Genomic DNA, 223657 nt, shown 5'->3' on the forward strand with positions numbered 1-223657 from the left:
AGAAACTAGAAAAATCTCACAAAAACACCTAGTTTGGTGCAAAAACGCCTATTAGTCCGACATCTAGGGCTGTGTGCAAGCCATATATATAAAGTTTTACCATTTAATATTGATTTAGGTGTCTAAAGAAGTGTTTTCAACTCAGAGGACACGTCTGCACCCACTGCATTTCCTGGTTATGACGTCATAAACTCAGTCATATAAAACACTCATAACCACAGTATTTTGTTTTGACTACAGTATTAAAATTATATTAATGAAAACCCCCATGTTTTTCTAGTGTGGCCTTGCCCATATCCAGAGGAAGAATAATTGTGTATTCAAATGGTCAACAAACAAACATGGACCAAACATATGATTTTGCCATGGAAATGGAAACAATCAATAAAACTACTGGTTCTTGTTGTCATGTCAACCTTCTAGCTTGCTTGTAACCACCAGCTGTATGGCTTTATTATTTGTCAACAACTAAAGTTGGTTTTATTAAATTTTCTATTTCAGTGTTTTTATCTAATTATTTTAAATATGTTAAGCAAAAAGCTCAACAAATATCTAGGGTGCAATTTAAGTGCTTAGGAGTTAACTTTAAATTATAAACAAACATAGATGAAAGATTGAGAACAAATCAGTAAAGGATCTACATAAATTGTTTATGGTAAGTACCTCTTATGTGACTAGTTAATTATAATGTAAAGTACTAGTTCATTGATATATAGGGTAATGAAAACATAATACAAAACTCAAAAGAATACTATAACTTATCTTCTTTAATTACTATAATTAATTCTATAATACTAAGTAAGACAAGGTCTGTTTTTGAATATATCTCCGTAGTTCACGTGTACACCGCTACAATGCGGTTCGCTGTTCACTCGCATCATTGGTGAACAGAATTGTGCCATCTACAGCTCTGTAACTGTCATGCACACTTTGCTCTGTGTTAATACATTTTTTTATTATTGAATCTTCCGCCACATGTAAGATAAGGTCAATGATACATTTTTTACATTTTTTTGTTATCGGCTGCAGACATTCATCGTCAAGTGACTGAAGCCCTAATGCAATGAGTGAGGCTTAAAGTGCAAAATTGGATTAGGGAGTTTAAAATTGGCAATTTTGGAAAGAATTGTGGTTTTGGTGAGTACCTACCCAGACTTCCCCAGACTTCCCCAGAAGACCACAAACGAAAAAGGTTTAGCGAGGCTTTGGATTTTTTATGTGCTATTGAGGTAGAAGGGGATGACATGTTGATTCAAATGGTTACTGAAGACGAAACATGGGAATCTCACATCATCCCTGAATCACCAGGTACTCAATCTCCCCAGCCAATTTCAAAGCCAATGCCTCGACAATGCTGGCCATAGTGTTCTGTTCTTCATCATAAACATTTTCACACCTATTTTTATCAGGGCCGGATTTTCCAATAGGCCCGAGCTCCCAAGGGGTGCACGGCCAAACGTAAAATATGTGTAAAAACGTCCACAAATAAAAATAAATAGACATACCTTAACATATTTTGCAAATTGATTTAAATAATCTGGCATATAAAGCATTCTGATTTTGAAGTTCATTGGAACAAATAATTGTTGTAAAGTTCGGCTATTTTTTAACATTACGCACCAACTTCGTTACTGTCGAGCGGTACGCATCGTATTGCCAGTTGCCACTGCCACTGTGCTGGCTCGGCGCTGCTACTGCTAAGAGTGCTAGGCTGAGTGATTAGGGGCGCATGCTATGTTATTGTCGAGACAATGTTACCACCCTCACCTCGCAAAACGAAAGTTATCATCCAATCTTGTAATAACTTCCAACCTGCAGGATGAACTAAAAATATATAATTCCTTGTATTTAATGTAAAAAAAGACGAGTTTGTCTTTGAAATTAGAAAAAAATATTAATCAGAGTTAAAAATAGGTTGATAAAATGCAATACTCTCCAAAGCGCCATTTTAATTCTCTCTTCTCAGACCTGAGGATCGGTAATGATTGATCAAAATATATTGCTTTATTTTGTTTTGCGAATATAATCTAGATATAGTATCACCGATCACCAGTATAAACCAACCAAAGCAGACTTCTCATCACATAGTTAAATCTAATTATCTTTTTTCATGTCTAGTTCATGTGGTGACACTGGGTGCTAGTGTCGACAAAATTTTGTTTTTATGATTTAAGGGTTAATTTTTTTATTTGACTTTTAATTTCTTGTAATATAACCAGAAGACAAGCTACGATTAGATTATTTATGATTAGATCGTTTTATTTGGTTAAACGATAAAAAAACTGAAATAACAGGAATTGTCTTCAGTTGATCCATAAGGATGCAAATCTACAAAGGAAGTATAATATTTAATCTATGGTTTGACCTACCGAGTTCGTGTTTTTTTGCCTAAGAATTTGAAGTCACTGCAGCGGCATTTATGGCCTGGCCATGCTTTGTTGCAGGAATGGTCTGCGGGTTAGATCGTTTTGTTTCAGTCCCACAAACGTAAGCTAACTGTTTTATACATAAAATTGCTAAAAGTTTTTAAGCTGGCATTTTGTTATAGTTAAGGGCAGAAAAGTAAATTCTTCAAAAAATTGAAATGATAAAACTGTAGATTGGTGTTTGTTTAATCAATTAACATATAGGCCTGATATAATTTTTTGATAAAGGTTTGTAGGAAAATAACTTTAACCAGCCTAGTGTACAGAAACATTATTGGGCCTAGGGGTGCCAAAATGCTAAATCCAGTCCTGATTTTTATACTCCCTAACCATTTTCTACACTTAACTAGGCCCTTATTCATTGCATTAGGGTTAAGAACTTCAGTCATCTGGTGATGAATGTCGGCAGTGTATTATATTTCTTGCAGTCAAAAAACGTATTATCACTGACTGACCTTTTCTCACATGCGGTGGGAGATTCAATAATTTCTAGACACACAGCGAAGCATACATGTCAGCTACAGAGCTGCAAATGGAGCCATTTGGTTCACCAATGATGCCACTAAACAGCGTGCCGCCTCGTAGCAGTGTACACAGGAACTACGGGCTATGCAAAAACGGCCCTTACTTAAAAAAAAACCCCTTACATGTCCCTTGCACAATGGATCTTTCATGTAGTTTTTGTAGGATCTAAAATTGTTGTTTGGTGTCAACAGATTAACTCATTGTAAGCTCCTTAAATTGTGTCTCTTTATCATTCTCACATTTCCATCTTTGTATGTCTTGGGGTCTTGGCAGGTCTTTTGTATGTCAAAGAAAACCTATTACTCGTCCTTCAAAAGATTTTTGATGTCCACAGCTGTTGTACAAGACAAGATTCAAATATAATCTTTCCACTGTACGACACGTGTATAGGCCTACTACCACTCAAAACAGCTTTGAATACCAAGGGGTAAAAATGTACAGTTTTTTGTCTCTTATGGCATCAAAAGTCTACCAGTTGTGAAATTTACACGTGTAAAAACAATTTGAACCTAGGCCTGTTTGTACAAACATGAATAACTAGTGGCCTGTAAGCTTAACACCCCTGTAAGCCCTAAATTTAGACACAATCGTCCATATGAAGGCAACTCCCCATTTCACAGCAGTAAATCTTACTAATATTATAAATGTGAAAGTTTGTGTGTTTGTTTGTTTGTTTGTTTGAAGTTCAATCACGCATAAACCACTGGACGGATTGGGCTGAAATTTGACATGATGATAGCTTACATTCCCGATTAACATATAGGCATATTCTTATCTCAAAAATCCTTTCGGGCTCCGCCCCAGTGGCTCTGTAATTTCCCATGTTAACCTTATGAGTATTCATATTTAAAGGGAATTAAAGAATTTAGTCAGCTGTTTCAACTAAAAAAGTTGGTTCTATGATATGGAAAAGCATTAAAAAGTTATAAGATTTACCAACAGGGTGCAGCACTATATTTTTTTTGCATTTATGAAAACAGCTAATTTGAACTAAGCAGCAACAAAAAACTGTGATTCGCAATGAGAACTGTCAAAGTAGGATTGTTTACAGTTATGTATATGTTTTTCATTTCATGAATAATTTGTGATATTTTGCGAATTGATAATTTATTTTTCTCTATTGTTTAGGTAAAATGGTAGAACATTATGGCTATGGTAGATGTGTAATACTATAGAATACTGTAAATTTAAAAAAAGCAAATTTTATCAAACTGTGTCCTCCACCCATTGCAATTGCAAAGCTTGAGTATAACTGCAATAAGCATTTTATACTTATATTCCAACCCCGTACGAAGGACGGGTACTCTGCTAGTCAGAAATATATCTATGAATTTGTCCCTGAATTTTAAAACAGTAAGGCCCTTTTTCCCGGAATCTCTTTTTGTATAGCGGAAAGCGACGCAAAGGCCATTGCACTGTTCACTGTTGTATTGCCTAATGTTTTTTATGAAGTTATAATCATGTGAAAACATTTCTTTTAGTTTGTCATTTACTTGTGGTTGTGGCATGTTAATTAGTCCATTGTGGCAACATGCGTTGAACTGTACATTTGTGGCCTCCTCTGCGAAGTGAAATGCGTCACAATGCATGCAAGTGCTGTTAAGAGGACCTAGATTGTGAGAAACAACACTCAACTCATTTTCCAGCGTTCTTGAACACAGGTTGTAAACCAGCTTTATGGATTTCTAGGTAGGCCTTACATGACGTTCTCTGCATTTCTTGTGTCAGTTGAATTCCTGGATACTCTTTCACGTCTTGCAGGTCTTCCCCCTACCATGTATAGTTAAATATAAATTTCACTCATTATAAAAACAGAAAACAAAATAAAACAAACAAAAACATTTAATTTTGAAACATCATTGAACAACATTGACTTTCGGAATAAATGTAAATATTGCAAATGAATAAGTAACAGCTGATAGGAATGCAGACGTTTTTCAGTCCCCATGGTTTTCTTATGGTGGATATTTTACGTTATATCTAGTTTTCTGGTAACTTTATGGGGATTCTGCTATTTTTCCCGAGTTCCTGGGGTCAAGACCTCTAATTTAAGACCCCTCCCAATTTTCTGCGACTTACCAAACGTCCACAATTTTCTGGAAAAAATTTTGTCTTACAGAATTATATATATAGATATTTTAGTATAGAATTTCAGTTTTTAATTATTTTGCCAAACGCTTAGTTTAATGAAACGATTCACCATTGTAAAAACTATCTGTAAGCTCATCACAACCGTAAAAATAAAAACAATAAAAATGGATTTCATCTCGATTGTTTTTAGCAAATTTCCCATATAGGGAATAAGCATAAGCTATTACCGTAGTACTCATGGTAAGACCTGGACCCGAGACCGATTTAATTTTTCATTTTGAAGTCCCTAGAGGCCAAAAACACCATCCGTTCAAATTCATATATATAACTGAGTGATTGGCATAACCATTAAAATTACAACTAATTACATCTAGAAAACAGAGAATCGGCAATCATGTTTACTGGTGAAATAACTTTGCCCTGTATTACTTCCCGATTTAATTATTTATATATATATATATATGTGTGTGTCCGTTAGCGCGATAACTCGAGCAAAAATGATCCGATTTTGATGAAATTTGGTACAAACGTGTAAACCTACGTTTATTCGAACGAGTTCGCGATCCAGCATAATCGGACCATGGGAACGGGGGTTTATGGGGGGTTTTATGGGTTTTTCCCATTTTTGACCCTAAAAACAAAAAATTTTGCAATTTCTTTCTAAACCGTTTTGTAGAGCTTAAAAAAAGAAATAATTTAGTATATTGAAGCGCTGTTGTATGCCTAACGGTCACGGAGAAAATTCAAAAATTGTGTAATTTAAAATTCCCATGTTATTCTTATGGAGAAAATGAAAATTGTTGTAGTTTACTTGTTTATGGATATATATTGATAAAATTTGGCAAATTTATTTATTTTATCCTATACTATTGACGTATGGTCAAAAACACTTTTTACCTTCCCAGTAGCAGCAAACCTAGGCACTCGTTAAATCTAATGTTATTTAAATAGGGAATAATATGTCTTATTTATGGAAATATTTTAGTAAAAATGTAATCAGACGAGTTGAAATTCGCTTAGTCTGCAGGTTTGCTGCGGCGGGGGTATTTGTTTTTACGATTGTCATGAACGTTCAGATAGTTTTTAACAGTAAATAATTTCATTTCAAATTAATCATCTCGTAAAGGGTTCATGAATAGTATCAGTCTAATGTTAAGTGAGAGTTTTATGAATAAATTAACCAAAATATTAAGTGTGATTTAGCAGACAATGACAAGTTAAGCAGGAAACTGATCCGATGCGTTCCGTTTAGTCTCCGACTGGGTGTGACGCTTTTCCCACTTTTTTAAGGAGATACCCATTGGTCCGACGGGCTCCGTCCGTCAGTAACTGATGAGGAATTAGATGTTTCAGGCTTGTTAGCGAATTTCCCTATAGTGAAGTCGCTATTACCGTAGGTCTCATGGTAAGACCTAGGCCCGGGACAAATTTATTTTTTCATTTTGATGTTGATGTCCCCAGAGGCCAAAAACACAATTCGTTCAAATTTGTATGTATGTATATATTCAGGGTGGCTGAAAAGTAACTTGCACCCCCCCCCCCTTAACTTTTCAACCATTTGAGATATTTGAAATCTGTTTGCGGCGATCTTCTTAGATATGAGGGGCTACAATAATTATGGTCAATTTTGAAAATTTTGCCCTTTATAGGAGTGGGGGTAGGGGGTAGCTCAAAATTTTCAAATGACAAGTATAGTCGAGCTTGGTATCATTTTACAGGTCTTGACGAAACATAAAAAGTGACATAAAGAAGACGAAAATCGGCCCACTAATAACAAAATGGCGCCCTAAAACGTTTCAAATCCAAATAACCATGAGGGTGGCAAAAAATTAACTTTTAAACTATTTGAGATATTTGAAATCGGTTTGCAGCAACTTGTTTGGATATGAAGGGCTACAATAATTATGGCCAGTTTTGAAAATTTTGCCCTTAGGGTAGCGGGGGTAGGGAGTAGCTCAAACTTTTCAAATAGCAAGTATAGTCGAGTTTGGTATCATTTTGCAGGTCTTGACGAAACATAACAATTAACAAAAAGATAATAGAAATCGGACCATTAATAACAAAATGCTAGCTAAAAATGATTAAGACAATGCTCATTAACACCCCCGCCGCAGCAAACCTGCCGACTAAGCGAATTTCCATTTGTCTGAATTGATTTTCAGTTAAATATATTTTAATAACATTAGGTTTAACGAGTACCTAGGTTTGCTGCTACAAGGAAACTAATAAAGTGTGTTTTTGAGCAAAATATTGATAGCTTAGTACAAAATAAATAAATTTGCCAAGTTTGATCAAAATATATCCATAAACAAGCAAACTACAACATTTGACAATATTCTCAATAAGAATAACATGGGAATTTTAAATTTACAATTTTTTTAATTTTCTCCGTTACTAATAATCGAACAAAAATACTTTTATATACTAAATTATTTGTTTATTTAAGCTCTTTAAAAAGGTCTAAAGAGAAATCGGGAAATTTTGTATTTTGAGGGTCAAAAGTGAGAAAAACCAATTTTTACCCCATAAAACCACCCGTAAAGCCCCGTTCCCATGGTTCGATCGTGCTGGTTCGCGAACTCATTCAAGTTTATCCCGCTTTACACCCTTAAACCAAATTTCATCAAAATCGGACAAAAATTACTCAAATTATCGCGTTTACGGACGTATATATATAGGCCTATATATATATATAAGTCTATATATATATACATATATAAAAATTTGAACGAATGGTGTTTTTGGCCTCTGGGGACATCAAAATGAAAAAGTAAATCGGTTCTGGGTCTAGGTCTTACGGTGCCACCTACGGTAATAACTACTTCCCTATAGGGAAATTCGCTAATAAAAGTAATTTTGAACTGCCATTTTGTTATTAATGCTCCGATATCATATGTTGTATGGATTTAGAAATCATGCCTCTATGTAATAAAGACAAACAAATCGATACTATAGAAGAACTCGAGATCTACAGAGCATCAAAACAACAACCTGACCATATATTAAATTAACATTAGTCCTTCAAATCAAATATAATTTACAATACTGCCATCCACATTATCAACATAAACAATAGAAACCAGAACAAAGATAAGGGAAGAGAAGGGGAGGGGGTCCCAACTCCCGACACGGGTCAGTCATTACTCATACTCATCATCTATAAAAAATACCAGAAACAAAAGAACCCTGGGCCGTTTCGAGCCGCGCAGGTTTGAATGGTACGCCACACCTACCTGCGCGAACCACGTGATCTTTTCGTTTCTGCGCAAGTTGTTTTGTTCTTGGTATGTCTATAACGCTACCGGTTACGCAACTCTCGTGTTCGGACTACTTGGCCAAGTTTTTTATTGTAAATATTTTAATGTTTCGTATGTGTTTCGTGTTATGTGTCCTAAATGTGCTGACGACTCCATCCACGGATGAAAAGACCGTATTTTAACGTTCATAGACAACCTGAAGATGTACTTGCTTAGCAGTACGAAACGGCCGTAGTTATTTCATAACTTATGGATCAATTGACGCAACAGGTAAATTAAACCTTGTATATTTGCATATCTTGGTCCGGAGGCTAACCCATCATGTAATAATTGAGCATCGTAATCGGATAGTTCTGTTATTATACCTGATATTAGTTTATTTCTTGAGATTGATGTTTTATATTATCAATACTACTTTCACCATCCAGAGTTACTCTAGTAGGAAAATCTACCAAGTATTGCATATTAAATTCTTTTAAAGTGTAAAAAAATATTTTATAGCCAGGAGAATTTTCTAAAACATTAATATTAATATCACCAGCCACTACTACTCTTGAGTATATTTTTTGAAAATATCAAGTACACAATCTGATTTTTCAAGAAAAACAGTCTCAAATTGAATTCCTGGTGTTCTCTATACTCCGACTAATAAAAAAATTAATTCTATACATATTTACTTCAACTAAACAGCATTCAAACTACTTGAGAACCAAGCCAGCTGCTAACGCCATCCAATTTTCAATAGACAAATTTTAATATTTAATTCAATCCTTGAAACATGGTTCATCAGCTAGGGAATTAATAGATTCTTTTCCTCCTTCTGGTGAAAATTACACCAAGGCTATTTAACAATTGAAATCCAGGTTTGCACGTGATGAACTTTTGATTGAAGTTTATGTAAGAGAATTGCTAAATTTAGTTTTGAAACAAGCCAACAAACAAAGTATCATGCCACTTTCAACCCTTTCTGACAAACTTGAGACTCAACTGCGTGCCCTAGAAACACTCGGGGTCACATCAGATAAGTATGCTGCCATGTTATACCCACTGGTTGAATCTGCTCTACCAACTGATACTCTCAGAGCATGGGAGCGGTACAGAACAACAAACAAAATAGGCTTAGGTGAATTTAAAGGTAGCGAGTCATTTAATTCAAATTATTTACAGCTGTTGTTGAATTTTGTACGTTCCGAGGTCGAAAGCGAAGAACGTTTAGCTCTTGCTCGGAACAGCTTTACAGTCGACAGAGATACTGCACCAAGTGAGTCCCAACCACAGAAGAGATCTTACCGTCACCAACGTCCTGGTTTGAAAAGTGAGTTTGAGAAAGGACTACCTACAGCATCTACAATAGTTGCTACAGACAGCTCTTCAGTGGTGAGTAAGCCTACATGCTTATTTTGTAAAAAAGGAAGTCACAACACTCAAGACTGTTCTGGGTTACAAAAGCTCACTTTGAAAGAAAAAAGAGAGTTTGTAACAAAAAAGGGAGCTTGTTTCTCATGTTTAAAGTTAGGTCACAGCAGTAATAAATGTAAAGTTTTTGTATCCTGTGCTATCTGCAAAAGGAAACACTACTGCTTAATGTGTCCTAGTTTAGAGAAAATGGTGCACAGTAATACTCATGATTCTAACAAATCAAATGTCATTGAAAGTGTGCAAATTAATGACAAATCTGAGTCCTTGATTGCAAATCAAAATAAGGAAACCTTATTACAAACTCTTCTAGTAAAAGTAATAAGACCTGACCAGCAATCTTTACTAGTAAGAGCATTGTTGGATTCTGGATCACAAAGGTCTTATATCTCAAAGGACTGTGTAGAGAAACTTAAATTAATAAAATCCGGTGAGGAATTCATAGTTCATGGTTTGTTTGGAGGTATTAAAACCAAAGAGACTCCACATAATCTTTACCAAGTAGAGCTACGTGACACAAAGGGTAAATTCGGCATTTCAGTTAATGTGCTTGATCAAGACAAGATTTGCAATTACCTACCCAGATTAGATTCAAAAAGGTATTTTCCTATTTTAAAGGAAGATAAGAATATATACCTTTAAGATATTGGACAAGATGCAGCAGAAGAAATACAGTTACTACTAGGAGCTGATATCTTGGGCCAACTGCTCACAGGTAAAATTGAACAGCTAGATCAAACTCTGGTTGCTGTTCAGACTGTGTTAGGATGGACAGTAATGGGACAATGTGGAAAAATTTACCAGTCACTTATTAGTATTAGTTGCTTTGCTAAAATGGACATTTCAGATCTATGGCGTTTAGATGTTTTGGGCTTCACTGATCCATCAGGTAGTAAAACAAAGGAGGCGAATGCATCAGATGTTTTGGAGCATTTTAACAAAACTATTGTAGTAAATAGTGAAAATAGGTACGAGGTGACTCTTCCATGGATTGAAGGCCATCCGGAGCTTATGGACAACAAAGTTACAGCCGAGAAGCGACTACATGCAGTGACCAAGAAGTTGATTAAGTTAGAAAAGTTCAATGAGTATGATCAGGTATTTTCAGAGTGGTTAAATTCAAACATTATTGAAAGGGTTGTTGAGTCCTCTGTAACTGATAGACCTGTACACTACTTACCTCATCACGCTGTGGTCAAAGAATCCAGTTTGACTACTAAGGTTCGACCAGTCTTTGATGCTTCTGCTGTCGATAGTAGGGGGAATTCTCTTAACTCTTGTTTGGGAAAGGGACCTAATTTAATAGAACTAATTCCAGCTCTTCTAATGAAGTTTAGAAAACACCCAATAGGCGTTATTTCAGATATTAAGAAAGCTTTCTTGCAAGTTAGTTTAACAGAAAGTGACAGAGACGCTTTAAGATTTTTGTGGTGGAAGGACTATGATTCTAGAGAAATATCTGAGTTTCGACACTGTAGGGTGGTATTTGGAGTTTCTTCTAGCCCATTTTTGTTGAGTGCTACTTTAGCTCATCACCTGGAGAACTCTCCTGAAACTATGAAAGATACGGTAAATAAATTGAAAGAGTCTTTCTATGTTGATAACTGTGTAACAAGTGTAGAGAGTGAATATGAACTTCATCGATTTGTAGCTTCTTTTGTCAAAATCCAAGTTTGAGCTTCATAGTTGGGCAAGTAATGTTTTGCTGCCAGAAGAAATATACAAGTCTGAAGAAAAGAATATGTATCTCTCAGACAGCTCTGTTCCTGTCTTAGGATTAATGTGGGATGTAAAATCAGACGAGCTTTACTGCAATGTGAATTCTGTAAGCATTTTTGATAAACCAATCACAAAAAGAAGTTTATTGTCGATTTCTCATCGTATATTTGATCCGACAGGATTCACTTGTCCATTTACTTTGATCCCCAAGATTTTACTGCAACAGGTTTGGAAGCTAAAACTGAGTTGGGATGATGAACTACCATATGATATCTTACAACAGTTTGATAAGTGGATAAAAGACTTGCACTATTTGTCAAGTTGTAGGATTCCTCGAAGGTTTAGTGACTGTGTAGGTCCTTCATATTGTACATAAGTCTCCATACATTCTGTGACGCGAGTAAAATATCATATGCAGCATGTATCTTTATAAGAGTTGAAGTAGGTGAACATGTCACAATCCAACTTGTTGAGGCCAAATCCAGATTGGCACCTGCAAAATCTCTGACTATTCCACGTTTAGAATTAACAGCGGCACTGATAGTGTCAAGATTGTTCGTTTCTGTAAAGTCAACCCTGAATATTCCTAATTGCAAATACTATTTTTGGACTGATTCAATGGTTAGCCTGACATGGATTAAGACAAAAGAGAACTGGAGTACTTTTGTGGGAAACAGGTGCAATGAAATATCTCTTAATACCAATGTTGAAGACTGGCGCCATATTCCTGGTGTCTACAATGCAGCAGACATTCCCTCAACAGGCTGCAGTGGAAAATCCTTGGCAGATAATAAATGGTGGTTAGGTCCTGAATGGCTAAAGCGTTCAGAAGACCACGTATGTGACCACGTAGTGAAGCTATAGCAACAACAGATGAAGTAGAGCAAGAAAGGCGAAAAACTGTTAATTCATCTGTTTCAGTTAAAGATCCTAAGTTCACTGATCAGTTGAATTATTTTGATCGATTCACAAAGAACGTCAGGGTAATTGGTTGGATATTCCGTTTCTATAACAATTTAAAAGGAAGCAAGACTTCTGGTGAACTAAACGGATCAGAAATAGAACATGCAGAAACAAAATTACTGTGGTGTGTACAAAAGGAATCGTCTCAAGAGTTTAACATCAAGAAACAAAATGCAGACTTTTACTGATGAAAATGATTTGTTAAGAGTAAAATCAAAATTGACTTTAATGCACGACGACGAATATTTTAAGTTTCCAATATTGTTACCCTCAAACCATGAGATGACGAAGAAGCTTATAGCAGAAAAGCACCGTCTACATCTTCATGCTGGGATCAATACCTTAGTGTCAATTTTACGTCAAACATTTTGGATCTTGAGGTGTCGGAACTCTGTTAAAAAGATAATATCAAGATGTGTCATATGTAAGCGACACAAAGGAAAACCTCTTCAGTGTCCACCCCCTCCCTTGCCACTTGAAAGAATAAGTGATTCAAAAGTTTTTGAGACAACGGGTGTAGACATTGCCGGGCCATTGTTCTTAAAAGAAGGTATAAAAGCATACATAGTTCTGTTCACATGTGCTGTGTATAGGGCGATCCACCTCGAACTTACAACTTCTCTGTCTACGGAAGCTTTCATTTCTGCTCTTCGTCGGATTGTAGCGAGAAGAGGTCGTGTTGTCACAATTTATTCAGACAACGGGAGGAACTTTGTTGGAACAAGTAATCTTCTCAGACGGATCAACTGGGATGAAATTGAAAAGTTTTCATCTGTCCAGAGGATTAAATGGAAGTTCAACCCTCCTTCAGCGGCATGGTGGGGCGGATGGTGGGAGCGACTTATTGGAGTGGTAAAGGAAATTTTACGACGAAACTTGGGAAATTCATCAGTCACGCAGGAAGAACTCTCAACAATTTTGTGTGATTGTGAAGCAACTGTAAATTCAAGACCTTTGACTTATCTTTCGAATGATGATGACTGTTTACAACCATTAACTCCAGCCCTATTCTTACAACCAACATCAACAGCTGAATTACCAGATTTGGATGAAATTGAGTGTCTAAGTTTGAATAAAAGAGTGTGTTATATAAACAAATTAAGAAGATCACTAAGAGACAGGTTTAAGAAAGAGTATTTGGCTACACTCGTTCACAATGGAAAAAACAAGAAAAGTAGAGAACCCATTATTGGAGAATTTGTATTGATAGGAGATGATAACACAAAACGAATAAGATGGCCTTTGGGGTTGGTACAAGATGTATATCCAGGAAGAGATGGATTCTCCAGAGTCGCAAGACTAAAAACTGGAAATGGTATTTTGACAAGACCACTACAAAGACTTTTTCCATTAGAAATCACAGCTTGTGAAAAAGAGTGTATGAAAGAAAATAAACCGCTTGAAGAAGAAGAAGTAGTTGAAAACGAAGTCTTTGATTTTGCTAAGAAGAAAACCAGATGTGGAAGAGAAGTAAAAGTGGCCCAGCAATTTTACTGATTTAAAATTGCACATAATTGTTTAGCAATTTTAAATGGGGGGAGGATGTTGTGAACTTTATTGAATATGTTTTCACTTCATTGATTTTCCTTTTGATCTGACTGTTATATTTTTTCTAAACTACTGTGTTTTGTTTTACCACATGTTAAATATTTTGTATTGAATTAATTTAATTGTTTGAAGATTCAGTTAAGACTTTGGAATAAATAAAGAAGCCTACTAATCTGTTTGTGAAATAATTATTTTATTATTTCTGGTAATTATTTCACAGATTAGTAGGCTTCTTTATTTATTCCAAAGTCTTAACTGAATCTTCAAACAATTAAATTAATTCAATATAAAATATTTAACATGTGGTAAAACAAAACACAGTAGTTTAGAAAAAATATAACAGTCGGATCAAAAGGAAAATCAATGAAGTGAAAACATATTCAATAAAGTTCACAACAACATATTTACTTCAACTAAACAGCATTCAAAGTATTTTTCTGCCAATATATCCTCAACTGCAGGTATCATTATCTTTTTACTTTTTATGGCCAGACTATTCCGAACAACTTCATATTTTGTTGTGGTGTTTCCGGACCAATTGATTGACAAATAAATAAAAGGTTAAAATAGCTGCTTGTTGCCTTGTGGTCCTAGTATTGTCCTAGTGGATTATGTACATTTCGGCGCGAGCGCCATCGTCGGATCCGTATAAGAACTGTTTACACTAAAATAAATAAACAAAAAATAAAATAAACTTCTCTGAAGAGGTGCGTAAGATGTCCACAACACAAAACACACATAAAAACCGGTCGACCGTTAATTATCGTTAATTATTGCCCGTGCACGCGTAGCAAAAGTTAAAAATGTTAATTAACGGTCGACCGGTTTTTATGTGTGTTTTGTGTTGTGGACATCTTACGCACCTCTTCAGGGAAGTTTAGTGTAAACAGTTCTTATATGGATCCGACGATGGCGCTCGCGCCGAAATGTACATAATCCACTAGGACAATACTAGAACCACAAGGCGACAAGCAGGTATTTTAACCTTTTATTTATTTATTCCGAACAAGAATCATGACCCCCTCCCCTCCTCCAGTTTATAGTTCTGTAATTTACAATAGATGCATTTTGGATTTCATTTTTATTTAATTTGTGTTCACTTATGGCAACAAGTTCAGGTTTGATTTCTTCTAAAACAATTTCCAATGATAAAGTTCGAGAAGAGTAGTGCTGAATGTTTTGGTGTACAATTTTGATTTTATGTGAACTTTTAACATTAGTGTATTTAATAGGTAAAGAGGAGGGATTGGTAACTCTTGCTGGTCCAGTCTGGTTATCTATAAAAAATGACCATCACTACTGCTGCCAGAAATTAGAGTCTTTGGCAGTTTATCCAAACACTCCAAAGCACATTTACTCTGCTCTGCACTTACACTCACTTCACTTTGACTGTTGGACTCAATATGATGATGATAATTATGTTGAGATGTGTTGAGGGGTGGAAAGGTTGACATGTTTGCCAAATCAGGAGTGTCTGAAGAGCCCTCTTTGAGCTGAGATGATGGACTTGAAAAGGACAGTCTTGTATTTCCACTAGTGTGTATAACTGAGTCAAAAGATGATTTGGAGTTGGGAGGTGTTGTACGCTTGTTGATTTCTTGAAGTAATCTTTTGACAAAAGCCTCGTGAGACAATCCTTTTCTTAATACTCTGGTAGACTTCTGGTCATAATTAACAATTATGATCTTCGCTTCAGTTTGGTTATGAAAATTCACAAGACAGGAGACAAATTGATGTAGTTCTATTTTATCCCGGACACAGCCCATCGGAGAACAGATCAACGTCTTTAGCTTCCTTAATTTAAAGTGATCCGTCAGTTGTAAAAAAGCTTGTGTGTAATCCTCATACTTGGGCTTCCCATAATAGACAGGCTTCGTTACTAAAGCAAACACAGTAGCTCCTCCCTTTGAAACTTGGCACGTCAAATTGCTCTTCACTAAATCATTTTGTGAAGGTCTTCTGAAAGTTTTCCTTAACTTAACAGCTACACCGCCACTCATATGGCCATTACTGCTGAAATCACCTGATATCGTGTGGGCAAAGGCTACTGGGGAATCATTCTTGTATTGGTCAAAGATATCTTCATGTCCTCCTCTTTTAGAACAACACTGTTTTCATGGAATAATCGGGTGGTATCACCATCAGTTTCTTGGGATCGTGGAAGTATTATGTTCCTAACCATGCATGCAATTTTCTTCTTGCCCTGCCTATTAAAGTGGAGGCCGTATGTTGAAAATAGATTGCTGAGAGATCACCAAGAAGTAACAAATATGCATGGATGGCTTGATCGACCAACTTCTCAATTTCCAAGTAAATATAACCTACTCTGTTTCTACATCGGTAATGTTTGAGTTCTTATGTACGGAATTTTCAAATAAGTTACAAAAGGAAATCCATTTTTCGGGTTGACCAGAAAAGGTACCAAGATCAATTCGAGGGAGACGAAGACTAGAAGTGGCTATTTCAGAAGTAGCGTTACTTGTTTGGGATTGTTCCAAATTGGGTTTATTGACCGGAGCAAGTACAGTACATACACTGTGAATTCTCAAAAATTAATCATTGATTTCATCTTGCAATTGGATGACTTGATCATCATCGATGTCTTCAGATATGGGGTCTGAATTAAAAAGTCTAGTTATGGTAGATTCAAACTCGGTATTTTTCCTAGTGGCGGTTTCTTTAATAGCCCTAATTTTTTCAATTTGAACTTCGGTTAATTCTTTGGAACCAATTACTTGAAGCGCATTAACTTGAGATTCCAGTTGAGTTAAACTAGCTTTTGTGAGTTTGGCTTGTTTGATAAATGTAGAATACCTGATTGAAGACATAGTGTACGTTGAGAATAAAGAATATTTTTGTGTAGTTGTTTGTAAAAATTCAAGTAGCCTAGCCTAACTTACTTTAAAATGAAATCAAGTAGACCTATACTGACATGAATTAAAGTTAGTTATTCTTCAGTGGAATATGATAACAATGAGAAGGTAGGCCTATCAGTTTAAGTAACATGTACAAAGGTAGCCTAATAGAAAAAACAAGGAAAGAATACTTTGAAGTAATTAATTACAAACAGAATGAACACAATAGCCTAAACTACCTATAATGAGGTAAAAAAGTTGTTAACAATGAAATAAATCCAAGCAGTTAGTATAGCCTACCAATAGAATCAATTAAACTAGGCCTAAACTTAATATTGTAATAATGACAAGTATTATAAGTATAAGTACAAAAAGGGAGACCCCAACATTCTGGCTAGCTATAGGCCTATCTCTTTGGTACCTGTCCTCGGCAAGGTTCTCGAGATAGTAATAAAGGAACAAACCTGCAATTACTTTGAGTCAAACAACCTTTTTAGTGACTCTCAGCACGGTTTTCGGAGGGGCAGGTCTACTACTGGAGCAGTTTCAGTCATTGCTGATGAAATCGCAAACGCTTTTGAAGACAGCGACTCAGTATCTCTTACACTGTGTGATCTGAGTCGAGCGTTCGACTGTGTTCCCCATGGAATCCTTGTTGATAAGCTTTTCGCTTTTGGTGTCACAGGTAAACGACTTTGGGTGGCATGGAAATATTGTGCTGTTTGCTGACGATACTACGCACCCCAAACAACATCGGTGGGAGTGTTAAGCTATTGGGTTTCTACCTTGACTCAACACTGGACTGGAGCGATCACGTCAAACATGTATATGCACTAAGCTGGCTCGTGTCATATTTCTACAGAGGAGATTGAAGAAGTGTGTTACAGATTCCTACCTGGTTATGGTGTACCATGCTATGTTTCATTGTCATATCTCTTATGGCATACATCTCTGGGGACACGCTGCTGGGGCAGCCAGAGTTTTGAAGCTCCAGAAGAAAGCTGTGCGCATTATAACAAGCAGCCATCGCCATGAGCATAGCAAACCCATCTTCAAAAACCTGGGCATCTTGACCATCTATAGCCACTACATATGGGCATGCATGCAGGAAATCAAGAACAATGAACTGGGCCTGGTGGCCAGGGCTGACATTCACAACTACAATACAAGAGGCCGAAATCAACTCGATGTTCCTCGCACTCGCCTCAGTAGAAATAGGGACTCATTCCCTGGAAGCGCCATCCGTTTCTTCAACAAACTCCCAGCTGCCACTAAGACCCTCGCCAGCAGAAAGTTTAAAACCACTACAGGAAATTTTTTCCATAAAAATCCCTACTTCTCAATAAAGGAATTCCTGGAAGGTAGTTTGGATGAGCTGAAGTAGAACATAGCGACCGCCATGAGTACTAAAATTATGTTTTTTTTTACATATTTTAAACTTGTGAGTCATATATACAGGGTGAGTTTTAATTGTCCCCCCCCAACTTTTTTCTACATTTTTTCAAATATCAATTCCAGACCACTTCCAAACATTGTTGGGTAGTAAGTACTTCATTTTGACAAGGTGGTCATTTCCGGCCGCCATCTTGGATCCGCCATATTGGATGCAAATTTTTTTTTTCAAATGTAAAGGTGGGGTTGTGACCCATTATTTCGAACCAGATTTTTACCCTGATTACAATGCCGCAAACTGTTTTTAAAAATCTTGATTCATTCTAAAGTTATGAGGGCTTTTTAAAACTTTATTTTTAGCCCATTTTAAAATTTTGCATTTACAAACTAAGACCATAATCTCAAAATAGTGCTAGATAAAGATAAGTATACACTACCAGTAATTGTTGACCTATTTTCACTTGGTTATGACTGATGTAGTTTTTTCGGCCGCTATCTTGGATCCGCCATTTTGAAATGTGATAAATTATTTTAAATATGAAGGGGGTGTTGTGAACCATCATTTCGAACTACTTTTTTAAGCTGAACTTAATTCCATGATCCGTTTTTCATTTTCATTTTTTGATTTTTAAATATTGACATTTTTTACAAAAAAATTGCAATATTTCATAAGAAAATAAAGGCCAAGAAAATGGTAATAAGGTAATAATAAGGTAATTTAATTGAGCCTAGCCTATTTGTCTATTTAAAAAGGATGCAAGCAGTTTATTTTTGTTTGAACAATATTGGTTCAGTTGAGAATATGTGTATACTGGCACTATTTAGTTGAAAATGTGCATTACTGGCACTGTTTAGTTGAACATGTGCGTACTGGCACTCGCACTGTTAACATTAATGTTTGTTTTCACACTGGAAACTACACAGTTCATAAGATAGGCTATTGACTTCAATTAGTTCATGCAGCATGCAATAGGGGCACATTCACAAATTGGGATGTAGGCTATTGAATTGCAAACATTTTTATGTTGAAGATTAGACTATAGGTCTTTTTGAAGGTATTGCTTGAATGTTCTGAAACACTTTTAAACACAAGTTGAAACAAGATCTGGCTGTTGAAGGACCAATTTATAATGTCATGAAATTTTGATAATTGTTTATAGAATGATAATGCATCAAATAGATTGGTAAAATAGTTTAAAATTTTTGAATAAGTGGACTGTATCTTGTATAGGAGAATTTTGGTTTAATTACATTGAAAGATTCACTTACTGTTCTTGGTAAAATAAATCTTCTTAAATAAATAACTTATCTTCTTGAAGTTGAATAAAACTGACTTTAATAATAATTTTCTTGAATTTAGTTTTTGATACCAGAGTGAAAATTTAAAAACGTACGTTTTCATGTCCCTGGCCTTTTACTTCGTAGATACTGGATTTGTAGTTTATTATTATGTGTTTTAATATTTTTTGGGACGGGGGCAACATGTTACACACATTTATTTGGTTTTAAATAGGTTCTAGGTATTTTTTTCGTATTTTTAAAGTCTCGAAATTCACGACCATGACTTGTCCCTATGGTACATTTTCCAACTTTCACGCTGTTTTTAGACTAATTATTCATGCCAAAATATATAAAGCCATATTTTTATGTCATCAATGGTTATTAAACTTACAAAAAAGGAGCATGTTATAATTTTATTGTTATTGCAGACTGACTACCATGACAAAAAAAGTCTGTCCCTCGATTTGGCGTCACGACCATTTGGGACAAATTTTCAACTTTGGAGCACGACAGTGGCAAGCCGTTTGAGTTGAAACGAGGAATTACAAGATTAATAAAGGAAAGATTGTGTTTTTTGTAATTTTGGTGTGTCCATGACCGTACGTAGTCATTCGATGAAGTAGACATGGTGTTAATTTTTGTTTTTAAGATATTTCAATTGCTAGATTAACCTAGAAGTCCACTTTGTATCCTCGAACATGAGGTGCAGGGCTACCGCCAGAACAGAGCCAAATAACACGTAATTTCACGACCAAAGTTTCACGACCATCGCGGTTTTTTTCACGACCAATCCAGCCTTATGGATTATAGTGTGTTTGGTCGTGACAATAACTTTAATATAATTGTAAATTGAACAGTTTAGTTCAATTGAAACACATAGTTTTATTATAACTAACAGTATAATTGAAGGATTGTTTAGAAAGATTTAGATTATTCCAGACAATTCACGACCGTACCGCTTGTCCCTGACCATCACGTTTATGATTTCTATCATAAAAATTTCAAAAATTAAATTATCGTCATATTTCAATGTTTTATACACAAAAGAAGCACACCTCTATACAAACATAACGATTTTTCGGGTCTCAGGTATGTTTTTTTGGAGTTATACAAACTTAAAAAGATTTTATTGGCTTTTTTCTATTTTTTAAGTTTTTTTTTTATTTTTTTCTAGAAAGACCAAATATACCAAAAGCTCAGTGACCTTTTTATTGTATAATGGTCATAAAAGTAAATTAGTTTATAGCAAAACATAGTTATAAAAATAATATTAACTATTTTTAATATTCATTTAAACGTCCGTTATGGTCGTGACAGGATTTTGTGTTTTACTACTAAAGATGCTCTTTAAAAAGAAAACTACCAAAGATAATGCGTTACCATGGACATTTTATTAAACTTCAAATGTTAATGAAATAAAAAAATAATAAAAATTTTGAAAAAAGGGGAAAAAAATTTCAAAGAGCTTTTCCTGAAAACGTACGTTTTTAAATTTTCACTCACCAACACTTTTTCATGCATCTTCATTCAGGTCATTCTGTCTTCTCTGTTAATCTTAATCACAGTCACATGTTTTGTTTTTAATATTTTATTGTTGTACATTTAATTTTGAGTAGTTAAACTGCTTGCATTTACAGTGTTGCCAATTTTAATAATGAAATATTCTTTTAGATTCAATGTGATATAATATAATAACATATGATAATTAGTAATATTGAAATGAATTGTAATTTAAACTAATAATAATAAATTGTAAACCTAAACATTGGTTAATGAATTTTGATTGACTTATTTGGAATAATTTAAATATGAATGAAATAAAGAAAACTAATAAATACTTAACAGATACGCCTTTAACATTATTAGTGTTGGAAAAAACTATTGGCCAGGTGGTGCTTTGTTTTCAGCTTTAAAAATTGCTGCGACACCTACAGAGGTAGCACCATTGTACCGAGGGAAGACACTTCTTCTGTCTCTTATTATGTACATAAGAATCTCACTTGACTCATCGGTGCTCTCGTCCCTAAATAATGTCTGCCACAGTCTTCAAAGATTTGCATATGGGTTTGGCATTATGACCCTATTTTCCGCGTATTTTTTCATTGAATTTTTTGTTTGAATTGTGCTTAATTCTCCTTTGGGTTCTAGTGACATTGTCGTACTTACTTTATATATCTGTGCGTATTCAAGATGATCATCTTCTTGAGGAATTAGAGGACCCACTTGGTGGTAAAACATGTCACCGATCTTAAAATTGTAGATCCCCTATGGAACTTTCTCATCTTAATGAGCTTCAAAGCTGAGCATGGTAAAGGCAGAATTGAATTGAAGAACTTTGTACAAATAATTTCTGGATATAAGTCTCACAGTCCTATTTTCAGATTGGGCGTTTCCAATAAGAATCTGAAGATACCTTCAGGTGAATTGCATAAATGAGGTAATCGAACCTTTCATTTATGGAAACAAAGAGTAAAAACTTAACTGTCTCGGGCAGCATTTTCTTGCTTAAAAATAAGTAAGCCACTACAATGTAAACATTTAACGTACATTTGTCCGAGATTGGACTATCACAACGGTGGTACTACCACTCTGTACCCGTCAAATGTTTAATTGAGCGGTTGATGCAAGCGGTCATGTTCGCGTTCCCTCCAGCCACTCACAGTTCTTCGTCGTACTGGCGGCATTTGATTTTAAATTGAAATGAAATAAGAAAGTTAACCAAACAACAGAAAACACTATAAAGGAATTGGAATTTAGATACACATTGTAAATTACATGATAATATGGTAATATAACGGATAACTGCCCTGTGAATAATCACTTTTAAACATTCACTTCATCACATCGAACTGTAACTACATGATAATCAGTAAAATTTGTTGTAAGGTAAATCAATTTAACCATAGACAAAAAGAATTAAATATTTATTAAATATTTATTCTTAAACACTTTGTTGTCTAGTATTGATAGGAAACTCTTCATTATGAACCAGACTTGGTTAACAGATTGAAGCAAAATATAAATTCCAGCTTTGCTCTGGAAGTTTTAAGTCCTGCAGTCTGTGGTTAACCTTAAAAACTATTTCAAACTACATCCATATGTTATTTGTAAACAAAGGGAAATGAGTTTGATCAAATGTCAACAGATAGCTCCGCCTTCCAAACTTTAGACCTTAAGTGTACTTAAGTGATGCCCTTTCTTAATATTCTGAGACGTATTTGCACATCTACATGAAAATACCTTTAATTTGACACCTCAAACGTTAAAATCCGTCAAGCCGTTATCGAGTTATGACTGTGAAAAGAAACCTGCTTGCGTATTAATATATAGATTGTAATTTCACTAAGGTATGCAATGGTGTCATACATTCAAGACTGATTATTATAATTTTTTTAAGATGTTTACAGTTGATGAACTTGTGGGGTGTGTAGAATCTCTTCTGCAAACGCGTCTTTTATCTGTTACTGTTCTAAGATAACTTGGAAGTCAGTTGAAAAGCTTGCTTTCAACGTACAACGTAGCTAGGTTTCTCTTGGCTTGTGCAAGAATTATGAGTGGTGCACATGTCTTATGTTGCACGATTGAGTAACAACAGAAACAAAATAATAATTTCATTGTTGCCAGGTCGGTAAGATGTCTGGGAAGGCAGGCAAGCAGATGGAGTCGGTTCCACCACCTCCAGCACGGTTCACCCTCACAGAGTGGTACCTCAACAACAGACAACGCAACAGACAAGCCGAGGACCAGCAGCACTTGGCTGACAGAATACTGGCAGAGTGTGACAGGGTCAGTGTGGCATCAGTCAAGTCACCTCTCCTCTTATGCCAAATAGGTTGAATTAAATTGGAACTAACAAAACTTGTTACCAGTTACCTTTAATTGCAGTTTTATAATTCCAACTTAAAAATAGGTTCAGCACCCTCTTGTTCAAGAAAATGCTCTTACGAGAATGTTGTGTATGCTGGTTCTTCATAAGATCAGGACGTCACCTCAGGGATTGTTCCAATGGAAGGCAGCCATTTGCAATGACCAACTCTAGTTTCTTGAAGATTGTATTAAGAGTCGGCAGGAGTAAATAGTTTTGCATTGTTGTTGACCGTCATATGCCAGGCTAAACAGTGGTTGTCCTAGCGCCAATCACCAAAAACATGTGTTGACGTTGAAGCTTATTAATCATGCACCGTAAGCTTGATTACCGAGCAGAAAATTGTATGTGATTCTTAAATATATTTTCCGTGTGATTTGATTTTCGGATTTTAAAACTTTTGTTTTAGAGGTAGAAAAAAATATCAGTTTAAGTCAATATATTAATGTTGTATGACAAAATAATAACAATTAAAATTGAAAAGTAGATAGCAAATCACATCCACAGTTTCAATAGCTTTAAAATAAGACATTTTGCAGCTTGTTATCTTAATAAACAATGCCGTAATATGCTTAAACCATTAACATTGCTGTTATGGGCAGAAAATCCAAGATGGCCGGCGGTACTGCCAACTCTTAAGCACGAATGAGATTGAATTTTTTTTTATTACAATTAAACATATTACATATTACACATTACAATTAAACAAAATAATGAACGGAATTAAATGTACTTTAGACCTTTTTATTTCAAGTAATAAACAAGCAATGCTTTTTTGAATGTCCTCCCTTAAAAACCAAAATCACAAAATGTTATACAATTGTCTTTCAACACACATGTACCTGTACAATCTATACTATTTAACATTACAAGTAGAACAAAGGAATTCCTACTCTTTTTTTTAAATCTTGATGAATTTATTAACATTTTGTGACAGCTTTAAGACGTGTAGTGTGCAATCTACAGTACTATCTAAGAAAGTATAGCAACTGAATAACAACTACGGTATTGTAAATGCCCGGGCATTTATTTTTGGAGTTTCATGATGGTTGGCCACTGGATCGTTAAAATTAGCACTAATAAGGTTTAAATTACCTGGCTACTGTCTCCGATCCTCGGTATAGTTTTAAGAAACTACAGCTGTTTCATGCCTTACATTGGCACATCATCAGGTTTGGTGAACGCCAGCTTTTCTATAAAATATCCCTCGGAGATGAGATCGTTATGGTTTTACGAAAAACATGTAGACATTTACACACACGAAAACACGCACGAAACATTTAAACACTAATAATTGAGAAACTACTGCGAAACGTGATGCGGCGCCGGTGATGGATAAGTCGCGACTGTCACGTGTCGGCAGCGTTGACCCCTACCCCTGTTCTATCCTTATCTTCTCTTTCTTTGGTTTGACAATCAGATATCAGAATGGCCGTGTTGTAAATTATGTTAGACTCAAAGGACTGCTTTTCGTTCAAAATATGATGTGGTTGTTCTTTTGATGCCTTGTATATTTCGTATTCTTCTATTGTGTCCATATGGCGTCCTTTATTGCAAAAATTTAAAATATCTAGATTATTATGAATGTCTGTGTAGTTATGGTTCGTGGTTGTTAGGTGGTTGGAAAAAGCTGATTTAGAGTTCTTTTTTGGTAGGTGTTCTTTAAATTGGGTTGTGAAAGATATGACAGTTTGTCCTATGTAAAAGCTGGGACAGTTGTCACATTTAAATCTATAGATTCCGGTTTTGTTGTTGTTATCTGTGTGGGACTTGCTCTTGGCTCTGACCAATGACGACAGCTTGTTTGTAGTCTTGAACGATATTGCTATATCATTTTTTGCCAGTTCTTTTCGTAAAGTATCATTTAGAACTATACCGAATTCAGCACTAGCGTATTTTTTATTATTTTCATTGGAGGTTACTTCAGTTCGGTTATGGTGTTTTCTGATCAATTTGTCTATGAGGTTGCTACTGTATCCGTTTGACACTGCAATATGCTTTAGTATCTTAACTTCGTTATTGTAGTTGGTTGGGCTGAGTGGTATGGTAAGTAGACGATGGACAAAACTATTATAGGCGGATAATTTGTGGCTATAAGGGTGGTGTGATGATGAATGGATAGTTTGGTCAGTTGTAGTCGGCTTCCTGTAGATATTGAATTCTAAGCTCCTGTCTTTTCTTGTTATAGTGAGATCCAGGAAATTAATAGATTTAGATACTTCCGTTTCAAGAGTAAATTTCATGTTTTTGTGTACACTGTTGAGATATGTTTTGAGTACGTTGATTTGTCTATTGTTACCGTTGAACAATACAAGCGTGTCGTCCACGTATCGTCTGTAAAAAACTATTTTGCTACGTTGGCGGTTCGAGTCTGACCAAAAGTGTTGATTTTCTAAGTTATTCAGAAATAATTCTGAGAGAATACTTGATAACGGCGACCCCATCGTTAACCCTTCATTTTGTTTATAATATTCGTCCTCAAATGTGAAGTAGTTCTGTTTTAGGACACAGCGCACTAAATTTATCAGTTCATTCTTTGCTTCTGTAGCTAAGGTGTAGTGCTTGTCTAAGTATTTTCTGAGTAAAGTTATTGTTTCATTTATAGGAACGTTCGTGAACAAACTAACAATATCAAAAGATGCAAGTATATATGAGTCTTTCATTTCTATGTTAGATATCTGGTTTACTAAGTCTACTGTGTTTTTTATGCTATGGCTATTTTCTAAAATAATCTCTCTTCTGATAATACTGTCTAACTTTTTGGCGATTTTATAGGTAGGTGAGGGGGTGAAATTTACCAATGGTCTTATAGGTATATTGTCCTTGTGTATTTTGGGTAAACCTCTAAGGACTGGGGCACTAGGGTTAGTGACTTTCAGGTGCCTGATTTCTTCAACAGTTAAAAGGTTCTTACATGATGATATAAATTTATTGATCTCTTTCGAGAAAGCAGGTGTGGGGTCCTTGGTTAAAGTAACAATAGAGTTAGTTTCAATAAAGTCTCTTACTTTGTTTACATATTCTGACTTGTTGAGGATGACGGTACAGTTCCCCTTATCTGCTTTCATGATAACGGCTTCGTTTTGTTGTAACTTGCATCGGATGCTAGTGGCTATTGATTTCAACGACTTATATTTCGAAATATATTTAATTCTAGGGGTGGGATTTCTTAATGTTTTCTGTATTTTGTTCGATACTATTGCTCTGGTGGTATCTCTTGCAAGGCTGGGTTTCAGGCATTTAACGGCTGTCTCGGCATTCAGTAATTCGGACACAAGACTATTTTTTCTATCATTAGGGAAATTGAAATTTAGTCCTTTATTTAGTAACAAAATCTCCTGCTCTGTAAACTCTATGTTAGTTGTATTTATCAGTCGGGGATGAAATTTGTGGTTGTGAACTATTTCTTCTATTTTATTTTGGGATTTCAGTTAGGCATCAAACTTTTTGGTTTGGGTTTGTTTTTTATTTTGGACTTTCTTTTGAACCATTGTGTTTAATTGAGAAAAAACATTGTTCTGTTGTGAAGGGTGAAGGCAACTCATAAGTTCGAGATGTTTTCTTAACAGTAGCTTATTTAACATGTTCTTTTTTGCATATAATGTTTTATTTCATTTTTAATCCAAGATTTCTCAGCAGTTTGTTTGGCCTTTCTGGCTGCTATTGAACGGTTAGAAATTTTTATGGATACATATTTAGTTACAATATTGAATTCTAGACATTTTTTATTGAAATTTATGTTCTCTATGGTGTTGAACAGTTTAAGCTTGGCGTTCTTGTATGCGTAGGCCAGTTTAACTTGACAAGTTTCCAATTTCATGATGGTTGGCCACTGGATCGTTAAAATTAGCACTAATAAGGTTTAAATTACCTGGCTACTGTCTCCGATCCTCGGTATAATTTTAAGAAACTACAGCTGTTTCATGCCTTACATTGGCACATCATCAGGTTTGGTGAACGCCAGCTTTTCTATAAAATATCCCTGTGACAACTGTCCCAGCTTTTACATAGGACAAACTGCCATATCTTTCACAACCCGATTTAAAGAACACCTACCAAAAAAGAACTCTAAATCAGCTTTTTCCAACCACCTAACAACCACGAACCATAACTACACAGACATTCATAATAATCTAGATATTTTAAATTTTTGCAATAAAGGACGCCATATGGACACAATAGAAGAATCTATACTTATTTAATACGCAAGCAGGTTTTTTGTGACAATTACTCCACCAAAACTACTGAACCTATTGACATGTTTTTGGTGTCATTGGAAAGAGCGTAACGTGAAGTTTTGCAGGAAACTTTCTATTTAGGTAAACAATTAGAGATTGAGGCCCTGGGGCCCTTAAAGTTTTGTATATCTCCATAAGATTAACATGGGAAACAAACATTATTTTGAAACTCCAGCTGTTGTCAGAAATTAAATATTAATAATTGGTCTCCATGGAAGCATGAGAAAATTCACAATGTTTACATTTGCTTTTACATTTAAATGTAAACAACCAGAACTGTCAAATGCCTATTTCACAATTTCAGACAGCTGATCCAAAAAAATAAAACAACTATGTGGTAGGTTTATTTCATCTTAAACTTTATGATAGATTATTTATTATAAATCTATTTCAATGATTATGAAACAGGGGTTTCCCGTTGATGTTCTACACCTTATTGTCTACAAATTGGCTAAATAACTTAGGTATGGTACTTTATAAAAGCTGACAGCCTTTTTACGTTGACATAAATTGTAAGCTTACCTTTTCCCGTCCATGGGCAGTCAGTTTGATTGTTATAAATAAACTCTTTAAACTGGAATAGGACTGTTATGTAAATTGTAAGTATTTCCATTAGTTAATAATCTTTTAGTTGACTCTTTTAAAATCATCGGAAATTGTGACTGTTATTAGTTTTTAAACAAGTTATTAGTTTATAAATAACTCCTGTACTTCTTTCCAATTGCTCGATTTCGAGCAACATGTACACTAGTACGAAATATATAAGGCATCAAAAGAACAACCACATCATATTTTGAACGAAAAGCAGTCCTTTGAGTCTAACATAATTTACAACACGGCCATTCTGATATCTGATTGTCAAACCAAAGAAAGAGAAGATAAGGATAGAACAGGGGTAGGGGTCAACGCTGCCGACACGTGACAGTCGCGACTTATCCATCACCGGCGCCGCATCACGTTTCGCAGTAGTTTCTCAATTATTAGTGTTTAAATGTTTCGTGCGTGTTTTCGTGTGTGTAAATGTCTACATGTTTTTCGTAAAACCATAACGATCTCATCTCCGAGGGATATTTTATAGAAAAGCTGGCGTTCACCAAACCTGATGATGTGCCAATGTAAGGCATGAAACAGCTGTAGTTTCTTAAAACTATACCGAGGATCGGAGACAGTAGCCAGGTAATTTAAACCTTATTAGTGCTATTTTTGGAGGTAATTGTTCCCTTTTAGCGAATTTCCCTATAGGGAAGTAGCTATTTCCGTAGGTCTCATGGTAAGACCTAGGCCCGGGACCGATTTACTTTTTCATTTTCATGTCCCCAGAGTCCAAAAACACCATTTGTTCAAAGTTACAAACAAGGTTTATCCGATTGTTGGTAGATCAACTTGTGAATCTCACAATGTGATTTATCAACTATCGTGTAAACATTGTCCAAAAGATTACATTGGCCAGACTTCAAACTCTTTAAGAGTTCGAATGACAGGCCATCGTTTTGATGTGGTACATGAAGACAAAAGAAAACCAATCTATAATCATGCCGCTCACCACAACCAAAATTTTGAAGGCTGCTATACCCTTAAAGCCCTTCACAAAGTAAACCCACATCAAAACCCTAAATGCAACCAACTAATCTTAAGAAATTCTGAATTGGCTCACCAGTTGGTACTGAAAAAAGTTCCCCTCTGGTTTAAACTTAAGATAGTAAAAAAGTGATTCAACTCAGCTGAATTTTAATTTTAATTTTCTTTTAGGCTGATTTTATTATTTTCTTTGATCTGTACTCAATCATATGTTCTCAAAATTCAACTATTTGTAAACAGTTCATATTTATTTGTTTTGTTCATCTTTACATTTTTCATTCTCTTTGCTTGAAAACGTTTGTATTAAACGAAAATTTGCAATGTTTCATGTTTCATTCATCATAAACTCTATCAATATCTCCTCAAGAATATATATAGATATATATATACATATGTGTCCATCCGCACGATAACTTGAGTAATTTTTGTCCGATTTTGATGAAATTTGGTTTGAAGGTTTAAGGCGGGATAAACTTAATTAAGTTCGCGAACCAGCATGATCGGACCATGGGAACAGGGTTCAACGGGGGGTTTTATGGGGTAAAAATGGGTTTTTCTTATTTTTTACCCTTAAAACACAAAATTTATCAATTTTTCTCCAGACCTTTTTAAAGAGCTTAAAAAAAAACAAATAATTTAGTATATCAAAGTGTTTTTGTGTGTGTAGCAACTGTATAACAACTACGGTATTGTAAATGCCCGGGCATTTATTTTTGGAGGTAATTGTTCCCTTTTAGCGAATTTCCCTATAGGGAAGTAGCTATTTCCGTAGGTCTCATGGTAAGACCTAGGCCCGGGACCGATTTACTTTTTCATTTTCATGTCCCCAGAGGCCAAAAACACCATTTGTTCAAATTTGTATATATCTATATATAGATTAAAACAATTCTAAACACGGCTGTGAACCATGTCACAAGCCCCGATGTGGTATTTGCAAAATCATGAGTAATACAACTGAATTTGATAGTAAAGTTACAAACAAGGTTTATCCGATTGTTGGTAGATCAACTTGTGAATCTCACAATGTGATTTATCAACTATCGTGTAAACATTGTCCAAAAGATTACATTGGCCAGACTTCAAACTCTTTAAGAGTTCGAATGACAGGCCATCGTTTTGATGTGGTACATGAAGACAAAAGAAAACCAATCTATAATCATGCCGCTCACCACAACCAAAATTTTGAAGGCTGCTATACCCTTAAAGCCCTTCACAAAGTAAACCCACATCAAAACCCTAAATGCAACCAACTAATCTTAACGCACGATAACTTGAGTAATTTTTGTCCGATTTTGATGAAATTTGGTTTGAAGGTTTAAGGCGGGATAAACTTAATTAAGTTCGCGAACCAGCATAATCGGACCATGGGAACAGGGTTCAACGGGGGGTTTTATGGGGTAAAAATGGGTTTTTCTTATTTTTTACCCTTAAAACAAAAAAATTATCAATTTTTCTCCAGACCTTTTTAAAGAGCTTAAAAAAAACAAATAATTTAGTATATCAAAGTGTTTTTGTCCGATAATTGGTTACGGAGAAAATTCAAAAAATTGTTAATTTAAAATTCCCATGTTATTCTTATGGAGAATATTATAATATGTTGTAGTTGGCTTGTTTATGGATAAATTTTAATCAAACTTGGCGTTTTTGTTTATTTCATACTAAGCTATTGATATTTTAATAAAAAACACACTCTATTAGTTTCCGTGTAGCAGCTAACCTAGGTACTCGTTAAATATAAATGTAAATTTAATAGATTAATAAATGGTATCAGCATTCTGACACATACTTTCTCCCATAAGTTTGTCAACAACATTTATCATGTGTAAGCGGTGAGAGTAAATATACGGAAATGGGATTTGTACAGTTTTGTTCAGAACATAAAGGAATATAACATAGGTACTAAATTTTTATCAAAATCGTTCAGGCCATTTTTGAGAAAATTCGATTTTGCCGGTTTGTTATGGGTTTTTATGGGAAAATCCCCATTAAAAATCAAAATTTCAAAAAAATGAAAAAAATGCCTGGAGATACCATGGATTAAAACCTACATACCAAATTTCATCGAAATCGGACCACAGGTGTAGTCTCTAGCTCTGTACACATCCAGACACACAGACATCACTTCGAAAACCACTTTTTTGGGTCCAAGGGGACCCAAAACGAATATATCCACTCAAAACTCAAACTCGAAAATTTTGACGAAAACAATACTTTCTCCATATACTATAGTATAGGGGGAGAAAGTAATAATTAAAAATCAATCCAGGCAAATGGAAATTCGCTAAGTCGGCAGGTTTGCTGCAGCGGGGGTATTTCTCAACCATGTACCAAAATGAAATCCTGTTGTTTTATCAATAATTCACATTCAATTTCAACATTTAACAAAACTAATTGATTGTTTAACATAGGTGAGAGTTGAAGCAAATGACATCGTAACACAAAACAAAAATGAGGTTGAACATCGTTTTGAGGTAAGAAAAATATCATTAAAAGCCTAGTTTTTACATTATACTGATTTTACATATTTTTGAAACAGTGAATAAACTAAAATAAATCTTTAAATGAAATAAAAGAGTGCATACATATTTCCATAGATGCAGTTTTTATCCATAACAGTAGCAATCATTTAGCAAAAGAAAATATCTTATGTTAAATATAATTATTCGTTATGCTTAAAATCCAAAACAATGTATAGCCTACCTACTATTACTACTTCATAGACCAAGACCACTGTATTACACAAATCTTTATATACTTTGTAAAATTCCAATTGAAGCATTTTTAACTTGAAATAAGATAATCGGATGTGAGCTTAAGTAATTTTTAAAATTAAAAATACCTAAATGTCAATTGTTCATATGTAGTCTTGAGCGGCCGGTGTCATCACTGGATTCTGGTCTTCTGGTGAGAGCTGCGTCATGTCGATATTCACACTAGTACCAGACGTTTCGCCCATTCTATGATGACGCTTCCTCAGTGACAAAGCTGAGACTCTGGTTTTGTACAAAGTGTAAATATGGCTCTCACTGGAAGACAGAGAATTCAGTAAATCTTCATTGGTTTAGACAGTAACATTTTATTTTTAAACTAGGTGAAGTTGGCAGATATTGAGTTCCGCAAGAAGCAGCTGGAGCAGCAAAAGAAAGATATGGAGGTAGAAGTTGAGGCCTTAAAGACTTTCCGAGCAAGAATTGAGGATGCCCAAAGAGCTCTTGAACAAAATGCTTACAACATTTGTAACAAATGCATTGCTTTACGGTAACTTCAAAAAAATCTTCTATATTATTTTATATGATTTTACAAGGGTGGATTTTAAGTAACGGTTTTGTGTATAAATCCATAGTTTGCTTGTATGCCACAACAAGATTCCTCACCACTTACTGAATATCCATTTCTGGACAGAATGACACAAATTGCAGCTCTGTTGCTGTGTATTTTTAAAATCTTAAAAACCATTGAATCTCCTGCCTCGTCTGAGCTAAGGTCAGTGGTATATCGTTTGATTACAAGAAACATATCCAATGCTGACATTCATCACCAACCAGGTGACTGAAGGTTAATGGCACCAATGCAGCGAGTGAGGGTAAAGTGGGGAAATTGGTTATGTAGTGCAAAAATTACCATGAAATTCTTTTTCCCTAGTGGTCTTCTGTGAGAAGTCTGGGTACCCACCAAAAACACAATTCTATCCTAAATGAACATTTCACGGTCATTTTTAGCTCCCTAGTCTATTTCTGCAATTGCTACGCTATCATTGCATCAGGGTCAACTTTATGGGGTATAAGTCATCTAACAATGAATGTCGGTATCGGATATGTTTCTTGTAATCAAATAACGTATCGCTCACCTTACCTCGGACACGGCGATATATTCTATAGTTTAAAAATTTGTTTAAACACACGGCAAAGTACATGACAGTTACAGAGCTGCAATTTGTGTCATTCTGTCCACAAATTATGCCAGTAAGTGGTGAGGAGCCTCAAAAAAAATTGTAGTTGAGTCCTCTGCAGTCGTGGTGAAGGTTAAATCGTGGGCATCTTCTGTGATCGTAAAGGAATCGTGAATGTATTCTACGTTCACGGTGAAAGAACATCTTGCGCCATGGCGAGGACATTACTGTCTATTACGATCGTGGCAAAATCCTGAACAACTTCCTCCTTTGCGAGGACATCATCTTTGTCTCCCAATATCGCGGCAAAATCATGAACATCTCTGTAGTCTCGGAGCAATCATAAACATCTTTTGCGGTTGCGAGACCTGATTATTGTCACCCACAATCGCAGGGAGTCGTGATTTTTGATCGCACAATCTTTGCAGACCTAAGTGAGGCCCCTTCCTAAGCCGAGGCCTTTGGCAATCGTCGTGTCCACCGTTAGGGGGCCCAATTTGGGGGCCTATATATTGGTGTGGGGCCTGGGGCGGACTGCCCCCCTGCCCCTCTCGGTACGCCACTGAACAAATGAGATTATGGCTAAGATCAAATGATTTTTTAGCCAGAACCAATGATAAAGGACATCTGAGTCTAGTCTTGAACCATCAGAAAACAAATCAAATCAAATCAAAAATAACTTTATTCAACTTGAAATATACAGGAAAAATACATAATTGTTGTTAAAGAATAGTATTCCCCCGAATGGACTACATGTCTGGGCTCGAGGGAAGAGTTCTTAACAGCAGGAAACATGTATTGTCCATTGTCCATAGGTCAATCACAGGTACACAGTTTATAAATATTGTTTACATCTAACTCTTAAATATCACTCTTGGATATCAGGAGCTCTTAAAAAAATATGTATACTAGAATATTATTTTACGAATAAACAACCTTAAGAACAACAATAAAACTATATGTATATCATTCTATATATGAAAGAAAAATGTAAGTTGATAGCTATTATGGCAGGGAATTTATAAATCATAAATCATAAATCATAAATCTTTATTGGTCATTAAATAACATATGTTACAATAGACCTCGTTAACAAAAAAAGGGCCATAGATTCTAGATAGTATAACATGGTCTATAACATGGAATCTTCACTAAACTTAAATATAACAAAGTATATGTAAGATGAACGAATTATAGCCCACTAGTACTGACTTATAAGTTACTATATACGTTACTATTATAAGCTACTGACTTTTCTCAGGAACGAACCAGCAACCGTCTGATTAGTAAGCGAGCACTATTATAAAAGTATTCTGTGATTGTGCAAATTTATAGATTTTACAATCTGGTGAAATTCAATATCAAGCAGATAAGTAGACTGTGAAGCCCCCTCCCGGCAACCACCGTGTCTGCCATTCCTAAGCTAAATATGGTTACAGTGAAGGCAGGCTAGGGATTGACCTATGTCATGATGACGTGGAGCAGGAGCTTCTCAAGGAGCGAGATGTAATTCAAGGTACTCAGAGTTTACTGGTCCGCACTCTGGAGCAGGTCAATGAACAGCTGCGACGTCTCAGAGCACTCATCTACACTCTCAGCAAGGTGAGCAGTGTTTCTATATGCAAGATTAAAATGTAGGATATGGGATAAAACAAGATTTTTGGCTCTGACGCCTAGTTTTCTTTCAGCGAATTTCCCATATAGGGAATGAGCTATTACCGTAGGTCTCATTGTAAGACCTAGACCCGGGACCGATTTACTTTTTTGTTTTGAGGTCCCCAGAGGCCAAAAAAACCCTCCATTCAAATTTATACAGGGTGTCCCACGAGATGTGTCTCAAATTGATTACGGAAAAACGGCTTAACGTACAAGGATGAAATAAAATTATTTCCCTCTAAATCGACCCCAAGGAATAACATAAAAATATTTTTAACTTTTTCCCAATACAGAGTGTGCCAAAAACTGAGGGTCACTATTTCGAATCGCGGAATTTTCAAATGTAAACATATGTCATGTCATACACCATTTCAAAGGTACTAGTGCACCTGTTGCTCAAATTCGAGCAATTGCAAAGTATTACAGGTGTTATTTCAAAACTAATAACAGTCATAAATTCCGATTACTTAAAAGATTTAACTCAAAGATAGTGTAATCAATCACTCCACTCCAGTTATTGAAACGAACTCACTCTGAAAACGAACTCTCGTGAGTGTTATCATGTGTTAACTATGAACAGCTGTAATTAATACAAATTATTCGTCTGAATAAGTAAACAAATTCTTTTCTTCATAAGAAATACATTGGGGTATTGATGACCTCTGGGGCAAAGCCCGAGGACTTTTATTACTGGAATTGGTGAAAGGGGGCATCTACACAAAAAATACTTAATTTTGACACATCGTTAGTAAAAATCCGACCATTATTAACAGAGGATTAGTGTTTCGTAGAAATCGACTTCACGTATTGTATATAAGGATTTGATAGACAAAAATTTTGGCAAAAACAGAAATTAATGATCTTTTTCCCTTTCAAAATAGCGACAGTTTTTTGTTGTTTTAAATATATTTTTAATACTCTGCGTTTCCATACCAATGCATTTATCCCTTCTCCGGTTGAATTTTCTTACTCGTTATGAAATTAGCTTTACTTTTATATGCTACAAGTAACGGTTTTTTGAAATGATAAAAATTCCAAAAAAATATATTTTTGAAAATTTGCAAATGCTCATTGTTCAAAATTTTCAAATAGCAACATATGTCAAGTAGCACATCATTTTATAGGTTTTTTAATTCCTAACAACTTTGTAATTAACACTTACTTCGTACCTCTTTTAGCTTTTGCGTAACAAAAATCCTAATTTTCCTATATTAAATGCATGTTATTTGGGTTCAACACTACAGGCCCCATTCCATTAGGTGTTAAACCACGTCAAACCCAAATAAATGCATTTGATATATATATGCCTTATTCTACCCCATTTTACAACTAAAAACCGTAATACATTAGACTCCCTCTTATCCGGACACCTTTTAACCAGACATCGGTTTGACTGGACTACACTCGGTAGAAGTGACATCTTTTTATCCGGATAATTTATATCAGCACATCGGTTTAACCGGACTAGATTGATGGTAGGAAGTGGGCAGTACTGAAACGACTGTTCTCGTGGGAAATATTTGAGACCAGTGATTACGTGTCTAAATACAATGCTCTAGTAAGTAAAATACTTCCCTGTGACGAAAATAAGATTACATCAATGACCCACGTTATAAAACGTTAATTTTGTCACCTTAGTTCGTTGTCAGTAAAGAGGCCTAACGAAATTAAACGATGACAACATATAACATATTATTAATAACATTAATGTTATTACTTGTTAAATACAATTTAATGATTGATAATTCATTTAAATTAGAACTCAAATTTTTAGGCCCCACTCGTCTCATGGGCTTCTCTGCTCGCCGTTTCCCACTCACCGGTTTGCGGGCCCCTCAGCTCCCCAGGCCCCCCCGCATTGCGGGCCCTTCTGTTACGCCGCTGAGAATAGCCTATTTCCTACAGCTAGGTGCGTTTTGGATGGTGTAAAGTTGAAACACATGATCTATTACTTTTACTTGTTTATACAGGACTTGGACAGCAAGGCAGAAGTGATGGCAATTGATAAACATAATCGAGCTCTCAAGGAAACTAGTCTTAACTTGTCAATCTATAACGGCAACACTCCCCTTGATCCTGGGTAAACTAATACTTAGATTCCTTATACACATTTCCTTATTAGCCTGATTAATCTTGTAGTGTGACTGTAATTTATCAAACAATCTTAGCACTGTACAATATGTTGTATTTTCTGTAATCTATTTAGGCCTACCAAACGTAGATCAACGTTCTTTTTGTAATGTTAAAAACTTAGGTGTCAAATTGTTTTTAAACCAATTGTGAAGCACTATTTCTTAGAATCAAATAAATACCTTGCTATGATCATTTGAGAGGTTACAACTAGAAGGATGGGAGCAGGAAATATTAGTCTATGCCAGTGGCGTAACAAATTTTTACGGCCCCCCTGCAAATTAATTTTGTGGGCCCCCCCTCTCATGAGTTATTTTATCACCACCGATACAACATAATCAAACGCCCTCCCCCTCCCCCCAGAGTTATTTTTGGACCACCGATACCATGATCAAACAGATTAATCATAAAAAGAGTGGTAAATAAATTATGAAAAAAATATTAAATTAAAAATTAAAATATTAAATTATGGGTTTATGTTCCATAAAAGATTGGTTTGATGAAAGTATTACATCACTACATCATTATATCAATATTAGTGTTTGTAAATAGTTTTGAAATCAAATAAAAAAAAACCTTTTTCCATCCGTCTATCAGAATGTTTATATATAGGAGGTTGCACCTTTTTCACCACACTATGATGTTTTAAGCTGTTTTACATTCGTTAATTGGTGGCTGAAAGTTACGTTTTGCTGGCCATGCCAGCTGTCATCGTTATTTGGGGACCGAGCAGGTTTTTACATCCCTAGGGCCGCAAAATCAGCTGCCCGCTTTCTTTCTCAAAACATGAATGCATATATTAAATAGTCAATCAGTATCCATAGCATTGTTTTATTGTCACCGCTGCCTAGCAACTATTTGTTATTATTTTTGCTGATTCCTCAAATTATTTCTTCACATAACCTTAAAAGTAGAGATGGGAATTATCGTTGTTTTCCGGCAACGGTTATAACGATAACGCAGCTGCCCAATAACGTGTTGCGGCAACCTGTTATTTCAATAACGATTGCCAAATGCCAACTCGTTGCCGCTGTGTAAACCGTTGTCCGCCGGTCGGTGTTGCGGCGTTCAGTTATCGTTGTCGGTTGATCAGTTCAGTTTCCAGTTGTAGTCGCGAGTCTGACGTTGCCGCGTTGTCCAGACAGGATGCGTTATTCTAATTCTAGTTCGTTTCAGAAGTTATCGTTGCTCTAATGCTCTGGTAGCGTTGCGGCAACGGCAATGCATGTTTTCGTTTTCGTTGTCCGCGCGGCTTTCCTGCAACATTGCGTTGGTAGATACGTTATTATAATAACAGGGAGTTCTCGGCAACGTGTTGCCGCGATAACGTTGCCGTGGCCGCAACACTGTTATTCATCCTGTTATGTTAAATAACGCCCATCTCTACTTAAAAGTTGTAGTAGTTGTGTTCACAGCTCTCGATTGTTTTATGTTCTCGACTTCGTCTCGAACTTAAAAACTATCTCGAGCTGGCAAAACCTAATTTTCGGTCTTAGGTACGAAATATACTATTACATTTAGTTTATCACACATATTATCAATTTTTATTACCCTGATAATTAGACTAATTCATTAATTACAAGGCAAAAATGTGGTTCGAATTCCCCTAATAACCCCCTTAGGCCCTTATTATGTTGCAAGCGTTTATCTTACAACAAATGTCTTAAGTGTTGGTTAATTGTGATGTAAAATAAGATATGGGCTAACAAACACAGTCAGTAGAGAAGCAGTATATTGTATTTAACAAAATACAATCAATATTAGGACAAAACTAAAATGTAAAATAATACAATATTAAAACCCCCTGCCAACGCTCATGACTCCAGGCTCCAAAGTAACAAAATGTTTGCAGACGACATAAGCAGTGTACGAAATCATCGAGAAGTAAAATATTTCTCGGTGACGAAAGTAAGATTGTTGCATAATAATCAAAGACCCACGTTATATAACGTTAAATTTGTTACCCTAGTTCATTATCACTGAAGGGGCCTAACAAAATTAAACAATAACTGATAACAACATATTATTAATAACGTCAATGTTATTACTTGTTCAATACAATTATTGAATGATTGATAATACATTTAAATAAGAATGAACTCCAATTTTTCGGCCCCACTCGTCCCACAGGCCTCTCTGCTCACCGGTTTACGGGCCCCCTCAGCTCCTGGGCCCCCCGCATTGCGGGCCCTGTGGGCCCTTCTGTTACGCCACTGAGTCTATGCATAACTCTTTAGTCTTTACTAGCCATATTAAGTGTCTGTTTGGTATTAAATGTGGTTCATTTTTTTAACAATATTTTTGAACAATACTATTTTTTTAACTGGTGACATAACTTGTATGTGTTGACAGTAATGTAACTGATGAGGAATGGGCAATGTACACTCAACAGACGATTGACAGAGCTGCTAAGGAACTGGTGTCGGGGCGGCCTTTACGTTCATACATTAACCAGTTGCTCAAACAGGTTTGTAGTATCAAGTACCAGTAACAAATTAAACCACAACATTTTAAATACCTGTAACAACCATGGTCTGATAAAAAATAAGAATAGAATAAGAATATTTTATTTTCTCCAGAAATTTAACAATATTTACAATAGTCATTGACAGTACATCAACAAAAAATATATCTATTTCCATTTTTAAACAAAAACCCCCGCTGCAGCAAACCTGCTGACTAAGCGAATTTCCTTTTGCCTGGATTAATTTTCAATTAATCTTTTAAATTAACATTTTATGTTTAACGAGTACCTAGGTTAAAACAATAATAGGTTTTTTACATACCTCAGTCAAATAGTCCAAAAATGATATTGCTCAACAGCTTACATGTTTTGTTGCGAAGACAACATTTTCAAAGCTTGCAACTCGTCAAAAACACATTTAAAACACGGACACGAACACAGAAAACATTAATACGGTACGAATACACACGATAGACATTTAGATAGCGCTATCATAATACTGATTTGGTCCGGCGCGGCGCGGGGCTGGTAGCAGAAAACCATGAATTTTGATACCTAGGTTAGCTGCTACAGGGAAACAGTGGCGTAACTACAGGGGGGGGGATGAGGGGGATAGAACCCCCCCAAAGGCAAAAAAAAAACTGAATAACCTACTCCATAATGAACATTGTTCACAGAGGGTGGATCAGGAATTGTTGCGGGTAGTTTCATAATCTTTGCGAATAAAATCGGGGATTTCCAGTGGCAATTACGTGGAAAGTCATAATATTAGGTTCGCAACACTGCCGCTCATGCGCTGTAAGTTCCCGCTCAGTCTGTTCTGGGTCTGGCGCGTTTCCCTGTGCTTGCCGCCTGTCCTGTGTTCTATGTGTTACTTGTTATTCAGTGATGATGTGTTCACAAATGTCTAAGAGGAAAGCATCAGCATAGCAAAGCTTAATAACAGATTTGTTTAGAAAGCGTATGGTAACTAAAACTGAGCATACTGAAAGTGATGACAGTTCCTGATAACAAACAATAACATTCTGCCTTGCTTACTTTGCGACGACGTGTGGTGTAGGGGCGGGTGGGGGAGGGGTATTTGGTGCCTGGGGAGGGTCACTATTTCCACCCGATAATTTTACCTACAGTCAGGGGCATCGCACGAAAAAATATTTGTAGGGAGACACTGAATTTCCCAACTATTTTACTCGAACTAACCCAACTATATTAGGCTACACGAATTTCACAACTATATTAATATCAAGTTTTAACAGTAGCCTAAGGATATTATTTTACGTTTAAATCCTCTTTACAGCTGACATACACAAAATAACAAGAAATTAAGGGCTTTCTCACAATATTGGTTTTGACTGTCAATCTTCATTGTTGATTGTGTCTTAAGTGTCTCAACAAATGTCTCAACACACTGTAGGTCTACTGATCAATATAATACAGTACATTAAGTTTTCAGCCTGTCAAAATCTATTTGAAATAAAAATTCAGTAGGTACGGCTCTTCACGCGCAGAACAGAAGGCTACAGTACAACAACAACTTAATGATAATTTGTTCGTTTGTTGTGTTGTGGTTTTGATTTATTAGTTACTTACTATTTCCTGATACTGACCGGCCAAAGACAGCCTCAACTAGGTAGAATTTGGAGTTCTTTTGAACGTTCTTTACACCTCTGGAATGCCTGAAAAAGCAAGTTTGGAGTTCGAATTTTTCAAAATTTTCCCGAACCCCCCTTTTGCTCCTCCATCCCCCCCCCCCCAAAAGCCATGTTCTAGTTACGCCACTGCAGGGAAACCAATAAAGTGTACTTTTTATTAAAATATCAATAGCTTATAATGAAATAAATAAATCCGCCAAGTTTGTTCAAAATATATCCATAAACAAGCCAACTACAACATTTTGAAGCTAATGAACAATTTTTTTTTTAATTTAATCCGTAACCAATCACCGTAGAAAAACACTTTGATATACCTACTAAATTTTTTGTTTTTTTAAGCTCTTTGAAATTGGAAAGTTTTATGTTTCAATGGTAAAAAATGATAAAAACCTATTTTTACCCTATAAAACCCCGTTCCCATGGTCCAATCATTATCATCATGTACCATGGTGGTTATTTTTGTCCGATCATGCTGGTTTGCGAACTCATTCAAGTTTATCCCGCCTTACACCTTCAAACCAAATTTTATCAAAATCGGACAAAAATTACTCAAGTTATCGTCCGGACGGACACATATATCGGTCTATATATAGATATTAGGGAATTTCCCATATAGGGAATAAGCTATTACTCATGGTAAGACCTGGACCCGGGACCGATTTAATTTTTCGTTTTGAGGTCCCTAGAGGCCAAAAACACCATCCGTACAAATTCATATATATATATATATATATGTGTGTGTGTGTCCGTTAGTGTGTGTTCGGCTTATATTTCTCCAACAGTTATTCATCTGCAGAAGAAGTTCAGTGTGCTCTTATCGTGTCTTATAACATCCAAACACAAAAACGTTGCCTAAAATGGTACTTATCTTGGCAAATTATTTGCAGTGGCCTATATTACGGACCGTGGCCCACTGGGTTGGTAACATTATTGAAAGTAACTCGATATTTTTGTCTGTAAGAGTAAATACTATTTAAGCAGCTACTGTCATGACAGAAAGGTCATATTCCTTTTAAACTAGATCACATCATCCTTTATAAGATACGTTGATTAACAATGCATGTAAACGTCAATATTTACGTAACAGCCAATTTACAGCATGTTTTTCTCTTTGGAAATGTCACATAGCTATTTCATTTGCATTATTTGTTGCCAATGAAGCCACACGACCATATAAACGAGGAGGCCCCTAACCGTCAATCTCGACGGGTTTCGCCTAGTTCTCTATAAGAATAACAAACAAAAATTTACAATTTTTTAAATTTTCTCCATAACCAATAACCGTACAAAAACACTTCACTATACTAAATTGGGGGAGCGAGCTGGTCTAGTGGTTAGAGAGCGGGTCTTCGGTGCCTGAGGTCCTGGGTTCAAATCCTGCCAAACACCAATGGATTTTATCTAAGTGATAATACCGCAACCCCTAGTTAGCCTGAAGTAATGTGAAAAACAATCACGGGCTCGTGCCTATCGTCCTAGGACAAAAAAAAAAATATATATATATATATATACGGTACTAAATTATTTATTTTTTTATGGCCTTCAAAATGTTGGGAAATTTTATGTTTTGAGGATCAAAAACGAGAAAAACCAATAATTTGGTAAATAAATTTTTTGTAAAATTTAAGCCCAGTTGGTTCAGTAGTGTTTGCGCATATTAGTAATAGATATACAGACAGACAACATTATATATAATAAGTTTAGAAGTATAGATAGTAGGATATCTTGCATATAGGATTACCCAGTTATAGACAAAATGTAGGCTTTATCTATTTTTATATAGGTAATAGAGGACTTGTGGAAGCAGTATTATGCGGTAAATGAGGCTTTCAGACGACGCATTGAGGAGTATAAAGAAGCTAAAACAAAATTTGAAAACCAGCACTTTGAAGTAAGTAGTGTTTAAGATCATTATTGTTACTCCAACACAAATTATTTAGCACTAGAGGTCGTCCAGTGGTCGAAAACTCAACCATAAATATGTACAGTTGGATTTTTTAGCTAGAAGTGGTTGAGGTGTGGTGGAATACCTTTGCGGATGAACATTTTTAGCTATAGTAGTGAGTGTGATCCATAGTAGTACGGTAATATAGATAGTACTTGTGGCTTGCAGGGGCAATAGCCCCTATATTCTAGTAATTATTTTGTACTAATTATTAGTCTCATGGGTTTACCTTACCTTAAATTATCATTTAACATTTACGTTTGTATATTATGATATGTATAATAGTTATTACTACCTGCATAATGCATTTTGATGTCTGATCTGTTTAAAATAAAAATTCCAAAGGACATGCGGTGTGTTTATAATGTAAAATTTCTAATCGCCATACAACTAAGAAACATTTTCCAATAACAACCTTCATGACTATTAATTAAATCTATATAGATTTCTTTAAATATAGACAAATTCACTTAGAAAAACACATAGAGATATGTCGTCATCCAAATTGTAAAATGCTAATTCTATAACAAAATCTCTCTGAAACAACGTTTTGTTGTATAGTATCTATTTTGGTCGATTCCTTGGTCTTTATTTGGTTCTAGTACTACTACTACTTTAACATCATCTGGCCTCTATACCCATCTAAAAGCAACATAAAGTTGACCATGGGTAAAAACTGGGTTTTTCAAATAAATGCCAACTTTTGTGAAGGTTCGGCCATAGATGAAGTAATCTATATCTATTCTTATTTAATACGCAAGCAGGATTTTTGTGACAATTACTCCTCCGAAACTACTGAACCGATTGACATGTTTTTGGTGTCATTGGAAAGAGCGTAACGTGAAGTTGTGCAGGAAACTTTCTTTTTAGGAAAATAATTAGAGAGTAAGGCACTGGGACCCTTTAAAGTTTCACATTTCTCCATAAGATTAACATGGAAAACAAAAATTGTTTTGAAACTCCAGCTGTTGTTAGAAATGGATAATTGGTCTCAAAGGAAGCATGAGAAAATTCACAATGTTTACGTTTGCTTTGACATTTAAATGTAAACAACCAGACTGTCCAATACCTATTTCACAATTTCAGATAGCTGATAAAAAAAAACAACTGTGTGGTAGGTTTATTCAATCTTAAACTTTATGATAGATTATTATTTTATTATAAATCTATTTCAACGATTATGAAACAGATTTTTCCCGTTGCGAAGCAAAAATTAAAAGTGAAAAAAGTACATATGTTAATTGTAAACAGAATGTGTAAATTATCTATGTTGTATTAAAAATGTGTATAGTTTTGGATGTTGGTTTGGGTTTAATGATATAAGTTATTAATTATTGAATTTTTATTTCAAGGATTTGGCATATGAGTATGCCTATGATAAATAGTTGTATTAATAGTCAAAGCTATAACTCTGTTCTGTAGAGTTTAAAGTAGCCTACACCTGTCTACAAATTGGGTAGATAACTTAAGTACGGTACATTATAAAAGCTGACAGCCTTTTTACAATGACTTAAATTGTAAGCTTACCTTTTCCCGTCCATGTGCAGTTTGATAGTTAAAAATTAACCCTTTAAACTGGAGTAGGACTGTTATGTAAATTGTCAGTAAGTTATTTTGGTTAGTTAATAATATTTTAGTCGACTCTTTCAAAATCATCGGAAATTATGACTGTTATTAGTTTTTAAACAAGTCATTTGTTTATAAACAACTCCTGTACTTCTTTGCAATTGATCGATTTCGAGCAACATGTACACTAGTATAATTATATTACTTCATCTATGGGTCGGCCTTGCGCCACAATTTCAAATCAAATTGCGCAATAATGCACCACAATGAATGCACCATTGATGCACAATGATGGTTCATTGATCCTACGCTGTGTAATGCAATCTTATTTAGAAGTGATAATCTATACACAGAAATAAATTGTTCATTCAATGTTCATCCGATGCGCATTTCTTCTTCTTCCATTAATATCATGCCAAATCTGGTGCCTGTTTCGAGGAACAATACCTTTGCCTGGTAGTCTTCCGACATTATACATTATTGCTGTGCAAAAGAACGATCTATTGTAAGGTATTAGGTATTAAGTTTAAAAGTATCAAATTGTTTGTTCAAAAGATTTTATCTAATTTTCACTTTGTGTTGTTTACTACTTCACTAACAACGAGGTGTTAGCCCGTCCTACGTACTAACATTTTTAACACTTAATGTTTACATTGAGTGGTCATTTAAAACTGTGTACAATTCAGAACAACTAATTTACACGTATAAAGACAAATTTTCTTGCAGTTTTAATGTGAAAAATCATCTTGTAAGCAAATGTTGCGTGACCAAATATGTTTTTATCCCATAATAGGCCTATACGATATGCATTTTAAATCCGATAATTTTCCAAAAAAAAAAACAGCAATTGTGACGATGTGAAAAGCGTTAAAGTGAGATTTGCGCCCGATTTGCACATAAGCACACTGATTATAAGTAGCCTACAATAGAGAAAGTCAATTGAAAGGTGTATAGACCTAGTCAACGATACCACCTCTTCCATTGCATATACCTGCCTCTTCCATAATCATTATCACCACAACACAATTACTCATTCTACTCTCATAATTACTCGTATACACAGTTTCCAGTAGGTCTGAATAGAAACTACCTAAAATAAAACGAGAATATCCAATAACATTCACAGTACACATAATTTAACTTTGGTGTCCTAAACATCATTAAACGAATCGTCCACACTTATCCTTTATATCAATTTTGCTAAAAAGTAAAAACAATAACATATAGTTTGTTTTAAATAGCTGTTTGATTCAAATAACATTTTGAAAAAAAAACTGGTCACATGTTGAAGGAGTTAAAAGGTAAACACCATAGTAAAGCTAGTGACATAATTGGCTGTGTTAATTATCCATGCCGTTATCAGTTCTAATATCCTTGATATTAGCCACCCTCTTAGTCCCTCTTGCCTATACCCTCTTACTTATACCCCCCCTCATTGAATTGAACTACACCCTCGTGCCTGCACCCAGGCTAACGACTTGGAAGCGTGACTCCATGTCCAGGCCCGAGGAGCGGATCACAAAACTTTACCAACAAGAGGAAAAACCGTGGAGGAAGGTTCAAGAACAACACGCCATTTGAGAGAAACGAGCTGTAATAAAACAATTTAAAACAACAACAACAACAATAATACATGAAACTCTCAAATAAACTTTAAATAATTTAGCTACCCGTCTAGCCTACTAACTTACAAGCATTTCTTTAATTTTAATCAAATAGGCTAATATCACTAAAAGGAATTTATTAAGTTTTAACCATTCAGAAATTTTCTAAATAACAACATTGCAACAATAAATAAATATATATTTCAAAAAAGGAATTTGAATTGTTAACTAGAAATTTTAGGGGCCCCAAAAAGCATGGATTTGAAAAGATAAAATTTTAAAATGTCAACAAGTAGGCTAGTTTAAATAAAATAAAAAAAAAACAAAACAATAACAATGAATAAACTATATGTAGGCCTATAACAATGATAACTTTAAATAGTCTCTTCCACTTTTAAATCAATTAAACTGTAAATATATATATCAGCAAATAGTCAGATAACTTGCGTTAGGCGGTAACATGGTTCTGGGCGAGCAGCACCGGAGGGGGAAACAAGCAGGACGGAGAGGGAGGCCATAATCCATGAGGCAGTCAGGCGATGCAAACTTCCTCTCCGCCTAAATAGCTCGGGTCTACTTCATTGTCCTCCTCACGGGCCCCATCAAGGTGCCAGCGGCAACCTAGCTTTACTCCATATTTGAGAAAAACTTCACGTTGATGAATTTAGGCAAAAGAAACATAGAAAACAAGCCAAAAATAAGAGATCAGAACGTATGAATTTTTCGATGAACCGGAGCCAAAAGTAGCCACTCAACCTATATATCGTCGGCGGTGGGAGTAAGAAGAACATGACATACAGGCTCATTTGAGGGTCGTTGGAACATTAAAAGTTGAAACACAAACTAATCTACTATACAAAAAACAATTTGACCGTTGATTATGAGTCGTGACATTCGCCAGTGGAAAGTAGTCACGGCTCAACTTCCCCCCCCCCCCAAAAGAGGACACTCCTCTCCAAAGGGACAATCAAACAAGCCTCTCCCCCACTTCCTGAAGAGAAATTGACACGAAAGACAACTCAGGTGTCTGGGGTGGGGAACGCCAAGGGACTTCCAAACTGAGGGGAAAACTCACCCCCAGGGTTTGATCTGGACAGAACTGGAAAATTTTCTGAGGGAAATTCCTTCGCAGAACACAGGGGACAGGGGATCAGGTTCTCTGGCCCAGTGCACTTCCCACCCAGACACAAGAGAGAGGAAAATTGCCTACGGAAGAGTTCCGCGGAAGGGCTTGAGATGTGAAATGTGTGCCCTCCGGAAAACTTTTGCAGTCCGTGGATCTGCTAGCTCCGCCGTGACAGGCGTCAAAAACCTCAGGATGCAGTGGGGACCTGACCACCGATGACACAACTTTGCAGCTCTCTTGTCCACAGCCGAACTGGCAGGATGAGCTTTACAAAACACCAAATCCCCCACCTGGAAAGGGTTGTCTATTCTACCATGATTGTGCTTCCTACGGACCAATTCCCTAGCTCTGATCAAATTTCTCCTGGCCGCTTGCCAAGTTGCCTTGACATCAGCCGCACCAGGAGGTGGCAGAAGGTCGCCAATTCTCCACACATTCCCTAACGGGTTGTTAGGCAGATAGTCTAGAAACAGCTCAAAAGGGACCGCCTTGTGACTCTCATGGTGAGTAGTATTGAAAGCAAACTGAAGCCAGGGGAGTTCCTGATCCCAGGTGGTCTGCTTAAAGAAAAATGAAAATCCTTCTTTATTGAGGCGAACTTAGGACCTCATGGTCCTTTCTTACAGTTAACCTCTAAAAAACTAATGATAACAACAAAATATTTACAAAAAATACAACACAGTTTGTAAAAAAACAAGTTATAAAATATCATAATTTATTTAATCTTCCCTAACATACATTCACTCACACACTCACATACACCCTCTGTTGCATCTAGGCCTAACGCACGCCATCCCACCAAGCCACGGCCATCCGGTCAAGGTAATATCCTTTCAGCGTCACCATCAGTCGGGATCGGTTTTCTATGGATTTAATGTGAAAAGGTATGGAGTTCCATAGGCGGCATGCTGTTACTAAAAATGATTTGTTATAAACAGTTGTTCTGTGATGAGGAATGTGAAGCGTGGACGAGCCAGAGCGGATATCCCTTGTGCCTCTTTCATTCAAAAATTTAAAATTCTTTGCAAGATAATTTGGAATTCCAAATTATAAGCAATTCTGCTTGTCAGCATGGAAAGCATATGAGAGCGGAGCGAAGATTGCGATTAAACCTTTCAGCATTAGAAGGCTGTGGATAGAAGGGGAAGTAGTCACATGGCGAATTCCGTGCCCAAAGCACATTATTTTGAACAGATGGGAAACAAACTGTGTTCCGTTGTCGGAAACAATGGTGGCGGGTATTCCGAAATGTTGGAAGAGGTGTGTTCGAAGTACCTTCACGGTGAACTGTGCAGTGGCATTCCTTAAGGGAAAAAGCCAATAAAACTTGGAGAAGGCATCCACACAAACAAGTAGGAACTTATTTCCTGACTTGCTACGCGGGAGAGGCCCTACATAGTCAATGAAAACCTTCTCCAAAGGTCTTTCCGCCACCTCAGAAGACAACAAACCAAACTTAGTGTTTTGAGCGGGCTTGCTTAGCGAGCACGTTTGACAAGAACGCACCCTAGCAGCAAGGTCCCGATCCATACCCTTCCAGATGAACATTCCCCTAACCTTCACAATGGTCTTGTGGATACCTAAATGCCCACCCACAGAAGAAGAATGAAAATACTCAAAGACCATAGGGATTAGAAGACTAGGCAGCACAACTTTAGGTTTACCTCGCTGCCGAGCACGACAGCAAAGGGCACCCTGGGACAGAAAATATGGGGGGTGGGCTCCCCCATTTTGAAGCTTACCAATAATCTTTGCCAGCTCAGGATCCTTCAGCTGATGGGGAATTAAATCAGAGAAAGCGAGTGGAAACTCCAAGAGTGTCCGCAATCACATTCTGTGTGCCTCGAACGTGTTGCACTTGGAACTTAAGGGACGATATTTGGACAACCCAACGACCAATTTATCCAAGCTGGCATGGATGTACAAGAAGCCACGAGAGTGCCTGGTTGTCAGTTTCCAATAAAAACTCCTTGTGCTCAAAAAAGCGTTTGAATTTATTGACTCCAAACACGACAGCCAAACACTCGAGTTCATACACAGAAGAGCTTTTTTTTTCGCAGGGATTCAAAGTGCGTGAGGCATACGCAATTGGCTGCCTAACACCATCCACCTCTTGTGACAACACAGCCGCAATTGCGGCGGAGGAAGCATCAGTTTGCAGGACAAAGTTTTGATTGAAGTCCGGCATTGCCAAAACAGGGGGCTGCATGATAGCCTCCTTGAGAAGGTCAAAAGACGTGTGCTGCGCTTCACCCCAGACAAACTTGGCGCCCTTCTTCCGAAGCTCATTGAGAGGAGCTGCCAATTCAGCAACATTGGGGATGAAGCGTCGGTAAAAACCTACCATGCCGATGAACCTGGCAATACCCTTGACATGTCTGGGAGGAGGAAACTCCCTGATAGCCTGGGTTCTAGAGGGATCAACACCTCTATGAGAGATTAGATGACCAAGGAACAAAATTTCCGGCTTCGCAAAACTAACCTTTTGTCAGGATTGACGGTAAGGCCAGCCCTATTCAATCTACTCATGACTTCTTCAAGATGAATCAGGTGGTCTTCGAAACTCTCACTGTACACCAAGAGAACACAAACTTGAATTTGACTTCATGAAAGATGGAATCAAGGAGTCTGGTGAGAGTCTGGGCCCCCACAGCAAGACCCATCGGAACTCTTTTGAACTGATACAAATTCCAAGGAACGCAGAAAGCAGTGAGAGGTCGAGACTCAAGTTTCAGGGAAATCTGATGATAGGCCTGATTCAGATCGAAAGCAGAAAAATACTTGGCCTTACCTAACCAATCAAACGCAGAATGCAAATCGGGGAGAGGCACAGAGTCGATTTCAATTTGCGCATTCAACTTGCGATAGTCCAGGACCATTCGGGACTTGCCATTGGGCTTTGGAACGAGAAAAGTTGGACTCGCGTAGCTAGAACGAGAAGGTTCAATGACACCGTTTTCTAGAAGTTCGTCAATGATATTTCTAAGAGTTTCCATTTTGGTTGGAGCTAATTTGTATGGGTGAGAACGAACGGGACGGGTGTCTGTCAGACGAATCTCTTACTCTAACAGGTTATTGACTCCGAGCTTTGGCGTCAGCACATCTGGGAAACGAGAACACAAGGTTCTGATTGCTTTCAGCCTCACAAGTAGTCAGATGCCCTAACGGATCAATTCTTGGCTTGCTGGGTATCTCAGGCTCGACCACCGCAGCGCCACCACCAATTTCATCAGCAAAAGAAATTAATACCCTGTCTCGCAAATCGGAAAAAACACTGACCTCTGCCTAAATCCAAAATTAGGCCAGTGTGCTTGATAAAATCCGATCCCAAAATGACAGGAAAACAAAGGTCCTTTGCCACCCAAAAACTCCAAACCCAAGAAAAATGTTCAATTTTGAACTTGAAACGGGCTTCATAGATGATTGGAAGGGGTGAATTTGACGCGGTCCAGCAGATAGGGGTTTTTGGCTCAACTTGCTTCGTTAGCCCAGACGATTTTATTTTTTCAAAAAGGGACAAGGAAATGAGGCAACGGGCTGACCCAGAATCCACTAGGGCCTTCTGCACCGTGGAACCTATGAAGATGTTGAGACGTGGGCAAGTTGAGCACGCCGCTTTCACGCCCATGGAAGCAAGGCCCGCAATCCCCCGCAGCAGAGGCTCAGTCACAGGCACAACACTCCCAGAAGGGGAGGCAAGAGAAACATTTACAGACTTTAACCTTGACTTTGACTTTACTGCACTTGAACAAACTTTCACTTTATTGCTCTCTTTCTCCACAACAACCTCACTGGGCGTTTCAGGCAAAATTTTCCCTTGTGAGTAACTCAAGTTTTTGGGCCAAGACACACGACCCAACTTCTGGCGACAAAACCGCCTTATGTGCCCTGGTTGACCACAAGCAAAAGAAACAATGGGTGTCCTCTGCCACTGTGGCGGTTCAGGACCCAACTCCACGGGTGCTACAACAGCTTGTTTACCAACCGGGGGATGATGCCCCGTAGCTTGGTCTCTTTGGAAGTCAGCGTCCTGGACAGACCTTGAAAGGATGGAGAGCCTGTCCAGATCCGCAAAAGATGATGGTCGTTGCGCAAAAACCAAACGAGAGCGTTCATCAGGTTTCAACCCCTGAAGCACAATGTCAATGAGCTCAAGCTCACCGATCCCCAGTTGCAAGACACGTTCCACCATGGGAATGTCACAAAAATACTGACTGAGAGCTTCATCAAAGTTTTGCGGGTGAAACAACTTCTCAACTTTCAATTTCTCCCTGACTCTGAGGGGGACAAAGAGTTCAAGCACCTCACTGTGGAAGGTGTCAAAATCCACACCCCGTCTCAAACAATCTAACAGTCGGTCACTAAGAGGCCTCAGGCAGAACGGAACCAGCAATTCCATCACTACCGGGTACGTCATACCCGGAAACTCTCTCAGGTACAGTCCCTTCTCCAAAAATCCCAGCAAAGGTAATACTTCCAACCCATTGACTGGACAAAACGCACTTTAAACAGATGCAACGGGATGAGGCAGCGTCGCAAACGAACTTCAAGTCTGCGCCTCTGTCTCGCCCCGACACAACATTTCCAACCCCTTTTTGCTCCCAGCCAGTATCAAACTCAACTTATTCAACAAAAAACATCACTTAAACACAAAAAACTAATTCCTAAGGCTTCTGGACGTTGATGCCTACGCACCTGATGGGGCCCAAAGGAAGAACCTGCCCATTCATACCGCATGTACCGCAAGAAAAACAACAAATGACCCCAGTACACAAAATCTATCCTATCGTAGGGATCGCCCCTCCATCAATCCGACGTGATGTCGCTGACGAGGCAGAAAGGACTAAGCAGCAAGAGACAGACCCTTGTCACCCATTACACGGCCACCAACCTGCAGAGCGACGGCTTCGGTCCAGAAAGAGCTTTTTATCACGGACACGAGTCCTGGATGGATCACTCTCAAGCAATCGGGTGGCAAGGTGGGAGGCCACGTTAATTGACTAACCCTCCCATACCAGCCAGGGAGGAACTGGCTCCTGGTGGAGGCCTTCATTACACGGTGTGGAAGACCCTAAATCGAATCAGGGTCGAGGTACCAAAATGCAAGACAAATATGCAGAAATGGGGTCTCTTACCAGACGAAGGAAACATCTTGTGCGCGTGTGGTACTGTTCAGGAAACCTGACCATCTGCTGATCTGTCCACGCCTAGACCAGTCTTGCACATTAGATGATCTTTTACAAGCGAATGACAAAGCCATATCCGTAGCTAATTTTTGGAAAAGCGAAGTCTGATTTCCGGACACGGAAAGTAAGTAAGTAAGTTATAGCATCTTGCTTATTTCCTATAATCAATGGCAAAATCACAGAATACTAAACTAACCTGATAGTTCTATAGAATATTTTTATATTCAACCAGCTGTAAGTTTAAACAAATTATATTGCACTAAAACAAATTTAAAACTTAAAGACTGTTCTAAAAAATAAATTAGAACATCTAGAAATTTACTATGTATGTTTAAACAGTCTGCCATCCTCTTACCGAATGAATTAACGTATCAATGAGTATAGCATTACACATAGTATAAATAAGTCAACCCTATGCATGTCATTATTATCCAAATGCTGAATTTGTGTCACACACGCTTAATGTTTACAGCTGTTACGTTAAGCAAATAATGGTCAAGCCAACTACAACATCTATCTATATATATAATACGCTAAGCCGATTTTTGTGAACAGAACTCCTCCCTCATTTTTGGACCGATTTTGACTTTAAAGTGTCAAAAAAATGGCCCTGATCTGTAGCTTTGCAAATTCTTTTTCGTTTTTTGAAATATTTATTAGTTTGGGCAGGATCTTCCATTAAAGTTGGGTTTTCTCTCATAAGATTAACATGGGGGAATCTAAATATTTAATTGGAAACTTTGTCTCCACTAATTTGAGAGAACGGTTGGGCGGAGAAACTTGGTAGGGGTGTAAAAAGAAAGGTCTTGGTCTGTAAAAGATTAATCAAAAGAAATACTAAGTAAATTGCCTTAGGGCTCTGCCCCAGAAGCCTTTAAAGATACCTCCACAGATTTGTTTACATTTCGGCCATGTGGATAATACTTTTTAATTAAACAGCTGTTTATTTTTAAATTGTAATTTAAACAACACACATTTATTGGGAGTTACTGAATTGTCCAAAAGAAGTATTTGCAATGTTATTTTCTGATTTTAAAATTGATTTTCTTCTGTACCATTAGTCCAGTAAAATAAGACATTTTGGTATGCAAAAGGTTTGGTAGTTCTGATTTTTGGATATGTTGTTAGTATTGGGCCCATAACATAAAATCCAAGTTATCCACCTCGAGATGCTGCCGCTCGCCGCAGGGCGCGCCACTTGTTCAAAATATCAAAAATATGGCAATTCCTATTGTTTTTCACTCAATCTCGCGAACCGCTCATTTTACCGAAAATTTTATATTTTTACATTAAAGAAGGATAAATTTGTGACAGTTTAATCCCAACAGCAATTATGTAGCGTAAATAATGGTCAAAACACAGACCATCAAAATAAATAAATTTTCCAAAGACCGATATAAATTTTGGTTTTTTCAATATTTCCACAATATAGTTGTTTGAAGCAAACACCGTATTGATTTAGAGAGTATGCCAGTTTATTTGCTATTAATAGAAAATAAATGAAAGTATGAATAAAAATACCCCCACCTCAGCAAACCTGCAGACTAAGCGAATTTCCATTTGCTTGATTTGATTTTCACAAACCTATTTAAATAACATTAGGTTTAACTGGTGCCTAGGTTTGCTGCTACAGGGAGGGTTATATAGTATATAAAATAATAATAGTATGATAAGAAACAAATAAATTTACCCAATTTTATAAAAATGTGTCTATAAATAAGGAAAAAAAATAATTAAAATATCTTCGCTATTGGAATAACTTGAGGTTTTTTAATTTATTTTTTAATTTTCTCCGTAACCAATAACTGTAAAAAAACATTTTAATGTACTAAATTATTTGTTTTTAAGCTCTACCAAATGGTCTAGAGATACATTGTAAAATTGTATGTTTTAAGGGTCAAAAATATGAAAAACCTGTTTTTAACAAAAACCCTATAAAGCAACCGTTCCCATGGCCTGATCAAATCAAATCAAAATCTGTTTTATTTCCAAAAATTGTTTACAATATATACATATACAAAATACGAACAATAGTCCCGCATAGGCCGTAAAAGACCTGTGCGCAGGACGAGCTCTATTACAAATCAAATTAGAAATATTCTTAAAAATTAAAACTACATTAATCAAAATACTATTTACAACTAAGCTATGAGACAGCTACAGGAACAGTTTATGCTAAGTAAAAGGTAGTCGAGCGAATGGAGTTGCAGTTACTAATGTCTGTACGCTTAATATTGTTTGGTGTACTTGTGTATTTATTATTGTTATGTATTGTATACTGAACTGATAAGTGTCTCAGACTGATCGAGCCCAATCTCCGACAGCCAACTGCTTACCGAACGTTTATAAACTGGAAGAGATACCTGTAGATCTCTAATCTCTGATGGTATATTCAGCCTATACAAAAAATTCGCAATATAAAAAGCATTGGTAAGGTTTGCAGACTTGAAAACTCGGGGTACCTGCATACCTACATTTACAGCTCCTCTGGTGGGATAGTTATGTGTGATTGGCGTCACTATCAAATCTTGATTGGAGTAGGTATATACAAGTAAAGTTTTGATAAAAAGTTGACGCACCGAAAGTAATTGAGTGCTTTTGAATAATAAATTTGTAGGGAAACGCCTGTTGAATTAAAAAGCTATTTTAATAATTAGTTTTTGTATGACAAACAGTGGCTTTAAAATATTGCTACTAGCTCCTCCCCATACTATAATTCCATATTGAAGTACCGATTGGACAAATGCATAGTATAACATTTTTATTTCAATAATGTTAAGAATTTTGCGTACCTTTCTAAAAACATAAATTAATTTCCTAAGTGTTGTCTTATACTTCAATGATCATGCTTCGCGAACTCGTTTTAATAAATAAATGTAGGTTTACATGCCGAAAAACAGACCTTCAAAATATACCTTCAACGGCAAAACTACTCTTCCCAAAGCTGTCAAATGTTTATACATAAACATTTAAGCTAAGCTTTGGGTACAATACTTTCACATGAAAACAAAATAAAACAGTTTAACATAGTTAACAGTTTATTGAGGCTGAAAGATCAGGCAAATAAGATCTTCCAATTACAATCACTCTACAGATCTTCCATGCAGCGGGTAATTTTCCCACGCCAAGTGCGCTCATCTATACAGGACATGCTGAATATGAATTGAAATACAGGATTGATATTGAAGAACAAAAAAAATTCATAAAGATCGGAAATTTCACTACAAGATGTACAGACAAGTTCTGGAGTGGAATTTGGTCTGATTAGGTCATCGAACAGGCCCTCTTAAAGACAATGAAAAGCTCTGGTGGATTGACTCGGGGACGAGGATAACAGACAAAATGTTGTAACTTGATGGGCGCTTGGGATGATCCGTCCTCATCAAATCTGTAGGAAGTTGAGAAATATTATAAAAAATGACGTCAGTTGAACATTAACAGTGAGCAACATGTTGACGTGCGCCATTCTCGCATTGCTCGAGACAACGAAATTGATAAAAAGATTCAATAGTGGTTTCCTCAACACACACCATTCAATATAAATGATATGCTGATTATTAGCAAATTTCCCTTATAGGGAATACGCTATTACAGTAGGTCTCATGGTAAGACCTAGACCCGGGACCGATTTACTTTTTCATTTTGGTATTCCAAGAGGCCAAAAATACTGTTGGTTCAAATTGTTATAACATATATAAATATATATATACCGGGTGTCCGAAAAAGACTCCATAGTTTTAAACATACCTCACGATACTATTGTTCAAATGGATGAGTAATAATCCTATCGTGCTGTGTAGAGTACTTCAAAGTTTAAGTTTCGTACGTTGGCAATGAGTTGCGTACACCTATTTGACCTTGAACATAGTTTTGGTAATAAATTATAATACAAATAATAAAATATTAATGATAAAAATAGTTTGCGTGTATGCAGGGCTACAAATGGTTCGCATATTGAGGTGTGATAGTGTTAAAATAACTTTTATTTAATTACGGTACCTTTCATTTAATGTATCAGCATAGCCTTCTCTATGGTATCAGTCGTTGAACAGTAGTTTGTATCTAGTACAATAAATAAATAAATTTTCAAACTAGGTAAGTTTTTTGGAGACCCTGTATCCCAAAAAAAACTAAAAATTTTACTAAACTGTATCCAAAAAAGTTATTATTGTCCGTTAGCACGATGATTCCCAAAAATCATCCGATTTAGTGGAATTTGGTACAAACATTACTTTTATTTGTGAATCAAGGGATATTGACTATTTATCATTTACTTTGTATTGTAAGTGTGCTGGTCTCTTGATCCTCTTGATCTGTCCAGGGCCGGTTTAACCCATACGCGAACTACGCGGCCGCGATAAAAGTGGCGCCAACGGGACACAATTGTTTTTTTTTAGAAGACAAAGCATCACACTAAAGGCATTTATTATGTTTGTACCAAACAGTACTTGAAAAATGCGTACACTTGTACAGCACTGCACTTCAACTTAAGTCAATGCATTGATTTGCAGTTTCGATTTGTAGTGAGCTGACGCTCGGCAGCGTACACTGTACAGCCACGGCCGCCTTTAACTCCAGTGGCAACGTTGCAAGTAGGCTTGTAACAGCTGTTTTGTTTGGGTTTGACATTTTTTCTTAACTGCATCGACCAATCGATTGTCAACCGACCGAACCGATCCGATCATTTTAGATAACCAGTCAACCAGTAATCGATGTCGGTCGACGTCAACCGCAACCAACCCAAGGCGTATTATAAAAGTAAAATACGTATAAAATACCAGGACTACAAACATAGAAGGGCTAACCCACTAGCGCTCGAAAAGTGATTCCAGCTCCCCTCCCCTCGCGGGCGGGTGTGACGGGGAATATTGAACCGCCACGAGCTTTATGACCGTCCCGAGATACTTGAACCGCCACGATCATTACAGCAGATTATAAGGGTCAGTTTCGCAGGGTTGTAAAACAATTGAACCGCCACGCGGGTTCTGCCAGGTAGCGAGGGAACTTTTTTAAATGTTTATCCCTCCAGTTTCCCAGTTTGATTTAAGATGGGCTAAGAGTCAAGGTTCAAGACTAGTGTGATCAACTAACTGTCGTTCTTAGTACAGGAACCCAATGTTAGTATAGAGGACATTGGTTTTCTCATTTTTCCTTCCTAGATTGTTTTAAAACATACTAACATTATATTTAATTTGTGCGTCGACGTAAACAAATACTTCAGATATGTTTGTTTATGTCAATGTATAGCTTTGTAAGTTCATTATGGTACTGGAGTGTTGACAAATCTACTCCTCTCTAGATTTTTAAAACCCTAACTTAAAACATTACGTTTAATGATATAGGTTAGGGTTTCAAAAATCTAGTTAGTTTTCGACAAACTGACAAGATAGCGCATTTGTGTATGTGAAAATTAACAATGCTTCCGATTTATTTGTCACAGTATAACACTCAAAGTTCTTAATAAAGCTAAAATTCTTTAAATAACCTATTACCTGAGGCATGTCCAAATTCAATGACTTGGAAGAAAACATAAAAAATAAAGATGCAAATAGTGTATATCTTGCAAAATATAAGAAACTTGTTTTTATTTCTTCGTCCCTAATTACGCTTTCTTATATTGCAAGCACTGGTTTGGTTGTTTATTTATTTATTCATTTCAACGGACACACCATTCACAAAATAATATATGTGCGTTTTAGGCGCATGAACAGAAAAGACAATTAATTGCATTGGAAATAAAGAGAAAAAATTGAACAAAACAGCATTGCAACAAAAAATAATAACAACAAGATAGCAAACGTAACAACAATAACAGATAATAACATTCACAAAGTGTTGTACAGATAATATCAAAAAATATTTAATAATAATTTGGATTTTAGAAAAAGCATGTCGATTTTGAAAGTACAACAGCAACAAATATCTCCTCAAGATTTAACAATTTAGTGTGAGTGGTTGTGTAAAAGAACTTATGTAAAAACAAAATTAACCTGCTTACTACATACTTATGCTAACATGACAAAAGTCATGTACAAATCTAGGAATATATAGAATACCATGCCGTCCATACCATGCGTGGATTCTCCGGGTTGCCGGAATTTTACCCCCTAAGGTTTCAGAGAAAAGGCGATGTACGGGCTGAGGCTGAATTGCACCCCTAAAATGAGGCTAACACAAAACACGTACAAACGTAATCTGTGTAGCCATTTTGTACGATCATGGCTAAATCATAACACGACAAATAACACTTTTAACAATATGATCGATCCAAATTTACGTACAGTACATATATTTTAAGTTTCCATGTTACCCTTCAAAAAAGTATTTGCTATCGAGTTTCATCTATTATTTTAAGGTTTGGCACCTGCCTTCTATCACGTTATGATTAGGCCTATTTATAATGAGTGCTCAAGAGAGAAGATCAGAAGTTTTTGATCAGTACAATCTCGTCCTTTCCTACATATTATAGGCTAATCAAAATGTCACAATCATGCATTGCAGTTGAGTATGTAGCTGTATAATCGCAGTTCACACTTTTGGTGGATTGTAAAGTATAAGCGATTGATATCAATAAACAAATTATTTTATGTTTGTTTCTTATAGAAAAATGTATGTGAGTTGACTTAGACAATAGGCAATATAAATTATTGGTACTAACTATTTAATATTATGTTGGGCATAATTTTTCCCTGTCTCCATGTAGTTTTATAAAATTGGCAATTTCTAAGAGTTATTAGCTTATTTGTGATGTGTGATGAATTTGATAAATTTTCAATTGGACATTTAACTTCTCATGGTGCAATGCAATTAAGAAATCTATGGTAGAATAAAAATGCTAACTCAAGAAAAAATCAACAAACAAACCAAAACAAATCTAACAGCTTAGGCTATATATCTTTAATATTTTAAATGTGATTAAATGCAGAACTTGGTTCCTACTCTTATGAAAAAACTGATATTTTTCTTGGAAGTTTCATATCAAAACATTTCATTCAAGTATGCGGTTGGTTTCTCAAACGTTCCTGATCATATTTAGCTTTCTTTCTATAGGTTATATAAGTAAGGGTTTCGAAAATCTAGGAAGGAGCAGATCTGTCAACACTCCAGTACCATAATGAGCTTCCAAAGCTATATATTGCCATAAACAAACATATCTGAAGTATTTTTTTTATTTCGATACACAAATTAAATATAATATACGTATTATGTTTCTAAAAAAATTTAGTATGTATGGAATAAATATGAGAAAACGTATATTATCCATACTTACATTGGGTTACTGTACTAAGAGCTACATTGTTTTCTTTTCTGGCAGTAGCCTTGAATCTTAACTCTTAGTCCATTCTATATCAAAGAGGGAAACTGGAGGGATAAATATTTCGAAAAGTTTCCTCGCTACCTCTGGCAGAACCCGCGTGGCAGTTCAATTGTTTTACAACCCTGCGAAAATGACCCTTATAATCCGCTCTAATGATCGTGGCGGTTCAAGTATCTCGGGACGGCCATAAAAATCGTGGCGGTTCAATAACAGCCGGTGTGACGTAGTCGCGGGCGCTGTCCCGTGCAGCAGTAAGGTATCTCATACCTGTGTTTGCACTCGCTCTTCAATGAATTTTATTCTAATAATCCCGATTTATGACTATATCGGGTTTTCATAACGTATTTGTTGATAGTTACCTTACCTGTTTTTCATTGTAATAAGCTTTATAAAAACATACATCGTATCCAAGTTATCCTGTAAAAATTGATTTCTCATTTAGAAATAAATTGTTAACTTTGGGATTTGCTAAAGTGTATACTGTATGATGAGTAAGAGTGTAAAAATGTTATATTTCTCTGAATAATAAACAGTAGTTGAAAAAAGTCTTTTATTGCAAGTACTCTTCTAACCTAAACTTATAAAAAAAGTTCTTCCCAAACAATTTCACAAATAATAGGGTTAAGTTATGTTCATGGGGGTGGGGTGGGGCCGGTGGGGGGAATTCTAGGTGGCGCTGATTAGGGTGTTCGCTTAACTCTGAAAAATATCTAGAACCGGCCCTGGATCTGTCTTTAATATAAATCATATGTTTTATTTAAATGTTATGTCATATTGGAGTTTGGTAAACAAGAAGTATAGTAGTTGAATGTTGTGATTATTATGTTAACACAATAAATACATTATTAATTATCACTGTATTACTCTCGGGAATAACTCATGGTGTCAGACAGGAACTAACCATGCCAAATAGGAAGATCAGAAAGTCACAAAGATACCAGGCTGATGCAGAAAATGAAGAAGATGAAAATTCAGGTAACCAGCAAAGTTCTACTACAGTGACTCACAAATCTGACATGTTTCCTCATGGCAGGTACATTTACGTACCACCACCTTTTGATTGTTTTTTTGGAAACCGTGAATCTGATTGGACATCCTGGATAAGGAAATTTGAACGCTATAGGGTCGCTTCACTTTTAAACCATGAACCTCAGGAAACTCAGATCAGTTCTTTATTACTTGCCATGGGTGATGATGCTGAGTATATTTTTGATTCATTTGGGCTGTCTAACGCCTCTTACGATGAGGTTGTACGCAATTTTAATAATTACTTTAACAAAGCTGTCAACATTGTTTATGAAAGAGCACGGTTTAATAAGAGGAACCAGCTTGAAGGGGAATCTTTCAAACTATACTTAACAGCTCTTCATAGATTGGTAAAAAATTGTAACTTTGGGGCACTTAAAGATGAGATGCTACGTGACCGCATCGTGGTTGGGGTACGTGACAGCAAACTTTCAGAATCATTGCAGATGAATAGCAACCTGTTGTTGAATGAAGCAGTAGAAAAAGCTAAGCTATGGGAATCAGTTAAAATGCAGCAAGGAACGATCAGGGGTGTGACGTCAAAGGACATTGATGTTCTTTCAGCCCGATATGATAAGTCCTCGTCCTCAGGCCCTCGATATGATAATTCCTCGTCCTCAGACTCAGGTTCTAAATGTAATAAATATATAAGTAAAGAAGTAAGAGGATTCAAATGTTTTCGTTGCGGGGACACTAACTATCACTCCAGAGAAAACTGCCCAGGATACAAAGTACGGTGTAGGTATTGCAATATAGTGGGACATTTTGAACGATGTTGCAAAAGAAAGAAGAAAGAAGTTAAAGAGGTTGAGGCATTTGAAGATGAATGTTCTGTTTGACACAAATGCTTCGCTGGGTACTGTTGAGTTCTCAGTGCATAGCTTGTCCACCACTCCACCATATGAGGTATGTTTGCACGTAAATGAAACTCCAGTAGTGTTTAAAATTGATACTGGAGCGGATGTTTCCTGTATACCGGAAGCCTTGTGGAAAAAGAGTTTTTCATGTTTGGCATTACAGCCTTTTAATGGATGTATCAAGTCTGCTGGCCAATATCCTCTTAGCTGCCTTGGAAAATTAGTATCTCATTTAAAACTGCGAGATAGGAAGTGTGAAGAAGAACTCTATGTCTTTCGTGGCCTTAAGCAACCCTTACTTGGTCGTACTGCCATTAAAGCGTTATCCCTGATTATATACACTGAACTTGGTAACAAACAACCCTTGGATGTTGCGTCCTTGGACTATCCTGATCTTTCTGCGACCTATCCGAGAGTTTTAAAGGGGGAATCCGTGATCAATACTCCATTTCCTGAACAACCGTGGTCCCTAGTTGGGTGTGACTTCGCCAGAGTCAAGGGTCAATTGTTTTTTGTGATACAGGACTACTACTCAAGGTATTTGGATGTGATACCAATAAAGTCGACTGCTGCAGTACCCACTATCAAAATACTGAAAAGAATCTTTTCACAATTTGGTATTCCACACACACTTCGGTGTGATAATGGTTCCCCGTTTGATAGCGAAGATTTTAAGAACTTTGGAAGAGATTGGGGATTTACTATAACAACTAGTAGTCCTAATTATCCACAGTCCAATGGTCTAGCTGAGTCAGCAGTAGCAACTGCTAAGAAGATTGTTCTCAAGTGCAGAGACATACATGAGGGCCTCTTGGTTTTCCGCTCGACGCCTTTAGAGAATGGTTACTCTCCTTCAGAGTTGCTCATGAGCAGGAAAGTAAGAGGGACTGTGCCCATTGCTCCTGTCAACCTTGTCCAAAAAACACCAGATCCTAAAACACTGAGATCCAAAGAAGAACAGATAAGAAGTAAAAGGAAAATCCGGTTCGATAAGAGGCATGCAACGAAGGAAAGAGAAGAGCTACAAGATGGGCAAATGTTTTATGTCAGGGACAAACAAGTAAAAGGAAAAATCATCCAAAAGCACGAACAGCCCAGGTCTTACATAGTGGAAACGGAAAACGGAGGAAGATTAAGAAGAAACCGAGTTCATTTATCGGATATTAAAAATTAAGCTCAGTAGACCTACCCCAGACACTCGACATGTGAGAGGAGGATGTGCTGGTCTCTTGATCCTCTTGATCTGTCTTTAATGTAAATCATATGTTTTATTTAAATGTTATGTCATATTGGAGTTTGGTAAACAAGAAGTATAGTAGTTGAATGTTGTGATTATTATGTTAACACAATAAATACATTATTAATTATCACTGTATTAATCTCGGGAATAACTCAGTAAGTGACTTAGCCTATTGCTTTTGCTTAATGGCCTATTTAAATCATTGAATTATTGAATCATGCACACGTAAATTTATTTATTAAAACGAGTTCGCAAAGCATGATCGGCATGATAAGGCCATTTTGCCGGTAAGAATTTTTTTTTTCATTTTTAACCCTCAAAACATACAATTTTACAATTGTATCATTAAAGAATTTTGAAGAGCTTAAAAACAAATAATTTAGTACATTAAAATGTTTTTACAGTTATTGGTTACGGAGAAAATTAAAAAATGTAAATTAAAAAACCTCAAGTTATTCCAATAGCAAAGATTTTTAATTATTGTTTTTTTCCTTATTTATAGACACATTTTTATAAAATTGGGTAAATTTATTTGTTTCTTATCATACTATTTTTTTTTTTTGTATACTATATAACCCTCCCTGTAGCAGCAAACCTAGGCACCAGTTAAACCTAATGTTATTTAAATAGGTTTTGTGAAAATCAAATCAAGCAAATGGAAATTCGCTTAGTCTGCAGGTTTGCTGAGGTGGGGGTATTTTTATTCATACTTTCATTTATTTTCTATTAATAGCAAATAAACTGGCATACTCTCTAAATCAATACGGTGTTTGCTTCAAACAACTATATTGTGGAAATATTGAAAAAACCAAAATTTTTATCGGTCTTTGGAAAATTTATTTATTTTGATGGTCTGTATTTTGACCATTATTTACGCTACATACTTGCTGTTGGGCTTAAACTGTCACAAATTTATCCTTCTTTAATGTAATAATATAAAATTTTTGGTAAAATGAGCGTTTCGCAAGATTGAGTGAAAAACAATAGGAATTGCCATATTTTTTATATTTCGATAACAAGTGGCGCGCCCCGCGGCGAGCAGCAGTATCTCGAGGTGGATAATTTGTATTTTATGTTATGGGCCCAATACTAACAACATATCCAAAAATCAGAACTACCCGACCTTTTGCACAGCAACCCCATATTTTCTGACAGATTTACATGTCAAGTTTTGCATTATAACATTCCATTACGATATCAGTGGAAAATCCTTTTATCACAGTAACTATTACAATTATTTCTTATCTAACTATCTTATATCTATTTTACGGGTTGTTGTCTGCCTTTTTCACCACTTTTGCCTATATTTTATCATATTATTGTAGACAGATCATCATAGGTTCATGGTATTATTGTCATACATGTTACAAACATTTTACAATATTTGTGTAGAAATATGTGTATGATTTAGAAAGTCATTAAGCTGGAAAACTGCAATATACTGCAGACTTTTCAGAGAGGTTACTTCGATGTATTCATTCAGCTTAGTTAAAACATAATATAGATATGTATACAAATAAGAACTTGAACTCTTAACAAGCCTTTGAATGTTTTAAGACTAACGAAAAGGGTTTTGCAGGTTCACTAGCGCTACTCAGCAACAAAAACAATTTAATTTATCTCTAAAAATATATTCTTAAAGTGCACTGAGCAGCAGCCTAAGAAAATCTCTGTAACTTACCCATATAGTTACAAAATGCTCAAAATCGCATTGTGACATTTATAATTCGGCTTATATTTCTCCAACAGATAATTCTGCAGAAGAAGCTTATTGTGCTCTTACCGTGTCTAATAACATCTAAATACAGAAACCTTGCCTAAAACAGTACCTATCTTGACAAATTATTTGCAGTGGCCTATACTACGGACCGTGGCCCACTGGGTTGGTAACATTATTGAAAATAACACGACATTTTAGGCTGTAAAAAATATCACAATGAGTAAATACTATTTAAGCAGCTACTCTCATGACAGACAGGTCATATTTATTTAAAACTAAATTACATATCAACCTTTATAAGATACGTTGATTAAAAATGCATGTAAACGTCAATATTTACGTAACAGCAAATTTACAGTAATTTTTGCTTTTTGGAAATGCCATATTGCTATGTCATTTACATTATTTGTTGCCAATGAAGCCACACGCCCATATAAATGAGGAGGCCCCAGTTCAACAATAAAAGCCAACTTTACTTCAAGTATATTCCACTGCATCTAATATTCCGTAGAGAGATTATATCGACAACTTAATGTAATTCTTCAAGAAGAACTGGTAATATTGGAATTAATATAAATTTGAAATAAAAACTTCACCAATATTTCTGAATTTTTAATTTCATGAGGCCTTTCGCCAGCTATGGTAGCATCATCAGACACATCACAAAACTGAATAAATAAAAAATAAACATAACCTTCAGTTATGCAAATTATATCATGCCAAAAGCTAGTTTAGAATGTTAGCGTCGGCTGCTAGACTTAAAAAAAATTAAAACTTAATTTCTAAAAAACTGGGACCCTAAACTAAAATTATGGCTTCGACATTCCCCAGTTCTCAAAATTATCTTTCTTTCAACACAAAAATCATGAAAATCCGTCAAGTGGTTGATTCAGAGTCGTGAAATAAAAAAACCCTGTCACGTTTTAATATTATAGATGATTTTACAATCTATCTATATACAGTATTTAATACGCGACATGAAACTTTGTGAACAATAAGGCTTTTTTGTTTTGAGATTTAACCCCGCATATTATATACCAAAATGTTCATCTAGGTGTGTAGATGTGCAAACTGGCTTTAGATTTTCGATATATAACTTTTTAAGGGCGTTGGCTGCCCTGAAAGTTCCTTCCATAAGAATAACATTGTGATTGATTTGAATGTTATTATATTCTGAAACAGATGTCAATACATTAGTTATAAAATGCCAGCTGTTTTGTTTGGCTTTGAAATGTAAACAGTTTGCATGTTTTTAAAAATAATTAGAAGCCCGGCAAAGAAATGTTACCTATGGGACACGACGGTAGAAAAATTTTACATTATATTTTCGCTTAAACATGCCAAGGACCCGACGACAAAGAAATATTGCCGGTCGGACACGGCGAGCTGGAATAGTTAGTGGCAACGTGTACTTAAATAAACGGTATCAGCATTCTGACACATACTTTCTCCCATATGTTTGTCCACAACCTTTATCATGTGTAAGCGGTGAGAGTAAATATACGGAAATGGGATTTGCACAACTTTGATCAGAATTTAAAGGACTATAACATACTAAATTTTTTTTTTAAATCGTTCGGGCCATTTTTGTGAAAATCCGATTTTTCCGTTATTTCATGGGGTTTTTATGGGAAAATAACATAATTTACAATAACTTTTGAACCGTAATTTTTACATATATGGGATTTGTACCAATTGGTTCAGAATATAAAGGACTATAACATACTAATTTTTTTATCAAAAACGTTTGGGCCGTTTTTGGAAAAATCCTATTTTTCCGTTATTTCATGGGGTTTTATGGGAAAATCCCCATAAAAAATCAAAATTTCTAAAAAGTTGAAAAAACTCAAAATTGTAAGTACCATAACATACTATGTTAAATAAAAACCGAATTTGTTTCCCTAAAATCCTATTTTTCTTTATTTTATGGGGGTTTTATGGGAAAATAACATAATTTACTATAACTTTTGAACCGTAATTTTTAGAGAAATAGGATTTGTACGGTTTCGTTCAGAATTTAAAGGGCTACAACATACTAAATTTTTATCAAAATCGTTCTGGCCATTTTTGAGAAAATTCGATTTTTCCAGTTTTTTATGGGTTTTTAAGGGAAAATCCCCATTAAAAATCAAAATTTCAAAAAAAATGAAAAAAGCGCCTGGAGATACCATGGATTAGAACCTACATACCAAATTTCATCGAAATCGGACCACAGGTGTAGTCTCTAGCTTTGTACACATCCAGACACACACACACACACACACACACAGACATCACTTCGAAAACCACTTTTTTGGGTCCAGAGGGACCCAAAACGAATATATCCACTCAAAACTCAAACTCGAAAATTTTGACAAAAACAATACCGTACTTTCTCCATATACTATGGTATAGGGGGAGAAAGTAAAAATTACACTGACAAATACAAGAATTCAGCAGCATATTCACTTGGCGAGACGGCATTTAAATGTCAGAAATGTGGTGCGCTACATTTTAAAGAAGAACAAAGAGGACGAGGCGAAGGATTTTCATCCTGCTGCCATAAAGGAAAAGTGAATCTATCACCATACCGAGAAAGCTATTATATCCAGAGCCTACTTATTGGAGCAAATCATTTGAGCAGAAACTTCATTCTACATTCTTCAGAAAGAACATTCTATCGTACAACTCTGCGCTCACAATGGTCAGCACTCGAGCTAAAATTGAAGAACATAACAGTGGAGGGCCTTTCAGGGCCGATTTACCGAATAGGCACGGTAGGCACGTGCCTAGGGCGCGAGGCAATTGGCTTTTTTTGGGGGCGCCAAAAATTTGGAAATTAAAAAAAAATCGTGGTAGTATTTGCATGCTATTGCGGTCAAATTCTGACCACCCCTCGCGGTCGTGAAGACATCATATCGTGCCCCACGGTCGTGTGGACATAGTAATCACCTCCCGCGATTGTAGAAAAACGGTAATCATCTCCCTCAGTCTTGTGGAGGTCATCATCCTCTTACGCAAATTAGGCAACATTTTGACCTTTTCCCGCGATCGTGTGGCCATAATCATCGTCTTGCGCGATTGCGATAAAATTCTGATCACCCCTCGCGGCCGTGAAGACATCATTATATCGTCCCCGTTGGTCGTTTGGACATGTAGTGATCACCTCCCGTGATTGCGGCAAAATGGTAATCATCTCCCGCGGACATATGGATATAATCGTCTTCGGCGAATGAGGCAAAATTCTCATCTTTTCCCGCGGTCAAGTGGACATTATCATCGTCTTGAGCGATCGCGGCATTATTGTGATCATCCCTCGTGGCCGCGTAGAAATCATTATTGTATTCCGCGGTTCTGTAGACATCGTAATCGTTTCCCGCAGTTGTGAAGACAACGTAATCGTCTCCCGCGATTGCGGGAAAATGTTAAATGTCCTCCAGTCGTGTGGAGATCATCATCGTCTTCTACGATCGCGGCAAAATTCTTGCTGTTTCCCGCTGTCGTGTGGACATTATCATCGTCTTCTGTAATCGCGGCAATACTCTAATTATCCGTTGCGGCTCTGTAGATACCATCATCGTCTTCTGCAATCGCGGAAAATTCTGATCATCCCTCGCGGCCGTGTGTAGACATATTATCGTCTCCCGCGATCATGGAAACATCACTTTGGTCATGCGCGATCACGGTGAATTGAAAACTCTAGGTATAAATACAAAATTCATGGTTCAAAAATCCCCCGCATGATTCCCGGATTTCCCGGTCGGTGGACACCCTGTTATATATATATTGCAAAGGGGCGCTACTATTAGATGTGCCTAGGGCGCTGACAGGGTCAAAAACGGGCCTGGGGCCTTTCATGTATAAGGTGCACGACACAATTTATCACTCAATTGGCACCTTACAACCGTCAGAAGAAGAGCATCCCACATATGCCCAAATTTAAATCTACGATGTCGAAACCGCTGTTCAAGAAAGAATGCTAAACAAAGCTAATTTCTCTTGCAGCACTGACCTCATGCACATTTTCATTCAACATTTGGTTGATATTAATCCATACGCACAAGTTTTCAGCATGATGAGCTCCGTCCTGCAAAACACTCCTACTGAACAGCAAAAAGAACTTAGAATGCGTATAGCCAATGATCGAGCTCAAGACCAACGACGCAACTTCTAATGACGTATCCTAATTTATTATTCGTGCGAATTCGCACAGGTTCACCTAGTAACAAATTAATGCACATTCAGGTGTTAGTCGGAGAAATATAGGATATGACCTTAAAAAAATTGCAAGAAAACGTTTTATGGTTTTATTTTGTAGAGTTGGATTTGCAGAATGACATACTAAAAGTTGCCAAAAATCGGTGCACGAGAAAACCACTAAAATCACAATTTAAAATGGCGGCTTTTTCCAACATTGGGCAAATTAAAAAAAAACATATTTCACATGCATTTGTTATGCACATTTTTTGAGATATTGACTTGGGACCACCGCCTGTATTTATTGGGTGGTTAGTACTTCATTTTTATAGGGAACATGTTTTTGGCCGCCATCTTGGATCCGCCATATTGGACATAGATATTTTTTTTCAATATAATGATAGTGTTGTGACACATCATTATCAACTACATTTTTACACTGATTTCAATGCCGAAATCCGTTTTTAAATATCTTTATTCATTTAGAAGATATATTCAAACGAAAACTCTTCACCATACATTTCTTATGGACGTTTTGTAGTTTGATAATTGTTTTAAAATTATTTTTCTTATATCTCCAGTTCTTATTGACGCTTGTAGTTCGTTCTAGGCTTAAAATATTCAGTAATGTAAGGGCTTTCATTTGAGCTCTTGATCATTAAAATCAGACGAGTTAAAGACCAGCTACGAACCTCAGATTAATATTAAATTTAACTTCTTAGAAATATATTTTTATTAAAAGATTTATAACTCGGGTTGTTAATACGTCACCAAGTTCTTTCTGGTCTCAAATTACTCAGTGAATGTTTAGCTTTGATTTTATTAATCACTAAACAAAATCTGACAATTTTAAAATGAGTCATGGTTCTTAATTTTACATTAAAATGTATTTATTTTGAAATTTGTCTTTAGTTGAGGACATATATCCCCAACCCTAATAACTCCCGGAAAGTAATCCATAGCTTAAATAAAAGTCAATAATTTGGCGAATTATTTAAGACTATAAAGAGTTTTGGGAGTTATTTAGAATTGGGGATATACGTCTTTAACTAAAGACAAATTTCAATATAAATACATTTTAATGTTAAATTATGGTCCATGACTCATTTTAAAATTGTCAGATTTTGTTTAATGATCAATAAAATCAAAGCCAAACATTTACTGAGTAATTTGAGACCAAAAATAACTTTGTGTCGTATTAACAACCCGAGTTATAAACCTTTTAATAAAAATATATTTCTAAAAAGTTAAATTTAATATTGTTCTGAGGTTCGTAGCTGGTCTTTAACTCGTCTGATTTTAATGATCAAGAGCTCAAATGAAAGCCCTTACATTACTGAATATTTTAAGCCTAGAACGAACTACAAGCGTCAATAAGAACTGGAGATATAAGAAAAATAATTTTAAAACAATTATCAAACTACAAAACGTCCATAAGAAATGTATGGTGAAGAGTTTTCGTTTGAATATATCTTCTAAATGAATAAAGATATTTAAAAACGGATTTCGGCATTGAAATCAGTGTAAAAATGTAGTTGATAATGATGTGTCACAACACTATCATTATATTGAAAAAAAATATCTATGTCCAATATGGCGGATCCAAGATGGCGGCCAAAAACATGTTCCCTATAAAAATGAAGTACTAACCACCCAATAAATACAGGCGGTGGTCCCAAGTCAATATCTCAAAAAATGTGCATAACAAATGCATGTGAAATATGTTTTTTTTTAATTTGCCCAATGTTGGAAAAAGCCGCCATTTTAAATTGTGATTTTAGTGGTTTTCTCGTGCACCGATTTTTGGCAACTTTTAGTATGTCATTCTGCAAACCCAACTCTACAAAATAAAACCATAAAACGTTTTCTTGCAATTTTTTTAACGATCCCTATGTAAGTTTGTTTAGTTTGCTTGGACTATGTGGTTATAATTTTTTCAATTTATTTAATCACAGCTGTGTTTACACTAAATAAAAAGACATAAAATTAGATTCCCATGCTATTTAAATGTGAATTATTATATTCCGTAACAACCTGTGGGTGCATAATTAAGAAAAATGAATAATTTTTCCCAAAATTTCATGCCCAGACTTTTAAAATAAGACCTCTCCCAGCTTTCTACGGCCTCCCGTTTGCTCACAATTTCATTGTATAATTTTGGGATTACGGAATTAGATATATAGATAATAATAGATAGTAGTAACATCGATGGTGTTAGAGAAGAAGACATCCCATTTATATGGATCAGCTGTCACCAATTTTTACTAACAAAGAATGTACCTAGTTATGTGAGCCATAGTCACAGAATGTGCTAGTGTCTAAAATTCTATTTTCTACCTTAGTTTTTGTTACTTTCATAGTTGATGGGTCATTACAGTTGCTATAGCTCATAATAAGTCGGTCCATCAGTTTGACTTGGTAAAAACCATCGTGTAGTCAACAGAAATCAGTAATTAAGATCAGCGCAATCTGTCGGTGGCTCACATCAACTAAGACAAATTTTATTAAAAACCTGGCTACAACTTTAACATAGGGATGGAATGTCTAAGGTGTTAGGTTATATACATCGATGGTGCGATCATGTGTTCAATGTTCCCATGTCAATTTTTGAGGTAAAATAAAAAACTGGTATGTTGTCAATTAGGGACAATGTTGTACGAAAGAAATTTCATTTAAGATTAAATAAATTAATTTATTATGTCATTGTCTGATTTATTAGAAAACATTCAGTATTTATGCTACTGCATTTTATAAACCAAACTCAAATCTTGCTTCCTTGGCCTATCGTATAACGTTTTCTGAATCGTAAATCATCATTATGTCCCAACAGCTTATCATGTGGATCCCAGTCACGGCGACTACATTATTCTATTAATATAATGATCAAAATTAATTTTGCAAGAAGATTCAATATTTTAATATCTGCTCAAGTTAAATTAATTATTTTAAAAGTAACCATAACTTAATTTGAAGGCAATATTAAATAACAATTTATTCATTAATTGATTTGGAATTAGTAATCATGTCTCTATTTCACAGTAAATATTATCTAATGACAAAGTGATTTTATTAAAGTAAGTATTATTAAAGTAAGATTTTATTAGAGTAAGTATATTTAACAATAATTGTCAAATTCCAAGAATATATTATGCCAGTTTGTTTGTTTTGATTTAACCCCAAAATTTTACATGTAATGAACACATGATATCACTAAAAAGGTTCATCTTCAATCAAAGGTATTCCACCACAGCTTAACCGCTTCTAGCTAAAAAATCCAATTGCACTGTATAGACTTCTTTATTTTTCACCACACGCTGTAAATAAAACATGTAATTTGAGTTTCTTACATTTGTTTTGATTTTCTGTTTATATTTCGTTGTTATTTCTTCACCAGCATGGCAACCCATAAAGCCCTTGTTAATTTTTATTAATTTAAAATTAATTTGTTGTGCTTATCTTTGAGCCTATTTTAATTTATAAAGGGATTCTGCACACCGCACACCTACAGGAAAATAGCTTTCTTTAGCGTAAAATAGCTTCGTATGCGTAGATTTTCCCTACAATGCACAAGAGCTGAGAAAAAAGGTTTTAAAGAAACATGCTTGCCTATTAATATATAGATTTTACCAAAATGCTAAAAGAAATTAATTGTTTTATAAGAACCAAAATAAAGTAGAATTTCCTTAAATCAATTGGTTCCTAGCAATACGGTAATCACACAGGAAACATCAAGATCATGTCTTTTATTGAGAAAAATCTATATATTAATTTGAAACCTTTTTCTTTGTCATAGCTATTTTGAGAGAACGGCTGGGTGTAGAAACTCGGTAGAGGTGTCTAAAGAAAGGTCTTGGTCTGTAGATGAGCCATCAAAAGAGAAACATGGTGAATTCCCTTGGGGCTCTGCCCCAGTGGCCTTTAAATTCCCATCCCATGTTATTCTTATGGAGGAAAACGGGGTTTTTGTCACAGCTAATTTGAGAGAACGGCTTGGCGTAGAAACTTGGTAGGGGTCTCTAAAGAAAGGTCTTGGTCTGTAGATGAGCCATCAAAAGAGGAACGAGGTAAATTCCCATGGGGCTCTGCCCCAGAAGCCTTTAAAGTTGCCTCTTCAGATTTGTTTACATTACGACCATATGCATAATTCTACCCTACTTTTTAATGAAACAGCTGTTAATATTTAAATTGTGATTTATTGAATTTGTCAAAATGAAGTAGCCTACAGTATTTGCAATGGGTTTTTCTGATTTTAAATTGGATTTTCTTCTGCATCGTGTCATGTTTTGCAATAAAATGTTCTATTACCAAATCAGTGGAAAATCCTAATATCACAGTAACTCTTGATATTCTTTGGCGTATTGCATCTGTAGATGAAACTTGGGTTGGTTAAATTATTACAATGGAAAAAAGCGAGAAATCCTGGACAATTTGATATAGGCTAAAAATAAAACTGAAAATGCTACATTTCTTGAGCAATCATTGAAATAACCGATTTGCAAACAATGGAAACATAGAAAAAGTCATAGAACACAACCAAGTAGAAGAAAAGAAATGTTTTTTTTTTCATTTTCAATTGTTATTATAGACAGTTATGCGGCTATGAGAGGGACAAATTTGTAGAAACACTAAAAAACAAGATCAGCTTTTTGAGAAAAGATAAGATATTTACAAAAGATTTTGATTATATCTAACTGTTGTGTAAATCGTGAGTATTTCCATAATCTTCGTGAGTCGCCTGTAATGCTTCGCAATTGCTCGAATTCGAGCAACAGGTACACTAGTGTTATCTTTATTTAAATTAATATTATCAATTCATATGATTTTTGGTACACTTGCATATAAGCTTATAGCCAACTTTTTATATTAAATATCCTTTCCAGACAATGAGGCAGGCAAATGAGATGACACGAGAGATTACTCGGCTAGAGAAGGCTATAGCAGACAAGGAGAGCTTCATGGCATTGGTCCATACTCGACTGGGCAATCGGGCACAAAGGCGGGGAATAGAACTCTGCAGGTAAGTGACGACAGCCGGGCCCAATGCCAGAACATAGAACACAATGACTATACTTGTTTATGTGGTTCTGTAACTGCAGCTTTTACCTTTGCCCTTCTTCAAAGGCACCAATAGAGAAGTACCTATTACGGTCTACTACTAGTAATGAGACTGTAAGTAAGTTCTCCACTGCAGCAAACCTGCAGACTAGATGCACATGTTAGATACATTACACATGTTAAAAGTACAGTGGTTTTACCACGTTAATTTAAAAAACAAGCACAACAAAAGTGTAGAGATTCCCTGACTTGCCGTTGGTTCAATTGTGCGCTACTGTTGTTTCGTACAACCCCCACCCTCGGACCACTTTACTCGTTACCTTAACAGTTATTACATATTAGTTTGTCTTGACAAACTGTAAAAAGTATTTAAAAAAAGGATTTTTTAAGTGTGTATAAAAGTATTTTAAGACAATCAATTCGGTCCCGTGAATCAAATTTCTGTTCTTTTTTGTAAAATCTGTCTCAGGCTTAACAGTATCCTTTTTCTTGATAAAATCTTATGTTCGTTTGGTTTTTGTATGAATTTTTAGAGAAGAGTTTATTCTGTTACATGTTATAAATGTTTTTATTTTAATATCATTAATAAATACCCCCGCCGCAGCAAATCTGCAGACTAAGCGAATTTCCATTTGCCTGAAATAATTTTAAATTAAATATATTTAAGTAACATTAAGTTTAACGAGTACCTAGGTTTTAGGCTACAGGGAGGCTATAAAGTGTGTTTTTACGTAAAATATTAGTAGCTTAATATAAAAATTAAATTTGCCAAGTTTGATCAAAATATTTCCATAAACAAGCAAACTACAACATTTTACAATATTCTCCACACAAGAATAACATGGGAATTTTAAAATTGCTATTTTTTTAATTTCTCTGTAACCAATATCCGTACGAAAAAATGGTCTAGAGAGAAATTGGGAAATTTTGTGTTTTGAGGGGCAAAAATGAGAAAACCCAATTTTTACCCCATGTAAAACCCTGTTCCCCTGGTCTGATCATGCTGATTCGGGGGCTCATTCAAGTTTATATTGCCTTATACCTTCAAACCAAATTTCATCAAAATCTGACAAAAGTTCCCCAAGTTTATCGCATTCACGGACATATCTATATATATAATATATAATACTAGCAGAGTACCCGTCCTTCGTACGGGGTTGGCATTTGAGTTTAAAATGCTTATTGCAGTTATACTCAATAAGCATAACCTACACAATCGATGCGTACAGGTCTGAGCAACAGAAAGATCCAGAAACTTCAAAAAAACAAATAAACATCTAACCTACACAATCGTGTTGGTTAGGTTGTCAGGACTTAAAAATTTACCTACACAAATGAGTGTGCTGGGTCTGAAAGGGTTAAAAATTTAACAACTAGACATTGTGTTGGTTGGAAATAATTTACCAGTTGTGTAAAATTATCTTGTCAATAAATGTTTCAAACATGTTTATTCCTTAAAAGTCTTATCCTATTTTTAAAACCACTTTTATCATGGCTATTCAAAGTATCTCAGAGTAAAATAGGTAAAGCCTTTATCTTAACTGTGATTTTTCTTGACACAATCCTCTAGTACCGTAGTAGGCTAAAATGTTTTGTTTCAATAATGTGTGGTACAGTAATTGTTATTAGAAAACCATAAATGTAGGATACTATCCATTTTCATGGTAATGTCAATGTATTAAAGTTAAAAATAATGGTTTAAATACAGTTCTGAGCCGAAAACCGCAAAATACGGGTAGCCGCGTACCATACCGATTTTGTACCGAGAACCAGGGTACAAAATATTGTACCGTACCGAACCGTAACGACCTTAAATTTTCTTTACCACAGACCCCTACTTCAAACAAACAAACACACAAACTTTCACATTTATAATATTAGTAAGATTATATATTATATATATGCAGTAAATTAAATAATAGATAATTACATTACAAGTGTAGTAAAAACGATTTTACATCAAGCAGGTAATTCACCTAAGTGATGTAAACATGCTCCTCCGTAACATGTAACGTACAAGATTTTACCTGACCCGACAATATACAAGGGGATACGTACAATATTTTTTATTATCCATTTCACTCATCTTCTAACAGTAACGTTCTTTTACAAACAAAAGCTTGGTTAGGAAAATTCTTTGAAGTATAGGCCTAACAATAAAAGTCAAGCGAGTGAAGTAAAGAAGTTGTCAGGCTTGGGATAGGGAAGTTTAACATGGCGGGTTAGGTAAATACTTAAACATTTAGTACCCTTTAAATTATTAATTTATTGAATAAATAACATGTTTCGGCTCTCAGGCTATGATCACAGTTATTTATAAATGGTAAGTAAATAGAAATGTAAATAAATAAGTAAATTATCATATGATTTTGTATATATATATATATATACATACATGTGTCCATTAGCAAGATAACTCGAGCAAAAATGATCCGATTTTGATGAAATTTGGTATAAACGTGTAAACCTACATTTATTCAAACGAGTTTGCGAACCAGCATGATCGGACTATGGGAACGGGGGTTTATGGGGTAATAATAGGTTTTTTCCCATTTTGGCCCTAAAAACACAACATTTTACAATTTCTTTCTAAACCTTTTTGTAGAGCTTAAAAAAAAAAATATTTTAGTATATTGAAGCGTTATTGTGCGCCTAATGGTTACGGAGAAAATTTCAAAAAATTGTAAATTTGAAAGTCCCATGTTATTCTTATGGAGAATAAGTCAACTGTTGTAGTTTGCTTGTTAATGAACATATTTTGACCGAATTTAGAAAATACATTCATTTCTTACTAATCTATTAAAATTTTACTAAATAAAATTGACCCTTCCTGTTGCAGCAAACCTAAGTACTCGTTAAACTATTTATATTTAAATGGGAAATAAATGTGATATTTTTTAAAAGACATTTTATTGTAAATCCAATCAGGCTAATGGAAATTCGCTTAGTCTGCAGGTTTGCTGCGGCGGGGGTATTTTGAAATATTTTAATAAAACTTGGCGAATTTATTTATTTTATACTATAGGCCTAAGCTACTAATATTTTACTAAAAAACACACCTTATTAGCCTCTCTGTGGCAGTAAACCAAGGTACTCGTTAAACATCATGTTATTTAAATAGATTTAATTTAAAATCAATTCAGGCAAATGGAAATTTAATTAAGTCTGCAGGTTTGCTGTGGCGGGGGTATTTCGGATTCCACTATAAACTGTAGGTCCCTTAGTTGCCATTAGCTCTATGGGCTATTAATTAACAGCTGTGTCTAAGGAATGTCGGCCTTAGTCACTAACAAGACTACCGTGCCACTCATCCTACACTCATCTTCATTCATACTTGGCTTAAATAAATACCTACTATGTATGGTCGCCATTTCATTGAACAGTATTAACAGTATTTGCATAAGCAGCTTTCAACAATCAACTAAAATCACCAGAGATTGACCCCCCTTAAAACAGAAACCTAACCACAAAATGCAATTCATACATGATGGTGGAGACACTAATTTTCTTTCAAGATGTTTTTAAGACTATGATCAGACTAATCTTCCAATAGGAGTGAGAACCTGCTAGAATGGTAGTGAGGAACTTGATGTTGGTCTCAGATTTGAATCAGCTTGCTTGAGTGTGACAGGAGACCTTAATTTACTGAGTGCCCTCGAATTGTTTGGAAATCTATACCTCTTGCATATAAATGTTATTATTAGGAAGGGATTGCGAACTCTAAGAATTGAAAATGTAAAGACTAGTTTAGAATGTAAGCTTACTACCTATAAGAAATCATTGTGTGCTTACTAGAATTCAACCTTCTTTTTTAGCACGTTCCTCTTACCTGTACATTTCTCTAGCCACTGATGACAAAGGTTATACAATTTGTAACCAGAAAATAATCATTAAAAACCTTTTAATCCTTACATTTATATGTAAGGAGGGCCATCTATTTAAAATGTTTGTTGTCTGTATTTTTGGTCTTTTTGTCAGGGATGAAGTCGAGGTCAAGCTGATAAGTGAAATTGAAGACATCCGAGTAGTGGTTACAAAACTACAACAAATGTTATCTGAGGTAGGTTTGTTATTTATAAGTTTATTGTAATTACTAGCTGTGTGCCCGTTCTACGCACGGGGATCTTATTGTAGTCAGTTATTGAAACCTTTTTATTAAGAACATAATTTGGTTTGCATATTTTCAGATATGCTGGCAAAACTATTATATATAAACCTTCGCAAATACAGTATCTGACAGTTTCAAGCCAAAACAAATGCTTCAAAATTAAATGTAACCTGGGTCGTGTTGGTCCATATGTTAAATCCAATGATTAAACTAAAAAATGCTTTATAGATCTATGAGGCATAGCCCTAATGTAGGCCTATAATTGAAAGTTACCTTCCACAATGGTTAAAAGTATTTAAGGTACTACCTCAACCTCCCAATTTAACACTTAATTCGTGTTGACATTTTCATTATAAAGGTACTTTTGTCCTTTCCGTGAAACACTGAGAAATAAGGACATTAATGCGTTACTAACAGACATACACACAAAAATACAGAACTTAATTAGGGAATATGCTACGCTTTAAGCATAACAAAGTACTTGTAAAATTAGTATCTGAAATATTTGTTAATGTCATCAAATTTCATCATAACAATGTATATTTGCTTGGACCGATGATGACCCGAAATGACAGCTTACTATATGAAATGAAGTACTATACACGATTGGTAATTTATAGTAAATATTACCAAAATAGGCCACGAACTATTGATACATAAACAACGTAAAGCGTTTAAACAATTCATGATGGTTTGCTGAATAAATGTTTTACAAAAATGCGTTATCGTTTTCTTAGCATAAACTAACATTTTGGAATCAAGAAAGAAAAAGCAAAAATTGTGCAGTTAAGACATCAATTAAATTCAATACGCCTGTAATAATAAATAAGGTGCAACACCAACGATAACTAATTTGTAAAGTACAGTGATGTGTTGGTACTTAAAAATGATTCTTGCTGCTACCAACAGTACCAACGGTTCTAAGGAATAGAACCGGTACCAAAAACCAACGTTCACAGTTGAGAACTATAGTACAGCCGACCAATTATATGAGTTAGTCAAGTCCCGAGGTTATTGATCTCTTGGTTTTGGATTTTCTCGTAAAACGTTTTAAAACGGCAATCAAAGTTATTTCCCATTAATTGCTTTATTTGTAAACAACTTTTAATGTAAACTTATCGGTGTCAGTTTGAAAAAAAAACAACCTCACACAAACAACTTTTTGTTATTTAATAGATTACGTACCTATTCTCTAAACAATGATTGGTAAAGCCTATCTATTAACATTAGAAGGAAATGTGACAAAAATCACACAACGTTGGGTTTTTGGACGTTTGTAATTTTATTTCTTAAGTAGGTAGGCCGTGTATTCTAGGGAAAAGTACCGGTATCAAAGATCGTCGTCGAAAAGGTTGTTATAAATAATTGGGTAGGCGTACGCACCCAAGAGATGGGCTATGGGCCTATTGGCTGTATGGTCCAGCGATTGCATCACACGGTGAGTAGGTACTATTGACTATATATATATATATATAGTCAATAGTAGGAACAGAAAATAACACATTAGAAAAGGGAGTTTAGCATCATCCGTAAACCTCTGTTACAATCACCCACTGCAGTTTTGATTTTTTACTTTACACTTTACACAACCGCCATTGAAGCGCCGTGTCAATGAGTGGAAACCATGTTTCTAAGCTATTGGCGACGATCATTATTAAATTTAAGTTTCCCAGCCGTATACAACACTGATTCAAGTCTTCTTTCTGGTTATCAAAACTCAAGAACAATTTATACACAAAGAATCTCTGGTTCCTGAACTGGATGATGCCTAGTTATTTAATTTCATTTACACGGTTACACTATTACACTATATTATTGCACTTTCGATTAATTAAATCCGTTATGTAAGAAAAACTTTTTTAATCTCACTTGGTTGGGATTTGCATTCAAAACGTGATTGAAAAAGGTTGCGGTATTTGTAAACAACATTTGTAAACATATCAGTGACAGCTAGAAAAAATAATCTTGATCCGAACAGCTGTTCGTTATTTCATAGATGATTATGCAATAAAAATTGGACGAAAACTTGACATAAATCGCACAAAACTACATTTTTGAACGTTCGTAATATTATTTAAAAAGTAGTGAGGCCATATTTTAATGGCTAAAGACAATCTCGCCAATCCAGTGAATACATTAAAATGACTTGGATCTTGATAGGTACTCTCGTTTTCCAGGAGAAGATAGCATAAAATGCCATCTTTTTGAGTGTTACAGACAGAGGGAAGGACAGACAGACAGACAGACAGACAGAAATTGAGATAAGACTCGTTTCTGCTTATTTAATGTATAAGACGTAAAAATAACCTAAAAATATATAATTCTGGGAAATATACAGACAAAACTCTAATTTTATTTATATAGATAAGCTATTGCAAATTTTATTTTTATATCAAACACTTTGTTTGTAGGGTTTAAGAGTAAATTACTAATTAATAAGTTGTAACTACAATTGTACAAAGGGTCTTTAATGTACATTGGTGGTACAGTGAATAGTGTCAAAATACATAAATAAAAATACTATTTCTATTTCTGGCTGGTGGAAAACTCATCAAAAGAATATAATGCTAAATTTATCATGTAATCTTTAAGAATTTTCTTGAATTTTGACAGGTCTTTTTTATGAATTCAGGGTCAAATAAAAAAAATGTACCAGCATATGAGGGTAAAAAAAAAATTTACTTGTAAGGCTGGACAAACTCCCTTCTCCTCCTAAAATTATCAAATCAAGTAATTCTTTATTTGTAGTTTCATTAAGAAAATACAATGTTGTCATACAAAAATATAACTTAAAACTAATACAAGAATTTATTTTTTTGTGCTTAACAATATGATGAGAAATTTAGTGCTTGTTAATGATTCAGACCGGATTCGAGGAATTCCTTCAAGGAGTAAGCAGGTCTGTCTATCAGCCACTTGTGAAGCTGTGTTTTCAGTGGTTTTCCCTTCAGTGACTTCAGTGATGGTGGTAGGGTATTGTGGACTTTGCGGCCAGTGTAGGATGGTTTTCTGGCGTACTGGGTGGTATGATGTACTGGCAGAATGAAGTCGTTTCCTTGCCTGGTGTTGTAAGCGTGAAAATTTTTACTTTGTGGGAGATCAGACTCACTCACCAGAAGGCAGTGACGATACATTCAGACGTACTGTTTTCCTTGATCATGCTAGGGAAGTCATTTGTAAATAAACATACAAGACCGGGCCAAGCACAGACCCTTGTGGTACTCCTCTCTTGACCGGCTGTGGGTCTGATATGTATGTGTTCTTCATTCCATTGGATGATTCTTGAGTTTCAACAACCTGCGTTCGTCCGTGAAGGTAGTTAGCAAATCATGCATTCGCCCTGCCTTTAATTCCAAGGGATGCTAGTTTTCTTGTGATTAGCTTGTGACCCAGACAATCAAATGCCTTGCTGTAGTCAATAATTACTGCTGAGGCATGTTTGCGTTCTTCTAGCTGGTCGATGATGAATTCAACAATATTTGTAACTGCACTTGATGTAGACCTTCCCTTAATGAATCCATGTTGGTTTTGGCTGATGAGTTTTTCTTCCGCAAAAAAAAGCCATTAATTGGGTTGGAACAATTTTATTTAATTACTTTGAAGAATACGGATATGAGTGAAAAAGGGCAGTAGTTTAGTATCTTGGGTTAGGTGTTACCTATCAAGACACCACAGAATTGTTATTAAAAAAAATTATATGGTTATTAAATCTGAATGGAGGAAAGGAACGCGGGGCATGCCCCAGGGTTCAATTCTTGGTCATATTCTGTTTTTAATCTATATAAACGATTTAGCACAAAATTTTGATTTCAAAATTGTTTTGTATGCAGATGATGCTACAGCCATTCTTTAATCAAACAACATTTTAGATTTACAGCAAATTATTCAGAATTCCCTCACAGATTTGCAAGTGTGGTTCAAGGCCAATGGTCTTAAATTAAATAGTAGCAAAACTAATGGAGGCTGAAATTTGGTACACTGATTCTTTAGGCATTAAATAGGAAAACTGAGTGGTTTTTTTTTTGGTTACTGGAGGCGAGTTAGCGTAGCGATCGAGCTAACCTGAAGGAAAGTGAGCGCAGCGAACGAGCTCCAACCGTAAAGGTGAGTGAGCGTAGCGAATGAACTTTAACCAGCTCGTGTGAGCGCAGCGAACGAGCTCCAACCTAAAGGTGAGTGAGCGTAGCGAACGAACTTCAACCAGGACGTGATTGAGCCATGCGAACGAGCTCACATATGAAGTTAAACGGGGCAAAGCCCGCGGGTACAGCTAGTATATATATAGTAAGCATGATTGTGATTAGGGCTACTACTATATTAATAATCGAAAACATTATAGAAACTTTAGTACCTTTTAAATTCATTTTTAATTAACAAACTACATGTTTTAACCCTTAGGTCATAGTAATGTTTACATTTTATACAAATACAATACAAAAATAATGAAAGGAATAAATATAGAATCAGAATACTTTATTCTTGAACATAGAGTACAGAATAGGCGTCAAACATTACAGAGATTTAATTATAAAATAGCATAAAGTTGTTGGGCTTTGAGGCACTGTTGGTAGTGATGGTTATTACTATGAGGGTTGCTTAGTCCTCACTGGAACATCGGTGAAGTTCTCCAGTTCATGAACTGCTCAACTGTGTAGAATGAGAATGGTCTCTCCACAAGCCAAGCCGATAAGCGTTGTCCGGTGCTGCTTATGCTGGGGCCTTTTATTGCCTCTGGGAGCAGGTTCAGGAACTTCACTCCCATGTAGGAAGGCTTTTCTTCAAAAAGAAAATAGTCATATGTTACGCTAACTTAACATTTAGAGGATCTTGATTTATTCTTTGTTTCATTTTGCGTATATTATATAATATTTTCTGTTTTATTGCAACTGTAGGATTTTTTCAAATATCGGATTTGTTTTGTTGATGTTCATGGTATTCAGTAAATTTTGAGGAGATCTTTTGTAATTTGTGTATATATGAAAATCTTCTTTGACATTAAATTTTGTTTTATTTCTTTCATTCTAGGATTTTTAAATTTTAATTTATATTTTTGTATTCATGTCGAGTTTTGATTAGGTGCTCTGCAAAATTTGATTTCATTGTCATTTTGTTACCTGATTTTAACGCTTGTTCTTGGAACTTTTTCTTAAAGCTACGACTTGTTTGGCCAATGTAGTATTTATTACAGTCAGAACATTTAATTTGATAAATGACTGATTTGTTTATATCTTTAACTTGGTTGTTATATGCTTCATTAGAAATTTTGTTTTTTATCATCTGAAAGGCATTATTTTTAGTTCTGTAACTTATTTTCAAATTATTATTATTGTGGAAGGCTTTTCTTGTTGCTTTGTTTATGGTTGTACTATGGGGTATGCAAGTATATTCTTTTACCTAACCCGCCATGTTAAACTTCCCTATCCCAAGCGTGATGTATACAACTTCTTTACTTCTCGAGTAATGTAAAGTTGAAAAAAAACTCACTCGGTGAGGTAATGAAACCCATTTAAATAACATTGAGTGCTTAACTTAAAAAATATACCTCTATGGAGCCAACGACATTCAAAGCTAGAAATCAGCTGTGCGCTTGAATTTTATTGTTATGTTTTGAAGAATTTTCCTAACCTAGCTTTTGTTTGTAAATGAACGTTACTGTTAGAAGATGAGTGAAATGGATAATAAAAAATATTGTTCGTAACCTCCTGTATATTTTCGGGTCAGGTAAAATCTTGTACGTTACACGTTACGCAAGAGCGTGTTTACATCACCTAGGTAAATTATGCAACTCGCTTCCGCTCGTTGCACAACGTTCACCTGCGTGATGTAAAAACGCTCTTACTACACTTCTAAGGTAAATAGCTATTCTATTGTTTTCTTCAATTATTGATCTTTGTGTTTGAAATTTCTTCTTAATTTTCTTTCAAAATTTAATTTAATTTAATTTTCGGTCCCTGCACTCAAACCTGCGTGATTTAAAAACGCTCTTACTACACTTGTAAGGTAAATAGCTATTCTATTGTTTTCTTCAATTGATCTTTGTGTTTGAAATTTCTTCTTAATTTTCTTTTGAAATTTAATTGAATTTTATTTTTGGTCCCTGCACTCAAACTTAGTTCCGCAGGGTCCTGATTTCAGATTATTTATTTTAAAAAGTTATGTGTAATGTTTATTTTTTCTGAATAAATTAATTGAATTGAATCCAGGTCTTACCATGAGACCTACGGTAATAGCTTATTATTACCTATATGGTAAATTCATCAAAACTAATTTGATAATATCAACATTCGGTATATGTTGAAAGTGATTTCTTTTTTTGGAGAGTCGGTGGCTAAGTCGGTAGTGCCAAGGACTTTCGGCCCAAGGCAGTGATGTCCTGGGTTCGATTGGTATCTGCCACTACTTTTTATCAGTACAGTTCACCCATTTACTGTGCCGGTTACCTCCTTGCTTTCACGCTCAGGCCTCTATAGCCCATGTGGACCGACAAATGCAAGGTAAAAAGAAGCCACCAATCTCTTTAAAAAATAAATAAAGAAGATTATTTCTTTTCTTGGTACCCTAAATGCCTTAATTTATTTTTTTATATTTACAGGCTCAAGCATCTCTAAGGTATCTTCTGAAGACTCAAGTTCAAATAGAAGAAGATATTAATATAAAAACAAATTCATTAAAAATCGACGAAGTTGACTGTATGACTCTTCGACTTGGAATGGACTACCATGCCTATTAAACTCCACAAATAATTCACGTTTCTTATTTTAAAAATGCAATGAAACTTACAACTCTTATTTAATCATTTCATACGATAATTTGTCACCCTGATACTTGAAGTATGAACTACTTAGTTTTGTAAATAAATAGTCAATGACAACATGTAAAATAATTTAATTGCTGGTACTTCTTTAGTGCTATAAGGTCCATAGGCATCTAGTCCAAGAAGACTTTCTGATAGCATTTAGGCATTATGAACTGCTAACCAACTTTGGCTATGCTATAATCCATTCACAAAATTTATGCGGTTTGAGGGGAAGTTCCCAAACCCCTCATTTTGCTTAATGTAAATGCATCAGCTGATTGACCGGTTGAATAAATGTTTCTTTATCTTTACTCCTTACTGTTAACAATTTTTATTTGCACTTTTATTAATCACTTTTATTAATCAATACCCCCGCCGCAGCAAAACTGCCGACGGAGAAATTGGCTAAAATTTTGATGTTAAATACCAGTTTTATTCAGCCTTTGAAGGGTTTCCTCTGCAATGAGTTAAGTCCTACAAAAATGTTTCCTACAAAAATAGTAGCACTTCGGCTAACATCCTCATTCATTGTTTGTAGGAAGCTTTGTAGGTGTTCTTCATTATATAGGCTAATTAATAAAGATAGTAAATTCTTTAAAAAAACATCTCTCTTTCTTCTACTCGGTAGCGTTCCGATTTTGATGAAATTTGGTTTAAAGGTGTAAGGTGGGATAAACTTGAATGAGTTCGCGAACCAGCATGATCGGACTATGAGAACAGGGTTTTATGGGGGGTTATATGCGGTAAAAATGGGTTTTTCTAATTTTTGACCCTCAAAACACAAAATTAGCTTAAAAAACAAATACTTTAGTGTACCAAAGTGGTTTTATACGGTTATTGGTTACGGATAAAATTAAAAAATTGCAAATTTAAAATTCCGATGTTATTCTTATGGCGAATATTGTAAAATTATGTACATTGCTTGTTTATGGATATATTTTTATCAAATTTTGCAAATTTATTTATTTTATACTAACCTACTAATATTTTACTAAAAAACCTACTTTATTAGCCTCACACTGTAGCAGCAAACCTAGGTACTCGTTAAACCTAATGTTATTTAAATAGATTTGATTTTAAATCAATTCAGGAAAATGGAAATTCGCTTAGTCCGCAGGTTTGCTGCGGCGGGGATATTTTACATTGTAATATGTATGCAAACCCAAATTCAAATAAGCCTAGTAAATATTTAATTTCAACCAAATCAGTAAATGTTTTTTCATGCGTTTCCTTGAATTGCACAATAAATATTAACAGCTATTAAATTATCCAGATGATCATTTGTAAAAAAAATAAAAAGACTTCCTCTACTTTATTATATTATCACCATTTCATCTCTTCAAAACATTAATTCTCTCCTATATACAATATAATTTAGATATATCGCATATAGGCGTGAAATAAACCAAAAAGTTGCCCCCTGGTGGGGTTTGAAAATGAAATTTAATAACTTTAATCTGACTACTGACTGAGGACAAATCACAGAGCTGCGCAGTGGAAATAAGATGTTAAATGTGAGCCCTTGTAATTAAGTACCAATTCCTACTATATAATATAATGTAAGCTAGTACTCTGAAAATAAAATGGTGACTTTACTGAAATGCTATTATATGTGATGATGTGAGGTAGTATGAGTGTAAATGAAGATACCTGGGCCCTATATATCTTCATCTAACCACTGCCAAATCACGCACATTTCCTGTCGTAACCCAACTCTATTGCAAGGAATTAATCTAACTCGTCAAAGTGCACAATATTACCTTAGCTGCCTATCACAGCCAGCTTTTATGTTCTTAATGTATCTATAGTAATATAGTGAACAGAGAAATATATATATATATATGGATTTATTCTAATTCGTGAAAAAGGTAACTAGACTTAGCAAATTGAATTCTAAATTTGTGATATTGATTGCCAGACCACGACCATTCGAGAACCTAACAAATTACATAATTTAATTACTATTTACCCTAACCTACACCCTTCCCCAACCCCTACGAAGCTATCTAGACATATTCTTATTTAGGTACTTATCCGGACTAAGACGTGCTGTTGGCGGAGACGGAGACACTACACTACTACGACTCTGGTAGATCGCCGCGTGCGCTTGCCGTATCGACTGCGCGCGCATCGTCGTCACGTGACTTGCGCTATTGTAGCGATTCGCTACATATTTATGTTTTGATTCTCTAATATAAAAGCTGTAAATACCAATATTTTATACACTGTTTAAAAACCAAGATGTATAAATCATAATAATGAATGTTGATGTTTTACATTCTATTGTAATCATTCGGTTAAGCCGATTACCTTGATATATGATGAACACAGGGAAATCAATAGAATCATTGAATAATAACTTTTTGTATATTAAATAACTTTAACTACCTACTGATACACTTTCATTAACAATACAAAGATGCATGTGTACATTCCCAATGATTACTTCCAAATATTATCAAGGGAGAGAATTGAAGTGACACTTATTCTTTAGTAACATTGAAGGTGCAGAGCCTCTGGAACCTAGGATTATTTTATTTACTGTTTTTTTAAGCTACCAGGCTTCCCAAAAGATATTTTATTAACAACTGGCCAGCTGATTAAACGATACAAAAGAGGTTATTCGTGGATCTGTGAATGACTCACACCTTATTGCTCAATGGCAAACTGGGCCAAATCGACTACTGAGTCGATTATTTGATTTGTATTATTAAAATGAATGTTTATAACTTTAATGGAAGCCTATCCCCATAGACTTTATTGCAACCCTACCCTTCTACCGAGACCATGCTCTAAATCGATTGTACCGCTTGTTCCTACTTTGCAGTACAACTTAAATTTACATTGATAAAATAAAATAAATACTCTTCTTCTGGAATCATCAAATAAAAACTTCTTCATTCAAATAGAATAATACTTCGGTTTATTAAATCCTCATTTCCAAATACATAAATTGATACCAAAATAGAAGTATAAGAATAAAACCCTGAAAACAAACAATTTATTTAATATTCTCTAGATATTTAGTTTAATAGTTTCTTTTTAAAAATTCTTTTAAAGCCAAATTGATTTACAGTACATAATTAATCAGAATTAAACTTTTATTTTTGAGCAAGTTCTCACGTTTTACAATTTTTTAACAAAAGGTTTTTACTACTTTAAATGATTCTATTGGTTGGCAAGGCAAGATTAATTTAGTCCTACTTAATAAAATAAACTAGAGGTCGTCCAGTGGTCGAAACTCGACCAAAAATATGTAATGTACAGATTTCTCTATTTTCACCCCACACTGTAAATAAAACATGTGATTGGAGTTTCTTCCATTTGTTTTGATTTTCTGTTTATATTTCGTTGTTATTTCGTCACCAGCATGGCAACCCATATGATCCATGTTAATTTTTTCAAATTTTTAAACTCATTTTTTGTGCTTATCTTTGAGCCTATTTTAATTTATAAAGGGATTCTGCACACCTACAGGAAAATAGCTTTCTAACGGTATGCGTAGATTTTCCCTACGATGCACACGAGCTGAGAAAAAAGGTTTTAAAGAAACATGCTTGCCTATTAATATATAGATAGATTTACTCACCCAATTTGGGGTTTAACCAAACACATCCCATAAAAAGGCACAGCTGAAACTTTTACTAATTAACATATCAGACAGCAACGAAATAAGACCGAGACACGTGGTCACCGGGCTTATATATGCGGAAGATCAGCTTCCAGAACATTCTACCAAAGATGAAATCTGATTGGCTGAAGCCATCCTTGCCTTGCCATTACATGTTTTGCTACTCTCGACTTGCAATTTATTGAAATATTGTACAATATGGTACACGATGATTGAATTTGTTCTGCACAATCAAATACTCTCAGATTTATTTAATATACTCAGGAAGTAATTTTAATTAAAATTATATAGTTTGCAAAAGAACGAAATATGTAATGGTGATACAACTTTGACTGAAAATATTAAAAATGAAATTAAATATAAAAATTACAATATAAAACGGAATTGATATAAATCTCTCTTTCAAATATTTAATCTAGGTAAGACCTACAAATGCTTTACTCATTAAAAATATATAACACTAAATTTGAAACATGTGACTAGGCTAACATATCAAAACATGAATGCTGAGTAGTGACAATATACCGGTTTAACGGCACTTGGGGCGTTTTTACCCATGTTATTCTTATGGCTCTTTTTTTGGCCACTTTTTTAAGACCCGGCTCTCGTCCAATACAAGCCTATATTAATGTTCAATACCATTGTAAAACTTCATTAACATTTAAAATCCACATCTATTTATAAAATCGAGCGAGGTTTGTACGCAAACTTGGCCGTGCACTATGATTATGAACCTGACTGTGAGTGTAACCCAATGACCCTAATCAAAACTAATTGCTGTCTGCTGCCAGGCTGTCTAATCACGTGTTGGGTCATGGGATTAATTGGTTACGTAATCAATGCTTGTACTCATACTCTGTATTTCTTTTAACTTAGGTGTGTAGCTAATATTCTGAGTCAATTTTTAAACATTTAGCCGAATTCACACACTGAGGGACTTTGATTAAAAAAATATATACAAGTCATTTTTTAAACACTTAGCCAAATTCTAATACAAAGTTCTAACTGTTATTTAAATCAGAATTATAAATTTAAATATATATTTTAATATTTAAAAAAAATTATACAATGAGATTTGTCAATTGTAATTTTCAAAATTAAAAACTAAAAGTAAAATTTCTTAAATAAAAAATACTTTTAGCAATTCATAATACTGAGTCTTACTTATATTTTATGTGTGCTATAGATACTCTATCTATGTTATCTTTTAACTGAACTTGACCAAAGTTTTGATTTAAAGTCCCTCAGTGAGTAAAATTTAACTAAGTTTTTAAAAACTTAGTCAAAGTCCCTCAATGTGTGAATTCAGCTAAGTGTTAAAAAATTGACTCAGAATATTAGCTACACTCTTAAGTTAAAAAAAAAATACAGAGTATGAGTACAAGCATCGATTACGCAATCACAGTCGCATGACACTGTGAGACGTGCACCTGTCAGGTGTTGTCGAGCAACTGTCAATGGCGCAGGCGCCCTACATCTGTCGACATGTCTCTCCCTGTATAGTCAATGTGTGAAAATGACTTACCCAGGGAGAGAGAGAGAGAGAGAGAGAGAGAGAGAGAAGATGGCCGGCTGCGTCTGATGAATGAGTGACTGAGGAGAGGAACCGGTTATCCCCCCTCCTTTTATACCCAGTAGTGAATGGTCCGCGGCTCATTTTTCTACAATTCAATGGACCTGTCTAGACCTGTTGACACGCCCCCTCCCATTTTCTCTTTCACTCTCTCACTCTCTCTCTCTCTCTCTCTCTCTCTCTCTCTCTCTCTCTCTCTCTCTCTCTCTCAATACCCCCCTCGTCTTGGCCTGCAACTGTGCCGTGTACGTACATAATTAATTGCAATGGACTTGCTCACTTGTTTGTTCGGATTCACCGAAACTTGGCGGAGATATTTGAACAGTGTGTATATTATTCTTTGAAACTTAAGAGTATTTCTTGATAGAATCGTGGCAGTGAAAATATACTAAGTCCTGATTTTTTTAAACTTAGAAAAAATTCCACAAGATGTTTCTTTAAAAACTTAGCCAAATTTTACTCTCTGATGTACTTTGAGAAATTAATGAGAAATAATAATTTAAATTAGAATTTTAAATTTTAAATATATATTTTAATATTTAAGACATTTTACTTTTTAGGATTTAGTTTTTGATTATGAAAATTACAATTGACAAATCTCATTGTATAAAATTATTTTGAATTTTAAATTATTATTTCTCATTAATTGAAATTGTCAAAATGTAATTGCTACTATATATATAGAGGTGACACAAATATTTTTTTAATTATATATAAAAATGAAGACCACATGTGAACAGTGCTCTGCTTCTTTTCCCAAAAAAAGCAACCTGATTCGACACTACAATTTAATACATCAAATGAAGGTATGTAAACTATGTGATTTAATCTGTGATAATAACATGGCTCTAAAATCACACATATTACAAAGTCACAAGAGTTGTAATTTTTGTAAGAAAAATGTTGTTGGATATTTTAGAAGACATGTCAATTCTTGTAACAAATGTCCATACACAATGATTAAATTTGTTGGTGAGTCGATTAGAGCTGACCTTGAAAATACTCTTAAGTCTTGTCTTCTGCCAATCAAATGGACTTTAAAAGTAAGGAGAATGAAATTTATAAAATATTCAATGGATCAAAATGGAAAATTAGTTAATGAAAAAGAATGTATAGCGGATTTTAGAAGTCTTACTACCTGAACTATTGAGGAGAGAGATTTAAAGCCTCAAATTAAAAATGCAATTTAAAGATTGACTCTTTGATTCATAAATATCAAGCCCAAGGTAGTGGATAGATATATGACCATACTAAATATTGGCAGTTGCATGTTTACAAGTATATCCTAAGTCTTACATTCCCACACCAGAGAGTATTAAATCGAAACATGCAGTTCTAAATATAAGAAATTTTGATAATAAATGCTTTCTTTGGTCAATTTTAGCAGCTTTATATCTAAGGAATGCTAAAAATGAAAGCGCCAATATAGTCTCTAACTATACACCCTACGAAGGTTAGTTGAATATGACAAATTTAAAATATCCCGTAAAAATATCTGATATAGATAAATTCGAAAGACAGAATAATATAAGTGTCAATGTATTTGGAGTTGAGGACCAGAAATTAATATATCCATTAAGAACAACCAAACTAAATTGTAGTAATACTCATGTAGATTTATTATTATTACAAGAAGGTCGTAAATCACATTACTGTTTAATTCGTGATTTTAATAAGTTAATGTTCCACTCTACAAAAGATGACCATAAGAAGCATTTTTGCAAGTTGTGTTTGCAACATTTTTACACCAATGATAAATTAGATTGTCATATAACATATTGTAAGAACTTTGATGCACAAAGAGTGGAAATGTCTACACAAGATATATTACAATTTAAAAATTTTAAATATCAAATTAAAGCCCCATATGTAATTTATGCAGATTTTGAATGCTTCGTAAAATCTAATATACATACTCCATCGGGATTTGCATTTGTCGTAGTAAAAGATTCAAAAATTATTTCTGAAGAGTTGTACAGTGGCACAAATATTATGGACGTGTTTTTTGAAAGATTATTTCAGACTTATGATTATATTAAAAATCAAATGGCAATATACATTCCCCTAATAATGACTCCTGAGCAAGAGGTATCTTTCCAAAATTCAACACACTGTCATATTTGTGAGAAGCCCTTATATTTTGATAGGGCACGTGATCATTGTCATTCTTCTGGTCAATACCGTGGAGCTGCCCACAATGATTGCAATTTAAATTATAAAGCAACAAAAAAAATACCAATATTCTTCCATAATTTGAAAAGTTATGATGGTCACATAATAATACAACATTTGGGAAAATTTAATAATCGTAAATTAAATTGCATATGTAAAGATATGGAAAAATATATATCATTCACTGTTGATGATTTAGTATTTTTAGATTCATACAACTTTCTGTCCCTTCCATTATATAAATTGGCTTCCAATTTAAACACATTTAGATTCATACAAAATCCACTACTACAACGTAAAGGTGTATATCCCTATGAATATATGACGGGATCAGATAAGTTTGCAGAGTCTCTACCCCCAATTGAAACATTTTATAGTACTCTAACTAAAGAACATATCTCTTCCCACGAATACGAACATGCTAAAAATGTCTGGACCCATTTTAATATAAATAATTTACAAGAATATCATGATTTATATCTTAAAACAGATGTATTGCTACTGGCTGATGTGTTTGAAACATTTAAAAAACCTGTGTTTAAAGGATTACAAACTGGACCCCGTACATATGTATTCACTTCCTGGATTAACGTGGGAGGCCTGTCTTAGAATGACTGGTATAAAATTACAATTATTTCAAGATATTGACATGCATTTGTTCATAGAAAGTGCAATCAGAGGAGGAGTCAGTATAATTTCCACACGCTATGCTAATATATTTAGATTGTAACTCGCTATACTCCACAGCAATGTGTGAGCCACTACCTGTGGATGGATTTCGTTGGACTAATGAGATAGACTACAAAATATACAAAAATAATCAAAATGATGAGTTTTGATACATTTTAGAAGTTGATTTAAAATATGATAACAGCTTACATGATTTACATAATGACTATCCATTAGCACCAGAGAAAATGAATGGCAAATTAATACCTAATTTAAATGACAAAACTAAATATATTTTACATTATAAAGCATTACAAAAATATGAGGAATTAGGTTTGATTGTTACAAAATACCACAGAATTTCAAAATTTAGACAGTCTAAATGGCTTGCGCCCTATATTAATTTTAATTTTGAAAAACAAAAATGTGCTAAAATTGATTTCGAAAAAGACTTTTACAAATTGCTAAATAATAGTCTCTTTGGTCGAACAATTATGAATCAACGAAAGTTTCGTGATATATATCTCAAGGATGAGTCACTATTAACAAAATATGTCACTAATCCAAGGTTTGATTGTAGCAAAAAGTTTGATAACAATTTATATGCTATACATTTCAATAAATTAGTTGTAAAGTTTAATAAACCAATATATTTGGGAATGACCATTTTGGATATTAGTAAAGTAATAATGTATGATTTCCACTATAATTAATATGTCAAAATTTAAGAATAAAAGATTTCTAATGACAGATACAGATTCTTTAATGTATGCTATAGTTACAGAGGACTTTTACAAGGAAATAGAATGTGACTTACACTATTTTGATACCTCTGGATATAGTAAAGACCATACTCTGATAAAAATAAAAAGTCACTGGAAAGTTTAAATAAGAATTAGATGGTCATATTATGTATGAATATTGTGGTTTAAGACCAAAGTTATACTCTTACATTCCTCTAAAATGGTTATATGAAGAAGACAAGCAAGCTTTAGAGGTGAAGAAAGCTAAAGGAGCTGATGGTGCTACAGTTAAACATCTCCTTAGACATCAACATTATTTGAACTGTCTTGCAACTGGGCAAGATTACTATGAGAATGTGACAAGAATTAAATCTACAAATCATCACCTTCAAACCTTGACCATGAATAAGAAAGTACTATCGTTTGACGATGACAAGAGGTTTATTCTAGAAGATGGCATCAACACCCTTGCTCTTGGTCATTATAAAATTGATCAAACATAAATCTATATTTGCCATTATTCTTTGAATTTTCTTTGTCTATTACAAAAGAGCCATATTTAGTTTTATCCCAACATTGGTGGCAGAGATTTCTAAATTGGTTAAATGAAAAATCATTACCAACATGATTGTTATATACATGTTTTAAATTTAAATCATCTTGTTTAAATAATATTATGAAATTTAAATTGTCACGTAAATGTTTATGTACTTTGCTGTAAGATTGACACAAGTAAAAACAGTTAATATTTTTATGTCGACCCATTGAAAAAAATTGTGTAATATTTAGACTATTTATGTCATCAAATACAACAACTGACTGTGATTTTACATCATTTGGTGTGATTTCAAGGTCCGCGACCAACAAGGTCTACGACCACCAACCTGACCTACGATTGGTGGTGCGAAATGTCCGAGCTGAACCAGTTCAGTGACGGGTGAAGGGGATGTAGTCGTGTTTGCTGCCGGTAGGCCTTGTTGCCAGTGGCCAACGCATCTGTTAGGCTGGTGCGGTCAGGACAAAGTCTCCTTTAATATGCATTTGTTTATTGATACTATCATTATTATAGTATTTAAATGGGATAAGAGTAAGACTAATACAAAAGTAACCCGTGCTATATTGCATAGTACATAGCATTTTTGCTACTAAGATCAATAAATCTAGTTTCTGCTTATTTTCTTAGAATAAAAATCCTTTTGTATTTTTTGAAGTTAATTACCCTTTCGAAACCCTCCTATAGTAGGTGAATAATTTACTTTAAACTTTGTCTGATATAAGGTTTTTTGCGTAAAAATTAAGCTCTTAATTAGGACATTGAACTATGATAATTATTGAGCGGAGCGAGCGAAGCGAGCGAAGCTCTTATACGTCGACTCTTATGCATTTCGTAATACGCAAACTCCTCCTAGACGGCTGAATCAATCGTTTTCAAATTTTGCATGGTGATAGACCATATCGGTGAGTGCCAACATCTATATGGAGTTAAAAAAGTCTCTCAGGAATCCGCCCCACTGGGTCTCAAAGTTTCAATGTAATCCTTATGGAAGCAGTGTTTGACACATAAACAAAGACATATGATCAGCTGTTGACTTTTGAATGCAGTAGATAAAGAAATAGCTGATAGCATTATTCTACAGATATTAGAACAGAAACGGTATGGATCATAAATCTAATCAAATGACGACACTAGCTTGAGGTCCGTGACGAATCAAGTGGTGAAGGAAGTAGTGAAGGAAGTAGCAAATGTGAGCAGTCTGGATGTGGAAACTGTTTATGACGATTAGATTAAGGTACTGTATCTGCATTCCTAAATTTCTATGGGAAGTGAGGAAAACAGGTCCGCGACGTAGGAAGTGGTGAAAGAAGTAGTCAAGGCGAACTGTCCGGAGCGTGGGAACTGTATATGATGATTAGATTAAGGTATCTGCAATCATATTATGCTATAGGAAGAGAAGGAAACAGGCTACTACATGTGTTAGATTAACTTAACATAACTTGCATATCACATTGTTTTTATATGTATATTTAGGTAAATTTAGTTATTGTGCTTTGCTAAACCTATGCTTAAATTAAACTAAAGAATATCATTAATAACTAAATTGTACGTCATTGATTTTTGTGTTCTAAAATCTGTTGTATATGTGTAACTATATTTAATTATCAAATGGTAATACAAAATACTCTTATTTTATCTTAACATAGCTTTCAGTTCACATTTACTTTATTTGATAAATTTATTATTTGTGTTTTACCACACCACTGATTAAATTAAACCAAGGAAAATATCATAAAACAAGCAGTACACAGTGTTATTTTGTTTCTAAAATCAATGCAATATCTGTTACTATGTTTACTTAATGCTAAGTGTGAAAATTTAAAGACAATGGACGAACTGATTAAAAGAACTGGTTTGTATATTGAGTTGTTTGTTGATATTTTTGTAGAGTAGAATCAGAGATGCAATGAAACATATCCTGTATTTGCTATTACATTTTTTAGTCCTCGCTTTGATAATCATATTAGTTTTGTCTGCTGTCATTAATGCTAAATTATTTGTTTAACACATTTTATAGTAAAGATATAGTTTCTTTAATATTTCAAAAGACTGTTTTGATAAGACACAACAATATTTCTAAAGTTTATAACAGCTGACTTAGTTTTTCTAATAATTTATTGTGAGAGAAGAAACTGAAGATGGAAGGATTTGTAATTTAATATGAAAAAGAATAAAATTAAAAAAAAAATGTCCATTTAAATTTAATAATTAGTATTTTTGCTACTTCAAAATTGAAATTTAAAATGTCAATTATAAATAAAAAGATATGTAACTAAGGGAGATGAAGGTAAATCGTATGTGAAAGTTTTATTCAAAGATTTGGTCAGTTTTCCTCATATCAGCCTACAAAAGATTTAAAATTAATCAAAGCCAAAATGGTGGTATCCACTACTTACCAGATTTAAAAGTCATAACTTAAACGTTTCTATTAAGGCCATAAAAGTTGAATTTTGTTTCTAAAAGTGTTGGAGGATGTGTAACTATTATATGCAACAGATGTAAAGATTAAAATGTTTCTATTTTGTGTCCTCTTCCCGTTGCAAAGCACGGATACAACAGCTAGTCTTATATATTAAAAAAATTTAGTTTTTCTTATCCGAGTTAGTTTGGCTCTTCTACCCGACCGATTTTCATGATTGAGGTCTTGAATTGAAGGTATGCACGTACAGATTTGCCATCAAGCATTGGCATATAATTATCTATAGTCTCACTCGACATATACGTAATCAAAATTTTCTCCCCATGTATTTCTTATGGGAGTTAAATTTGGTTTTTCTTTGCCGAGTTCGTTTGGCTCTTCTACCCAACCGATTTTCATGATAGAGGTCTCCAATTGAAGGTATGCACGTACAGATTTGCCATCAAGCATCGGCATAAATGTATCTATAATCCCACTTGGCATATACGTAAACGAAATTTGCTCCCCATGTATTTCTTATGGGAGTTAAATTTGGGTTTTCTTCGCCAAGTTCGTTTGGCTCTTCCACCCGACCGATTATAAATTTGAAAAAATTATAAATTTGATTATATTTCGGATATAATAATTATTTTAATGCTGCGGAGCAGCATGGGTCCTCTAGTTTCTTAATAAAGATCATACTTTAACTTGTGTTTTATTTATGTCTAATGAGGTAGGCCCTAAGTCTTTATCTTAATCTTATAATATACTGGCTGACCCGACAGACGTCGTCCTGTCCTAATGTGGTTTTATGTCAAAAGCTCGTTCATTTTAAAGATGAGCTCGTTCGCATGGCTCAATCACGTCCTGGTTGAAGATCGTTCGCTACGCTCACTCACCTTTAGGTTGGAGCTCGTTCGCTGCGCTCACTTGCCTACAGCTTAACGCTCACTCACCTTTAGGTTGGAGCTCGTTATTCTTATTCTCGTTATTCTCCCATGTTATTCTTAAGGAGAAAAGAAAATGAAAACTGTTGGACATCTGGGACTCCACAAACAGAACTAATCTTAATTTAAACATGGATAAGTAAGGTGCAGATTAAACATGCTTATGGGACCACCGTGTGACACACAGCACTAGGGCTAGACACCACTTAAAAATGCCATTGAATGCAAGTAGGTATCCTCTGTTCCTTAAAATAGTGTCTATGCCATTGAATAAATATAATCTTAAGGCCACTTATAATTTTTGTCTGTTTCCATAATAGGCCATACGTCTTATAGTATGTATATAATTAGGGGACAAGTTGTTGTTTATGATTAGATTGTATTATTTGGTTAAACATAACGGGAAACAATAAATTGTAAACAAAACATGACCTCTACATAAACCGTACAGAACTAACACTAAAATTGTCTTCAGCTGTCCCATAAGGACGCTGAATTTTTATTTCAGGATTAGTGTTGCCTACAGTATTATTTTGAGGCTTCTGATTGGCTGAGGGAACATCATTACCGCGACGATACGGTTGATGCCAACGGCCTCGGTGGTATAGTGGATAGAGTGCTGGGCTGATGATCCGAAGGACCTGGGTTCAAATCCAACTAGTATCATAATTGTTTTGTATTGGATTTTTTCATTATCAACTAGTTTGGTTAGGTTATGACGGTTTAATTTTATAATTAAAACATTATGAAATTGAATTTGACCCATTTATAGTTTTATTTTATGAACAGAAATATTTTTTTCGGTTAAACCTTCATTTGATTTTTCATTATTAGCAAGTCTGGTTAGACATTTAAAAAAATTAATAAAAAAATATAAAATAGGATTTGAGGAATTTATAATTTTATTTTATTAACAGAACCATTTTTTCGATTAATAAACCTTCATTAGATTTTTTCATTGTCAGCACGTTTGGTTGGTTAGGTTAGGTTATGACGGTTTAATTTCATAATAAAAAAATATAAAATTGAATTTGAGGCATTTATAATTTTATTCTATGAACAAAAATAATTTTTCAATTACTAAACCTTCGTTATAGTCAATCAGAAGCCTCTAAATGACACCGTTGGCAAAATTAATCCTGAAAAACAAATTGTGCCATAAGGACGGGAAATCTACTAAGGGAGTATATTTTATCTATGGTACTGCGGATAGTCGTAGTACTCACTCGTGCGGACGAATCCACACCAGGGTCCAGGGAGTATCGAATCCACATTGCATGTCTATAAATATCCACAATAATAAGATTATAGGCCATATACGTCATATAGAATGTATAAGATTACAGTACATTAAAGATCTAGCCAGCGGGTAGCAGGTCTCAATGACAAAATTGTCAAGCCCTAACCACTGTTGTTAAACAACAATCGAACAGCTGAGCTGAATGTTTCAAACTTATTAATCCAACCAATTGCGTTGCGTGTTGAATCTTATCTTGAATCTTGAGCTGAGTTTGTTGAGTTGTGTTGTGTTGTGAGTTAGTTGTTTCAGCAGCAGATATCAATTTATTTTATTCATACCTATAAAAACCCTTTGGTTGTCTTTAGCCTATTTTTGTGTATCTTTTTACGTGTTCACTAATACATTCTGTAATGTAATAAGTGGGTAAGTGGTACTTTAAGCTTATTTAACCAAAACAATATCTCTATCTGTCTTTTACTCTAGACTTAGCCTATCATAACCACATAGTTAGCTTACAACACCTGGCTGGGCATGACAACATGTCAGGGTCAGGTTCAGCCCAATCCTTGGATGAGACATATTCGACAATATCAGAATATGAAATTGAAACAAATGTAGCTGTAGCCTCAATAAACACCTATACCAAGGCCAAAATGATAATGAAACTATGGAGACAAATACAGATAACCCTCTTAAGAGAAAGCAATCTTCCGAGTCAGTCAAAGAAAGTTTGCCCCCAGGTGATAACAGGTACCCTACAAAAAACAAAATATGTTATGAGACGGAAAAGACAATACAATCTACCTAACCAATGAAGGTCCTTTTGAGGTCATTGTACAAAGCAGGGATAGAAAGAAAATCAACCCTTTTGATGTTGGAAAAATTAAAAAAATAACCATGAAAAAATTGATTTCATTAGGCCTAAGCGAGCTGGAAAGAACGTCGTAGTTACTTGCAAAGATGCACATTAGCCAACCAGTTGGTAGTCTCCCTCCCCCCCCCCCTAGTACACTATAATGTTTTCATACTCGCCTCCCGGGTTGAGGTAAACAACCGGAGTAATATTTGTTGAGCTTGAGCCTGATATTAATGAAGACAAACTTACCAATGAGAGCAATTGTGTCTATCACATAGTTCAAACCAAGCGCATTACATAGGTACATAAAGAGGGAAGTAATCAACTCCAACTTCATGATGATAATTTTTGATTCCTACAAACTGCCGGAGTAAGTTAGGCTACGTTTATCTAAATTATGTATGAATGCACATAAAACAATACATTTAAGGGCTATTAGGGCCTAGGCAATGTTACAACTGTTTCCGCTATGGGCATGTTGCCAAATCTCCATGCGACAAAACCAAAACTTGCAGGGACAGGTCAAGAGTATCACGAGGGACCTTGTACAACATCGAATAAATGTGTCAACTGCGAGGGACCCCTCCCAAGCAACAGCACAACTTGCGCAGAGTAAGTTATATAAGACAAAAAAAGATAAATGAAAGAATGAATGACTACAAGGAAGATTACTACACTGCAAGTCAAAATGTATCAAAGTTGAACAACAGCAACAAATCACTCTTGTCTGATAGGCCTAGAGCCACATATGCTGAAAAGGCTGGACTCCACAGTCAACGAATCATGAGCCCAATGTCATCTCAATATCAATACAGTCATACAAGTAAGTTATAAACAATAAATATCTTCCCCTACAAGATGAATATGAACACGATATCAGGCCTAATAGCCTACCAGTTCCTTACAATACTAAGCCCAAATTAACTCCAACCCCTCGCAATCAGCAAGATCACTCTTACCATAAAGCGCCTAGGATAAGAACCCTAAACAACTCACCGCCACCCCCACCCCCTGTTTCACCCCCCAGCAACATTCGTTTTCTAGCGGCAGCAATGTAAACTTAAAAAAAACTTCTGAATGAAAAAATAAAAGAAACGAGAAACAAGATACAAGGAGATAACACAATCAGCAAAAATAAATTTGATGATTTATTGATTCAGTTTCAGAAAGATATAGGCCTAATAGAACCTAAAACTTCTAAACAAGTGACTTCTAAAAATTTACGACAAACAGCATTAAAAACTCTTACGGTACTGGAAACAATATCAATAGGTAGGCTAATAGGAAATTACAAAATGCACAATTATATAATTCAGTGGAACATAAGATCTCTACAACAAAAATGCTCTTACCACTCAAACCTTTGGAAAATACCCAATGGTAAAAAATAGGTCAAAGAAAAATAAATATTGTACAGTGGAATGCCAGGTCATTGCTTCCAAAGTGGCCTGAATTTAACAGGTTACTTTATCTTCATAAGATACACATAGCTGTAATACAAGAATCTTGGTTTACTAAAAAGACAGTATTATAAGAGATAGTAGCCTAACTACACAATAATTATCGAGGATAGAAATGATGGGTATGGAGGTATTGCATTTATCTTACATAAAGAAATACTGTTTGAACAGATTAAAATACAAGTTGACCTGGTAAAAGAACCTTTACAAAAATAAGTAGTGCAATAAAAATTAGGTATTATAGAGTGCCAATATAATCAACCTTTACTGCCCAAATAATCACATTAATACAAGATTTTGGAAGGAAGCTCTTTTTACAGATATGATAGTACATAAAAAAAATTTTGTGTGGAGATTTTAATGCTCACCACACATTTTGGAATTGCAACAATATTGATGCTAAGGCAAAGCAATACTTGAAGCTTACGCTGACTCACAACTTATCATCGCTAACGATGAAAACCATACAACTGTACCCTCAGTATACAGAGAACCCTTCAACCATTGACTTAACGTTCATCACCCCAAAACTATATATATTGCTTAACAGTTGGAACGTACATAATGATGCTATGGGCAGTGATCACTTCCCAATTTTTATAAGCTTTGACACACAAAGTATTGACAATAATTCATGCAAAGGAAGCAAATTTAACTCAACAAACAATCGGAGAAATTTCAAACTAGCGGATTGGAAGGGCTATAGTAACATATTAAAAATGAAGTAGGGCCTACATGCAGTAGAGCAAAACAATATTGACCTAACTGACAACGTAGATAATTTTTATACAAATATAAATAAGGCAGCTGAATATACTATCCCGAGATATAAGAGCTTTCCTGGAAACTCAAACAAATTTCAGGCAAAGTCATGGTGGAATCAAAACTGCTCCAGAGCAATAGCTGAAAGAAGGCTGTCGCTAAAATTGTTTAAAATAAACATGACACCACTCAACTACCATAGATATCAACTAGCACAATTCAAAGCCAGAGAGATTATTAGAATGGCAAAGAAACAAGAATGGAAAAAAATTATGCAAAAATATTGGTGAAAAAAATGCTCACAATACGTTTGGAAAGTTGTTTGCAGATTAAAAACCAAACAGAACCATAATAATAACCCTTTACACAATAAACCTGAACTTAAAGATAGTGTTATTAAACAATTAGTACCTGATTATGTCCCCAACCAACCTGAACTTGTGATATTGATAAAAAAAATCAACCAACCCAAAAATTTCTTGGAGAAAAATTTTTAAATGAATGACGAACGTAGCATTACATTCCAAAAGCAAAGACACATGCCCTGGACATGACAATATCTCCTATACTATGATTAAAAATCTACCTATGGTCGCTCTGGAAAAACTACTAATTATTTATAACAAAATATGGAATAACAAGATACAAATCCATCTCCAATGGAAACAAACCAAGCTAACTGCATTCCTTAAACCTGGCTATGACACAACAAAAGCTGAATCTGTAAGATTCAATTTCTCTGATTTCATCTTCATGAAAATTATGAACAACATGATAAAGAATAGATTAGAATGGTTCATTGAGAACAACACAATCTGATTCCAGATAGCTAATATAGTTTTAGAAAAAGAAGGGGATGTGGAGACTATCTAATTCACCTCTCCTCAGAAATCAATGTAGCGATGACATATAAAGAATATATGCTTCTATTATCTTTAGACCTGACCAAAGCCTATGACAGAGTTAATGTTGGTGTACTTCTGAGAAAAATGTACATATTTGGTATTTCAAAACGGTTCATAAAACATTGTCACTTAACTGGCTCATAGACAGACTAATAAACATGGGTTCAAACAGCTCCGATCACATCAGAACTACGTGCAGGGGATTACAGCAAGGCAGTGTCATCAGCCCTATCCTGTTTGCCTTATACATCTCAGACAATAATGATGAATTACCGGTACCTACCAATGTCAAGTCATTACAATATGCTGATGACATGTAGTGATATACAGCTCCAATAAGAATCTTAACACCACTAACTCTAAAAACCAGAATTCACTAAACCAACTTGAAAAGTATTATTCAGGACTACATTTAGAGATTAATCCAAACAAAAGGAAATCAATTTGTTTTACAAGAAGTAAAAATTAAAAAAACAATACAGTAAATCTATCAATCTGCAATGAAAATATACCCTGTAGAAGATCAAGTCAGACTGTTAGGCATCACAATAGATCTAGAAAACTAACATTTAATGAACACATAAATAACATCCATCACCAAACTTTAAAAGACCTGAACATACTCAAAATAATATCATGTGGGAACAAAGGTGCACACCCACGCTTTGTCTTAGATATTTACCAAGCCTTGTCAGACCAAAACTTGAATATGTAAGCACATATTCGGTCATGCAGCCAATTATACACTGAAAAAACTAGAAATGATACAAAATCAGGGTTTACGAATATCAGTAGATGCTCATAAAACCACGCCTATCATTGCCTTACACTCAGAAAAAAGCAATTTGCCACTTACTGCTAGAAGAATAATGATTACTGACAGGATTATACTACAAAATTCTTACAAATAGTGACCATCCTGCCTACTTCAATCTACTATATCTGCATGCTACGACTATAAACAATAAGTATTGGGCTTACAAGAACTGGCCTTTGTATATTAGTGCGTTGTATATTAGTGTATATTAGTGTAGGGTTGGTATATAAATTATAGTTTATGCTGAGTTAGGTATTTATTTATTATACTAGCTTTTAATTTTTGACTAAAATGCCTGTAACTAGATCTTCAGAACTTCTGGATATTATTGACGGTCTTTTTTATATTGAAGATGATGTAATTGAACTTGTATCTAAGTTTTACAGTGAGTTACGTTTCACCTCAGCCACATTTGGTGTGGATTCGATTGAAAAACTTGTCCCGCATGTCTCCAAACTTTTATCAAAACTTAATGACATTAGTAAGGAAAACAAAGAACTTGTCCAAGACCTAAATATTCTTCGTGAAGAAGTGTCTACTATCAAAAATAAGTTTTCTGGACTAAATAATAGTATCAAAGAAAAAGCACAAGAGTACAATGAGCTTGAAGATGACTGTAGCGAGAAAATTTCACGTTTGACAGAACAGTTAAAGAAAGTAAAGGAGGAAAACCGACAAATCAAGGCGAGTCACAACCAATTAGAAGAGATTGATGTCGAGAGGCTTAAACTAGAGCACGAGGAGAAGGTGGAAGCGCTGTATGCTGAGCGTAGATGTCTGCTGACGACCATCGAGGTGCTGGAGGCTGACATGCAGGCTCTGCGGTCTGAGGTGAGGACGATGTTGGCGCGAGAGAAGGAGAGCCAAGCTGCCGCCGATCTCTATACCGAACTGTCCCTAGCTGCCATAGACACTGTCGAGTCACATCCAAAAACTACCTCTACTATTGACCCTCCAACAGTAATACCTTCATCCACCCCCACGAGGCCTCAGTGTTCGAATGACAGTAACAAGAAGCTCAAGAGGGTACTGCTTATAGGCGACTCACATCTTCGTCATGCCAGTAAGAAATGTGTTGACCGAGGTGCAATCTTAGAGTGTTGGCCTGGTGCAAAAATTGGACACATCAAGGAAAAATTGTTGACCTTTGTAAACTTAGACTTAAGCGTAGTTTATATTCATGTAGGATGTAACAACCTTAGGAGAGGCTACAGGGGAGGTCCAGGGTACAATGGAGGGCACGGAAAGCGAGAAGTCCTTCACAGCATGGCGGATCTGTTGTATACTGCCAAGACAAATTTTCAAAATTCTAAAATTGTTTTTAACAGCATCCTAATTAGGCAAGACATTGGCTATAGAGCTCTCCACGACTTCAACTATCAGTTGGAGCTAATGTGCAATAACTTTGACGTTGAATTCGTGGAAGTTAATACTTGTGTTGGCAGGAGAGACCTCGCCCGAGACGGTACTCATTTGAACCGTAGAGGCACCTCACGACTCGGATCACTGATTTTAGAAGTGGCTTCGCGGGATCTGGATCAGCCAGCTCCGCAGTCTCTCTCGCAAGACCATGGTAGAGTCATGTCTGTTGCTCCTGCTCCTGCTTCTGGTGGGGTGACTGGGGTCGAGGCTTTTGGCGGTCATCATGGTGGCTCCAGCCAACATGGAGACCCGCCCTCGCCGAGGCTTTCGGGAAACTTGCTAGGAGGGGGGGCACCAGAGAACTCAAAGTCGCTCATTTAAACATGCGCTCTCTGAATACGGGGTTTTCAGAGATGTGCTCACTGGTGCGTGACTTTGACTTCGATGTTTTTGGAGTGTCAGAGACGTGGCTGTGCCCTGGAACACCATCAGAAGACTTCTCTATGCCTGGGTATCAGTTGTTGCGAGCTGATCGTAACACAAATGTAGAATGTGAAGAAGATCAAGGAGGTGGGGGTGGGGGTGTTGCCATCTATATCAAAGATGGTATACACTTTGAAAGTCACAGCTTTGAAGATAGTTTGAGCCCTGGCATAGAGGCACTTTGTATCATTTTGAAAATGAGTGGTGAGAGACTCGGGCTATGTGTGGCCTATCGACCGCCCAATGTGAGGCAGTCTTGCCGTGCTTCCTTGTTTCACTCTTTGTTTGTGGATCTTGCAGTCGAAGTGAACAATGTAATTTGTTTAGGGGACTTGAACGTTGATCTCATGTCGAAAAATAGTAACGAATATCAATATTACAGCCGACTCTTGAAAGAAGCATGTGCTGTACAACTAATTAATGAGCCAACGAGAGTAACAGCAACTTCAGCCACCTTGTTAGACCATATCATTGTGGACAGGTTGACTGAAGTCAAGAGGACCGGCATAGTGGATGCTTCGAGTATAACAGATCACAGAGGCATTAAGATAACAGATCATAAGTTAATTTATTGCATACTATGTACAAGTAGGAACAAACCTGAAGCCAAGTTGATAAAATATAGAGATTATAGAAATTTCGACATTAATCAAGTTGTAACTGAGATTGCCGCAATGGACTGGAACAGTATTAGGAACGAACAGGAAATAGATATTGTGGAAACCTTGATTACGTCTAATATTAGAAAGATATTTGATGACAATGCACCAATAGTGTGCAAAAAAATTACAAAGAGGAAGGCTCCTTGGCGTAATGAAAATATTAAACGGTTGACAAAAGAGAAAAATAGACTTCGAAATCGTTATTGGAAAGATAGATGTGATCAGAATTGGGAAAGGTATAAGGGCGTTAGAAATAGGTTGAATAATATGATCTGGAGTGCGAAAAAGACATATTTTTCTGATAAACTATCGTCCTCAAAAGACTCAAAAGAATTTTGGACGTGCCTCAAAAGGAATGATATAATTGGCTCTAAGAGTAACTCAAGCATTCCACATGATCTACAAGCTAATGAGATTAACGAATATTTTGTAAACATGGGAGCTGAGACCGATATTGATAAACAGCTTTGGGAATATTTTATGGATAATAAACGAGATGGCATTATAAATACCTTCAATTTTCAATATGTCAGTGAAAAAGAGGTTATGGATGTAATGAATGAGATCAAATCTAAAGCAGTGGGTAGCGATGAAATTTCAATTGAAATGATTAAAACTGTCAGTCCGTATGCGATAAAATCAATTACCCATCTGATAAATCTATCACTAGACAAGGGACAATTTTCTAAGTCCTGGAAAATTAGTATTATCCGACCATTACCAAAACTTACAGCCCCAAGAAAAGTCGAAGACCTAAGGCCAATCTCAATATTACCAGCTATGTCAAAGATATTAGAGAAGATAGCTATTCGCCAAATAGTCAGCTACATAAACACACAAAATATATTACCCAAACTTCAGTCTGGATTTAGACCTAACCATAGCACGTGTACAGCCCTGACGAACTTATTTAGTGATATGATTGACGCCAAAGACAAGGGTAAATATAGTTCTCTAGTTATGCTGGACTATTCAAAGGCATTTGATTCAATGAACCATGAGATGCTATTGGCCAAAATGAAATATTATGGCTTTGACGAAAATATTTTGAAATGGATAAGGTCATACTTAGACTCCAGGCTGCAAGTGACGCAGTTAGAGAGTGAAACATCAACCCCGCTTGTCAAAACCCAAGGAATTCCCCAAGGCAGCTGTCTTGGGCCTGTTCTGTTCAATTTGTACACGGCAGACCTTCCTAGCTGTGTGCAACATTGTACAGTTCATTTGTATGCCGATGACTCACAGCTGCACTTGTCTTATGAGCCATCCCAGATTAGAGCTTCACTCGATCTCATTAACTCTGATCTAAGAAAAATCCTTTTGTGGTCAGAAGCAAATGGGTTGAAACTCAATACTGGCAAGTGTACTGTGATGCATACAGCGCCACAAGACTTGGTGCAGTCCCTCAGCGAGAGAGGAGTGAGTGTTGTGCTCAATGGGGAATCTTTGACTTTGTGTGACAAGTCAAAGACTCTTGGCGTTGTGCTTGATAGCAGCCTCACCTTCTCTGACCATGTCACACATGCTTCGCAGCGCGCGTTAGGAAGGCTGAGAGGGCTGTACAGGTTTAGAAGTCTGCTGCCAGAATCTGCGAAGCTGCGCCTCATGCAGTCACTAGTCCTGTCGGTGTTTACATATTGTCTCCCTGCTTATGGAAACAGCATCTCTGGAGTAGACATGACCCGAATGCAGAAACTGCAAAATTCAGCTATTCGCTTCATATTTTGCCTCAAAAAATATGAACATATCTCTCCCTATAGAGCTGTAGCGGGGATGGCGACAGTAGACACTGTTTGCAGGATCATGACGTGCTGCATGGTGCACAAGGCTCTTGTTTTACAGGAGCCACAGTACCTTCTTGAGAGGCTCTCTTTCCGGGAGGAGGTCTCTCAGCGTAGTACCCGCCATGGTGGTCTCCAGCTTCACTTTCCAAGAGTGAGGCTTGAGTTTGGAAGACGAAGCTTCTCGTACTTCGGTCCAAAACTGTACAACGACCTCCCCTCTGGCCTCAAAAAATATTCTTTATCATCATTTAGAGTTAAGATCAAAGAATTGTGCACTGATGGTTAATTATTGTTACTCATATTGTCTTGTTTCTGTTTTGTTATTGCTCTATTTATTTGTTGTTAGTTTTATATTGTTATTGACGAAAGTTGTTCTGAGAAGCAGTATTTGTACTGAGAAACGCTTGATAAATAAAGGCATTTTTATTTATTTATTTATTAGTATTGCAAATGAAATAACAAACATAACACCTAATATTCATGACATTCCTAGAATCATGAACGAATATGACATGATAAACCAATTTCTATGATAGAATATAAGATTCTATGTAAAACAACCTATGAGGCAACATTAAACAAAAACAAAAAGGAGGAGAATAGGCCTAATTATATCCTAAAACAACAACATTTTATTACTTCGAACATAACCTATAACAAATTTCTACAGATATTTCAAGATTGATCAAAAACAGCAACCACAGTTGGCGCAGCCTTTTACATCCCGCAACTACTTACGAGCTACAATTACCTACAAATTGAATAACATCATGTCAAATTATTCTTCTGAATTATATGCCATATATCAAATCAAATCAAAACTAATGATGATACATATAAGTATTATATTGATAATTTAAACCTTGATGAGTAGACCTTCCTCCCCTACCTTTCATATGGCTTCGTCTGGTTTGCAATGGAGCCTCGATTTTAATTTGATAGAGTACAGAAAGTAAATCTTGGATACATACCATCTTTCTTATTACTATGACTGTACAAGACCCAGGGTTTTTAAAGAAACATCATGGTGAACCATTAAAAAACAAAGTAAAACACATTTTTTAACATGTTCACAATTTGTAGGTAATTGTAAAGTACCTAGTTTTTAAGTGCTAGAAAATGAGAGCTCATATGTTAGGCCCTTTTAAAGTCCTAGCTAATGCAGTGAGAAGGCTGTAGACTAAACACAGAAGCTTATTAATTACTGTTTCTCAGAATTGTCTCTTGCTTCTAGTTCAGTCTTCTTCTGTGATACTAGGAGGGTCCTTAAGTAAGGGCTGTTTTTGCGTACTTTAGCTCCGTTTTTGCCGTTTACACCACAACAAGGCTCCTCGCCGCTTACTGCCATCATTTGTGAACAGAATGGGGCCATTTGCAGCTCTATAGCTTACGTGTATGCATCGCTGTGTGTTGAGAAATTTTTTTAAAATTATTGAATCTCCTGCTGCATGTGAGTTAAAGGTCAGTGATAGGTTTTTTGACCACAAGAAGCATATCCGATGCCAACATTCATCGCCAGATAACTGAATTTTATGGCCTCAATGCAATGAGTGAGGGTTAAGTGCGGAAATGAGTTATGGAGTGTAAAAATGGCAGTGATTTTTCTTTGTGGCCTTATGTGAGAAGCCTGGGTACCCACTAAAACACAATTCCTTCCTAAATGGTAATTTCCATGGCCATTTTAAACTCCCTAACCCATTTCTGCACTCTACCCCTATCAATGCATTAGGTCAATAACCTTCAGTCATCTGGCAGCCAAATCGTTTCTTGCTGTCAAAATCATATTACAGTACTGACCTATCTCGCATGCGGAGGGAGCTTCAATAATTTAAACAATTTTTGAGACACACAGCAAAGTTTACACGTCATCTACAGAGGTGCATGGCGCCGTTCTGTTCACAAATGACGCCAGTAAGCAGCGAGGAGCCTCATTGCGGCGTACACGCAAACTAAGAAGCTATATACACACAACTGGCCCTTATTTAATAAATGGCCCTCAAATGTAGCACATTGTTTAATCCACTCTCACTTTAAACTGCCTATTTATCCATTTTACTGTTTGTTTTAAAATATAACTAGTGTCCATGTTGCTCGAATTCGAGCAATTGCTAAGTAAATATTTGTAGCAAACTGTTATAATACTATATTAGCAAACTTATTGACTGTTTAGGATTAACCTATGCTCTTCTTCTCACTTTTGATTTCTGACAACAGCTGGAGTGTTGTTTCATAACAATTTTTGTTTCCAATGTTAATCTTATGGAGAAATACAAAACTTTAAAGGGCTCCAGGGCCTCACTCTCTCATTATTTCCCTAAAAAGAAAGTTTCCTGCACAACTTCACGCTACGCTCTTTCCAATGACACCAAAAACATGACAATCGGTTCAGTAGTTTCGGAGGAGTAATTGTCACAAAAAATCTGCTTGCGTATTAAATAAGTACCTATTAATATATAGATAGTAGAAGGGAAGCAGTCCAGTCATTTTCTAGCTGTATGTGTATTATATTTAGTATATTAATAAGTGTTCAAGTTCAAGTGTGTTCCTAGTTATTTTAAAAAAATTTTAAAACACATTTAACAAAACATTTTATCATATCAAACCATAAGGCCTATGAAGCATATTTTGAGGGTCTTACAATGCTGTTTGAAGAATATACTTTCAAAAATAAACACTAAAAAACAATATTTTTATCACAAAAGCACTTCCACGAATACTACGATTTTAGTCTTAAAGTTACCTTCAGGAAGATTACCCTGGTCAGAATTTTCCGTAATGAATATGCGTATCCTATTAAAAGATGTAGCCTTACTTAAAACAACATACATATAGTTGCTCATGACTGAAATTGATCTGGGTAAGAACAGTGCTGATCTTTAAATAAAGGGTTTGTGCTGCAAATGCCAAAGATAACATAAATAAGCATCTTTCCATTTTAAAAGGTAACTTAAATTTGTTTCAGACGGGCACATTTTTATCCTCGAAATCAAAATATGTCCCCGCCCACTTGTCCCAGTTAAGACTTTACATTCTATTAAGTTGTTAACTATTCTGATCACATGAAGCCTTATGCCATTAATGAGGCCCTTTTTGATGTAATATTCCACATCAATAAAACCACTGCCCCCTTTTATTAGTCTAATCTGAGTCTTGGCAATACACTGACCTCTATATTTAAAAACTCAGTTGGACTTTCTAGATGGATGTCTCCGCCTTTGTCTGTTTTCGAGGACCCACTCTTCTTCCCCTTGGCATACTGACAGATAATTACCTAACTTGTCAAGTTCATGTACTAATTCATTAATACTGTTAGTTTATAAAGAAAATTAGATAAAAGTTACTTGGCTCGGTGCTTTCATAACTGCAAACTCAAAACCCAGAAGTAAAAAAGACTCAAGTTATTGGTAAAAAAAAAAACTATGTTTGTGTAACAACATTATTCACATGAAGTAGATGATTTGTTTGATTTGTCAATCAGCTGTTTTATTTACATAAAACGATTTAATAATGACAAAGATTTGTGAGTTTAAATACATAAATTATTATAGTAAAGTTTTCTAAATCATGGTAACTTATTCTCAACTAAATTTTACTATTCCCAAAATTAAAATAAAGTAGGGCCTATTAAGATCCATTATGGGTAAACTTTAAGGTACACAATCCATGATTGAAATGTAGTATACATTAACAGTCATAACACACAGCAATAAATTATTATGTAGTAGACTTTGACTATTTTCAAGTAACAAACATATGTTTCTGTAAATAAAAATCATCTCCCATGTTATCCTTATGGAGAAATGTGAAACTTTAAAGGGCCCCAGGGCCTTACTCTCTAATTATTTCCTTGAAAAGAAAGTTTCCTGCACAACTTCACGTTACACTCTTTCCAATGACACCAAAAACATGACAATCGGTTCAGTAGTTTCGGAGGAGTAATTGTCACAAAATATCTGCTTGCGTATTAAATAAGTATATATAGATGTTTCAAATTTGTTTCAGGATCAAATTCTTTGTTTACTTCTGAAAGATGCAGAGAAAGGAGAGTTCTTTTAAAAGGTAAAGTTTTTTGTTTCATGTAATAAAAAAAAAATTTAACTATAGTTTACCAATGAGGTGTTCTTAAATATTGACAATTTCAGTTTAATTTACTCAAAACCCTCAAATAATGTCAATAGTTTTGTATGTTACATATTTAAGACTTGTTTCTTATCCAGCAAAATAAACAATAGAACAGGAATTAAACCTGCTATACTAACAGTTTTTATTAAAATGAAAAATTTTGAATTTTTACACAATTATGGCTACATAAACCATAGCCTCAATTCAGGGTGGTTCATATGATTGAAAAGCGAAGCGAAGCTCTATGGGTTGGCTTCAATGTAAACATTCTAACACTATCACTCAATAACGGCTGAACATATTTTTGCCAAACTTACCAAGGTTGTTTCAACTAATGTTTAAAAGGTTTAGGACGAAACAATTTCAATTTTTGTTAATGCCTATATGATTTAAAAGTAATTCTAAGTTTTGAAATTTTTACATTGGCCTCATGGGTTGCCATGATGGTTACAAAATACCGACGTTAATGTAAACAAAAGAAAGAGTTATGGCATATGTTTAAAATCAGACCAAAATACGGCCTAAACACAGTACAACAGATAAACATTCGGATGATGACCAAGTGGTGATCAAATAATACAAAATAAGTATTACAAACCATTTGGAATACCACTTATCGAATAGGTACAGTATGTAACAATTCAATATTTTCACTGATATTTTCTATAGAATAATTTAATTTTCACCATATGTTTTTAAATTTATCTAAATGTCAATCCACCTCTTTTATTAATCCATGTAGGATATAATGATTGTCCAAGCAGACTAGTAGATAATTGATTCAATATAATGTAATATAGGAAACTTTTAAATAACCTAATTATATGTAAATATGTGATAGCCTATAACCTTTTGTAACAAAATTGCTTCAAATTTAATATCATTTTACTTAAATAACTTTTCCAAATTCAAATTTAGTTCTCTAGCAAATGAAAGTTGTTATAACATATGTGTGAACTATGGCCTAAAACTTTACTGTGATAAAGTCAGCATTGACATGTGCGAGTGCAAAAATACACCAAACAACACATCCAAGAGAGCTGAACTAGTGTGAAGATTTGAATTGTTAACTGGCATATTTTAATATCAACATTTACCTAAAATAAAAGTATATTTCGAATAAACGTATGTTTACACGTTTGTACCAAATTTCATCAAAATCGGATCATTTTTGCTCGAGTTATCGTGCTGACGGACACACACACACACACACACATATATATATATATATATATATATATGAATTTGAACGGATGGTGTTTTTGGCCTCTAGGGACCTCAAAATGAAAAAAAAATCGGTCCCGCGTCCAGGTCTTACCATGAGTACTACGGTAATAGCTTATTCCCTATATGGGAAATTCGCTAAAAATAGGATTTTAGGAAAAAAGCCGGTTTTGATTTGACTTAGTATGTTATGGTCCTTAAAATGTTGAATGTTTTTTATTTTTTTTGAAATTTAGATTTTTTTTCTGGAGATTTTTTGATAAAACCTTATGAAATAACAGAAAAATCAGATTTTCTCAAAAATGGCTTGAACGATTTTGATAAAAATTTAGTATGTTGTAGCCCTTTAAATTCTGAACAAAATGGTACAAATCCAATTTCAGTAAAAATTACGGTTCAAAAGTTATTTTAACTTTTAACTTATCAGGCCTATGTTATTTCCCCATAAAAAATAAAAAAATCTGATTTTTGGAGAAAAGCTGGTTCTGATCAAAATTAATATGTTATGGTCCTTATCATTATAAAAAATAGTACAACAACCCATTGATGTAACAATTACGCCGGTTCAAAAGTTATTGCAACTTTTGTGATTTTTAACTATAAAATATCATATTTTCTCAAAACTCACCACTTACTCATGATAAAGGTTGTTGACAAGCTTATGGGGGAAAGTATTTGTCAGAATGCTGATACCTTTTATTTACCTTTAATAAAATTCCAAAACTTATTGTTATCAACATTTATACAATCTTCACCACTCCATTTACATAATTGTGATATGCTAGATCACTTTTATTTTTTACTGTTATTCTCTGGACTTGTTATAAGGTTCATCAGTGTTTACTTTTTTCCACCTCCTTCTAAGATTTTCTTTAATTTTTAAATTGTAAATTATAGAAGGGGTAAACCATAAGAGATATTTCGTATTTTTTCTTTTTCTTTAAATGGACAGTTTTTATCAATTATACCATAAAGTGTGCTGTAAAAAAATCAAGAGCTTCATCAACGTTTGAAATAGAATATCAATTTGACCAGTCAGCCTGTTGTAAATCTTCGTATATTTGTAGCAAATTGAATGAAATGAATGAATGAATGAAATTTTCTCCAAAGCCAAGGATCTTCACTAACTAATCGTTCACTGCTTCTCGCTACCACTACTCCCTCACAATTTGATATGACTAAATCCAATGTCTTATTTTGAAAGTTACGAATATCATTCTTTAAACTTAAACAATGCAAATTCAAAAATATAAATAATTCTTTACATATATTGTCACCTTGATACACGCAAAAGTCTTAACCATAGATTGAAATATTAAAATCACCTAATACAATAATATCACAGTTCAATAATGAATTTAATTGTAAAAAAATAAATAAAATAAACAGTACAAATATACAATCCTCTTCCCTTGCTGTTTACAACTTTTACACAAACACTTACATACCCAGGAATTGAATCATTAAAAATGTCGACTCTGTTACACAATATATCATTTCTTAAGGCTAACAATACTTAGCTAACAACATTACCAAGTAAACATAGAAAAAAATACTGATTAAAAGGATATGTATGTAATGTTCACATCTTTGGACTCACTTTCTCGGACCACATCACTTATGTTTCCCAGGTGGCTTTGGGAAGGATGCGTGGTCTGTACCGGTACAAAAACAGGGGTGCCCATCCCCCCCTAGACTCATGAAGCACCCCCCCCCCCGCAATTGAGCAACAGCCCCCGCCCCCCATAAATGATGTGCACAACAAATTAGAAACATTATTCCCCCGCCCAGCACTATTTTTAAAACTATAAAAGAAGTTTTATAATTTTTTTAAGATATTTAAAATTCAAACCCAGTTAATTTATATCAATAAAGTTATAGTTTTGTCTGAACATTGCTCAGAATTATACATATTTTGGGTTATTTATGTTTTATACATTGAAGAAGTTGAAACATGTCTTATCTCAATTTATGTCAGTCTGTCACGGCCCAGAAAGCATTTTATGCAGCCTACTCATGGCATACTCTAAAGAAAACTAGAGTACCGATTATGATTCTAATGGTTTAATTGTATCCACAGGATTGGCGAGAGAGTCCTTATAGCCATTAAAATATGGCCTCACTATTTTGGAAATAAAATAACGTACGATCAAAAACACAATTTTGTGTGATTTTTCTAGTTTATTTTCTCCATGTTTACTACATACGTCATTAATTTATGAAATACTAATAATCTGTTAAGAGAACACGTCATGTATGAAATTATGAACAGCTGTTTTGATAAAGATTCCTTTTCCTAGCTGTCACTGATATGTTTACATAAATGTTGTTTAAGAATACTGTGTAGGCCCTAACCATTTCCGATCACGTTTGTAAGCAAATCCAAAACCAAGTGAGATTAATAACCGTGTGGCTTTGGCTTACATAACGGGTTTGATTTATCACGAGTACTAATATGTAACTGTAAATTAAATTAAATAACTAGCCATCATCCAGGTCGGGAACCGGAGATTCTGTTTGTATCAAGTTGTACTTGAATTTTGATTACAGGGAAAAGACCGTGAATCAGTGTTGTACAGGACTGGAAAACTTATCTTTCTATATAAATAAAATTAGAGTTTTATAAATCACCTCAATTTAAGGAATTTTTTTATTGCCAGAATATCCATATAGCGTTCGTAACCTGCTTAACGAATTGTCAGCGTCTTTCTCGATATTACGATCCCCTCTCCCTCCCTTTAGAAACATCACAGCTCCTTTGGTGAAAATGAAATGGAAACAACGCTTGCGCCAACAATCGTCTGCTCCGTACACTTCTGTCTGCTGTGCGCTATGTTACAACAGATTTCAGATACAACAGCTGGGGAATGATGACGATGTGATAACCATGGTAACTTTAGTAAGGCTGTGATTGGGCAATGAGTAGGCCTAAATATGGCGACTTGTTGAATTCGTGTATGAATTGAAGAGAAACCTATTAAAGAACAGAAGAACAAAAAGAAAGAGAATAACAAGATTGTTCTCGTTACATTCTTTTTAAATAGTGTTTTAATTATCTCTAAATATAATTTGACACTTTTTTATTACTTACCTATCAATTCCTATGCTGTGATACAGCACCTATCGGTAGCCTATCTTATCATGAGCAGTACCTTATAACACTTTCTAAAGGTTCCTTTAATATTTACGTTATTTATATATATATATATATATATATTATATATATATATTTATATATATTATAACTTTATAATTAAAAATTGTCATGATTGCAAGGTGACTGTTGAGGGAATTGTAACTTGTCTATCAGATCATGATGGGCAATTGCTCCTTATAAAAAATAAAAACCTAAATAATACAAAAGAGGTTCAATCAACTATAAAACGTACAACTCGTAACTTCAATATTCAAAATTTGAATTTATTTAAAAACCTCTTGGAAACTGAGATTTGGGAGAGTGTTTACATGGCTCCTGTTGAAAGAAAATATGATGAATTTTATAGTACATTTAAGCACTTTTTTGACATTTCATTTCCCAAAATTACTGTAACTGAAAAGAAACGCAAAAAAAATTGGATCTCAGAAGACCTGAAAAATGAAAAAAAAGAACTACTACTATTGGCCTTAAAACTTCGTAGTAACAAAAATCCTGCCTTGAAATACGAATTGAAACAAAACAAACTGAAATATAGGGCAAAATTAGTCAGAGCTAAAACAAATTATTTTGAAAATAAAATACAAAAATCAGCCAATATACAAAAAACAGTATGGCAGATTATAAATTCTGAAGTTGGGAAAGGAAAGGGAACAAAAAATAAAAATATTACTTTGAAAGAGGGAAATTGTAGCTTAAGTGATCCTAGAACTATTGCTAACATGTTCAACAATTATTTTACTAATGTTGATCAGGATGTCAGTGGCAACCAATGTGAGAGCAAGATTGAAAATCAAAGTCTTGTTGAAAATGAGCAATGTATTAAAAGAGGTTTTGATTTCAAATTTATTGATGCGGGGGAGGTGGAAAAAGTAATTAACTCTTTAAAAAACAAACATTCTGTTGGACACGATGATGTCCCTATTAAAGTTATAAAGCATGCCAAAAAATGCCTGAGCCATATTTTAAGTCATTTAATAAATTCATCTTTTGTATCAGGAATTTTTCCAAATCAATTAAAAAAATCTAAAATAATACCAATTTATAAGAAAGACGACCTAGAAACTGTGTCAAATTACCGTCCTATTTCTCTCCTACCAGTAATATCAAAAATTTATGAAAAAATTGTTAACTGTCAGTTATTAAATTATTTAGAAGAATTTAAACTATTAAACAATACTCAGCATGGATTTAGGCCTGGAAAATCTGTAATTACAGCAGCAGTGTCATTCATAGAATCTATAATTGAATCGGTTGATAAAGGGGAGTTCACAATTGGAATTTTCATGGACCTAACTAAGGCATTTGATAGTGTCAACCACACCCAACTGATAGATAAATTACTCATTTTAGGGGTTACAAAAAAATCAATAAAATGGTTTCAGTCATACCTAAATAATCGTTGTCAGTTTGTAGAAATCACACATAATCATGATAACAGAATTACAACATTTTCTTCTGAAACTGAAAGGGTTAAATGTGGTGTACCCCAGGGGTCAATCCTTGGCCCCCTGTTGTTTTTATGTTATATAAATGATGCTGGTGGTGCACTCTCATGTTTACCTCAGAACAATCTTTGTTTTTATGCAGACGATACAAATCTCAAAGTATCGGCTGAGTCAGTGCAACAAGTTGAAATTTTAAGTTTTGTTGAATTGGCAAACATTGGAAACTTTCTAGAGCAAAATAAATTGAAGCTTAATCCTAAAAAAACTAATTTTTTAACTTTTAAAACAAATCAAAATAAAAAGTTAATTAAACCAAATATCATGTATAATGCAGAAGAAATTGAACATAAACACAGTACACAGTTTCTAGGTCTAACTGTGGACCAAAATTTGAACTGGGATGAACATGTTGATAAACTCCTTTCAAAATTATGTTCAGGACTATATTCACTCTCTAGAATGTCTTATTTTTGTAACCATAAAACATTAAAAAACATATATTATGCTAATGTCCATTCGCATTTATCCTATGGTTTGTGCCTTTATGGTTCAACTACAATAGCAAATTTGGATAGGATACTCAAACTTCAAAAAATAGCAATAAGAATAATTTTGAAATTAGAACACAATGAAACAACCAAAAACAAATTCAAAGAACTGAAAATTTTAACGGTATATGGCCAATATATTTACGACACAATTATTCTAGTAAAAAACTGCTTGAGCACCTCTGAGACAAATTATCACCCATACAACACTCGGCATAAAAAATTCCTTATTTCAAGTAAACATAAATTAAAATTCTATGAAAAAAAACCATCCTATATAGGATTAAAATTTTTTAAGCATCTTCCTAATGAAATCAGAAATGAACAAAGCAGGAAGAATTTCATGAGAAAACTAAAACTATATTTAGTAGAGAAAGCATTCTATTCCCTGGAAGAGTATTTTTCCACCTCCCCTCTTAGCGTTAGTACATAATTGATTCAGTTTTGATTATTTTCATTTCCTGGTTCTTGGTTTTTGATTTAGATAATGATCCAAGATATGCAAATCTGTAAATTATTAATTTAAGTTAGATTTAGTTGACACCATTCAATGTACAACACTGTACTTTATGAATAAAGCATATTTGATTTGATTTGATTTGATTTATAGCAATGCAATGTTTGGCTAGTGATTAGTTGAGTTTGAGTTAGCTACAATTTTAAACGTTGCCGTTTGTACAACTGAACCAAGATAAATGATTTGAAATTTACAATAATAATGATTGTGCAATATTGAATTTCGTTTATAAAAATGTAAATCGTGACGTTAATGGCTGTTTACAGCGTTTTAATGAGTTTGTCATATGTTTTTATACTATATTGGATTAACTGTATTTTTCATTCCTCCCCCCTCCCCCTATTAACTCAGGTTATCGAGTATCTACACAATAGTGTATAAAGTATTGTAGCCTATGCTACTTCCTACTTGATTGTATTTTAACGAGCTTTATGTCAACAAAGCGTTCTGCTGTGCTAAGTCGCGGTGTAGCTGGACGTGTCTGTACCACGCGTTATCTTTTATCTATCACAGCAGTTGAGCCATCCCGTGCGCTCCCTCAGATCTCACGTCTTGCCAATCTTAAATAATAACTTTCTAAACGAATCCTAAACTATCCTAAAATCCTATTTTAACTAATTTAATTCAATAATATAACTATTGTCATTAATTAATCCACTTTCTATCTGGCGACTTCGTAATGTATTTTGAATTGTCGTCACGTTGAACACTGTTGCAATTAACTTTAGCCCCCCCCCATTTGAATTTTTTGAGCCCCCCCCCAAGAATTTCAATGACGCAGTCTGCGTCACGGCCCCCCCTTGTGGGCACCCCTGACAAAAACATCCTGCCAGAGACAGCCAAGCTGCAGCTGGTACAGTCACTAGTGTTGTCAGTGCTCCATTACTGTTTTCAAAAGTTCCAAAAGTGCAGAACTCCGCAAATCGTTTCGTTTACGGTATCCCTAAGCGTGAACGCGTGTCCCCATTCCGGGATGCTACGGGGTTGCTGTCAATGGGTTCCGTGTGCAGAGCGCAGACTTGTAGCCTCATCCACCGGGTCTTGGTTCAGCAAGAGTACTTGGTGGAGAGGCTTGTGGCATGTGGGGAGGTGACTCAACGTGTGACCCGCCAAAACGCCTTGCTCCACATTCCAAAAGTAAGCCTAGAAGTGGGTAGAAAAGGGTTTTCTCACTTTGGCCCAAAGATATACAATTATCTCCCCTTGGACCTAAAACAGCTGGGGGTCCTGGCTTTCAAAAGAAAAGTGAAAAAAGATGTAAAATATTGTATATAGCTTATAATTTTGTTTTGTCACATACATTGTTTTGTATCATAATTTGTGTATTGTATAATTTAAGTTAGTTATATTGACATGAGTTACTTTGTAAAACAGTTCTTTTACTGAAAGACGCTCGTAAATAAAGGCATTTTTATTTATTTATTTATTTATCTTAACTAATGAAACTTGTTATTGATGTTGATAGTTCTGAGACATACTGATATGTTTAATTGATGAAATAGTTGTATTATATCTATAATTATTGTTTTAATTTATTGCTTGATTAAAAACAATGAGACAGGATCACAGGCTCAACTGGCTTTCACTGCTATGAAGCAATCCTAGTTATTATGGCAATAAAAAACAATTGAAATTGATCAGTAAAGCTGCTTATAGTCATTATTAGTGGTGTAGTTGCAAATTTTGCAGTGCGAATTCGTTCGCCATTATCCAAAAACTGACTAATATGTACGATTTAAATATAGGATTCTTGGAAAAAGTAGCCTGGGAACACCCCAGTACACCACTGATCATTATGGTTGATCAGATACGTGTGCTCATGTTCAAGTTCAATACAGAGGAATCAACTTAAATATGGAATCAATTTTAAATTTATGTGTTTAATTAATGTATCAAAATTTAAATTATGTTAATAGGATCGTTTTACCTTGTCTTCTTTATTTTGTATTTATTTAAAATATGGAGCTTTTCATGCAAATCATTATTTTTTAGAGCGGGCCCGACTGAATCAGACTACAACCAACTGCTGCTTGAAGCCAGAGAAAAGTGTTTACCACTAATGAAAAGAGTGGTAAAAAAATACCCTGAATACAAGAAAATCTGTATATCCATAGAAGAAAAGAGGTGGGTAATGAAACGTCCCAAAATACCTCCAACCTATCTGTTTATATATCTTTACAATTTAGTAGCCCTTTCAAGGTAGAGGGTTTTTAATAAATAAGTGTATAAAAGCATTTTAAATATTTTTCAGACCGCCAGTGAAATGGTTGAAAAAGCTTAAAGCAATTTGTAGGAAAATTGAAGATGGTATTAGTGAAAAATCCAATGTAAGTATTTTATCTTACAATTCTTTAATTGTTTCGTAGATGTTTAACAGTTGAGTTTTGCAATTTTAAAAATTGTTGCAAACATCTCCACTTCAGTTAGTATGAAAACAAACAAATTCCCCAAACCAAAAATGAACTTGACACTAAGGATTTTATTATTTATTTAGACATATCTACAATCATAAGCTGTGACTCCTGGTTTGAGTAGGTTACTTAACTGATGTTATATGTTGTAAACATAGAAAAGCGGTTCTTTAAATGCAAAACTTTTCACAATAAATTTATTTAAGACATTGTAGGCCGGGCGCTACACAGGTTGAGTATGAACTCAAAGTCTGAAAAAAGTTTGACTTTTGATTGTTGTTGGGGATATCTAGTTGATGAACAAAATCGATAATGTCGCATTTCTAGGGTGGTCACAACTTGGGAATTTTTACGTTTTCGCGTCTAATTCTAAAACAGTTAATGATAGAGGTGTGCGGATATCCGAAAAATCGGGTCGGATTCGGTTCGGTTCGGATATCCGTATCCGAACTGGGCCCAAATTCGATATCCGACACTATCCGTTATATATCCGACTTTTTCGGATAGACAATATATTTTGACGTTTTGGACAGAAAACTAAATCTCCATAGCCACCATTAGTTTCTCAGGACAAAATTACAGCAATACGTTTCCAACGACCTAACAGCAAACGGCAAAGAAGCCGTATGATGCAATACTGATAACTAGTTTAGTCGTTATCGGCTGTTTTGCTTTAAGATTAGATTCGTCTGGAACGAATAGACATAAAGCAGAAAAGAACTACCATGGTCAAATGAAAGTCAACTCGTGCTTGTCTCCCTCCTGATACTAGGGGCGCTGCGTAATAGTTTTTTTTTACAGTACTGTTTCAAAGTAGAAAAAACTAGCCTACTACTGTGATGTTACGTAAACAATAGATTTAATGTTTCCCGAAAAAAAGTCAGAATAGAAACAATAGAAAGGCAACACAATAGAAGGGTGGGAGGGGTTGGGCAATGACCTCGAAAGGAGCGCGGGTAGTGAGTCAAGTAGGACCGGAGGGGGAAGGGGTGGGTAAGACCTTGAAGCTATATATAGACTTGCACTACTTCCCTAAACCTAAAGGACTGGCCGGCGAGTGGTATTCCAGTCACAGGACAAGATGTGTTGTTTTTTTGGGTATTCATTGCCCGGTTTGACTTTGGATTGCCTTACTGTGTAGAAACTTTGAATAATAAAAAATAAAGTTAGAACTAACCACGATTATTTAGCATTGATTGTGTACATATTAAATGATTAAACTATAGGGACCATGGATACAAACTTTTGTCGTGATTTTAATTTCAACATCAAAATACAATATTGCACAATCGTGATATTTTAGGTCATTGACCTTTATTATGCATCCGGTATTGCTGTTTCAGAAGAGAAGCACGTTGATAAATTATAAATTGATATTCCCGTAGTCAAAAAGAATTATTTTATAAACCTATAAAACAAAATCATAAAATCTTACATAAAGATAACAATAACGGAAATTGTAAAAAGGGTATAAAGATAACAACGTCGTTATTCTTTGTCTTTGTTCTTCTATTTCTTGGGTTTCCCTTCATCACGCATTCAACAAGTTGCCATGGTTACTAATCACCCATGTCGTTATCAGCTTTTGTGACATAGCGCACAGCAGAGGGGTAAAGCTTGACGAAAATCGGTTAATTTTTACCTATTATTTAATTACCAATGAATGTACTACTTTATTGGTATTTGGTACTGTATTAATAATCGGTCAAAATGGCCGATTTTTGTCAAATTTTACACCAAATTTATTTGATATTTTAAGGGTGAATATTAATAAAACAATTATTACCAAATATTTGTATTCATTTAAAAGATTGATTTGTGGTATTGGGTTCCCCACTGAGTGCAGCCGAGCGGCACTAATGAGGGTCGGACCTTCTTGGGGGCAGGCCCACTTTTATAAACGGGCAGACTGGGCATATGCCCAGGGGCGCCGGTGGTTGGGGGGCGCCCGAGGGGCGCCCTGAACCACCGCCCGCACTAGGAAAAATAGGGTTTTATCAGCCGGGATTTCAAAAATAAAATGGGTGATTTCAACTTCTAGTTAAGTGATTTTCCCTTATTGCAAAAGTAAATAAATACAACAAAATTGAAAATACTTGACATTCAGGTTATACCTCGTTTAGTCAGGGAAAGGCAGGCAGCAGTGTGAACCGGGCGCACTCACTATACTATCAGAGGCAGGGAGGCCTGCATGGTGGAAGGAAAATACATAGGTGTGCTATTCCCATCATATGCTGACGTCACTCAGATTGCAAACACCATTTTTAACCGACTTCCCCACTACTAACAAAAGGAGGAGGTTCTCAATTTGTATGTGGCGATGTTTTTTTTTTTTCTATGTATGTTCACCAATTTCTCTGTGATTCTTTTACCGATCAGTGTGGTTCCACCACCAAAATAACCAGGAGAGTTTCTATTTGGTACCTTATATATTATGTTTAAGTATAATATTTGTTTCGGTGAAAAATTCTGAAAACCTTAAATATTCAACATTTATTTTGTTTACATTTGTGCAGATTGTTTACATTTGTGCAGAGAAGGCAATAAATAATAATAACATTCCTACAGCTGTTGGTTGAAACCATTTAAATTAAGCTACAGACAATTCTTCATGAAACAGTTGCTTCATATTGATCAATAAACTATTTCTTGCCTTGGAGCCTAAATGAATTACATTGAGAAAAATGCATTTTGTTTTGGTTACTATAAAAAATGTATTTTAACGTTTGACCTGATTTGTGTATACAGTAATTCTTTTTTTAGTATTGAATATTCTGACTTACAAAAACATATATGTTTCAGTGAATAGCTGTATGATATTGACAAATAAAGGTGTATTGTGAAAACCAAAGCATTCGTAAAACAGGTCTAAATATAAATTAAATGCAATTCCTTACACGACCTAAGAAGTGTGACAGTGCATAATCGTCAATTGTCTTAAAAGTGTTAAATATTTTAATTACTAAACATGCATTTGCAGATGTGGAATGTTTATTGATATTCTCTACCCAGTTACTATATCATATCAATACTATTATGCCTGCTTCGGAAAGTCCTAGAGGAAGATGATTTGCAATTTCGACTAGGTTATATCTTGATCAAACAAAACCGCCTACATGGCTTGCACCACTTTTAGCTAAACCAATCTATCATATACATATTTCATTTGCAGATGTGGAATGTTTATTAATATTCTCTACCCAGTTACTACAACATATCAAAACTATTATGCCTGCTTCGGAAAGTCCTAGAGGAAGATGATTTGCAATTTCGACTAGGCTATATCTTGAGCAAACAAAACCCCCTACATGACTTACACCACTTTTAGCTGAACCAATCTTTCATATAATATTTTCCAAAGGTACTATACGTGTTAACGACCAATTTTCCACTTTTGAGAAATTTTTTAGTGCTGGTGGCTGAGGAATAACTTTCATATTGTCCCAAAAGGCTTGAGACGTTACTGTATTTCTTTTTATAATGTAGAAGTACACCGATTGCAGGAAACGATGATGTCTGACATTTCAATGTATCTAGAAAATACAATTAGTTTTTCACTAGGCCTAATGTAATGGACAACTCTTTCTTTCTTAAGGAATGTCTAAAAATGTTTATTTGCATTATTACCCATTAGATACCTGAACAGGTGACTCAAGCAGTTTTAAAATAATGATTGTTCTGTGGAACTTTTGATTGTTTCAAACAGTTTTGCTTATCAAAAAACCTCAAGTAGTTAATACATAAAAAAAATATACAGTCACTAAAAATCATGAAATAATTTATTTTTGTAAAAAAATACAACCGACTTCAACCGCTCTAAAAAGAATGAAATAATTTCAATAAAGTAAACTTTTGTATTAGGCAAGCTCACGTATTTCAAGTCGGCGCGGCTCAAACTGCAAACATGATTGAAATTAAATATTGTGTGTGTATTTTGAAAATCAATAAATTGTAGCTGGATAACATAAATAATATATAAAAAAACATACTGAACTGTTTTGTTTATATATTAAAGGAAATATTTTCTTGTATTTTATGTTTACTTCAGAATAAATGCATTATGAAAATAACACACACAAATGTTCTATATGAATAAGAAAATAATTTAGTTTGATATTATGATAGGGAAAAGAAGCTAGTTTAGTATTAAAACGTTACTTTTCCAAGTTAGAAACATTTAAATGCGTTATAATCTTTTTAAAGATACTCGTTAATACTATAATGCCGATCTCTGATTACGGTAATAAAATAACCCTTAACGCATAACTATGAAAAAGACATACAGATTAACACCTTAAGTTAAAGATAGTCACCTGCAATATGGACACCCTCTTTCAATTTTGTATCAAAAATCATCATAGAGCCGCGCCGATTTAAAATACGTGAGCTTGCCTAATACAAAAGTTTACTTTATTGAAATTATTTCATTCTTTTTAGAGCGGTTGAAGTCGGTTGTATTTTTTTACAAAAATAATACCATTTAGAAAAATTGTAAAACAATAACAATCAAATCAAAACAAATATACTTAAATGGCAATACATCAGCTGATTTTTTGTTTGCAATTTGGGTGACGTCAGCAAATTACGGGAATAGCATGTAGGCCAGCTGTAGTCTACAGGCCTACGGTTGACGTGCCTCTCCTCTCCCTCCCAGTCCCATCCCCATCCCCACAAGTCACAACTACCAACTACCGTGCGGCGCCAGTCCAGTACAGTAGTACTCCTCCCTCAGTAGTCAGTATTTTGTGTTGGTGTTGTGCCTGCTGCACAGTCGTCAAATCAGTCACAACACAACCTAAACTGTGACAGTCACTAGTCAGTGTTAACACTCACACTGCAGTTAGTGAACCAGTAATAAATAAATAGAGAAGTGTTGATAAAGTAAGTAGGCCTATAAACAGTGAAAAATGCATAAAAAACCTAGTGCAGCCGAAAGCGGTTGGCTCAAAGAAAACAAACTCAAGAAGCAGTTTTAAAGAATGTATTAACCAGTATTTCCATTGATATGGAATTGAAAACTCCCTCCCGAAACAAAACTGGTAAAAAACATGCTAATGTATAAATATAAATATATATATGCATAGGCCTTTTGTAGAACCATGGAAAAAACATACTCCTTTAGTGGAATCTCGTTCAATATGTGTTTAATACAATGAACTGCACACTGTACTGTACTGAACAGTAACCAAATCACTGCGTAGTGCATTAAGCTATTGGCGCAGGGCAAAAGGCATTTGCATAGCAACTACTGTCAAGTTCATTGCACTCACCCCAACCCCCAACCCACATGCAGTGAATTTCGGCGAACTGATGAATCAACCCCCCTTATTCCCTCTTCCCCTCCCTACACTGCTGTAGTCAAAACCTTTATAGTTATATATATATATAAGGGGGGGGGGGCGCTGCTTTTGGGTTTGCCCAGGGCGCCACTGACCCTTAACGCGGCCCTGCTTGGGGGTGAACAATAGACGGCTTATCAGACCCTCCCCTCCCCCGTGGTCTGGAGAAAGCTTGTAAACAAACTATTGCACAAGCGTGACTTGACATAGGGCTGCTTCAACTATAATTTTGTCAAATGAACTGTGATGTTTCAAAATCAAAAACAATAATTTGGGACCATACTGCATAACAATAATGGACTGCAGTTATTGTTGAACACACAATCCATTTTTAACAAACTAAGATTATACGATTCAAATACAATTATAAAAATTATCTTGGAATTTTACTTGGGGTAATGAAGTTATGTAGGCTAGTGTAATTCTCGGTTCATCAAGGTTCTACTGAATTATGTTTGGTAGTGAATAAGTGTAGAATGCAATTTATAAATTCAGGGATACACACCTTTTACACAGTTATAAAGTCTAATTTAATTGCCCAACATCAAATCGTGAGCTAGAGCCCATCTTAGTGCATTAGTGATGTTTTCTAAACTTGGCAAACCCGCAAAATGCCACTTAAGGCCAATAATCCGTTCCAAAAACTTAAGGAAATACAATGTGAAAATAAAAATAAACTTGAGATCGAACTCCTTGGCTTGTGAGAACCAGGAAACAAGATAAAACATAACCTCAAGTAAACAAGCCCAAACGTTTGACATCAGTCCTGCTGAGCTAAGGTGTTGTTTGAAGATTTCGGCTGCTAGTGTACTTAATTCAAGCAACCAACTTTTGAAAATAAATGTTGTGAATTGTGATTTTCAAGAGAGAGAAAACTGTGGACTAGGCTAATTTGAAATTCTATAGTTCAAAATCGCCATTTAAGTTTATTTATACAGCTTTACATTGTTTTATAGGTTAAAAATACATATGCAGCTTATTATTAACCGCGCCGAACTATCCGAATCCGAAAATATCTGAATCCGAACCTCCCAATATCCGATCCGATCCGAACCGAGCCTCAACTATCCGATCCGAATCCGATCCGAAATGAAATTTCACTATCCGCACACCTCTAGTTAATGATGATATATTGTCCTCCAAAAAGGTTATTACAACCTTTCTTCTATATCTTATACATTAGGCCTCAATCAACATTTCTTACAAATAGTAAAATTTGAAACTACTTTAAAATGAAATATCGGAAATATTGTACGCGTTTAAGACATGTTACAGAAGATTTATGGTTAGAAAACTAACAAGTAGTACAACAACACCAAGTTTAAGGAAATCTGCGTGAAAACAATAGAGCTACGTCAAATTCTGTAAGAGTAGAGGCGGGAAATTCATAGCAATATCGAGCAACCTGTCGCGACCCAGCCGTTCGTGTTAATTTTGATAAGTAAGTAACGTGGAAACGTAAACCACTTACACACGCAACTTCCCCCCCACCTGGAATTGTGACCACCCTAGAAATGAGACATCATCGATTTTATTTATCTACTAGATATCCCCAACAATAATCAAAAGTCAAATTTTGTCAAAATTACAGTGCATACCGTACTTGACCCGTGTAGCGCCTGGACTATTGAACATTTAATACATAATGACTTTTAAACGTAAAATGATAGTTCAACTGGAAGCCCTAACACAACACCTAACAATATTCTGAAAAAATTCTAACTTTGGTTCAGTTCAGATACATAACACCCTCGATTATCCAAGCCCCATTTATCCGAGCCTTCGGGTTATGCAAGGCCGTTTTAGGCCTAAATACACAGGGTCTTCAAAAAAAGTTGGGACATAATTTAAGTAGTGATTCCTTGTTTTCCAAAATCGCTTCGTTAAGAGGCGGTCGGATAGAGACCCGTATCCCATATTCTGCAGGCGTCACGAGCAACAACACAGTTCTCCCAAAACAGACTTTTGTAATAGTACCACCCTTGGCCACCAGTTTCGTGGCTGTCGCATAACGGGATCTGAGATTGTTGACAACCCTGTGTTACCTAGAAACTTGAAATGATCAACTCGACTACCCTCAGCCAGTGTCCTTGCCCTTGTCTATTGTCCCACCGCATGTTTCACTTTCACTGCTTCAGTAGCGTAGCCAGGATTACGTTAAGGGGGGGGGTTATTTAACGTGACCATGCCGGGGGGCCTGAGGGGTATGGAATACCCCCCAGTGGAGAGGAAACATTTTGAAAAATAATAGCTGTAAACTAGCGTTTTTATGCAATCTAGACATATTAATTTTTAAAACATAAATTGATTTTTTATTGAGTTTTTATTATATTTAACCTATTTGATTAAGGTGTTTAAACATGAATTTAAATTTGTTACCCTTTTACAGAAGAATATTAAAAATGTAACTAAAATAGTTTCTTAATAGTTTTGCCTGCTTTTCATTTTGCTCACTTTGGCCTAACTTCCGTTTCTTCCCAGGCCGCTTACAATTATCATCACTCATTCTTCAGGACTATCTTAGTTAATTCAACTTCAGATATGTAAATGTAATTAATCACAAGGATAATGATGAGATAACGTAATATTTCAGCACCCAATAATCGATACGTAATTTATCTAAAAGTTCACAACCTCAAATCACAGTCAATTGTTTTATAACGCACGCAGTAATGCAGTAAGGGCATCAGTGATCTGTCTAGTGTGAGTGTCTATCAGTGTTTCCACACGACCAAAAAAATAATCCCGCTTACTGGGTCGAGAAATCCCGTTTTATCCCGCTTTTAAATTGTAAAAAATACCGTTTTATCCCGCATGAATTTTTTTGTATAATACCTAGTATTATACTTGACGTATCATGTTTATAAAGTTGTTTAAACATCACTATTATATTCTGCTACAGTTTTTAATCAATTAAAATTAATTTTTCTCTTAAATTAAGTAGAAAAATAGTCATCACAGCCGAAAATCCCGTTTTATCCCGCATCCCGTTTTAATCCCGCTCAAGGTCTGAAAATCCCGTTTTCGGGATAATAATCCCGCGAATGGAAACACTGGTGTCTATGTGACTACTGACTGAACTGAACTGACAGTGACCCTAACCAACCAGACTACTCTCCCGCGCAAAATGACGGCTAGCGAATCCACAGTGGGAACGGGGAGCGAGTAGAACTGGTGGAAGTGGAACCACTGTTCCAGCTCTGACACATGGTGGCTCTGCTACATGTGATAGAATCAATGCCCGCCCCCGTACCATCAAAGCTTTTGGTGAATATAGTCGTAGTGTACGCCTTTTGCCGTGACATGAAAAATGTTGTAAAACACTTAATATATTTCTAAGACTAGGTAAATTGTTTGGCACTTTCTTTATTTACTGGTTAGCATAAAAGTATACTACGAAAACATATTTACTTCAACAGTAAAATATATATATATAGGGACACCCAAGGGGGGGGTTAACCCCCAAAACCCCCCCTTGGCTATGTCACTGCACTGCTTGCTACCTTCGCTCACCCACCCTTTGCGTCTCAGCAGGTCTCAGTTCGTCACCATTACGTGCACAATATGCTAATTTTCCACACTAAAAATAAAAAAAAAAATTGGAGATACAAATAGCTCTTTCAGTAAGACATTTTGATACACTTTATTTTAATATAAAAATACATGATAATGTATCCAATCTATCTATATACTAGCTGTACCCACGGGCTTTGCCCCGTTTAACTTCATAAGTATTCGCATGGCTCAATCACGTCCCGGTTGAAGTTCGTTCGCTCACTCACCTTTAGGTTGGAGCTCGTTCGCTGCGCTCTCTTGTTTTCAGGTTAGCTCGTTCGCTACGCTAACTCGCCTCCAGGTTGATGTTCGTTCGCTACGCTCATTCACCTTTTGGTTGCAAATTAGCTGTTGTCATAAATTTTAAAATGTCATCCCTTTTATTGTTTATAATACTTTGATAAAGGTTTTATGTTTTAATATTTAACATTGGTGAATTTAAACGTTGTTAAGTGCACAGGTGTGCTGCGATTGGGGTTTAATACATTTGGACTTATTCAAAAGTAAAATAGTTTTCTGTGCTGCACTCTGTAGAAACACTTTGGCACTATTTCAAATCATGACTAATGCTAATACAGAATGTTGTAATTATTCAAACCTACAAAACAGTTGGTAAAAGTAAACATCTGCTTTTAAATTATATTGATTTGTAAACATTGTAGATCAAAAAGTCTGACATTGGCCCACTTAAAACCCTCTGGGGCAGAGCCCTTTTGACAGATCTGCACCAAACTTCACTCGAACCATCCTTGAAAGATACTTAATAATGCTTGAAAGTTTCATTACAATCTGTCGAGCGGTTTCGGAGTCCATAACGTATATACATACACACACACATACATAGTTCCTATTTTATAGATATAGATATAATACGCTAAGCCGATTTTTGTGAACAGAACTCCTCCCTCATTTTTGGACTGATTTTGATGATTTAGGTGTCAAAAAAATGGCCCTGATCTGTAGTTTTGCAAAGTGTTTTTCATTTTTTTAATCTTTATGAGTTTTGGCAGGATCTTCCATCAAAGTTGGGGTTTCTCCCATAAGATCAACATGGGGTAATCTAAATATTTAATTGGAAACTTTGTCTCCACTTTTTGAGAGAACGGCTGAGCGTAGAAACTTGGTAGAGGTATCCAAAAAAAGGTCTTGGACTGTGGTGAGCCATCAAAAGTAAAACAAAGTAAATTCCCTTAGGGCTCTGCCCCAGAAGCCTTTAAAGTTCCCTTCCCAGATTTGTGTACATTTTGGCCATGTGGATAATACTTTTTCCTACAGTTACCTAACAATGTACATGTTCTCTCACTGATTTGAGAAAGCAAAGTGGCCAGTTCGCTCATCAATGTTAACATTGTCTTACTCTAATTACTTTGTCTCACTCCAGATTTGCAACGTGAAGGCACGAAATAGTGAGCGCGTAACATGCAGACAAGGTCGTATATGCGCGAAATACGTTGGCAGCACTGGCTGTAAATCAGCTGGTCAGCTGTTGTATTTGTTACTTCACATTAAATGTCATATTAAAAGTTCACTTCTGTGTAAAAATATGCTACGTTTCTTTACCAATTTATTTGTTTTATGGTAACTGTAGGAAAAATACAATGTGCAACTCGAGTGCAAAGTGCAATTGCCTCACTCGAGAAACCATTCCTCACTCGCCTACGGTTTGTGAGTAAGTATTTCTCTCGATTGAGTCATTTGTTCCCTTTGCTCACTAGTTGCAAAAATAACTATTTAATGAAACAGCTGTTAATATTTAAATTGCATTTTAAACAACACACATTAAAAGGAGTTCTGAATTGTCAAAAAGAAGTATTTGCAATGTTATTTTCTGATTTTAAAAGAAGTTTCCTTCTGTATCATGTCATGTTTTGCAATATAACGTTCCATTACGAAATCAGTGGAAAATCTTATTATCACAGTAACTCTTGAAATTATTTCTTATTGAATTATCTTAACCTATATCTATTGTACGGGTTGTGTCTGCCTTTTTTACCACTTTTGCCTATATTATTCAAGACAGATCATCATAGGTTCGTGAGATTATTGTCATACATTTTTTCAATCATTGGAAAAATCTTCGATTGTGTAATACAATACAAAATAATACAAGTGCAGAAGGGCACGTTGCCCATATGAGTCGTGTCCATATTTTTTAAAATTAATAGTGGTTTACAGCAACTGGATTAAATTTTTATTAATTTTTATGTAGAAATATGTGCATGAATTAGAAAGTAATTAAACTGGAAAATTTCAATTTACTGCAGACTTTTCAGAGAGGTTACGATGTATTCATTCTGCTTAGTGAAAACATATAATATAGATGTATACAAATAAGAACTTGAACTCTTAGAGAGCCTTTGACTGTTATTAGACTAACAAAAAGGGTTGTGCCTGTTTACTAGCGCTACTCAGTAACAAAAACCATTTAATTTATCTCTAAAAATATATTCTCAAAGTGCACCGAACAGCAGTCTAAAAAATACTATTTAACTTACCCAAATGGTTACAAAGTGCTCAAATTCGGATTGTGACATTTATTATTCGGCTTATTCTGGCTTAACCATCAGATTATTCATCTGCAGAGGAAGCTCATTATGCTCTTATCGTGTCTATTAACATCCAAACACAGAAACCTTGCCTAAAATGGTAACTATCTTGGAAAATTATTTGCAGTGGCCTATATTACGGACCGTGGCCCACTGGGTTGGTGAGATTATTGAAAATAACACTACACTTTGACTGTAAAAAATGGCACAAAGAGTAATTACCATTTAAGCAGCTACTGTCATGATAGAAAGTTCATGTTCCTTTTAAACTAGATCACATCATTCTTTATAAGATACGTTGATTACAACAATGCATGTAATAGTCACTATTTACGTATCAGCCAATTTACATTTTTTTAACGGAGCATTGCTATGTCATTCGCATTATTTGTTGCCAATGAAGCCGCACGACCATAATGAACAAGGAGGCCCCTAACAGTTCAAGAATGAAAGCCAGCTTCACTACAAGTATATTCCACTACACCTAAACATTCGTAATAGGCTCCATAGAGAGATTATATTGACAACTTTATGTAATTGATAAGGTTGAGACAACTTACATCTGCATTTCAAGGAATTTCCACGAACAATTGCTCAAAACTATGCTAGAGGGATATTCATTGGCACAGAAGTACGATATGATGACAGACGCGACGTGACGAAGGAAAAAAATAAAACTTACACAGGTTAACAGGTGGACCTCCTTTGAAGTAAGAACGTACTTTCTCATCAAAATGATATTTTTTCTCAAATAAAAGCATAGATTAATCTGCAGCACACTGATGAAATTGCGGAAGTGTTTAAACATAAAAGATTCACCAATACGATTTTAATACTAGCCTATTTTAAATGATCTTCCAAAAGAAGGGAATCCAGTTAACGTAGTAATAATGACTCCGATGTCCAATGTGTATGGGAAATATTTTATTCATTGAATGATCAACCATATTTTGTAACTAACGCAACAGTCATTATTGTTTTTACACTTATTACTCATTAAACAATGCTAAATGCTCAAAATTTTTATTATTTCACTCAATTTATCGCAGTTAGAAGAATTAGCGTATGTATTTGGTTCCTGGAAGACCTTAAATCGTATATACCACGTATGATAGAAAATGCTTTTGTTCCACTGGACCTTGTTTTCTTACTGGCAAATAGTTTGTATCAAATCGTGTATTGCAGCAGCTATCACACAGCTAAGACCTTAATCAACTGTACTAAGTATGACTAAAAGAGACGTTCATTCTAACGAAACTGGTTTTTTTTTACTGATAAATAGTTTGAATCAAACCAGGTGACCGCAGGTGTTGTAGAACTACTTTTATCTCTGATGTCAGTAATATTTTAATAAATAAATACACAGTCTGAAAATTTTGTCTAAGATTCATCCTGTGAATTAAATATCATCACTTGCTTGGCAGTGTAATATATCAGGGATATAACGACATAACGTTATTTATTTCAGTGGATCTGTGGCCAGTTTAAATGAATTGTATTTCGTGCGGTTTGAAAACGTGCTCTGCAGTCCACAATCGACTGTGCTGCCATCGGCCGGGACATCATCAAACTAGTACCAAGTTGGAAGGCACGGCTTTTTTGCAAGCTTTAAAAAAAAAATACAAAACTTAATGTTAACTATCGAAAAAAAAAATATTCTTCACACTCAATACACTAATGAATATATGCTCTTTAATGTGGCGTTTGAACTAGAATTGTTCATAGTGCCAGTCATTTTATATTTTAGCAGAAAGTATTGCAATTCCTTATGGGAAATGTAAGAAATGATTTATTTTATATATCGGTTTGTAATTAAAAATTACGATTTTTATATTGTACAGTCTTAATCCTACATATATTTACTATGTTTTGAGTGTGGAAAATAATTTTTGAAACACGGATAGACCAGAAAACGAGGAATTATTATATGCGCTCCATGTTAAAGTGACGGCCAGTGTCGGCAGCCGAGAATCTCTGTCCGACCGCCTCTTAACCAGATATCCACCATTTTGTATTTTTTACATACACATTTTTATCTTGAATTTGTTCAACCAATATTTAGAAACTTGGTATGTATGTTGAAGTAACAGAGACCCGTGTTAAAAAAAATACCCTTGCCGCAGCAATCCTGCAGACTAAGCTATGGACATATCCTGCAGATAAATATGGACACGGCTCATATGGCCAACGTGTCCTTCTGCACTTGTATTATTTTGTACAAATAAAACGATTACCGTGCTTTGTAAATAACAATGCGGTCTATTATCTCGTGAGATTATTGTCATACATTTCCAATTAACATTTATTGTTCGTGATGGCAATGGGGAATCCATCCAGTTGGGTCAGTTCATCAGATAACAAGGTAATAATGCGGATAATTACTTTTAAGATAAAGAAAGTTTGACTGTTGAATGTCATAGTAATTATTAACTAATTTAAATCTTTTCTAAGATTTATTATTAGAATTATTATTGTTGTTTTCGTTACGTTAGAGGGTGTTGGGTCGTACAATTTTGTTGCATTTGTTTCTAAATAATTGAAAACATGTACAGTAGACTCCCTCTTATCCGAACACCTTTTAACCGGACATCGGTTTTACCGGACTACACTCCACGGAAATAGCATCTCTTTAACCGGACAATTTTTATCAGCGGATTGGTTTTACCTGCAAATTCCTCAAGGTCTTCTACGTGCCATGTGCCAACATTCTTCCCAGCCTGGTCAGTCGGCTCATAGATAAGTGGCGATACTCTTCTGGTGATTGTGAAAGGTAAAAGAAATTTCGGAGCCAACTTCGCAGAAAGGTTTTTGGTGGCATCAGACTGCTGGTAGTTCTTCTTCCAAACAAGATCATTGACTTTATACTCTTGATGTCGTCTCCTCAGGTTGTACCTTGCAGCATTCTTCTGATGAGCCTGTTCCATCTTCTCTTGAACTGTAGAGTAGATTATCCTTAGACCCCTCAGCTTTCGTCGGTAGACTTGGTTGTCCTCTACTTCATCAGGTGCATCTTCAGTCTTGTCTTCATCTTCCAGATTTAAGTACAACTCTCGGCCAACATTTAGATAGTTAGGAGTGTATTCAGTGGTGTCATGTCTTGCAGAACGAAGTGCGAAACCAATCTTGGACAACTCTTTATCCCAATGACGGTGATTGTCATCTACATATTCAGAAATAAGTCGAGCTATATCATCAAAAATATCTTTACAACACTTGAGTTCCTCCTTGGAATCCAAAGAACTAACTAAAGTCTCATCAACTTGCGTATTAATAGCCAAAGCCTTCTGTTAAAACGCAATATTGATTCTTCTAAAAGGGGTATACTTTTTAAATAATCTCAAGAAAACATAGAACAAAAAGAACTTCAATTTTATTCAGACATAACTATTACAGACCAACTCTAACAATCCATCAAAAGGAAAACACTAATTCCCAAAAAGTAAACAAATAAAACATCTGATGAATTAAATTAACATATAAATAATCATCTAGAGACAGTCATTTTCAACATACTCCCACCTTTTGAGTCTTAAGTTTTCATTATTTAAAGACTCAAAACACATATTATCATATTAAAAGTTCAGTCTTTTTGGTAACTTAATTTGTTTTTCTCGTTTTCTAAATTTAACTTTATTTACAACTTTTCCATTTGAACTTTCTTTATCTTGCACTTCTTCTACTTCTTTTTCGTTTGAACTTTCTGAGTTCAAAATTGCTATACTTGATGATATAGACTTTTTAAAATCATATCCAAAAACGTCTTCATCACATTCACAAATCTTATTATTTTCAGATTCCATCTTGACAGTTACAGGATCCTCTATATTAGGAATGTCTACACTACTCTTGTCAGACATAGGTGTTAATAAAGATGTTACAGTCATTACACTTGATTCAGACGTCACTCCTTTTAAATTTACTTTTCCCATTAACACCCAACCAAGTAAAGTTTCCATTGCAACTAAATCATTCGTCAAAACATGACGTTTCCCTGTAAACAACTTTCCACCAATATCAGATCCAATCAAAACTTCAACCGGTCCATCTACAGTGTCAGAAACATTAATACCAAAAGACTGCAGTTCATTAATCCAAGGACCCGCTTTGATTGTTGAAACATCATTACATATCACATCTTGATCCAAAACTTCAAAGTTGCAATAGTAAGTATTACACAAATCACTTAACCTTACTTTATAACGATTGTGTTTTACAGCATTTTTAACTGATCCACCAAACAATGCATGATTAAGGGTTTCCTTTCCAAATGATACATACCCCATTTCTTCTGCAGTTTTCTTCAAAATGTAGGATCTTTGAGAACCAGAGTCAAAAATGACACGTGCTGCACATTCTCTATTACCTCCTCTAATATTGACACGTACAGTTTGTAAAAAAACTTCAGTGTCTGCATTATTAGCTAAATTACTTTCACAAGGTACTAGAGTGTTATCATTAACATTATTTACATCAGATTTATCTTGAGACTTGTTACACATTACTGTTGCATGTCGACCATTGCAAAAAGAACAGTTTAATCGAACATGACTCTTCTTACTAACATGGCCATACTTTGTGCATCGATAACAACATCTGTTACTTGACAATAGATTTACCTTTTCTAAATGTGTCAGATTACTACAACTCTTACAATTTTCTGTCAAATGTTTTTCACCACAAAAAATACATTTCATAGGGAGTTTACCAACCTTTTGGTTGACAAGTCCGGCTGCAGTTGGTATTGATTCCATTTCGTCACTTAAGAATGGTTTGGATGACTTACCCAATTGTCTCTTTGAGTCCCCAAAACCTGAGGTAGCAAGTGAAATTCGTTCCTCATTTGCCACTTCAATTCGCAGAAACTTCAAAAGCGCATCGAGTCTATTCTTCAAATCAGCTTCTGGATCAAAGTCGGAATGACGTTGCCACGCCCTTAAAAGATCCTCTGGCAAACACGACTCAACTAATGGGTAAAGAATAGCCGCACATTTATCAGTAGTTACTCCTAATGTGTCAAGAGCTCTGATTTGACATTCTAATTTGTCAAATAAAGTCGAAATCTCTACCTTTTGGCTCAAGTTATTGAGTAGCAACTTCAAAAGTTCTCGAACATAGACTTCTATCAAAAGATCATCCCTTCCAAAACGACTTTTTAAACTCTGAATAGCATCTCTATAATTCTCTGATGTAGCAGGATAGCTATCTACAATTTGCCTCGCTTTAGAATTTGGAATAGTGGCCTGAACTAAATAGTGGAACTTATCAACATCATCAATAGAGGGATCTTCATCTATCCTCTTAAAAATTCCCCAAAAAGGATCCATTCTTTAAGATTCCCGCTAAATTGTACTAGTTCAATCTTGGGAAGTTTAAGCTTAGTCTTTAAATTTGAACTTCCACTCTTAGCTGAATTACTACTGACCAAATCATAATCTCTAGAATCATTTAACTTACTTTGTACCAAAACATTTACTTGATTGTAGGTTTCCAAATAACTATAAGCTTTAGACACTTCTTCTTCAAGAATTGCTTCACTTTCCTCAAATTGAAATAAATGGTCAGATATCTTTGTGTCTAAATTCTTTAACTCTTCATAAACCATACTTACAGTTTGAAACCTACCTTTCAATTCATCTAAGTGAACCGTTTCCTGTGTGAGTTCATCCTTTAAATGGTTCACTAGTCTTGAAAAGTTTGCCCTGACAACAGTTCTATGTTTCTTGTTCTTATCCCTAACATCAGTTTCACTCATCATACTATCCTGTCACGGTCGCCAAATGTTAAAACGCAATACTGATTCTTCTAAAAGGGGTATACTTTTTAAATAATCTCAAGAAAACATAGAACAAAAAGAACTTAAATTTTATTCAGACATAACTATTACAGACCAACTCTAACAATCCATCAAAAGGAAAACACTAATTCCCAAAAAGTAAACAATTAAAACATCTGATGAATTAAATTAACATATAAATAATCATCTAGAGACAGTCATTTTCAACACCTTCGATAATTTCTTGCGTAACTCATTAGCAGAACCATCAGATAAAATTACTCGAATCTTTAGCTCGTAAGCAACCTCAACCTTCCTCAAGTTGTACGCAGACATATTGATAGTAGCTACAAAGTTCAACAGTGATGAGCTAAAGTTCATGTAAGTCTAATCAAAATTGATAATAATTGATGGCGGGGTCTGAATCTTAATTCGCCAAAGTTTGCCTTGAGGAATCCTAAAGCTACCCAAAATTCTATCCTTATCTGTTAAATTGGTTTTAAAAGGGCGCCACCCCATTAATCATACCCTTGAGTTCACGTGATGGCAATGGGGAATCCATCCAGTTGGGTCAGTTCATCAGATAACAAGGTAATAATGCAGATAATTACTTTTAAGATAAAGAAAGTTTGACTGTTGAATGTCATAGTAATGAATTATGCTCAAGCTCTTGTAACCAGATTTGAATATAAAATGAGTTGTGTTGTAAAACATTAAATAAATGCAATAGTTGTTCCCTGTTTAAATAAATAATTCAACTAATTTGTCACAGTGTGTATTACAAATAACAATCCTACACAAATACAAATATTTAAATATCACCAAATATTTTCACCAAAGATAATCACCCTAGTTCAAAGATAATAGATAAAAATATGCAACTTTGTAAACAACTTCTTGTGATAATGCAAGGTCCTGGAAATTATCTGCAGAATAAACTGTTTGATCTGTATTCCAAATAATATGCTACAATTGTAACTGCTCAAAAGCTTATACAGCTTATGTATTGAAATCATACATAATAATTATTTTAACCTCAAGAATCTATCTCACATTATATTATACATCAAACAATGAGTACTCTAACTATAATTTTTGACCCAGTTAAAATTGACAAAATGGAACATAAAATATGTACAATTAAATAAGTTTGACCTAGACAATGTAGCTACATAAAATGTTGATTATTAAAAATATAATTATTTACAAATTTACTAACGGTTGAGATATTATTTACAGTTAGTTTTCAGCAAAACCAAGTAATTAATTTAACGAGAGGTCGTCCAGTGGTCGAAACTCGACCAAAAATATGTAATGTACTCACTTATCTATTTTCACCCCACACTGTAAATAAAACATGTGATTGGAGTTTCCTCCATTTGTTTTGATTTTCTGTTTATATTTCGTTGTTATTTCGTAACCAGCATAGCAACGCATAAGATCCATGTTAATTTTTTCAAATTTTTAAACTCATTTTTTGTGCTTATCTTTGAGCCTATTTAAATTTATAAAGGGATTCTGCACACCTACAGGAAAATAGCTTTCCAACGGTATGCGTAGATTTTCCCTACGATTCACACGAGCTGAGAAAAAAGGTTTTAAAGAAACATGCTTGCCTATTAATATATAGATAGATAAAAATACCACTGTTTTTTTTTTAATATTTTAACATTACAGCCTAACAATGATTGTAATTTACTTTACTCAATATTCACAAAATTTTATGTACAACAATAGTTAGCTTTGAATTTCAAGTTATGCTTGATATTAAATTAACACCCATACGTTTATTTTACTTTGATTTTCAGCAAAACTCAGGGTGTCTAGTAGTCGGGAAAATCGGGAAAGTCGGGAATTAGTATTGGATTTCAAAATGGTCTTGAAAAGTCGGGATTTAGTCTTAAATTTGATTTCAAAGTCGGGAATTTTCATGATTTTTCCGCGATCGTTGTCTTGTGTTTACGTAACCGCGAAAGCCAGTGATGATGATGTCTACACGGCCTCGGGAAATGTTCACGATTTTGCCGCGATAGTGGACGACAACGATGATGTTTCCGAAACCACGAGAGACGACGATGACGTTTCTGTGACAGCGGGAGACGACGATTACGTTACCGTGACCGCGGGAGTCAATGATGATGTCTACACGGCCGCAAGAAATTTTCATTATTTTGTCGCTATCGCGAACGACGGTGATGACGTTTCCGTGACCGCGAGAGACGACGATGACGTTTTTCGTGACCGCGGGAGACGAAGATGGATGTCTACACGGCCGCGGGAAATGTTCATGATTTTTCCGTGATCGCGGACGACGACGATGACGCGTCCGTGACCACGAGAGACGACGATGACGTTTCTGTGACAGCGGGAGACGACGATGACGTTTCCGTGGCTTCGGGAGACGACGATGACGTTTTTCGTGCCCGCGGGAGACGAAGATGATGTCTACACGGCCGCGGGAAATGTTCATGATTTTTCCGTGATCGTGGACGACGACGATAATGTTTCCGTGACCGCGGGAGATGACGGTGATGTCTAAACAGCCGCGGTAAATGTTCATGATTTGGCCGCGATCGCGGACGACGACGATGACGCGTACGTGACCACGAGAGACGACGATGACGTTTCTGTGACAGCGGGAGACGACGATGACGTTTCCGTGGCTTCGGGAGACGACGATGACGTTTCCGTGACCGCAGGAGATGACGATGCCGTTTCCGTGACCGCAGGAGATGACGATGCCGTTTCCGTGACCGCGAGAGACGACGATGATATCTGCTCAGCCGTGGGAAATGATCATGATTTTGTTGCGATCGCGGACGACGACGATGACTTTTCCGTGACCGCGGGAGACGACGATGATGTCATTGATGTCTACAAGGCCGCGGGAAATGTTCATGATTTTACCGTCATCACGGACGATGACGATCACGTTTCAGTAACCGCTGCAGTCAATGATGATGTCTAAACGTACGGTACGCGGAAGATTTCATGATATAAAAAACCAAAATTGCTAGTAGTTAGAATTTTTATTGCTGCATTATTTCTTACTTGAAAACACCACATTATCATAATACTACTTTATGACAAAGACAGGGGTTGGTGTAGTATTATTTAGAAAATTTGGTTAAGCTATAAAAATTGGTATTGGTATCAAGAATCAAGAATCGATACATTTTAGCGAATTTCCCTATAGGGAAGTAGCTATTACCGTAGGTGGCACGGTAAGACCTAGACCCGGGACCGATTTACTTTTTCATTTTGATGTCCCCAGAGGCCAAAAACACCATTCGTTCAAATTTTTATATATGTATATATATATAGGCCTATATATATATATAGACTTATATATATATACGTCCGTGAACGCGATAACTTGAGTAATTTTTGTCCAATTTTGATGAAATTTGGTTTAAAGGTGTAAAGCGGGATAAACTTGAATGAGTTCGCGAACCAGCACGATCAGACCATGGGAACGGGGCTTTACGGGGGGTTTTATGGGGTAAAAATTGGTTTTTCTCACTTTTGACCCTCAAAACACAAAATTTCCCAATTTCTCTTTAGACCTTTTTAAAGACCTTAAAAAAACAAATAATTTAGTATATAAAAGTATTTTTGTTCGATTATTAGTAACGGAGAAAATTAAAAAAATTGTAAATTTAAAATTCCCATGTTATTCTTATGGAGAATATTGTAAAATGTTGTAGTTTGCTTGTTTATGGATATATTTTGATCAAACTTGGCAAATTTATTTATTTTGTACTAAGCTATCAATATTTTACTCAAAAACCCACTTTATTAGTTTCCTTGTAGCAGCAAACCTAGGTACTCGTTAAACCTAATGTTATTAAAATATATTTAACTGAAAATCAATTCAGACAAATGGAAATTCGCTTAGTCGGCAGGTTTGCTGCGGCGGGGGTATTGGTATTAACACCCACTAATTGTTGAAAAAACTTGTCTTGAAAAATCTGGAATGAGTCTTGAAAAGTCTGGAATTAGTCTTGAATTTTAAAATGGAAATAAACTAGACACCCTGAAAACTTCCTAATAAAATATATTCTACCTATTTTACAATTTTTTTGAAACATGTGCTTTTTGAGATTGTCTATGCATGAAAAGTCAATGTTAGAATTTTATAATTCCATTCCAACAATATTAATCATTCAAGGCAACATAAACTACTTATACTATGATTTTGATACATAAAATTTACAAATAAAATATCTGCATTACCTCTTGAAATAATATCCTCAATAAAATATTCCTGAAGAGAAGAGGGTGTTGTCCTGAATATCCACAGTCAATCAGGTCGGCTTCCATACCATAAATGCACAGTTTCTCCTTATCCATCAGTTTGGCTTATCAGTACTCATGCTCCAACCTGAGGGCTACTGATGGTCGGCACGTGTAGCTCCCTTTGCTACAGATTGAATTTATCTTGCTCTTTCAGTGGAGAGGCGGCAATTGCAAGACCTACTAGTAATATTGTGTATTGGGGCAGTTGAAGGCGTCCCTCCAAACAGCAATAATTCCTATCGGGTGATCAGTCCGATTTCCTCTTGTTTTAAACATTACTAGCAACGTTACAAAATCGCCTTGAAATTTTCAATGTCCTGTGACAAACTGTGTTTCATAATGGCCCATCTCCCAATCTTGTTCCAGTCTCTTTCTGATGTAGGTACCTTACGATGTATACGAACGTTTACCTTTAAAACGTTAACACAGAACACTCTGCTCCCAACGAATTTGCTACTCATCTAATATCTCCTCTAATCTGATTTCAAATTAGTCCTACCTTCCTCATTGTCTTCCAAAATCAACAGCTTATGCAGCGATTATCCAACATTCCTAAATTGAATGTAAAATCTTCTGGCGACTGTTGGAGAGCACACTTAAACCCAGCACGGAAGGGTGCTTGCTGTATTCGGCTATCAACGACAATAGTATTATTTGTATTTCGTTCGCGTCTACCAGTTAAAGTTTGTCGGCCTCCAACGACGACGGTCGTCGGCTGTCCTGGTCAACGTCTAATAGTCTCCATTATGTCGAACGTTTTTTTGGTTATGTTTTGATTTTGTGCAAAATTTTAGTATAACCATCTGTTTCAAATATTAGTGTCAGTTTCAAAGTATTCATCTGTTCAAATACAAACATTTTCTCCCTAAGAAGAACATGGGTACTTTGAAGGCCACTGGGGCAGAGCCCTGATGGAATTCCAAAGTTTTTTTGTTTGATGACAAAACTACATGCTAAGACCTTTCTTACGACACCTTGAACATGGTGATCGGTAGCACCACCATTCCAAAACAATTATGACAAAAATATGCCTAGCGTATTAAATATATAGATTTTAAGAGTCTATTAAGATTTTCTAATGATTTCGTAATGGAACGTTAAATTGCTAAACATGACATGATGCAGAAATAAATAAATTTTAAAATTAGAAAATTACATAATTGCAAATGACAATAATTTCTTTAAAGTCTTGAATAATATAATATAATATAGGCAAAAGTGGTCAAAAAGGCAGAAACCAACCCGTACAGGTACAATAGATATAGTGGGGAGGCGAATGGCCAAAATTCCAAAGTTGGCTCACCCCGAAAGGTAACCGGTGAACACTATGCTAGATGATATTGCATAGTAGTAGAGATGATATTTTGACCGGTGTTCACTCTGTATGAGTGGGACTCTCTTATCTGGACGCCATTTTCCAAAATGGCGGATGTCAACGTTTGATCTTTGAATAACTCGAGCAAAAATGATCCGATTTTGATGAAATTTGGTATAAACGTTTAAACTTACATTTATTCGAATGAGTTCGAGAACCAGCATGATTGGACCATGGGAGAGGGGGTTTATGGGGGGTTTTATGGGGTAAAAATGGGATTTTCTTATTTTTTGCCCCCAAAGCACAACATTTTCCAATTTCTCTCTAAACCATTTTAAAGAACTTAAAAAAAGAAATAATTTAGTACATTAACGTTTTTTGTACCCTTATTGGTTACGGAGAAAATTCAAAAAAGTGTTATTTAAAATTCCCATGTTATTCTTATGGAGGATATTGTCAACTCTTGTAGTTTGCTTGTTTATGGATATATTTTGATCAAACTTGGTAAACTTATTTATTTATACTAAACTATTAATATTAATATTCTACTAACATTCACACTTTATTAGCCTCCATGTAGCAGCAAACCTAGGTACTCGTTAAACCTAATTTTATTTAAATTGAATTAATTTAAATACAAATCAGGCAAATGGAAATTCGCTTAGTCTGCAGGTTCGATGTGACGGGGGTATTTTGTTCTTGACATTTTTCCTAACCCTAGTGGGTCAGGAGATATAAGCATTTAAAGTTGGGGTTTCCTCCATGATAAATACATTGATCCGTTTTAACTGTCACTCTAATGTATTTTCTGTGCTATTCCGTTGCATTTCTTAAGAGTGCAAAAACTTTTGAATTTGCATATAATAACAAAGCTAGATTATCAGGCACATCTCAGATTCGCACAATGCGTTAAAATATTAAAAGTATCGTAGTAAAGTTTTTATTTGGTGTATAATTATTGAAGATTGAGACAGCTGATTTTAAGAGAATCAGTAGGGAAAATCAACTTGGCACAGGGTTTCAGTTGGTAATGTTTAACAGCTGTTGACCGTTGACATATGATTATTGAAGATGATTGTTTCATTTTTGTATCTGTTTAATTATGTGATAAAAATGATTCAGTTTGATTGTTCAGTTAGGGTATTTCAGTTTTGTGTATTTCAGTTTAGTGTATTATTTCAGTGGTGGTATTTCAATGTACAAAATTATACAAAACAAATATTACATGAAACATCTCTTAAATGGATCAGACATTGATACCTGTTGCCAGATTGCCAGTGAAGCGTAAAGTTTCGGAGCTAACAAACTGGGATTTATGCATATTTTACCAAGTTGTTGTATTTAATGAAAATCTCACAAATGGTGGCAAAGATGGAATAAATCGAGTTGGAATGCTACTATAAACGTTTGTCTTACAGTGATGTAAATAATTTGGATGTATTGAAGCGTCTCAAGCCAGATATATAAATACTAGAGCTAAAAGATCCGAAATGGCATAAAGCAAGTTGCTATGCCAGTTTTTGCAATAAGAGCAATATTGATAAACATAAACTACGGCATGAAAAGTCTGTGGAGTTGTATTAGCCCGGTCATTAAAGAGAAATATATAGTGGAGGTTCAACTAAATTGTTTCCAAAGGTTTTTCGACGGATTTCATTACTTTTATACCTCCACACAACAACAAAAAAAGTCTACCAAAATCCGACTTGGTAAAGTACCTGATATTATGGTATTTAAATTAAAATAATAATCGCTCCCAGAGAAAATTGATTAAAAACATTTTTGCTAGATATAGTGTGTAGTATATAGTTTTTAATGTTTAAAAGGGTGGGGAAACTAAATCTGCAACTTAAAATTTGCTTTGATCCCACAAAATGGCCGCCAAAACACAATTCATGGAAAAAACTAAAATAAAACGATACTTTTAATATTTTAACGCATCGTGCGAATCTGAGATGTGCCTGATAATCTAGCTTTGTTATTTATGCCAATTCAAAAGTTTTTGCACTTCTTAAGAAATGCAACGGAATAGCACAGAAAATACATTAGGGTGACAGTTAAAACGGATCGATGTATTTATCATGGAGAAACCCCAAACTTTAACTGCTTATATCTCCTGAACCACTAGGGTTAGGAAGAAATGTCAAGAATAAAATAACCCGTCACAGCGAACCTGCAGACTAAGTAAATTTCCATTTGCCTGATTTGTATTTAAATTAATTCAATTTAAATAAAATTAGGTTTAACGAGTACCTAGGTTTGCTGCCACAGGGAGGCTAATAAAGTGTGAATGTTAGTAGAATATTAATATTATTAATAGTTTAGTATAAATAAATAAGTTTACCAAGTTTGATCAAAATATATCCATAAACAAGCAAACTACAAGAGTTGACAATATCCTCCATAAGAATAACATGGGAATTTTAAATAACACTTTTTTAATTTTTCTCTGTACCCAATAAGGGTACAAAAAACATTAATATACTAAATTATTTCTTTTTTTAAGTTCTTTAAAATGGTTTAGAGAGAAATTGGAAAATTTTGTGCTTTGGGGGAAAAAAATAAGAAAATCTCATTTTTACCCCATAAAACCCCCCATAAACCCCCTCTCCCATGGTCCGATCATGCTGGTTCTCGAACTCATTCGAATAAATGTAAGTTTAAACGTTTATACCAAATTTCATCAAAATCGGATCATTTTTGCTCGAGTTATTCAAAGATCAAACGTTGACATCCGCCATTTTGGAAAATGGCGTCCAGATAAGAGAGTCCCACTCATACAGAGTGAACACCGGTCAAAATATCATCTCTACTACTATACAATATCATCTAGCATAGTGTTCACCGGTTACCTTTCGGGGTGAGCCAACTTTGTTATTTGACATATTTTACTACATTTGCCTCCCCACTAATATAAGTTAACTCAATTAGAAATAGTTTTAAGTGTTACTGTAGTAACTACATCATCTATTTCCACGGATCTCAGAAATCCTATCCATGTCTTCCGGTCCGTCTATACATTTCCTGTCCCACGGTGGTGTAACATTCAGCTACCGATGCATCAATCGTGGAGAGAGACAGAAGACAATCTGCAAGCTATGAACTTTTTGACATCGCCTCATCAAGTCCACGTGGACTGTCTCAACCAATCAGAGAAGATTAACCAACCATCACACCCTCTGATTGGCTGTCTATATAGGCGGACAGGGCGACGTCCATTCCACCAAAAACCAACAGGAGACAGTCTCCAGGAAGTCTTCGTTCAGGTCACCACGTTCGGGAGTCGGAAGTTTTCGGTCGCGAGTGATTCGGGAAGTGAAGTGTTGTTTTACCATGGCCTTTAACGGCAGATTAAAATTGTTTAGTGAAGTGTCTAGTGCAACAAACCCATAAAGTATGTCAATTTTGTAATTCTTTAAACTAAAAATGTAAGTCCTGCTCGCTTACTCAGGGATAAATAATTTAAGGTTTTAGAAGTTAGTTTTCCAAACTTTAAATAAAATCTATTCAATTTACTTTCTTGAATTTAAACGATAATTAATATTTTATTATTTTGTTATACATTTTTAATTTTATTTGACTCCAATTACCAATTTGTTTGTAAGGATAAAGTATCATTTACCTTATTAATTTGATTATTCACTGTGCTGGTTCATTTCCAGATCATTCCTGAATGTGCTTGTTGGAGTGAAGACGTGTGTCGGTTCGGCTCCGCTTATTTTGCTTAATTATTTATATTTATCTAATGTCTGTTATTTTAAAGTGTGTTTACAAGTTGTTCTTTAGTTTCTTTTTATATTTATTGACTTTATTTTCTCGTTCTACTTAGATAAGAAGTTGTTCAGTTATTTTATATTTCATAACCTCAAATACTTTTCATGATTCGATCTCCACCAAACTTGCGATCCGGTGCTAAAGTCAGGTCGGTGCTGCTATCTAGTGGCGGTAAAGACAATCTCCAACGTTCGTTATCGGACCCGGACAGTATCGTTATTTTCGAAATAGAGTTAAACAACTTTTGCGGAATTCAAAATTACGACATATTTGTATGCTTTTTGAAAATAATAACCAACCATCAAGAGTTTTATGGCGTAACGTAAAAAGTCTTGGGCTTGGGAAACAACCTGACGCACAGAGAGTCAATATTCCTCTCAATGAATTAAACGCTTTCTTCTCTTCCTTTGGTCAAAGCATCAATCAACAACAAGTTGAAAGTTACATAACGGAGTTAAGAAACTCCCCTGTACAAGAATTAGGATACCCCAAGTACACGTTCAAACTTGTACTGCAGTCTGATGTTCTGAAATCTATTCAATGTATTCGCAGTAATGCTATTGGATCTGATGGCATTCCAATTCGCTTTATTAAGGACATTCTCTTTGCTATACTCCCCACTATCACCTGCATTTTCAACACATCTCTAAGGCAAAGCATATTCCCGATTTCTTGGAAGTCTGCCCTAATTCGTCCCTTAAATAAGATTCCAGCACCTGCTTCTTGCCAGGATTTCAGGCCGATCAGTATATTGCCCGCATTATCTAAAGGCCAAGGGGAGCTGAACGGCCCATAAGAGCCTATGTTAATTTTTCAATATTAATGACCCTTTATCTCTGAAACTACTCATGATACATAACTCCAATTTTTATATGTTTTTTATTGACATTAGAAGAGTACACTGAACTAGGATTAATCTTCAATCCCTAAAAATAAAAAAATTAAAATTTTTTAAATATATATAAAAAATATCCACGTTTTTACTCATATATTATTTAATAATATAAAAAGGAACAGTAAAATTGCTATAATTCTAGTTCAGCAAATGCCTTACTAGTTATTTTACCATGGTTAAAAATTTCAGGTCACTGGCATCAGCCATTCCTCAGAAAACGGGTCTTTTGTAGGGAAAAAATAGATTTTCGGAAAAACACAGAAAACCGTTGCTATGGTGATTTTCCAGGTAAAACACAATAAATGATTAACTCACATGGCTTAAAAACCTCCTGGGCAGTAGTCATCTCCATGGCCCTCTTCTTCTTCTAGCAGTTGTCTCCTTCTCTTTATTCTTGCCTCCTTGGTCATTAGTTCCGCAGCCCTGTCCGCTTTTCGAATTCGGTCCGCATCAAACTTCTGTAGAACTGTAATGGTATTTTTTCCCAAATTTTGGACTCCAATTTCTTCCAAAACCCTCAGCCTACCTACATTCCCATCATTAAAGGATATTACAGCATCCTGAACACCCAACTGCAGAGTCTGCTTCCCGACAAAATTATTTTTGGGCACTCGGCACCAAACTACGTTATTGAACGACTCGTTCACATTCTGAGTACGCCCATGAAGACATTTTTTCAGTAAGTTTTTGTTGCTTAGGTCTACATAGATGGATTTTATTGCTTGCATAACAGGTTCAGGTATTGGATTTTTGTGTTCATACCCTTCTGGGTTTTTTCTATATTTACACCATGTGTCAGGTGGTGGTGGGCAGTACGAATGGCAAGGGTTTTCATCGGTGGAGAGGCGATGATAATAGGTAGCCCATACTGCCTTATACATTTTGTCTAGGCTGTCTGTATTTCCTCTAATTGCATTGCCATAATATGACTGAAGCTCATCAATGACTTTATCAGTCAGTCTCCCTCGCCCTTTTAGAGACTTACCATCCGCAAGTTCTTTTCCACCCATTGTCTTTTTCAGATTTCGGAGGCGCGTACCCATCCGCTTCTCGACATGGCCTACACACTCCAGCTTTGATACATCCACATCATAAGGCTTACTCTCTTTTACACAGGAGTAGGCCTTAGAGTCTCCATCCCCTAACATATTGACATAGCGAACATTCCGTTTTAATTCCGAGCGATTGAAGAGCGTTACTGCAGCCTGCGTCTCCATCCCTCCGCTATATCCTTCATAATTTTTGACACATTGTGGTGCATGCTTTTGTTTTTGTTCTGGGGTCTTAGCTTTAGAACAGCCACTACAAAATTTGGTAAAAGTTTCAAAATCAAGGACTTTACCAGTGTCAATGCTGGTGATAGTGGCAACCCCATTCTTAGACTTGAAACCGCGTCTCTGCCACGTCCCATCGAATGCTACGCTAATATCTGAGTCACCATCATTTTGTTGCACAGCCTCCTTGGTAGCTCTTTGCATTGATTCTTCAGCCACTAATTCTAAACATGCTGATACTACTTTAGTGTGTTTTGCTCTAGCCAAGTTGGGAGGGGGAAGATTCAACATGGCGCAAAGCATTTTTCCGGCTTCAAGGCCTTTGCCAATGCACCTGAGCCCGTAAAAAAATCTAACATTAACCTCAAACAACTTCAGATTTTTACCAATATTATTAGGCCTAGGCTTACCGGTACATTCTGGAGAGGTCCAAAAACTATTCTCAAAGTCACATTCATTACATGTTAGGCACAGCTTACTTACTAAACCACTCCTCGATGAAATATCTTCCGATACACTGACTGAAGCACCACATTTACAAAAAACCTCATCAAACATTGAAATAAGTGTTTCCAAGGAAACAATTACATTGCCAGAATCACCTTGGAAGTCACTGTAATTTGTTTCACTTGAAGATAACTTCTTTCTAGAAGAACTTACTGAAGAGGTTGATATCGGAGTGCTAGGCCTAAGACTAGATGTGCCTGAAGGTCCAGATTGTGTTTCCTGTACCTGCTCTATAGGTATTACTTTGGTTTTATATCGGTTCCCTTTGAATGTACGCTTCTTGAAAACACCCTTTGGTTTAGTCATTTTGCTACACAATTCACTAATAAATCAAACACAAACTAACTAAGACAAAACTACTTGAAGTTGAAACAGGGTTATGTTTACACAACAAACAGAACATATGTGGATTGTGGAAGCCTAATGAAGAAGAAGAAGTTTGTTGTCTGCTGTCAAATGCACCAAGAACTTATTTGGGTAACCACAGCCACCTGAATATAGCGGGTGAATATTCCAAAGAGCACTATAACAAAACCAACTAAGAGTGGCCCAAGTTTAGCCCTGCAGCACCGTACACCAAATTTAAAATGAAATATTTTTATTATTTATAGTCGCTGTAATACTATATATTATACATCGTCGTGTTCAGAAAAAACTAAAGAATAAAATAGGACAAAAAACAAAAATTTGATATTTTTTAAGTTTTTAAGTGTTCAGATCCCCTTTTAAAAGAATCGTGCACTGCCAAATGACTGAGTTTCTGACTGAAAACAATATCTTATGCAACTCACAGTCTGGCTTTTGAACAGCTCACAGTACAGAAACAGCACTCTTACGTGTGACGGACGACATTAGACTAGCAATGGAACATCGGCAGGGTACGATTCTTACCCTATTTGATTTTTCTAAAGCCTTTGACTGTGTAAATCATAAGCTCCTCTTGGAAAAGCTAAGGGCCATAGGGTTTTCAAATGGTGTATTGGACTGGTTGGGATCCTATCTGTCAGACAGGCGGCAGTGTGTTGAAGCTGATGACTTACTTTCTGACTGGGAGACAGTTACTAGTGGTGTGCCTCAGGGGTCCATCCTTGGCCCTCTGCTGTTCGTACTATACATAAATGACTTGAGCTCAGTCCTCACACACTGTAAATACCACATGTATGCTGATGACTTACAGATTTATACACATTTTTCACCCAAACAGATCAACGAAAGTGTTCTGAGAGTGAACGAAGATATTGAGAAAATCATTACTTGGACTAATAAACACGGACTCAAAAACTCAACCGATCATAATTTGTCATCCACGTTTACGGAACTCTATTGACTTTCTGACGACGAATCCAATAACTATAAATAGAACAGATTTGCTTTACAATGACAAGGTCAAAAACTTTGGGCTTACTATCAACTCTTACACCTGGTTAAATCACTTGTTTTTCCCCACTTCACTTACTGCAGCTCTGTGATCAATGACATGACTGTAAACCTCGCTGATGCTCTCCAACGCGCACAAAACTACTGCCTAAGATTCATTTATGATCTAAGACGCGGTGAGCGCATCACCCCTTTCTACATTCATTCAAAGTCAAAGTCAAAACATTCTTTATTCATTATAGTTTCACATTCCATGAACTTGAATAGAGTCATAAGCTAAATTCAAAATTGCTTACTGCTAATTAAATACATAAAAAGAGTACTAAAAATACTTTACTTTAACTTTTAACAAAACCATGACTTTAAGGATTACAGTATTTGGAATTCAAATTAAGTTAGGCCTAACGGTTTTTAACTATTACTAAATAACTTCTTGATCAGCATTGTACGTGTTATTAAATTTACGGAAAGTAAATAAAAGAAACGTCTTAAAACACTTAAAACATATATTTACGCTTATACTGTTACAAGACGGTAAATATACAAAAAAGATGGTAAGTGGTGATCGATTTCAATTGGACACTCCAATCATCATCAGACCCAATAGGCGAATGACAAGAATCTTAATGGCGTCCCTAAGTAGGATCTTTGGATTAAGATTCTTGTCATTCGTCTATTGGGTCTGATGATGATTGGAGTGTCCAATCGAAATCAATCACCACTTACCATCTTTTTTGTATATTTACCGTCTTGTGAGTAACAGTATAAGCGTAAATATATGTTTTAAGTGTTATAAGACGTTTCTTTTATTTACTGATACTAAAGAATTCTGTTACTGAGTAGCAGGGAGTTCTTAAAAAATATTCCTTTAAGAGCTGCTTGAATTTATTAAATTTTGTTTCTTTTCGGATGTGAGCTGGTATAGACTGGAGAAATTTTAGCCCTATGTAAGATGTCTTTTTAGTGTAAAATTCATACTTGGGAATAACGAATAGAAATTCTAACGAATAGCGCTATTCGTTCGTTTTTTTGGCCAACTTCTATTTTGGTCGTTAGTTATTAAAAAGAGCGGAAAATAACTTCTACTCAGTTAGTTTAATAGACAACGAATAGATAATATATTCGCTAGTTTTAAATCGTTAGCTTTTCTGGTCAGGCGAAAGTATTTCCAGGCCTATGGGTTATTTATTTTACGTGTTCAGTGAGGGTTGCGTGTTGTGTGCGCACGTGAGATGTCAGGTCAGCACCCTTGTTTGACAAACAACGGGGGGGGGGGGGGGGGGGGGAAAGAGAAAGTCAAAGTCCAGTCGCTTTGGTATGCAGCGGTCCCGGGGGGCGAGCCAATGGCAGCCAATAACAATACCCCAAGCACCGAAGGGTGGGGAGGGAGAATGTTTGTTTGGCGATTGATATGTACTGTAATCTCAAGTGTCAAAACAATGTCTTCACTTCAGTCGATGTTCAATATCTGACAGTGACAGGTGTTAATTTTTTGTTAGTTTCTTTGTTGTCTTGTCGTTATATATATTTTAGTGATAGTTGTTTGCAATGGCGGGCAAGTGTGATATCAAGTGACCAACCTTAAGTGACATATTTCAACAAGTTGAAAAAATGAAAAGGGTGGAAACGCGTTAAATTGTTTATTATGTTTGTACAAAAAAAAAAAAAAAAAAAATTAAAGCATCTGTCACAAGTGCTTCGAGGCAAGTGGAGAAAAAGTCTCTCGTTTTTAATTTGAAGTGGAATAGGCCTATATATTTTTTAAATGAATATAATTTTTATTTTTTAGTACAGTTATAGTGTATTTCTCAATGTGTTTCCCATGCTCTTTTAAAATTTATCTCGCCACAAATAGGTCACTTTTAAATTTAGTAGTAAACTATACTTTTATCACACTAGAAAAACTACTTCATCAGACTTTAAAAAATTATCTGTTATTTCGTAATCCATTAATTACTGTCCATTAATTGTTGTACAATAAATTTTAGTGTAAAATGCAGCTAATTGAACATCAACAAACTGTGTTTTTACCTAACCGGGAACTTCAGTTGTAACTAATGTTTGTGTATCGAAAGTAATGTTTATGTCAGGAAAGGTGAGATGATCACTACAGTAGAGTCCCGCAAACTCGGCACTCGATAACCCGGCAGTCTGGATAACTCAGCCATCACCTGGCTCAGAAAATTAGTGATTTTTTGAGTCTGAGTTAAACATGGACTCAAGCCAGCTCAAGTCAAATGATTCTCAGCTCGTACAAATGGTTTTTTGTACTATATCTGATGACTTGATACTAACTTGTAATAAAAATATAAATAAAAGAGGTAGTTAATAAACTTAAAAATGGTATTGTTCTTGTTTTTACTCTAGTTCCCGATAACCCGGCATTTCACAAACTCGGCACCCTTCCAGTCCACATTACGCCGAGTTTGCGGGACTCTACTGTATTTGTTTTTGTCTTTTGAACTATTGAAAACAGAGTGATGACAAGTTTTTGTATCAACTTTGTCGGGGAAATAAATATGTGCACTCGAGTTTGAGCCTAAATATATCTGAGATGAATTATCCAATTTTGTTGAAACAAAAATTAAATATAAGCTGGTTTAAATACATTTTACGTGGTGTCAATAAAAAAAAAAAAATCCGTTTACCAGAAAAATTTATATAGTTAAAAGATCCTAAAAAGTACCGGTTTTTAAGAAGAAACTCTGCACTAACACTGAAGTTTAAAAGTTATTTGTAAACAAACCACTTAACCAATCTTTCTGAAATTTTTATGGCTTATTGGTAGGTTCATTGTTAACATTTCCATGCATTTTAAAAATTTTATTCACAATAGTTTTTATGCTGCTGTTAATTTTTAAAACGTATGCTAACATCTTTAATAAGGCACTGAAAATTTCGTTCAAAATGCTATCGTGTTTTCCGTGACACAAGAAATAACACCAACATGACAGATTTTATAATGCAAACAAAGGTGGTTTTTAAACAGATTTATATTTGTAGACAAAAATTTCTCCCGGGACTGGCAGCGGGCCGCCTGGTGTTAGTACGATATTTCCCAGCCGGGCGGGAGCACGTGCGAATCTGCGACGTTGCCGATGTGTACCTGACTACCACACTGACATTGCTTTTCAGTATTCACTCACGGCAAACTGTGTAAATCATTATTTAGTTATAAATTTACATAAATTTACTAACAAAATATTCACTAGTCATGAAACAAATACATTATAATAAGATAACTACAAATATAAATCAACAAATTAAAAAACACCTTTGTTCACTGCGAACGCCTGTTCAGAGCGGCAAGCCTAGTCATCACTAACAGAGTAACAGACAAGGAAGAATCAGCGACACCAATTTTGAAAAACAACTTCTTTTAAAGTTTAATAGGCATTTAAAGTAAATTTTGTTGTAGTAATGAATGTTTTTACATTAGGCTACATGTAATGTAAATGTGACGATGTTTAATTAATATTTAGTTAAAACACAATAATTAGTAACCAAGATGTGTCATTATTTCATTACATATGAAATCCTTTAAAACAACCGTCCAACAAACAGTTATCTTCTACAAATGTCGAAATCTAACTTTATTTTCTATCAGTTAGTTTTTCAACTAACTAATAACTTCTTGTAGTTACTTTTTAAACGAACTAACTAGTAACTTCTATCAGTTACTTTTTATGGGACTAACTTATAACTTCTAACTAGTTAAAAATTTTGACTAACTTTTCCAACTATGGTAAAATTCAAGATTATGCCGAGGTAGGTTAATTTTTAATCTGGTGTTATATACTAATTGTTCTGTTGAGCTGGATGATAGTTGGATCTGTTTTGCATATATTATTGTTTCATAAAAATACTAGGTGTGCAATGCAGCTGTATGCTTGCAATATTGAGCGGAGCAAGTATATTAATATTTTTTTTTGTCAATGCTACCATTGACTATTGGATGTATTAATAGTCAAAGATGCTACGTCTGTTATATGTAAATGGAATGTCTACTTACTGTATCCAAAGTCAATGCTAAATCTAGTTCACGTAAATGAGACGTCTCCTGGTCGAATCCTTATTCAATGGTACGTTTAGTTCACATAAACAATGGAATGTCTACTTGCAGAACCCAAAGGTAATGCTACATTTGTTATACGTAAGGGGAAGTACACTTACAGTATCAAAAGTCAATGCTCCTTTTGGTTAACGTAAATGAGATGTCTCTTTGCAGTATCCAATGTCAATTGTGCATTTGTATCACGTAAACGGGATGTCTAGTCTACTTGCAGTATCCCAAGTCAATGGTACAATTGGTTCACGTTAATGAGATGTCTACTTGCAGTATCTAAAGTAAATGGCCTTTCTGTTCTTATAAATTAAATTTCTATTGATGTATCCAATGCAAATGACATATTTGGTTCAAGTAAATGGAATGTCTACTTGCAGTATACAAAGTCAATGGTACATTTGGTTCAGGTAATGAGATGTCTCCTTAACGAATCCTAATTCAATGGTACGTATGATTCACATAAATAATGGAATGTCTACTTGCAGAACCCAAATGTGTTATATGTAAAGGGGATGTCTTCTTACAGTATCCGAAGTCAATGGCACGTCTGGTTCAAGTTAATGGAATGTCTACTTGCAGTATCAAAGTCAACACTTCATCTGGTTTACACATATTAAATGTCTACTTGAAGTATTCAAAGTCAATGTCTCTGTTTCTTGTAAATGGGATACTGTAATGTTAATACTGTTCAATGAAAAATGAAACGATAACTATACTTCCAGTATCTAAAGTCAATAATGCATCTGGTTCACGTTAATGTAATGTCTAATTGCTGTATCCAAAGTAAATGATTTATTTGGTTCACATAATTTGGAATCCCTACGTGCAGTATTCAATGTAAATTGTACGTCTGGTTCACGTGAATGAAAAAAGTTTACTTGTAACATCAAAAGCCAATGGTTCATTATCCTTATTGGTTATACATTTTGTAGCAAATAATGCTCAACGGTATCAATCCGATTGTTCTTCACTTTTGTTTGTTCTCTATTTTGCAATGTGCTAGTTTAGATGATTCATTGGTAAACACATGTTAAAACTTTTGCTTACCTTTTTATTGTTATCTTGCAAATACTGTCATGGCAACCAATTAACCCATAAGGCCCATGTTAAATTTCTAAAAGTTTAAATTCACATAGGGAAAAGCCCTGTGGTCCGATTTGTACCATTTCAGATTTATACCTGCCCATGGTTGGATACTATGACTGTGCTAAATTTCATGCAGATCGCTGCAGCCGTTCAGGAGGAGTATTTGTAAAACAAAAGCAGGAGTGTAGTATAAGAGCTTCGCTCGCTTCGCTTCGCTCCGCTCAATAAAGACTATAAACTGTTAATATTTGTAATTCACAAAAGATGCTCTTGACTGGTTCTTTCTTTTTTAGATTTTTCATCACCCTGATAGCTTTTTTCTGCTTAATTAGTACTTTATTGAAATTAGTTTTTGTTGTTGCCCCGTATAGAACAATTCCATATGAAATATGTGAATGTATTAATGAGAAATAAACAACTCTTAGAGTGTCTAAACTGCATACTCTGAAAATCTGTCGCAGAGCATGGATCCTGGAAGATACCTTTTTAACCACATAATTCACATGGCCCTCCCAAGATAGATGTTTATCGATAATTAGACCAAAAAATTTTGTTTGCTTTACTTGGTTTATTCTTTCTGATTTTATGCAAATGTTTGGTTCAAAATTTTGTCTACGTTGTTTAGTGGAAAACGATATAAAATTGGATTTTTCTGTGTTAATAAGCAGATTTTTAAGTTATTGAGCATTCTAAGCACTATTAAGCATTCTAAGCATTATTAAGCACTATTTAAGCATTCTAAGTTATTAAAGCTATGTGACCTGAGATCAATCAAAATTCTTTCGCTAACCTAAGGTAAATGCCCTAAATACCGACACCTTAAGGTACAGTTTAAGTTCACATTCGTAAAATAATTTTTAGGTTATGTAAAACTTGTGTCTTCAGGATTTTTTTAATTTCCCAATGATATTATCTATCAGAAAACACTAATATATTGAGGGAATACACTTTCTTTAATAGTTTTAAAGATTTTTAATGTTTGTTTACAAATTAGGCAACATTCCCTAAATACCGACAACAATGAAAAATATACCGACAGGCTATGTCCTATTTACCGACAGCAACATTATAACACATGTTCCAGATATAATAAAACCACACAACTTCCTAAACAAATATATTTAATCATTTTTTGTGTAACTATTCACCTACTTGACCCTTTTATTTTATATTAGTTATGCCAAAACCAGGACCTATGACCTATGACTTTGTACTATGTAGATTGCGTAACAGATGACATCACTCTACCACAGTTACCTCGATTTGAACTTTCTTGGTAGTTAAAGCTTGTACTATATATTAGCAAACAATGTAAAAAAGTTTCTTATTTTAGTAAATTAATACCTAAATAAATAATAATATTATTAAATTTATGTTAGTATGTACCTGATTTAAAGGGGGTATTAAAATGCAAGTAATGAAGATAACCTTAAGATATAATTATGGAAAATATGTACAGAGATGTGACAAAAATACTTGAGACAGAAAAAGGAAACCCTATTACAGATATATATTAAAGACATAGAGTGGGACTTGTGACTCAAACTTAAGGATAAGATTAAGGAGCAAAGGTGAGGTAACCTCGTCTACCAACGACAGGCTCTTTCAAAATGTTCAAAATGTCAAGAAGGGGCACTTTCTCATCGATGTCATCAATTACCGGCCAAAAAAACTTCACTCCTTTCTGTTTCAAAAATTTAATACTCGCAGTCTTCTCTATTTTATTGACGCCACGAATCCGTCCAATAAACTTTTTTGGCTGTGTTCCTTTTGATCCTTGATACGGCACTATGACCCAATTACCAGTATGCGTGTCGTTCGGGTTAATCTTTTCTTCCGTAGAAAACGACTTAAAGTCAAATGTGTCACTTGAATTTTCTGGTTGGTCGTCCTCTTCACTCTCAGGAATTGTATTTTCTTGAAGTTTTATAACAGTGTTACTCTTCTTTTCAGCTTTTACCTTCTTTTCGCATTTTTCCATCTTTTCTTTCTTAATTCTCTTGACAGTTAGTTTCATTTCTTGCAGAGTTCGTTGTTTTTCTCTCCTTTCTTCTATTTCTTTTTGTTTCAAGGCCTTTCCCTCAGCTAAATTTCTATAATATAACTTCCATTTCTCTGACGACACTACGGTAGGTACTTTAACTTTGGGTCTCTTCTTTTTCAATGCTGATTCTTTTTTTTGTCCAGGCCAAAAAAAGCAATTTTTAAACAGAGACGGTACAAGTGATGTGAGGGTATATTCGTCATGAGTAGAAGATGATGTTGGTGGTGGAGTATTTTGCCTTAAGGGTGGCGGGTTCTTTGAAAGATGATCAAAAGGAGAAGATACAAGCGATGTGTTTTCGTTTAGATTAGTAGACGATGTCTGTGGTGGAGTAGGTGGTGGTGCAACGGGACTTCTTGCTGATGATGATGATGGTAACATTTTACTTATTGATTGGGATAAAGCTTGATTTTGAGGACATGTATCTGAAACCACAGTGACTGGTAAATCAAGTTCTTGAGCAACAGAGGGCTCAAGGCCTAAGTCACGAAGCAAACTTTCATTCATGAAAATTTCTTGGTCAAGGTCCAAGTCAGAAACGTCTGCTAAGTCAATTATTTCATCAGGTATGTTAGGTTCAGATGAATTTATGGATGTTGTTCTTAGTTCAGGTTCTTCTACGATGTTTTGTGTTTCTTTTGGGTTCAAATCGTTAATTTGTGTAGTGTCATTGTGTACGCTATTATCAACATGTAGAGCATTTTTGAGATCTGATCTGATTTCAGTCCATGTTTGAAACAGGGATTTGTCACACTCATCTACTGGGCCACCACGCCTAAAGAGTTTAACTTTATCCAAGCCCATCTTATCTTCAACATACCGCAGCACATAATCGATTTTCTCCGATTCAACAGTGGTTTTTGTGTGGCCTGGTTTTTCTTTTTGGGCTAAATTGCCGACAATTCTTGTTAAGTCGATGTCATTGACGTCCAGTGTAGCTAAGCTACACGTTTTGAACCCATTTTTTATTGTGTCGGGCTTCAGAGTCGTGACCATTATCGATTGGAGAAGAGGTGGGAAATCTTCTTTCTTTAGTTTTTGAGATTCATTCTCGAACCTCCATTTGGATACAGCTTTCTTCCACGCATTTTTTAATGGGTGGAACACCGCAACGTCTAATGGCTGCAGCAGATGGGTGGCGTTAGGCAAAAGAGCCACAAGCTCAATTTGTTTGGTGGCGCAGAACTCACTCAATTCAAGGGACATGTGTGAAACATGTCCGTCCATAAATAGGATCACTGGCCGGGGGATGTTTTGTGTAGTCAGGTATGGTTCGAATGTGTTGGCTATGTATTCAAAAAAGGTCTCACACGTCATCCATCCTGACTCGCTTTTGCCCAAACCCCATCCATCTGGTACAGCCATTCCCACTTGGAGTGGTATTCGTTCGTATGCGTATAGCACCATTGGCGGTGCTACGCCACCATCTCCTCTCACAGTCATTAGCACGGTCACATTCTCCTTATCAGTGTTTCCGGATACATTATAAACACTCTTATCCCCCCTGGCTGCAATGACTTTTCCAGTTTTAGGGCTGAGAAAAAAGGTGGTCTCGTCACAGTTATATATTCGGCGAGGGTCTTTGAAGATTTCCATTAGATCATTTTCCTCACAGTAGGCTTTCACCTCAGCGAACCAACTACTAATACCTTCCTTCGTGATTGAAGCACGAGATGTCGTCAGAGTTTGACACTCTCTAACAGCTAGGTTGGTATGCCGACCCATGAACAGCTCATACCATCTTCTGCCTGGCTTCTCATTAACGAATGGGTTTGGCTTCCCTAATTTAGTTATCATTCTTCCAGCACTGTGGATCAGCTGCTCCTTTGTCACAGGAAATCCTCTGGTTTTACATGTCAATACCCACTTTACTAACATTTCTTCTTCCAAATCAGATAGCAAAGGCTTCCTCCCGAGTTTACAATTTTCATCATACCGTCCACTAAGTTTGTCATGGAGCGTAACTCTTGGCACACCAAAACGCTTGGAAGCCGATGAAGTTGTTTCAGCACCACTTCGTACTGCTAAGATAGCACTTTTCATGTCTTCATCACTGTACTGTTTCCGCTTTTTTGGTGGTAGCGTCTTCACAGTAGGCATTCTGAAAAAAATACAAGTAGGTTACTCGTATATAAAGAGAATTTGTATCTTTCTTTACACATTGTTCGTACACATAAGTATAGACACAAATTTCAATCTACGATAATAGTTATCTTAAAGCTTGTAATATGTCAATATTTTAGTGGGACCATATTTTTTTAAAAGAAATACCGCTAAGCATGTCTCAATTATATACAAATGCATAACATTTAAAAGGAATAATAGTTTTGGGACTTTAAAATGTGTTGTTTCATACATATACACTCAAAGTGTTAGATGTCGGTATTTTTTGCTTGTACATATGTTAAAAATAAATACCGACAAGGGGGTGTCGGTATTTGGAGAAATGGCAGATATTTGCTTCAAATACCAACATAGTTAAAAAAAAGAGGTTATTTTGGAAACCGGCTTTTGCAATTACAGTTTAACTACAAATATATTTAGCTACTAATTAAAACAACTATTAACCTTAATGATAAAGTTTCTAAGCTTAAATCCCTAAAGTAAATATGCATTATACATAGTAAGAACGTACAAGATTCTTACCTGAAATAGAGGAGGCATGCACCACTTGACGAAATTAACTCACAGCAACGGCACAAATGGAGGGAAACTACTTCTTCTTCTTCTTGCATGTAGAGAAAAACAGTTTTGTTCGATTTTTGTCAAATTTTCTCCTAATGTTTACTATTACATTTTATGAAATAACGATCAGCTGTTTGGATTAGTTCTCACTTCTAGCTGTCACTGATATGTTTACATTAAAAGTTGTTTACAAATACCGCAACCATTTCCGATCAAGTTTTGTTAGCACATCCAAACCAAGTGAGATTAAAAACGTTGTGCCTTACTTAACCGGTTTAATTAATCGCAAGTACAACGATTGTTCTTGAGTTATGATAACCGGGGAAAATGCCGTGAATCAGTGTTGTATTAGTGCTGGGAAACTTACCTACATTTTTTTAATCATCGTCACCAATAGCTTACAAGAAGGTTTTCACTTATTGACGACGTTTCAAGGACAGTTGTGTAAAGTGCAAAGGAAAAAATCACAAATGCAGTGGGTGATCGTGGATGTTGCTGAAATCTTGGAAGATCTATCTGATTTCCCTGTGATCGTAACAGAAGTTTAACTTACAGATGTAGCTAAACTCGCTTTTCCAATGTGTTGTTCACTTTTGGTTTCTAACATTTCGACAACGATATCGGTACTTTTCCTATCTAGGAAGTAAAACTAAAAACGTCCAAAACCCCAGATTTGTGCGTTTTTGTAACATTTCCTCCGAATGTTTGCTAGATATATGTACCGATTATCGTTTAGAGATTACGTAATCTTTTAAATAAGAAACCTTTATTTGGATAAAGGTGGTTTCTTCAAACTGTCATTAATATGTTAACATTAAAAGTTGCTTACAAATAATGCTATTAATGGGAAATAACTTTGATTTTCGAAAACTTAAAAAGAAAATTAAAACCAAGGGAGATTAATAACTTCGGTACTGCACCCCATCAACTGAAAGTTTTTTTTTGAGCAAACCATAGTGAGTTTTTAAAGCTTTACGTTGTTAACGTTACATGTTACATGTTTTGTGGCCTGTGTATTTATTTATTTATATATTTGCCAACGGATTAATACCTATAATACAGTTTGATTAGAAGGACAGTTTGAATTGGTCGTAAGTACTATAGTTATTTTCTTAAATGTAAACGTTGGTTTTTGGTACTGCTACTTTTCCTTAAAACCACTGGTAGCAGTAAGAATCATTTTTACGTACAAGCACATTACTATTTACAACTAGCCATTTGATGACACTATAAAAACTTTTCAAATAATTGTTTTGTTTGCAATGTTAAAGCGTAGGAAATCCCCTAATTCAATTCTGTATTGGTGTGTGTATGCTGTCTGTTAGTAACGCATTAATGTCCAAATTTCTCAGTGTTTCGTGGAAAAGACAAGATGTTTTAAGCATTAACATTAAGCACATTTATTAATGAAAATTTCAACCCGAATAAAGTGTGCAGTAGTGAGGTTGAGGTAGTATTTTAACTACTTTTAATCAGTGTGAAAAGTAACTTTCAATTACAGGCCTACCTTACTCCTTAGGACTATGCCTCATAGATCTATAAAGCAATTCCTTTTATCATTAGATATAAAATATGGACTAACACGATCAGGTGACATATAATTATGAAGCATTCGTTTTGGCTTTGAAACTGTCAGCTATTGTATTTGCGAAGGTTTATATGTATTCCTATACAGTAATAGTTTTGCCAGCATATCAGGAAATATTCACATGCAAACCAACTCCTGTTCTGAAAATAAGAAGGTTTAAACTTACTACAAGATTCCCGTACGTAGAACGGGCAAACAGCTAGTTTTTATATATTAGTATAGATTTTATACTAGTCTATTAATATTTTAGTAATAAAACACACTTTATTAGTTTCCCTGTAGCGGCGAACCTAGGTACTCGTTAAACCTAAATGTCAATTTAAAAGTTTAATTGAAGACCAATTCAGGCAAATGGAAATTTGCTTAGTTGGCAAGTTTTCTGCGACGGGGATATTTTTATTTCCGATCGGGAAACAATAATTACGTTTTAAGGAATGTTTTGTGTTGAAAGTAAAGTAAAAATAGCAAGCAACAAATGATATTTTATCGATTCAAAAGAAAGTAATTCGCAATATGTGTAGGGCGAGCCTTGTGGAGGCACTGTCGTCCATTATTTATTAAACTTAAAATACTCACTGTTGTAAATTTGTATATTCTTTGCTCATTAATGGACATCAATATACTTACAAGAATTTGTCACAAGAGAGAGCATACACAACCACGACACAAGAGGGAAGGTGAGACTTGATATCCCAATGTATAGATTAGCCAAAACTGGGTCATCTCACAAAATTAACTGCATTAGATTTTTTAATAAACTTCCTTCGTATGCTAGAACTGCACCAGTCAATGTTTCCAAGAAGAAAATTCACGATTGGCTATTAAAAAATCCGTTTTATTGTTTAACATAGTTTTTAGACTGTCCTGTGATCTTAGATTAATTTGTGGATAGAATTGACCAAGAAATGTTGTTGTTATTGTTAGTAGTATTATATAGGTTTATGATTGTTGTATGTGTAGATTTTCTTTTCCTTAGTATTATGATAGATTTAGCCTATATTGTATGACTAAGCTTCATGTAATATGATCAATGGTGAATAAAGATTTCTAATAGTTCAAGTCAAACGGGTGAGGTTCATTTGTCCGAATTTTCAGCTGTCCAAGTTTGTTGAAAATTACAAAATATTAGAAAAATCAGTTGTCCGAGCTTTCATTTGTCCAAGATTTTAAATTATAAAAAAAAATATTGAAATATCAAGTATCCAAGTTTTTAACTGTCCGAGTAGTGTCAACATCAAAAGTGACACTGCGCGCCGAGACTAGCGTCTCAGGCACCTGGTTAGAAGCCGATGTAAACCTCTTCTGCGAAGAAGTCGGGCATCGTGCGAAAGCCCCTCATGTCAACTTAAGAAAAATTATAAAATTAATGTTATAATTTTTTTTGTTATAAAATTATTTTTTTTACCATAAGACTAATTTAACAATTTTTAATTATAAAATTAAACTGTCATCTCCTAACACAACCAACCAAACTTGCTGATAGTTTAAAAAAGATATAAGATAAAAATCAAATGAAGGTTTAAGTTACTTATAATTTTTAATTAGAAAATTAATTAAAAAAATTTTTTATTATAAAATGAAACTGTCATAACCTAACCTAAACTTGCTGATAATATAAAAAAGATATAATATAATTGTTCTTAAGTCGCACAATGACCGACTTCTTCGCAGAAGAGGTTTACATCGGCCTCTGACCGCTGTTTTTTGAGTCAATTTTTTAGGTACAGTATAGTCTCGGTTATCTGACCATGGGTTATCCGACCTTCCGAGCTATCTTACCTTCCTTGGCGATATCTGAGTGTCTAACTGGTTTCTCAAATGAAATTCCAACTTTTTCCAAAAAGCTCCATTGTTCATGTCCATTTTATATACCTTTTAGCGAATTTCCCTATAGGGAAGTAGCTATTACCGTAGGTCTCATGGTAAGACCTAAGCCCGGGACCGATTTACTTTTTCATTTTGATGTCCCCAGAGGCCAAAAACACCATTCGTTCAAATTTTTATATATCTATATAATATATATATGTGTCCATCCACACGATAACTTGAGTAATTTTTGTCCGATTTTGATAAAATTTGGTTTGAAGGTGTAAGGCGGGATAAACTTGAATGAGTTCGCGAACCAGCATGATCGGACTATGGGAACGGGGGTTTAATGGGGTAAAAATAGGTTTTTCCCATTTTTGACCCTAAAAACACAAAATTTCACAATTTCTTTTTAAACCATTTTGTAGAGCTTAAAAAAACAAATAATTTAGTATATTGAAGCGTTATTATGCGCCTAATTGTTACGGAGAAAATTCAAAAAACTTTTAATTTTAAAATTCCCATGTTATTCTTATGGAGAATAAGTCAACTGTTGTAGTTTGCTTGTTTATGAACATATTTTGATCAAATTTGGAAAATACATTAATTTCTTACTAAACCACAGTACCTTTTAATATTTTAAATTAAAAAAAACTTTTTTACCCTCCCTGTTGCAGCAAACCTAAGTACTCATTAAATTAATTCATAAAATAATGAAGACACAATTCATAAATATATAATTCTAATTATATAATAATTAGAGAGCCTTTTAACATTTGTTTTACAAAAAAAACCATCTTGTAAATTAATTTTAGGAGCAGATTTTAATGTTGATTTTTTAAAGAATGATAATCCCACAAAAATGCTTGTCAATGTCTTAAAATCGTTCAATTTATATTACATCTTTAAATACCCAACCAAAGGGAACAAATGTATTGACAATATTGCAACTAACATTGAGCCAAACTTATTTCAGTGTAAAGTTTTGAAAGAACAAATATCTGATCACCCTATTTTACATTTTGCATTTTCAAGTAGTTTATATGTGCCTGATATAGTCAAAGAAGTTTCTTTTAGATTGTTAACAAAAGAAAGGATTAATATGTTTTTGTATAGTTTAAGTGTCATCAATTGGGAGCCGGTTTTTTCAGATTGCTGATGTTAATGTTGCTTTTAAATGTTTCATTGACTGTATTCAGAATTGTTACAACTATCACTGTCCTAGACTATCTAAGAGAGTAAGAAGGGACTACAAAGTTAGTTCAAAAAATAACCTGTGGTTTGATGAGTCACTTAAGAAAATGAAGGATACTCTGTTACTCCTCAAGGATTTGACTAAAATACCAGCTTATCAAAACAATGACATCCTAAAAAAATGTCTATCATCTTACAAAAACAAATATAAAACTAGAATTAAAACCGCTAAGATAGAATATAATGAGGAATTTATTAATAGTTCACAAAACAAATGTAAGGCTGCATGGAAAGTTGTTAAGTCAGAAAGTGGTTTATTTTTTAAAAGTGAAAAGTCGGATCCACCAATTACAGCTGACGAATTTAATGACTATTACATTGATGTAGGAAAACAAATTTTAGACAAGTTCTCTAATGGAGGGGGAAGTGGGTTAAATTTTTACAACTTTTTAGATAAGGAAAATGTTTCTAATACCAATTTTTCCTGGAAGCCGGTAACATCAATTGAAATTTTAAAAGTTATAAGATCACTTAGTTCCTCTAACTCTGAAGATTTTTATGGCTTTTCTAACAAAATTGTCAAATATATAGCTCCATACATTCTAGAACCCTTAACTTACTTAGTTAATATTGCCTTATTAAATTCCACATTTCCAAGTTGTCTGAAAATATGCAAAACAGTGCTAATTTTCAAGAAAGGAGATATATCTTCTGTTTCCAATTATCGTCCCATTTCAATGGTTCCAGTTTTTTCAAAAATAATTGAAAATTGTGTTAAAATACAGCTTTTTGATTTTTTATCAAATAACAAAATTCTGAATAGCAATCAATTTGGCTTTCGACCCGGATACTCCACAACTTTAGCCGTTGAATCCATAGTGTCAGATATTCTGGATACATTTGAATCTGGCAACTATCTGAGTCTGGCCCTTGTGGATCTCAGCAGGGCCTTTGACTCAGTTCTGCACACCATACTTTTGCAGAAATTGGATTTTTATGGTATAAAACACCAGGAACTAATTTTTTTTTAAACCTACCTTTGTGGCAGACAACAATATGTAGCTTCCGGTAAACAAACATCAGCTTTTAAAGAGGTTCTTGCTGGGGTGCCACAGGGGTCAGTACTTGGGCCAGTATTGTTTATATTATATAATAATGATTTGCCAAATGCTATGCCTTGTAAAACAGTTCTATATGCAGACGACACATCGTTTATTTGGCCTTCTGACAATCTTAACACAGCAATCCGTGGAATTGATAACATGATCAATATTGGTAATAATTGGTTTAAGAGTAATTTTCTTGAAATTAATAGTGATAAGACAGAGAAAATATGTTTTACACTACGTAGAAACCAAATTGAAAATCCAGATTTTGTTAAATTGCTAGGTATTTTCTTAGATAAAAAATTAACTTGGGAAGAACATACCAACAATGTAATATCTAAGTTGTCACGAGTTTGTTTTTTATTGCGAAAACTAAAACACTGTGTATCTAATCACACACTTCTTTCTGTTTACCATAGTTTATTTCATACACACTTATTATATGGAAATATTCTCTGGGGAAATAGCTGTGGGGCCAGCAGGGTGTTTACTTGGCAAAGAAAAGCCCTAAGGATCATGTTTGATATACCAAATAAAGTCAACTGCAAACCTTTCTTTATAAATAATAATATAATGACAATTCCAAGTATTTATATTTTTAATAATTTAGTCTATGTTAAACAAAACATTACAAATTTTACTAAATGTCACCCAATACATAACCACTCAACTAGACAATCAAACAACCTGTACATCCCACCAGTTAGACTTTCAAAATTCACAAAAAGCCATAAATATTTACAATTACAACTTTTCAATAAACTTCCCATTCCATTTAGAGAAATTGATAACATAAACCTTTTCAAATCAACATTATCAAGATGGCTAATTAGCAAAGCCTTTTTTTCTATAGACGATTTTTTAAACACAAATAATTACTCTGACCTCTTAACACTATTGGCCACTAGGAGGCAGCCTGCATGTCCAAAAATCTTTTTACAAATTTTCTGAATATTTACAAATTGTTTAGTTTTGAAGCATTATTTACTTAAGTTTTTTATAAATTTGTGTTAGAGCATTCAATCTTAGAATTTTAAATTTAAATATTAGGCCTGTATGTACAGTTTATGCAACAAAATGTTCAATGCTTCTTAAGGTGATATAGATTTAAGCATGATGTCATATTTGTGTCCTGATTTCTGACGTTGTCTATTGTAATTTTATGTTGCTGAATGACAATAAAGATTATTATTATTATTATTATTATTAATTCTGTTTAAATAGGGAATAAATGTGATATTTTTAAGGAGACATTTTAGTTAAAATCCAATCAGGCAGATGGAAATTCGCTAAGTCTGCAGGTTTGCTGCGGCGGGGGTATTAGAAGAATATGTTTATACCTTGTCTCGTATTCACGGCGCCACCATTAAAAATGTCTCACAGTCATGGTTCCATGGTCAACATGTCTCGCCGTCACGGCACCATTATGAACATCTCCCGCAATCAGGAGACCATCGTCAACATTCCCACTATTGTCAACATATTCCACGATCACGATTCTACTTGTCTTGTGGTCAATACGCCATCTTGAACATCTGCGATCATGAAACCATTTTCAACATGTCCAACGCTCGTGGCGTGATCATCAATTCATGAAGCGGTTACAGCTTTAAGCGCGATTATAGTTTTTATAATTTTCCGTGTTTTACGACCTTTTCGTTTATCCAACCTTGCCAGTTTAGGTCGGATAATCGAAACTCTACTTGGGGTGTAAACTTTGATATTGTGGACTGTACAAAAAAGAAGGGGAGTGAGATATATTATGTTAAGATCAACTTTAGAGACACACTTTGAGCAGAAAATAATAAACTTTAAAATAGGAAGAAATATGAATTGGTACCTTACTTTTTACTGAAGTGCTGTCTAGTAAATTGAAGATAGCTGGCCAGCTTTCGCGTACGCGACCGGTAGTTGCACCAAGAACTTTAACTTTTCACAGTTCACTTTTTTGTTAGGTGTGTCACGAATAAATACATAAAAAAGATAGACATACGATAGTATAAGTTCAATTTATATGCCACAAATAGAGTAGGGGAATATTATACAAAAATCAAAACTAGGGAAAAAATGGTGAGAACATGTCGCCGGGTTGAAGAGTACATGGGGAATGGGGAGGATGGCCAGACATCACGTGACAGGGCAAGGGTCAGAACAAAATATGAATGAAGTCTGGATTCACCTAGGTTGCGTAGATGCTTAAACACGTAACACTAATACGAAGATAATAGGTTACAGCAGTCAAGGATCACTCCTTCTCCAGTACAACATCAAACTAGTCAGCCAGGTTGTAATTTTCCAAGATATAAAGATATATTAGGACGTTTAGAGGAGTTTTGTTTTTGTCAGCTTCTCAATTTTACACAGGTTATCATATATTTTACATATTGAATGTTTAATGTTATCATTAAGTGTATTGTGACCAAATTATGAGAATATTGTAAGACATTCAAATTTATCAATGGAACAATGGACTTCCAGAACTGAATACTATATAGCTCATTGCCAACAGCAAGGTAAATTACCTATTGTTTCAGTGGATATTATACCTTTTCATAAATATGAAATCTTGAGGACACATGGTGACAACAAATAAATATTTTGCATATGTTGAAGATGGCAAATTCTTTTATCAATGATATATCTTCATTGTGTAGAATAAAATTAATTATTTAAATGATGTTTTTAGGAAACACAAGACAAAAATGGAAGAAAAAGTAGAAAGGACTCTAACGCTACTTTAGTGAAGTGAGTATTAAGTTATAAAAAAAAATGTTTAAGTAAAAGTGTCATTTACGTGAATCTGTATTTATAAAAGCCAGTGACAAGTCTTGTTGAAGTATTTAGTTTTATCAAAGACTATAGTAAACTAGAAAATAAGCAAATTTCTCACTCTAAGTACTTTTCCTATACATTATCTATAAAACTTTCATTTAAATCCTTCAAATGACAGTGTGACTATAATAATGAAGATAGTTGGTGTCTGTAGTGGCAGCGACTACCTACAATAGTTACATTTTGCAAGGGTTTTTGAACTCCAACTAAACAGTTAAAAACAGTTGTAAAGTTGGATTATTTGTATGGGTACCAACTGAAAGGTACGATTCCAAACTTTCATTTTACTACATAAATTCGCTTAATATCACAAAGGGATCAATGTAATTTAGCACACAAGTGAACGAAAATTTCGAGAAAAGTCAGTTGCACCATTTATGCGTCACAAAATTGCCAAACATGGTAGGTATGTTTTAAAAAATCACATCCATATTTTCTTTCTACAAAGAAACGGGTGGTACCACTGTTAGGGGAAAGAAATTTCCTTTTTTATGGTGTAAAATATTACTTTGTTAACTTTACATTATGATTAGGCCTATCTAAAAACAATGACAATTAATTTGGTGTTTTTGAAGTGGCAAAGCGGCTATAATAGTCACAGTCGTAAAACATGTGATTATCATATATATCATTTTATTCAAATAAATTTTTGTTTATTTAGTTTCAAAGAACATAACATCCGATAAAAAAAATTTAGTTTTATGTGAATTTCTTGATGGTCAAATTTTATTATTTGTAATTGTGGAATTTACTATTTTCCTTTTGTATTTTTATCATAACTACCTCAAAAATGTATTTTGAATGTTTTTACATTTTTATATAGGGAAATAAATTAGAAACATTTTGTCTATCTTGGATTCCACATAAAAAACTTCCTATTCATGAAACAAAGTTTTCCTTTAAACTTTTCAGAAACAATTTACTTTTCCTTCTTAGTTTTTTAAAACAGCTTAACAACTCAAAATATTTGTATTTTTACTATTTTTTTTTTAAATTCTCTGTTTTATTAGGCACAAACCAAATATAGGGTTTAATAAGTTTAGACAATAGACAAATTCTTTATTGAAATATTCCTAGTGAACATTCATGTGTCAGTTTCCTAGTTGGTCTAGTATATGCTCCGTCAGTTGTATTAAGGCTTAGTGATGTGACAAGTCGAGTTGACTCGAGTCAAGACCCGAGTCAAGTCAACTCGAGTCATCTCATTCACAACACGAGTTGATACAAACTCGTACGGAGATTGCCGAAGCTACACGAACTCGAAACGTAACGAGTCCGACTCGCAAAACTTAAACGCTATTGGCTCACAGCCTCAAAGCGAGTCAAGAAACCGAACTCGTACGGAGAAAGCCGAACCTTTACAAACTCAGGACGTAACGAGTTGACTCGCGAAACGTAAACGCTATTGGCTGAATGCGAGTTCAGCCGACTCGCCAAACTATAACCCTATTGGCTGCGCTGCGAGTCGACCCAAACTCGACCGATGGAAGCCGTAGTTTCACGATGATACCGAGTTGGGTCTGACTCAAGTTGCAACTCGAGTTCACATAGTCGTGAGTCGAGTTTGACTCGAGTCAAGAAAATACTCAACTCGTCACATCACTATTAAGGCTGTGGCTGTCGATCTGCCTTTGATAAATCCGTGCTGTTGACTATTGAGAAGGTTGTGCTCTTGAAGATGGTGTAGGAGTTGGGTTAGTACTATCTTTTCGATTATTTTTTAAAACGTTGATATTATGGAGATTGGCCTGTAGCTGTTTCTTTCTATCGTTGGTCCATTTTTGTATTTTGGTAACCTTTAGCTATTTTTAATTTATTCGGTAATTTTCCTTGTGAGAGTGACTTATTTATGAGGTATGTCATGGGTATTGCTATTTCATTTTTACAGTTTTTTAGAAGTTTAGCTGGTACCTCATCAGTTCCAGATGAATTTTTAATCTTTAGTGATTGAATGGCTTTTTGCACTTCTTCTTGTTTGACCCGTCTGCACTGGAGAGTGTGATGTGTTGCTGGTAAGTGGTCTGTTAAGGCATTGGTTCCAGTGTTATTGTTATTTCGGAGTGTTCGGACAACTATTGATGAGAACAAATCATTAAAGCAGTTTGAACTTCTTTTGGGTCGTGATTAAAGAATTCAGATGGATGAATAAAATTAGATTAAAATGTAGATAGATAAATATACCCCCGCCGCAGCAAACCTGCAGACTAAGCGAATTTCAACTTGTCTGATTATTACATATTTACTAAAATATTTCCATAATTAAGACATATTTATTCCCAATTTAAATAACATTAGATTTAACAAGTGGGTTTGCTGCTACAGGGAAGGTAAACAGTGTTTTTTGACCAAACGTCAATAGTATAGGATGAAATAAATAAATTTGCCAAATTAGAGCAACATAGGCTATATCCATAAAAAAGTAAACTACAACAGTTTTCATTTTCTCCATAAGAATAACATGGGAATTTTAAATTTGCACTTTTTTGAATTTTCTCCGTAACTATTAGGCATAAAACAATGCTTCATTATACTAAATTATTTGTTTTTTTTAACTCTACAAAATAGTTGGGAAAGAAATTCCAAAACTTTATGTTTTTAGGGTCAAAATCAGAAAAACCCATTTTTACCCGATAAAACCCCCCATAAACCCCCGTTCCCATGGTCCGATCATGCTGGTTCGCGAACTCGTTCAAATAAATGTAGGTTTACACGTTTATACCAAATTTCATCAAAATCGGATAATTTCTGTTCGAGTTATCGTGCTAACGAATGGGAAAAGATTGTTATATGGGTGCCTCAGGGCTCTATATTAGGACCGTTATTGTTTTTGATGTACATAAATGATCTACCTAAGAATGTTAAACCTAGTTTGTTGTTAAATGCTGATGATACGACAGCCATCATTAAATCAAAAGACAGTCATGAACCAAGTTTAGCCTTGAATCAAGCTCTTCAAGATCTGTCAAAATGGTTTAAAGTAAACGGTTTAAAAATGAACCACATTAAAACACAAATAGTAAAATTTCAAACTGCACAGTGTAGGGACGATCTTGAAGGCTTTGTTTATTTTGATAATGAAAAAATAAATCTTGGCAACATAGCTAAATTTTTAGGAATTGATGTAGATAGTTTATTGAATTGGAAGAATCACATTCATAACACCTCTAAAAAGTTAAATTCAGTATGTTTTCAAATGTTGGTCTTAAGAAATGTTGTTGATTTAAACACTAGACTAATGATTTATCACGCTTTATTTTCGTCAATTTTACTGTATGGAATAGAGCTTTGGGGCGTCACATCTGATTTGTATCAACTTTTTGAACTTCAAAAAAGAATACTTAGAATAATGACTTTTAAACCCGTAAAACATTCTTGCAAACAACTTTTTAAAGAACTAAAGATTCTAACCGTCCCTAATTTGTATATTCTTAAATGTTTATTGTATGTGAAATCAAATTTTGAAAAACTATACAGTGAAAATAATCGGCACAATTATAACACTAGATTTCATACAGATTTTCAATATCCTATACACAGATTAAATCTTGTGGAAAGGACACCTTCTTATATGGGTAAAAGATTATTTAACAATTTGCCTGGGTACTACAAATCTATAATAGGATTAGTATATTTTAAAGAACAAATTTTTGAATTTTTGTTGGAAAAGAATTATTATAGTATTGATCAGTTTCTCGAAGACAAATCAATGTGAACTGTTTGTTTTGTTACCTACTATGTATTTATTTTTACCAATATAAGCTAGTTTATTTTAGTATAGTTTGACAATGTCACCTGTTTTGTCTGGCTGTGCCAGAGCATAAAAAAAAAACGTTTTGTGACAATAAAGATGACTTTGACTTTGACTTTAACGAACATATATATATATATATATTTATATATAGGGTTTATATGAATTTGGATGGATGGTGTTTTTGGCCTCTAGGGACCTCAAAACAAAATAGTAAATCGGTCTCGGGTCCAGGTCTTACTATGAGACGTAAGCTAATATCTTATTCCCTATATGGGAAATTTGCGAAAAGAGAAAATCAACTATATATGTTGCTTTGTGGACTGTATTTCTTCAACTGAACAAAAGTAAACAAGATATAACATAGTTAATATAAACTAAAATGCAAATTAACTTTAAAAATTCTCCCACCCCCCCCCCCCCCCATTGCTCCTAACTCAATGCTTATTAATCACTGACTTCAATTGGAAAAGAGGACAAAGCTTAACTATTGGTCTCTTCTGTGAGGTACTTGCTGTTCTTAGAGTGGCTACTCGGGTAAGCCCATCACGACCTGGATGAAGTTCAGTCACTCTTGCTAGCGGCCACTTTGATGGTGGTAATTGCTCATCAACAACAAGAACAACTCATCCAAGTTTATAATTGAAAATGATGGAAATCTCCATTTGTATAACGCTTGAAGTTGTTCAAGGTACTCGCAAGACCGCTTTTTCCAAAATTATTCCAACATTTGGTGTGTTAATTTCTACCGAGTAAGTCTTGATGTGGGTTGGTTTTCTTGATTAGGTTCTGGGATCGTAGTTAAAGCTTCGCCAACTAAAAAGTGTGCTGGGGTTAGGATTGATAGATTGTCTGGATCTTCTGTAAGCTGGCAGAGAGGGTGAGAGAAATAAGTACTGCTTCTATTTGTACCAGCACTGTCAAAAATTCTTTGTAAGTTAGTAGGTGGGCCTTTATAATCTTTTGAGATGGTATTTAACTTATTCAACACCGGCTTCCCAATGACCTCCAAAATGTGGAGCAGCAGGAGGGTTGAATTTACATTCAGTTCCATCATTAGCAAGCAGGCATTCTAGTTGACCTAATTCTGCTGAAGATGATGAAAACAATCTTTTCTGTTCTTTGTCAGCTCCTACAAATGTCCCGCAGTCAGTAGTCAAAGTAGCACAGATGCCTTTTGACGGCTAGTGAATCGTTTGTAAGCTGATATGAAGGCTTCGGCTGAGTAGTTGGAAACCAACTCTAGATGAATAGCTGAGGTCGATTAGCAGATAAACACCGCAATGTAGCCTTTGTAGGTTTTTGCTCTTTTTCCATGCCATATTTTGATTACAAAAGGGCCTGCGTAATCTACACCAGAGTGCAAAAAGGGACGTGATGGCAAGGTTCCTGTAGGAGGAAGTTGCCCCATTAATTTTTTAGCTCTTTGAGAGCGATAACGAGCACAAGTAACACACTTTAACAGTTCTCGTTTGACGATAGGTCTACCTCCAACAACCCAGAACTTCTGACGAACGGTTGCAAGTGTACAACGGGTGCCGTAATGCAGAATCCTGAGATGAGCATCATCTATCACTAGTTTTGAGAATTTAGAATTCTTCGGAAGGATATAAGGATGTTTTGAATCACTCCATGACCGTTAGGCATACAACAGCGCTTCAATATACTAAATTATTTATTTTTTTAAGCTCTTCAAAACGGTTTTAAAGAAATTGCAAATATTTTTGTTTTTAGGGTCAAAAATGGGAAAACTCCATTTTTACCCCATAAAGCCCCCATAAACCCCCGTTCTCATGGTCTGATTATGCTGGTTCACGAACTCCTTAGAATAAACGTAGGTTTATACGTTTGTACCAAATTTCATCAAAATCGGATCATTTTTGCTCGAGTTATCACGCTAACGGACACACACGTATATATATGAATTTGAACAGATGGTGTTTTTGGCCTCTAGGGACCTCAAAACGAAAAACTAAATCGGTCCTGAGTCCAGGTCTTACCATGAGTACTACGGTAATAGGCGAATGAATGTCATTTGCCTATTGGGTCTGATGATGATTGGAGTGTACAATCGAAAACGATCACCATTTACCATCTTTTTTGTATATTTACCGTCTTGTGAGTAACAGTATAAGTGTAAATATATGTTTTAAGTGTTATAAGACGTTTCTTTTATTTACTTTCCGTAAATTTTAACAACACGTACAATGCTGATCAAGAAGTTATTTATATGTATGATAGTACATTTTGATCATTGCTTATCCACTTCTGTAAAGGAAAACAACCTAATTTGCAAAGCTCGTCACCATCAGTCTGTTTTACTACTTCTCAACACTCTTCAATTGAGTCTGCACCACCAAAATAAATGGAAGCATGTGATTAGAGGAGACTTGTGAGCTTGATGATGTGTTAGGTTGTTGTTGAACGTGATTGATGTTGCCATTAGCTGTATGGGCTATTAATTAACAGCTGTGTCTAAGGAATGTCGGCCTTAGTCACTAACAAGACTACAAGATCGCGCCACTCATCCTACACTCATCTCCATTCATACTTGGCTTAAAATACCTACTATGTATGGTCGCCATTTCATTGAACAGTATTTAACAGTTATCTGTAGATGAGATGGATTTGTTAGAGATGAGAGAACTTGACTTTATATGAGATATTTTTGTAGTCTGGCTAACAACAGGATGATGAATTAGAGTGTGATGTCTTTTCTTATGTTGTAAACAAGATTTATTTGAGCGACAGTCATTTAACAAATGTGAACAAACAACTTTTTGTTCACAAGAGCCTCTTTTTGTTGTTGACTAGGTAATTTGTCATTAAACTCCTTGGAAAATGCTAAATAGTGATCTTTGACGATGATTTCCTATTTTGGACAGAGATTTTGCTACTATTTGTGCTGAATGTACTTTAACATTTTGATGAAGTTTACCTTTACATTGTAGTGTAGTTACTGTTCATCGCTTGGCGGTGTTGCTTGTGATAGTTTACATGAGGTGATTGAGACCACCAGCAGATTTATTTTCTAAAGGTTTTAAATTAAATATATCATCCAAATGCCTTTTGATTAAAACACGTTTGTTTTCATATCTAGTCACAAGTTTTTCCCGAGTTGGTATGAAATTTTTTCCTGTTATTCTAAAACTGGTTAACGATTGAGCAGCATCACCTGACAAACTGGTTTTGAGATAGTGTAACTTAGCTAAGTCAGGATTTTGAATCACCATTGAAGAAAAAAGATCATGGAATGGTTTCCAAGACTTGTAACTTCCCGAGAATTGAGTTAGAGATATTTTAGGTAGATTTGATTTACTCATAGAACTAGATGTATTGATATCAGATGTGCTTTGATTTCGTTGATAATATTCTGATAACTCATCTAAGAGAACAAATGATGACTCATACTTGTGCATATGAGTGATACATATGAGTTTGCCCTGTTGGTTGAGTTAAAATGGATTTTGGAAAATCTGTCTACAAGGTTACAAAATTTTTTTTGCCACTACAGAGTTTACTATGCTCCAGTTGGAGGACTTATGAGGTGTGACCATAAAATAACAAGACTAGTGTTCTGAAAGACAAATAGCATGAGCGTGAAGGCAAAACATCATATTTCCAAGTCACCTGACACCCCCCTCTACATTCTAGCCTGTTTGATAACATTAGGCTGCTTAGTTCGGCAACAGCCTTCGTTTGTATCAGATTGTTGAGTTGCCGCTCGTCAGATAATTAGTACGCGTTATACAGTAGGAAAAGCTGAAGAGGCAAAGGTAAAAATTTGAGAAATTGAGTTTTTCGAGTAAGTGAGATTCGAGTGATCAAGGTGAGGTACCGAAAATTTGAGATACAATATTGAGATTTATTTATATTTACGATGTTACCGTACGTCATGACCTTCATAACTCGACTTTTGCACGCTGATGTGTCCATTCCAAATGCACTGGCTTATACTATAATTGTTAATTTACATATGTTCTGTTCATTTGTTATTGTTTATATTATGATTCAGTTATATAATAGAATTGTGATTAAGTCAAGTAAAAATTGAGTTACTACATTTAAATGGTACATTATTAAAATATCTAACAAATGGCGACGAGAATAATGGAAGATTTAGAACAAATAGCAGAAGATGTAAATAAAGTTAAGAAATTGAAATCATTGCAAAGAACAGTCAAGTTTCAGCTTGGAAATTTAAAGAAGTATGTGGACAATGGAACATTTTCTATCAATGAAATCAAAACTAGACTTGATTTGTTAGCTGAGATTAAATCAAAGTATGATCTAATTCAAGATAAGATCGACTTCTATACAGAAGAAGAAGATTTAGAAAATGAGCTAACTTACAGGGAAAGTATTGAAAACATGCTGATTGATACAAAAGCGAGATTAATGGATGCCCAAATGCTTCATATGCCAAGTATGCAACATAGATCACTGAAAATCTACAAGCTAATACACCGATTCCAGTCCTTCCTACTTCAAATTTGAGCTTTACTCCTTACGATGAAAGGGAAAACTTTTCTAACTTTACCAGAAGACTGGAGGTTTTTATGACTTTAAAAGGTATAAATGATCATAAGTTAAAAACCTTTACACTTTTGCATGCCTTGACACCTCTTATACATCAGAAACTATACGACCTATGTACACCAGACAATCCTATGACTAAAGAGTATGGGGAGCTTGTGACCTTACTTGACAACTTTCTAGATCCTAAAAAAAGTATTTTGGCTTTACAACACACATTTATTAGTCGAATACAGGAAGATGGAGAATCTATTTCAAACTTTGCTACAAAACTAAAAAGGCTGTCAACGAATTGTAAATTTAATTGCGAAGCTTGTGGAAAATCTGTCTTAGACATGCTTTTACGACTACAACTCATACGTGGACTTAATGACAAAGACATTAAAACTCAGCTTTTACAGAAATGTGACCACAAACAATTTGTTGAAATTCTTAATACAGCTACTACGATGGAACTTTCAAAATTCAAAAGTACTTTGGTATGTCAAAAGAGTGGAAACTTAGACATAAATCAAGTAAAGTTTAATGCTAGAAATAATGGTACATCCAATGAACAAATTCACAGATCTAGAACAAAATCATACAACACAGGATCTTATACAAGTATCGGTAGTAAATTTTGTACAAAAGATTTTGAGTCACTGAAAGGGAAATGCTACCGATGTGGTAATGTAAACCATAGAGCGAATGTTTGTCCAATGATTGATGAAACCTGTAACGCCTGTGGAAAGATCGGACATATTTCAAGAGTATGCCTTAGTAAACATAAAAGTAGTAAAGGACAAGTTCATTACACTGGAAATAATGACATTTCTGAAGACAATATCCATGAAATTAATTTACTGTCTAACAAAAAGAGAGATGACAAATTTCACATTGATATAAAATTGGAAGGTAAAAACGTCACTTTTGAGTTGGATACTGGAGCATCACTAATAATTTCATCAGTACCATCAGTACCAAATTTCATCAAAATCGGACAAAAATTACTCAAGTTATCGCGTTCACGGACGTATATATTTATATAAGTCTATATATATATAAGTCTATATATATATAAAAGTCTATATATATATATATATATAAGTCTATATATATATATAAGTCTATATATATATATATAAAAGTCTATATATATATATATATATATACATATATAAAAATTTGAATGAATGGTGTTTTTGGCCTCTGGGGACATCAAAATGAAAAAGTAAATCGGTCCCGGGTCTAGGTCTTACCGTGCCACCTACGGTAATAGCTACTTCCCTATAGGGAAATTTGCTAAAAGGGGGAGGGAGCTTATGATTTCAGAGACAAGAAAAACAAGTGGATGTTTGGTAAAGTAAAGAGCAAGGATGGACAGTTAATTTACGGTCTTGAAATGGATGATGGATCTGTATGGAGGCGGCATATCAACCACATGTTACCTTCTAAATTTAAGGGGGAGGATTGATGTGTCCATTCCAAATGTACTGGCTTATACTATAATTGTTAATTTACATGTTCTGTTCATTTGTTATTGTTTATATTATGATTCAGTTATATAATAGAATTGTGATTAAATAAAGTAAAAATTGAGTTAGTACATTTAAATGGTACATTATTAAAAAATCTAACACACGCAATACCTTTATAACTCTGGCTTGATCTGTTTCCACTTACCGATGAGTAACTGTAGACGCAAGATAAACAATATATTGTGAATACACAGTACAGTATTTAATAAGTAGCTAGATTAGATTAGAGTAGTAGATTATAATTTAGGATGAAGGTAAGTCAAACCTTTTGCATGGTATGAATCAAGTTGAAAACAAAAATGTAGGTTCAGAACATAAAATACCCCCGCCGCAGCAAACCTGACGCCTAAGCGAATTTCCATTTGGCTGAATTGATTTTCAATTGATCTATTTAAATAACATTAGGTTTAACGAGTACCTAGGTTTGCTGCTACAAGGAAACTAATAAAGTGTGTGTTTTAAGTAAAATAATTATTGCTTAGTATAAAATGAATATATTTGCCAAGTTTGATCAAAAGATATCCATAAACAAGCAAACTACAACATTTTACAATATTCTCCATAAGAATAAAAGGGAATTTTAAATTTACCATTTTTTAAAGTTTTCTCCGTAACCAATAACCGTACAAAAACACTTTGATATACTGAATTGTTTGTTTTTTTAAGCTCTTTAAGAAGGTTTGGAGAAAAATTGGGAAATTTTGTGTTTTGAGGGTCAAAAGTGAAAAAAACCAATTTTTACCCCATAAAACCCCCCATAAAACCCTGTTCCCATGGTCCGATCATGCTGGATCGCGAACTCATTCAAGTTTATCCCGCCTTACACCTTCAAACCAAATTTCATCAAAATCGGATAAAAATTACTCAAGTTATCGTGTTTGCGGACACATATATATATATATATATATACATATATAAAAATTTGAACGAGTGGTGTTTTTGGCCTCTGGGGACATCAAAATGAAAAAGTAAATCGGTCCCGGGCCTAAGTCTTACCATGAGACCTACGGTAATAGCTACTTCCCTATAGGGAAATTCGCTAATAGCTACTTCCCTATAGGGAAATTCGCTAAAAAAAACTACAATTTAAATAACAAACAATGAGTTACTTGTTTGTTTTAAATACAGTATAAAGTGCAAAACAAAAATTATTTGTGCATACACTACTGTATTTAATCTATCGCAATGGTATTTTATGTTAAACTTGAGACTATTTTTTCTGACTTGCGTCTGTAAACATGGTGTAACAATCCACCTTCAGCCTCATACTTTTCCCATCAGTAAGATGTCAGGCGGCATTCCACTTCACCAAAAGATTTATACTTTTGTCTTTAACATGTGATCAACTGCCTAAATCAACCTTGTTTTTTATCCTGTGTCAACATTTTGCATGCTTGTGTAGCTGACGACATGACGTCCGATGCGTACTAAATAATCTCAATAACTAACAGGGTATCATAATAGAACTAGCCATACAAAGAGGATGGATTTTTAGGTCTCAACAAGAATAAAAAACAGCTGACTTGCACAGTATGAAAAAAAAAAACTTTAAATAACTGAGGCACATCGTGAGAACTAAGACTTAAAAAGGTAAACTTCAAGATAAAGATATTGAGGCATGTGAATGAGAAACAGCAGATAACAGTTGAAGTAATAGAGGATTTATTATAAATCACAAAACTTCAAAATTCTACTTATCAAGGTCAAATATTTAACTTAACGTTACTTAACTTTTAAATACTTAAAACCTTTGACTTATAAAGGTATAATTTTTTCGAATGGGTAGCCTCCGGATTATCAAGACACACTTAAAGATATCACGGCCAAGAACAACATCACAGTAGCATTTAAATCCGTTAACAAACTTGGCTCTAAGTTAAAGGAACGTCCTCTCATATCTACATCAAACTACGATAAGACAGGTGTTTACCAAATCAATTGCAGCAATTGTGATAATTATTACATAGGCCAGACATCACGCTCTTTTGCAAAACGTTTTAAGGAACACATCCCCAAGAAAACCACGTCCACTCAATCATCAACTTTTGCAGAGCATTTAATCACAAACAACCATAGCTATTCCAACATCAACGATAACATGACTGTTCTACATTTTAATAATAACAAGTTTCAGATCAACACACTAGAAGAATTCAAAATTTATAAGGCAGTCAAATCGGACAAACAAGACGTGCTAAACGACAAGCTTTCATTCGCATCTAATTTTATTTACAACCCTACAATAGAAATAATGGAAAGGGAGAGGGAGAAGAATGAAACCCACAAACAACCTGTTACTGATAAGACGCACCGTGCACCGACCATAGTGCCCGGCAGTCTAGACCTAAACTCCCGCTGGTCACATTGTTAAAGCTAGGCCTAGGCATGCGTGTTACGTGTTTTAAATGTTTTTTATGTTTTGTAAATATTGTCAACTTTGACGACCTTCGGAAGAAGTGACAATGTCCTTGGGAAAACCTAAAGAAGGCTCCATTGTGAGCCGAAACTAGTTGTTTCACAACTGATTGGATTATCAACATTACAGGTATTTAAACCACTTTAATTATAAAGGTATTTTTATCATTGTAATTTACTGGGGTTCCAAAGGGATCATGAAAAATTTGAGATATCAAGGGTCTAGTTATTGAGGCCCGAATGTAATTGAGCACTGTGTCAACAAGTTTTTTCCCCTCAAAAGACTAAAAATAATATCCTAAACTGTTTAAGGTCTTTGAACAAACAGTTTAGAGATACTAAAACAATTTTCTTGACGGAATTGTGGATATTTATAGGGATGCACTGTGGATGCTCCCTGGTGTGGATTAACGTCTGCACTAGTGAGTACTACGACTATCCGCAGTACTATCCTGATAATTATACCAATTCGTAAATTACAAGGAAAAAATGTGGTTCGGATTCCACCATAAACTACATTTTACATATTAGATACAATGGTATCAACTGTAGGTCCCTTAGTTGCCATTAGCTATATGGGCTAATAATTAACAGCTGTGTCTAAGGAACCTGTCGGCCTTCGTCACTAACAAGACTAAAAGATCGCGCCACTCATCCTTTCACTCATATTTGGGTTAAAATACGCACATAGTGGCGTTCCCATCTTAAATAATTGATAATTGATAAGATTTACTATTTTCCAATGTTTTTATAATTTTTTAAAGTTGAAGGACGTCTTGAACGCGGATGTTTTTAGCCAATTTCCCCTATAGGGAATAAGCTATTACCGTAGTACTCATGGTAATGGTACTTCACAAGTCATGGACTTCATCTCAACTATGGAGGTAAAAAAAAACTTGTTGAATCAATTGTAAACAGTGTTCAGGCTAAAATCAAGATGCAAAGTACAGCTGTTGCTGTTGAGGAGAGTGTGTCAGCGAGACCTGCGAGGTCAACACCTGCTGCAATGTCGCTGAAGGAATTCCCACCACTTCCCTCACAATCCAGTAACGGACTCGAGCCAACCTCTCTGGCTGAAGAGCTAGAGCATGCTAATAACATTGCTCTGGTTGAGGCAGATATGAGGGAGTACCTTGAGAAATGTAGAAATGACCCTGAAACAGGGTTCGCTCACACAATATCAAGAGATCTACATCATGACAGGAATATGACAGCGGGTGTGGCTGTTGCTTTTCGTAAGGAATTTGGCAGACCTCAGCCCTCCAGCTGCCTTAGTGACTTTTTGGCTTGCCAGGTAAATAAGAATGAGGCAACAGTTTTTAGTCTCATGACCAAGCCAACATATGATAGCAAGCCCTCTGTTACTGATTATGACCAAGCTTTTGAAGAACTTGAAACAGCTTTCAAAGAGAGAAAACTTCACAGACTTATTTGCTCCCCAATGGGCTGCGTGCGAGATCTCACTGATCCTCTACATTTTGCGACTAAAATAGTTGATTTTCAAAAGAACACAAATGCAAAAATACTAATTGTAACCAATGATCAAAGGACATATATGGAAAGGACTGACTCATACAGAGTTTGTTGATAAATTACAACTAGCAATCAACAGATGTCGATCTTCAGAGAATAGACAGCAGATCTCTGGAGGGGGTATCAGGATGGGTTCTCCTTGGGGCGCACCACATTCACCTCCAGTAATCCCTGTCTGCAGTTCACCTGTTGAGCAGAACCATCAGCAATCTGGTGGATATACAGCCCGTGTTGGTCTTCCTAAAGTGGATCTGCAGTCTTCAACAAGCCTGTTTTCTAATGACACATCACATCACCAAAAAAACTCCCCTGTGAAGCCACAGGTACTAATTACATAAATTTTAAAAACTTTTGCGTAATGTGTAATTCAAATCATGGTTCTTTTTTAAATAATAATAGCAGAAAACCCAAAAAGAAATCTTTTGTATGGCCTATCTGTGAGGAGGCTAGGTTAAGTAAAAAATATGAATGGTTAATGCACTTGAATATACAAGGAGGAATTACAGATAAAAAAAATGAATTGGACCTACTTTTGCTTGAGTCTAATATATCTGTGCTTAGCTTAAATGAACATTGGCTTAAAAAAGATCAAATTAATATTTTAAATGGTATAGAAAATTACACAGTTGCTGCTCATTTTTGTAGAGAAAATACGGCTCATGGAGGCTCGTGTATATTAATAAAAAATAATTTGAATTTCTTTGAAAGAAAGGATCTTTGTATATTCAGTGATGAGTTAGTTTTTGAAATGTGCTGTATTGAGATAGTTTGTTTCAATGCAATTATTATTTCCATGTATTTCAAATTTTAGAATTTTTTTAAATAAATTAGAAAATGTGTTTATTTTACTGCAGAAAGAGCTAGGTTCTAAGGATGTTTATATTGTAGGTGACTTTAATGTTGACATTTTAGATACATGTACTTTTCCACAGCAGAGATTGGATTTTTTGAATTTGTTAGATATTTTTGGTCTAGGTATAAATATAGAATCACCAACAAGAATTACGCCGAAAAAAATTTCATGCATAGATAATATCATAACATTCAAAATTGAGCCAATTGATACAAAAATCTGTATGAATATTGAAACTGGTCTTTCTGACCACAGGTCTCTTTTTATTTCTTTACAGGGAAATGATGAGGATAGACAAAAATTACACACTTCTTTTAAGCAAAGAATTTTTTCTGAAAGAAATATTAATAACTTTATAAACTCTATCAGCAAAATGAAGTGGAATACTACAAAAAATAACGACCTTTTCCTAAACAGTAATAATTTTTTTGGTTCTTTTCAAAGAATTTTTGAGGAATCTTTCCCTTTCAAACCTGTTAAAATTAAAAAGAAAATAGTAAATAAAAAATGGGTAACACAAGGTATTCAAATTTCTAGTCAAAAGAAAAGAATGTTAAGCAACATAGCAAAGAGTTCTACTGATGTTAACTTTATTAACTATGTAAAAATGTACAAAAAAGTTTTTAAATCTGTTTGTAACCTAGCAAAGAAAATGTATAATTGTAGTTATATAAATAAGGCTAGTAATAAGACTAAAGCAGCATGGGTTGTGGTTAAAGCCGAACTTGGTTACAAGCCAATCAATAATTCTTTTCCTGATATAGTTATTGATAGCAAGTTAGTCTCAGATGGCACAGTTATTGCAAGTCACTTTAATTCTAAATTTATTGAGGTAGGGAAGGATTTAGGGGTAAATTTTTCCAAGAGTAAGGCAATGGAACTAGTAAAAAAATCAATCACACATAGGCCTGATTCCAATTTTTAACTTTAGTTTAGTTACACCTCAGCAAGTTATCAAAATAGTCAAGTCACTAAGCGATAAAAAAACGGCTGGTTGGGATGGGATTTCAACTACTATGATAAAAAAAGTAATTAAGTTTGTTGCTGAGCCATTGTCCATAATCATCAATCAGACTTTAACCAATAGCACTTTCCCTAATCATTTGAAGTATGCAGAGGTGAAGCCATTATTTAAAAAAAGGTTCTAAGAGTAATTCAGATAACTACCGACCTGTTTCTGTCCTGCCTTCTTTTTCAAAGATATTTGAAAAAATTGCATTCAATCAAATGTCCTATTTTCTGGAATCTAATAACTTATTAGCTGATGAACAGTTTGGTTTTAGGAAAAATCGAAGTACCACTTTCACTGTGGCTCATTTTGTAAATTCAATAACACAGAGCTTGGATGGGTCACAGAGCACTATTGGCGTGTTCTGTGATCTATCCAAAGACTTTGATAGTGTACACCATCAAATTCTTCTTGATAAATTATCCTCCTATAGATTCTCAGAATCAGTTATTTTGTGGTTGAAATCATATTTAAACAATCGCTTTCAAAGAACAGTTATTATTAAAGAAAACATTAAGTATGCTTCTGAATGGGAAAAGATTGTTATGGGGGTGCCTCAGGGCTCTATATTAGGACCGTTATTGTTTTTGATGTACATAAATGATCTACCTAAGAATGTTAAACCTAGTTTGTTGTTATATGCTGACGATACGACAGCCATCATTAAATCAAAAGACAGTCATGAACTAAGTTTAGCCTTGAATCAAGCTCTTCAAGATCTGTCAAAATGGTTTAAAGTAAACGGTTTAAAAATGAACCACATTAAAACACAAATAGTAAAATTTCAAACTGCACAGTGTAGGGACGATCTTGAAGGCTTTCTTTATTTTGATAATGAAAAAATAAATCTTAGCAACACAGCTAAATTTTTAGGAATTGATGTAGATAGTTTATTGAATTGGAAGAATCACATTCATAACACCTCTAAGGCCTACCGCACACGAGAGACTTTTTGTCGGCCGACTGTCTGGCTGGAGTTGGGTGCACAATCGAAAAGTCGTCAAGACTGTTTGGTCGTTGACTATGGGTGCGCACACGCCACGACTGTTTAGTCGTCTTTCGAGTGTCAAAAGGATGTATATGACAGAAACCGCTGTCATATGTGCGGTACTGATAAGATTTCGTGCAAGAAAACGTAAGAGAAAATACTGGGTGTATCCAATTTATAGTCCGAGAACCTTGAAAGGCCAGATTTACCTCTATACTCGGATTTGAGGAAATATCCGGACAAATTTTTCATGCACTTATGAATGAGTGTTAGTTTTGACCAATTGTTAATACCCCGGCTTCAAATACCTCATCCCATAACGGTTAGGGAATAAGCTGTAACCGTAGGTCTCATGGTAAGATGTGGTCCCGGGACCGATTAACCTTTTCATTTTGATGTCCCCAGAGGCTAAAAGCACCATCCGTTCAAATTCACACACACACACATATATATTTGTCCGTTAGCACGATAACTCGAGCAAAAATGATCCGATTTTGATGAAATTTGGTACAAACGTGTAAACCTACATGTATTTTATTCGAACGAGTTCGCGAACCAGCATGATCGGACTATGGGAACGGGGGTTTATGGGGGGTTTCATCGGGTAAAAATGGGGTTTTCCCATTTTTTTACGATAAAAACAAAAGGTTCCGCAATTTCTTTAAAAAACATTTTGCAGAGCTTAACAAAATAATTAATTTAGCATGCTAATTGTTATCATAATGGTTACACGGAAATTCCTAAATATTTAAAGTTAAAATTTCCATGTTATTCTTATGTAGAACAAGTAAAACTGTTTTAGTTTGCTTTTTTTATGGATGTATTTTGATAAAACTTGGCAAATCAATTTATTTTATACTCAGCTATTAATGTTTTACTAAAACACGCCTTGAATACTCTCCTTGTAGCAGCAAACCTAGGTACTCGTTAATCCTAATGTTATTGAAATATATTAAGTAAAAAATTAAATCAGGCAAATGGGAATTTACTTAGTCAGCAGGGTTGCTGCAGCGGGGGTACTTTTTAATATGTCCAAATACTCCTTCAAAGACTTTTTATAAAGAGGGGACCGTGCCTCCAATTCATCGAAAAGTTTATCAACAAATTTCTCGTCCCTCAAAACATTTGCACTTGTGGTTGTCGAAGCCATAATAATAACAATAACACACAAATAATAAAACTAATCATAATAACAATAATAATACACATGATAACAACGCACTCGACTGTCAGACAGACAGACTTTTTAGTCGTCAGTGTGCGCGTTCAAACTTATCTCCGTGCCTTTATCAATAAGACACGGCAGTTGAGTCGGGGAGCAGTCGGCGGGAAAATCGGTCAGCACCAAACCTCCCCGACAGTCTGAAGACAGTCTGCCGACTGTCTTGCTGCTGTCGGCCCGTGTGCGCGCTCAGATTTACCACTATGGGGCCGACTTTGACTCCCGACTACGACTAAATAGTCGGCCGACAAAAAGTCTCTCGTGTGCGGTAGGCCTAAAAAGTTAAATTCAGTATGTTTTCAAATGTTGGTCTCAAGAAATGTTGTTGATTTAAACACTAGACTAATGATTTATCACGCTTTATTTTCGTCAATTTTACAGTATGGAATAGAGCTTTGGGGCGTCACATCTGATTCGTATCAACTTTTTAAACTTCAAAAAAGAATACTTAGAATTATGACTTTTAAACCCGTAAAACATTCTTGCAAACAACTTTTTAAAGAACTAAAGATTCTAACCGTCCCTAATTTGTATATTCTTAAATGTTTATTGTATGTGAAATCAAATTTTGAAAAACTCCACTGTTAAAATAATCGGCACAATTACAACACTAGATTTCATAGATTTTCAATATCCTATACACAGATTAAATCTTGTGGAAAGGACACCTTCTTATATGGGTAAAAGATTTTTTAACAATTTGCCTGGGTACTACAAATCTATAATAGGATTAGTATCTTTTAAAGAAAAAATTTTTGAATTTTTGTTGGAAAAGAATTATTATAGTATTGATCAGTTTCTCAAAGACAAATCAATGTGAATTGTTTGTTTTGTTACCTACTATGTATTTATTTTTACCAATATAAGCTAGTTTATTTTAGTATAGTTTGACAATATCACCTGTTTTGTCTGGCTGTGCCAGAGCATTTAAAAAAAAAACGTTTTGTGACAATAAAGATGACTTTGACTTTGACTTTGGTAAGACCTGGACCCGGGACCGATTTACTTTTTCGTTTTGAGGTCCCTAGAGACCAAAAACACCATCCGTTCAAATTCATATATATATATACTAGCGGCCTGTAGGGGCCATAGCCCCTAATTTAGACTACAATAAAAAAAACATATATAAAAAGACAAATATTCTAAATATGTTTCTAAAATTATCAATTTTATGTTACTTAAAATTAACAGTGTTTCTTGTATTATATCTTGGTTTTCCTTCTGTTGGGGTCGTATATTAGTTGCTTCTAATGTGTCAATGAAATAGCCTACAATTGTAAAATGATTAAATCAATAACACAACGTATTACAAATGGAAACGTGCACACGGTTGGCCTGAGCCCGGAGAGTGACGAATAAGAGCTGAAATCATACAGCCAAACATTGCACATCTTTTCTAGTTTAAAATTGAAGATTTGTTTTGTAATCTTACGAATTCTGTTAGAGTTTTCATTTTGAGAACCAAATGTAAAGGTTAAAATTATTATTAATTATTATGAAGGCAACTCCCCATTTGGCGGTGATACGGTAAGTCAGAAATATATCTATGAATTTGTCCCTGATTTTTAAGACAGTAAGGCCCATTTCCCGGAATCTCTATTTGTGTAGCGGAAAGCGACGCAATTGCCATTGCACTGTTGTATTGCCTTATGTTTTTATGAAGTTCGAATCATGTAAAAACAGTTAGTTCGTCATTTACTTGTGGTTGTGGCATGTCCATTGTGGCAACATGCGTTGAAATGTCCATTTGTGGCCTTTTCCCGGGGATGCGGAATACTATCCCCTGGAAAACTCCCCCCCCCCCCCCCCAGGTGAAACGTGACGTCACAAAATCTGCCAACTAACCAATATGGAAGCCGTGTCCGTGACTGGAATACTACCCCCCTATACAAATAATGCTACGTAATTTTTTTTAATTCGAGTAATTCCATTGGATAATAGAAAAGTCATGTGGTGAATATAAAACAGAATTTCGAAATGTTACAGCAAGTTTGGTTGGTTAGGTTAGGTTAGATTAGAACTGTTTGACAACTAAATTTGAGTATCCGTGACTGGAAAACTGCCCCCCGGTCTCTGACGTCAATATGACGTAGGAACCTGTTTGGGGGGGGGGGGTAGTTTTCCGGGGGCAGTCTTCCGGCGACCCCTTTTTCCAGCGTTCTTCTAAAGACAGCTTCTGGATTTCTTTCACAGTTAGGCCCTACATGACGTTCTCTTTTGCATTTCTTAAGTCTGTTGAATTCCTGGACACTCTTCCACGTCTTGCAGGTCTTCCCCTACCCAGTCTAGTTACGTCACTCATTATAAAAACGGAAAACAAAAAAATTAAAGACAATTCATTTGGAAACATTATTTACCAACGTTGACTTTCGGAATAAATGTAAACAATGCAAATAAATAAGTAACAGCTGATAGAATGCAGACGTTTTTCAGTCCCCATGCATTTGTTATGGTGAATATTTTTCGTTATATCTCGTTTTCTGGTTATTTTCTGGGAATCCTGCTATTTTTCCCGAGTCCCTGGGGTCAAGACCTTTAATTTAAGACCTCTCCCATTTTTCTGCAACTTACCAGATGTCCACAATTTTCTGGTAAAAATTTGGTCTTACAGAATTATATATATAGATATTTGTATATGTGTCCGTTAGCGCGATAACTCAAGCAAAAATCATCCGATTTTGATGAAATTTGGTACAAACGTGTAAACCTACGTTTATTCGAACGAGTTCGCGAACCAGCATGGTCGGACTATGGGAACAGGGGTTTATGGGGGGTTTTATGGGGCAAAAATTGGTTTTTCCCATTTTTGACCCTAAAAACTTAAAATTTAGCATTTTCTTTCCAAACCAATTTGTAGAGCTTAAAAAAAAACAAATAATTTAGTATATTGAAGCGTTATTATGTGCCTAATGGTTACGGAGAAAATTCCAAAAAACTGAAAATTTAAAATTCCCATGTTATTCTTATGGAGAATAAGTAAACTGTTGTAGTTTGCTTGTTTATGATCATATTTTGATCAAATTTGGGAAATGCATTCATTTCATACTAAACTATTAACATTTTAAAAAAAAAACACCTTTTTACCCTCCCTGTTGCAGCAAACCTAAGTGCTCGTTAAACTAATTCTACTTGAATACCTAGGTAATAATAATGTGATATTTTTAAGGAGACATTTTAGTGTAAATCCAATCAGGCTAATGGAAATTCGCTTAGTCTGGAGGTTTGCTGCGGTGGGGGTATTTTTTATATGTTCTCTCTCTTTTTATAAAAAATTATGCAACTCTAAACCGGTAAATGTGACATACGTTGATCTTGATTCCCATGCACTCGCTGTAAGAGAGAGCAGCCTAGTATCGTCGGACCGGCCGGATTGTGGAGGGAGGATGTCAAAGGACTCGGCAACATGGCATTTGGCCTTGAAGCTTACGCAGCTTGTCTCTTAGATAACCAGTCTTTTTATTTCATAGCCACACCTTATATTGCAGTACTGTTAAATATAGACAAAAATCATGCAGTTTGATAAACATACAATCCAACTTCATTATGGATAAAACTTTTACATCGTGTTAGTTGATAAACTAAAAAAAACCCTCATACAGTAATTATATTCAGTAATGAACTGCAATGTAAACAATAGATTTAGGTAATCACTATGGATTGATTGTTCAATTTGTTTAAACAATTTGGCCACATATTAATGTTTTTTTTTTTATCATATCTTTAATAAAAAAAGTATTTCCATTTTCCAGAAGCAGAGATGGAGAATTGAATGGTGATATTCAAACTAACAGTGGAACAATAACTAAAACATTTTCAAGATGGGATGTAAAACCTTCAACTGACATCAAGGAAGTAAAAAGAAACAAAATTCTAAAAAAATACTTCAGTAATAATGGAAATGACATTAAAATAAGTGCATCAGCTCTTGGAAATACACTGCCAGTTGAAAATCAAATGGGTGTTGTAGATCTGCCAGAAGACCAACATGATGAGAATTTAATAAATTTACAGAAAGATATGAAAAACCAAGACATTGATGTGAATATAATGGCTTCTGTGGCTAGTCAAAACCGACATGTAAACGAAATAAGCAAAAGTTCAATTCTTAAAAAGATTACTTTAGACAACTTAGCCCAAAATTCTGATGCTGTAAGTTTCAAATGTAAAACTGCCGTTAAGATCCCAACAAAGTCAGAAATACGGGAAAAACATAACAGAATGTTAAGAAAAGGACCTGAAAGATATGCTCAAACCCAACTGAGAAACAAAGAATCTCCATTTTGTGAAATTTATTCATTAGATGATTGTAATAAAACACCATTGGAACAGGATAAACGGGAAATTAACAAAGCCTATAATGATGAACCTACTGTTGAATTTACAAAGGAAAATAAACTAACTACTACCTCAGAACCAGACAACATTCACTCAAACTCTAAAGTTGAACTAACAGATAATGATTTTCAAAGTGAATTGCCTTTTTTTATGCAACATTATAATAGAAAATATGACTATTCTTATTCTGAAAGACCACGCATAAGCCAAACTCAATTTAAAGAAAAACTAGCTCCTTTGCCGATTCTTGATTTGTTTAATATTTCAAACAATAATCCCTCTTCAAATCAAAAGGCAAAGGATACACAATGTGGTAATGTAGACAACATTCATCAAGCATGGTCATCTTATCATAGGTGTAGTGAAAATGCTCTTAATTATCCAAGAGAGGCGTTTTTCCATCAACCTGCAATAACCTATGTTGTTAGAAACAACAAGTATGATTTCACCTCCCGGCAAACCCCCTCAGAGCAAAACCTGATTTCACCTCAAAATATACCTGCACCATCCCTAACCCATTGTGTTCCTCCTAATTGCACTGCAACATTAACAAATTCTACTAAACCTTTTTGTACTGTTAGTGGTTGCCCTTTTCTAGCACCCATTAAATCAAAAGATATGAACCCTAATAAAAGAATGACAACACCTCTGCCGAAGAGCTTAACCAATGTTACTAAAGAATCCGGTCATGGAAACACAAAAAACTCTGAAAAGTATAAATATCATAAAATGGATTATGGGTTGGCTCAATCTCCAAACAATACTATGTCAACACACACCAACGTGGAGATAGCTATGAAAAAGACATATAATTTAGAAGGCATTCCTGAAGAAAATATAAATCAGTCATGGACGTTTTTGAGCCCAGATAGCTATAAGAGAGACTTAAACCTGTACCCAAGTGATCTTAAAAATACCTCATACATGCCCCTAAAATCTGTTAGTCTTACAATTAATGTACCAGCTGATAGAATTGACAGCAAAACATATGTAGACAAGAGGAGACCAGATTCCAACAAATTTTCAAATGTTGAAAAAACTTGTGATGTTAATGTTTCAGAAAGGAAAGCACCTATAGAAAACACTAAGGTCTGGGCTTCCATATCAAAAGCCAGTGAAAAAACAGCAAATGTTAAGCAGGAAAAGATAACACAAACAACACAAAGTAGTTACATTTCACCATTATCAAGTCTATATGTAGATATATATCCACAGTCTTATACAAATGTAAAAATCACAAAATCAGATAGTAGAAAAAGGAAGTATGATAGTCGTAACATAGAAAATATTGGCGGTGTTGAATTTACAAAAAAGAACATGGTTAGAGTCAAACCCATGACTAAGGTTTGTCATTTTGAAAATGAAAAGTATCTCAAATCTGGGAAAAAACTGTGTCAAGTTGATATTTCTTCTGTTAATAATTTTGTAGAGAAGCGGGATAAAATGAGAAATGAACTGTCAATTAGTGACGACTTTGACTGTTTTATGAGTCATTTGGAAAATACAGCTTATCCAAAAAGATGTAACAAAAGAGATAGTCGGATACATTCTAACCCAACTAGCCTTAGTGTTAGCTCCATCAGTGACTCACATTGTAATAACCTCCCCATTGACATGGTTTCTCAAGGGGGAAATTCCTGTAAAAGTAATAAGTTGATAGAAAAGGATTTCCGATTCAAAACAATTAAAGAAATAAATACTAAACCTTGCAATATTAGAGTTAAAGACTCTCAAGCCCCTAAAAATGCGGCGGTTCTTGTAAAACAAAAAGACTTGTTGAATTGTGACAAATTTGAAGCACAAAATATTGAATCTACTTGCTCTTCTCTCATGTTACTGTCACAATCATGTGAAAATATTTTACAACCACTAATTGAAAGAGGAAGTTTTGAATCCAGACCGAAAGCAAATGACCAAGTAGGGTTTTCAAAAAGTATTGACAAGAAAAGTAAAAATAGTGACTTTTTGATGATTAGTCAACAACCCACAGAAGAGAGCTTAGTTCTTTTAAAAGACAAATCAGGTGTTAGAAAAACGTTGTCAGAAAATGAAATTCCTATCCCTCTCAACCATTTACCAAGTGATCAACAAATAAACTCAAAGGCTGAACAAATAAACAACATGTCAAGTAAACAGCAAAATTGTTTGCATACTAATGGACCCCTAGTTAATAGACCTATACATGTTCCTAAACGAGAACTTCATAATAAATCAATGTTGCAATCCAGTACTGAAAGACACGTTAAAAACCTCACTCCAATTACCTGTAAAAGAAATATCAAAATAATGTCAAAGGCACAGTCACCAGTCAAAAGTGTAGAATCTAAAGATGCAAAAAAAGTAGTTGTAAATCGTTGTTCATTAAAACGACTTATAAATGAAGGCAACCGTGTCAAAAACATAGTAAACCCACAAACAATTCATCCACATATGAAACAGAAATGCCCGGAAAATAACCTGAAGCTCAGAAAGGGTGATAATGCAAATGACAATGATTACTATCATAGTAGTTTTACTTCTGACAATTTAAAAACACATGATCACAAAGCAGAGTTTTCTAAAAAGAATGGTACTTCTAAAAAAAATAACCTAAGTAAAGGTAAACATTGCAAAAATCAGAGTTCAGTGGGAAATAAACAGCTTGAAGAAAAATTGTTGCCTACAATCAAATCAGAAACTAAATATTGTGAAGAAGCAAAAAATAATCATACACTTCTGCAAAAACCCTCAAAAGACAATATGTTTACTGCAGAACAGAACATTAACACAAAAGCTCAAGAAACAAGTAAAAGTAAGAGTACGAAAGATGCAATTGCATATCATATAGAAGAATGTAATGCAAATGGATGCTCTGAAAAATCATATCTGAAAGATTTAGTTTATAGAATGAGAAGCTTAACACAGTCTGAGATTTTAGAAGTCATAAGTGAATTTACTTCTACACTTGAAGAGAGTGAATATATACAAGTTTCCAAAGAGCGAAAACCACCGTCAATTAAAAAAGAGGTTCCCATTCCAAAGGAACACATACAATCAAAAGGCAAGACCATACATAACCATCCTAAATCATTTGAAGGTAAAACAAATTTTGGAAAGAGAAAAAATATGAAATGCTCATTAGAGTCAAAAATAGTTCCAAGTACTTCAAACTCAAATATAGAAAAGTTTAATGCAGACGCCAATAGTGGTTTAGGAGTAAACGTACAACGCACATTAGAGACAAAACAGAAACCATTAAAAACTCAAGTACCTAACATTAGTACCAGCGCAGATTCAAAACAAGTAGGGTTCAAAAGTTCATCAAAAGGAAATAGGCATAACTTTTCTACAATTCTGTCCAGTAAACCAAGGGTTCTGGACAATGACAGCAACACACTCCCAAAATGCAAAAGTAATAGAAAGAAAAAACCAACTGAATTGGACAAAATTCAGGCTGATTTGGAGACATGCTATGGTTTGGATAACATCATGAAATGTACTGGAATTCGATCTTGTAGGCTAAAAAATAATATTGATTATCAGTTAAAAGAAGATCTTACAGAAAGAAAAAAGACAAAGAAAAGAAAAATTACAGAAGCTCAAGATGGTTTATATTATTTTCTTGAGGATGAAATAACAATCAAAGAGGAGCCGATTCCTGACCTGCCTTTTGACATTAAGGTAGTTAGTTCTAATTTATAAGTAAATTTTTTTAAAGTTTTTAATTTTTACCAAGACACAAAATAACTGCTTTGTTTTAAAGCAGCGGCACACATATAGACATAGATTTTATTTTTTTGCTATTGTGTTTTGTTTTAGTGGTCTAATCTAACTAACAATAATTTTTAGATACAATACTTTGAATCTTAACCATTGTGTTAGGGAGCTTTTACAGGTAGGTACTGTACATTTAAGAATGTTTAGTTATATTGTGACTTACCAAGCCGCGTTAAATGTATGAATTGCTTGATTCCTATTCAGGGATATCAAATCTGATATCAATCTGTACATGCACAAACAGACATTAGGTAAGGATTATTTAATGACTTTTATTTGTATATTTATTGGGTATGGTATTGGCATCATTGATGCTGGGCACTACAATAAAAAGCATGAATACAACCTGGGTGTCAAGAATCAGAATCAGAATACTTTATTCTTGAACATAGAGTACAGAATAGGCGTCAAACATTACAGAGATTTAATTATAAAATAGCATAAAGTTGTTGGGCTTTGAGGTGCTGTCGGTAGTGATGGTTATTACTATGAGGGTTGTTTAATCCTCACTGGAACATCGGTGAAGTTCTCCAGTTCATGAACTCCTCAACTGTGTAGAATGGCCTCTCCACAAGCCAAGCCGATAAGCGTTGTCTGGTGCTGCTTATGCTGGGGTCTTTTATTGTCTCTGGGAGCAGGTTCAGGAACTTCGCTCCCATGTAGGAAGGCTTTTTATTAGGAAGGCTTCAAGTTTAAAGAGAGTCAAACTCCAAAAGATGTGGTGGAGCTCAGGTGAAAAGAAGCTGTTCACTCCTGAGTAGCCAAAAACCCTACCAAACTCCTGAGTTAGCAATCCCATGCTTCTTTCTTGCTACATCCAGTTTAAGTCCCTTGCAATATAAGAAGCACTATTTTTAGAGTTTGTCTTAATCAGTGCCGGATTTAGGGTACTTGCTACCCTAGGCCAAATCAATCCAAATGCTTGTATAAATTATTTTATGTTAATCAAACAGATATATTAGTTTAACCTCAGAGTAATCAAACAAAACAGAGCGGCAGCCATACGGGTGATTCCATGCCCAAAACTCGCGCCTAGTACGGTGCTGCTCCTACAGTCGACCTTGGGAACTAGTCTCTTGAACTGTACTGCTTTATCGTAGATCAGGGGCTGTAGAGTGTAGAACCGCTGTTTTCGCTCGCCTCAACTCCTCATACCTGTTTTTATATCACTCAAGGCGTTGTTAGTAAAGACAATTTTCAATCAATTTATGATTAACTATTCACTTTTTGTTTTTAAATACTGTACATTTCATAAGAAAGTATAAAGTATATGTATATTTTTATCCTATAGGTTTACCGTACAATATAGGTACTTAATAATAATTACTCTTAATGCCCCAAAATAAAAATAAAAATAATTTGAGCAGTTTTAATTTTTATGTTTGCATATTTAATTTGTATATATATATAATTTGTATTTTTTAGGAATTCATTGAGGTTTTATAAAATACATTGAGGTTGTATAAAAATATATTATAATACAGTATGTATTTTGTAACTTTTGGAAATATGCAGAGAGGAAAAGAATTTCAATTTATCTATTAAATTGTACCTATTATAAATATTTCAATACGTTCAAATAAAGTACGTTATAATACAAAATCAAAATCTAAGCTAAAAAAAATACAGCGGTTTACTATAACCTCAGAGTCTATAACATTATTCACTTACGTTATTTAACCAACTTTTGATTCCTTTGAATATTTCTTCTTTTCTCGGCCAATGATCTTGAATGATCGGACCATGGAAGCGGGGTTTTACGGGGGGTTTCATAGAGTAAAAAAATGTTTTTTTTCACATTTTTGACTCTCAAAACACAAAATTTTCCAATTTATCTCTAGACCTTTTTAAAGAGCTTAAAAAACAAAACATTTAGTTTATCAAAGTGTTTTTGTACGGTTGTTGGTAACGGAGAAAATTCCAAAAATTTTCATTTAAAATTCCCATGTCATTCTTATGGAGAATATTGTTAAATGTTGTAGTTTGCTTGATTATGGATATATTTTTATGAAACTTGGCAAATTTATTTATTAGCGAATTTCCCATATAGGGAATAAGCTATTACCGTAGGTCTCATGGTAAGACCTAGACCCGGCACCGATTCACTTTTTCGTTTTGAGGTCCCCAGAGGCCAAAAACACCATCCGTTCAAATTCATATATATATATATATATATATATATATATATATATATATATATGTGTGTGTTAATTTAAAAAATATGTTGGTGAGACCCAAAATTCAAAATTCTCGGCCTTCAAACAATTCTAAACACGGCTGTGAACCATGTCACAAGCCCCGATGTGGTATTTGCAAAATTATGAGTAATACAACTGAATTTGATAGTAAAGTTACAAACAAGGTTTATCCGATTGTTGGTAGATCAACTTGTGAATCTCACAATGTGATTTATCAACTATCGTGTAAACATTGTCCAAAAGATTACATTGGCCAGACTTCAAACTCTTTAAGAGTTCGAATGACAGGCCGGCCATCGTTTTGATGTGGTACATGAAGACAAAAGAAAACCAATCTATACCATCCAACCAACCAAAATTTTGAAGGCTGCTATACCCTTAAAGCCCTTCACAAAGTAAACCCACATAAAACCCTAAATGCAACCAACTGGTTTTAAGAAATTCTGAATTGGCTCACCAGTTGGTACTGAAAACAAAGTTTCCCTCTGGTTTAAATTTAAGATAGTAAAAAAATGATTCAACTCAGCTGAATTTTTAATTTTATTATTTTCTTTGATCTGTACTCAATCATATGTTCTCAAAATTCAACTATTTGTAAACAGTTCATATTTATTTGTTTTGTTCATCTTTACATTTTTCATTCTCTTTGCTTGAAAACGTTTGTATTACAAAAATTTGCAATGTGTCATGTTTCATTCATCATAAACTCTATCAAAATCTCCTCAAGAATATATATATTTATATATATATATATTTATTATTATTTTCTTGCATTTTTAGGGCTACTAATATAATAAAAATCAAAAACATATTTAACAAAGTACCCTTTTAAATAAAATAAAATAATTACTAAAAGGGTACTTTGTTAAATATGTTTTTGATTTTTATTTTTAATATATATTTATATATGTGTCCGTTAGCGCGATAACTCGAGCAAAATTGATCCGATTTTGATGAAATTTGGTACAAACGTGTAAACCTACATTTATTAGAACGAGTTTGCGAACCAGCATAATCGGACCATGGCATCAGGGGTTTATGGGGGGTTTTATGGGGTAAAAATGGGTTTTTCTCATTTTTGACCCTAAAAACTTTAAATTTCTAAATTTCTCTCTAGACCATTTTGAAGAGCTTAAAAAAACAATAATTTAGTATATTGAAGTGTTTTTGAATGTTCATTGACTACGGAGAAAATTTAAGAAATTGTAAATTTAAAATTCCCATGTTATTCTTATGGTGAATAAATAAACTGTTCTAGTATGCTTGTTTATGGATATATTTTAATCAAATTTGGCAATTTGGTTTATTTCATACTAAGCTATCAATATTTCAATTGAAAAAACACACCTCAACATCTTCCCCGTAGCAGCAAACCTAACTACTCACTAAAATTAATGTTATTTAAATCTTACTAATATTATAAATGTGAAAGTTTGTGTGTTTGTTTGTTTGTTTGTTTGTTTCAAGTTCAATCACGCCTTAACTACTGGACGGATTGGGCTGAAATTTGGCTTGATAATAGCTCACATTCTCGAGTAACATATAGGCATATTCTTATTTTTAAAATCCTTTCGGGCTCCGCTCCAGTGGCTCTGTAGTTCCCCATGTTAACCTTATGAGTATTAATATTTAAAGGGAATTAAAGAATTTAGTAAGCTGTTTCAACTAAAAAAGTTGGTTCTATGATATGCAAAAGCATTAAAAGGTGTAACATTTACCAACAGGGTGCAGCACTATATTTTTTTGCATTTATGAAAACAGCTAATTTGAACTAAACATAAAAAAACTGTGATACGCAATGAGAACTGACCATGGTGGACCTTCCACCATGAGAAGTGACTGTCAAAGTAGGATTGTTTACAGTTATGTTTATGTTTTTAATTAAATGTAAAATGTGTTCGATATTTTGAGAATTTTTGATCATTTGTTTTTCTCTATTGTTTAGGTGAAGTGGTAGAACATTATTACTATGGTAAATGTGTAATACTATAGAATACTGTAAATTTAAAACGCAAATTGTATCAAACTGTGTTCTCCCTCATTGCAAACGCAAAGTTTGAGTAAAACTGCAATAAGCATTCTATACTTATATTATGCCTACCCCGTACGAAGGACGGGTACTCTGCTAGTAGGAAATAAATCTGAAAATGTATAGGGAATATTTTAGTAGAAATCAAACCGGGTAAATGGAAATTCGCTTAGTATGCAGGTTTGCTACGACGGGGGTATTTTAAACTAAGCTAATAACATTTAACATAAATGTTATTTAAACCTATTGTTATTTAAATAGATTTAATTAAATATCAATTCAGACATATGGAAATTCGCATAGTCGGCAGTTTTAATTGGGGGTATATACTGTAGCTACACTGCAGCCTACCATATTAATGAAACCCTCTTTAAAAATCACATTATAAAACTACATACCTATATCTAATGAAATAACATTTTATATTAAGATAATATGATATATATTATTATAAACACAATAAGATACGCGTAGATACCGGGCAACATATGCACCGCCGTACTCGGTTGCCTTAGCGGCGCCAATGTACCAGCGCACGTCACAGAGGAGGGGTGGGAGAGAGGAAGTAGGATAGGGCGGCAGCCGCTAACATCAAAGGAATAGGCAAGCCCTTCCCCTGAGTAGAGCGGCCGTCACGTTTGGGTGTGGAAAGCTATTTTAGAGCATAGAGCTTCTCAAAATTTAGAAGTCGAAAAGCAAGTGATCCCGGTTGTGGAAGCGTCTTTTGGTTGTGTTAAAGTTGTTTTAAGATATTGTTTTAACGAATTTCTTTTGTGTTACTGTTACGGGTGAAGTTCAAGTGTCTTAGACAATATGAATGTAAAACGTGTTGTCACAATAACAGTTTGAGAAAATTTTAATTTCGGTATTGTAAATATTTAGGAGTGAGTGTTAACACCTAAAAAAATTGATTATAGGGAGCCCCACAAGCTTCAAAATATAAAAAGCGATTATTTTATAAGTATTTATAAATACATGCTTCCAGAGCCTCTCGCCTCTGCATACTCAGTAGGTTGTAAATGCTTAAATACATATGTTGATACCCAAATGCTGTGTTGTAAAATGTAATATTGCTTGAAATTTGTCCCCTACGCTAGGCACGAGCCCGGGATTATTTTTCACATTACTTCAGGCTCAGAGTAATAAAACATAACATATTTTGTTTTATTACTCTGACCTTCAGGCTAGACATTTCATTACTAGGCATTACAGGCTAGACACCTAGGGTTACGGCATTTTCACTTAGATAAGATCCATTGGTAATTTGGCGGGATTTTCATCTGGGACCTGTTGAACCGAAGTCCCGCGCTCTAACCACTAGACCAGATCCATGGTCCAGATCCCCAATATTGTTTACAAGAATACCACGTGTGGTATTATTTAATAATCCCGTTTTTAACTTCACTTGCTTTTGGATTTTCTTACAAAACGTGATCGGGAATGATTGCCGTATTTGCAAACAACATTTAATGTTAACATCCATCCATCCATTTATCCAAACCGGTGTTCATTACTTCATAATATGTCATATTCTCTAAACAGATGAGTATATCATTAATGTTTCATATATGGTAAACATTAAGAGAAAACTTTGAAAAAAATTGGGTTTGGGCAATGTACAGACAAAACTCTAAACTTAATTTATGTAGATAGCATTATATACTGTACTTATATGGCATTACAATCAGGTGATTTTTTTTTTTGCAATCTGGGTGACGTCAGCATATGACGGGAATAGCACTCCAATGAATTTTCTTTTCACCATGGGGACAAACAATATTTTGAAATAATAAAAAAACCAAAAGTATGTAGATTATAAAAGGTATAATGTTACCTGGATCTGCCAGAGTAATCCAAAGGCTGTCTGTGGAGACTACGCGTTTTGAAGCATTAATAGCTTCATCATCAGGTCTTCAAGAACACTTATCACTCATCAGAGGTCGTCAAATAAATATAATTTTTACAAACATACATACGAGTAGGCCTACGAACCGCGTGCGCGCACTTAGACAGGTTTGTCATGACTGCAGCCATGAAGGTTGGTGTCGTGAACTTTGTCCCTTGCCGGTCAGCTGTTCCTGGTTAGCTATTACAGTATCATACAATGCATTTGACTGGAAATTTAGTTTGTCGTTTAATAAATCATAACTATGGCTTTTTGTTGCTTTGTATATCTCGTATTCTTCTATGGCGTTCATGAAGCTTCCTTTTGTGCAAAAATGTAGGGGTGTCATGTTTGTTTCGAAATTTGTATAGTTATGATTTTCATTAATCAGATGGGCTGCATAATTGGATTTTAAATGATTTTTTGCTTTTGGAAGGTGTTCTTGAATCTGGTTTTGAAAGCACGGCCGGTTTGTCCTATATAAAAACTATTGCAATCATCACAAGATAATCTGTAAACTCCAGTTTTTTCCCCTGTTTCTAGATTATTACTGGACGATGGATTTAGTAATCGTTGTAGTTTGTCCTAAAAAAAAGTCCTAAACGCTATCCCAATGTTTTTCTTTTTTAATTCGTTTTTCAGTATATTTGGTAGCCTTGTACCATACTCTGATGTTACAAAAATTTTGTCAATTGGGCTATCTAATCTGTTATCATTGGCTTTTTTCTTTAATTGTTTTTTGATAAGTTTATCAATCATGGCGGTTTTAAACCCATTTCTTTGGGCAATGTATTTTATCGTGTTTAGTTCTTTGTTAAAATTATCTTGGCTTAATACGGCTTATTATCTTGGTTACGGTGAGCAACCGGTGAACAAAACTGTTATATGCTGCCATTTTTTGTTTTGTAGGATGGTGTGAAGTTTCATGTATGGTCGTGTTGGTTAGCGTAGGTTTTCTATAAATATCAAATTCAAATGAGTTTTCTGTTTTAATTAATGTTATATCAAGAAAGTTTAACCTGTCGTTGCTTTCCAATTCTATGGTAAACTGTAGGCTAGGGTTTATTTTATTTATATACTTAGTAAATATCTCTAGTTGTCTTACGTTGCCATCATACAGGATTGCGATGTCATCAACATAACGGTGGTAAAATACAATCTTATCTTTGTAGCGGTTGTTATCAGTCCATATGTTATTGTTTTCGAAACTGTTCAGATATATTTCAGCTAGGATTCCTGAAAGTGGCGATCCCATTGCTAGTCCATAGTTTTGTATATAATATTCATTGTTAAAAGGGAAGTAGTTCTGTTGGGTTACTATTTTTGTTAATGCGATGAGTTCATTAATGGCTTCCTCACTAAGATTAGAATTGCTCTTTAGATTGTCTTCTAGGATATTAATTGTATATGCCACGGGTACATTTGTGTACAAATTAACTATGTCCATTGTCCAGCGATGCCAGTGTATATCTAGGTTTGATTTCAGTGGTACTAGTTTTGTGAATTAAATCAATACTGTTAATTAGGCTATGACTGTTAGGTAAAATAATTTGTTGCTTAATTATCCTTTCTATGCTTTTAGCGACTTGGTAGCTGGGTGCTGGCATGTAATTCACTAGAGGGCGAATGGGAATTTGATCTTTATGCAATTTCGGTAGACCTTTGAGTTGTGGTGCTTTGGCGTTGATGGGTTTTAATCTCCTGATTTCTGTGTCGGTGAATAGTGTTACACTTTTATTTAGAGCATTATTTAAGGTTTTTGTAAACTTGGCTGTCGGATCTTTGTTGAGTCTCTCTAAGTTGTTTTTGTTGATAAAATCTAAAACCTTAGTATTATAATCATTTTTGTACATGACGACTAGAGAGTTACCTTTGTCCGCCTTAGTTATAATCAAATTATTTTCCTGTAATTTGTTCTTAATACAATTTAATGTTTTGACCTCTTGTTTTGCATGTAACTGAGTTTTTTGTTTTTGTTGTTGACTTTAATTACTCGATTTAATTTTTCGTTCACCAGAGTTCTCACTGTATTTTGGGTGTTGATGTCTTTTATAATTTTTATTGCTGATTCTGTATGAATTATTTCAGATAAGAAACTATTTCTACCATTATAAGGTAGGTTGTACTTAAGGCCTTTGTCAAGAAGTGATGTTTCGTCTTTGTTATGCAACTTTGGTTAAGTTCACTGTTCTTAGGTAGAATTTATGGGTTGATTTTACAACATCTATTGTGTGATATCAAACAATCTAGTTTCTTCTTTAACGTCCTCTTTTTCCCTAAAATTACCTTATTAATTTGGGATTAAATTTTTGGTAAAATGTCAATGGTTTGGCAACTAGGAATATTGTTTAGAACTTTTAAGTGTGTTTTTAATAGTAATCTGTTAAGCATGTCTTTCTTTTTGTATAGCTATGTTTTATTTCTGTTCTTAACCATATAGTTTCTGCTATCTTTTTGGCTTTCTGTCCAGCAAAAGATCGATTGTTTATTTTAACTTTAATGTAGTTTGGTATTATATTATTCTCTAAACAATCCTTATTAAAGGTTATGTTCTGGTTTGTTTTTAGCAATTTAATTTTCGTGTTCTTGAACTTATAGACAAGTTTTGCTTGGCAAGCAGTTAACTTCATGTTGTTTCTTGTCTCAGGATTACTGTTTTTAGATTATAAAAGGTATAATGTTACCTGGATCTGCCAGAGTAATCCAAAGGCTGTCTGTGGAGACTACGCGTTTCGAAGCATTAATAGCTTCATCATCAGGTCTTCAAGAACACTTATCACTCATCAGAGGTCGTCAAATAAATATAATTTTTACAAACATACATACGAGTAGGCCTACGAACCGCGTGCGCGCACTTAGACAGGTTTGTCATGACTGCAGCGGTGAAGGTTGGTGTCGTGAACTTTGTCCCTTGCCGGTCAGCTGTTCCTGGTTAGCTATTACAGTATCATACAATGCATTTGACTGGAAATTTAGTTTGTCGTTTAATAAATCATAACTATGGCTTTTTGTTGCTTTGAATATCTCATATTCTTCTATGGCGTTCATGAAGCTTCCTTTTGTGCAAAAATGTAGGGGTGTCATGTTTGTTTCGAAATTTGTATAGTTATGATTTTCATTAATCAGATGAGCTGCATAATTGGATTTTAAATGATTTTTTGCTTTTGGTAGGTGTTTTTTTGAATCTGGTTTTGAAAGCACGGCCGGTTTGTCCTATATAAAAACTATTGCAATCATCACAAGATAATCTGTAAACTCCAGTTTTTTCCTCTGTTTCTAGATTATTACTGGACAATGGATTTAGTAATCGTCTTACAAAATTTAATTTTTGTTCTTTGTCTAAAATTAATCTTCGTTTCTTCCTGATTAAGAAAATATATAATACTTAGAATATTAGAAAGCTTCTTATGATAACAATAAATAAACAAAGCTAACTCTACCGAGGTTTCGGCCACACTATTCTTATGGCTTTGAGTGTGTGCTGCAAAGCTTTAAGTGTGTTTTTCCGAAAGTTTGTTTTTTTATCTTTAGGTACACATAGTTCAAAATCTGTAATACATAGAGACTTAAAATTTTGCATGCATTAGTCTGGTTACTTGGTGAGTACATTGAACCAATCATATATTGGTTACCCATATCAGATCTGTAATGAGCTTATTAATGATTGATTAGTTATAAATTTTCATTAAAAAAATCATTTATTTTTATTTTTAGAATATCGCATACAAATTTGTATTTTTTTAATAATTGAAAATAATTTTTATTTGATACATTTCATTAAAAAGTGGTTTAACATAAAGATATGGATGTGATAATTAAGTGTGCAAAAAATCAGTATGATAGGGTTTAGTAGGTAGTTTTCGTGCTATATGTACTTGAACTTGTAGAGAATCCATTTAAAAAGCATTGAACCAGAAAAGGTACAGTCTCCCCTTAAGATGTATTCGAGCATTATTCATTAACTGAGTATGCAGTTGCCTAGGATATTCATTACATACAGCATTAACACTTCATAAATAACAGTTGTAATGTACCAGAGTGACGTTTTGGTGTATTAAACAGTGACATTCTAGAGATAACATAATAATTATCATATATTTTATAACAGATATATTATGTCATTGAACTATGATAGTGAATTGCCGGCCTAAGTGTGTCAACTATTTTATTCTAGAAGTATCTTAGAAAAAAGTATAAAAGTGACAGAATGTCCTGGACAATTTATTTTATAAACTTAGTTAACTTTTATGTTGTCATTTTCCAACATCGGCGACAACTCAAATTCTGACGAAAAAGCCTGTATTTTGTGATAATCTTCATATATTTGTAGCTTTTTTACTCTTGAATTTATCGTAACTTCGACGATTTCTTGTGCCGTCTCCATATATTTTCCATGGGGAAAGGTAAGTTTTAACTGGTTATATCACAAAAACCGTTAAAGCTGCAAAAGAATTATCAAAAATAAAACTACTCTGTTTTGTTTTATTACTCTGATGTTTAACCAAATGAATTTTTTATATTAATTCGAGTTTCATTTAAAAAATAAATAGTATACGAACTGCGCAATTCTGATAACCTAATAAGCAGCTACTTATGCTATGGAGATAATTGTGCAAGTATATTCCTATATTCGTTGTTTTTTTATTAAATTTGTTGTATGGAACAAAGATAGGCCCTAGTCACTTACATGTAAATCACGCATCAGCAGTCGGTCGCATTTCACAAATCTTTGCCCCATTCTGTGAGTAGTTGTGTTTACGTCTTAATATAAATTTGGGCATACTTTGGTACAATGTTAGAGGGTATTAACGGTCCAATCCGATGGTAAAAGGAGTCCCGGATCTTAAAATTATATAGACTGCCACTATCAGAAAGATGTTGATTCAAGTGAGACTTAGAACTTGCCATTTCAAATGCAGATTTGTATGATATTATATTATTCAAATAGTTTTTTTTTGTTTCTTTTGACCCTTAATACTTTTTTTATAGTCACTGTAGCCCCGTTGATAAGATTTTCCATAAACTCAAAATGTTGATAAGGAGCTCATTTACCCACCCTTGTGACAAAAAAAGGGGGATATATGTGTGATATATATACCCATGGCTTGGGTTTCCTAACCTAAAAGCGTGTGTTTTATAGTGTTTGAAAGACTAATTATTTATATTTAATTCCGTAAGTCAAATTTTTGTAAAGAAATTGTGAGTGACTGGATGGCCGTAGAAGGATGGGAGGGGTCTTATTTTAAAGGTCTTGACGTGAATTTTGAGGGAAAACTATTAATTTTTCTTATTTTTTTACCATAAATTCGCGACAGAATAAAACTTTTCCCATTAAAACAACATGGGGTTTAATTTGTTTACATCTTTTGAAATTAAAACAGCTGTGCCACAGATTTGAAAACAGTGATCAATACACACATTTGGTTTACTTTTAGCCAGTCAACTATGAAATGTATACTGTAATAAAACTGAAATATTGAAGATTAGTCGGAAAAACGTCTGCATTCTTTGTTTATATTTCAATCATACTCAAGTTTCATTTTTTCATGCTTTTACGTTATTGTCGTGTTAAAGGAATAAACGACATAGAATAAATATTCTGTATAAATAATCAAAGAGTCGAAATTAAATCTAACTTCTGTTTTGTTTTTATTTTTAAATCATATGTTCAAGTTTATTTGAAATGATGTTGTTTTCTTTATATTTCTACACATTTTAAGGTTAAGGTTGTGTAAATATATACAACTAAAATAACCTATAAATGTTATTGGTTCTAAAATGGTGTATTTGCATTCCTTCGTAAGTAAATTTTTTTAGTGCAGTGAATATACAACGTAGAGTAATCATATTCGATCATACTTTTATAAAATCACCAGGGATTAAAGATGTTTTGGTATGTAGGCTGCTGGATATATATTCTTTTCATTATAAGTACTGTAATTAATATGAACGCCAGGGGAATACCACAAAGGCGGGGAACTGTTCATAGGAATGACAGTGCGCGTAGGAGAGCAAGAGTAGATAATGACAAACTTAATCAAGATATGTTACAACCCCTTTTTAGGAGACCCATGGTAGACGAGAGAAATGTAAAGATCCATGATGCAGGATTATTGGACCAAGAGTGCATTCAATGTAGTGCTCTTCATTTTAGAGAAGAACTAACGAATAATCATTTTATGACATGTTGCCATAACGGACTTATTAACCTTCCTCAGTCAAAAACTAATGTTGAACTTAAAAGTTTGTTTGAAGAGAGCCCACAACTGTATAAATTCATTCGACAATGCAACAGTGCGATGGCTTTTGCTTATTTTTCAGCCAGTAAGAAAGATATTCCAGGAAAAGGACCATACTGTTTCAAAATTCAAGGACAGATTTATCGTTCAATCTCAGATTTGCTGCCTCAACATGATGAAGACCCCGTGTATGGCCAATTGTACATTATTGACACATCAACAGCAACAGAAATTCGTCAAAGGCGTCGAGAAAATAGTGACTTAAAACCTGAAATATTGTCAAAACTAGCTGAAATTCTATTAGAAAATCCATTTGCACAAATTTACAAAAGAGCTTCGGAAGAAATGGTTGTACAAGGTGACAGTGAATTAGAACTTAGGTTTGTAGACAGGATAAATATGGATCGTCGTAGGTATAATAAGCCTACTGCAGATGAAATTGCAGGCGTCTTCAATTCATCTGAAGGTGAACCTCCAATGAATTTTGAAAATTCCAAACAGGGAAGCTTTTATTTATCCTCATTAACCACAAGACCAAAGCTACCTTAGTAAACCAGTATTTATTCACAAACAATGATATGTTTGCTGCCTTTTCATGTTAAACCACTGGAGTGATTCAAATTATTTATTGAAAATGACATCAACAAAAGCAAACAAAGAAGAACAACAAACTGGTTTTTACACAAAAGATATGGTGTAGGGATGCCTATTCTGACACATAGATAATGTTATTCTGAGTTTGTTTAAATACCGGTATTGCAAAAAGTTGTTTTACATTTGAGCTTTTTAGGGACTTATGTCCCTACAAGCCACTAGTTATTTATATGCTTTATAGTGACTGTAGGAAAAATATAATGTGTAACACGAGTGCAAAAGGCCTTTGCTGCACTTGAGATCATTCCACAAAATTGCTCTCATGTGCAGCAAAGTGCCACTTTGCTCACTAGTAACACAAATAACTATTGATCATTATGCGTTGTTGTAATACAATCCTACTAATTAGAAATTAGAAAGTTTGGATGTATGTATGGATGTTTGTGACAAGTAAACGTGAAAAATCCTGGTCGGATTGGGCTGAAATTTAAGGTGATGATAGCTCACATTCCCGATTAACATATAGTTATAGCATATTGTTATCTCAAAACTCCTTTCAGGCTCCGCCCCAGTGGCTCTGGAGTTTCCCATGTTAACCTTATGGTATTCATATATTATGGGTATTCACATTTAAAAGGAATTAAATAATTTTGTCAGCTGATTCAACCAAACAAGTTGGTTCTATGATATTTAATAACATTAAAAAGTTATAAGGTTTACCAACAGGGTGCAGCACTATTATATTTTTTGCAATTATGTGAACAGCTAATTTGAAGTAAGCAGCATCAAAACGCTGTGATGTACAATGAGAACTGTGGAAGTAGGATTATTTACAGTAATGTTTATGTTTTTAATTTAATACATAATTTGTGTTATTGTGTGAATGTTTGATGATTTACTTTTTTATATTGTTAATGTGCAGTGGTAGAACAGAATGGCTATGGTAGATCTGTAATACAGTACTATACTGTATATACTATATTATATCTGTAATACTAGCATACCGTAAATATAAAGAACTGAATTCTCTCAAGCCTTATCCTCCCCCATTGCAAACGCAAAGCTAGAGTATAACTGCAATAAGCTTTTTATACTTATACGCCAACCCCGTACGAAGAACGGGTGCTCTGCTAGTATTATATATACATATATATCAATAACCTTACATACAATTGTTATAAAAAAAAATTTAAAATGTTATAAACAAGTGTGGTGGCATGACTGCGACTGCTGCAGTCGGAGTGGGAATCATGATCCTAACACCCTATGACCCTAACATGAACGTCTCAATTGGCGACATGAGTAATTTTTTTACTTCAGTTTTGACAGTTTCAGTTAGTTCTCCTTCATTGACAGCGTGGTGTTTTGTGCTGTGGGATTATTTGTATCTGCTTGTAAATGATTTTACGTTACACTACAATGTTTTAACGAACTTCCCAAGCAAGGATTTAGTCCAGAAAACAGCTGTTAGCCGCTAGCTTAATCAAATGTGGTTTCATTACTTACCACTGTACTGTTTTCCTGGACACTAACCAGCTGATTATTTTGGCAATGAGTGGTTATAAACAAAAACATAACCTCTCTTATGAAGACTGTTCTGGACTCAATTCGCCCTGCGTTGATGACCAAAACGCCGCTACCAGAAGCCCTGATACCACCATGTAAATGCAGAAAATGTAACAAACATTACCATTGTTATATTAGAGTAGAGGTTGCTTGCTACTGCAACTGTATTGAAAATAGTTGTAAAAACAAATATAATTAAAAACATCTGCCAGGGAGCGTAGACAACATCATCTTTACCGTGTAAGTAGATTTTGTTATTTTCAAATAAATGTGGGTAGGTAATTACGTAAATATTTCTATTGGTAGTACCAGGAAGAAGCCAAATTTGTTGTAAATACCTAATTAAATGTTTGTACGGTACTTCATATCAGAAAATTAAACAACAGTTTGCCAATCTTTAAGACCCCCATACACGTAACGATCGGCCGGCCGGCGTGTGTATGGGGTCGTCGTCCGGCCGCCGGCCGACCAAATTGGCCGGACGACCCTGCCTTCAGGCCGATCGGTACATGTATGGGGTCGCCGGAAGGCCAATAGTAGTAGCATTATTTTGATTCACGTTAATTTTGAGGTTAGGCACAGTCATTGACATAAACTAACTTTATTTTCTGCTCAGTCTTTGTGTTGTCCCATATATAGAGTGTTTTGTATTATTCATTGACAGTGACAATCTAAATTCTTCCAATAAATTGACATCGGTTGGTGCTGTTCTGTTAAGCCACTCTATATGCCACAACCCCCTTTTGTTCCTCTTTTTCCTTTTCTACAAAGCTGCTAAATTAGCAGCATACGCTATCACCTCCTCCAGGGAAGACTCAGTCCGGCCGGCAGGCGAATCGTTGCGTGTATGGGGACCCTCCTTTAACAGGCCAAACTGTTCAGTTTGGCCTTCCGGCTCTCGCCGTTACGTGTATGGGGGGCCTAACAATAATAATAATTTTTTCTGATTTTTGGGAACCGATGTCACATTTTGACTGTTCAGTAGATAAATCTTATAATTTAAGCTTTTCAAGAATTTTGTTTCTTTATATAAGTCTACTACCTAAAGACAATGCAGTTACACTACATATTGAGCTATATTTTGTTGTTTCTTTTCCATAACAACTTTTTTAACATAAAAATAATTTGTATCTCAAAAACTAAGAAATATATACATAAGCATCGTTAATAACCTTTTTTGTATGTAATATTAATACCTACAAATTAAAAAAAATCCTTTGCTTACATTCAATAACAAGGGTATAAGCAGTTTGTCGATTTAAGTTTTTTGCAACTTTGTGCCCCCACCCTAAAGTTGTCAACCACCTCTGGAGGTGACAACATGGGTTTTACACTCACCTAGGCCCCCATTACCAAAATCAAAAGTCAATTCAAACGATTCTTTTACTTACGTTAAATAACAAGGGAGTTAAAAGCGGTTTGCCGATTAACGTTTTTGCAACTTTGCGCCCGCCACCCCTAAGTTGTCGATCACTCCTGGAGGCGACGACATGGGTTTTTACACTCACCTATGCCCCCATTTCCAAAATCAAAAGGCAAAATCTCTGACTCTTTTCATGCATACTCAACTGCACCTAGTACCTCGCCTAAAAGTAAATCTGTCCCATTTGGCCACCCAACATTCACCAAAGCACTGGAATCTAAAGTTAAGACAATTGCTTCATCAAATTAGAAACTACTGGTGAGAGTGGAATTGGGGAATTTATTGTCACACCCTCCAGTTTTTGTAGAGATGATCATTTGGAAATAGGGCAACTAAAACCTATAAACTGTGTAAGTTAGCTAACTATAAGTTAGGCATATAATTGGACAATTTAGTTTGCGTAAGCTCCATGTTCATTTAAAAACAATAGGTTTTGGAAAAAAATTATCTTATAACATGGTTGACCAGGGGCAGCTCCAGCACAGATTCCCGGAAAGAGGGCCAATGCCTGGAATCATAGACTAACTAAGACAAGTAGACTTTCCATCTTATTGTAAATTTTGAAGCTCTTTTTTTGTGTCTAGTTCTTGTCCGGTGACACTGATGGCTATTGTGGACGAAATTTTGTTTCTATTATTTTGTAGTTGGTTTCATGATTTGTGCTTTAATGTTTGGTTATAAAACTAGAGGATGAGTTACTGTTTATGATTACATCGTTTTATTTGGTTAAACGGGGTTTTAAATTACTGAAATAAGAAAAAAAAAATTGTAAACAAAACACGACCTCTACACAGTGCACCGGACAGAACAAACGATAAAATTGGCTTCAGCTGTTCCATAATGATGGGAAATCTACTAAGAGAGTTTGTTTTATCCATGCTGGAATTTTGGGCTGTAGGCTCCACTTACCCCCCCCCCCCCCTTTCCTACAAGTGCTGTATTTCTGGGACGCTTCTTTCATGTTGTTCGGTAATTTGTTAAAAAGTTTCATTCCCATGTAATAAATACCGTGTTCGAAAGCAGTGGTAGAGGTGGTTTGATAAATTTTTATCAAACTTCTTAATTTTTATCTTATTTTTATCTATTTACAATGGAGTTTTTACTACTGATCCTCCGTAATTTTCTATTATTCTTATTCAAAATTTAATGTAGAACACCAAAATGACATTATCTACTCAAATCCATTTACAGGCAATTGAGAAATTCCTGTATTAAGTTTAAAAACATGGTTATTTTTGAAAAACTTAAAATAATTCTTTGGGAAGCTAGTTTTTAGACTTGAAATTTCTTACATGCATCATCACACTTCATTTACTTTGTACTTACACCAAAAATGTGTTGTCACACTGAGTACCAATCACCCTGTATTAAGTATTTACAAAAGATCATTGAAGAATCTGTCATAATATCTAACACTTTATTCTTCATGAACTCTTTGTAAACAAATCTTTAAATTGTAATGACAGAACTCCCATGCAATTTAAACACTGTCAGAAATGTTAACTGGAGGTTAGTTGTTAACAATTTAACTAAACCTTCCTGTCGATTTAACTAGATAAATTCAAGTTTGAAAAACTTTGGTGTATAAAAGTAGGTTTCATATGTTTAAAGTATAGTGAATTTTGTGTATTATGTATCTATTTCTGTAATTTCAGCACTAAGATGATAATTTCCAACGATCACGGTGATGTTGTAATTATCGTCCGCATTCGTAGTAACATCATGATAAATAAATATATAAATATGTGGAGAGAGTAAATATACTTGTTAGATTTAAAACTAAAAACATGGGGTGCATGCAATTGATAATAATACATTGAAGGTAATTGTAAATTATCTATTGGATGCACCCCACGTTTTTCGTTTTAAATCTTACAAGTACATTTATACTCTCCACATATTTATAAATTACGAGGCATGTTTTTTAAGTAAGTACCGTTTTTAAATTTCTCCGTTCCAGCACTGCGATTGGCATTTCGGACATTTGCGCTGTATATGCGCATCTATTGGCTAGCTCTAGCCGGAAATTCGACAATAATCGGCCCGGTTTACATCCGGTTTCGAGCAATTCAAAAATGTGCCGCCAAATGAGACTGCCGCCGACTTTGAAGTGCGCGCTGTAATTAGATTTTTAAGTGCTAAAGGTGTGAAATCCATTGAAATTTATCGACAGATTAGTGACGTGTATGGCGAGAACATTATGAGTGACGGAATGGTACGCAAGTGGGTAAGGGCATCTAAAGACGGCGCCACCAACGTTCATGATGAGCAACGCACTGGGTACTGGGGACATTGATGCCGCCCAGTGCGTGCACTTCACAGTCGGCGGCAGTCTCATTTGGCGGCACCATTTTGAATTGCTCGAAACCGGATGTAAACCGGGCCGATTATTGTCGAATTTCCGGCTAGAGCTAGCCAATAGATGCGCATATATAGCGCAAATGTCCGAAATGCCAATCGCAGTGCTGGAACGGAGAAATTTAAAAACGGTACTTACTTAAAAAACATGCCTCGTATTTTCTACTTTTTAGTGCGTTTACAAACGTTTTTTATTTATAAATTTATAACCTCACTTTTAGTATTTATTTATTAATCTAGGAGTTTCTGTTTATAAACACACGATTTTGATCAAGGAAAAGTGTATTTGTTAACTTTTTATAATACAATGTATTATTTATAAATGTATTTAAACATTATTTGTATGTTTTGGTGTAAATTTTTGTATTTTTGAATAATTATAAGTTTTCTTGCGAAGTGATCTGAAGGAAAAGGTAATTGAGTTTAAGTTTGAGTATGGAATGTGAAATAATACCCATAGGGGACGGAAACTTATTGCTTTGATCAATATAATTTATTCTCTATAGCCACCAGAATAATCATAGGGAAATCCGCTTGCAAGTTGTACAGATAACTGCTAATGAGTGGGAAACATAAACACATTTTATCGTTAGTTATTAATCTTACTCAAGATCAGTGTTTGACGTTCAGCAGTATAAAACTTTACCTTCTCGAGATGGCAAGTACGCTGGGATACGTGGAACTACAATATATCAGTGGACTATAACCTAACTATGTATTTCTTTCGAGTGCACAGGGAAGTTGCTTTGAGAAACTGACTTACAATTTCGGTTCTGGCGAAGAAGTATGTGACTTGATGTTTAATGGCAATGTTGACTCGGGTCATTATAGCGTTATAAAACGTTATCATTAACCCCAGGGTGTGAAAAGTAAAAAAGAAGAAGAAAAGGTAATCATTACCTGGGCATAAAGAGACGTACAGAATGAAAAAAATACACGTAGAGAACCATCGAACTAGTGATGTGCGATACGGGTCAATGTATCGATACCTACGTATCGGAACGTGGTGTATCTATACGTGTATCGTATCGTATACTCATGTATCGATTTTTATCTGTATCGGATAAAATATTGTATCGTATTGTTAATTTATAATTAAAACAAAAATTAAATATCTCTAATATACAAGCTGCACAGACAAACAAATACTAATGTTACTTACAAGCCACAAGCTTGTGAAGAGGGTTAGTGCCTGTAATCTTACCTCAGAAAAGCCGTTTCCTTCCTGTGTCTTTTTATTCGTATCAAACATACATACATAACCTCCAAATTCCGGTAAACCCTCAAAATTGGTAACATTTTGTTATTGTTTTCCTAGTTTTTACACAGGGATAATTAATTGAACCAAAAAGTACTAAAAATGATGGTGGGTATGCCACTTACACATTAAATAGTATAACATGGATAATGAGGGTCCCCACTTCCATTTCAAAACGTATCTGAAAATACATGTTTTATCAGTGTTTTTGAAGATGCTAGGGTAAAATATCAAATTTCCACTACTACTTTTGAGGGGAGGAAGATGGGAAGATAAATTTCTTACCATAAAAATAAGATTTATATTAATAAATAAACAATATGATATTCGATACGATATTGGCTATAGGTGTATCGATACGGGCATATCGATACACTCCCACGTATCGATACAAAATATCGATATTTTGCGGTCCTTGTATCGATATCTGTATATATACGCACATCACTACATCGAACTAAAAAGGTAAAATAACGAAAACACTAGTGATGGTGTTAAATGTGTGCTCTGGAAGTCCCTAAAAAAAAAAAACACCAAATCTTTTGAATTGGGGTCATTAAATTGGATTTGTCACTAAACTTACTGCAAATCTATGAATTTAGAGTCAGAACAGACTAACAGGGACACACATATATCCCCCTTTTTTTGTCACAAGGGTGGGTAAATGAGCTCCTTATCAACATTTTGAGTTTATGGAAAATCTTATCAACGGGGCTACAGTGACTATAAAAAAAGTATTAAGGGTCAAAAGAAACAAAAAAAAACTATTTGAATAATATAATATCATACAAATCTGCATTTGAAATGGCAAGTTCTAAGTCTCACTTGAATCAACATCTTTCTGATAGTGGCAGTCTATATAATTTTAAGATCCGGGACTCCTTTTACCATCGGATTGGACCGTTAATACCCTCTAACATTGTACCAAAGTATGCCCAAATTTATATTAAGACGTAAACACAACTACTCACAGAATGGGGCAAAGATTTGTGAAATGCGACCGACTGCTGATGCGTGATTTACATGTAAGTGACTAGGGCCTATCTTTGTTCCATACAACAAATTTAATAAAAAAACAACGAATATAGGAATATACTTGCACAATTATCTCCATAGCATAAGTAGCTGCTTATTAGGTTATCAGAATTGCGCAGTTCGTATACTATTTATTTTTTAAATGAAACTCGAATTAATATAAAAAATTCATTTGGTAAAACTAATATATCTGTTTGATTAACATAAAATAATTTATACAAGCACAAGCAAACTATCAGTTCTATTTCATGTAAAAAAATTAAGCAGTCCCTAAATAAAATACAAAGATAAACAGTATTTGTTAATTATTATGTCTTTTATTGCTGACATTATTCCCGTGGCGGAGCACAGGCGATTTAACTAGTACTTATTTAATACACAAGCGGGTTTTTTGTAACAACTACTCTTCCGAAACTACTGAACCGATTGACATGTTTTTGGTGTCATTGGAAAGAGCGTAACGTGAAGTTGTGCAGGAAACTTTCTTTTTAGGAAAATAATTAGAGAACGAGGCCCTGGGGCCCTTTAAAGTTTTGTATTTCTCCTTAAGATTAACATGGGAAACAAACATTGTTATGAAACTCCAGCTGTTGTTAGAAATTAAAAGTGAGAAGCCAAGGAAGGACATATGTTAATTGTTAAGAGTCAATAAGTTTGCTAATTTAACAGTTTGCTACAAACATTTACTTCGTTGAAATGAAATGCTGTATTTACTATTTGAATTTGGGTTGGCGTAAATATTACAATGGAAAAAAGCGAGAGAGCCTGGATAAATTGATATACTAAATACCCCCGCCGCAGCAAACCTGCAGACTAAGCGAATTTCCACTTGTCTGATTACATATTTACTAAAATACTTCCATAAATAAGACATATTTATTCCCAATTTAAATAACATTAGATAGGCTATAACGAGTGCTTAGGTTTGCTGCTACGGGGAAGGTAAACAGTGTTTTATGACCAAACGTCAATAGTATAGGATGAAATAAATAAGTTTGCCAAATTTGATCAACATATATCCATAAACAAGTAAACTACAACAGTTTTCATTTTCTCCATAAGAATAACATGGGATTTTTAAATTTGCATTTTTTTGAATTTTCTCTGTGACCGTTAGGCATACAATAATGCTTCAATATACTAAATTATTTCTTTTTTTAAGCTCTACAAAATGGTTGGGAAAGAAATTCTAAAATTTTATGTTTTTAGGGTCAAAAATGGGAAAAACCCATTTTTACCCCATACAACCCCCCATTAACCCCTGTTCCCATGGTCCGATTATGCTGGATCGCGAACTCGTTCGAATAAATGTAGGTTTACACATTTATACCAAATTTCATCAAAATCGGATCATTTTTGCTCGAGTTATCGCGCTAATGGACATATATATATATATATAAATATAAAATCAAAACATATATAACAAAGTACCCTTTTAGTAATTATTTTATTTTTCATGACGACATGTTTCGGAACTAAGTCCATTGTCAAGTCATTTTTACCATAACCTCATTCTTTAAACTAACAAAATTAAAAATATAATCATATGTAAAAATAATAAAATATTTTAACTAAATCTTAATACATTTTGGTATTAATTTTTTCATTATACTATATGAATGTTTTTCTTTCTTTCCTTAATTTTTCAATTTTATCGTAGATAGGTTGGTTTAATTTTGGAATCATTGTGTTAAGTATGTTGTTGGAGTCCTTTTTGTTGTGTATATAAATATTTAGCTCTTCTTTTACTTTAAGTTTCTCACGTTCTTTTTCATATTCTAAAATTGTTAGATTTTCTTTCATGTTTTTATAACTGTGGTCTGTGTTCATTATATGGTCGGCGAAGTTTGACTTCATTGATGTTTGATTTTTTGATTTCAATGCTTGTAGATGTTCCTTGAATCTTGTTTTAAAACTTCGAGATGTTTGACCTATATAATAACATAGACTAAGCAACACAAGTAGACTCCTCATCCCATTGTAAATTTTGAAGCTTGTTTTTCATGTCTAGTTCATGTACGTCCACACTGATCGCTGGGGTAGACCACATTTTGTTTCTATTATTTTAGGGTTATTTTCATGATTTGTGCTTTACTATTTGGTTATTTAACTAGGGGACCAGTTATTCTTTATGATTAAATCGTTTTATATGATTAAATGAGGTTTTAAATGACTGAAATAACAAGAAACAAATTGAAAACAAAACATAACCTCTACAGTTGGACGTACAGAACAAACAATAAAATTGGCTTCAGCTGTTCCATAAGGATGACAAATCTACTAAGGGAGTATGATTTATCTATGATAATAATTGCTACAGTCACTACAGTTTATCTTATGGATTCCTGATTTCTTGTACTTTTCGTCTTCATTATCTTCTGTGTGTTTGATTTTTTTATTGATTAGTTGGAATATATTGTTCTTAGTTCTGTAACTTACCCTTATATCCGAATTTTTTAATGTATTTCTTACTGCTTTAGTCATATATTTGTTATAAGGTATACATATATATTTCTTTTTCTCTTCATTTTTTCGTTGTTTTATTTTGCTTTTGTATTTTATTTTTCAATTTCTTCTTTATCATATTGTCTATCATTTTTGCCCTGTAGCCATTTTTCTCTGCTAAGTATTTAATGGTATTTTTCTCTTTTTTGAAATTTTCTTTATTCAAGGGAATATTAATAAGTCTGTGGATAAGTGAATGGAAAGTAGCGATTTTATGACTCCAAGGATGATTGGAATAGTATGGAATAATGATGTCTGTGGTCGTAGGTTTTCTAAATATGTTAAATGTATGTCTGTTGTTATTTTTTGAGATTGTAATATCTAGAAAATTTATTTGTTCTTTTTGAATCTCTCCTGTAAATTGTATTTTTGGAGATAGGCTATTAATATATTTTAGTAGATTATTAGCTTCATTTTCATTTCCTTTGAATAAACAAATTATATCGTCTACATATCTGTACCAGTATTGGATTTTATCTTTATATGGGTTACAATCATTCATTATTTTGGTAGTTTCCATTTCTTTCATGAATATATCTGCCATTATTCCAGATAGAGGGGAACCCATTGGCACACCATCTTCTTGCAAATAGAAAGAGGAATTGTAGCTGAAATAGTTTTGTTTCAGTGTCAATTGTGTAAGCTGTATAAATATATATATATATATATATATGAATTTGAACGGATGGTGTTTTTGGCCTCTAGGGACCTCAAAACGAAAAAAAAAATCAGTCCCGCGTCCAGGTCTTACCATGAGTACTACGGTAATAGCTTATTCCCTATATGGAAAATTCGCTAAAAGAAAACTGAATTAACACTGTGCTGTATTTCTTAGTAATCATTGAAAGAGCCGATTTGCAAACTATGGAAACATAGGAAAGTCACAGAACACCACCAAGGTGAAGAAATAGAAATGATTTTTTTTTTTATTTATAATCAAGGTGTCATTTATGGACAACCTAAAGCGGCTATGATTAAGTCTATTTGTATAAAAAAACTTAGAAAACAAGATTAGCTTTTGAAAAATGATCAGATATTTACAAGAAATGTTGATTAAATCGATCTGTTATGTACATCTTGAGTATTTCCATAATCTTTGAGTCGAATCTTTTAAAGTCATCATAAATTTTGACTATCATTCATATAAAAAAAACGCCTTTAAGAGGCGGTCGGACAGAGATTCTCAGCTGTCGACACTGGCCGTCACTTTAACATGGAGCGCATATAATAATTCCCCGTTTTCTGGTCTATCCGTGTTCCAAAAATTATTTCCCACACTCAAAACATTGTAAATGTATGTAGGATTAAGACTGTACAATATAAAAATCATAATGTTTAATTATAAGCCGGATATAAAATAAATCATTTCTTACATTTCCCATAAGGAATTGCAATACACTTTCTGCTAAAATATAAAATGACTGGCACTATAAACAATTCTGGTTCAATCGCCATATTGAAGAGCATATATTCATTAGTGTATTGAGTGTGACAGATATTTATTTTTCGATGGTTAACATTAAGTTTTGTATTTTTTTGTAAAAGCTTGCAAAAAAGCCTTGCTTGCCGACTGAGTACTAGTTCGACGATGTCCCGGCCGATGGCAGCACAGTCGATTGTGGACTGCAGAGCACGTTTTCAAACCGCGCCAAATACAATTCATTTAAACTGGCCACAGATCTGGCTAAATAAATAAATAACGTTATGTTGTTACATCCCTGATGTATTATAATTCCAAGGAAATTATGATATTTAATTCACAGGAATCTAAGAATCTAATATTTTCGGACTGTGTATTTACCGTATGTATTAAAATATTACTGTCATCAGAGATAAAAGTAGTTCTACAACACCCGGTTTGATACAAACTATTCATCAATATAAAACAAGTTCCGTTGGAATAAACGTCTCTTTTGGTCATACTTAGTACGTTAATTACGGACTTAGCTGTATAAAGATAGCTGCTGCAATACACGATTTGATACAAACTATTTGCCAGTAAGAAAACAAGGTCCAGTGGAACAAAAGCATTTTCTGACATACGTGGTATATACGAGGAACCAAATCCACCCTCCGGACCAGCACTGCGACGTAGCCAAGCCGGCTTCTGACTCATGGATTATCTTGGAATTGTGATGTCCCGTTTTAGGTCTATAATATTCGTTTTGGTCCCTAGGGACCTCAAAACGAAAAAGTAAATCGGTCCCGGGTCCAGGTCTTACCATGAGTACTACGGTAATAGCTTATTCCCTATAGGGGAAATTCGCTAAAACCAATTTTTACCCCATAAAACCCCGTTCCCATGGTCCGATCATGCTGGTTCGCGAACTCATTCAAGTTTATCCTGCCTCCCGCCTTACACCTTCAAACCAAATTTCATCAAAATCGGACAAAAATTACCCAAGTTATCGTGTTCACAGACACACATATATATACAAATTTGAACGAATGGTGTTTTGGCCTCTGGGGACATCAAAATTAAAAAGTAAATCGGTCCTGGGCGTAGGTCTTACCATGCCACTTACGGTAATAGCTACCTCATTATAGGGAAATTTGCTAAAATGTATGGGATAGGCCAAGTAGTTACATTATTGAGCCCAGTAGCACTAGTATATTATTTATAATTGAATACATTATCATGTATTTTTATATTAAAATTAAGTGTATAAATCAAAATGTCTTACTGAAAGTGCTATTTGTATCTCCAAAACATTTTTTGTGTGGAAAATTTGTATATTGTGCGGTGACGAACTGAGACCTGCTGAGACGCAAAGGGTGGGCGAAGGTAGCAAACCAGTGAAAGTGAAACATCTCTAGCCCTGAGTAAAACATGCGGTGGGACAATAGACAAGGGCTAGGACACTGGCTGAGGCTGAGAGTAATCGAGTTGATGCTTTTAAGTTTCTAGGTAACACAGGGTTGTCAACAATCTCAGATCCCATTATGCGACAGCCACGAAACTGGTGGCCAAGGGTGGTACTATTACAAAAGTCTGTTTTGGGAGGACTGTGTTGTTGCTCGTGACGCCTGCAAAATATGGGATACGCGGGGCTCTATCCGACCGCCTCTTAATACTTAGCAATTGCTCGAATTCGAGCAACAGGTACACAAGTTAATATTATTCCTCAACTGTATACTCTGTTGCTAAATACATATTCTGTGGATGTCTTTTCATTTGCTTAAATAACCTATCCCTTATTTTTATTTTGTTTAGTATTTCCCAACTCAACCAAGCTTTCCTAGGATGTTTGTGCCTTACATTCTGTATCTGTACTATTTTAACTTTATCTTATATGGAAAGTATTACATAAACTCTGATAAACCGCATTAGACGAAAAAGGTTGAACATTTTAAAATGGTATCCAGTCTATATTTTTAATGCCTTGGTCAACTAGTTTTACATCCAATCTCAACTTTTGCAATAAATCAATCTAATGATTACCCATTCTCTCTCTCGTTTGTACATTAACTAAACAAGGATAATGGTGTGAGATATTTTCAGTTTTGTGAGAACAGACTCTGGTCTCAGGTTGTTTCCTCTAAGATAAATATGGTCGTAAAGGGATCTAGACAGCCTACCTAGCTTGTCTTATCTCTTCATTAGTGTATTGGTCTATAGATGAAATCAAGCTATTGGCAACCATCAGGTCTTTATATGCATTCACAGTGCAGCAAAACTTATTCTTCAAATTAATGTTAACCAAGTGTAAAAAAATATTTTGGATTTAAAGTTCATAATTACTTCACTTAGTTCTGTCATAGACAAAAGAATGAAAAATAGACCGACAGCAGTTCTGCGGTTAGCATATATTCTGGCATCCACCTCTAGGGGTGTTAGTGCTGGTGGTGAGTCGACAATGGCATAACAGTCATGTTAAAAATTGAACTTTTTCTACTAAAGTATAGTGTGTAGCCTAAGCATTTTTTATTATGATTTTAGATGCATTTGTAATTTTATCTGTTCCTTTAAGTAAAAATTCATAGTATAAATGTTTAATGGCGTTTTGATCTGTTTACAGCAAGAACCAGATGTATTTGAATGATGTTAGAAGCAATCGTTGGCAGCAAGAGTGGAGCTCAGCCAATTTGTGATCATCCAATTAGTATCTTGCATATTAATTTAGAATAAAGACTAGGTAATTGTTACTAGAATAAGTCAGTCGTGTCATCCTATTATTGTAATGTGGAAAAATATTAAATACTATGTATTGCCAATGTTTATTTCTTTAAAGTTCCTGTAAAAAATAAACCTATCAGCAAACTGACACATACTTTCTCCTACTAGCTTATTAAAAGCCCCTGTAATGAATGGGTAAGCGGTGGAATTAACAATTAAATTTTATGGGTAGAATCACAGAAATTGCAATAACTTTTTAAATGCAATAACTATTACAACATTGGGAATTGTACCATTTTGTAGTTTAAAGGCCCACTAGTGAACCTGTGCGGCTCAATGCCCCGCAAAATAACATATGAATTTAG

The 223657-nt window shown here is 34.8% G+C and overlaps 2 protein-coding genes across 4 annotated transcripts; both read left to right on the forward strand.

Annotated features, from left to right (window-relative positions):
* The first annotated feature begins 347 nt into the window (after positions 1-347).
* On the forward strand, positions 348-84755 carry LOC128982826 (tektin-1). The gene is made up of 11 exons (XM_054401852.1): positions 348-655; positions 23098-23259; positions 31563-31625; positions 32246-32412; positions 34483-34645; positions 36670-36779; positions 39182-39296; positions 42729-42836; positions 73590-73726; positions 77743-77824; positions 84465-84755. Exons 1-11 carry the CDS (start codon positions 653-655, stop codon positions 84600-84602), a joined length of 1248 nt encoding a protein of 415 aa, XP_054257827.1. The 5' UTR covers positions 348-652; the 3' UTR covers positions 84603-84755.
* Positions 84756-98881: 14126 nt separating this feature from the next.
* On the forward strand, positions 98882-223383 carry LOC128982825 (uncharacterized). Of its 3 annotated transcripts, XM_054401851.1 has the most exons (7): positions 98882-99020; positions 111691-111747; positions 120694-120825; positions 120953-121028; positions 170028-170086; positions 204286-204312; positions 223195-223383. In XM_054401851.1, exons 2-6 carry the CDS (start codon positions 111719-111721, stop codon positions 204287-204289), a joined length of 300 nt encoding a protein of 99 aa, XP_054257826.1. In that variant the 5' UTR covers positions 98882-99020; positions 111691-111718; the 3' UTR covers positions 204290-204312; positions 223195-223383. The 3 variants fall into 3 exon arrangements, with proteins under 3 accessions (XP_054257826.1, XP_054257825.1, XP_054257824.1); XM_054401850.1 differs by lacking the exon at positions 204286-204312; XM_054401849.1 differs by lacking the exons at positions 98882-99020; positions 111691-111747; positions 120694-120825; ... (1 more) ...; positions 170028-170086; positions 204286-204312 and adding an exon at positions 192814-195989.
* The last annotated feature ends 274 nt before the right edge of the window (positions 223384-223657 follow it).

This window comes from Macrosteles quadrilineatus, unplaced genomic scaffold, assembly GCF_028750875.1.
Source record: "Macrosteles quadrilineatus isolate MER2022 unplaced genomic scaffold, UCM_ALF_1.0 Scaffold_1__1_contigs__length_201487025, whole genome shotgun sequence".
In the NCBI taxonomy this organism is placed as follows: domain Eukaryota; kingdom Metazoa; phylum Arthropoda; class Insecta; order Hemiptera; family Cicadellidae; genus Macrosteles; species Macrosteles quadrilineatus.

What these genes read in the sequence shown, in the direction of transcription:
- LOC128982826 (XM_054401852.1), top strand. An exon ending in TACTGGCAGAGTGTGACAGG is followed by an intron (nt 23,260 to 31,562) that starts GTCAGTGTGGCA and finishes TGTTTAACATAG; the next exon opens with GTGAGAGTTGAAGCAAATGA. An exon ending in TTAACCAGTTGCTCAAACAG is followed by an intron (nt 39,297 to 42,728) that starts GTTTGTAGTATC and finishes ATTTTTATATAG; the next exon opens with GTAATAGAGGACTTGTGGAA.
- LOC128982825 (XM_054401849.1), top strand. Translation starts at nt 192,948, where the DNA reads ATGAACCCTAATAAAAGAATGACAACACCTCTGCCGAAGAGCTTAACC. An exon ending in ACCTGCCTTTTGACATTAAG is followed by an intron (nt 195,990 to 223,194) that starts GTAGTTAGTTCT and finishes ATCTGTTTACAG; the next exon opens with CAAGAACCAGATGTATTTGA.